Here is a 255,076-nt window from a genome sequence, read left to right as displayed (position 1 = left end):
TATGTAATGCATCTAAATGAAAACTCACCAAGTCCCAAACCTATAATTGTGTGAAAAATGAGGTAAATGCATGCCATCATTTATTAGGGTTACGGTTGTCATCTGAGCTTTTGCCATAAAATACAATACTCTCACAAATGCAACTGCAGGCATACTCCAAGCACTTCATTAACTTTAAAATAAAAATTACAGTATATGGAAAAATTATGAAATGAACAGTATTCATATATCTGATTATCTTGACTCGGCAAAGGAAACAAACTAAATGAAAACAGATGGAAATGGAACCAATAAATTTTATTGTACATTCCATTTGTAAATACCATTGTGATGATTGTATCTGACTGAACAAGATCTCGGTATACTACAGAAAAACTGATTACAGAGAAATCAGAAAAGGATGAAGCAGAATTTCCTTATTTGTGCACTTTGAAAAATGTTGCAGACTTGACCTTTCTGGAAAGCTTTTGACTAGTAAGTACTTAGAATAAGAACTGCACCAATAGAGATAGTTAGCGCCATGTGAATTTTATTCAGTACTATACAACCCATAACCCACTGGGTCACAGTTTCACAGATATTTCTTTACCTAAACAAAGCAACAGAATGATTACATATGGGCACAAAAGCAGTAGGAGGGAGAGCAACTTCCAATTTCCTGCTGGTTTCCCCATTTTCCTGTAAGAAGATCAATGCAGCTGTCTAGCATCTACTTCCATAAAGTGTCAAAAGGTAAACGCATTGCCTGCATGATTCTTATCTTGTACGTATGGACTTGTCATGGCATCTGAATATCTCTTCCAAAGCCATCATTGCCATTCTTCCAAGTATTAGACTGCAGTATATTTTTTGGCTCCTGGTGATTTCTTTATTGTTGGTAGTGCTCTTAAAAGGCAGAATACTATCTGCCACTTCAATATCTTCATTGTAAATTCTGTGGTTGGTTGCTGTTCCACTTGTCATTATTTCAGGCTTTCTTGTGTTTAATCTTAGTTCTTTTTTCTTCCACTGTACCCTTGACTTTCATTATTAGAGCTTCTAGGTCATTTGTATTTTCAGCTATCAGAGGAGTATTATCAGCACAGCACAGATTGCTTCCTTCAATTTTAAAACTACACTCACTTTATATTCCAATCCAGTTTCTCTCAATGTATATTCAGTGTATAGGTTGATTAAATAAAAAAGTATACAGCCTTGTCTCACTTGTTTCTGACCTCTCTATTTCACCATGTTCCTTTTAGACTGTAGTTTCCTATCCTATATATACATTCTTCATCTTCTTTTTCTTCTTACTAGCATATCCGCGCAGGTGCAGGGTCCACTTTTCGGATCACTGAATGCCACTTTGCACAGTCAGCTGCATTTCCAGGGAGCAGGCCCACAACTTGTATATTTTTGTTGATGGTGTACTGCCATCTCTATTTTGAGCTCTCACAAGGTTGCCAGCCATTGACTTCTAGTTGGTAGGCAGTTTTAGCCACAGTGGAAAGTGCTGCTCTCTGGACATGTCTATACCAGCGGAGTTGGCCTTCTCCCTAGTGGCTTTGAACCATTTGTTGCAACAAAATTTCTGACCTGCTTGTTGCCAGGCCTGGCGTTGGGATCCATAATCAGTTTACCACCACCCAAGAATGGATGGACTGTATCCCGCAGCACCATGAGAGGAATGAACCATCACTGACATATATACATTCTCCATGAAGTCAATGAAATGTTTAGGATTCCCATTTTTCTAAGTACATTCCAATGCTTGACAGAATCAGTACAATCAATGACTTTCCTATAATCAATGAAGCATATATGGATTTATTTTCCATATTTTGCTTTCTCAATTATGCACTATGTTTCTTGTCCTTTATCCTTTTCTAAAATTAGTTTGAATTCTTTTCACATAAGGTTATGCAATAGTCTGTGTTAGATGATCCAAGCATTATTTTGGTAACGTGAAATGAAGAATTTCATACAATCATTTGCACAGTGAAATGAAGGATATTGTACAATAGTTTGCACAGTATATTAAATCTCCTTTCTTTGGTATTGTCAAGTAGAATGAACTTCCAATCTATTGGTCACTGTTTCATTCTCTAGATTTTCTGGCATATATTTATTTATTCTTCTTCTGTTGCTTGATATATTATATTTTTATAGATACCAGTCTCTCAATAACTGTAGCCTGCTGACTTGATAATAACCAGGGTGCCATTCTAGATATATCTTCTAAGACCAGTGATTTTTGTAAATATGAAATATCTGGTAAGGTGTCTTGGATGTTGACATTTCTACTATTCAGAATTTCATCTTTGTTTGATCTCTTCTTTATTTTCTTTTGGCAATTTCCATGGCTTGTTTTGACATTTATTTTGTTATCTTCTGTTTCTTTGTTTTTGCCAGTCTCTTTTTACATTCCCTTTAATAACTTTAATTTCAATCCATAGTTTCTCTGGTTTTCTATCAGTGAAATCTAAGACTATAAAGCAATTCCTAGTGTTCTCCTTGAAAATATGGCCTTATCAACCTTTCAAGGTAGGAAATCAGTCAAGAAATGATTTTATCATTCTCCACAAGAATGCTAGAACAGGTAGTCTTACAACTTACAACCAAAATTGAGCCCACAATATATGTTGCTAAGTGAGACAGTTATTAAGTGGCTTTTGCACCATTTTGAGACCTTTCTTGCCACAGTTGTTAATCACTGTAGTTATTATGTTAGTAACATTGTTGTTAAGTGGATCTGGCTTCCCCATTGATTTTGCTTGTTGGAAGATCACAAAAGGTGATCACAGGGCAAACATCATAAACATGAATCAATTGCCAAATACCTGAATTTTAATCATATGACTATAGGGATGCTGCAATGGTCATAAGTGTGAAAAATAGTAATAAGTCACTTTTTCAAGGCCATTTTAACTTTGAATGGTCATTAAATGAATGGTTATGTCAAGGACTGCTTATACTGATATAACCTATAACACCCCAACTGTGTTTTTCCTTTCCTCCCTTTTATGCACCAGAGATCAGGTGAAGTCGGTCTGAGTCTCTTCTTAGTTTCCCAGGCTTTAAATGTGTGATTGCAGCTATTATCACGTAGTTTCTCCAGTTACCTGTAGTTTTCAACATGGGTATATACTCAAGAGCAGATTGTAGAATCTTATTAATTTTGTTCTTTCACTTTATCTTGACTTGGAATTTGTACACATATGTTCCACATAGCTAGTCCCTAGCCATTTATTTGCTGCTATTCTGAATTCTCCCATGACTTTCAAGCAATAATATAATGAACTTGATTTCTGTGTACTCCTATCTGGTGATGTCCATGTATGCAGGTATCTTTTATTTGAAATCTGTGTTAGCAATGGGGAAACGAATTAGCTTTTCTCCTTTTTTCTGTCTGCTTTCTAGATCACATGATCCAACTATATTTTCCTTCTTACTATTTCCAACTTTGACATTCTAATCTGCAAGCAGCATTTCCTTCTGTCTGTTTCAGACTAAAGTTGATCATAAAGTATGTCAACCTCTTCTACATCAGTGGTGAAAGAATAAATGGGATAATTTTCATATTAAAATGCTGTCTGCAAAATTTTATTCAGTCATCCATTGCATTGTACCAAACTACTGTCTTTGTTTTTTCCTTCCCTTTGTTTTCCATGTCCTGAGTAGTAAATAGTAATCTTCTGGCTGAAAGTGTCCAATTCATGTCTAAGATGTCAATGTGTAGCCAGTTTGTTTCATCCTTCATTATATTGAGCAATCACATTTGTATTTTATACATTCCATGTTTTCACGTAGAATATTGCATCACCATAAGATGTTGAGACTCTGGAAAGAACGCAGAAAAGAGCACCAAACATGATTAGGGGCCTGGTGGCTAAAATATATGAAGAATGATTGCAGGAATTGGTTACATCTAATCTAATGAAAAGAAGGACCAGCGTTGACATGATCACAGTGTTTCAATATCCAAAGGGCTGCCACAACGTAGTGGAGAGGGTCAGTTAATTATGTGTACTGTTGTTTATGTTCCCTTTCCCCTTTGAGTTGTTCGCCGCCCTGAGTCCCTCCTGAAGAAGGGCGGCATACAAATAAACCAAAACTAAACTAAACTAAACCTATTTCCCAAGGCACCAGAAGGCAAGGCAAGAAACAATGGATGAAAACTAATCAAGGAGAGAAGCAACCTAGAACTAAGAACAATTAACCAGTAGAATGGCTTTCCTTCAGAAGTTGTGAGTGCTCCATCACTGGAGGCTTTTAAGAAAAGATTGGACAGTCATTTGTCTGGAATGGTATAGGGTATCTTGCTTGAGTAGGGGTTTGGACTAGAAGACCTCCAAGGTTCCTTCCAACTCTGTTATTCTGTTATTAAATTCTGTCTTTGCAGAGATGGATTTTATTTTCCTGCATGGCAGGATTTGCAACTAGGCATTCAGAAGGTTTTAACCTAACCGCATGATAAATACTGTTCATACTCACAAATTCTTCATATCTCTATGTGCATGTGCATTTCATCTAGTATTATATCATTAATCACTTTATATTGGCTGTCCAGGTGGCTTTCTTGGTAAAATACTGTGCCTCCAGATCTTCCAATATTGCTGTTATCTGATATGGGTGCCTGCTTGCTTTAACTGAGCCTCTGAGATGTTCTTTATGCCTTCAGTGACCCTGTGGGGAATATTTACTCTGCACACACTCCTGGCATTCTTCACTTCCTCATGGGAACACCCTCCCCATTCCCCATTATGAGGCAGCACAGCAGAACTTGAGTTGAATTCAGTGTTACTACTGTATCATTATTCTTGTATTGAGTTGCATTTTATATTGTTCACTAGCTTTCGTCTTTGGGTTGAGGATGCCAGGACATAAATCTTAGAAATAAGCAAATAAACAAGTCAATAAATAAGAATGTTCACAGTTCAAATCTAATATTCTTTGCTAAAAATCAGATTTTATTACTGGGATTTTATTATTAAAGTGCCATTAATAAAAATGTTTGAAATTACATTATATACATACTTAAACCAATGTTTATTTACTTGGGGAATTGAAATAGCCCACAAAATTACCATTTCCATTAACTTAACCAACTCAAGCAACAAAGTCACATGTTGCATATGGCACCTTTGCCATTTGCACTAACAAGTGAATATTGGTAAAATATAAAACGTAAGATATAAAAGACATTTTCTTCCAGATGTTTTGGGACTTTAACTCCCAGAATTCCTAACAAATGCTATTCTAATTAGGCATTTTGTTCACATCTGAGTATATGCACACATAAATTCTCTTAATCTGCTTGTATATTTTACACTCTTTTTTACAATTTACAGGTGTGCATTTCTTTCTGAAGGAATGGAAAATTGAAACAAATGAACAAAATTTAATTTTACTTTAATTTGTTCTAAAAAAAATATAATGCAGTGAAGTGATTAGCGTTCTGTTATCTGTCACTTTTTCAAGTTTGAGATACACAAACATTCTCTCAGCAGTACTCTTTAAACCTCCTAGTTTCAATTATTTCTATGTATGTATATCAGAGGTGGTATTCAGCAGGTTCTGACCAGTTCTGGAGAACTGGTAGTGGAAATTTTGTAGTAGTAGTTCGGAGGACCGGTAAATGCCTCCGCTCTCTGCCTCCCGCCCCCATTTATTCTCTGCCTCCAGAGTCCCAGCTAATCTGGAGGGAATGGAGATTTTACGGTATCCTTCCCCTGCCACACTCACCAAGCTACGCCCACAGAAGTGGTAGTAAAAAATTTGAATCCCACCACTGATCTACATGTACTCTAATGGTAGTTTTCTTCTTAAATGATGTAGAATTATATGCTATCTAAGGACGTTTGAGAGATTCATAGAGTAACTATGGCAGTGGCTGCTCTGGAAAGAAGTCTGTTACCATTTTAGTTAATCACAAATTAATCTAAATTGAAGCAGATGGTGATAAATCCAGTGAAAAATGTACAATACTTAAATGGATGAATTAAACTTTTTAAATGAAAATAACCAGACAAGATATTTCATAACAAGAATGCAAAAATTACTTGAAACAGGAAAAGAAAATGTATGTAATCCCTAATAAAATTTTAATTCTCATTCCAGGATTGCTTTTTAAACTTCACATACTTAGATATTATGATGTTCTTCAATACATTGATTACTTTAAAGTTTATTTTGGAATAGCCCTGATTCATATGCTTCAAATATAGTGGCAATAACAGAAAAATAATGGTCTTATAATGTATTTTTAACAGCACAAAATATATATCAGAATCTGTAATGTTTGAAATATCAAGCACTTAAATTTATACCTTCACTTGGCAGTTACTCAGTCAGTGATGAAGGCTACAATTCTTTACCTGAAAATAAGACAGAGATGGATGGATGGATACACGCACGCATGTGTGTGTGTGTGTGTGCGCGCACACACACACACATACACACACACGAGATACAGGAGACTAAACTCTTATATAGTATTTCAGTTGACACACTACTATAACTAATGGTTTGTATATTATTGATTGCATTTCCTTTCAAAAAACAATGCTACAATTTAATTAGAGGATAACTACAATATTGGTGTAAAATACTACCAGTGTCTGAAACTAGTTAAGACATAGGCTGCTGCATTCTGAACTAACTGTAATTTGTGGGAAGTCTTTAAAGACAGTCCTATGTAATAACAATAGCAATAGCACTTAGATTTCTATTCTGCTTCATAGTGTTTTTACAGCCCTCTTTAAGCGGTTTACAGAGTCAACATATTGCCCCCAACAATCTGGGCTCTCATTTGACTGACCTTGGAAGGATGGAAAGCTGAGTCAACCTTGAGCCTGGTGAGATTTGAATTGTCAAATTGCAGGCAACTGGCAGTCAGCAGAAGTAGCCTGCAGTACTACACTCTAACCACTGCACCACCATGGCTCTTAGCTGTATGTAAAGCTCATTACTATAGTAACAAGACCATAGGTTACTGTCTCTAGCTTCTGAAACAGGTAAGGACATAATTGGTACATCAACCATATGGCCTCCTAGGGACAACCCTATGTACTGTTAAAATGTCTGCCATGACTGCAAAAAGATTTCTAAATCATGGACCTGCTCCTGAATGGATAAAGATTGTCTATCCAGGGGATAACACTGCATACTGGAGTTCTCTTTGGATGCCAAGCAACACTGTTGCTTTGCTTGGCTTCAGTATGAAGCTGTTAATCCAGACCTTCACAATCTCCAAGCACCAAGATAGTATACCAACCAGCATGTCCCTCCCAATCTGGAAGAGTCTATAATTGAGTAGCTGTACTTATGATACAATGTCTTGTATACTTGGATGATCTCTCCTAGTGGCTCCAACTAGAGCTAAAAAGTGTCTGTGTGTGGAGTTGTTCAGACTTCAGGGGCTACTGTTCAACCTCTCCTCTCCCATCAAAACAGATTGAGAGACTGAGCAAAAGATTCTCCCAGTTTCCAATCTTTGCAGGTGGTCTAGTACAGAGGTGAGTTTCAAATCCTGGTGCTACTGGTTTGCTCATGCTTGCGCGCGTGCAACACATGGAGCCTTCCACCACCATCACTACTGGTTTGCCCAATCAGGGCCAGTCCGGGAGCAACCCACCTCTTGTCTAGTACAATATCATGGTTGACAGTACCAAAAATTGCTGAGAGTTGTAAAGAGGTGTAAAGGTGAGGTGTTTCCATTCAGACCCTGACATACACAATTCAGAAAAGTGATCAGTGCTCTCTCAGTTCCATACCCATTTCTCCTCCAAACCTCCAAACAGGAAAGTTACCTAGATTTGAGTGTCAGATTTCTAGACTTCTGGATAGGTTAAAACACCCACTTCCTTTTAAACCACCAAAGCCACTTCACAAAAAGGCAGGAAAATGCCGGAATTCTTTCATTCTCTTTTTCATCAATGAACACAGGAGAAACCTGTATTTTCCTGCATCCTGCAAAATAATGTATTACATTTGCACATGTGAATATGTGAATAAAGGTACAATCCCTGAATATTGGACCTTTGTACTTTTAAATACGAGGAGGCGCTGAGGTAAATTACTGAAACTTTATTAACAGAAGTAGTCGAACAGAACAGTTCAGAACACGTGTGCTCGACAGTGCCGCATGACAGCTATTTATACGAATAGCTGTCAGGCAGCTGGCCAATGGGAGAACAGCGATTCTCCCGCCGGCAGCCAGCCGCGCCTGGACTTCTGTTGGATTTCTGCAAGGCGTGGCTTGGCTGCCAGCTGTGTCAGGAGGATGCAACACCCTTTCCCCCCGGATGGCACATGCATAGGCGTCCAGGTACTTTGGCCGACTACGCAGGCGCTGGGACCACTGTTCCCTCTAAGGTGCGCGGCTGCGCGGCCGCACACATGGCAAGAAAACCCCGCGCAGCAGTTTCTAACTGCCGCACAGAGATTTCTTTCAAAGCAAACGTGGGGAAGTCCTTTGCAGGCGGCTAGAACTGGCCGCCCACAAAGGACCTCCCCAGAGGAATCTCATGTCCTGCAGTCCAAACTTTCTCCTCCCAGCAACTTGGCCTGTTGGATACAGTTGTGGCGGGGGAAGAATGGGCTGGGTGGGCTGGCTGGCTGGGGAGGGGAGAGCCCTTTAAAGCCCTGCTGCCGCATCTTCCTAGCAAGACTTCCTTTCGGCTCGCGGTTTCCCTTGCCTGCCTTAACCAAAGCTTGGCGCCCCGCCTCTGCTTTCGCTCTCCCTCCCTCAGTTGTGCAGCAGCAGCAGCAGCAGCTCTCAGCCTACGGCGGCAGCGTCACACAGGCTGTGGAAGGAGGGGGAGGAGGAGGGAACCAAAGAGAGGCTTTTACCGGGCCTGCGCCCCACAGCCAGGACCGTCGTTGCGCCTCAAGCCGCGTTTCTTCCTGCAAAGCCCTTCGGGTGTCAGGCAGAACTCTCGAGTTGCCCGAAGGGCTTTGCAGGAAGAAACGCGGCTTGAGGCGCAAGGACAGTCCTGGCTGTGGGGCGCACGCCCGGTAAAAGCCTCTCTTTGGTTCCCTCCTCCTCCTCCTCCTTTCACAGCCTGCGTGACGCTGCCACCGTAGGCTGAGAGCTGCTGCTGCTGCTGCTGCCGCTGCTGCACAGCTGAGGGAGGGAGAGCGAAAGCAGAGGCAGCCTCAAATTTAATTTAAATTCTTTAAAAGAATTTTTGGATTTCTCCTCACCAAACCTTTAAGACTGAAAGTTTTTCCTAACATGAACTTGAGCTAATATACTTAATATGAGAAAGGTGCAGCAATTAACACTGCTTTTTAAAAAGAACAATATTTCTCAATTGTTTACCTGTATGAAGTCTGCCTATCTTAAGTTCCTACTATACAAAGTAGTAGGCAACCTGTATACAATACATTAGTGGCCAATGTTACATTGCTCCTAATGACAAAATTAGAGCTGTGTTAAGCCTATGAAAAAAGACCCCCAAATCCCAAATGAATAAAATCATTATTAAGACCCAATGAAAAAATTACAAAAATTATGCATAAACTTTCATGTTCCCCAAATTTCCAATCCAAAAGTTAACCCAGATTCTTCAGACATAGATTTGTAATTCAGAGTCAGACTCGATTATTAGAATGAATGCATTAATCAGGGGTGAATAATGTTGGTGAAATCTCATCTAACCTTCCATAATAATAACATACATACACAAATAGCTGACAGCCACATCTCTGAAACACTATTAAATCTGAACTAAATGTTTATCTAGAACTCAAATAAATAGCTGCTTTTTGGTTTTATTTTTTTTAATATTTATCAGTCTCTCTTTTATTCCATACTTCTGGTTGAAAGACTATTCTATGTCATGCTAAACAAATGCATATTCTAGTGGCGGTGGGGGCTCATTGGCATCTTCAGCGGCAGCCCTGCCCCCTGTGAAAAAAACCGAAGATGGAGCAGATCCACACAGATGACGTTGCTGCAACCTGACTGGAGGAGAAATTCTGGGAGTTGAAGTCCACAAGGCTTAAAGCTGTCAGGTTTGAAGACCCCTGGGTTTTTTTTTCCTAAAGGATTAGGGGTGCAAAGGTCTTGTAACTTGACAGCTTTAAGACTTGCGTGCTTCAATGCCAGAGTTTCTGAGCCAACATTTTGGTTGCTAAGCAGGACCGTTGTTAAGTGATACTGATATTATATAACACTTTTAATTAAGCAGGTACCTTGAATAAATATAGCTTTGAGTTTCAAATAACACTGATTTCGTTGTTGTCTTCGGTGACATCTGTGAAAAAAATTCAGGTGCTCAGGCATGAAAATATGCCTCTCAAACACTATACTTTTCTGCTCACACTGAAAAAAAATTAGAAGGAACATTGGCTGGGACCGCCTCAGTTCGGGTGTGGTCGCCGAAGATGACGGACATGCTGGAGAGGTGGAGTGGAACCGGAGGCCCAGTCCCTTGCCTCGCGCTGGAGTTTGAAGGTAAGTTTGCAGCCGCGGTGGTTGTTGGTGGAGGGCCACCTGGAGGATTGCGCATTGGTGCTTGCGGTCAGATGCCAGAGTTGGGCGCAGCAGCCCGCGCGGCAAGGGCCTGTGGTCCGGGCAGCTGGGTGGTTGCACGGCGGTGCAACTGGTCTACATGGCGCCACCAAACATGTCCATTGCCAAATTGGACCCTGTAGGAACTGGGCCCCATTAGTTCTTGTATCACGGCCGGCGCCCACTTCAGTTCGCCCGAGTAATTCTGGGCATATACCTCCTCCCCCACTAGGAAAGCCCTTCGGGCAGCTGATAGGGACACAGACAGGGGAGCAAAGTGGGGATGTAGCCAGTCCAGGGTGGTGCGGAGGTGGCGTCCCATGAGAATTTCTGCAGGGGACTTGCCGGTGGTGGAGCAGGGGGTGGAGTGTTGGGCTTGGAGGTAGGTACAGCAGCAAGCCGGCCAGGCCAAGTGGTTGAGCCGGGCCAGGCTTTCTTTGGCAGAGCGAACAGCGCGCTCAGCCATTCCATTGCTGGCAGGGTGGTAGGGGGCCACCGGGGCATGGTGAAGGCAGGTAGAGGCAGAATTCGGCAGAGGTGAATTGAAGACTGTTGTCGGTCACCAAAGTGTCCGGAAGGCCGTGGATTGAGAAAAGGCACTTGAGGGTACAGATGGTGGTGGCAGATGTGACAGAGTGTTTGAATGTTTATGTTTGAATGTTTATTTTATTTATATGCCGCCCTTTTCCCCTGAAGGGGACTCAGGGCGGCTCACAACTCAACCAAGGGAGGGGGATACAGACAAAAAATTAAAACAACGCGCAACAATACATAATTTAAAACACACAATAGTCATACCATTCGAGAAGGGGGTAGAAGCTTTTTAGCCCCAGGCCTGTCGGAATAGCCAGGTTTTAAGGGCTTTGCTGAAAATCTGAAAGGTGGTGAGGGTTCGAATCTCCACGGGGAGTTCGTTCCAGAGGGTCAGAGCGGCCACAGAGAAGGCTCTCCTCCGGGTAGTCACCAGTCGACACTGGCCGGCGGATGGAATTCGGAGGAGGCCTAATCTGTGGGATCTAATCAGTCTAGAGGAGGTAATTGGCAGCAGGCGGTCTCTCAAGTACCCAGGTCCAATACCATGGGGCATGGGAACAACCTCAACCCACTTAGAGAGGGTGTCCATGACAAGTAGGAAGGAGCGCCCATCCACTGGACCAAAGAAGTCCATGTGGAGGCAGCTCCAGGGGGCAGAGGGGGTTTCCCACTCCTGAGGAGGAGACAAGGGTGGGGCGGGCTGGACAGCCTGGCAGGGCGGGCACTGCTGCACCCAGCCAGCGATGTTGGCGTCCATGGAGGGCCACCAGACATATCCGCGGCCCAGGGCCTTCATGCGGACAATGCCTGGGTGACCCTCATGGAGCCGACACAGGACCAGCTGGCGCAGGGCAGGTGGTACGACCAGCCGGGAGCCCCAAATGAGACATCCCTGGAGGATGGAGAGTTCAGTGCGGGGGCAGAGGAAAGGCAGGAACTCGGGAGCCCGAGAATCCGCTGTCCAGCCCCGGCGAACAGCGTCCAAAATGCGGTGAAGGAGGGGGGCGGTGGAGGTGGCCTGGGCGATATCAGAAGTGGAGAGTGGCAGCTCCAGGTCATCTACGAGGAAGACGCGAGAGGCCACAGAGGGGGCGGGATTGGACACGGCATGGGCAGCGGACACCGGCTCAAGGCGTCCGTGTGGCCCATGTGCTTACCCAGCTGGTAGTGCAGCCGGTAAGAATAGGCAGCGAGGAATTTGGACCAGTGGGACATGTGGGGTGAGAGTATGGGGGGTGGTGGCATGATCCCCTGCCAGGATGCTGAGAAGGGGCTTATGGTCCATGAGGAGGATGAACGGGCGGCCGTAGAGGTAGTGGTGAAACCTCTTCACCCCAGCTACGGCCGCCAGCGCTTCCTTGTCCAGGTGGCTGTAACTCCTTTCAGCCCTGGACAAAGTTTATTTATTTATTATTTATTTATTTATTTATTTATTTATTTATTTATTTATTTATTTATTTATTTATTAAATTTTGTATGCCGCCCACTCTCAAAAGAGACTCAGGACGGCTTACAATAAAAGGGAGGGGGATATATAAAAAATAAACAACAGTTTAAAATTACACAACAGTCACAAACCTGAAGTGGGGCTGGACAACTCAACAGCCCCAGGCCTGCCGGAACAGCTAGGCCTTAGTCGCTTTGCGGAAGGCCGGAAGGGTAGTGAGGGTCCGGATCTCCACAGGGAGATCATTACAGAGGGCCAGAGCTGCAACAGAAAAGGACCTCCCCCGGGGTGTCGCCAGCCGACATTGGCTGGCAGATGGAATCCGGAGAAGGCCTAGTCTGTGAGATGTAATCTAATCGGTCTTTGGGAGGTAATTGGCAGGAGGCGGTCTCTCAGGTAATCAGGTCTGATGCCATGAAGGGTTTTAAAAGTAACGACTAGTACTTTGAAGCGTGTTCAGAGCCCAATGGGAAGCCAGTGCAGGTTGCGGAGGATAGGTGTAACGTGGGTGTACCTAGGTGCACCCACAATCGCTTGCGCGGATGCATTCTGGACTAACTGAACACTCTTCAAGGGCAGCCCCATGTAGAGCGCATTACAGTAATCCAGTCTTGAGGTGACGAGGGCGTGAGTGACTATCCGAAGTGCCTCCCAGTCCAAATAGGGTCTCAATTGGTACACCAGGCGAACCTGGGCAAAAGCCCCCCTGGTCACAGCCAACAAATGATGTTCTAAGGTCAGCTGTGGATCCAGGAAGACTCCCAAATTGCGGGCCCTCTCTGAGGGGTGAATAATTTCACCCCCCAGGCTGAGAGATGGAATAGCTGGACCATCCTTGGGAGGCAGCATCAATAGCCACTCAGTCTTGTCGGGATTGAGTACAAAAGTGCGTGAATAGTAGGCGATGGGTGCCTCTGAGCCGTCAGAAAAGGAGTGGCTCAAGACAGCACCCATGCCGTAAGGCATCACAGGCTAGAAGGAGGGGCAAGTGCTCGTTGTATTGCGCGAGCACGGGGGCAGCTGTCAAGAGGCATTTGACAGCCGTGAGTGCATGCGCCTCGCAGCTGGTCCAGGCCCAGGGAGCGGAGGAATCTAACAAATGGTGGAGGGGCTCCACCACCGAAGCTTTATGAGGGATAAAGGCAGCATAGAAGTTAAGCAGCCCCAAAAAGGCTTGTAGCTCCGCCTTGTTGGAGGGGGTGGGGGCATTGGTGATGGCCTCCACCTTGGCGGGAGAAGGGTGGATTCCGCGGGCATCCATGCAGAAGCCCAGAAAGTCAACGGAGGGAATGCCAAGTTGACATTTGGAGCGCTTCAGGTGGAGACCTGAGGCACGGAAAAGAGAGAGGACAGTGCGGTCCGGGGCGGCAATCAGGACGTCATCAAAGTATGGCGTCACGCCAGGGATGCCATGGAGCAGGCGCTCCATGACTCCCTGAAAAAGGCCGGGGGCAACGCTGATGCCAAATTGTAGGCGCTTGCATCGCAACGCCCCCCAGTGCGTGATGATGGTCTGGGCGGTGGCAGTGGTGTCGTCCACTGGCAGCTGATGATATGCTTGAACCAGGTCCAATTTGGCAAAAATCTTGCCCTGGCCCAAGGAATGCAGCACGTGCTGGACAATGGGCACTGGGTACGGGTGGGCCTGCAGCACCTTGTTGACTGTGGTTTTGTAGTTGGCGCAGACCCTCAGGGAGCCATCCGATTTCAGGGGCAGGATGATAAGAGTCTCCAAGGGGCATGATCCACTGGTTCTAGAATGCCCTGGGAGATGAGCATCAACTTTAGCCTGCAGCGCCAACGGCACTCTGCGAGCTTTAAGCTGAATGGGGGCCACCATGGGATTGAGACTCAGGGAAATGGGAGTGCCTTTATAACAGCCCAGGGCCTCACTGAACATATTAGTGAATTCTGAAACCAACCGGTCAAGATCAGAGGTCAGCCTGAGGGAATTTACGCCAGCAATGGACAGGCCGAAGGCTCAGAACCAGCCCCAGGAGAGAGGTCAAGGAGTTCCTGACCATGATGAGGGGCAAGGGACCCTGGAACCGGCCATACTGGACCGGCAGCGTGAGGCACCCAAGGACAGGAATGGAAGTTCCCTGATAGTCCCAGAGGTGGCAAGGGGCGGAAGAAAGTCATTCCTGCTTGAAGTGGGTGAAGATTTTTTTAAGCATGTCCCATGAGATGATGGATCTCAAGGATCCGGTGTCGAGCTCCATGTTGCAAGGGCGGCCGGCGAGTAAGACGCGGAGGTGCATCTTACCACGGCCCCCTGAAGCAGTCAAAGCGGAGTCTAGCAGCCAGTCGGGCGCGAGCCCTTTGGGCTCCAAAACCGCATAGCACTGGGAAGAAGAAAAAGGCATGGATGCAGGACAGTGGCCTGCAGGAGCTCTGGCAGGCCACGGTGTCAAAGCAGGGGAGTGGCACACGGCGGTGATGTGCCCCTTCTTGCCACACTGGCGGCAGAGTGCAGCCCGGAACCGGCAGGAGGAACGCAGATGGCAGCCGCTGCAACTGAGACAGGCCCCAGCGTCTTTGAATGAGAGGGACCGGAGTCGATCGACAGAGAGGTCGAAGTCGGACCGAGGCTCCCTGGGTCATTTGGCAATGGATGGAAGGAGGAAGAGACGCCGTGACCAAGGGAGGGAACCGGCGAAGATCTGGCGTGGACTGGCCAGCCATCTCGTACGCTCGAGTCTCGTCAACGGCGATCTTCATAGACAGCTCCGAGCGTGACAGGATGCGGCAGTGGAGGTTCAAGTCTTGGAGGCCATAGATGAATTGCTCCAAGAGAGCATCCTCTAAGTCGAGGAATTCGCAGTCCATGGCGGCGGTGCGAAGAGCCGCTACATCCTGAGTGATGGACTGGCCCTCCCGCTGGATACAGCGACGGAAATGTTGCCACCTGGCATATCGGGAGGAAGCCGGTTCATAATAAAACTTCAGGCGGGACAAAAGGACGTCTAAGGGAATGGCGTGTGACGGTGAAGGAGTGGAGAGGGCGCGGGCAGTGGCAAACATCTCCGCCCGCAATAGTGGAGGAAAACGCCTTTCTTCTGTCCCTCAGGAAGGTCACTGAGTCTGTGGGCTTGAAGGAAGACTTCGAATCTCTCCAGGAAGTCATCCCAATTCTCTGCCTCAGGACGGAAAGGCGAGAAAGAAGAAGCGGCAGCGATGGCTGGGACGTACACTGGGTCGACGTCGCTCATCCTCATCACCAGGTTTTAAATACGCGGAGGCACTGAGGTAAATTACTGAACCTTTATTAACAGAAGTAGTCGAACAGAACAGTTCAGGACATGCGCGCTGGACAGCGCTGTCTGACAGCTATTTATACGAATAGCTGTCAGGCGACAGGCCAATGGGAGAACTGCGATTCTGGACCAATTGGATTTCTGCAAGGTGTGGCTTGGCTGCTGGCTGTGTCAGGAGGACGCAACAGTACATTTCTGAGTAGTACATATATGTTTATTCAACTAAGCAAGCTACATAGCGGCCACTGTTGGTCACATGACTTGGAGGGAGGAATCTTAGAATGAAGGAAGGGTGAATGATATGTTGTCTTGTCGGGGCACACCAGGGGTGAGTTCTGGCTACCACTATTGCCAATTTGCTCAAGGACACGCTGCACGTGCTTCGTGCACATACACAGTGCAGTGGTGGGTTCCGGATCCTGTTGCAACCGGTACGATGCAACAGGGCCAGGTATCCACCACATGAATGTGCACAGCATGTGCACAGCATGTACATGCATACTTACCGCCCGTGGCACTCTGCGACGCTCCAGCTGCTCAGCAGAGGGTCATGCAGGTGCCATATGCTCTGTGCACAGAAGCCCTGAACAGCTGAAATACAGGTAAGGAGTGCAGGTGGGTGGGTGGGCCCTCTGGAGCACCCTACTGGAATGGTACCTGGTGCTCCAAGCAGATACCAGTATGCCACCACTGGCACAATGTAACAAAATTGCTCTGCGCATGCGCAGAAGGCAAAAACATGATGGCACCACCTATGGAGTTCTTAATATTTTCACCTTACCCACTGGCCTTGGGTGCTACCACCCGAGGTACAAGAATTTTTATAGGCTGTGCATTCCTGTTATGCGCCCCCTAAATTTCTTGTAAAAGAAAAAAAAATCAAAAATACAGTACTACTTTTTTGATTTTTTGATTTGATTTTGATTTTATTAACATTTGTAGGCCGCCCTTTCCCTGAGGGGACTCAGGGCGGCTCACATAAAATCAGGGAGGGGAAGTACAAACAATGACATAGACACATATAGTAAAAGTAATAAGCAACATACATTCATCATTCGGGAGGGGTAACTATCCTTGTCCCCAGGCCTGACGGGCTAGCCAGTTCTTGAGGGCTGTGCGGAAGGCCAGGACGGTGGTGAGGGTACGAATCTCCACGGGGAGTTCGTTCCAAAGGGTCGGGGCTACTACTGAGAAGGCCCTCCTCCTTGTAGTTGCCAGCCGGCACTGGCTGGCCGATGGAATACACCTATCCTTTTCAATTCATATACATATAACTTCAGAATATGAGCAGCAAAAAGTTTTTGCCTCTTTGGCACCCCCTAGTAGCAATCTGGATATTTTTGATATAGATATGACAATCCTAGTATGCAATACTACATCATAATTTGCTTAACCAGGTGCTTTGTTGAATAAATTGAAATTGGTTAGTCCCCACCCAATACAGTCAACCCAACCTTTTATTGCAATATTTGAACTGTCAGACAAGTTTACATATGTAAATGTCCATTGGTAACTTCCTTGGGAAGAAAATGGAAGGCTAAAGTAATGGTATGGACAAAATAATATTTTAAAAGAGTTTGGGAGGGAGGGAAAAGTATGTGATTACCACACAACTGCTAAATTTATTCAGATGTACAACAAGCTTTGGGAACACAAAAATTGTTTTTGTGAACCTAGGTCTATGCTTTATTGTGTTTGTGAATTCAACCATATTATGTACAGTTAGTCCGCAGCTACTTTCCCTCCCTCTCTTTCCTTCCCATTTTTACTGATATTTTATTTTAAAAAAATTCATTCCGTGCTATCATAATGAAATACTTTTCTTCTGGCATAGCCATATATTCTGATCCATAGTTATGTCCAAGGTCTCTCTCCCCATATTCTATATATATATATATATATATATATATATATATATATATATATATATATATATATATATATATATATATATATATATATATATATATATATATATATATATATATATATATATATATATATATATATATATATATATATATATATATATATATATATATATATATATATATATAACCTTTTCCCTCCCTCTCCCTCTTTTACCAGGAACTCTGGGTCTTTATTCTTCCTTTAGCCCTCCTTTCTGATTGATATGCCCACCCTCTTCCAAATGGGTTCCCATTCTCGTGAAAGGGCAGAATTCTCTTCATTTACCACCCAGAGTGTCAAAGCCAAATTACTAGCTGCTGCTGTTTAATTATGGAGAAAGGAAGAAAAAAAACAAAACAAAAAAGAAGGAGGTCTGGCAGAACAAAAACAATCTTGATGCCTAAAGTACCTACAAGTTTTTTAAGTGCCATCCTCATGTCCCCCTAACTGTAGCACAAACAATTCCTAGATTTTTTTTTAAAGCCATATTCTCATCACTTATTTTTTTGTCTCGCACCAGCCCACAGAAAGACAGCCTAAAGTCATCTCCAAATGCCTCAATTTTAAAGCGGTGCTTTTCTTCTTCTCTTGCCATAGACATGATATAATACAACATTGTTCAACCTTGGCAATTTAAGATATGTGGACTTCAGCACCTCAGTTACATGAAAGCTCATGGTGGTTGGGGAATTCTGGGAGTTGAAGCCCACATATCTTAAAGTTGCTAGGATTGAAATATGATGAGCTAGCATTTTTCACAGTGATGTGATGAGGAGCGAGATATGATCTACTCCTATCAGCCACTTTAGGCTTCCATCAGCTTGCTCCTGGTCCCTTCAAGTCACTGAGATAATCAGACTTAAGGAATAAGGAAAAACCAGACACTACAGTAGTTTCTCCAAGGCTTCTGCCCACTTAATGCCTGCTGGTGCTTTCCAATGCACTTGTCAGAATTTACGTGGGCAACTTATAATCACAGTGTTCAGTGTTTTTTAGAAATAGTACCAGGGCTCTGTTTAAAAAAAGGGCCAGCACTTCCTGACAAAGCATTAATATTATGCTGCAAAGAAGATTGTCTTAAAACATGAAAAAGAGCCAGAGTCTGCCAGCTGAAGGATGCTAGTTCTGTCACCATTTAAGGCACTGCAGCTTTTCCAGTGATTCTGTCAAAGAGTTTTTTTTGACTGGCAGTCCCTGATTACTGCTTTTATTATTCTGAGCAGCATTTGTCAATCTCAGCAACTTTCAGATGCATGGACTTCAATTCTCAGATTTCCCCAGCCAATATGGAGAACTCACACCATATGTATTATATTGTGCAAAGGTAATGACCAAGTATTCATTCAAGATGCATTTTGTGGCAAGGGAATTCTGGTAGATGTGAAGTCTACACATCCGAAAGTTGCTGAAATTGAGAAACACCATTTTGTATGTAGAACCATTGTACTAATTCATTCTGGCTCCATGGCCATCTATGAGCTTCCTCTGGGTGCTGCCAGTCATAAAGACAACATTGTACCTACTACCAGCACTGCCATTTCCTTGCATTACTGGTCAGATTGGGGCTCATTTGTTATTGAGTTTTCCCTTGCCTAGGACCTTCTTTTGCATCTACATCCTGTCATCTAGCCTATTTTTGAGCATGCATTTAGCACTCAAAGATTCTTATTCATAAATCACCCAAATGACAGGTTACAGGTATTCATGTGCCTGTGATCTATTGGCTGGCAAACTTGATAGGGCACTAAATGTGCCATTGAAGTATTGCCTGCATTTGTCCAACATTGTTTCACTCCACATATTAGAAAGAATGATTGATGGTTATTTACCCACTGTCCAATGACGCTTGGCAAGAGGGGAAATGAACCTGGTAGAATCCACTGATTGTTTTCCTTAACTTGTCCCTCATTAAAACAGTAAGGATAGCACCACTGATGGCTCTCATTACTGCATTAGAATGCAGCTCTGCAAAAAGGGCAGGAAACCTTTTACTTATTTACTTTTTCGCTTGCTCAAGAGCTGGTGATTACCATTAGAATGCATAGAAGTCACTCAGGAAAAAAAAAAGCAAAGGACTGAATTAATAACTCCAAGAGAGGATCAGATTTGCATGCATCGTGAATACTCTAGTTTATGTAGAGAATGCAAGTCTAGAAATAATTATATTATTCCATGATAAGCAACATTTTCAGCCATCTGATGCTGTTGCACAATTGCCTGATCTCATGCAGTGACATAGGCAACTATGGTTGTTTGTGAAACTTGTGATAACTCCTGTTCAGATGCCAGTGGTCTGACCTCTACAGCTTATGAGACCTCAAGGAAAATGCTAAAAATTTACGTAGAAATTATGAATTTTTATGATCTTTACATGCAAATATTAAATTTAATCAGATTGTATCCATCAATTGCAGTAATTTTATGATTTTGCTCCCTATGGCCACATTTAATCAATCTTTGATAAGCATAAATAAAAACATCATACTCTCATCAAATGCTAACCATGTACCAAATGCTATTAGGTGATCTCAAAGTCTCTGTTCCCAACACTATAATTATTTATCTTTAAACTAGAATTAAACTTGACAGCATATCATAGAGCAGATAACGTCAGAAACAGCTCTATAACAACTCTTATAATATAGGATTGTAGAACATCTTTCTAATAGGTCACAACCAGGACTGGCAATCCTTTGTATGCCATCAACCACATCAACTACTCAGCTACTTCCACTTTGTAGAGCTCTGATACATCCCAAGATATCTTTATTTTTAAGAAAAACAATTATTTATAAGAGCTTTGCTAAATCACTCATGTGTTTGAGAAAACTCCAGCCATGTAGTATAAAGCAATTAAGAATGAGGGCAATTAAAATTTCTGCCAGTATAAGATTATTTGTGTACTGTCACACATACTCAAATGCAGCCCTGGGATATGATAGGCTGGCCCTTCTGGCTCCTTCAATTGAGGATCACTTTCCATCTCAATCCCAATTGCTTGTCTCATTCCCATATGCCTGAGGAAAGTTGATATGTTGCTACCATCTTTTGACTTCAAAGACGAAATCTGTGCCAGTTTACTTAGGAGAAGAAAAATGATAAATCTAAATTTTTGTTAACAATTTATGTGGTTGGTTGGCTTGTACTAGCAGCTACATTTCCTGTCAAAATGAAAGTATTGATTCAATAAAAAGTCTTTATTATGTATATCAAGGTTAAAGGACTAAACAGGAATTGAAAGCCAGCAGGAATAAAAGAAATAAAAGAAAATAAAAAACTGACATCTTAAATGTTTCTATTAACTTTCTGTTAACTCTTTGTTGCAGATGCATATACCACACAAAATAATTATCCCGTTGCCATATTTACAAGTATATTTAATTTTGATATAGTAATATCTAAGTTTGATTATGTGTAAATGAAATGATGCTGAATTTCATTTTCATATTGTCCTATACAATATTTTTGGAAATATTTTGCCAATCTAAAACCTGATCTCTGCAATAAAGACCACATGGGCCATTGGGACATAAATCTATAGCCCCACATAAGAGGCAGAGTGGAAGAGATGCCAAAAACATCTGCAGTGGCTTATCACATTTTGAAGTGTGACTCCCACAGTGGTGTTAAAAAGGGGGAGGAGAGCTTAGAAAGTATAAGAAAGGGGGAGTTCCTAGAGAAGAAGAAAGACTAATAGAGATCAGAGGTGGGTTGCTCTTGGTTCGGCCTGGTTCAGGCGAACCAATAGTGGCGGTGGCAGGAGGCTCTGCCCACTCAGACACTTCTGCACATATGCAGAAGCATTGTGCGTGCACGAGTAAACTAGTAGTAAAAAAATGGCAACTCACCACTGATAGAGACCATATGAAGAGGAGAAATCAAAGTACAAGAAGATGAACCAGAAGAGATAAGAGCGTCTACAGAATATGGTCAAAAATAGTCAGGATGGTGATGATGAAATTGAAACTCTACCTGGTTTTTAAAAATATCTCCAATACCATTATAATCGCCATCTTTTTTTTTTTTACAAGCCCCACAGAACCTTTGAGAAAAGAAGTAAGAGGTAGTGGGAAGAAAAACAACGATGAAATCACTGAGATGAAAGGCAAATTAGAGCAAGTAAGTAGCTATAAGACAAGCAACAAGGAATAGTGAGCTAAGAAAGAGGCAAGAAAAGCAGATGAAATGAAAAGGAAAAAATGCTGTAGAGAAGTATGTAAGGAAGATGGGCAGATAATAGGATCTGTGAGATCTAGAGGAAAAGGAGACCATGGTTTTGGGAAGAGAGACAAATATATGTGCAAGAGACAGCAAAAAAACCAACAACAAGATAGATAAATGAGAAGCAGCAGAAAGAGAACCAATGAGAAAAACAACGAAGAGTGGGAGGAAATGGAAAGAGATGATCAAGGGTAACATGAGGTGGAGAAGATCAGAAAGGGGAATTGGGGGCAATAGATAGCTGTGTTCTCTACGCATTCTCTAAGCAGATATGGAGTCCTAGGAGAAGATTTGAACTGCAAAAATTGGGATGGGGGTAGGAGTAAGTAATTGCTTAACAATTGCACTCTAAGCAACCTACCAGCTAAAAATGGCCAATCTTCTACTTACTTAGAAATGTAAGTAAACATAGGTACATAGTTCTCTTAATTGTCTTAAGTGTTTTTGATTTCAGACAGTAGATGAAGTTTCACAAATGGATTGATAAATAAATTCCTCCATTAGGACGGAAAAGAAATGAATTTCATGGTCCTCTAATTGTTGAACTAATTGGTGGGGTTCGGGGAACTTAACAAGATTGTTCAGGATTGCTTTTGTTCTAGTTTCTAAAAGAACATGGTAGGAACTGAAGTACAGATTCACAGTTTCAATTCATTCTCTCTATAAATTGGAGTAACTTAACAACAAAACAGCTCTGTTCACAACCAGGAGAGGGCTCTTTCTCAAGGAGGGTTTAGGAAGATTTCACCTCTATTTTTTAACAAAAACTTTTTCTCTGAATGGAGGTGTTCATTGTGTCATTTTGTTTAAAAGAGGTACATAGACCCAGTGGGATTTTCGTAGTAGATCCTGAATTTAGGAAGCACCAACATAAGCAAACGTTAACCACCTGAAGATGTGTGGACTTCAACTCTCAGGTTTCCCCAGCCAATATTGAGAAATATTGTTCTAGAAGGGGTGAGGGGAAAGTATCTAATCCAGAATGCAGAATTACTGAAGTGAATATGATTGAACATAGAGGAAAGTGTATATTACAATACATGAGTGAGATGCTTGAACTAGCCACTTGAGTTCTGGGGAAAATGGAAGCCATGATACTCTGAGTGGCAATCTGCTTCCTAAAGAAAATACTTATAGCAAAATCCTGTTTTGGCTTGGTATTTTTCTCTATTTTAAAGTCGTTGCTAGCCTCTACAAATGTAATAGAGTATTGCTTGTTACAGCTAACTGCCCACATATCATTTTCAATTATCAGTGAACAGTTCCATCAGGTACCAGAGAGAAGGAAATAATCTGTCTCAACTACTGTTGACAGAAAACCCCTGCTTGGCACAGAAGATCCTCTACAGGTTTACAGATAAAGGTAGAAAATGGTCCTATCATGAGGCAGAAAGGTGCTAGGAAACAGAGGTGATAATTTTCTTTCTCAGCTTCACTCCTCTTCTTCTGTCTGGTAAACAGAACTGTCTGCACCATGGTCTGTAACTTACCAATTTCTCTAATGATAAGAAGTTATTGTACTGGTATGAAAATGAATATTCAGAATGACATATACTGTGCAAGGAAGTACTCTTCTTCTCAATCAGGAAATGGAGGCAATTATATGTAGTACAGATGAAGTAATTTGATGTAGGCAGAAGCGTAATAATAAGACCAAAAAGTCTGAAGAGTGGACATTGTGATACCTGGAGGCAGCAAAAGGGAAGAGAAGTACTTGCTAAGTTAATAAAAATCCCATAGCCAGTCTAAGCATTTGGCCAACTGTACAACTAACAGTAATAACTAACCAGGCTAAAACATTGTGGGATTTCTAAATACAAACTGATAAAGTCTTGGCACATAATACATGAGGTTTAACTATGGATGAAAAGGAAATAGTATGGACAATTAATGTGGCATATCTAGTAGTAGTAAAATAGAAGACAAACAATTAAAGAAGATCCCAAAGTATCAAGATCTGAAAATTGAGGTTGAAAGGTTATGGAATAAATAGGCCATGGTGGTTCTAGTAATTATTGGCATACTATGTGCCATAACAAAAAATCTTGGATAGCACTTAAATTATGTACATTGACAACATTTTCACCTGTGAATTACAAAGGCCACAGTGATTTGATCCACAACTATGTTCTGCCTACACTGTGTGGCTTCATCAGTATTCATTCTTTGCTAACACTTTTCTCCAGTCACTGCTGCAAGCTACATCCACTATCTTCAGGTGGCCGGGTCACCTAATGATTACAGGCTTATAGCACACCATTGTAGCAGAGAAGAAAGCTTAGCAGGTCACCAAAAGGATGTCATGTCTGCATTGCCCAGAAGGAATGCAAATTGAACAGGTTTGCTGTAATGCACCAGTGGAAATTGCTTTTCTTTTTCTCATATGCAATCAGATGCTTGGAGACTACATGGTAATCTATAAGAACCAAAGGGAAAACAACTATTTAAGAAAAATAAATAAATCATGTTGATGCAAATCTATAATAAGCACCTCTGCCCGTGGAAATTCATTCCAGAAATAGTTAGACCTGGTAAAGGCTGGGCCCGTTTGTCTGTCCTTTATTTCATTGCCGCCAAAGGATAAAATATCCTATGGCAGGGGTGTCAAATTCGCATCATCACGGTGTCATCATGTGGTGCATCGTGATTCCCCCTCCTCACTAAACCGGACATGACCAGCACATGGCGCATCTGGCTGAGGTCCATGAGTTTGATACCTCTGTCCTTTGGCCTACATGTAACCTTACTGTAGCTCTTTACTACTTTTGTATCTTTTCCCCCTGGAAGATCGAGATGTATGCATTATCCCCACGCTATTAATCTGAATCCCTTCTAGTTGTGAAAAGTTGAAGTACAGAGTACAGTCTCTTGTTTCCAAAAGATTGCTAACCTTTGGGTTAAAATCAGGTGCAAACCAAGTCCATACCCAAAAATATAATAAAGAGGACTCAAGGTTAGCACAGAGGCTGGGATTTAATTTTAGAGGAGTCCAATAGACAAGCCTCAATAGTCGGGTCTAGTCCACCCTGTTAATTCAGGCTGAACTTGGAGAGATCATGGTCTGTAATGTCTCCTCTCACTTTCCAGTCCAAAGCTGCTACTCGCTGCCCCCTCCTGGTATAGAAGATGAGTGGTTTGCTTTATTAGCCTCTGGAGACTTCTTCAACTACTCCCTGTTCAGCATTTATGAGCTGAAGGCTTTTACCACCACTTTAACTTCCTTCACAGAAGCTTCTTTACAGTCAATTAAACCATCTCTAAACAAACACTCCAGCCCACCACAAGGTCCCAGAGGAGGAAAGAAGTCCTTTGAACTCTGAGCTAGTATCATCTGGAATCGGATGGTACAAAACCCTCTTATGTTAAAGGCTGCTGAGCCAAAGAGTCTTCAGGGCAATACAAACCAAGAATTAGAGAGGCAAGATAGACTTTTATTGGAAATGAGAGCAGGGGACTTGGTATTCCAGTAGCAGCCTTCCCTATGCTTGTTAACTTGTCTTACTGAGGACAGGAGAGTCTGTTGCGGTTTCCCTTCTCAAAAAAAAAAACAAAAGATGTGTTATAGTTGGAGGATGGTATTTTGGTCTTGGCTGGCTGGGAGTAGGATCACAACAATGCCCATTTCCTTAGGCAAGCTGGTTCAATGACCCTCTGCGCCCTCCCATCATTCCCTTTCCGTGACTGCAAGCAGTCCAGTGTCAGAGCAATTTTGGAAGTATGGAAGAGAAAGTGAATTGTGAATATAGATACAGATTAACAGAGTTGGAAGGGACCTTGCAGATCATCTAGTCCAACTCTCCCACTCAAGCAGGAGACCCTACACCATTTTTGACAGATGGCAGTCCAGTTTCCTCTTGAAAGCTTTATTTATTTATTTTATTTCTTCCTCTTGAAAGCCTCTAGTGATGAAGCTTCCGAAGGCAATTTCTGTTCCATCATCAGTTGGTTGCTCTCACTATCAGAAAATGTCTCCTTATTTCAAGGTTGAATCTCTCCTTGATCAGTTTCCATTCATTATTCCTTGTCTGGCCTTCAGGTGCCTTGGAGAATAGCCTTGGAGAATAGCTGCCCTTCCTGTGGCAGCTCCTCAAATATTGGAAGACTGCTATCTTAAGTTAGTAAACATGGTTGTTAAATGAATCTGACTTCCCCATTGACACTACTTATCAGAAAATTGCAAAAGGTGATCATATAACCCTGGGAACTGCAATCATCAAGAACTGCCTGTAGAGGTTTATTATGGAAAAGAATACAACACCTACCATATGTCCATTAGGATGCATTTTTGCAGAGCTGCTGGTAATGAGTTGCCAGGAGATGTTTGTATCCCAGAGATTGGGTGGGTGGTTTGTACTGAAGTGAAATTAAGGAACTGGAAGCAGCATTTTGTTTCCCAAAGCTATTTATTGCTCCACACTAAGATTTTTCTCATATAGTTCAGAATTTTTATTTTCAAAACTTCCTTATATGTATAAGCATTCAGTATATAAGAAGAACCATGTGGTAACTGATAAGAAGTAGGCCTGTCTAGGCCATAGATAACCATTCACTTGTGATTAAGTGTGTGTTTTTTTTTCTTGGTCATGCCAGAGGCAACAAAAAAGAGATTCTGGCATTGCAACTTGGCTGTCCCAGTGCCTCATCCCAAATCCTGTTTTCAGCCTCTAGGCCAGGGGTGTCAAACTCAAGGCCCACATGCCAGATTTTGCTTAGATCTGGCCCATGGGACCATCCTGGAAACAGTGAAGGAGCTCCATTTTTGCTGGCAGAGCGTTTGGGCCGCCACAGGTGCCCCCAACACAAGGGACGTTGAGCTGGCCATACCCACCCTGGCCACACCCACAGTCTCCTGAGGTCAAGCACAACCCTGATCCAGCCCTCAATGAAATCGAGTTTGACACCCCTGCTCTAGGCAATCCATCAAGTACATTTGGAGGCATCGCTTCTTCTGAAGTCAGCCTCAGTTACTTATTTATTTGTTTTTTGTTGTGTGTTTGTTTATTACCATCCATTTCCCTCACAGAGAGACTTTTCAACAGCACATGGCCTTGGAACAACTAGGGTCTATTTTAAAGCAGAATATTCGAAGCAAACTTTTTCCCCCACACACATTTGTATTCTAAAACCAACGTCAAACTAGATCTGCTTCAGAATCCCCTACACAGATTATTAAATATCATTACACAATGACACTAAAATTGTGGTATCCGGTCAGGTTCATAAGACAGATTTATGGAAGGTTACGTAGAAAATAAATCTTTACACTTTATTGAATTATGAACCAATCCCCTCAAATTAGATTCATGTAACATAATAGACTAGAATGTGATTGGCCTATTCTGTAAATCATAAGGTTCAATAGTTAGCAGCACTTAGCTGATTCTGCCCGTGTTCAATAGGGCAGCTCTTTCAGTACTTGGGTAAAAGACTACACAGGAGTCTAATAATTTAGAGCAGTGCTTATCAACCCTGGCAACACTAAAATAGGTGGACTTCCAGAATTCCCCAGCCAGCATGCTGGCTGGAGAATTCTGGGAGTTGAAGACACCCATTAGCATTGCCAAAGTTGAGAAATGATTTATGCTATTGTTTCATGAATGTGTCCTCAGTCATTAAGAGACATGCAGTCATTGAAAGAGACATATCTGTGTTATATAAATCCAGTAGTGAAAAAAGATGGTCAGGGTAGGATGCAAACTAGGACAAGTATCTATAATATATCCTGCATCTATAATAGTTGTGCAAAAGAGAAATTTTCAACCATTACAAATTACACAAATAGATATGTCTGCTAAAAACATAAAAGTTTGTACATCTATTAAAGGTACAAGTCTTTTGCATCTGTTTATCATATTTAAATAGTCTCTCCGATTGCATTAAATTCCTAAATATAAGGACTCAAGTGTGACCCCTGGTGATTGTGTCTAGACCTGCCCCTATAGCTTTTGTAGCATTAGTACAGAAGATTGTTCCAGGTTGCTTTTACTTCTCAATCTACAGTTCTGGGATTTTCTGCTGCCTCCCATCCAAGCATTGATCAGCTCTGATCCTATCTGTTGTTTAGAGATCAGCCTCTGACAAGGTGCTGCCATTTGGTAAATCATCAAACATTAGGATTTCTCTTTATAGTACTCAGTTCTTCATTTTCTGCCTGCTTGTTGTTTTATCATATTTTATTTATCATGGTTGTTTCATTTTGTTCTACTGTGCTTGATAGCATTTTAAATTTTGATTATGAACCACCTTGAGAGTTGGTGGAAAAAATGAAGAAAACATAGCAGGAAGGATGAAAGGGAAAAGATATTTCAGTAATTATGAAAAGAGGGAAAATAAACTTGATTGTGTCTTTCTACACACAAGTCCTTCTGGATAGAAACAAAGAATTCCAATGTATAAAATGTTGCATCCTGCCTTAATATTACATTAATTAGTATACTATAGAATATAGTATAGGTTCATTATGCTATTAAAAATTATGTCAATACTTGGTGTTGGAATAAAAAAATATAAAGCTAAAAATTGGTGAGAAAAAGAAGGAAGTAAAAACAAAGATGGACTTATTTGGAATAATCAGTGTTGAAAGTTTCAAGAGCAGGTAAAGAGGAGAAAAAAAGCTCGTTAATTTTTTCAATCATGTTTTTCTTTTCAAAAGGTACAATGCTTTGATTGATGACTGAGACTGTCATTTTGACACCACCCCCTCCCATACTCTGGATTTTAAAGATGATTTCAATTATTTCAAATTTCAAATTCTCCAGTATCCCATTTATGTATATTTACTTTCCTATCCAGGACAATTGTGTTTAGTCTATCTCTGTCTCAGTCAAAAATTATTAGGTTAAAAGCTCCTTAAAGTAATTCTATCCCAAGGTTTGGTTCTAGTCTAGTCTTTGGCAGAGATTGGGCAAAGTAACTGGAACAGAATGTGATTATTTCAGGAAGTTTCATCAAATGTGCAACAGGAAAAGAGTAGGAGCCAAGAAGCTAGAATGCTGTTGTACTTGTTTCATGAACTGGTATTGAGAAGGTATGGCTAGGAGAATCCATTAAACACTGGTATGCATATAATTGATATAATGGCAAAATCAAGGAGGAGAAAAAAAGTACACTCCATTGAGCATTTTGTAAGAAAATAGGACAAGCATAGTAATAACATTTGCTGTTGTAATGAATGGAACAAGAAGTATGTGTGATTGTATATGTTATTAATTATATATTAATTATATATTATATACAGTATATATACTATATATTTTTATGTTACTTGATTGTCTATTTCATGGAAAGTCTGATCTGTTTTCATTTAATGTGGCAACAACTGCTAAACATTCATTCACTATGTTCTGGAAAAATCAGAAATAAGAATGATTCCAATATCCAATGAAATGCAGATCATTTTCTTAAACAGCTTTACTCCAGTTAAACTCTGTTTCCATTCTCCTCTTATCAGTCATCCAACAGGTCTCCTTGCCCGTAACATAATCTCCTCTTGGAATGGTCTGTTCCTCCATCCATCCCTATCTTTTTTATTTGGTTTGTTTGAGCACCTGTTTGTTTCGCTTCTATGTCAATTTCCATACTTGTCCCCAGCTAAACCCTCTTCCCTCTGCCTTACTCTCCTTCTCTACTCTCAAGCTTTTCATACCTCCCAATACAGGTAGTCCTGAACTTTCAACAGTTCACTTAATGACTAAAAGTGACTTATGACTATTTTTCACACTTATGACTGTTGCAGCATGCCCATAGACATGTGATTTAGATTCGGATGCTTGACAACTGACTCACATTTATGACAGTTGAGGAGTCCCAGGGTCCTTTTGTGACTTTCTGATAAGCAAAGTCATCAGATTCACTTAACAACTGTGCTATTAATTTAACAACTGCAGTAACAAAGAAAAGTCCTAAAACTCGGCAAAACAAACTTAACAAATTTCCCACTTAGCAACATAAATTTTGGGCTCAATTTTTTTTATTTAAATTTTTATTGGTGCCTATTCACACATGGCAACTCAAGGCGGCTTACACGAATATAAAAACATATTTAAAAATAATAAAAGAAAATAATTAAATAATAAATTAATAAAACAATAGTCCCCCAACCCAGAGACAACAACTCACACAAACCATTTAATGGGTTCCAACCCGCTCTGGGTTCTCCAGGCCCGTTGGCAGAATCAGGTCTTCAGTACCTTCCTAAAGAGAGTTGGAGCCATTCTAATCTCTGTGGGAATTAAGTTCCAGAGAGGGAGTCACCACAAGAGGCCCTTCCTCTAGGTCCCACCAGATGTATCTCCCTTAAGGATGGGACCCGCAACATTCCTTGTCTCCCCACTCTTGTGGGTTGGGTAGAAGTGACTGGCAAAAGATGGTCCCTCAGATAACCTGGTCCCAAGCCATAAAGGGCTTTAAAGGTGACAACCAGCATCTTGAATTGTACCCAGAAGCAAATTGGTGACCAATGCAGGTCCCGCAGGAGAGCTGATACATGTGCACACTGAGGTCTGCACAAAACCATGTGGGCCACTGTATTTTGCATCAACTGGATCTCTCAAGTGCTCTTCAAGGAACATTGCAGTAGAGCTTGTTGCAATAGTAAAGATGGGAAGTGAGTAGGGCATGAGTGACTGTGAGTAGAGATTGTCAGTCCAGGAAAGGGCATAATTGGTGCACAACCCACAGTTGTGCAAAGGCCCTCTTGCCCACCTTCTCTTTTGGTCGTAAGTTGAGGACTACCTTTATTTCTTTTTCCAAACAATGTTGAGAAGCCTCCTCACTGATATCTTGCAGTATAGGCTTATCTTGGTGGATTGATTCCCATCTTTAACATTTTATTTCAGGGACTGATTCACTGTTTGCGTGAGGGATTTCACTGTATGGTATCAAATTAATAACAGAACCTATTGACAGACCTTTGTTTATATAGACAGTAAATCAAGTTAGATCCAGGGACGTGCACTCAGAGGAGGCAGGGGAGGCAGAGCCTCACCACTGTCATCATGAAAAGAAAAAAAATGTAAAAGGAAAAAGGCAAGAGCTGAGGTCAGGCTGAGCTAGTTACTGCCAGAATCACCATGGATTACTCTGCTTAGTGCTTAACTGTTTAAAAAAGCCTCTTAAAAAGTGCCCTCTACAGGAGGTGGCAGGAGAACGAGGTGCCTCATCTAGTCTGACTTTGTGATCACTCAAGCAGAGTTAAGCAAGGGTTAAAAGCCAAAAAATTTCTGACGTAGATGAGGCACGTCGTTCTCCTGCCTCCTGTAGAGGGCGTTTTTTTTAGAGGCTTTTTAGAGGCTCTGGCAGCAACTAGCTTAGCCTGACCTCAGCTCATGCCTTTTTACTTTTACATTTTTTTTCTTTTCATGATGGCGGGCAAGAGCAGAGTTGAAATTCTCTCTGAAACAGCTGGAAAAAGTACATGTGTGGGTTGGAGGGAGGGGGAGGAATTCAAAAAGTTTGATTTCATGCAGAGCCACGGTGCCTTTTCAAACATACACACACACACACACACACACACACAGAGAGAGAGAGAGAGAGAGAGAGAGAGAGAGAGAGAGAGAGAGAGAGAGAGAGAGAGAGCTGGATAAAAGTATATAAGCCCAGCTTCACTGATTACAAGTTTGAAAAGGCAATGTGGCTCCACCTGCAATCAAAGGCTCGGATCGGAAGGCAGCAGGGGAATGGGGGGGGGGTATGGCAGAAGAGCTGCTTTCAAGCCATTGGAAAATATATCCAATCCAACTTCTGTGTTTGTGTTTGTGTTTGTTTGAGATTGAGTGAGTGAGAGAGGGATCTAACTTCTCTCTCTGTTTGTGTCTGTTTGAGAGAGGGGGGAGGGAGGGAGAGAGGGAGGAGGGGGAAAGGAGAAGAAAAAGAATGAAGTAAAACTTTTTCACACAGGAGAAAAACAAATGCTGTCACTTTAAATTGGAACTGAGCATGCCTGGCTGTGGAATTTTGGGAGTTGAAGTTCACAAGTCTAAAAAAATTTGAAACCCCTGTGTCAGTGCCTCACCAGCCATAAACCTCACTGCACATCACTGGTTAGATCCATACCTATTTGTACATCTATCCTACAGCAAAGATCCAAACCATAGATGATCATCTCGGGACTATGCTAACCTGCGGGAATTTGTGGCAAATGAAATCTACCACTGCCACCTTTTTTGGTAAAATTCTTATGCAAATCTTTGTTGGAGTGATTTGTCTCGTCTTTAAGTGATGTGCTTTAGTTTACTTCTGACACCTCCAATGACAATTTCAATAATTACAAAAGGCTTATGTGGTCCATGCAACCCAACCAAACTTTCATTGTCCTGAGAGATTTTGATGCATCCAGGGTTTATTTTGCAACTTGTAGGTGAGTCTGGAAGCTGCAACAACTGCAAAAGGCTGCAAGATCTTAACGTAACAATCCTGAAAACACTATATTCTATCTGCTACAAGGCCCAATTCAAAGTATTGATATCACTATAGGATTTCTGGGAGATTCAGAAACTAAAAAGATCTTCTCCAATGCAAACTGATCAACACACTGGGATCAACCAGAAACAAGAAAGGTGTTCCCAGGGTTATAGAGGTGGCCTATCCTGTGAGGACAAAAGACATTATATTTGATACCTTATCAATAATCGGTTATATTTTGCACTCACTAATATACCTTTTCAATACCAACAAAAGTCATTTGTTCAGCTAAGCTTTTATACTGTTTCATGTGGCTTTGTTTTTATTACAAGTTTATCTTTTTTCATTTTATTTTTGTTCTTCTATTTTGGGATGATTTTTAATTATGGGAAATGGTTAACGAATTGCATCAATAAATACACCCAAGCACATTTACATGTCTGGGACTTCTAATTTCTCCTCTTGCTTTATCTCTATTCCATGACAGATTATTTCCCCCACACATGCAGCATATATTCTCTTTCTTCAAAGCAACCTCTTCCACTTTGGGTTGGAGGACTCAGAATTTGGACACAGCTTCCGTGTTTCTCTTCTTTCCCCAGATGCTTAGGTCAGCATTTGCCCAAGGCAGAGACCATGAAGATTGTTTTGGGCTGAACGGGTGCCTGAAGCTAGTGGAAAGTGTTGCACATCACCTGTCTCCAGAAACAGCTTGGGTTTTCTGCTGACATCTGCACCTTAAGCTGCGGGAGCAAGAGAAGTTACTGGAGATTCATAGCTGCAAATTAAGGGGGAGAAAGTTATTGGATAGATTCAATTCTATAACAGATCTGGACTCAGTGATTCGGATATGATGAATAATAAATAGGTCCACTTGTGAAATAATAATCCACTTTCTGTGTCATCTTTAAAAATTTATGCAAATAAGTCCTGAAACAGCAAAGATAGGTATTGTGTAGTGGGCTTCAGTAGGCAAGAACCAGACCAGCATAGTTACAGCAACATTTATTGACTCAAAACTGGAACTGAGGAACAGCAGGCGAATGCCTGTAATTTATACTCTGGGCCCACAGGGTCTTAACCAATAATAATACTTGAAAAACCCGCCCAAATATGAATGTTCAATGTTTCCCTCCAGAACAGTTGGAGCTAACAGTGAGGGTCATCTAAAGGTTAGTTTCACTTTAGCAGGGCTTAACACAATTGTATATATTCAATGCATAACACCAGGGTCTGTGAAGAACAGTGAGGAGTGTTTCCAAATTGTTAAACTCTCCAGATTGCTGTCTGCGGGATGTGGGGGGAACAGTAGATCAGAGGTGCACAATTTGTTGTCCCACAAATGTCTCCCAGAGTCTCTCCAAAAAATGGTTAATGTGATGGGAGGGGAACATTGTTAAATACACAGAGAATAATCATATTAACTGCAGTTAATTTAGAGATAAGTGAAATAAATAAAATGTAGTTTTTCTCGTAAGTCTGAAGACACTTTTGCACACATTTTCAGTAAAGCACACAAAGACACAACATACCCTCTAAAGTCCCTTCCAAAGTTGTGATCACATTTGATTATGATAGAAGGGAGAATTAATTATTAATAAATGTAAAGGTAATAATATAAATTGCATTTAAGTCAGGGAATATAATTTAAATTTACATAAATTAAAATATCGCTCTACTGATTTCATAGACCTGGCTCAGGCAAAAATTTTTTATTATGTTCTCTAATATACTACTTCGAGGTCTAGCACAGCCCATGGAATAAAATAAAGTTGTATATTTTAATATCTACATTATTAATTAAATAAAATTGTATTAACTCAGGTGTTGCAGAAAATGGCAGGCTTTAGACTTCTCAGGATACAGGAAAAGTTTATTTGGCAGCCAGGTTCAGAAAGCTAGCCCATGGCTAGCATTGCAAGTTCTGAACAACCTTCATTATCGAAGCACACGTTCTTATACATTCTCAAAAGCATTGCAACTCGGAAATACTTAACACATTTCTTAGTGGTTACCTTGAGGAGAAAACCTTATAAGGAGATGGGATCTTACTTCTCCTTTTGTTCATGGAGTACATGTCATTAACAAACTTTAATTGAACCTTGGACTTTAGACATAGGTTTTGACATAGGCTTTTGACGTAGGCTTTTGACATAGGGACATCTTGTGATTAGGCACTTGCTTCCTGTTCTTTTTCAAGCTGCAACTCTGCCTATGTGGATTTAATATAGAAGTAAAGGGGCTCTAAGAGGCTGTCTAGCCTGACCCAGTAGGTTTCACGCTTAATGTCCAAATCTCACTTTACGTCCTGCTTTACAGGCATGCATGGCTTTTATTCTTTAAATAGCAACCACAGCAACCTAATCTAGCTAAAAGTAGAGTTCCTAAGTTTCTGCTTTACCAACGTAATTATATGTAAGGGCAATAACTAGAAAAGATGCTGTTTCATATATAGCAGAAGGAAAAAGAAATTATTGGGTTCAAATCAGGTTTATAGACAAGGTAGCGTCCAAGCTCTACACAAATAAACTGTAGACAGATACTGTTTTGTAAATCTAACTCACTTGTGAACAAAGCCATTACTCACTAAAGCATGCAGAATCCTACTGGGAACCCATAGCTGAATGTTCACTGTTTACTGGGAAAGGTCTCTGAGGCATGTCTGGGTCAGTAGATTGTCTGACCTTACCACAGTTGAATGACTTTGACCTCAAACTGCCACAGGGCCTCTACTATTCTGCTTGACCTAATGGCAAAAAAAAAAAAAGTTTAGAACAACAGTTCCCAAGCTATTTTTTTTTCCACCTGAAAATTGCAGGGATATCAGAGGACAATTTATAGACATTTTGCCATTCATAACATTATAATAATCATCATTGTCATAATAATCATAATTAGTGCCATATTATGAAAAAAGCAGGGATAGACTAGACTGTTGAAAAAGGCTATTGGATATTTAGAAAAAATATCCAATAGACTACATTACTGTTATTTTACAATTGGTGCAAAGCTATAGAATTTATAAGCTCCAGATGACCTCTTGTTAACCTACTTGGCAATCCAACTCTAATCAAAACAGTATTTATTTCCACCACATTCTCACTTTCTAGTCTTCCTTAAAATTCCAATGCATCTAAGACTGGAGAAAATTTCCAGATTGTTAAGAATTATACATTAAGTGAAGGGTGAAGTACTTTGTATTCAGGATAGATAGAAAATAGAAACAGTCAACAGGACATCCTTCATATTTATTTTTCAAATAATATGAAATAAATAGTATAGGCAATAGCAATAACACTTAGACTTGTATACAGCTTTACAGTGGTTTACAGCCCTCTCTAAGCAGTTTACAGAGTCACATATTGCCCACAACAATCTGGGTCCTCATTTTACCCACCTCGGAACGATGACTCAACCTTGAACCTTGACTCAACATTTGAACGGCCAAATTGCAGTCAGCAAGCAATCAGCAGAAGTAGCCTGCAGTACTGCACTCTAACCACTGTGCCATGCAGCTACATAATAAATAATTTTTTTTTTTTTACATTTTGTAAAGTCTTTTGCCATGTTGGCTGAAGATGCTGAAATTTATTTTTAAAAAATCTGGAAGGCTTGGGTACTTTTCAGTCTGTTAAATTCACCACCAGATTAAAATACGACCATCATCGAATTGGACATCTTTTTTTTTAAAAAAAAGTCATGGCCACTTTTTGAATTTCCATAGACATCTAGTTGATCATTGTGGAAATACAATGTTAGACTAGATAGGATGGTGGTTTATCCAGCATATTTTCCACAATATCCAGCATATTTTCTTAGAAGTCCCTCTTTGCGGGAGATAGATCAGAAATGTGAAATATTAAATAAACAAACATTCTTTAGAATTTTCGGGTGGAATAATTAGTGGTCATCGATTATAATTTGAGCGTTCTGAGCCTGACTATACATAAGCATCATGACAGGATAGGAAAGCATGCTCAGGCACTTTCTTACATATCATTTATTTGTTTGTTTGTTTGCATTATTATTTATTATTTTTACAAATAACTCAGGTAGTAACATTCCTCCTATTTTCCCCACAACAATAACCCTATGAGGTAGGTTTGGCTGAGAGAAAGGGACTGGCTCAAAGTCATCCAAGTGGTTTTCATGGCTAAGGCAGAACTTGGACTCATGGTCTCCTGCAATCTATCCTGGAGCCTTAACCACTAGACCAAACCTCATTTCTTTCCTTGCCGTGAAATCTACTGAAAGTTGGTTTGAGGATTAAACATAGTGGTATCATTTCTGAGTTAAGGTTGCATAATTAGTCATGGTGGCAGTAGATGGTGGCAGTAGACAGTTATATAAAATTTAGATGACAGGAGTTGAGCCAGATTGATTAAGTTTCTAAAATGAGGAACAGCAGGGCAACTTCAAAGTTACAATGGCACTGAAAAAGTGACTTATAACTTTTTTCACACTTATGGATGCTGCAGCATCCTCATGGTCAAATGATCAATATTCAGATTCTTGGTAACTATTTATGATAGTTGCAGTGTTCCTAGGTTATGTGATGACTTTTGATGATCTTCTGACTAGCAAAAGCAATGGGAAGCCAGGTTTATTTAGCAATTGTGTTATTAAGTTAATAACTGCAGTGATTAACAACTGTGACAAGAAATGGGGCAAAACTCACTTAACAACTGTCTCAGCCACAGAAATATGGGGGCCATTTTGAGCCCATTTGTGGTCATAAGTAAAGGACTAATTGTATAAACTTATGACCTTTGACCTGGAAGCTTTCTCTGATAGCTAGTCCTAACCATAAGTAGATAATTCTAGCGGAAAAACATTCTGCATATGTTCTTTGTAACACCCTCCCTTTTTTTTATTGCCACACTCATATACAAGCCTGTGACTAATGTGTTTTTAAGGTCCAGTTTTGACAATCTCAATTTCACTTTAAGCCTCAAGAATCTGAATAGATTCTGAATGCCAGAGGATCCTAAAATTCTCTCTCTCTCTCCTAAGCAGTCACTCTCTTTGCATACTTTTTGCTTCAGTAAACGAATCCTTGCAAGCCCTCCTTTTCCTTTATTCATTCTTCCTTCCAAACCCTGACTGCACTGTTGCCACCATCAGGAGCCTGCGGAGTTGCTATGGCAACTGGGAATCTGCAGCACTGGTGGAGTCACCATGGCAATGAGGGATCCACAGTGTGCTGCATGGTTTCCATAGTGACTGAGATTCAAGGGAACCAACTGGGACTGTAGATGGGGGGAGAATCAGGAAAAGGACGTCTACAATCTCAGGATCACCATTCCACCCCTATATATGATCAAACTAGAAAGAATTGTCAGCAGGCAGTATGGGAATATTCCTGAATCAAAGTCTCTGTAGATGGCAAGACACTTCAAAAAAGCAATGGCATCACGTAGACAGATGTGGAAAATCACCTTATTAAGGGAGGCACACTCCTGGAGATCGCTGCAAATAGAATTATGGAAAAAATTACACTGGAATATGTTAGAATAACCCTGCCTCAAATTAGGAAGATAGTGTCAGGTTTCCAGAGCAGAATAGAATCAGAACACATAATTTTTTTTCTCATCAAGAGTGTGAAGATCTAAGCCAAAGCCTTAAGTGGAGAGATCCCTCTCATTCTCCCAAGGCTGCTATGTTGTGCTTGAATTTCATGTCAAATAGAAATGCTATTTCCTTGGTACAATTGTACAGTTGTTGCTTTGGGGAAAGAGGCTTGTCAGTTTCCCTAGTACAGCTCATTTTCATTAACTGTTACCCCTTTTTTACCCCTCACTGTATGAAACAAGCAAGGTCAGGAAAGAAATATTATGCTGATAGTGCAAGCTTTTTTCAGTGTTTCTCTTTGTTCTTCCATAAAATCATGAAAACATCATTTCAAATTCAGTGGTGCTCATTTCTTTGAACAATAGTCTTTTCATACATGAGTTGGAGGAAATCCTTGTTAAATCTTGGGAACTAGACTGTCCCTGCCTTTTCTCTTTTGTATGCCTCAGAAAAATTGAGGGAGATGTTTCTTGTTGTTTATCTTCATACTATTTAAAATACTATTTTAATGTAATCTATCTGAATGGTATATAGTTCTCTTAAAATCTCAGAGAAGTTTTATATGACTTTCCGTGCCTCTCATACTTTGGATGGGGGGGGGGGAATTCTCTATTTTGTCCCAGTTGAGGATTTGAACTCATTGAATAACATCTGATTACTTAAATCTGATAAGGTCCTAATGGATAAAGTGATTCATGTAGTGCCTTCCCCCTCAGTGATCATGGTAACTAAAAATACTACACAGAATTGTGTGCATGTGTATGTGAGCCTCTGACTCAATTTTAATTCCTCAATTTTAATTCCCTTTTCTTGGCAAGATTTTTCAGAAACAGACTGTTCCTCGAACTGAGGGAGTGACTGGCCCATGATCATCCACCTGGTTTGGGGCTAAGCAGCATAGAACTCACAGTTTCCCATTGTCTAGCCTGATGCCCTAACCACTACACCAAACAGCCTCTCAGGATATACACAGGATATGCACTGTGAAAAATAAAGAAATTCCATCCTCCACAAGGCTATGGGTAAGATCCAGAACAACATGAAAGCATGACGTACAAGGAAGTCCTTGACTTATAGCCACAATTGGGATTAGAATTTTTCTTACTAAGCAAAGTGAGTTATGCCCAATTTTATGACCTGTCTTGCCATGGTTGATAAGCGAGTCTCTACAATTGTTAAGCATGTGGTTGTTAAGCAAATCTAGCTTCCCCCATTGAGTTACTTCTCAGACATCAGCTGGGGAGGTTGCAAATAGTGATCCTGAAATACTGCAGCCATTATAAATACATGCTGGTGATCAAGTGCCAAAATTTTGACCGCAAGACAATGGAGAGGCTATGACAGTAGTAAATGTGAGGGCAGGTTATAAATTACTTTTTTTCAGTGCAGTTGTAATTTCAGACAATAAATAAATCATTGACTTTTAAGTCAATGATTACATGTAATGCAACATCATATCTCTCCTCTGAGAGCTTAAGAGACAGTGGACTGTATATTCATTCTGATTATATTCTATTTATTTCTTCCTAACCCACTAAGCATCAAGAGCCAGACAGCTCCTAAAGCACATACTCCTGCACATATTCATCTATAGGATAAAGACCCATGAGCTCATTTTCTGGAAAAGTTTGAAATCCATAGACTAACATCTGGCTATATATGTCTGGCAAGTCCCAAATAGAAGGAAAGCCTGCCTCTTGGTGGTCAATTTACTTCCATTTAAAAGTGAAACTGATACAGTACTGGTTTCCTCTGGTATTGCCATTTTCCCTGAGGTTGCTAAAGAAAACGGCATGAACTTCTTTACTTCTCTTGGACAATCCAAGAGATTGTCCAAGATAAGTTTTTTTTTTTTTTTTAGAAACTTCTTTTGAGGAATCCTACATCACTGGAAGATCATCAGGGCTTCTCTGGATACTGCTCTGAAATGAACAACCACAAAAGAATATTAAGGTATGCTCTGTAAGACATGCTCTACCCACATCCTAATTTCCCGAACAGACAGAGTGGGGCCTCTGAGAGTTTCCTTAACATCCTGTAATAATAAGCAGCTCTTGAAAAATTGGATTCCAAACCTTAGTCAGTTATTAAAAAATGTATTTGGGTTTATTACTGAGCTTGAAAACAGATCTTCATTTTTAAGTATGCAATAAGCTAGGCAGGAAAGGGGAAACAATGTCAGGCAGTGTTTTTTGTTTTTTTTATAAAATGTCAGGATGGTATTAAAATACGCCAAAAGAACCTTTTCACTATATAAACAGACTCTGTAGCAGAGATATAGGAGTTCTTTGTAAAGCATTTTGTAATGCAAATGTTTCCTGAAACTCAAAAGCTATAAAATCATAGCTTACACTGCACATCTGCTGCCCATACGGTTGTTTGTTATGGTTCTTCACATCAGAATTGATGTGACTACATGAATATGGCCATGAAGCTTCCTTGGCAGCATTTTCAGAAGCAGGTTGCCATTGCCTTGTTTCTAGGGCTGAAAGAAAGTCAGTGGTCCCAAATCACCCAACTGACTTTATGTCCAAGGCAGGACTAGTACTCAAGGTCTTCCATCTTTTAGTGCAGCATCTTTAACAACTACACCAAATTGGCTTTAGACCAGTACATTTAGTATTGACAAATACCAATTACCATTATATGCCACCTAAAAAAACACTGCAAAATACCAAGTCATCAAGTGCTTCAGCATCAAAAGTAAAGCTAGTGTCTGTGAGTAGAATGGCAGTCTTGGTGTTGCTGCTCAATTAGGAGATGCTTTCCTAGGAAGTTTTACAAAGCACTTATTGTGGTGCCTTTTCAGCAACAGATGAAACAATTCATATCTTCTAACAACTTTTGACAGTACAGTAGTGACATTTTATTTTTTTGCCTCTTTTAACTGTCCCTAAGTGTTTACTGCTGCTGTTATTTTGCATTTTTATTCTTTATAGGCCAATGCAATTTTGGAAAGAAATTGTGTAAAGGATTCTGCATTCTTTTGTCTGTCTGTCTCTTCATCAGCAGGATAATTCTGTGAAAATAGAACAGACTATACCTATATTTGCTATGGTGGAAGAGACCAACCAAACTAAAAAAAAAAATGAGCTGAGTCTAGCCAGGGGCTGCAGAGGAAAATATTCAGAAATATCTGTTTCTCTGGAACAATATTCCCTAGGAATATTGCAAGGTATGTTCCATCATTACAGATTTTTTCAAAAGTTCATTAGGACCAAATTATTCTCAAAGGCTTTGGGGTGTTAAGGTAAAGTCGCCAGGTTTCTGTTGTGTGAAGTGATTTTAATTATTTGACTGATTTCTTTATATTTTCCTGAGAATGTTATAACTGTACTTGTTGCAAGTTCAGAGCCATTGCCCAACTGACTCTCCCTCCAAAGATAATTGTTATCAATTAATTAAATCAATAATAATTGTTCTATAATAATTATATACAGAATTATTACAGAATTATAGTTATTCATTACTTGGGGAGAAATATTTGGGCAGTAGCTCAGAACTATATTAACTGATCCATTCTTAAGCTCCACCCCCTACTTCCTGATCACATGACACAGAGAGGAAGTATTCTTAAGAGGTTGGAAAGAATTCTAGACACTATACTTTGCACTATTTTTTTCACGTTCCACCTTACTTAATTCTGTTTTTCTTCATTTTTCCTCATTTGTATTGAAAACAGTATACCCATGTTTGAAGTAAATAAAGAATAGTAATTTCTTTAAAAACCATGCAAATATTTGTTAGATTCATATTCTGCCTTTTCTTCAAAATACCGAAGTGGGGTACAGCAGTATTTTCCTTCTTTGATTTTGATAATAATCCTCTGGAACAGATGGACTGAGATAAACAATGACTAGCCCCATGACCCTTGGGGTCTTTTTTGTCCTAGTGTAACACCTTAAGCATCTCTCCACACTGACTCTGAAAAAATAAAACATCAAGCCATAACCCCCTAGTGGCAAAAAAATGGGGGGAGTATCTTTAAAAGATTGGGAAAACATATATGCAAATTCTCATATTATAGCCATTTGCTTCATTATGCTGAAGAAAGTGACTTATGACTAGTCCTCATACTTTACAACCATCACAGTATTCACATGGTCACTCCTGCTGTCAAGCAAAACCAAGCATTTAATAGTGATTGCCATACACATGCATGAATCATACAAGTGGCAAGAAAATAGGGGCAGTCAGGCATAACACAGGTTATGTAGATAGTAAACACAGGATCAATAAAAATGGGCTCAAATGTCTATACACCAATGCACAGAGTATGAGGAATAAACAGGGTGAATTAGAAATTCAAGTAAAAGAGGGCAGATATGATATTATTGCCATTACAGAAACTTGTGAGATGAAACCAACAAATGGAACATACAGCTAGAAGGATTTAAATTATTTAAAAGAAATAGACCAAATAAAAGAGGAGGTGGAGTTGCACTATATATAAGAAATAACTACATTTCTATAGAAATAGAGCACAACAATGATGAGAACTATCTTGAATGCATTTGGGTCAATATTAAAGGTTGGGGGGGTAAATTACATTGCCATAGGTCTATACTACAGGCCACCAACCAAGCAGATGAACTTTTTGCTAGTCAGCTAACTAAGGTATGTAGGAAGCACACCACAATAGTAATGGGATATTTTAACTACCCTGACATCAACTGGGAAAGAAACTCTGCATCAAGTGGAAGATCCAACAGGTTCCTAACAAGCCTAGCAGACAACTTTGTTTCCCAAAAAGTAGAGAAGGGAACAAGGGGATCAGCCATATTGGACTTAATTCTCACTAACAGAGAGGAAATGATAGAAGGTATTGAAGTCACAGGAACCCTGGGGGCAAGTGACCATGCAATATTGGAATTCAACATCATTCAAACACAAGTAGTAGAACAAAGTTAAACTAGAGTCTTGGACTTTAAGAGAGCTAATTTCATTAAACTTAGAGAGAGCTTGGGAAAAATTCCATGGATGAGAGTCCTCAAGGGGGAAACAACTCAAGAAGCTTGGGAAATTTTGAAAAATGAGATTACAAAAGTCCAGTCTAGCACAATACCAATGAAGAAGAAAAATAACAGCTCCCAAAAGAAACCAGCATGGCTGCATAAAGAACTCTCTGACAAATTGAAAGACAAAAAAGATAAGTATAAAAAGTAGAAAGAGGGGGACATAACTAAGGCAGAATATCAGCAAATAACCCGAGCCTGTAAAGCAGAAGTGAAGAAAGTTAAGGCTCACAATGAAGAAAGACTTGCCACAAAAGTAAAAATTAACAAAAAAAGCTTCTTACAACATGTTAAAAACAAGAAAAAGGTTAAGGAAATAATTTGTCCATTGCTGGGAGAAAGTGGCATTAAGGTGACAAGCAACAGGGAGAAAGCAGAACTATTTAACTCATGTTTTGCATCTGCCTTTACACAAAGGGGTAAAACAGTACAACCTATCAAAAACAGCATCACAAAAATCAGATTAGGAACACAAATTGAAATAGGGAAGAAAACAGTAAGTGAGCACCTGTCTATCCTAGACGAGTTCAAATCACCAGGACCAGATGGATTACACTTCAGGGTTCTGAAGGAACTGGCAGACGAGATCTCAGAACCACTGAATTATATCTTTCAGAGATCCTGGAACATCGGGGAACTACCAGAGGACTGGAAAAGAGCTGATGTGGTTCTCATCTTCAAAAAAGGAAAAAAAATAGATCCAGGAAGCTACAGACCTATCAACCTCAATACCAGGAAAGATTCTGGAAAAAATAACCAAGCAATGAATTAGCGAATACCTAGAAGCAAACAAAGCAATAGCCAAAAGCCAACATGGGTTTATCAAAAACAGATCATGCCAGACTAATCTTATTGCATTCTTTGATAATGTGGCAAAATTAGTGGACCAGAGAAATGTTGTCGATATAGTTTTCTTGGACTTCAGTAAGGCATTTGATAAGGTAGACCATAACCTACTACTAGATAAAGTAGAAGAATGTGGGTTAGACAACATCACCACCAGATGGATTCGTAACTGGCTGACCAACTGCACTCAATGTGTAGTCCTCAATGGAACTGCATCTACATGGAGGGAAATATGCAGTGGAGTACCCCAAGGCTCTGTTTTAGGCCCAGTACTCTTCAACATCTTCATCAATGATTTGGATAAGGGAATAAATGGGGAACTCATCAAATTTGCAGATGATACCAAGCTGGCAGGAATAGCCAACACTCCAGAAGATAGGCTCAAGATAAGAAGGCACTATCTAATAAAATGAAATTCAATGGTGAAAAGAGTAAGGTTCTACATTTAGGCAACAAAAACGAAATGCACAGGTACAGTATAGGTGGTACCTTGCTCAGTAGTAGTAACTGTGAAAGGCATCCTGGAGTCCTAGTGGACAACCATTTAAATATGAGCCAGCAGTGTGCAGCAGCTGCCAAAAAAGCCAACACAGTTCTAGGCTGCATAAATAGAGGGATAGAATCAAGATCACGTGAAGTGTTAATATCACTTTATAATGCCTTGGTAAGGCCACACTTGGAATATTGCATTCAATTCTGGTTGCCACAATGTAGAAAAGATGTGGAGACTCTGGAAAGAGTGCAGAGAAGAGCAACAAAGATGATTAGGGGACTGGAAACTAAAACATATGAAGAACGGTTGCAGGAACTGGGTATGTCTAGTTTAATAGAAAGAAGGACTAGGGGAGACATGATAGTGTTCCAATATCTCAGGGGTTGCCACAAAGAAGAGAGAATCAACCTATTCTCCAAGGCACCTGAGGGTAGAACAAGAAGCAATGGGTGGAAACTAATCAAGAAGAGAGGCAACTTAGAACTGAGGAGAAATTTCCTGACAGTTAGAACAATTAATCAGTGGAACAGCTTGCCTCCAGAAGTTGTGAATGCCCCAACACCAGAAGTCTTTAAGAAGATGTTCGATAGCCATCTGTCTGAAACGGTATAGGGTTTCCTGCCTAGGCAGGGGATTGGAGTAGAAGACCTCCAAGGTCCCTTCCAACTCTGCTATTGTATTGTATTGATTGTGGTTCAGCTACTTGGCAATTGGCATGTATTTATGACAGTTTTCAGTACTGGGGTTCATATGATTGCCATTTACAACCTTCCTAGACAGCTTCTGACAAGCAAAGTCAATGGGGAAAGCTGGACTTGCTTAATGCCCAAATGGTTTAATTAATGATTGCATCACTTAGGGACAAAGGTTTTGGTCCCAATTGTGATTGTAAGTCGAGGACTATCTGTATTGAATGTCCACTAAGTGTAAAATTGAGAGAGGAGGGAGGAGAGTGGGAGAGAGAGGGAGAGAGATGCATACAAATACATATATGGGTATATCTGTGTGTCTGCACACGCACACACATATACTTACTGAAATCGATGGAAATTGTAATCCCAAAGAATTAGAAGCAGTGTATGGATAGACTGTGTTGTGCAAACTTTCAAAGGTTAGCAAAGGTTTAGAGTGTAGATAAACAAATAAGAGTATCTGTAAGGCAGAAATAAAATATAAATTTAACCACCTGCAAGGACATGAATTAATATATAAATATAAGACAAACTTTCTCTTCATGCCTTGCAACCAAGAGAAAAATATACTTTGCAACTTTTGTAAGCCATTGTACCCAGTAGTAAAAAGTGAAAACGATATAGCCACTTGTCAAGCAGAGAGCCTCTACAAAACCATGGTACAAATCTAACACAAAGCCATTTACAAGTAAAAATCCAGCTGAGAGCAATTAAATACAAATTGTTTCCAAATTTGTCTATAAATTTTATGAGCAATGTGCTTATGGATTTTTTCTGACATTTATCTTCTTTTAAAATGTTTGTCTTTCTGCCATGTGTTATAATTCCCTGGCAAAGATGTGTGCATCATGTTTTGATGCTGATATTATTAAGTAATACGAAATATTAGTGAATAAAATTCATATAAGTACATACAAACATACATAAGATAAATTTAATAATTATGTATTTAAGACAAATTAAATAAAAATTTAAAGTTTTGTTTATCTGATACAAAAATGATACTGTAGCACAGAAAACAACAATTTTGACAGTATTTAAAAACATTATTAAAAACTTGAAAACAAAGCAAGAAGATGCCGGCTTAGGATACTTCTTCAGAAAACTGCATACACAGTAAACCGAGGTGGCGCAGTGGTTAGGGTGCAGTACTGCAGGCCACTTCAGCTGACTGTTATCTGCAGTTCAGCTGTTCTAATCTCACCGGCTCAAGGTTGACTCAGCCTTCCATCCTTCCGAGGTGGGTGAAATGAGGACCCAGACTGTGGGAGCGCTATGCTGATTCTGTAAACCGCTTAGAGAGGGCTGAAAGCCCTATGAAGCGGTAAATAAGTCTAACTGCTATTGCTATTGCTAAATTTTGGAAATGCCAAAGGAATTTCAAAGAGAGCACATGTTATAATTTAGATGGGATATGAAAGCCAACTGGGTGGTTTTGAGCCATTAGCTCTCTTTCAGCCCAACTCACCTCACAAGATTGTTGTTGCAGGGAAAATAGGAGGAAGAAAGAATATTAAATTAGTTTACTGTCTTGAGTTATTTACAAAAGAAAAAATAATAGTGGGATATAAACAAACAAACAAAATATTATTCAAATCTAGATCCAGGTTTAAAATCCAGTATAATTGTGGCCTTGGAGATGCAAAGGAGTTATTTCTACTGTACAGTTGGAATTTTAAGATGTTCCTCGAAGGATACAGCTCAGGATGACTATTCATCTGAAATTTGCTGGCCAGCAAGCATGTGAAACTTCAGGAAGAGCTTCTTGCCATGTTTCCTCCCTGAGATCTGCTCAAGAGTGGCTTGGTTTGGATTTTCATGACAGCACTTTTGGAATTAATTGGATATTAAAATATGAATAAAATTATTGTGAGCAGACACTTCACATGTGGTGTACTGTGCTGCTAAAAACAAAACTAAATGCCCTGTGACACAATGCAGATCTTCTACACATGCAGCTGAATTCCATATCCCTATAATTCCAAGGAAAAGCTCCCTTATTGGTGAATCTGGTTATGATAACAACTGGAAAGAAAAAGTGGAAATCTTTTTTTCTCCAATCTTGTTGAAAATCTTGGCTACCTTACGCATTTGATAAATCATGATTAAGAACCTTGATGTGATGGAGAATGACATGCCTGAAACGTCTTTATATAAGTTTATGTATAGAACATTGGAGCTTTGATGAGAAGCCACTTGCTTCCATACAGTTGCATTTTTTTGTTGTCATTCATTCATGAGTGGTGTAGTAGGACTAAATGGGGGAACATTCACATATACTGCTGAATACCGAAAAGCTTTGAGGTGTTCCTGAATGTGTGCTATCATAGGACACAAGTTCACTATGCAAATTCATCCTTGCTGCATTTGCACAATGCTCATAAACATTTGATAATATGTAAGGTGTTATGGAGGCTAAAGATTGTTCACAACTTTCCCCATTGTGATCCCTGCACACAAATGTATCACTTAAAAAAAACCTTTTTCATCCCATACTAGATATCATTGAGAAACTGATTTCTCATAACTGATTGCTTCCACAACGTAGTTATTTGTATTTATCAAGCAGTCCTTTTCCCTGTGGCTTTCACAGACAAGCCCTGTTCAGCAAAACTCCATTGTTAATTAAAAGTTTACATTCTGAAGGTCTGAACAAATTTAATTTTCTTAAAGTTAGGACACAACTTAATTGCTCCTTAAGGAGCTTTTCTTACTCCCAAATAGGTCTGCTCACTTGTCAGCCCCATCAGGTAGACTAGATCCAAAACTCAGCTCCACAGAATGTCCTAGAATTATAGTTTATTCAAACAGGATACAATAACAAAGTTTTACAAATCTGATTGTGCCATACCATTCTGTGTTTTCATAACCCAGACAATTAAGAGAGGAGCTTGCTTTTGATGAGCTGCCAAATATTATTCTTGCTTCTTGGGATTTAAATGTTTCACCCCTTTTGCCTAGATAACGATTCTTGCTTTTTTTCTATCAAGGTCATCTACCTTATTAATGCATCACTAAGTACTATAAGCTGAATGCATAGTATGGACAAGTATAGTAAACAAAATGTAGTAAGATGGATTCCCAGGACAGATTCAGGAATAAGAGGCAGCTTAGTACAGACATTATATATCAAAGAAAGACAGGGAAGACAGCAACCAGTTTGTAAGAGTATATGCTAGTTGCAGATAGCTATTACTGTTGGTCAAGATTCTGTCTATAGGTGTGGAACAATAAGCTTCCTAGAGTCACTGCAACAGTGACATATGGATGGTATATAATTTAATAAATAAATACATATATTAGATTGGAAGAATCACCAGGCACCTTTTTCGACTTTTGGGCTTGTCAACAGGTTGGGAGAGAAAAGTTTAAAATGATGTTCAGGAAGAACCATGGAAATCTCAACAATTTTTTTTTCCTTAAAAAGTTAGGGAGCCATATAATATCTCTGCTTTCATAGTGGTCTTAAATGCTATCAATAATAATCTAATAATTTACATAAAGAAAAAGATTGAGAAATAAAACACTGCATCATATTAGACCCCACTTTCTGAGGTTTTTTCCTTAAGAACATTTCTTTCCAGAGATTATCTCTTCTCAGATTTTCCTAAATTTCATCATGTATTACTGAGCCTAACAAAGTTGCTAGTGCTCTGTACTTAGTCAAACCTTTCTTATGGTAAGTGACCAGAATTTTACTTAAAATAGAAATCAAAACATACAAAACAAAAGATGAACATGAATAACCATAACTAAGTCATCGTTATGCAGTGGGTTTTATAAAAAATGAAATAAAAATTGGTCATATTCAAATTATGTTGCTTAATTAACAATAACACTACATAAAATAAATCCCAATGATCCAGAAATGTAGTTAATACATGGGGTATAAAATGCAGCCATGTATTTTTATAAAATGAGTAGTAAAACAGCATACAGATTGTATTTTTCACTGACCTTTCATCCCAAGGACAGATTTTTAAAGAAGGAATTCCTGAACTTTCCTATAAGAAGGAAAATGTTGGAAGTGTGTTAAAATGTGTTAGGGTTGATGGTCTCCTAAATTCAGGGATAGCTATTTAAATATTTTTCCCAGTCTTAAAAAGGGAGACTGACTACTCAACATAAAATCTCTTAGGACGGCTAATAAATCTAATTACCTTTTATATCCACAACATGTTTGACACTGTCTGCTTATAGTCCATTATTAGTAATATATCCTTTGAAAAGCAATAATTCTTCAATCCATGATTGAAGAATAATTCTTTAACCCAATCTTCAACCAATTTTTCAAATTAATTCACAGTTATCCAGGATCAAGAGACCTAGATCCAGAAGAAAAAGCAAAAATTCCAACCAGAATAAAAATATTCATAGTCGTACTCTGGTTTCCATTCTAATTCCATCAGTTTCATGGTGAAGGGCTACATTAAGCACACTTCACAACATTTGGGAAATCACCCATAAAAATTTAGACTATACTTTCTCCAAGGGACCAAAGAGCTATAACGAACTTGAATGGATGTCAAATAGCAATAGCAGTTAGACTTATATACCGCTTCATAGGGCTTTCAGCCCTCTCTAAGCGGTTTACAGAGTCAGCATATTGCCCCCAACAACAATCTGGGTCCTCATTTTACCCACCTTGGAAGGATGGAAGGCTGAGTCAACCCTGAGCCGGTGAGATTTGAACAGCCGAACTGCAGAACTGCAGTCAGCTGAAGTAGCCTGCAGTACTGAAGTAGCCTGCAGCATTTAACCACTGCGCCACCTCAGCTCTAAATAAGAGCTGTGCGTGAATTTCTTTTGCTGTAAACACCTTTAAGTGTTTACAACAATTTTTTAAACTTTTTTTTATGTATACATGATTCTACATGTACTTTACTGACTACACAAAAGCCTTCAAATGTGTTGACCATGGCAAGCTCTGGAACTGCCTGAAAGAACTGGGAATATTATCACACCACATCCAGCTCATTTAATCACTGAACTTTGATCAAACAGTCACTGTAAGAACATAATAGAATCTGGAGACACAAAATGGTTCAGAATTGGGAAAGGCACTCAGCAAGGTTGCATCCTATCACCTATACTATTCAACATGTACACAGAAATAGTTATGAAAAGTGCACACTTGGAGGAATCTATCATTGGGATTAAAATTGGTGGTAGAAATATTTTTTTTTTAAATTATGTATAAACTTAGTAGGGATGCACCTGTGATTAAACGATATATTGTATGTGAAGATGGGTTTTCCCTCCCCCCCCTTTTTTCTTTCCATCCTCTCCCTTTCCCATTGTTGTCTATGTAACAAAAAATAAAAATAATTAAAAAAAATTGGTGGTAGAAATATTAACAACCTCTGATTCTACAGTAAGGTATAATTAGCTCGCCTAGTTGTTCTTCCTATCTAGTTTGTCTGAAAGGGAGACATCAATCTTGCAAGTCTGAAAGCACAAATTTCCTGCCATCACTTTTAACTATATGAATAATTATGGAGTTGTTTCTTAATTTATTTCTCTTTTATGCCACTAGAGCAGGGGTGTTAAACTCAAGGCCCATGGGACAGATTCGGCCCATGGGGTGCTTAGATCTGGCCCATGCCGCCCCTGGAAACAGTAAAGGACTGGCCTGTGGTACCTCTGCCAGCAAAATCGGAGCTCGGGAGAAATGTGTGTGGCCCTCCCGGGCTCTGTTTTCAGCCATGACTGCCTCCTGCAACCCTCTGTCAGCTAAAACGGAGCTCAAGGAGGCTGTGTGCTCCACTTTCACTGGCAGAGAATTGCAAGAGGCTGTCGCAGCTGAAAATGGAGCCCCTCCCAGGCCCTCTGAGGTCAAACACAACTCTGATGCAGCTCTCAATGAAATCAAGTTACCCTTCTTTTCTGATTGTTTCCTAGACAGCTTCTCTTCCCTTTATTTTCCAACCTCATCCACCCATACCATTACAGATACACCATCTTTCTCTTGGCCTATCAGTTATAAATCCATTTTTGATATCATTTCTATCTTGTCAGATCAAATTTGTTCTACATATTTCATTTCTCAAGAAACTCTTTTGGGTATACGCCATCCCTAGAATCAGATATCATTGCTGACAATATTGATATTGTGGCTACTATTTTCTAATACCATTCTTCAAAAGTCTCCCTCAGTATTTTTATTGTTATAACTTTTTGCAACACTTTATAGGGTTGTAAATCTTTCTTCTACCTAAAATCTTCAATTCCCTTCAGTGTCCAGTTTTTGTAACCATGAAATTTCTTATCTTCGCTATATTTGTAGTAAAAAAACAAAAACAAAATCTATTTCCCAAAAGAAACTATTAAGTTCTTTATAATTAATTCCAAAATCTTATTACAAAAGCTTTAATATTCCAATTTTATCTGAACTTTATAGTTATAACTTTCTAAGATCAAAATTGTAATTTATTTCAGATTCAAATTCTTACACTTAAGATTAAATTTTAGGGTTTTTTTGTTTAATAATTAACCCAGTTTATTATTCCAAAAGGGTCTAATGGCTTAACAGTAGTTAATGAGCAATTTACAAAAGTGATTAAAAGTAAGCTTTGTAAACTATGTGTCCTTTAAAAGTCTCTGCCACTGTTGAGAGCCCATCTCTGGGCACTCAAACCTGCATAAATCCATGGTCCTGTTGTCTCCTCATGAGGAGCAAACACCCAGAGCACATTTGGGCAATCTCCCATCTTCTCCTTATCTGGAGAGATTCCAAGATCCCTGCCATAGTCTTCAGTTCAAACAACCTCCTTTGGAAGCTCCTTGGACAGCAACAATATTTCAGTGAGCCAAGTTTAGAGGAATGGTATTTAAAATTATTTAACCTTGTCACAACAGAATATACAGCTTAAATAGCAACGATGACACAATGCAGTCCTGCCTAATTGCTCTGTGGATAAGATGTTCTATGAGGTAATATCCTTGCAATAGATTTTTAATCTGGAATGTTCAGTAGGCATACACACTAGTAGGTTTGTAAGTGTCCATTTACATGAGCTAGTGCTCTATGTCAAAAAGAGAATAGAAGGATGAAGGATTGGAGAAAGATGCAGGGAAATCATTCTCCATAGCAACCATTCCTCCCTAATAATGGTGCATTGCTTCTGCCTCGTACTCTGTACACATTGAAGTGGAAGAAACTATCATTTAATAGCAGCTGCAACATTTGCATTGTAGAAGGAGTATAAAAAACAGTGTAAGAAATGACCAATGAAGAAACATGCAAAAACAGTATTATATCCTGAAAGCTTAGTTGTCTGTGAAATGAAAACTATACCTGGCACATTCATTTATTTGCTATTTACTAGTAAGAAAACTTCCAATGATCGGTTTCAGTTTACAGATTATGTCCTCTGAGTTTGCACAGGCTTGAAAATGCTTTTTAAAAGTTTATGCTTTTCTTTTTATGACTCTGCAGACATTGGAAACCCAATTGCTGCTTTATAGCAGGGTGGGTCAACTGCAACCTGTGGGCTGAATTTGATCACATAATCCTACTATAGCGTCCTATATTTGTGCTCTTAGGTTTAGCACCAAATCAACATTTTTAGCAGCATTGGTTGCTGTTTTTGTAAGCCATCTTTTCCCCTAAACTCATATGCAGAATGCAGTTAGGGAAGGCTGGTCCATGGAGTTCTGATAGTAATAGGCTTCTTTCAAGCAAAGCACGTCTGTTCAGATGCATCACTCCAGATGACAGCAATGCAAACGGGAGCCTGCCTTCTTTCCCACCTCTCAATTCCACTGCAATAAAAGGCCGCATTCTTCTGCTATCGATGCTGCATTTAAATAAATCCACAAGACAGGAATGATGGAGGGAGGGGAGGCGTCAGACATTTTTGCTGTAACCTGCCCGGAGGGTAGCTGAGCTAACAAAATCATTAATGTCCATGGCACTTTGTCACAGAGACATCTGTTGTCAGCTGTTTAGGGTATGTCCTTCAGTTTATCCTCTTTCCCTGCTGTTATTCCATATCTAAAAGTGTCAGATTGATAGAACCATCCCAAACCTGTGTAATGGCTCTCCTAGGGAACCACCAGATCCAGAAATGGAAAGCGGTTGAGAAAGACTAAAAAGTGAGAAAAGAAGTAAAAAACAAATAACAGTAAGATGGCCTAATCCAGTAGAAAGTATTTTCCTATGCTCAGATGAAACCAAACTTTCCCATCCATCCCAAATCTATGTATGCAGATATGGATGTATGGATTGACTTGATTTCATCTATACCCTAGCTTTCAGCTCTAGCAAGCAGTCAAGGAATCTAACAAAATGTAAAGAGGAGTTAAAGGTCCTCTGAAATCATGGAGGATCAAGCCCATGTGATTCACACATCTATATCAGTATTGCTCCATTCCAAGAATGGGAATCAGAGCTATAATTCTAACCTCACACTACATCAGCAGGGTCCCAAACGTCATCAGTTGTGACAAAATGTTGCCCTTGAGACCCATTCCCCATAAGGCCAACAAGCTCTTTTCCTGTTGATGGATTGTCAGTGATTATCTTTGAGGAACGATTGGGGCAATTTAGTTGGAGGGCAGTGAATGAATAGAGTTATCCTATGGTGTGGAAAAAGTAGATTTGAGGAAAGAATTCATCCAATGAGGGTTGATACTGGGTCGCCGAGTTCAGCAAAAGGAAGAATATAGTGTACAGCTAAATGTTGGAACTCACTGGCACAAAGTGCAGAAATGTCCATCAACTTAAACAGATAAGCAAAGTTTCGGATTGCAACTTTTCTTGATCTCCATGCTGGCTGAAGCTGATGGACACCAATATTGAACATGTCTAAGGTTAGCCCTGATCTTCTTAGAAGCTTTGAAGGGAGATCTGTTGTTGAAACAGTTTCGAGTAACACAAAACTATATTTTTTTCTTTTTAATTGAGACTAGAGAGTTACGTGCTATGTTTTCATTCATTTAAGGAGTCCAATTGCAGCATTAATTGCAGAATTTTATAATAATAACTGTGTTTTCTTGTAGGCCATTCTCCAAGAAATGTTCTTCTCATTATGGTTCCCTCTTCTCTCATTAATACAATACAATACAATAGCAGAGTTGGAAGGGACCTTGGAGGTCTTCTAGTCCATCCCGCTGCCTAGGCAGGAAACCCTATACCGTTTCAGACAGATGGCTATCTTTTCCCTTCCCTTAGGATTGTATATCTACATATCCCTATCATTTTACATTAGCCTGTACACAATGTTATCATCTTCCAGCAGGGGTGATTTCTCCTCTTTTGCAGAGCATCTTTTACTAATATCAATTATGATTAATTATCTCATGAAAAACCACTGCTGTAACTCTGGAGAGTGTTCTGTTTTGTTCCAGTTTAGATTCCAGATACTTTTAGCTTCTGCACCAACCCAATAATATAGATTAAGCTGAGAAAGTAAGAGGCCAAAGTTATTAAATGAGTTTTATAGTTGATATAAAAATCTAAAACTATGTTTTATTGTGTGAATATGTTCCATGTTTTCCACTGATTCTTCCCCCCCCCCCCCCCCGCAACAACAAAATCAGCACAGGAAAGAAAAATGGAAATGTCATTCTATGCTACTCCTTATATTGGGTGAGAGCAGTAGAGCAGACATTTATCTACTCCATCGCAGCCCTCCCCAAATTAGATTCATTACATCACAATAACATTTGTTTTGCTGTTTGTTTTTGAATGATTCCATGATATAATTCTCCTCGCACACTCCCATTGAGCAAGCTTTTGACCCTTTGTAAATTCCCTCCCTCTAAAGAGTGTGAAATTGTGTTCATATTAATTGTAATGCCTGGTTCCCAACGTGATAAAGATTCAGAATATCACTAATTAAACAGCCAGCTACAATCTTCTTTGTTATTGGTGGGAAACCTGTCTTCTCCCTCATTCTCAGGAAAGTCTAATTAAGAGAGAGACAGAGAAATCTCTTTTTTTTACCCCATGTATATGGGGGATATATAATGGTTCCAAATGAGAAATAGTTTAGATGCTGGAATTTTCATAACCTTATATCTTTCTGCTCAATAAATCTTGCTTAAGAGACTCTATGAATCGTGCTTGGAAAGAATCACTTGTAGTTTTAGGCAGCTGCCAAATAGCTTGACATTAACTTTTATTAAGCACAAGGGTGGGGAACATTTTGATAGCTTATACTGTACTTAACATTTTGAGGACTGCTGAAAACTATGCAGGGCAAGGGGGAAGGCATTTCACAGAGCTTGGCAGACTGAGTTTGGAGGGAATGGGATGAACATCTTTTCCATTTTTAACAGTTACTTTCTTCAAAATGGCAATAAACCTTGCTGTCAATTTTCAGCTATCATAGTCAGGAGCTCCAAAGGGTTGTTTGTTTGTTTTTTTGCACTTGAATCAGAAGCACCGAGGTGCTTCCAGGTTGAAAGGATTAGTCAGTGACAGCACTGTTGTCCTAGGGATGCCCAGTTGGAGGCTCCTTTTAAGTCCCGGAGCCGGAGCTGAAGCGAAGGATGAGAGCGCAATCCTGCCCCACTGCTGCAGTTCTTGGGTCTCGAACGTGGGTTTGTTAACTTTCTGCTTAGTGTTCCAACAACTTGAGCCAATGTGCTCCAGGCCAAAGTTCCTTAAAAGGGCTACATACAATTTACTTGTTCCAATGTTATTTCTTTTTCTAATTTTTTTTTTTAAAGCAAACTATTTAAGGCTTTTCTGATTGCATTCCCCAGCATGGTTGATTGGGGAATTCTGGAAGTTGAAGTCAACATATGTTAAAGTGATTAAGTTTGAAAAGCATTGCTCTAATCACTTCAATAAGATTAAGGAAAATAATCAATAAACATAGAATCCCTATGTGTCATAAATTATTTTTGCTTTCAATCATGGTAAAATGGTTTATACAATTAAGTGTTGCTATTAAATAATATACAAGTTTTTAAAAATAAATTAAAAAAAAACAGAATTAAATGAAAACTTTGCTATCGCTCTCTTATTTCCAGAAAAGGTAATGTCAGAGTTCCAAGTAATAGACCCATACAAAGCAAAACTCCGAGGCAGATGGATTCCTCAAATAATAATTTTATTGGGTATAACATATTGGCACAGATCTGGTGAAAACCGACTCTGAACGTTCCCACGTTTTTCACCTAATTAAAAGTAAAAGTTTTCCCTCAACCCCAAACAATCAATCACATGGTCCAATCAAGGCGCTGTCTGGTTCCTCTGACCAACTGTGGGAATGTCCTTGATTCCCAAGAGAAAGTACGGTATTTTATTTTGGCTACAAAACCCCAGATATCTCTAATCCCCCCTCCCTATCCCTCAGCTCCAGTGTGGCAACACTGAAGCTCCAAGATGGCTTTTGTCAGGTCAGCTTCAGTGTTGACAGTAAGTTTTTCTGTGATCTGAAATTTGAAAGAACTTTAGGAAAAGAGGGGAAGGTAGTAAGCCTTGTGCATGTTTTCCTTTGGAAGGAAGGGTGGGAGGGAGGGAGGGGTTAGTAATTCTGAAATAAACAATTGGTGTAGAGCCATCCTTAAATATCACTTGTGTATGTTATATTTAATAGTACCAGTGAGAAAATTTCTGCTTTTCTTTCCTAAACATTCAATTTGATAAGAATTTACTTCTGAGTCTCTCGAAGAATAGCATCATATGTTTCATTTGTAACATTGCTTACAGATCGAAATTGATATATGTCTTGTTCCATATCATGATTTATTTATTATATTGGATCTCTAGTCAATGGCTATAATCAAATTTGGCTTTGATTGGAATTGAACTGGGATTTCAGCAAGGAAGGATATTTTAGGCATATAGATAAATATTAGCAGGAAGTGGGTCAGCACAATAGTATTGAAGCCAAGCTGGATACTGGATTCATACAATATGCTTAACCAGGTTTCTAAATGAACCAAATTTCTTGGAGATTGCTTCTAGCTACATGGGCTTCTGTAAAGTTTGTAATGATGGCAATGATGTCAATGATTGGCAATGATATCAAACTCTCCAGCTCTTATTAGCCAGGGTTGGTGCTGTGGACATGCAGTATCCTTCTCCTCCAGTCATTGGACATTATCACATTTTGACAATAGGCTGCAAATGAGATTGTACACATGGCTTTCACAGAGGCATCTGAGGCATCTGCTTATGTATTGTATTGCATGATCACACTTCACAAAATACCATTTATGGGTGCTTTACATACCAGGATTCTCTGGAAGAGTTGTATACATGTTTCTAAAAGTGTGCTGCTAGTTCTGTCCCAAATGTTTATATTATCCTATAATCTTTCCACTGCTTCCACCAACAAGGGCCTTCATGTTGCACTGCTTTGTACTATTTTCACTGGATTGTGTGTGTATCATTTTGCCTACTCCAAAAGCAAGTATGGATGCTTTGTGGGATGTTTCTGGGTACTGCCATTCTTTTGTAGCTTTTATCAATTTGGAAGCTCAGCAAGAACTCTGTCAATTCCCACTTCTAAGCTTACAAGACATATGTGCAGCCAAAGAAAAGAAAGAGAGAACTTCGGGTGTACTTCTCTGCATCATGCCTTTAATCTGTAATTTAATTTGAATGTGGTTTTTACAATCTTCTAGAAGAGTGATGAACCTGTGTCCAAAAGCCTCATGTGGGTGAAATGAGAACTTTTCTCAATATGATGGGCAAGATGAATTCTGCTTCATCCTACTTATTCTGATGTTCCAGTACATGTCAGTGGGCCATGGGAGGAGCACAAAATAAAATGAATGGGAAATCTCTTGATGTGCCATGTCACCTTACTTCTGCTTCATTCCACACCTCCTATGACATCCTGACTTAATATTATTGTCAGGATATTTTTGGACATGAGAATGCCAGTCTTCCACCAGACCAACAGACCTCTGTCAGAAACCAGTATAGATTATATCCATGTCAAACACTGAAAAGTGGATACAACCACCTTCTCCAAATTTACTTTCAGACACCTCTCCAATATATATTATGGTTGATTTTACCAAGGACAGTGACAAAATAAGAAGGGGAATGCAGGCAATGTATCAATTGCTGTCTTGAACATCAAAATAGTAAGGACAGCCCTGCTCTCACGCTCATTCCTGATGCAGAAGAGAGCTTGGCCACCAGAACAGTGAAGATTAATCTGGTATATTTTTCTGACATCTCAAAGACTGAAGGAACTCTGATTATTTAGTTCTTGGAGGACCCTATCCAAATTCATGTATTTAGTGGCTTTAAGGGCTAAATTCAGGTTACTATTTAAATTCAGGTTACTGATTATTTTTTATCAGCTGCTTGATTTCAACAGATACCTGGAAGGTAAGAGCAATATGGTCCTTTCCAATTGCATTTGGCCTTGTAATATAGACAAAAAAATTCAGTTCATGTTGAGTAAATCTTAATAATTATATTTTATACATATCTTAATAAATTAATTTTCCTTTTGAAAGGAAAAAAAATGTGAATATTGGATAAAAGGAAACAGCGAGTCACCCATCACTAAGTCTGAAACAAATATGTACATCCCTGAAAATATCTAAACAAGTGCTGAGCAAGCTGCTGATCACTCAGCTAGAATCATATCGCTGTTTTCATAGTTACATTGTGAAATCTCTCTATTTTTATGGCACAGAGATGGCTACCTAATCTTCCATGGCATGGAGAATTACCTTGCCTCCCAAGAGAAGTCAAGGAGGCTTTTTAGTCTGCTCAATAAAAATGAGTTGCAGCATTCTGAATTTCCATGCTCAAGGTCAGGCAATAATCCCCTTGCCAATGAAGCAAATAGAAGAATCTGTCTTCACGGTAGCTCCTTTGACCAAAATGAAAAGCAGCTCATTTGTAGATGCATTTTAAACAGAATCACGACTTTCCAAAGTGAAAGTTGTGCCAGGTAAACCTCAGTTCCAAATGGTAGGCAGTGGTGGAATTCAGCCAGTTTGCACCTATTCCGAAGAACCGGTTGTTAACTTTCTAAGCAGTTTGGTTGTTGGAAGAAATCTCTGGTTTTTTCCACTTTACAGGGCAAATCCTGTAAGGAAGGCAGGAAGGAAACATTCTGGTGTTGTTTCTAGCCCAATCTTTATAGCCTTGCTTACAGAAACTGCCTCCCCAGTTAACCCTTGTTACATTGTAACAGCTAAGGCGAAGCGCCCATTGACGTGAGTGATGTTGAGTTGGCCATGCCCACCCAATCACATGACCACCGAGCCCCACCTACCCAACTGGTAATTAGGGCGGAGAATCAGTTGTTAAATTATTTGAATCCACCACCCGTAGAGTGGTAGTTTATCTAATGAAGCATATTTTTTTAACATAACAAGTACCTAATTGTTCCGTATAGGAAAAGCTGGAAACTGTTTTCAAGCTAGTCTTTTCCATGCTGATTACATTAATATTCATGGTGGATATCTGTGTGTCTGTGAGTCTTCACTATTTAATAGTTAAATCCTTTAGTTACCAAGATGCATCTAACTAACTTCATTGAGAATCTTTCCTTGCTAATGATTTGGAACAATTTGGCAACCCCAATTTCATTTCTGGCTTGTATGATACTAGCTCAAGTCACATTTTAAATAATTTTAGCTCATTGATTTGTGCATTTGTGCTTTTGATCCATGTTCCTTAAACCTTAGCCATCCTGCTAAAGTGTCCAGTTGGGAAATATTTGCAATGTTACCTCCTCTTAAGAAGAACAGTTCTTAACAGCAGGCCAGCCTTGATTGCCAGTGATAAATTCATTACTTAGGCATTGCTAACATGAAAAGATGCCAGTATTGTAAGAGGGGAAGTAGGAAACATCCACTATCAGCTCTTAAATTATTTCCCAGCCATTAAACAATGTATTTAATTAGACAACTGGAACACACACAGAACAGCAAAAAGGATTAGCCCTTATTCAGATAGGATACTACATCACCACAACAGGGATTGGATTCCACTAATATGAAAGGTAAGCCAAGATATTGAGTGGGCTGGTACTTTAATCTGCCCATGAAACTCAACTCAATGAACTGACTGATGTCAGCATTGAGGGCCCTTCCAACATTATATTTTGATAACAATTTGCCAGGTATCCAGTTCTGACCATCAAATACCACAACTCTACATTGGAGTTTTCTTGTTGTAAAGCTGCCAACAAGAAAACACTAATGTTTCTCGATATTGTGGGATGGAATGCAGCTAAAGATATATTGGAATGATGTGCTTAGCCATCTTTCAATTAACAAAACTCCATCGTGGAGGTGCTCTGGACCTATGGCCTGTCTGTCTGTCAATCTATTTCTAAACAGGGATTTAGGGCTCTTCTGAGTGAAAGGGGAAACTGTCTAAAAATAGTCTGGCAAACAAGTTGCTGGCATGGAAGGGGAAGCTCCCCAAAAGTCATCGCCATCCCCCCAAGAAATTAAAAAAGTAAAAACTACAGCAAAATGAAACTCCCCAAAAAGCAGAGAATTCGAATGTGCCTAATGGTGCAGGAACCAACAATATATAGATGGTTGAACTCAGCTCTTTCATGTTTAAAATAACCTTCAAGAGAATTGTAATAATCCTTTTTTAAAACAAAGTCTTAGGTCTCTTTCAAGTGACCATTAAAACTTTGCTTATCAGGAGTGAGCTCTACAAGAGCTTAGAAAGTGCCCATCATGGGCAGATACCTCTGTGGAAGTCAAGTGCTGCAACTCTTGTAATTCGTGTAGAGCTGTGTCCAATGACAAAGAGGGCAAGGGGCCCCTGTTTACAGTAGACTAAAGTGTCCAAAGATGCTGGGCAGATCCCATTCCTGATGAATTCACAACCACATTGTCAGTAAAACATCCAGTATTTTATTCATAACAAAAATTGTGTCAGGAGAAGGAGCACATTACTTCAAAAATGGAACAGTTAATGCTGACTTTGAGCTGACGTTAAGCTATGGGCTGGTGATGAAAGAAAACCTAGTAAGGATTTGTATATGCTTGCAATCAGAAGATAAAATCTTACCAGTCTCAAGGATCCAACAGCCAGCTTTTTAAATAAAATAAATCAAGCAGTTTATTGACCACCCATGCTTCATTGAAATGGATTTAGGAAGAAATATCAAGTCTCGGATTCTTATTCAAATAGCATCAATTGATTACTTTGTCAATTCTAATGACATTCTTAAAACCATTTATATTAGTTTTCTAAATAGCCATGTTTTCCATTGATTTGGCAATAATATTATCTGTATGGAGTTTTGTATTCTGTACGATGTTTTATGGCATGGAGTGCTGTGCAGCAATAAAAGGTTTGATGTATTTAACGTACAGTCTTGAAACTGTGGCCTTTGATCCTGATCTTGCTTTATAAATGGATAAAAATGCAAATTAAAGCACAGATTAGATTCTCAGATTAATATTGTCCCTATTGTAAATATAATTCCACTCCTTATGATGATTGATGATTCCAGTACAATTTACAATCATAGGGAAATCAGAAAAAATAAACATTTTTAAAAAAAAATAAATGAAATGTGGAAAAAGAAATGATAGATTCTGTCGACCCCACACCAGTTCGCCCTGAAGCCTGTAACAAATGTATATTTAATAGCTAAACAAATTATAGTGATGCTCTCCAGATATAGCTGAATTTTCAAGTCCTGTCATCACAGTTAGTGTTCAGATTATTTTGATCAATTTGATCAGAACTGGCCAAACGTTTTATAACACATCATTGTCATAGATTCATCAATTAATCTGGCACTTTTATATAGACTTGCCTAAGACCATGGTGCACTTAACAGAGCCAGAATTATTCTGAATTAATCATGCATGGATTTAAACTTCTTTAATAAATAAAAAATACACTATATACTATAGTCCAGTGATGGAGAACCTTTTTGGCACTGAGTGCCCAAACTGGAATACACATGCGTGTGCTGGAGCACCAGAAACCTGAAGATCAGCTGGTCGGTGTGCATGCATGGTGTGCATCCACTTTGGGTTTCTGGTGTGCATATGCACTCTGTCCACTTGGTCTTTGCGTGTACCAGAATGTCGAAAATCCAAAGATCAGCTGGCCAGCACGTTTTATTTGTGTTATCATGCTTTATTAAATATCTCAGATGTAAGATATTTACTTGCATGCACCCTGGCCAGCTGTTCCTTGGGTTTCCGGTGCTCCGACGCATGCAAAGATCAGCTGGCTGGCGCACATGCATGCACCAGAAACCAGAAGAGCAGCTGGCAACGGCACATGTGCCCACAGAGAGGACTCTGCATGCCACCTCTGACACATGTGCCATAGGTTCACCATCACGGTATAGTCCCAATTAGGATTTGGAATCCTAAAATATTTGAGGACATTAGCTTGGCAATAGTTTGCTTTATGTCCTTAAATTCTTGCAAATATTTAAATCAAATTTAACCATCCATCTTTATATTGTCAATATATGTGGGGAACACACTGAGAAATGGTTACCATGCCATGGTACATGAGGACATTTATTGAGGAATGATTCTATGGCAGAGGACTTGTTTCTTTTTCTTTCCTTTTCTTTTTTCTTTTGGAACTTCCACATGAATTATGGTTTCTTCAGCTGGTTCTTTTCTATCTTGGCATGAGCAACCTCTTTTCTTTTCCAGCTTACCTTAAAATGTCAGTGACATACCACAGCATTCTCAATAGACAGAGTCTAAAGTTTCTTACTTCTGAGATATTTAATAAAAGATGAACCCTTTATCTTTTAAGTCTGTTCATTTTAGAGACTACATCCCATTTGAAGACTACATCTTCAAATCCCATCTCAAAACTTACATTTTTTTTAATGCTATCTGGGCTTTGCATGATCTCCCACAATTAAGTGATAGCCAAGTTCTAAATATTATTAGCCAGAATGCTCACATATATTCTCTCTCATTTTCCCATATTGGTTTTTTTTTTTAGTACAATTTTACATTGGAAGGTAGTCACGGCATGTAGTCCCTTGCATTTATAAAAAACAAAGTTCAGTTTTCTGGGATATATTTTACAAAAGGCTGATGAGACTTAAGGAAGCCTTAACCAGAGATTTGTTTGTAGGTATCAAGGCTACAAGGCAGTTATTGTCATTTTGCACAACTATTCATTGTAGTGAGATGCTTCCAGATGGATAGTTTGCAGAACTGACAATCATGGATAACTTTTTCTATCCTTCATAGATTTTTCTCTGGTGACAAGATAAAAGAAATATGAAAATACAGAATAGTTTACAAATGAAACATAAGGTTATGTGGTTATTCCCCCCCCCCTTAAAATTCTATGAATAATGCAGATAGTCACATAATATCGACACATATCCACCAAGAAGCTTCCAGATTGAACTTTGTCCATTTCACTGGTAGAATCCAAGGGCCATCATGACGTTGCTGCTACTGTTAAACAACTGGGAACAAAATATCCATATGGCATATTACAAATTACTCAAAGAGCTATTGGAAGAGTCAACTTTACCATCTACAGTACTCCCCCTCTAAAGTTCTGTACACACTGGTAATGTAAATAATAATAACAGCAGTAGTAGTATCAATAGTATTAGTAGTTAATTTATTAATTATGTCCATCAAGTTGTTTTCAACGTTTAGTGACCACATAGATAAAATTTCTCCATGATAATCTGATCTTTCAGTTCTTCCATCTGTGCAGCCCCTATAATTGAGTCTATCCAACTTGTTGCTAGTCATCCTCTTATTCTCTTTCCTGTCACCTTTACCAGGATCCTCTTTTCCAGAGAGTTGGGTCTTTGCATAATTTGAGCCTGGTCATTTGTTTCTCAAGTACGAACGCTGGGTTAATTTGTCTGATTTTCCATTGGTTGGCTTTCTTGGCTATCCATGGTATTCTCAAGAATCTTCTCCAACACCCAAGATTAAAAGCATCCAAACTCTTCTTCTCCTGCTTCTTTAAATTTCAACTTTTGGTTCCATAGAATATCACAAGGAAGATCATGGCTTTGTAGGTATAGAAACATTAAAGCATTTGGAGATCTGTTCCAAGATTTCTGTTGCTGCCTTTTCCACAGCATAAATATGTTTTTGGATGATTGGTGATGCTACATAGCACATTAAATTAGGAGAGATATTATTGTGTATAATTAGTGTTACTTCCTAAATTCTGGGACCAAAGATCCTCCAATACCCAAACAGATTTTCCTGGCATGTAAGGTCCCATTGCCAATTCAGGTTCATTGAATCACTCAGGAGAACAATATCTGTTGGTACTGAAAAAATGGTCCTTTTCAGTATCCCATTAATGGATTTCATATTTGTGAAATTGGATTTCCTTACAAAAACTAAGGTGCAGATAAAAAATATTCCATTCTAAATGGCTGATTGGTAAGAGCTACTCCACCATAGAACAGCCCTCACATTTAGAATAATTTCCAGTATCTCCAGGAAACCTAATGAAGGTTTTTTTTTTTTAAAAAAAGGTTGTAATTGCTGATAAAAGCAACTGGAATTTTGAAATGGGAGTTGCATCCATAATTAGTGGGAATGTTGACTTCCAATCTTTTTCTCATCTCTAGAAATCAGAAAATGCAGATGAGGAAAAACAATGGTAATGAGAAGGTATTCTCCAGTTTCATCTTTTCTTCAAATATAAAGGGAGCCATTATCTAGATTATGATAGATAGTGTTGGTAGAGATATATTTAATTTTTCTTCTGCCTGTTGGTTTCCGATGGAAAATCTTAAAACCTCACAAACGCAAAGGTGTGATTCCTCCATTTTGTTCAGGGCTTTGATGGACATGCTGGGGAAGTATGCTTCAAAAAAAAAGGTTCTGGACAAAGAAATTATTGGAGCTGGACAGAAATCAAGTTGGATTTAATTTAATTTTCAAGTTAATTAAATTTGAATTAGTTCCTTATAGTTAATGTGATTATATCCCATAATTTTCCACGTGTCATACTAAAAAAAAAGAAGAATTACAGATGGTTGCAATGTTAGGGGCTCAAGAGATCATCTTTAAAGTGGATTGTGGGGGAGGGGGGAGGCTGAAAATAGTCCAGGAGCTTCAGGTTGTATATTTCTGATAGATTGCCTGATGAAAGTGGGAGAAAGGCAACGGTTCCCCAGGAAAAGGCTGTTGTGGTCAAGAAACTAATCAGTTGGAAATGTTTTAAAATAAAGAAACACCTTCCTGGTTGAAACAATTTAAGGATCCCTGTAGAGTAAAACTTTAAACCTTTAATCTCAAGAATGCTAGACATGGATCTTAAGTATCATATCTATGCTTGATCATAACATTTAAGGTTAAGGTTCCATCATTTTTTTCCTCTTTCTTCTTGGACTTGTCCTTCAGTAGAAGAAAGGTGAGATGAAAGGTGGCAGAAGTTTTTTTCCAACCAGAGAAATATGGAAACTGCTTCCAGGCTGATTTTTATTGTTCAACATGCTGCGCCTCGCAGATCCAAATCTCACAGCACAGGTAGTGCTTTGAAAGAACAGCATATACTGGCTTGAAACGACTTTGCATTCCCAGGAGGAAACACAAAAATCAGCATAAATCTTGTTGGGAGAATGTAGTTGCCTGTTGTGCATCTCAAATTAATGCTAAGAAGTCAAGGGAAGATCTTTTTTTACCATACTATTCATACAAATATATTTCCTCTGCTCCCACTGAGCAAAGGTATTGATAATATTCATAGAAACCCAGTAGACAGTAACAGAAGGATTTTGAATCTGAATCTGAATACAATATACCAGCCAACATCCATTTATATTAGTTTGGGATTTCTTGGTTAAAAAGAAGCTAGAATTTTAGGAATAAAGGTACAGAATGCATGGAAGTTATTGCCCAAAATCTTTCAGGTTTTTGGCATTCACAAAGATATAAACCAATACACTTTTGAGAAAATATACTTGCGGTACAAGATACTGCACCTGTTTGCACATATACATACCTCCGCTTTTCTGCAGCATTACCAAAGTCTTCTTTCATCCTGTGGTACCAAATTTGTGGGTGAATGTATGTGAATGACTTCTTCATCCCACACAAAGATCCCTTTTTAAATTGTACAAAAGATGCAGTTCCACATGGCTTTGGAATAAGCTGGAAATCAGGTGGCCATTCCAAATGTGTGTAGAATTGCACTAGACAATGAATAAATGGGCAATAAAAAGCCACGTCCCAGGTATACAAACCTAAGTGATTGTTAGGCTGGAACAAGTTTAGTTTAGTTACATGCAAGTATGATTAGGGAGGCATGCATCCATTTTGATATGTGAGAGGAAAAGGGGTACAGCAGATACAGTATGCTGAAAGGCAGTTGGTTTGAACCACAGGCATCACTATTTTAATTTGTTTTGAAGGAACAGGAACACAATTGCTGTGAATCTGAGAGCCAGTTTGGTCTAGTGCAGTGTTTCTCAACCTTGGCGACTTTAAGTCCTGTGGACTTCAACTCCCAGAATTCCCCAGCCAGCGAGAGCTGGCTGGGGGATTCTGGGAGTTGAAGTCCATAGGACTTAAAGTTGCCAAGGTTGAGAAACACTGGTCTAGTGTTTAAGACATCAGACTAGAAACCAGAAAACCATGAGTTTTAAGTTCTTAGCCTTAGCCAAAGGTGATTTTGGGCCAGTCATTTTATCTCAGCCCAACCCACTTCATAGATTTGTTGTTGTGGGGAAAATACGAGGAGGAGGAGGGTGTGTTGGGTGTGTTCACCACCTTGGGTTGTTTGTAAAAATAATAAAGATAGAATATAAAAAAATAAATAATAAATCTGATCCTACAGCTTCAGTTGCTTGTCTGTACTGCTGTTAAATTTGGTCAAGCAACATGCATGTAAAAATGTTAGTACAGAGGTATCATTGTCTTCCACTGCAGCCTTCCCCCCATGTCTCTGATCTTAGAACCTAAGTAGGCAATCAGTGGTCCCCCAAATGTGACTGAACTTCAGTTTCCAGCAGTCTCATTAAGCACTGCAGCACCAGTGATGAGAGATGCTGGGAGTTGTAATCCAAGAACATCTGAAGGAGCACAATCTCTATCTTCCATTTTTAAAGCAGTCTTCTCCAATTGAATGTCTTCTGGACTTCAATTTCCAGAAGATGCAGTTAATATGCTATCCCTTCTTCAGTAGAGTAAAGGTGGAAACTTTTGGCACTTTCCCACATTCTTCATCATGTTTGCTCCTTCAGCATCTTCCTTGTTTCCTGTTAACCCTATTGTTCTCTTTATTCCCTTCATTGTGGCCTGCTAGACTGTCATCTTATAATTCTTTGTTACTAAAACCAATGCTCCACCTCTCTGTTTTATAGTCATCTATTGTTCTCACTAGGACCTTACTGCATACAGTAAATATCAAGCCCTGCTACCCTCATTTCTCTAAAAAAAAAAAAACACCACTACACATATTTGATGTTCCTCTTCTCCAGAATTCTAACCATTAAGGTTTATTTACAAAAAGCTCTAGATCAAGGCAGGATATTCTTAGCCCATGGTATGCATATTGCTAACCGGCCCTGTTTTTGTTATCTTCAGAAGAGTCCCAGATATCACACCAGTAAAATAAGTGGAATATCTCTGATTTTAACTGTGTTTTTTTTGAAGGGGAACTTTAAAAAGAAAAAAAAAAGCCTCCCTACAAATCTATTGCATCCTTTAAATTCTTCAAGCCATTAAAAAAACATACACAGAGGAAAAAGGACCAAAAAAGGGGCCCAGCCCTCCAATTATGTCCCTGTATCTTTAGCCATTTCTCCTTCATTCTTACATTACAAAATATTCTTTATTGCATTGAAGCATACTAGTTTTTATCTCCAGTTCCTCCTAACTAACCTTAATAAAGAGGGAGAAAGATTATTCGCTTTAACCAAGGGTGCTATTTTTGGAAAAGGCAAGGCTGAGTAATCTCTCTGTCACCATTTCCAAATTCTCTTTTTCCTTTCCAAATTCTCTTTTTTTTTCTTTTTGCTTCTTTCCCCTTCCTACCCAGCAGTTAAAACGATTGGGGTCTTTTTGGCCTTAAAGTAACCTTTAGGATTTATAATTGGGTCAAGTGCTCCATGTAGTCCTGAGGGACTTCAGTTTGATTGTCTAAGAAAGCCATTTTTGGACTACCTCCATGTGGCAAATCCAAATACTTTCTTCTCCTCCCCTCTGACCTCTACAGTCTTTGAAAGAGGTCCTTTCAAGACATCATGGTCACTGTGAATCTCCCCCCAGATGGTTGTTCTTCTTTATAAACACTTTTCCAACCGTTCTACTAAATGTCTCTTTTTGTATGTGTGTGTGTGTGAGAGAGAGAGAGAGGGAGAGAGAGGGAGGGAGAGGGAGGGAGGGAGGGGGAGAGAGAGAGGGAGGGAGGGAGGGGGAGAGAGAGAGGGGGGAGAGAGAGAGAGAGAGAGAGAGAGAGAGAGAGAGAGAGAGAGAGAGAGAGAGAGAGAGAGAGAGACTTTCCTAGGCTTTCCCTTTCTCTTTGCTGGAATCCACCCCTGCCCCACTGTTCTCTCTGAGCAACCTCCGCCAATTCAATAGCTTTTGATACCTCTTGTACCTTGTTGATCAGCTATGCTACCTTTCTGCTAAGAGGTTTCTTCCCTTCAGGCCAGCTGCCTATTCTCAGGAATAGGAACTTTGTTACTGTAGATGTTGACAGCTGCAAAAATCTTATGTGCCCAAAAATGGAAAGAATTAACCCACATAATGAAGGAATGAATTGAGAAGATGATGGAACTAGTGGAGATGGCAGTGGAGTTAACTGCATTAATTAGGGACAAGAATGTAAATAGTTTTGTGGTTACTTGGAAACCACTTTTGGATTACCTGTATGAAAGGGAGGGGGAATGAAATTTTGACTTTGGGTTTTCATAATTAAATGGGCTATAGAAATGGCTTGTAGTTACTATTTGGCAGTATCAAGTTAAAAGTTGATACTTTAACTTTATTTAGGTAACTTACTGCATTGGGGGGGGGGGGGAAACCTACAAGTTAACTGGTTTTTTGTTTCTTTCTTCCTCTTTCCTTATTTTATCTTCTCTATCCACTTTACTTCCTATTCTTTCCATTGTCTTTATTTTCATTTGTATTTTATGTTAAGAAAAATATTGTAATAAAAATATATTTTTGAAAATTATTTTGATATTACTACCCAAAAAAGATGAACACACAGAGAAGCATTTTTTTTCCTTTTCATTAGTGGAAAAATATTCCATATTTTGTTTCCACATTGAATCCACCATCAAAAGATGATGTCACTTCTCTGTGTGCAACCCTGCAAGAAAAAAATATACAGGATAGCTCATTTTTTTCACCCTTTTGCAAATCCTCCTTTTTCATATTTTGGGCAATTTTTTTGGTCTTGATTACAGCAATCTTCTCCTGTCTAGTCATAAATTGTCATCCCTTACCCACTTTCATTTTTTCATAGCACTCACATAACATAACAGACCAAATAATTCCTTATTTTAATCCTTCAACAACTTGATCTAATCCATATTCCTTAAATATCTAGACCATCTTTATTTATTTATTTGAAAGATTTCTTTGACTGACCTTCTTAAGCAATTCTGGGCATCTCACAATAACAATGACAATAACCCTTTCCAACTGGATGTCCTCTAGATGTGTTAAACTCTCCAAATCCTCAGACCATCTTTTGACATAAAATGCCTGCCAATTCAGGAGATCAGGCTGGGGAGACTGTTGGTTCTATTCTATCCCAAACATTCGTGCCTCCTGTAACTTTTGCTTCTCCAATTCCCAGATCTCTTTTGTGATGCAATCTTCTGATGTTTTTGTCCATCTTTTCTTCGATGCATTTTCCCATGAAAGCTTGAAAGTTCTCAGTCTCCCTATCTATCACAGCTTTCTCCAAATGTTCAGCTTTCCAACTGGGAATGTTGGAAACTATAGTCCCAATGCTTGTGAAGGTGCAGCAGATTGCCTTGTTATATCTAATTGAAAAAACATATGTTACTTTCTTCTGGTTGAAGTTTAAATAATGTGAAGTCTTTAGATGTGGGAACTTTTCTTCTCACATGATGGGTGGGAAAAATCCGATCTTTCAAAGATTGTTGGGCTACATCTTTCACTTCCCATGACTATTAGCAATGATGGCTGGGACGCTGTGGTTTCCCATAGTACCATAATATGTAATAATGTTTGTTTTAGTTTCCTAAAATGCTTAGTCCTTGGGTCTCCATATAAGAAAGCAGATTTATCCACAGAGATCACACTATACACATTATGGACAAAAATGGTATAAATGACAACTGTTGAATCCCCCCTGTTGTGTGTTGGGGAGAAATCGTGTATGTTGCAGCATCTCCATCTCTACCTCATTGATATTAGGCCACTTCATGTGTGATGACCAACCTGGTTCAAAGAAAGCATAGAAAATCATGGATCCATATATGATGGCCCCCATTCCCAAAATCTGTAGTATGTGCTATCTTACTTTTTCAGACAATGACCTCTTCATTAACTGGCGGAAATTAAAGAAGGATTTTACGCATGAGTTCTTGAATATAAATGGAACACCCGAAGCAATCAAGTGAATGCAAGAACCCACAATCCACATACACACTCTTATGACTTGGTAGCTTAGCTTAATAAGGTCAGAACAGGAAGAGTGGGATTAAGTAAAAGAGAAGTACTAGCATATACCTTCCCGTGCCCCTACATACATTTGTACTGCTGCCAAAATTCATCCTTAAAATGCATTTTATGCATTTGAATAATAGCTCACATTTATTCCCCCCACTGAAAAAACCATCCTAGGGAGGATTGGAAACATCTTTATGGATTTTATTAAAATAAGAAACTCAGACCAGACCCCAAAATGTCACGGGAATCCACAGGCCCTTTTTTTCTTTTTTTTTCTTTTTCAATTTTTTTAGGCCAGAAGTGCAACCCCCATCAAACCCAACATTCCCACCCCAGATTATTACAAATTAAAAAATACCTCCATACCCCTGTGTCTCTAGGGAGCACATTGGCTGTGCCTGCTTTCCCATAGTAATAATACTAGTCATAAAAAATTTCCAGAAACCCTGTGTGCCCAGCATCCCCACATGCTCCAAATGTGGGGCGGGGTGAGGGTGGGGATCCTGGCACCACTATGACCTCCCATTTCTTTATTTAATTTATTTATTTGTATATCCCAATGGATGAAAATAGAATTTTGATGGAAAGCGGCTCAAAATAAGACTTTTTTAAAATCCCTTTCCCATTCCACTTGGGTTTTATGTTTTATTCTTCTTCCTAAAGATTATTCTCATAACGTTGAAAGGAAAATGTCCTCCCTTCCTTCTTTGTCACTTTCATTGTTCCTTTTCTTTTCTTTCTTTCATTCATTTCAAAGTAAAACAACAGGTAGTTGGATACAGAAACAGCCCCATCTGTATAAAAAAAGTCTCCAATGTAAAGGGAGTATGGTAGAAAAATAAGAAAAGGAAAGGGGAGAGAAAAAAGAAAAGAAAAGAAAGGGAAGATCAGGCAGAAGGTGAGAGCAGTGTCTTGTTTTGCAGAAGGAAAAAAGAAGAGAACATAAAAAGCTAACTTGGTGAGAACCAAAGGTATCTACTGGTGGAGGCTTGGGATCCAAGATCTGCCATGGTGGTGGAAAGACCTGTGTTTGTTTGTGTTTGTTTTTAAAGTGAGGAGGGAGGATCTGTTCCTCAACATGTTCCTCACTGCGTATACTAATCCATTGCCGCCCTCCCACCACAGAATTACTCCCCTTTTCCTCAAGCTGTGGCTGTCATATCTGTGTCTCTTGGACATTTTCTTTAGAGCTGCTCTTGAATAAAAGAGGTTCATGGATGGAATTGAGCATGGGGTTCTTGGAGCACGTGAGGGGTCCACCACCACTATTGTTGTTGTAGTGAGCCTTGAAAGCAGCATAGTGGTTGAGGTGGTCATGCTCAATGGCAGGAAGTGCAAGATGGCTGTCACCGGGAGCTCCAGCTGCTGCAGGCAACTCATCTTCAACATTGATGATCTCAATAGTGCGGGTAGGTCCGTGATGCTTATGAAGCTGGTGCTGCTTACGAAGTTTGTAGAAGACAATGAGCATCACAGCAGCCATGAAGGTAATGGCCACAAAACAGCCAATTATGATCTTAGTAGTTTTCATCACATCATCCAAATCTTTCATGCCATTTTCTGTGACATCAGTGATTGGGATAGTAAATGGCTTCTCAGTGCTGCGTGTGCTGCGAGGAGTCAGTGAAGTAGTGGAATAAGTCATGCCCCAGCCTTGGGAAGGTGTTGGCCCAGGTTCCTTCTTTGTGGGAATTGATTCTTCTTGGCCAGAATCCATAGTCTCCACAGTTACAGTAGTGAAGTAAGTATAACCTGTAGTGGCTGGATCCACAGCTGAGACATTGAGTGTGGCTGAAGCAGTGGTGTTGCCAGCTGAATTAGTCACCATACAGGTGTACTGCCCAGTGTCCTGGACTGTCACGTTGGTGAAGTTGAGTGTGCCATCATGAAGGACAGAAATGCGTACCCGATAGGATCCATGTGTCATCAGTGTGCCATTGGGTGTGAGCCAGTTCACTGATGTCATGGAGGTCCCTGTTCGGCACTTTAATTCAGCAGCCATTCCCTCAGTCACATTAAGATCAGTTGGAGGCTCCACTATAACAGGGGCATAACAAGTAAAATGGCTTTGATCCAACTCTCCAATATATCGCCCTTTTAGGTTTGGTGGGGCATGGCACCGGGCACAGCAGGTAGTGTTGTTGGGCACTGTCTCTTTGAGCCACCAGCTGAGCCACAACACATCACAATTGCAATGCCAAGGATTATGATTGAGGTGGACACGTTCTAGGCGGTGTAAAGGGGTGAACAGATCATGGGGCAAGGACATCAAATTATTGTGGGAGAGATTGAGCTCTTCCAATGACTTAAGGTCATCAAAAGCATTGCGTTCAATGGTGGCTACTTGGGCATGCATCAACCACAACTTGCGAAGGCTAGTCAGACCTTGGAAGGAGCCCGGCCGGATCATGTCCAGGCGATTTCCAGAAAGCTCAAGTTCTTCTAGCCGTACTAAGGCTGTCAAATTTGGAATATCTTTAAGGTTGCACATGCCCAAGTTCAGGTACCTCAAATTGACCAAGCCTTCAAAAGCTGCTTCTGAGATATACTCCAATTTCTTGAGCTCTCCAAGGTCCAGACGACGCAAAGAAGGGACTCTATTGAAGGCATAAGAAGGGATGCTTTCAATGGGATTGTTCCTCAGCCATAGTTCCCGCAACTTGGAGAGGTACTCAAAGGCCTGTGTGGGGACAGTGGTTAGCCGGTTGTCAAAGAGCTCCAGTGTATTGAGGTTGGGCAAGCCGTTGAAGGCACCAACCTCAATCTTACGAATGAGGTTCTTGCTAAGTTGTAAAATCTCAAGATGACGGAGATGCTTGAAAGTATCAGTCTTTATCACCTGGATGTTGTTCTCCTGCAGATTGAGGTACCGTGTGTTGATTGAAATGCTCTCGGGCACTTCCACCAGCTCCCGGCGTGTACAGATGACCCGGCTGGCTTGGTTGCTGCAGGAACAAGCAGCTGGGCAGGAGGTGGGGGAGGCTCCACCCAAAACAAATGATGGCAGCCAGAGGGAGATGAGAACAAGATGTTTCCAAATCATTCTAGAGATGCCGGGGGCCAGCCAAGGCTTCCGAGTGCAGCGGCGGGTGGCCATGTCCAAAGCTCATGCTTCAGTGAACAGCACGTTTGATGCTCAGATCTTCAGAAACTGGGAAGAAGAAAAAAGAGAAATAAGGCTCCCAAACCAGATATACTTATAATTAGAAGCACTGGAGTTCAGGAGTCATTCGGTTAAATGGATTCTGGGCAGTTCAAGACACAGGTAAAGATTTCTTTATATACCACTTGATTAATTTACAGAATTTATGGAATTACTGCAAGATGTAGGGATGAAAGGCCAGTGGCCTAAAAAGGGTGGTTTTAAAAAATATATTAAAATAGCTCTCTCCAAGCTGCCCTCAAATGATTCAGTTTCTGCAAGCACTTCACCTTTTTCTATGGCTTTCTTGAGGGTCTCACCTCTACAATTTGTGTCTAGGATACTGAGACTTCCTGGCCCTGCCTGTTTTCTCTTTTTTACTTTGTCTCAAAATGGGAAAACAACCATTTGCTACCTAAGTTGAAATTTTGGAGGCTATAAAGTAAGTATGTCCATACCCAGGGGCAGGTTGCTGCTGGCATTACTGCCATTTGGTGCCCCAAAAAGTTTGCATACGCATGCACATTTGCAAATAAAAAGGTCTGTGCATGTGCAAAACCTTAAAAATGGAAAAAAATAATTTCTGCACTGAAAATTGTTTTGCTTGTGCGCAGAACTGAAAAACAAGATGGCAGCCCATAGGAGAACCGGTTTAGGGGTGTGACAGGGCTGGGTCACTGCTGATTCCAGTGACCCAGGCCACCAAGTTATTACCGGTTCAGCTGAACCACTCCGAACCGCTAGGAACCCACCTCTCACTATATCACACTTGATATATAGTGACAAAGTTTGAAATTATAGAGATTATAATATATAGAGAGAAATGGGAAAGGTTGAGATAGAGAAGATAGGGATAGAGACGGAGATATACAGATGAGAGATAGATAGATGAGACATGAGATATCAGAAGGAGAGAGGAGATAGTGAAGAAAAGAGGTGATAGAAATTATAAATCTACAGAGATATAGAAAAGATGAGAAAGAATAGATATGAGATTAGATAGATGACATGTAAATTAGATAGATGATAGATAGATAGATAGATAGATAGATAGATAGATAGATAGATAGATAGAAGATAGCTAGCTAAATAGCTAGATAGCTAGATAGCTAGATAGCTAGCTAGATAGCTAGCTAGATAGCTAGCTAGATAGCTAGCTAGCTAGATAGAGATAGATAGATAGATAGATAGATAGATAGATAGATAGATAGATAGATAGATAGATAGATAGATAGAAGATAGATAGTTAGAAGATAGCTAGCTAGCTAGCTAGCTAGCTAGCTAGCTAGCTAGATAGATAGATAGATAGATAGATAGATAGATAGATAGATAGATAGATAGATAGATAGATAGATAGATAGATAGATAGATAGATAGATATAGGGAGGGAGTGGGGTAGAGAGAGAGAGGCAGGCAGGCAGGCAGATGACAGACAGATAGTGATATAAAGATATAGAAGATAGAAAAGATAGAGATAATTCTATTCCTGCCTTAGACATGAAAAATCAACTGGATGACCTTGGGCCAGTCACTCTCTCTCAGCACAACTCTCCTCATAAGATAGTTGTTGTGAGGAAAATAGGAAGAGGAAGGAACACTATGATAAATAGTCATCTTGAGCTATTTATAAAAACAATAAAGATAAGATATAAAATAAATGAATATAGAGACATATGATGTAGATATATAAATAGAGAGATAAAGAGAAACGGCTATGTCTACTTTATAGATTACACTGTTTCCCTTGTGCAGTTTTTAATCAGTCGTGCCAAGACAGGAGACACCATGGGCTGCAATAAGAAAATTTGCTGGTCTTGTGTAACCTAAGAATTCTGTGAGCTACAAAAAGAAAAAGGGGGAGAAGAATGTGTGTCCCATTTCCATCCTTGTGGTAACACAGAATATTATTAGAAAATGCCCCATCTGAGTGAGCGCACAGCATGCAATTCACTTTGTATATCCAGTGGGCCTTCCATATGCAGTTATCCTGGTCACCATATTGCTCAGTAGTGTTGCTAATAGTGCACTGCCACATCTGACCCACAGGGGGCAATAGCTGGACTAGTGAATGAACACTGATGAGGTATTAAAGGACATAGCACAATTGCATACATTACACAGCCTGCTGTATACCACTATATTAGACTTCTGTAAAATGCAATGGGAATTGCTGTCCTATGATCAACAAAAAAACTACTGGTACCATTTTTCCCCTTGTCTCAGCAAAATATATAGGACAATTCCCTGCAATCAAAAATTAGACTCTCGGGTTAATCAGAAGGCTAAATGTTTAGATGCTAGTTTTCTACATGAGAGAATTAATTGCATGTTAACAGCATGCAATTTTAACGTATTACTGTTTTTGGAAGCTCTAATTATACAACTTATTTCTAGTAGCTTGTGCAAAATGCTGTGTTTTGCAGAGAATGTGTGTTTCCACGATTAATCCTGAAAAATGTTTCTCCTATACAAAGGAGAATCTGATTTTTTTTAAAAAAGAGATCACCTTATAAGGTTTAGAAAATAAATGCTTCCTCTTCCTACCACAGGAAAGGATGAATTGTAATTGGATTTCATTACTAGCATTCATCCTGCTAAGGACCAACCATATAAAGAAATTCTAGAAATTGCTTCTATTTTCTTCTGGCAAATAGTCAGTGAAACAGTTTAAGGTAGCATAATAGGACTTGTTCCAGGTCTATCCAGCAAGAATAAAAACTCAAAAGTTAAGATTCAAGCATAGGACCTGTCAGCTCAACCTCCTCATTTTTATTTCACAGTAATGATATGGTGAAATATGCCTTATCATTTCTCAAGTTTTGTTTTTCTACCTTCTCCTCTTTCTATTTTCTTGATTTTGGAGGGAAAACTTCACAGGATCCAGCAAGTTAAAATTATGAAATGGAATTCCTGCCAGTCTTCCTTTTTGCCTCTCGTATTATTATTGTTATTGTCGTTGATATTCCTGCTGCTGTTGCTTTGGCATTATCTGTATTATTAATGCATTGTGCTGCATGTGCAAAAGGAGTGGAGATGTGTTGAATCAGTGACACTGCTTTTTTTCTTTGCGCATAATTCTTGTCCCTCATCATTCTCTCAGAGTGTTTCTGGTGAAGGATACTGATGTATTGTGACTGCTTTAGAAACACCAAAATATGTTTCACAGTATACAGGATCACCGATGTAGCACCTGTTTGCAGCCTGTTAATGCAGCTACATATAATATTATCTTGGAATTGCACAATGGGCCTTCCAAGCTGCAGCACAAGTGCAGAAAAAGACAACATTTGCCTTCCGTCCCAAAGGGCTGCACACCACTAAATCCTATTGCTTTTTGATAATTGGTGGCACAGCAGTTAGAATGCACAGTAGTTACAATCTGGGTACTGAGTTAGTATTGCAGGCTAACTCTTCCCACCATTCAGGAGTTCGATCCTAACCAGCTCATGGCTGATTCAGCCTTCCATCCTTCTGAGGTTGGTAAAATGAGGACCCAGATTTTGGGGGGCAATATGCTGACATTTTTAAACTGCTCAGAGTACTGTAAAGCACTATGGAGCAGTACATAAATCTAAAAATTGGCAACCTCAAATCTCAACCAACAAATGCTCTGTTTTACACATTGGCAGAAAAAAATCAGAACACAAAATACAAGCTGAGCGGATAAGACCTCATAGATGACCCACACATTGTCAAGGACCTTGGAATACTCATTTCAGATGATCTAAGTGCCAGAACTCACTGTAACAGCATTGCCAAAAAGGCATTAAGAGTTGTTAACCTAATCTTGTATAGCTTCTTCTCCGGTAATATTGAACTGCAAACTAGGGCATGCAAAACTTTTGCTAGACCAATTCTTGAATACAGCTCATCTGTCTAGAATCCACACTACATATCAGACATAAATACAATTGAATGAGTCCAGATATTTCATGAGAAGAGTCCTCCACTCCCCTGCTCACAACAGAATACCAGACTTGAAATTTTGGGCTTAGACAATTTAGAACTTCACCATCTTCAATCCGACCTAAGTGCAGTGCATAAAATTAACTGCTACAATGTAATACCTGTCAATGAATACTTCAGCTTCAACCACAACACACAAGCTCACAAAAGACACAAGCCTATGGTAAACTACTTCAAACTTGATTGCAGAAAATACGACTTCAGTAACAGAGTTGTCAATGCCTGGAATGCACTAACTGACATTGTGGTTTCTTTCCCAAACCCCAAAAAATCTAACCTTAGACTGTTTATGTCAACCTCACCCCATTCCTAAGAGATCTTTAAGGGGCGTGCATAAGTGAACCAGCGTGCCTACCATCCCTGTCCTAATATTCCCTTGTATTCGTATTCATTTACTTGAGAGACCGCCTGCTGCCAATTACCTCCAATAGACCGATCAGATTCCACAGATTAGGCCTTCTCCGAATTCCATCTGCCGGCCAATGTCGACTGGTGACTACCCGGAGGAGAGCCTTCTCTGTGGCTGCTCCGACCCTCTGGAATGAACTCCCCGTGGAGAATCGAACCCTCACCACTCTCCAGGCCTTCCGCAAAGCCCTTAAAACCTGGCTATTCCGACAGGGGCTAAAAAGCTTCTGCCCCCCTTCTCGAATGGTATGGTTGTTGTGTGTTTTTAAATTGTGTACTGTTATGTTTGTTTTTTTTATCCCCTGTCTGTACCCCTTCCCGACTAAATTGTGAGCCGCCCTGAGTCCCCTTCCGGGAAAAGTGCGGCATATAAATGAAATCAATCAATCAATCAATCAATTTCATGTATTCATAATCATGTCAATACTTATATCTCCTATCTAATTCATACTTGATGAAATAAATAAATAAAACAAAATAAGTGCTACTGCTGTTTCTAATCTCCATCACTTTGGATTCCCTGACTGCCTAATATACCAATCAGAAAAAACTGAGTGAAAGGTTTAAACATGTTAGAATTTCATTGAAGCACCTGGCGTATGCAAAAGGCCAGCTTGTAATGGAAATTGAAACACCACATGCCAATTATAATAATTTTATGATAATTCTCATCTCTTGTCAAATAATTTCTAAAACAATTTTTCATTTATCCAATTAAATGAGAACTGCAAAAAATAAAGAGCATGGCATTGCTCCAATCCACTATAATGTTGCTCAACTTTACCAGACTGGACATTGTCAGCACCCTGAACTTTTCCTGTGCCTTTTAGGATATTAGAAGAGAACGGTCCATTATGGTTAAACCTTCCTCAGACCATGCAAGCCAACAACCATGTCAAGGTGATATTATCATCATCATCATTATTATTATACAATTGTATCACAGTGGCCAGTTGTTTTGCCGGATTTGGCATTGGTTACTAGTCGGGCCCCACCCAGGGGCCTAGGACGTCGTAACGTATTTTCGTAATATGCGTGCAGATCCAAGCAGTGCGGCTTTTTGCATTTGACTGATGGTGATTTTGTCAATTTTTAACTGTTTTAAACGTAATTCCAGTGCTTTTGGAATAGCACCCAGTGTGCCAATTACCACTGGAATTACCACTGCTGGTTTGTGCCATAGTTGTTGAATTTTGATTTTTAAGTCCTGGTATGTTGTTGTTGTTGTTGTTGTTGTTGTTGTTGTTGTTGTTGTTATTAATCGCACAGTTAATCAGATGGTCAGTCTGGGTTTTGGCATTTTTGTCTACCTATCAAATCTTTACCAAGGACCTGAGATAGGCAAATCTGGATGTTTGATGGTATTACAGATTTTGTCGCAGGATGGAAGCATTTCCAAGTAAAGCTGCCTTCTGCAATTGACTGATGGCAAATTTGTAAATGCCTATGGTGTTCAAGTGTGATCTAGTTGTTTTCAGACTGCATTCAAGGTGCCTATTACTATTGGTGCTACCCTTGCTTGTCTTTGCCATGTTGTTGTTGTTATTTACTTTATTCATTAAACATGAAACTCTGTCAACTGAACATTCAAAAATGCATCACAAATACCATTGACTGGTGGTGATGGTTGATACAGGTTTCCTCCAGCATCATAGATATCAACCAGGTACCAAGATGTATGATGTTCAGAGTAGTACAGTTTTTTGCAGTTCTGTGGTGTTATTGCAGGAAGCTGCAATTTCTTGATGTGGTGCCAAGTGCCCCACAATCGACATCACTGTCACATGTTTCATTTCTTAATCGGGTAGTTTTGATGGCCAGGTTGCAATATTTTGAAATTTTTCCTGTTGTTGTTATTATTGTTATTGTTTATACTTTATTCATTAAACATGAAACTCAACCAACTGAACATTCAAAAATGCATCACAAATACCATTGACTGGTTATTATTATTATATACTTTATTCATTAAACATGAAACTCAGTCAACTGAATATTCAAAAATGCATTACAAATATCAGTGACTGGTGCTAATGGTTGATATGGGTTGCTGCCAGCGTTCTAGGTATCAACCAAGTACCTCCTTAAAATATACGATGTTCCGAGTAGAGCAGTTTTTTCCAGTTCTGCTGGTGTTATTGCAGGAAGCTGCAATTTGTTGGTATATCTTATAAAATTCTTGGACATTGTACCAAGTGCCCTGTTGACAATGGGTATCACTGTTACATGTTTAATCCATAATCAGGTAGTTTTGATGGCCAGGTTACGGTATTTCTTAATTTTTCCCACTTATTTATTATTGTTTTTGTTATTATTGTTATTATTATTGTGGTTTGTCACAGTCATCCAGATGTTCTTTGATTGTATTAAAGATACTGTATGGAATGTAAGTTGTTCCAAGTAAAGCTGTCTTTTGCAATTAACTGATGGTGATTTATCAGTGCCAATAGTCCTCAAGTGATGCATCGCATCCTGCCTGCTTATTCCTATTTATCAGCAACACCCTCCCTCCTAGCAGACTACAAAATGGAAAAAATGAAACTCTGGGATGGATGAAAAGACAGACAGTATCTCCTTCCCTCTAGAATTCCTCTGCCATTTTATTCTGTTTCTTTGCTGTTAGCCTTTCAGCAACTGGCAAAGTCTGAGGGTTGATTCAAACACTAGAAATCCCTGAGTACACAGAGGCTGATTATCTTCCTGGTGCTGTTAGCGTGGCTGCTTATTTAATTGCTGCTTATTTGATTATTTTAATCCATTTCTTTTTTAATTGTTGCAATTCCTTAAAATATCATTAGCCGCCTTGAAAGGCCACTGCAGTAACAAAAGGATATGCCTTACAAAGCATTTCCTAGCAGCACAACCTCTTTGGCATTTTGCTTTCTTTCACTGGCGATTTTTAAGAAGGTTTGGAGGGCCATCTATCTGGGTTTAGAGAGTTCTCTGATGTTGAACCAAGCCATGGTTGGCTTAACTATAGTTATTTGAATAAATTACAATTGGCTTGGTTCCCACAATAAGCCAACTTATAAAAGAGAAATATATAAGCAAAAATTCACCCCCATAACCACAAAACACTATAACGCCTCCAGCGATCACTAGAACCCTAACCAAACACATGAATGGAAAGTCATCATTCTGCCTATATTTAATTTAATTTAATTGTAATTGTAAATGACATCAAATCAATGTTTATTCTTACCAACCTTTTACTTTTTAGATTATGGCCCCAGCAATCAGTCAAGCCAACAAGTGACCTTTAGGCCAGAGTGGACTGTGTAGCACAAATCACTGCCTATTAATCACAATAACTAGGTTTACATAGCACTCTAAGCAGAACCAAATAACAAGAGTTTTGAATGAAAATGTAGATCATATCTTGGAGTTCTGTTTCTTGCCAAACCAATATATCTTTTTTGGGGGTGGGGGCACAAGAAATATTTCAACAAATCATTTGACCATATTCTCTAGGAAACTACTTTCAAAGATGGGAAAATGCTGGTTTACAGAATGAATTAGTTCATTAGATACACATAGAGCTAAACAATAGTACCGAATGAATGTATGTCAATTGCTCTATATCAAGCTGGAAGAAAGTGCCAATGATACGTGGCTGCCTCTATACTGTTTAACATGTTTGCAAATCACTTATATGTGTTTGTGTAAAAAACCCAATTATCAAATGATTATTTGCAGGTAAATAATCTGCAAGAGATTGGACAACCATTTATTTGAAATGGTATGGTATTTCCTGCTTGAGCAGGGAATTGGATTAGAAGACCTCCAAGATTCCTTCCAACTCTGTTATTCCCTTATTCTGTTAGATGAGACAAAGATAACAATACCAAGATTCCAAAGGATTTTGAGCAGCTGGAATAATGGTCAGAAAGGAAGCAGGTAGATTGCAACTGATAAATCCAAAGCCTTCATTTGAATAAAAAATCAAGCATAAGAGTACAAGAGATTATATGGATAGGACGACATGCAAAAGATAGTAGGTATTTTGGTGGGTCACAAGCTGAACATGAGTCAAGGGTGTGATGTAGCTGTAAAACAAAATGCAATCCAACTGTAGCCAAAAAACAAAACAAAATGCATAGCATCAAAATCAAGAAAAGTGACAACAGAAGATATTCTCTATATTCCTCAGAATGAGTTTATAGTACTATATCCAGTTTGGATACTACTGTATTTTAGGAAGATCACTGACAAACTCAAGCATGCTAAAAGAAGAATAACCAGGATTATAAAGAAGGAAAAACTAAAAGGGAACATTTGGAAATTTTACATTTATTTTTAGCATGAAGGTAAGAAGATATGGAAAGATACAGTAGCTGTGTTTAAGTTTCAGACAGATTGCCATATAAAAGTCTGGCAGAAGTGTTCAGAATTGTTTCAGAGCACAGGATAGAAACCAATTAATTCAAATTACAAAGTGTAGATTGAACATCTAGACTTTGAAGAAACAGCATTTGAGGGACAAATGACCAGGCTTCCATTATCCTACTTTGTAAACATTATGTGAAGGCTTAGCTCTAATGGGAAAGGTAGAAGCAAAGAGGACAGTACAACAAGTTGCAAAGTAGATGGACTCAGTTATAGTGGTGATGGGTACATTGTTGGAAGACTTGAAAAGTTAGGTTAGGGGCAGATGGTCCTGGAGAGAAAAAATATATTAATGTGGTCACTAAGAGTTGACAGCAACTTGATCATCGATCAATGAAAATAAACAGGCAGGAGAAAATCCTAATAAAGATTGTTGGCAATGGAAAAGATTGCTTCCCTTTCTTTGCTGAAACTATTTCAAATGGAGATTTAATGACTACTTTGGGGACACAGTAATAGTGGATTCTTGCCTTGAGCTGGAGCTGAAGTAGACAAATCTTAAGGCCCCTTTTTTCTTTATGCTCCTCTACATTCCTAATTAGAAGTAAATTGGAGTTGGAGATCAGAAATGAAAATCATAATGACAGACTGTTCTGCAATGAAGTAGGCTTCCTTAAATCAATTTTCCTTCCCTGAAAGTATTTAAGCAGAGGCATTTAAACATTCTACAGTCCTAAGGTTCTCTTTCAAATCCTTCCATAACATCATTTCGATGTAGTTTCAAACAGGTCTTCAGCCACTTGTGCTGATCAAATCACTGAATTGTCCCAGGATATTGGCCGCTATGCGACATAATACTAAACTTATTAGTTAAATAGTATCTCTTTCAACTTAATCATGATTTTTTAAATTGCACTCTTCACTCGGTCGACCTTTAGAAAGCAAGGTAGTGTCATGTTTTGTTGTAAATTCATTTTCTTAAGCTTTACTGGGTTTAAATACGATTGGCTATTTTAATTAAGGAAGGCTTTGAGTGGTAATATTTCAGTACTGATTTTCTGGTATATTTTATTGGGCTGTATCCAGGCTATATTAATTGAACTTAAACCTCACTTAAATCAAGTCATGCCCTTAGACTATGGAACAGAAAGGAAATAATGACCTCCACTTACAGGCAGGGGACAAAGGAAAATACAAATGTAGCACCTCTTGTTTCCTGGAAGAACATAATTGCCCAGGAAGGGCCAACCTAGGCCTGGACATTAGCCAGGCATAAATGGCTATAGAATGAGGGAGTTCCTTCTCCTTACTCTATGAAAGAAGAACACTTAGCTAATACCCACTATTGTCCAGGGTTTGATGAGCTGAAAGGCAGCACTCTGAAGCATATTGAAGAAGGTTGTTGCTACAAATAACATTAGAAACAGAACTTGTTAGCCCTAGCATATTCATGGAGGATGAACACCAGACAAGGCAACAGTCCTACAAGTATTGTCCCACTCCCTGGCTTGGCCTTGCAACTCACTGATGAAAACCTATGAAAAGATCTTGGGCTCCTCACTGCTTTATTCTTTTCAAGCCACCAATGCCTCTGTGCATTCAGAGCTGCCTGTAGAGGGAGCTGCCACTTTGCAAATATTTATGGAATGCTTGTATGTCCATGTCATTCCATGAAGAGCTATAAAGGGAAGTAGGCTTGACACAGCCCTGTGAATGTGCAAGGCACTCTTGCACAGTAGAACAAAAGTATGTCTGGATTAAGGTGCCAAATCTCATGCAATAAAATATATGAAACTGAGGCCAATTCACATACTGTATCACTACATGTCCGGGGAAGTCAAAAATTGTTTGTAGATATATGGAGCAAGACTCGGCAGCCTTAAGAGTTGTCAGTTCCATTTGCTTTTTTCCTCCTTGATCCTCAAGACCTTGATATAGATGAAGGCCAGTGCAAACAATGAGCACAAAACCTCTCTGTTTTCTTTGATGGAAAAAAAAATCACTCTGAGTATGTTGAGCTTTTTGTTTCTCAGCAGAAAATGCTGCAATTGTTAAACAATTGACAGTAAACATTCCAGTTCATCACTGCAAACACTGAGAGATCTATTGTTAGTTCCTGCCTATGTTTCTATGTGCCATTGTTTCAGGCTTGATATATATTATGATGCATTATTATAAGCTATTACAAGCTAACTTGAAGATCAGCCATTTTAAAAGGTATATACATCTAAAGAAGCATGCAAAAATGACTATATTTGTTTCTTTTTAATAAAAAATGCTCAAAAATGCAAAAACATGTGGTCTTGGGGAAGTGTCAGGTTAATTTCATAAGCCCAATGCAAGATTGTTTGTTTGTTAAGAGCTATTTGCTACCACATTGCAAACTTTCAATCTTAAGAATAGAAGAATAAGATATCAGGATAAAGAAAACAAAAGAACATAAGAAAGAATTGGTTTTCCTATACATTTTTACATGGGCTTCACCTAATGCTTTCTTTAATCCTATTGACCAGCTTCCCAAAGAGAACTTGGCTCCCTTCAGAAGACTAAATGCAAGTAAGCAAGTAAGCAATAATGTATGAATCCTACTCTTGTTTTTGATGCATTGCATCTAAATACAGTTATTTAGGAGCAGATATGATGAATATATTAAATCATTTTCTTGTTTATTGGCATAATCAAATTTAAACTGAACTTTACAAATATGTAAATTATTATTACTATTATTAGCAAAACTTCAGTTAGTATTTTTGCCCCGTGCTGGACAATGGGGTAAAAATTAAGTGGAGCCAGAAAGATTAAATTCATAACATACTTTACTATGCACTTAACCTACTTTGGTGATTGATGCAGTACAATGCAATCCAAGTTCCTGCTGATTCCCCCTTGAAGCCTTATAGGGCTCAAGATATGGGTATCTTTGGGTATCGGTCAATTTCCATAAATATGTTAGAAAAGACATTTCCCATAACCCTTCTGTCAGTGAATGTCACCAAAATGGATAATAGATGTTAGGCTCCTCAGCTGCTACTTCCCTGCTACTTTCCTTCCCTGTAGGAACAGTATTCCTACAGAAATTTAGATGGGTCCTGCACTATTGGCTATTAAAATAAGGTTGTTCCAGCAATTGTTGGCATTTGGGATTTTTTAATATTGTTGAGCATTTGTTTCTTGGTTTATATACAGTATATTTGGAGGTGTTTTGTTTAATTTGTTATTCATTTATGTAGTTTACATGGCCACTCATCTCACACAAAATGTCTTGGTGGTATATAACATAATCAACAGTTAAAACATATTATAAAACTATTTAATACACTTAAAAAATTAAACAAATAACAAGAGTGCAAAAGGGCTAAAATCAAACTGTTACATATGATGCATGTATACAATATTCATATTATATATTTTAAAAGCTTATTTACAGATGCACAACATTTAAATTCATCAGTAGTTGGAATGGCAGAAAAGACCAGTGAGTGAATAAACAGCAATAGTAATAGCATTTAGATATATACCCACTACTTTATAGTGCTTTACAGTTCTGGTTTACAGAGTCAACATATTGCCCCCAAGAATTTGGGTCTTCATTTTGCTGACTTCAGAAGAATGGAAGGCTGAATCAACCTTGATTCATACACAAAATACTGATCAACAGCCTAACCAAAAAAAATACACAAACTACAGTACTGCACGACTAAAAAAAGAAATTCTTTTACCAATGTGTATTAAGCATAATGTTTGAATTGACATGCATGTAAGGAGTTGGAGTAGGAAGTTTGGGAATACACAGGTTAGGCAGTTCGAAACTATCTTAGAAAGAAGCAGATAAAAACGCTGCTGGCTAATACAATTTGTAGAAAAGGGAGTCTATTATAGCAGTACGTTTATTTGATAGAAGATTTATTTATTCTTTATTGCAACTGTCTTCCTGATATGTTGAAATGGAATACCTATAATTTACAGTCAGCATAGCCAGAGGAATATAGCAGCTTAACTCCAAGACACCTAGAATACACCAATTTATAGAAGCTGGTTCTCTTGGATGACATCATGTTTGTGATCTTTATGTTTCATAAATAGTTCCTTTAGGTTCTTCATGACATCCAGTCTGGGTGTATTCCAGGCTATAAATCTCTCCTCATGTTCTTGTCTTGATATGCACCATAAATTCTGTTTTAGAAATGCCTGTTACTCTATGGTTCAATAAGTAGTCTCAACAGTTTACTTTACAGAAGGTGGTGGTAGATCTTGATTCAGTGCCTTTGAAGTTTCTAGTTACCCTTCTTTACTGAGTAACTTCTATTGCCTGCTTGATCAGGGGGTTGAACTAGAAGATCTCCAAGATTCCTTCCAGCTCTATTCTGATTGAGTGAGTGAATAGATCAGACTTAGCACAAGACCCTAATGCCATCTCAGAAGTCTTTTGGAATATTGAAATAGGCATACACATGTGTATGTGTGCATGTGTGTTTACCATTTACTTTTAGAAGTAATCACCTGTTTTTCTAAACACCCAAAGCAATGTACAATAACAACATAATTGAAAATATAACAACTGGAAGCAAAGCAACATAAAATTAGCAGTGACATCAGTTAAAACAGCACTTAGTGTAGCGTTTATAGCAATTAGCATACCATTTCTGAGATTTCTCAGTAAATCCAATCAACTTTTCTGTTTTTTAAAAAGGTAGCGGTCTCTCTTCCATAAACAGACCAGCTACATTCTCCCTAATCACTACCAAGTTCACCTGAGAACCCTGCAGGGCGGACTGTAAATAAGTCTAAGAACAGAAATTTCCTGAGGCAGGAGATGCTTGGGAAAGGGCAGGGGCAAGCTGTTAAGTGTCATGTATGTGTCACTAGACCTGTGCTGGACTCTTCAGTTGTCCTGAAGCCCTCAGATGCAATTCAGCCCAGTCCAATTCTGTAAGAGGGAGAATTGTCCTTCAGCTCTAGCAACATAATGCCTTGGCTGCCTGAAGTAAAGGACATTTATTCATGATTAATTCATACAAAGGTAGACATTATCATGATCACGCGAAAGCGTGTATGTCATTTAATAAACATAAACAAAAAGCCACACTGCTTGGATCTGCACGCATATTACAAAAATACGTTATGACGTCCTAGGCCCCTGGGTGGGGCTCGACTAGTAACCAATGCCAAATCCAGCGAAACAACTGGCCGCTGTGATACAAACTGTTGTTGCGATAATAGTAGTAGTAGAAGTAGTAGTAGTAGTAGTAGTAGTAGTAGTAGTAGTAGTAGTAGCCGAACCAGACAGAATTATGTAGCTTCCTTTCAGTTAAAGAAAGTTATCGTGAGCTTTCCCTCTTCCCCACTACAGTACTACACCAAAACTATACTATTAAACAAGGCTGCATAGATATCCCTTTTCATACAGATACAGATTAAGAGAGTTGGAAGGGACCTTGGAAGTCATCTAATCCAACCCCCTGCCCAAGCAGGAGACTCTACACCATTTCTGACAAATGGCAGCCCAATCTCTTCTTGAAAACTTCCAGTGATGAAGCTCCCATAACTTCTGAAGGCAAGCTGTTCCATTGGTGGATTGTTCTGTAAGAAAGTTTCTATGCTGAATCTCTCTTTGGTCAGTTTCCATCCATTATTCCGTGTCTGGCCTTTGGGTGCTTTGGAAAATAGCTTGACCCCCTCCTCTCTGTGGCAGCTCCTCAAATATTGGAACACTGACATCATGTCTTCCCTGGTCCTTCTCATCACTAAACTAGCCATGCCCACTTCCTGCAATAGCCTCCAGATCTTTTTACCATCTTATTTCACTAGTACAATTACCAAAATTTGGTGAAGCATTTTACTATCATTCAGAGCAGGAACACACAGAAATAGGATTAACCTAGTTAAACAGAGAAAGAAAAACCCCATCTATCAGCAATCCTTAGAAAATTCTGGCTCTAACCATGTGTGTGATTTGATGACAATCTCTGTTCATTATTGCCCCAGATACCTCATTCCTCTCCCATGTTAAATGCTGTCTTTGATCACCAAAAAATTGTTTCTCTTATCTTAGACAATAGAAGACATATAACTCTAACTTTCATCCTCTGTGGATTACAAGATGTCTTACTCAATTAATCAAGCTGGTTTGAGTTGATTAATCCAAAATTGAAAGTTTGCGCTTTCATTAATAATCCTTTAAGTTACAATTACCCGAAGTTATTGTTGAGGCACTGGATGTTGTTTGGAAGAAACATGAAAAGTAGCTGGACTGAAAGAGAATTGGGGGAGGAAATAAGACTGCCAGTTTTAGTAAGAAGGCTTTGCAATCCAGCACAATGATTTGCTCAACTCAAGCAATTACATTCCTGGGCACTGCTGGGTGCTGGGGGGGGGGGAGGAAGGAGAGGGCAAAGTTGAAACATTCAAGAACAGAGAATGTGTCTTTTGTTAATGAGACCTGGAACAGTACAGAAAGCCAGGGATAGGTCAGGATCTGCAGAACAAGTGAATGGGATATTTGGATGAATAGATTGTGTGTGAGGGGGGGTAGTGTGGTGGAATCTGTTGCCTCAGACACTTGACCCTGCTGGGAACAGCACTGGTTGCCACTTTCTATAATGGGCGCTGGAATACAGGAGACATCAGACTACAGCAAATACTAAATAACCCATAGACAGTTCTAGTAACCCAGCAAAGAACAATTGGTCAAAGAGACAGAGGGAGAGAAAAATAATCTGGTTTCCAAAATTCACTCATCTGGCAGTAGATGCAGAACATCAACCAGATAATCTTTGGTGATTTGATTATCTGTATTCCATATCCAATTGATATTTGAGGGCAATATTTAATAGCCGAGATGCTGATGTTTGAAGATGGAAAGTTAGTGGAGAGGTGCCTAGCATATATTTGAGTGTTGACATGTTTCTTATCATTGACATGTAATGGTATTCAGTATCTAACAACTGCAAGTTTGAAAGTGTCCTAAATGGCCCTTATGTAAGTCCTAACAGTATAGATAGGGCAGCTAACACAATGCAGAAATCTTATACTTACTTCAGAATTAACCCATTGAAGTTTACTTTTGAGTAGACCTGTACATTGCTCAGACTTGTGTGGAAGATTTCACATTGAACTTTACTTAAAATGTCTCATGCAAAACTGTTCCATGTGTAGATGATAAATGCCTTTTTTACTTGCAGAATTATTTTTAAAAAGGCTGTGCAAATGCCTGCAACCTTTGCTGGCTAAAATGAAATTAAACCCTCTTGACATTTGTGTCCTCAATTATCATTTGGCTCAATGGGAGTCTATATAATGACTGTTTTGATGAAGCCTCGCTCTGTGCATATCATATGTGATCTTGTTTTATGTTTATGATAGTACTATCCATAAGTTTGCTATTAATAATATAGGGTCATCAATGTGCATAGCACTTTACAAAACAGGAGAGGAACTTACAAGGAACTTACAAGACAGTTCAAGACATGTTTGTTTGGAAATAAAGTTGATTCAGACATTGCTATGTTACAGTTTGGTTTGCATGCTATTTATAGCTCAATGATAATTTAAATTACAGTTCAGAACTGGTACCCTAGCTGCAGTGTGGATCTATCCTTTGTTTTAAGTTAATTTAACTCAACCACAATGTGGTATATTATTTAAAAAGCTGTTATTCTTCCAAAACAGGGTAATAGCAAAACTGTGCAGTAATGTGGCTACAGCTTCCATTTTGAATCCCACCCTTTTGGATATACTGAAAAAACTGGACACCCTTATTAACCAGATACTGGAAAGATTCTTGGAATATTTCACAAGAGCAGCAGAATTCTTGAAAATGAATAGCTCTGATTTACTTGGACATCTGAGATTGGCTTGATAGGTAAAAATCTTAACCACATGCAACCAGGAGGAGAGCAGTGGAATTAAAGTTAAGTACAATATGGTAGGAATTTGCCTGGAGTTAAAACCTGCATGCCAAGAATTTGACACTGTAAAAAGTAAGAATCTGGGAGAAAAAAGAATCTCAAGAGAGAGCAATTAGGTAGAAATTAAGGGAGAGATAAAAGTGACTACTGTTAGACAGCTTGGAGCCAATGAAGAGAAATAAAATCAGGGACCTCCAGACAAGGGGTGGAGTTGTCTAAAGAAGCAGAGAGGCAGATACAAAACTCAGGAGAATTTAGGAAATGTTTTGAAAAGCGTTGTAGCTGGGTGCAAGAGACCCACATCCAGGGAAAGAGAAATGGAGCAGAAGAAGTTTAGCCTGGAGCAATGGCTAGAAAACAGAAAAGGAAAAGGTTAGCCTATAAAGAGGCAGCTTAAAAAGATATGGCTGGGTAACCTTTTTTCTCTCTGAAACAAGAATTAAAGAATGACTTTGTGAGAAAAAGGGGAAAAGGGGATGAAGCAAAAAGCTTTTCAGCCTGTCCAAAGTTCCATTCTAGGGATGAGAGGAACTTGGGTTTGTAAAAGCATGAGAAGTTTTGATTGGCATCACTCAATTAATGGATGAGAGAGAGAGAGAGGCTGGCAAGTTTTAGCAGTGCAGGAAATTGCCCAGTCAATTAATTACCGTAATAAGGGAAGGATTGATACTTGCCTGATGGAGAGAAGAAATCCAACTAATCCAATGTTTAGAAAAGTAGAAAGTTAAAGTTCTTTAAGAAGATGGGCATTTTCTTTGCAGGATGGCAAGGGGATTCATTCTAATAATCAGAAGGTTATTGTTGCTGTTTTAACTGGATTGGTACAAGGAAAGGAGAGGAAAATTGCCCTTTTAGAGCCTCTCTTCCTAGATGATAAACTGGCACCAGGTTTTGTTTCAAGTATCTTGTAAGAGAGCTGGAGAGAAAATAAAGATCTCAGAAATATCTGTATTTGAACCCAGGATAGCTTTTGTCTGAAAGAGTTGCTACACATGGCTGTTTCGGGAACAATGTAGAATTCACTGTGACAAGGACTGGAAACTGCAGTCTAACATTCTGCACTTGAGGAGAAAGGAAGGAGATGAATTGGGCTAAAATCAAATAGAGGAAGAATTCGCTGTACAAAATACAAATACATTCTTAAAACTCATACAGTGATTATAATTATGTTAATGAATGTGCTAGTCTATCCATTTTTAAAGCAGAATAGTGACATTAATAGTGACAGCTCTTCAGAGCTAGTGAATTTTAAATATTTCCAAATAATAGTTTCATTTCTAATAAAGCATTTATAGAGGGAAGAAAGATCATATCCAAGAAAGATCATGTTGATTTGATCACATTGGCAATTCCTGCATTTATTCATTTATTTTGTTTATATCCTGTCTTTCATAACCTGTCTTTCATTCAGGAGCTTCAATGCGATAATTTGACTGGTGAATTTGAAGGAGTCACATGCAGAATATCTTGAATTTTAGGGTGTTTAAACTACAAGTCCTTGTTCAATATTATTATTCAAATAATAATTTGTTCGCATGGAGTTCAAAATTTCAACCAAGTTTAGGGACATGAGGAATTGGATCTTTGCAAATTTCATTATGAATAGAGTTCATGTACTCATGCAAGACCGAAAAACTCTCATTTTCACCCCTTTCCAAACTATTCTCAGCTCAGTGACTCTCAGTGCATTTTTTAAATGTGTAGAGAAAATATATTTAGCAGAAGCGTCTCTTAGGGGGGAAACTGCATTTTAACTGTGTATGCAGGAATGAATTCTTGTACTGCCTTTAAGAGGAAATTATAGCAGATGCTTGCAGGAATTAGGTGAAATGCACCAATGCCTAAATATATGCACAAGTGATGCAGACCGGGAATAGACCTATTTTGTCCATTTCTTCTTCAGATTAAAATTTGGAATAGTCAAAGGGAAAGAGAGCAAGAAGCCTGGTTTATTATACTTAGGTTATAAAGACTCTGGAGAAAGAAAGAAACTAAAAAGCCTATCTAAAAATGGGTCCTCCCCCATGGTTGCCATGTTCTTCTCTTTCAACTGCCCCACTTCCCCTTCACCCAAATCTCTTTAAAAATTGTTTTCCCTGCATGAAAGAGAGTTGAGTTAACAGCGATAGTTCTCGGCAGGAACTACTTGAAATCCCATGTAATTCAGGTCACTCCTGAGCACTGGACTAGAAGCAAAGGTTTAAAAGCTTGTGCCGGGCCTCCTCCAAGTTTTTCTTTTTAAAGGAGAATTTTAGCTTTAGAGGAGTCATGATTTCACTCAAGGCTTAGACATTTACCTCCCTAGGGGTGTCTGAGCAGAGCAGGGTAGGAAAAGCTGCTCCTTCTTATGTGCATGATGCATGTGACACATGTAAACAAGAGTGGAACCTTCCTTGAATAATCAGAACTCCCCACATGGTCTTCTGTGTCTCTTATACAGTTTTTCCTTTCACCCCAATTATCCAGCCTTTTGGCTGGTAGTTTTTCAGTAAATTGGAGGAGGGGATCAGCCAATAACCTTCATTATTGCACCCTTCCATTGGTTTGATTAGTGTAATATAGATAGATAGATAAATAGATAGATAGATAGATAGATAGATAGATAGATAGATAGATAGATAGATAGATAGATAATAGATAGATAGATAGATAATAGATAGATATGTAAGATAGATATGTAAGATAGATCTGTGTGTGTATGTGTGTGTGTTTTCTGAGGTTTTCGCAGGTGTTTGTAGGTCTTTGGTTATTCGGGTTTTCTCCCGCGTAAAATTGGAAGTGTCTGGGCGACGTTTCACAACCCCCCAACCAATCAGAACACTCCCCCACCCTATCAGAACACAGCGAAGCTCCCACCCAATCAGCTCATACCCCCACTGGCAGTTAAAAGGAAGAAACAGCTGTGATCTCACATTGCTCCTGGAAGCAAGAAGCCGAGCAAACCAGCCTGAAGATGATGAATGAGACTTCGTTGAAACGTCACCAAGACACTTCCAATTTTACGCAGGAAAAACCTGAATAACCAAAGACATACACACACACACACACACACACACACGATTGAAATACACTAATCAAACCAATAGACGGGTGCACTAATGAAGGTTATTGGCTGATTCTAATTTATGAAAGCAAACCTGACAGGTCATAAGGAAAAGTTGACAAATATATGTTTCCTAGTTTGAATGAATGAATGAATGAATGAATGAATGAATGAATGTATAGTGTGTGTGTGTGTGAATATATAGATACTCATTCATTCAAACTAGGAAACTGATATATTTCAACTTTCCCTTGTGACCTGTCAGGTTTGCTTTCATAAATTAGAATCCTTCTTTTAAGTTATCTATAGAATGGAGAAAATTGATCTGACTGAAAAACCCAACCCCAAATTGCCCAAAACTTGACAGTCATCAGCATCATAGACTTGTTGTGGAGGGGGACATAAGAGGAAATAGTATTCAATATATTCTCTACTTCAGAAGTGTCAAATTCAAGGGTTGATTAGATCTGGCCCCTGGGCCTGTCCTACAAACAATGAAGGACCATCCCATGGTACCTCTGCCAGTAAAAACTGAGCTCGGGAGGGCCACACATGGCCCTTCCAGTCTATGTTTTCAGGTGCAACAGCCTCCAAACCATTTGGAGAGGCCAAACGGTCCATTTTCCCTGGCAGAGCTGCAGGAGGGCTGCAGGAAGTCAGGCTGTCCAAAAACAGAGCCTGAATGGACTGAAAATTAAGTCTTTGAGTGACATTAAGCTGGCCACAAACACCCTGTGTACCCATGGCCCCACAAGATCAAAACAACCCTGATGTGGCCCTCAATGAAATTGAGTTTAGCAGCCCTGCGCTACCGTAAATTATTTATAAAAGCTACTAAGAGGCAGGAAATGTTTGAATGAATGAATGAGGGGAGAAATTTTAAAAAATGTGAACATTTCTGGTCACTTTTTATTAACTATATTAACAATGTTTTCCTAATTATCTAGCTCTATGCAAATATAATCCTGAATAGGGATAATTAAGTTTAGAAATTGAAATTGTTTGTATTTTAATATAATATAAAGGATAGGGATAGGGTTAATGGTTTTATTATATGATGGATCTTTTAATGTTTAAATTTTATAAGCTCCCCAGAGTCACCTATATATGAGTTGGGCAGTTATATTAATTTGTTTAATAAATAAATTTAATAAATATTGATTTTTATGAAAAACTGCAGATAAGAGCCATATGGTTTACTATGTAATACTTAAGATATTTTTCCTCAAAGTATGACAATCAAGGTCAACATATGTTCTATTATCATTAAATATAGAATGAGGCAGATCACAGAGCCCTCTTTGGACCAAAAAGAAGGTAGAAGAGAGCTAACAAATTATGGAGATTTTCTTTTCCCAACTGGCTACCAAACTTGAAAAACCTAATGTAAATATCAAGCAAATATTTGCCCTTGACTTGGCTACACAATGCTATTCTTTATTTCATCTGTTTCAAGGTTCAGGAGGCAAGCTTATATTAGAAAAGAAAGGAAGAAAAGCAAATGATTCATAAAATTAATGCATTGCATATATTATTGCATATTATATCAGATTAAAAATACCTCATACTCGTTACTAAAAGCCAGTTTTCAAAAGAGATCATATGTTTCTGTAAAATGTTGAAGTTCTGATCTTAGCAAGTTACCATGGCCAACGAGATCTATGGCCAGTTCCAAGAATAATCTATTGCGCATCATTACAGCATTTCTTCATGTGGCCTTGGGAAATTACTGACACTATATAGGTTTAAAGGTTGCAACTTGGGGGCTGTTTAGCAGAAATTTCCTGAGTCTATTTATGGCAGCCCTGATTTACTCTTTTGGTTGAGACTTTTTCCATGTTCAGATTGCCTCCTCAAGTACCTCTCATATCCATAACAATTTTGAGAGAGGCACAAATATCTTCTCTAGGCTACAACTGTTTCCTACAGAGGAAGCATAAAGGGAAGTAAAGCAATGGGGCAGTTGTTTCACTTTTGAGAAGTGAGGGCTGTGTTGCTTCACAAAGAAGATTTGGAGGGGTGCTTTGCTTCAGTGCTGTCAACATATTTTTCAAAGCCCCAAACAGTTATACAATAGAGATTTCAGTTACCTAGACAGAAATCACAATCCACCCTGAGGGTGTGAACCATAGGTTCCAAAAAAGCTGAACAAGAAATTACAACAAAGTGGCTGAAAAATATACATATTTCACACTTTGAAGCCACAAAGGATACAAAGCAGAATAATGAAGATTATTGTGTGGGATGTGTTACAAAAAAATTCAGAATCAAATCTCTAGGCCATATTTGACAGCTGGAAAAGGGAGACCTGGAGTGCCGGGGGGGGCGGAATGGGTCAGTAGTTGCAGATGATTTTCCCCTTCAGCACTGATGGGATTGGAATGGACAAAATAAGATTTTAAAGAATCTAGGCAGAATCCAGGCATTTAAATGGGATAAACCAGGCAATGGGGATTATAGATTAGTGCTAAAACGAGAGGGGCAAGAGAGAGGGGGGAAGGAAGGAGAGAGAGAGAGGGGAGAGAGAGAGGGAGGGAGAAAGAGAGGGGGGGAGAGGGGGAGCAATGGCAGGGGGAGAGAGAGAATGAGAGAGGGAGAGGGAGAGAGAGAGAGAGAGAGAGAGAGAGAACAGTGTTTCCTTGTAGAAATCTAATGCATCTCTAGGTGATTCCAGGCAAACAGGTCCTATCATAACCAATTGGAAATAATATTATAGCTATTCCATCTTTCCCTTCTTAACCTTTTTTTGCTGATAATAAAAAATGATAGAAGAGACACTGAGGGAATTTGTGAGGTTTATAGATAGGAAATGATGTGTTTTGAAGAAACTTCCTGAGCTACTATAAATTTTTATGTTTCAGAATGGCAATTCTAGCATTGAAACATAGGGAATATTCTTACACCAAATTACATCACTGGTCCATCTTACTCCATCGACTATCATTAGGATTTCAAGATAGCATTTTTTTTCAAGTCCCCCTGATGGAAGAATTGAACTGCCATCTTCTACATACACACAAATGAGGTCCTTTACCCCACTCATCCACATCCACGTTACAGCTGTCTAAAGACCTTGCTAGGACGTCCATGTTATATCAATGCAAGAGTTTATTACCTTCTACTCTGCAGCTTAAAACATCTTTCATTGTGAGCTGGACTGGCAGTAGGTTGCAGCAGAGATAGTAGCACCCAAGGAGTCCAGGATCCAAATTGTGGATGAATTGAAGAAGTGGTGGTAAGGGAATGGAAGAAGACTAATGGCACAGAGATTTCAGGGGCACAAGAATGGGTAAGTAGAAGCAAACAACAAAAACAAATGCGGGTTGCTTAGGAAGTGAAAAGAGATTACAGAACGGATGAGGCAATGGCATAAGTCACTCCACATTTTCTACTATGTCTTCTGTGGTGAACACTGACGGACCAGTCACAGAAAGTTGCAGTCACTGAGGGCAGTGGGCAGAAAAGGAAGGGTCACTCTCATTGATCAAACCAAAACATTGTTTTTAAGACTTTAGAGACAAGGTCTTTGTGAGCAGCAAGGGGCAAGTGGTGTCAAGCAAGAAGGCAAGGCTCAGAACAAGCTGTTGCTAGAAAGTGATGCAGCATGGGGAGGTGAAGAGGGCTGGCTTTCAAAGAGTGATGCCATCTATCAACAAGATCTTGGGCTGCAGGTGTCTACTATGTGATTTTATTTATGTGTTCCTTTTTATTTATTGCTCCACATACCACCAAGGGCTCAGGGAAGGTTAATGGTATTGTTCATAAAAAGACAATGCCCCTGTCAAGAATCTAAATTAGACACTGTGACTAGGCACTTAAATTGTGTGGAGATAGAAAGAAAAAAATGTGGGGAAGGGGGACTCCCAGAAAAATTACAAGTTAAACCCCCCCCCCTTAAAATCTTCTCCTTGGAGAAAGCTGTTGTTCCCTGCACATGCAATTCATCTTTGTAAGTAAGCTCCCTTGTTCAATGAGAGAGACCAATAATATTTCAAAATTTGTCATGAAGGTATAATTTAGAATAATAATCATTGCGATAATCAAAGTAAAAAGCCTAAGAATATGCTGTTTGACAGCCATTATGTAGGAAATCTATGCAACAACTATCTGGATTAAGGATACAAATATTTACTGCACTACAGAAAAACATTCTGATAAATAATATCATTATTATTTTAAATTTAATTTAATTTTTTATTACTTCACAGAGAACATGCTGCAACATTGATCCTAAGAATATGATTTTCCCTAACTTTGTGACATATCTACTGGCTCTAAGCCATATGAGTTCTACCTCCTAGTTTCCAAACAATGTTCCCTCTAATTTTTTTTTCAGTGTGTGCGGAAAAGTATAGTGTTTGAATGACACATTTTCATGCCTGAGCACCTGAATTTTTTCACAGATGTTTCATAGAGCAATTGATTTATAGGATCCGAATTGGAATGGAGAAAGATGGTTTTGTGCATGAGTGTGTGTGTGTGTGTGTGTGTGTGTTTGTGTGTGTGTTTGAGTGAGCGAGGGATCCAGTAAGGGAACTGTGCCTATTTAGAAAAGGTAAATTATTGCAAACATGATCAATCGAAGATAAGTATGGGGACAGGTTGGGCGGTAGAGCGGAAATGATAAAAGAGTGGGAGAGAGGAAAGGGGGAAGAAAAAAGAGGGAAGAGAGACAGAAAGAGACAGAGAAGGAGAGAGAAGGGAGAAGGAGAGAGAAAGTGAAGGAAGAATGGAAAAGGAGAAAGAGAAGAGAGACAAAGAGAAAGAGGATGAGAGAGACAGAGAGAGAAGAGAGGAAGAGGAAAGATTAAGAGAGAACATCTCATTTCAACCCTGAGGTGCAAATATTCTCTTTGATTGGTAATTTTATTTGTCCATTTACTATCCAATACTCTCATTTCTCCTTAAGTTCATCAAGAATTCCCTTCTATTAAATTTATCACAATACCTTGAGAACAACTTTTTCAGCATAGCTTTACAGCTATTTAAAATATATAGTAATTTAGGTCAGGTTTTCAGAACATTAGTCTATTTATAAGTCACTAAGTGCAAAGAAACAGAATTTAGAAAGTTGGCTTCCCTTTTTGTAATTGCCTATTGTCTGTTTAATTTTCTACCTATATTTTTGATAACTGATATTCACTGTTGACCCAAGAAGGCCATCATAGAAAGAAACCCTCCCTATGAACTTTGTTGGGTTTCCATGGAATGTAGTTTGATCTTTTTCTCAACCATACAGTAGCATATGCTTTCTAAGGAGGATATAATCAAGATAGTCCATAATTGCCTATCAATCTAACAGTATGGCGATTGATAATCTCTTTATATTTCAACTCTAACTCTTTCAGTCTTTCAGTCTTAAAGAGAGGAGAAATCCAAAAATTCTTTTAAAGAGGAAAAAAATGCTTGCACAATTACATCCATGGAGACATGTGTACACAACACAGAGAGAAACAAACTTAATAAAGTGCTAAGTCTGCCCACCAACTAATTAACTAATTCTGTCTTTGTCTCTCTGTCTCTCTCTCTCTGTCCCTCTCTGTCTCTCTCTCTCTCTGTCTCTCTCTCTCGCATTAAAAGAGAGAGAGAGGGAGGGAGGGAGAGAGAGAGAGAGAGAGAGAGAGAGAGAGAGAGAGAGAGATCCCTCCGTCCTTCAGTCCAACACTCTCGCTGGCATCCCGGCCAGATGAGAGGAACTGTAGAGGGTCTCCCTGAGTCTAGGGCAGCGAGTCATTCGATGGGAAACTTGCCTCTTGGAAGGAATGACCCAGCTTGGCTCCCACTTTCGATTTGCCATCCAATGACCTAATGGAGAAGCGAAGAGGCAGGAGAGACGAGGCAGGAGAGACGAAGCGGGAGCCAAGCTGGGTCATTCCTTCCAAGAGCCAACTTCCCATCGAATGACTCACTGCTCTAGACTCTAGGAGACCCTATGCAGAGAGACAGAGAGACAGAGAGCGACAGAGAGACAGAGAGAGAGTTAGTTAATTAGTTGGTGGGCAGACTTAGCACCATGCCTTCTCCCAACCCCCACACCCCTTCTCTCAACTACTTTCTGCCTTGTGGACCTAGAACTGATTGCTGTCTCCAGGCTCGCTCTCCTCTCCTATTATCGTGGAAGGCGTCTCACAAAAACCACTGTGCGGCAGTTGGAAACTGCTGCACGGTGTTTTGTTGCCACATTTGCGGCAGCGCACCCGCACAGCTTTGAGGGAACATTGGCTCCAAAGCAAGAGGCTGATAAGTTGCACTTGATTTCAAGACATCAAAAAACTTTTACTAAAAAAATAATAAAAGAGAGGAGGCTTCCAAACCAATATTCCAGCAATAGATCAACTGTTCAAAATCCAGAATATATCTGTACAAAGGCAGCAAAAGAGCAATTTGCATAGCTGCCTTGGTACAGATGCATCAAATGTACTGTTCTCTATTTCTAGATTTAACTTTTAGATTACTTGGGGAGGGAGCTAAGTCCTAAAAAATAATAATCAACTAAGCAATTCATTTGAAGCAGGCATATTCCTGATTCTCTTCTGATTCCAAAGAAGAAAAAAGAAAAAGCAAAGCAAACAGCAGGGATAACAATTTGCTAGAGATGCATAACCGAAAATCAGAAAATAAAATAAGTGTATTGGAATAGTTAGAGTGTGCACACATTTCAAGTTAAAAGATCAATCTAAAAACAGCTCTAGCACAACCATCAAGCTGGCAGCACGGAGTGCAAGCTGAATGAGACAAACAACAACTCTCAGAAAAACAAAATGGCTTTCACTGTTTTCAAAAAAATAGAAGCAAATAATGCTGCATTCAAAGTGTTCTGCCTTTAAGGTACCAGCAGGGAATTTCTCAGTCCCCAACTGCCACTAATTTAATATTTGATGATTTGGGTTCATTATTTTTTTATAAAAAATTAAATCAATCCAATCTTCCCTTCCAATGTTAGATTTTGGTCAGGGATGCAGGGGCTAGAAAAAGTCAGGTTGATGACCATAATATCTTGCTATCAAAGCTCCATCCCTTTTTGTGTGTGTTGTGCAATGTGGTTATAAAAAAGAGCAAAGCTTTTTACAGTCATGGCTGCTGTATTGACTTTTTTACTACACCCCATTGCACCATGATGATGATCTTTAGTTTTTTGTTTTCCTGAATTTGGAAATCTAGTTAACTAATACCAGAGTATCAAACTTCCAGCCAATTGGCCAAAAGCGTCACGTGCTGGCCACACCCACACCCGGTTTAGCGAAGGGGAGGAGAAGTCCTGATACGTCACATAACGATGCCATGAAGACGCCATGACGACTCAAGTTTTACACCACTACCTAATACTAATTCTAGAATTTCCACATACCCAATTTAACAGAGGTAGTAGAAAAGTGATAATTGAAGTTCCTTCATTAACCACCATTCTGATCCTTTCCTCCTTTTCCTTTATTCATTCTTTTATTCCTTTATTCATCCCTTTCCTGTTATAGCAAGGTGGGTAGACCTCCCCTTCCACGGTTTTCTGAACTTTGGGGGAAAAATATTTCTGCTGTGTTTTTTAAATCTTGCTTTGATCCTTCTGTTTGTTTTAACTTCTTCACAGTGTCTCTCCCTCTGTTTCTAAGGCTCTTTAATAAAGAATATTTTTGACAGTTTTCACTTCACTCTTTATCAATAATTTTTAGCTTATGACTTTCATTACTTTTTAGTGGCCAAGGCAGACTATCTATTGCAGTGGGTCTCAATCTGTAGGGTCTGCTGACTCCGGGAGTGGGGGGTCATGTCATTACAGAGGGCATGTGAAGGCTTGAAGAAATGTTATCATTTAAATATTTAGTCTTGGGGTTCATAACCATGGTTCAGGGCCACAAAGGGTATTTTTAAAGGGGGTCTATGTTGAAAAAAAGATTGAGAACCACTAGTCTATCAAGTGTTGTATGTATGTGCTTTCAAGTCACTGCTGATTCCTGGCACCTACCTGGAAAATTCTATGCAATTTTCTTACCATGTTTTCCCAAAAATAAGACAGGGTCTTTCTTATTTTCTTTTGACAACCAATTGCAATATTTTGAGGGAGGGCTTATTTTCAGGGAAGGGCTTATTTTAGTGCATGTGCTCAAAAGCCCGATTGGGCTTATTATCCGAGGAGGTCTTATTTTCAGGGAAACAGGGTAGTAATGTATTCAGAAGTAGTTTGCTATTGACAGCTTCTTGGGGCTGAGAATGACTTAGCTGCCTTTCGCCTAAAATGGATCTAGAATTCATGGTCTCTTGCTTCCTAGTTGGATGCCTTGACCACTACACCAAACTGGTTTTATTTCATTGGTATTAATACCATTAAGTCTATCTGCTATTTTTGATATGTTGGACATCCAATATTATTGCCATGATTCAGTTTCTTTGGCATTGCAGATTTGGCATTTTATTAGTTTCAGTCTTGGATGTTCTCAATTGTGTGGAATAGTTCCATTTTTCAGTCTTTCCCATTATCAATAGTTTCTTAAGAGCCTATGTTAGATTTCCTATTATTCTATTTATACACTCTACTCAGTGCTGAGATTTTGTTTTTCAAATTCAGCTAACAAATATGGTCTGTTGATTTTTAGGTTTTTTTTCTCAGACTCCTGCTTTGGATGACACAAAATAGGCAGAATTTCAGATTGGATGTGCTCCCAGTTTCTTCCACTGATCACAGATATATAGAAATTATTGTGTTGTATCTGTTCATCTAATCTCATTTCTCTGCTTTATGTTTCTCACTTTGACTTTCAAGGCTGCCAGTTATGGATCTCCCAAGCTATGAGGAACCTAGTGAGTTCAAATCAATGACAGTCTATCTTTACAGTCCTTTACTGAGAAAAACTGTCAAAATCTGCCATTACCACTTAATGGACTTTTGTAGAATCTACCAGTCCTCTACAATCAAGACAGCTAAGCTTTTTGCTCAGGCTTCAGCTGAATCACTCTTATTAGAGCAATTGGTTTGTTGGGTTACCCAAGATCTCAATCCACCAACTTTATTTGTATCCAGAATGCTGCTATTCTTTTTATATTGGACATTCCTCTCTTTTTTGCCTGACCTTTTATATTGGCAATCATTACACCACTTGAGAATTCAAGAAAAAAATATTGGTTAAATTGATGGTATTAAGACTGGGCATGTTCATGTTTATGCAAATGCCCAGTCATCTGAAAGATCCACTGGTAGCTCATGTACATCTGATTCTATCATGTATTAGAAAACATGTGTTGTGGTTCAATGCTTTGTCTCACCTGGCACCAGCTACTTGGATTACATTCCCAGCTGGACTACCTTTAGAATGGATCTTGCAAGGTTTAAAAAAAACATTAAAGATATTTATTTTTCTAAGGCACCATGCAGTTACTTTGAATGTACAGAGGTTAAAATTGTTATATGTCAAGGACCTTTTAGTTTGGAGGCTTCTTATTTTATATTAAAATGTGGTAATTGATTGCAAGGTGTTGTTGTATAAGCTTTTCTTTTATTCAATGTCTGTTCTGCACTTAGTAAATGGCACATAATAAATAAGATGACTTCTATTGGTTGAAGGCAATAATACTTGTTGCCAACCTTCAAAATATAACTTCAGTAGAAGGCAGGGCTGTTTAACTATTGTCATGTCAATGAAATAGAGGCTATGGTACAGCACATGGGGCTGTGGCAAAGATATTTGTTGACACAAAGATGAAAAACTATGAATTAGGTAAGGACAGTAAATGAATCTTGATTCTGGGTGTTTTTCTGCTGATTTTTTTTCCTTTTTCCTCATCTTCTCTTTTTTCCAATATATTTTAGATTGGATACCTGAGATGAGGTTGCTTTGATACTTAAGAAAACACTAATAACAGCTGATTCACCACCACCACCACAATGGCCCTTGAATATACTACAAATTAACTAATTCCCAAATGATATTCCAGTCTTATCCTTACCTAGAATTTTCCCATTCTCATTCATTGGGAATGGTATACTGAATTTCATTTCATCCCTTGATTAAGTACTAGTGAACTTCAGGTGAGCCCAACAGGTCATCTAACTGAAGAGATCCTGTTCCTTGAACTCCATATGTATGACTATCTCTCTCCATCTATTGTGTCATAACAGAATAACAGAGTTGGAAAGGACCTTAGCAGTCTTCTAGTCCAATCTATTGCTCAGGCAGGAACCTTATACCATTTTAGACAAATGGTTGTCCAATCTCTTTTTAAAAACCTCCAGTATTGAATCATTCATAACTTCTGGAGGCAATTGTTCCACTGATTAATTGTTCTCACTGTCAGGAAATTTATCCTTAGTTCTAGGTTGCTTCTCTCCTTAATTATTTTCTATCCATTGCTTCTTCTCCTGCCTTCAGATGCTTTGGAGAATAGGTTGACTCCCTCTTCTTTGTGGCAAATCCTGAGATATTGGAATACTGCTATCATGTCACTGGTGTCATGTCATATCATGTATAAAGGCTGATGAATTACCTTTAATGAATTGAATGTACATTTCTAATTTCAAAATCCAACACTATGACACTCAGACAATCTATTAAGCCTTATGGTGGTTCAGATAGTTTACCATTGACTGCGTTGACTGAACCTTGTTTAAGCAACCATAGCTTAGCAAAATCTTAAAAAGCAGGCAATGCTTCTTCCCTTTAGAGATATTTTTAGTGATTTGTTTTAGATAGGAATTTAACCGCTACGCTTATAATGGGTTTACAGCATGCAATAGGCTGAATTGTCCCTCAACCCCATCCTCCACAAAGATAATGATAGTGTAATATTTGCCCCATAAAACAACTGCATTTCTTGGAGGGCTTTTTATTCCAGGAGGCCATTTAGTGAAATTTTAGGGGTATTTATGGAATTATATTTCTAAACTCACTAGAGAGAGAACACTTTTCCCTAGATGCAATCTATTAATCTCTCCTGCAAAAGAAAACTCTCTGCTTCTTTCTTTATCTTCTATGATACTACACACAGAGTCTGCAGTTCTTTCTACACCCTTGGCAACTGTTATCACACAATCCTCCCTGAGTGAACCTTTCTTCCAGCAAAACCTCCACAGTTATTTTCAACCTTCATCTCCTTTTCTTTTCTCTTTTTGGTAGAAGACAATTTTGCTCCATAATCTTATTGCTCACCCTAAATTAAGTCTCTTTCTTTGAATTTTTCAACCCTTCAAATACAGCAAACTCTTTCAAGCTTCAACAAGCATCTTAGAATGATGAAGGGGAGTTCTTAGCTTCTTCCTGTGTCAAAAGGAATCTCTACAACTCTGATTGCAACAGGCTTTCAACATTGACACTGTGCCTTCTCCTGAAGGATTCTGGAAAATAAGAGATAGGAAAGGGATGATACAGTGGGGAATCCTGCAACCTTAATTTGATTTCCAAGGACACTGCACAGGATGGTATGGGTGGTTCAGACCCATTCAGTCCTTTACAACCTTTACTTACCAAGCTGTACTACTAAGGTTGACTCAGCCTTCCATCCTTCTGAGGTAGGTAAAATGAGAACTCAAACTATTGTGGGCAATATGCTGACTCTGTAAACTGCTTAGAGAGGGCTGTAAAGCACTATGAAGCAGTATATAAGTCTAAGTGCTATTGTTACTATCCATTGGCAAAACTGTCTGCTCCAACTGTTGTTGGAGTAGACAGTTTTTGGGACTGAACTCCACAATACTCTACCAGGTTGTCCACAGTTGGATGGGAATTCTGGAAGCTGGAATAATGGCCCCTGCAGTGGGGATTAGCTGCTATGGCTAAAAACAGAATAAAAAACAATCATGATACACATATACTTCTTTAGAAAAACATTCACTTCAAGGGGCAGAATCTGTCTTGTGTGGAAGTTCAAACATTTTTCTGAAAGAGAAGTCCTTCCAGATTTCAATGGGTCTATTCTGAACAGAACTAAATTCACTCTATCAAGTGTTTATTTTTCGCATTCAAGTTCCTTTCCTGTTCTTCCGGCTCATCCATTCTGTCTCCTCTTTGTTCATCTCTTAAATATTCTTTGCATAAAACTATTCAAGGCACATTATACAATCATGTTGCCACAGGAACGGTGATGCAGATTTGGCCATGTATATTTTTTCCATAAGAGCCAAGGCCAAGCCTGTTCTCTTTTGACCTACTATCAAAAAACAGCAATTCAGGGAAAACAAGCTCCTGGTGCCCTTCTGAACAAACCTTCTCAGAAAAATCAAATCTGAAACAAAATGTCATGCAGTCTGTTTATGCAACTTTCTCCAGAAAAACGCACCCACCTCAACTAGGATTACAGAATTAGAAAGATGGCAAGGCATTGGCAGGAGAAGTGTCCCTCAAAAAGTTAGCAGGGTATTTGCAGTTGTGCAATTGAAGTCCAACCTGTTTTAATGGATGACCACTACCATGCATAGTTTTTATCACCCTCCTTCTCTTTCTGTAAATGCCCGTAGTTTGTGAAAAGTACTCAAAGAGATGGAAAATCAAACCTATGAAGACAACTTTAATGCAGAAAAATAAAGAAGACAAATACTTGTGCTTTGCAAACTTAGAGAGTAGAAGTCTGGCACTTTTCCTCCCTCAAGATCTCAATCAGTGTTGCTCTGGAGCCAGCAAAAGAAAGGGGATTGGCAGGCAGCTGGTAGGAAACAATACCTGGGCAGATCCCTTATTCCAACTATGAGAAAGAAGAACAGAGTAGCTTCTCTACCAAACAATTTGTAACTTTCCAGGTTTTATTTCTTGCTTCTGTACTACCTCTTCTTGGGGGCTACCAAGAAACCCACCAATTTTAAATACAAAGTTTCTAATCATATCATTTAGACTTCTTTATGAAGTGGGTAAAGCATATAGAAGGATAGGAACTTTTCTTCCAATTCTTGAATCAGCAGGAAAGTTTGCTGGTATTAGTTGTGCCACATTGCTGGTTAAGCGTAGGAACAGTAGACTAAACAACCACTAATTACTATCTTCAAATGAGAAAGAGGAAGATTGGGCAATTTAAGTAGATGACTGGGACAAAGGGCTTAGCTGTATTTCATGTTGCCCAAATCATTGGTTGCAAGCATAGAGACACTCCACACCTGTTACTTATTACTCAGAATATTTCTGAACATTATTTTGCACTCTTCTGAAAGAGTGCTAAACACATGCCCCCAAATAGTCCAGCTGAGAGGTCACTATTATGGAGAAATATCATGGGGTAAAGCATAAAGAAAGTGTGCTGGCATATTAGCAATTCCACTTCCTGCTTCATCCTACACCCCTCTATCACACCTAGCAGACCAGTGGTAAAACTTGAGAGAGCACTCTCATGTGCTAAAAGCATCCTGTTCCTTTGTTTGGTTATTTTTCAGCCTGTGCAATTTCTGGGCAGTTTCCATTTCAACAAGATCTCCTCTCTGTGGTGTCTGGCATGATGTCACACAGGTATTCTTGAAGGTCAATACAGGAAGATCCCTTCCCAGACACACAATGTCCTTGTGAATTCTGGACAGTTAGAAAGTACAGAACATGTACTTCTCCAATGCTTACAGAGACATTCGTTCTAGTTTCATCTCACCACCTACATAACCAGAACACTTGACACAGGACAATTCTACCACTTCTTGCTGCATTCAGATACCAGCTCTGCCACAACATATAATGTTACCAGGTTCTACACAACAGCACTAAAATGTGTCAGTTTTAATGAGCCCCTAATTTGGCCTCTCTGTTATGATAGATGTTGTTTGCCATGCCATGTTACTTATGGCCACCAAATGTGCCTTCCTTTACTTTTAAACTTTTTTTTAACTTTTAAAAGATTTTTTTTTAATTTTATATATTTAAATTTTTTATATATAATTTTGTTTTGGTGCATTTTTCATGCTCCCCTCGCCCCCGTGATGGGATGGAAGGAGGAGTGGAAAAGACAGTGAAAGGAGCCTCACTGACAAGAGAAGTAGGAAGGCCTGAAAGAGGCCCCTGTACTTTCTTCTTTGGGTAGAGCTGGAGAAAAGGAATTGTTTCCCTTCCTTGATTCTAGTCAATTGCAAGGAGGAGGAGGAGGAGGAGGAGGAGGAGGAGGAGGAGGAGGAGGAGGAGGAGGAGGAGGAGGAGGAGGAGGAGGAGGAGGAGGAGGAGGAGGAGGAGGAGGAGGAGGAGGGGCATTATGTTCTTATGCTAAGCAAGTGGGTCAGCTTGTATGCAGTCCAGCAATTCTGCCTCCTTCAGAGTTGCTATTAAGATTGGGAATTGCTGCTCCCTTGCCAGTCAGACCCAGAGGAGAGCTCCCACTGAGAGCAGGTGGAAGAATAAAAACAATAAAGGTGTTTAATAAATAAAAGGTGCTCATAATCCCAAGCAGCCAGAACTATAAAATTTGATTGATTTAAACTGGCCTATAGTTTGGGGAATCATAAATCTTATTTTGTCTCTGAAGACTGCACTTCTTTTGCTCCAATATATTCTATCTTCTCACATAGGCACAGCCAGATGCCCATTTTGGGCAGATGATTAAATCAAACTTGCTTCTTCTTCTTCTTTATTATTATTAGTAGTAGAATCATCATCACCAATGGCTAACCTAGGTGCTGCTTTGCTTGTCCAAGCCTGCAGATCACCTCTTCCAAACTGGCTGATAAGTTTTCAAAATCTCCTGAATCGATTAAATATTAAAGGAGGATAATGATAGCAAAGAATATGTGGGCTAGAAGGGAAAGGGAGCATCCAAAGCACCAGCCTAAAATAGTCAGAAATGGACAAATCTTGGGCCTAATCATTTCATCAATTCCCTTTTAATTAAAGTATCCTTCATTATCACTGAAGGCAAAAACCGTCTTGAAGAGAGGAAAACATTATTTAAAACTGGAATAGCTAAGTATGACTTTAAGCTGCTTTCATTAAGAACTGGTAATGACAAGAAGGCAAAGTCATTGGATAATTTATTTTTTGTTTGTGGGGCATGTTTACAATTACAGGACATGAGGATGAGTCCTAAAGCTTTGGTATCACATCCCAATGCACATATTTTCAATACCTTTCTTTACTCTTAATATCATAAAAGTTCATTTCTTTGAGTAAGGAATGTTGATATTTTACCTAATTATGTCCCAACTCAGAGATGATCTTTGTCCTCTAAGCAGACTATATTAATAAACAGTTATCCTAGTATGCCTGTGCAAACTTTCATTTTATCAAATAAGAAGGAATGGCAGAAAGGGATTCCTAGAAGACTGTCATCAGAAGCCCACAATATCCAAGTATGGGATCTGAACACTGCTGATGTTACAAGAAAAGTTATATTTAGTTGTAGTATAGAAAGATACAAGCAGAGACAGTACAATGTCTGATTATTGATGTAACTTGGATGGTAAGGAAAATGAGGCATTCTGGTAGCATAGTAAAATATTCATGTCAGAAAGATATTAGATTTCTCTTGAACATTAGAAAAAACTATGAACAATATTATACAAGTCACTGATTTCCAGAAGGCTTAAAAAGTGATCCCTCTTGGGGAAGAAGGCGGGGCTTAGCAGTGAGAAGACGGAGTTTCAGGCTATTCCTGAAATTCCCCTATTCCGAAGGAAATTGGACGGTCCATTTTGGACCCAAGCTGTCCCGGAGAGACAGTGAATGGTTGGAGGAGATCCAGTGACCCCAGAGACGTTCGCAAAGTCTCTGGGGGGCTTGGAATTTAACCTCCTTTGCCAGTTCCTTCTGGATTAGCTGTAAGCTAACCAAAACTGCAGGTTGCCCCTAAGAATGGTGTGAGTGTTTTCAACTGGTAAGCTGATTTTATTATTCAAAGAGATACGGTTCGCATAAAAATTTAAGCAAATTGAAACCAAAGAACAGAAGAATCTAGCGGCGATTTGGTTTTTTTTTTATGGGTTTATGGCCAGTGGTTACCCTATTTCTTAAATGTTTTAAATGCTACTTACATGGATAAAGGAAAGATTACTTCAACATCTCCTCTGACTCTCTTTAAGTGGGCTGTAAACCAATTTACTATAATTTGGCTCCTTACAATTTGACACTTTTATTGCTTGGCTGTGCTGGTCTAAGATCAGATAAGATTGCACAGCTCCCAGCTTGTTTTTACTTGCAAATACCTTAAAGCCTCTAAAGGGAGAAATATTAGCTGCGTCATAAACTTGGCGTCTATGCAAGTTTCAAATGATTCATTTCAAATGATTTTCTCCGTGTTTCAAAAGTTGTCTGACACGTATGATAGATTTGAAAAAAAGCTGGACTATTTGTTGTGTTTAACATCAAAATATGAAGAAAAAAGTGAGAACGTTGAATGTTTGAATGTTCCTGAAATACAAATGAAGAATGTCAGAAATGAAGTTTCTCAATTTGCTGACACTCCGGGCATCTGGTTTAAAGATTCTCAACTTGCTGACATGCCGGGCATCTGGTTTATTTCGGAGGGAGAAAGAGATGCAACGTTTGAATGGGGGGCAGCCATACAGAAGATTTATTTCAGAAGACAGAGCACAGGAGGAATGAGAAGCATTAAAGAATTTATACTTTATGAAACATAATTTGCAGAATTTCCGATACCACCACTGAGAATTAAAGACAAGCTGAAAAGTGCAACAAGCGTAGGACAACGATATATCAGAGGCATCTTAAGCAAAAAGGTGCGAAGATATTCCTGTTTGGACTTGCTTATAAAGACGTTTGGTGAACTTGTTCCACGAATGGCCATAGGATTAAGAAGGTTTTGTTATTGGAGAGACACAGGCTGATAGATGGAAGAATACAATTCAAAATTAGCTAAACCTAATTACTCTTATTTGTAATAGACATAGCTGAATAATAATTGATATTAATAGTAATGTATATAATGTGGAGTTGATATGATAAATAATAATTGGATATGAGAAGGGAAGGTTGGAAATATTTTTGGACCATATACAAAGGTTATTAATCACAATAATTATCACTATTAAAAAATAAAATAAAACTATACAGTTAAATGTTAACTAATATGGGGAAAATGTTACGATATACGATATAATTACATAAAGAAGGGAAAATGATAATAAACTATATGCATGGAAGATGGAATTTTTGGTATTAAATATTATGGATGTTCAGCTAAAACAGGATATGAGGACTTGATGTTAATAGAGGATTTTATAAACAAGTAAATGAAATGCTAGCATGTGGTTATGGATTAAATCTTTGGCATAGTTAAGGATGAAGGATGTTTAAATAACTGTTGTCAACTAAAAGTGGAGATATAATGATGTCAATATGGTAAACATTTGAGTTAAGATATTTGAATTAATATGAATTAATGGAAGAGATGCACCAAAACATGTTGTACCCAGCTGATATACTTTTTTATAACATATACCTGTGTTTTTTTTCTCTTTTTTCTTCTTTTGTTTTTCCTTTTTTTTCCCTGCCTTGTTTTTTGTTCTTTTTGTCTTCTCTGTGTTTTGATTTTTTCTTTTCCCACTGGTGTGGGCATGTGTTGTTTAAGTAACAAAATAAAATAAAAAAATTTAATAAAAAAAAAGAAAAGTTTGTTATTAAATATTATGGATGTTTAACTAGACTAGGACATAAGGATTCAGTGTTATTGGAGGATCTTAGAAATATTAAATGAAATGTCAGTACGTGGTTATGTATTAAATTTCGGTATATTTTATGATGAAGGATGTTTAAATAATTATAGTCAAATGAAAATGGAGATATGATGATGGTGACATGTATAAATATTTGAGTTAAAATACTTGAGTTAATATGAATTATGCTTGATGACTGTGGAAGAGATGCACAAAAACCTTTTGTAACCAACTGATACATTTTCTACAGTATGTAAAGAAGGAAGATTTTATTTGTTGTGTTTGTTTTGAAAATAAAAAAAATCTATTGAAAAAAAAAGTGATCCCTCTTGGTCATCTTCTTGTGAATTCTGTGCACCAAGTAGGGATTAGAATAGACACTTAGAAAACTCAGTAGCAACAGCTGGACCAGATTATTTGTGTCAGTCTTGAGACTAGTGTTTCTCAATCTTGGCAATTTTCAGATGTGAGAATTTCCAAAATTCTCCAGCCAGTATAGGAATTCTTGGAATTCTTAGAAATACTCTACAGTTTTCTAATTATTGCATAGAACTTTGCCCCAAACTACACAATTATAAAACTCAGGACAAAACTGTGTCTGACTCTAAACATGCCTCATTTTAGGCTACAAGTGAAGTCCAAAAGAAAAATGGGGAAACAGAAGGCTTACAGTGGCAGTGAAACAGCAAGTCAGGTGGTGGAACAGATTGTTAATGGCGTCAGAGAAACAATCATTTTGATCAGGAAGTCAGCCTTTAATCTTACTCCCCTCCCTGTGATCCTGGTAAATGAGAGAGTAGAGAGATCTGCTTAAATGATTGTGAATAAATGTATGTGTGTACATGTGCATGTATATGTATATGCATAAGCGGGCTTTGTTCCCTGTGGCAGCAGCTCAGTCTATTCATTCAATTCCCAAAAGACAGCAATAGCACTTAGACTTATATACTGCTTCATAATGTTTTTACAGCTCTCTGTAAGTGGTTTACAAAGACAGCATGTTGCTCCCAAACAATCTGGGTCCTCATTTTACTGACCTGGGAAGGACGGAAGGCTGAATCAACCTTGAGCCGGTGAGATTTGAACTGCTGAACTGCAGCTATCAATCAGCTGAAGTAGCTTGCAGAACTGCACTCTAACCACTGTGCCACCTCGGCTCTTCAGCTGAAATGCTCATTCTTCTCTGCACAAAACCACATGGCAAAGTTGGGGTTTCAAAATAGGGGGTGCAATGATTTTCAAGTGATGCTCTACCTATCCCAAGGTCTGAGTCCTATATTGGTGGCTGGACCAGGACCAGGAAGTCAATGAACCAGAATAATAATAAAATTTCTCACTCTAAATAAAATGAAAAACTATGGATGTTATTACATCCACTGTTTAATGGTGACATTTAAAATGTTCAATGCATAGTAAGACTTCATCATAACCCTAACTACAAGATTTGGAGGAAGTTCTACACAGCTCTGAGTCTTTAGGTTATATGCACTTGTTTTAAACTAAGGCGGGCAATCTGCTGTCCAATGTGCCTCAAGAATACAATCTATGAACAGGCTCTCATGTCTGAACTGTAAAACATCTAATACAGTGGTGGGTCGATAACCAGTTTACTACCGGTTTGCTCAGGCATGCATGGGTGCAATACTTCTGTGCATGCGCATAAGTGTCCAGGTGGGTGGGGCAGAACCTCCTGCCGCTGCCGCTATCGGTTCGGCTGAACCGGCAGCAACCCACCTCTGATCTAATGGCTGCTAAATGGCATTAAAAATCTCTTGGATTTTTTAATTGTCAAATAAGGTAGCTCTGTATAATACAAAGCTTTGGTAGAAGAATAACCCTTACAAAGAAAATCAGAAGTCTTAGCAGCTACATTCAAGCCACAATTCTCTGATTTCAGGAGGCCATTTTTGCTGGTAGAAGCACCATAGGCTAGTACTTTACTGTTTCCAGGTTTAAGCACCCAATGGGTTGAATCTGGCCCGCGGGCCTTGAGTTTGACATCCCTATTCTAGGGCAATGAATTTACAGAATCAGTTCAAGACAAGTACAAAGAAATTAGAAGGAAGGTAAACAATTTGCAAGGGATATCCACAATGTCTTTGGGGCATCCAGCAAACACCTTCCTCTTTCTTTCTTTTTTTTGTACAGATTTTTGATGTGAAAAGTGTGCTTCACCATAGAACAATAGATTTTGTATTTTATTTATTTCTTTTTCTTTTTTCTATTTATCTATCATCTATCCACCTATCATCTATCTATCTAACTCTATCTCTGTTTATTTATCTATTATCTATCTATCTAAATGACAACAAATTGCTATCTAAATGATAGCAAATGATGTTTGTGTGTGTTGCTTTTTTCTCCTCTTTTAATGTTTTACATCTTTTAATGTTTAGCTAATTTTCTTCTCTGCCCAGAGAATTTCCATTACTGGGTAGATAAGGAATAAAATACATAAATAAGTGAACAAATGAACAAACACATTATCTTCCACAAGTAACTCCAATGCAGGGGAATATCACATTGAGATTGCAATAAAGAGACACATTGATTCTCAATACTACCACTTACAGTTTTATGTCATCAGAAGGGGGTGCCTTAACATCAATGGGGAAAAAACATTATCGCTAACAATGCTGTGAGTGTACATGTACATGTACACATATAGCCATTCATTACCAATACCAGTAGCAAATTAAAAAGAAATTGTCATATGCAGTCCCAACATAACAATGTTTGGTATATCAGCACATTCAAGTTTATAGAACTGATATTCCATTTACAAACTTTAGCACATTCTTTCTAATGGATAAATTAAGAGTCAGAGCATTAGATTACTGTACCAAAGGCTTTATAATCTCCAGAGAAAAAACTTGGGAAGGGAATTTTAAAATAACCAAATAAGTTTGTGAACTGTGAAAGGCATAAACTTTGAAAAAGCATAAAAATAAACAAGAAATTTAAGTATGAAGAAAAAAATAAACATCATTAATCTAATAACTAGTTTATATCAGTTGATACACAGTTACCTCTATAATTTTAATCCTCACAACCATCCTTGTTTCCAGTAGATTCATGCACTTTATATATTGCCTCTAGTTCTTTAAATATTTTGAGGATCTTAGCAACCCCATCAGTCTTGCTCTTCTACTTGGCTCATTCATCCTTCATGGACTTGCTTTTCTATTTGATTCTCATCTATCCTCATTGTATGGTGAAACTACCTCAATGTTTTCTCCATTCACTTTTTATTCAGTCTGTATTCATTCAGTCCCATTCATTCTTGACCCTCTCTCTTCTTGTTTAAGAGCTCAATACCAATACATCCCACTTACTTTGTGTTTCTCTTGACATGCCCAACTCCTCACTTCCAATGTAACAATGTAGGTAGAAATATATACAGCCATTTTTTTTGCATCCTTTGACAAAATGCATTCCTTACAACAAAGTCATATATACCCAGGACTTTTCTACTACCATATGCGTCTAAGTAGAAGATGCACCAGAGTATAAGACGCACCAAGATTTTGAAGAGGTAAATTTAAAAAAAAAGGTTTTGCACTCTGCAGACCTCCCAAATCCTCTGCACACCTCATTTTTTGTGAAAAATGGGGCATGCAGAGAGTTTGAGTGGCCTGCAAAGTGCTCCTGGGGGTTGGGGAGGGGCAAAAAAGAACAAAAAATTGTCTCTTTTTTTTTGCAAAAATGGGTCCATTTTTGGCCAAAAAGGGGGCATTCATAGCTTTTAGGAGGCTTGTAGAGTGCTTGTGGAAGCTGGGGAACAAAAACAAGAAAAAACAGCCCATTTTCACTTGTTTTTACCCTCCCCAGCCCCCAGGAGCACTTTGCAGGCCTCCCAAACCCTCTGCATGTCTATTTTTGTGAAGGGGTTGGGTTTCTGGAGGCCAAAAATGCTTTATTCAATGTATAAGGCACACCCAGATTTTCACCATTTCTGAAAAATACGGTAATTCATTTCCTGAAGATTCTGCCAAGTTACAGAAGTTCATCTAATTGCTCCAGCATTTCATCATTTATATATAACTTGCAACAGTTTTTGTGGAGGGGGGAACAGGGGATGTGCTAAATTGAACAAGATAGTGGGTAAAACATTGTGATGTGAACCCTGCAATTCCTTTCTCATGATTCTGCAGTCACTGGACAAGAGAAAGGAGGCTTGCAAAGGATCTGGGAATCAACTCTTCAGGTTAGTGCAGATCAGAAAACAGTCCCACATTTTACTGAAATTATGTTTCATTGATGTAGGCTGTAGTAACGATACCTTGAAAACCTGTCTGTGTTTCACTTTCCTCCCTCTCATTTCTCAGGGAGTTATGACGGGGTGAAATGCTACGGGTTCAGACTAGTTTGCCCAAACCAGTAGTAAAAAAAATGCTACCGGGCGCGCTCACATTTGCAAACCGGTAGCTAGGTAAGTAGATTTCACCCGAGTTAGGGTAGAGACTGAGTCTCTGTGCTCAGAACTGAGCTCTGAGGTAGAGACACGGAGATGAAGGTTGCTTCAACGATTTAATTAGAACCAGAACCAGAACAGTAACAACTGTTTTATATAGCCTGCTCTCAGACGGTTAACCAATGAGAACATGGAATTCTCCCACCAGCCAGATTGCGTGCCGGAGCCAATGGGGGTGCTTGGTGAATGATTGACAGTGCATGGTCATAAGTATGAGGACTTAGAGCCACTTCCCCTGGATTGCGCAGATGTAGTCCCGTAAATGGGCAGGTCTCTGGCAACTCCGCCCAGAACATCTCAGTTCTTGCTCAGCTGCCAGAGGGGATGACCTCCTGACCCTGCCTCTTCAGTTGATGGTGCCACATCAGACTGGACCGGACCTGCCTCCTTCACTGGGCTATTGGGAGCAACAGGTGCGTCTTCTGCCAAGAACGCCTTGGGATGCATCGGAGTTTGAAGAGTTGGACTTGGGCCTTCAGGCCGGCTGGTAGCAGGAAGTGATCATTTGGATGTCCTCGACTGGTCCTGTGGCTGGAGCCTGTATTCTTCACCCACTGGCAACTCACAGTGCCACATCTGATCCACGGAGCACCAATGCTGACCATCCTCTAACAGGACTCTATAAGAACAGGGCTCAGTTATCTGGATAATATGTCTGGGAATCCATTTCGGGTCCCCTCCAAAATTTCTCACAAAAACCCAGTCCCCAGGGTTGAAACTCCTAGAAAGGTCCATACTAGGTCCTAGTATGGTCAGATTCATAGGAAGGGTGCAATCGATCTAGTAAGGTCTGGAACCGCTGGCTCATAAGAAATTCTGCTGGACTTTTGCCTGACTCTGGGTAGGGTGTTGCATGTTGCATTAGCAAATAAGTGGACACTTTAGCTAGCCAGTCCCCTGGGCCCATTCTTTCCAGTGCTTCTTTAGCTAAGCGCACCACATGTTCAGCCCGGCTATTAGTAGCAGGATGATAGGGCACCACCAATGCATATCGGATTCCTAATTTAGCTAGGAAGGTCTGGAATGTAGTTGACGTTAATTGTGAGGCATTATCCGACATGGAGTGGCTGGTGATGTCTGTTGCCGATAAGGGTAAATCCAAATCAGCAATAAGGAGCACTCCTGACTCTGGAGTCTGGTCCCTCTCCCCCTGGGACATCAGCTTAAGACATCGGCATGCCCCATCTGTTTTCCCAGCTGGTATTCCAAACGGTATGAGTAAACCGCAAGGAATACTGTCCAGTGAGACATCTTGGAGGAGAGAACAGCCAGAGTGGGCCAATCGCCCACTAGAATACCTAAAAAGGGCTTGTGATCTGTAAGCAGTAAGAAGTGTCTTCCATGAAGGTAGTAGTGGAATCACTTTATTCCCGCCACTGCCGCTAGCACTTCTTTGTCCAATTGGCTGTAAATCCTTTCAGCCTTGGACAAGGAGTGCAAAAAATAAGCAAAGGGACCCTCCCGACCATTAGGGCAACAATGGCTCAGAACTGCTCCCAGTCTGAATGGGGAAGCATCGCAAGCCAGGATTAGCGGCAGAGCCTCATCATACTGCATTAAGACAGCTGATGACATCAGTAGAGATTTGACAGCCGCGAACACATGTGCTTTGTGGCTGCCCCATCTCCATGCCATCGAGTTGGCAATCTGTGTAAGGGTTCTGCTACGGAAGCCTTATGGGGCATAAACATAGAATATAAATTTAAGAGGCCTAAAAAAGCCTGCAACTCGACTTTGTTCATTGGAGTTGGAGCCGATTTAATCATCTCGACCTTTAACGGGGTCAGGTGAATGCCTTGGGCATCAACGCGATACCCCAGGAATTGAACTTCAGAAATCCCAAACTTGCACTTAGACTGTGTCCCTAAAGCGGGCCAGGACCCTCCTCAACTTGGTCACTAGCTCTCTCCAAGAGTCAGCCGCTATGAGCATGTCATCAAAATAGGGCAAGACCCCAGGCAATCCATGGAACAGCTTCTCCTTAATACTTTGAAAAATACCAGTGGCCACACATACCCCAAATTGAAGGTGGTGACATCTAAAAGCCCCTCGGTGAGTAACTATATTTGGGTGTCTGCCATCGCCTCATCAACTCTTAACTGTTGATACGCATGCGCTAAGTCAAGTTTAGCAAAAATCTGTCCCCAGCCCTGGCTTAGCAAATGCTGCACTACTGGAACTGGGTATGGGATTGGATTACAGCGCTTTATTTATTCTCGACTTGTAATTGGTACAGATCCCAATGAATCTGTCTGATTTTATTGGAATTACAATAGGGGTCTCCCATCTGGTGTAATCTACTGGCTCTAACAGACCCTGTTCCAGCAATCTATCAATTTCCATGTCCACCTTTGCCCTAAGGGCAAAAATAACTCTGCAAGCCTTTAAGTGCACAGGCGCCACCTGGAGGTCAAGATTGAATGACATCCGAGAGCCTTATATTTACCGAGTGTCAGTGAAAATGTCGGCAAATTCAGTGACCAAGTCCTCAAAAGTGACAGTAGGATGAACTTCTTTGACCTCTGCAATTGACAACTCCAAAGAGGCAAACCAATCTAATCCAAATAAAGTGGCCAATGGGTCAACAACCACTATAAGTGGCAAGGTTCCTCTAAATGTGCCATGTTCCACCCGGAATTCCCCATTGCCAACAGTTTTAATTGAATTTCCCTGATAATCCCTCAGCCTGCATTTACTAGGGCTGAGTTGGTGCTGGGAAACGGATGGCACCAGCTGCTTTAGGGTACTCCAGGCAATAATGGATTTGGCCGAGCCCATATCTATTTCCATTTTACATGGAGTACCCTCCAGCAGTACAGTTAGAAACATCTTCTGGTTGTTTCGCTTCTCCGCAGAAGTGGTGTTTACCACCCAATTTGCCTCTTCTGGGGAGCCCTCAATAACATGGCAGTCAGTTCCCGATCTGTTCCTGCAGTGGACAGCTGGCTGGATCACAGGGTGGCTGCCCAGCGGTTCTGAGGAGGGTAGTAACATGTGGCAAACGTAGGCCAGGTGACCAGTCCTCTCACAATGCCAGCAAGTTTCTGTCTTGAATTTGCCACAGCTGAAACAGCCCTTTGAGAGGCATTGGTGGCCATCTTCAGTTTGGCCACAGCCATCAGCTTGAGGCGGCATATGTCAGTCTCTTCCTCCACCGCTTCATTGTCATCAAGGAATTTTTGGTTGATCAGGGCTAATGCTGGCAACATGGTCTGGGTGGAATGGTATCTCTAAATTTCAGCCGCGGGATGGGCTGACTGTTCTGTTGCCCTTGCTTTGTCGACAGCGATTTGTAACATTAATTCGGACCGGGTGAACAGCCTGAGTTGCAGCCTCACATCTCTGGTGCCTCAGATCAGTTGTTCTAGGAGTGCCTCATCAAGATTTCCGAATTTACAATGTATGGCAGCATTCCTAAGAGAGGCCAAGTAATGGCTGACAGATTCTCCCTCTTTTTGACAACACTGCCGAAAGGCATAGCGCTGGCAATGGCTCCTGGTCTGGAGGCATAATGACCCCTCAATTTATTCAGTAAAATGTCCCACGGCAGGGAGTGGACAATAGCTGGGGCGGCAAGCGTGGGGGCTGTAGAAAACATATCTGGCCCACATGACCTGAGGAAATAACCAGTCTTTCGCTCATTAGAAATATCGCCAAAATCGTTGGTGATTGTGAAACAGTCAAAACGCTCAATAAAAGCATCCCACGATTCTCTCTCCGGTACAAATGGGGTGAAAGTGGGAACAGTCGCCATCTTCATCACCAGTGCTCAGAACTGCTCTGACACGGAGACAAAGGTTGCTTCAATGATTTAATTAGAACCAGAACCAGAACAGTAACAACAATGCTGCCCGTCTGACAGCTCTTTTATACAGCCTGCTGTCAGACAATTAACCAATGAGAACATGCAATTCTCCCGCCAGCCAGATTGCGTTCCGTAGCCAATGGGGGTGCTTGGTGAATGATTGACAATGCACGGTCGCAAGTCTGAGGATTTAGCAATCTGTATCATACTTTCCTTACTTCTTGGGTTTAACATATTATTGTACCTGCACTATATAATTTTTCTAAAATATCTCTGTGGCTCTCTGTACCTGCAGGAACATAAATTACAACCCATAAAGTACAACCCCTACAGCATCCATTTGCTTTCCAATAGTACATTTAAAAAAGAGCTTTGTTTTATACCTATTCTTACATGTGCACTTCTGGGAGGGAAATGTGCTACTTTCTGTTTATTCCAGTTATTTATTCCTTTATCCATTCTTTCAATTACTTTGTATGGCTTCCCATTTCAATAAGTGACTCATTATTTATCTTTTGGAAGACCATCTTCTATATCCCCTGTGTCAAGCAAAAGGAGAAAATAGTTGCACTGACACGAAATTTATTTAGAAAGAAATTGAAAATGGCTATCCAAGACAAATTCAACTTCTCCAATTACCACACTACAAATAATCATGGAGTCCATCGCCCATATTAGACAGGATGGTCCTGAAGCAGGCTAGTCAGAGCCTGGCATATCTTTAAAAGCACATCCTCCATGTAATTTTGAATATTGCCATGGGGATTCTCTAATATGATACTTGAGAAAATACCACTTCACTGTCAGAATTCCTTAAACTCTAGGAGCAGGCTGAGCAATTAAGCATAAATTAATAAAATATTTGTGATCTGCATCTGGAGCTCTATTGGCATAGTGGTTGAAATGCAGTGTTTCAGGCAAATTCTGCCCACAGCTTGGAGTTCAATCCTGATGGGGCTCAAGATTGACTCATCCTTCCATCCAAGGTAAAATGAGGACCCAGATTGTTGAGGGCAATATGCAAATAATGCTTCTACACTGTAAACTGCCCAGAGAGTGCTGTAAAATTATATGGGTTGGTATATAAGCCTAAGTGCTATTGCTATAAACAACCTATTGTTGTCTCCCTTCTTCCAAATGCAAAGCTCAGATCACTCTGCAGGCATCTACACATACTCTTCAGCCATCTGATAAAGTGAATGCAGCCCACAAAAAATGATGTCTTGTAATAAAAAATGTCTGTTAAGTCTGAAAAGATGTTACCAGACTCCTCCTGAGTTTTGGCTACCATAGTCTAATATAGCTCTCCTCCTACATGGAAATTTTTAAGTGATTCTCCCCTTCTGTGTCTGAGAGCTGCACAAAGTGATTGTTCAACAGTACAATCCTATGTGTGTTTACCCCAAACTACTCCCATTGTGTCTAACTGAGCTTATTTTCAGGTGAGTGCGTATAAGATTTCTCACTACCATAGCTTAAAGTGAACGAATCTTTCCATGTCAGTTTTTCCCAATCTTAATTTTTCCCACATCACAATTTTTTCCATTATTGCAAGAAAAAAAACATTTTAATTAAAATGTGTACCCATTCCTAAGTACATATCATACATTGTGATTCTTGATCATGCTTTTCAATAGTATGCTTTTTCTTCTTTTATCCCAATTATAATTTTGGGGAAGTTCAAGTTTAGGTGAAAACTAAGAAAGCCAAGGAGTGTTGGAAAAGGGAAACTGCTAGACATTTCTTTAATTTTAATGTGGGCCAGTATTTACAGAAATATATTACCGGGAAGGTGGGGGGGGGGAAGCTTGCTAAAATCCATTCATTGCTGTTGCATATCCCAACAACAAAATGTTTTCTCTCTTTGGTAATCTTTTACTAACATATTATTGCTGCTTCTTTATGTAATCAATAATAAATTACATCAATTGCACCTTGCTTGATCAACATCATAAAGATGCTTATGGCTGCTATGGTAGATGCTGAACTTCATCCATGCTCCAGGGGTTTTTCAGTGTCCCTGTCTAAATATCCTCCAATAACCAATAAAAAAGTTTTTTCCCCAGCTTGGCCTGGCATTTGTTAACAGATGGCAGTACCAATTCATTTAAATGAATGCACTTTATATCTTCATAGTTTAAGTACATAAGCCATCAGGAAGGGCTCCTTCCTGTGTTCTTTTCCAGTTCTCATTCATTTCAAAGGGCCTCTCACATACAGAAGGACCTTCCCACCGGATTGTACTCAGTATCTTTCATTTTAAATGATTTGAGCCTTGGAACAAGTTGTCTTCAAAATCCCAAATAACTGTTCAACCCCTGTCGTGCAATTAAGTGGTTCTAGGAAAATGTATTCAGAAAAACATTCCTGGCATTATGCACAGTGCCAGATTCCCAGAGAACCCTCCCCACATGTTTACTTTATGCCCCAGTGAAGAATTAATATTTTTAAATGGCATGAAAAATTAATGTCCTTTTTTATTATTGGCAGGGGCAGCAGAAAACCTGCAGCACCAAGCTCATTTGATATCACGTAAAGCCTGTGGAACTAGTTTTCCTTGGAAGAATGCATGTTTCCTAAATATTTCCTAAATCTTGAGAAGTGAAATGTTCAGCAGTGGTTAGGGGAAAAAAATTCTGCACATTTTTGCAAGGTCTAAACTAGCAGTATCAATTTCACAGATACAAGCAAAATTCTTTGAATATGGTGTTGACTAAAAACAGGAAATCCCCACCTGTGAGGACACGCAGTACATTTCCAGTTTTCAGAACAGATTGTGGGAATGCTCACAAGATGGCTACCATGAGCAACTTGTCCATTTATAAAATGGCTACCATAAACTAAGCTCAAAGCACCAATTTACCAGTAGTCAGACTGCTAAAATTATTCACTCTTCACTACTCTTGTGTCACCTCCTCAAAATACATCTGACCAACCATAATTTACTTCTTTTATTTTTTTTCTACCCCCAAATGGCTGTCCTTATCAATTCTTGCACATTTTTTCAAAGTCTGAACTAACATTTCAGAAATTCTGCAGAGAGGAGGATGTTGACAAGCTGAGAAGCATTCAGCCACAAACCATAAGAGCCTCAAAGACAAATCCGGCAAGAAAAGACTAAAATCACTAGATATGTAGAGAAAATAAGACTAAGTAGGGATGTTCTGACAGGTTTCAAATATTTGAAATAATCTCAAACAGAAGAGAAGGATAGAACTATTTTTCACTTTATCTACCAAGAAGAAAAGGAAACTGTGTTAAAACAACAAAAGGGCAGCCCTAAACATTAGGAAGTTGTCCAAAACACTAAATGAACTCAGAGGTTTATGAAATCATTTTTCTTGAAAGCCTTCAAGAGGATGGTCACTCTTTAAAATCTGATGGGATACAATCAAGATCAAGTGAGATACTAATACCATTCTATAAAGCCCTAGTAAGACCACACCTAGAGTACTGCATCCAGTTTTGGTCACTACACTATAAAAAATATGTTGAGACTCTATAAAAAGTGCAGAGAAGAGCAACCAGGATGATTAGGGGACTGGAGACTAAAGCATATGTAGAATGGTTACAGGAACTGGGCATGGCTAGTCTAGTGAGGAGAAGGACCAGGGGAAACATGATAGCAGTGTTCCAATATTTGAGGGGCTGCCACAGAGAGGAAGGGGTCAAATTATTTTCCAAAGCATCTGGAGGTCAGACAAGGAATAATGGATGGAAACTGACCAAGATTCAATCTAGAAATAAGAAGAAACTTTCTGACAGTGAGAACAATCACCCAATGGAACAGCCTTCGGAAGTTGTGGGAGCTTCATCACTTGAGACTTTCAAGAAAGTTGAGTTGAGTTTATTTGATTTCTATGCGGCCCAATCCCGAAGGACTCCAGGCGGCTTACAGAATAAAAAGAAATAAAAAGAAAAGATTAGACTGCCATTTGTCAGAAATGGTGTAGGGTCTCCTGCTTGAGCAGGGGGTTGGACTAGATGGCCTATAAGGTCCCATCCAACTCTATTAAGCTGTTAATATGTTAAAAGGTGCCTACTAATCTAGGTGGGGACAATGTAATGAAATGGATTCATTTCATCATATATGTGGAAGGACCAGGTCTGGCTTCTCTCGTTTATAACTAATGTTTGGATTTTTTTTAAAAACCCTGTTCAATCTGTATTTTATAACTTATATTGTGGTTATGATTATGGTATACACCACTCATTAACTATGTGTGATATCATCTGTAGCTATCATGATCCCACAGTAGTCATGGATTCCATCCCAAAGAAAACCCTCTGTTAAAGTCAATTTCCTAAATCCTTTGTTGAACCACTTCACTTTGGAAATTGGGCTACAGTAAACAAAGCCAAGATATTTTTTTCTAATCTTTCTTCCTGCAAACTACAAAGCCACCAAGGCCAAATCAAGGGTACATTTGTTGTAGAATTTAGAAGAGAAATTGTTCCCACCACTCTATAGCAATAATAATTGTCCGTAATGATCCCACAAAAGGAAGAACTGCTGGACTGTGGAGAGAAACTAACTTACCCTTCACACTATAATCTGATGTCACGGCATAAAGAAATTCACATTGGATGGGTGCTCTATGACTGAAACTATAGCAGTTCTAATTTAGTACTAAAGAGGGCAGAAGGCAGCAATGCTGGTGCCAGAGAAAAATTATACATTTCCAAAAAAGTTTACACATCCCGATGTTTAAAAATGCTGATTTTATGATTTGGCATTTGCAAACATTAACAGGCATGCAAGCTGCAAATGAGGCAGAAAATAAGTACAGTTATCTTCTTTCCTTTAACTTTTGTTCCTTTTTTGCCAGGCTAAATACCTTCCAATTTTTTTGTGCCCTGAATAATTGTTTGTCAGATGCCCAGAGCTAAATGGGCGAGCATATAAATCTCCTAAATAAATACATTTCTAATAAAAAAATATTATAATAAAATATATAATGAATAATAATATAAATAATTTTATTTATATTTATTTATATAATAATTATTTTATAAATAATAAAAATAAAAATAAATAAATACAGCACCAACTAACAATTTGACCTTTAAAAGCAATACAAATATGGAAGGAAAACTGGAAGGAAGACTCTCTACTCCTAAAAAGCAGCATTGTTATAGAAAGATACACAGGATTCATCTCAGTTCACTCTGATGCTGGCAAATGTCACAGTTGGGTGAAGAAGCCTGTGAGTTGAGTGACATGGAATGAATAAGAGGGCAAGCTGGCCCCTTACTAAACGAACAGCATCGAATACATACAGAATATGAGAGAGAGATGAATAAGGACAAAGAGATATCTGTAGACCATTTCTGCAAGCTCTCTCATTTGTAACCGAGGTCAACATAGAAAGCTTGGATACAACCAATGCAGACTTTCAGACTCTTTTTGATGACCCTGTGTATACGAAAAAGAGGCATTTACTTCTAGACAATAAACAGAGTGCTGCCTCTTCAGATTTGCAACAACAACAAAAAAAAGCTCAGGTAGTCTTCTCTGATGTGGGGTCCTCTAGATATTTTGGATTCAAATGCCCAGGTCCCCCCATCTGTTGCCATAGTTGCCCGGATATAGTGTAGTCTAACATATACAAGATTTAGAACTGATTTTAGATCATTTTAAGGACCACATTGTGTCCAAAATAATCTTGGGAACTGTAAGGGGGTATATTAGCACACACCACAGAGCCTTGAATTCCTCGCATCTGTACATTTTATTCCTTTCTGCAGAACAACCAGTTTCCAAGACTGGATCTTCTGGAAATACCATGCAACTGGTTTAAACGCTATGCCGTAAAAGTGAAGATTTAACACTTTTGCATTATTTATTTGCATACCTTGCCTCAAAACATCGCATTATAGTCTTGAAAGGATATGCTGTTGTTCCACCCTCATCCTTACCTATTCCAGGATACTTTCCTCGGGACCTAGGGAAACATTTTGGTCTGGAAAACCAATCTAGAAATTTGACAGCATGTTGTAATCCAATTCTTGGGGAAGACCTATATTAAAACAAGAAGACCTATTCTTGGGGGCGGGGAGCTTGTCTTATGGATATACTACACCTGTAAGAGTCTGTACTAACTTTGAACCACTAATTGTGTGCTGACCTTCACCTGCTTATCCAAATATGTAGTGAGAAATTTGATCAGGAATTAAACTGAAAAACCTTATATCTGTAATTCGGCATTGATATTTTTTCATAGCATTATGGCATTGGATAACATCTTATCAATGGAAAGATCAAGCCAATTTTCCTTGAGTGAAACTGAATTCATTAGCAAAAGGCTTTGCAACAATTTAGATTTGAAAGGAAAAAGTGGTTCAGAATGCACAAAAATGCACATATTGCCTCTGTTGCATCTCTTGGCCACCCCCTTAAAGAAGTTGCATCTTTTCCTACATCTGCACAACTCTGGACATATCTACAATAGTGCCAGCAGTTTCCCATATATGCTTTGACTGTATGATCACTATAAAGCCCTATGGTTACCCTATATTATCAAGACGTAGCTAGTCTTGATTGATCTTGGACGTCAAGTAAAGACGTGTCAAGCCTGTAGTGTAGAGTCACAAAAATATTTCAGAAAAATCACTTTCTTAACATTGTCATAAAAAACCTAGATGAATTCAGACATCAAGAGCAGTGCTTGATTTCAGGACAACTTTGATATCAAGAGGTCCAAGGATTTACATAACTTCTTTAGTCTTTTGTCAAGTGGAATTTCCTGATTTATTGGAAACATGATCTTTTCTACTGTACTGACTCTAGGCTGTCACTTTAGTAATAGAAGATGATGAATTATTTGGAAACAAGGCAAGTTTCTTATCAAGTGAGACAAAAAAATGCAGTCAAACTTACTACTGCTTGCTACAACCTTCCCTAAGTTGGCACTTTGCAGAAGTGTCCACAATTTAATTGCCAAAATTCACAGGCATTGGTCATGTTGGCTGGGAATTCTGGAAGCTGTCCCAATACATCCAGAGAACTTTAGGTTGGGGGAAAGTTCTACTAGACCATTTGATGCAAAGAACCTGAAATTCTCTATGCCCCAGATATGCTAATTAAGTCTTTCTGGGCTGATATATGTTAGCTTTCAATCACATGTTTTGTGGGAGAGCAATTTGTGTACAGAGACAACATAAGGCATTTGGATTTACCAGCATCATGAGCTCATACTTGACAACTGTAAGATAAGAAGAACCCCACTTTTACAGTCTTCTGCAAAGTCCTGTTGTTGGATGAGTGGGTTTGTTGCTTTTTATGGTTTGAGGTTTTTTTAATATTGGGTTTTATCTTTGTAAGCTCTCCCAAAGTCACTGAGACTGAGTTGGGTGATCATATCCATTTTCTTAAAGAAATAAATAAGCAAACAAACTCAGAATTAAGATGCATATCAAGCAGTTTACATGTGCATAAAATAAATGATTATCTAAGGGTAACTAAGAAACTAGATGCATACTGGGATAAAGTATGAGAAATTCCAGTATAGGTACTGAGATCTCCCCATCAACTAATTAGTTAGCAGCTTCCAGCAGCTTCCATCTCAGCTCAACCTATTTCACCAGGTCGTGTTATTCCATTTCTTGATTAGAAAAACAGAAAAAGAGAACAATTAAAAAAACCTACAAAAGATCATATTACCTACATAATTATGAAAACCTTCACTGAACCCGGACATGAACAACCTACTTTCCTCTACATATAATCTCAGCCCTAACCTTGATGTGTTTGATTCTAATCATTATTGTTTAAAATCAGTAGAAGAGTTTTTTATTATTTTAAAGCAGAAAATATATTGAAACTTTAGCATAAGCTATAACATTGTTTTAACAAGCTCAAGAAACAAAAAAACTCCAAAGTCACCTGTATCATGATTGTACCTGATGTGACCCTTAAGCTTTTCTCAAATGGTAAGCAGTCTTTGACCATCAAATGTTCTTAAGATCTACATCCTTACACACACACACACACACACACACACACACACAGGGGGGGGAGGGAGGGAGGGAGAGGGAGAGGGAGAGAGAGAGAGAGAGAAGCCAAGGTGCCCATTATGAAAAAAACCATGGACATACACAAAATTAAAATTGAAGGCCACAGCTGGAATTTTTAATAATTGCAATTCCCCTTCAACCTCAGTCCACTCGTGATACTGTTCATCAGAGCTGTTCTCCAATTGCAAATTATTACAAAGGCACCAATTCCAAACAGGTATTGGAAAGCCATTGTGAAAATGTGGTCAAAAATGCTAGTGTTTATTTCCATTACTTCAATTTGACTAAGGAGAATTTGCTTTTATTTATTTCAAAGTGGAAAAGGATTTCAGCATTTCTTTCTTTTGAAGATTTAACATAGCACAATGGTGAAGTACTGCATTCTTGTATTTATGGGGTTACAAGTGTCTACAAATATTTCTCCAAGAGTCTGCAGCCTCTTTTGCTTTCTATGCTTCAGTTAAATCCCAAGTGAAGACACCTGGACAAACTTAGAAACTTTTTTATCCACAAATTTGATGGAAATTTCAAAGCACTATTTATGTCTAGTTCTAATGATAGTATCTGTAACCTTCACTTGATTTTTTGATGACGAAGATGATGACGAACAGCCAATATGTTTTGACCAGGACCTGATTATTATAGAGGTTAATGGGTTTAGATCATTAAACAGACCATGATTTTCACACTAAGTAATGGTGTTGATAATTATGACAGTGCTAGGGGAAAAGACCTAATATGATTAAAATAAAATTATGCAAAGACTTTGATTTCAGCAGAAGAAGGAGAAGAAGGGGATAAAAGGATAAAAGGAAATATGGAGGAGTTATTAAGTAGTCATCTGATCATCTCACAATTTTTAAGAAAAAATGCTGTGGCTGTTGTATGCCACTTCAAACTGAAAAAAGAATATTGTAATAACTTTTAGATTACTTACAACACATGTCTTTTCAAAAGTTAGTTCCAATGTTTCTTTCATGTATGAACCTACAGCTCCCATTAAATGAAAAATGTGAAAAGATATGTATTTCCATTTTATTATTTAAACATGAAAGACAATTATTTCTTAAATTATTTATTGTATTTTTAAAAATCCCATCTTTATTACTTTGTATGGAAGGCATACAAGTGAACCTACCTAATATTCCTTCCTCTTCCTATTTTCCCCACAACAACAATCTGTGGAGATGGATTGGGTGGAGTGTGACTGGCCCAAAGTCATCCAGGTGGCTTTCATACCTATCATGGGACTTTTATTGATAAAATTGTCCTTCCATTGCATTTCTGTTTTTGTCTCGGATTTCAGAGTGTTATCATTGAAATTAGGACCAATCTCCCCTTATATCAATGTGAGTAACACATTTTGAATGTTGTTGGTATCATGAATAATGCAGAGTTTTTAATCTCTATCATGTTGGCTACAAGCTAGGTTGAGAAGAAAGCTATGGAAATAATTTGGATTGAAATTAGATATGGCTAATTTGAGTCCATAAATTTTAACGGGAATGCTGAACATGATCACATGCAAAACATCTGAACTCTCTTTTGAACTGGTATTTTTGTACTGTGGACATTTTGGTTTTTTTCCCTAGAACCATAATATTAAGAGAAGGAAGCGGAGCAGAATGTGAATCAATAGTTCAAACACAACTTGCAGCATTCAGATGTGGGGGGGACCCTCTTCTCAACCCTTCCAAGATAGTTTAAATATATAATTGGTTTGTTGGAAATCCAGTTCTTAGATTTTTCAGATACCCAACTATAGAAAAAAGAAATAACAAATAAACAACAAAGAAAAATATTTGTAGTTCAGGGTTGGAATGAAGGGTCCTTGATGCTCTCTGAGCTTTGATGGCTAGCACTGATGATGTTACCTAGTTTGGGTAATGAAACATCTGCAAGAAAACAATCATGCTCAGAGAGCACCAAGGTTTATGTTTTGAGTCCTTAGGGCTGTGATGGTGAAACTATAGCACGTGTGCCCAAAGTGGCACGCGAAGCCATGTTGCCCGGCACACACAGCCTTGCCTATTTGTCTTCCAGGTTTCTGGTGCACATTTGCACGTGATGATCATCTGTCCATTGTGCACACGACAGTGCCACAAACCGGCCTGTGCATGTGTGCTGGCCAGCTGATTTTCAGGCACCCATGCGCACTAGAAGCTGGAGGTTTGGCTTTTCCAGAGTGCAACCTCGACAAGCATACATGTGCCTGCACATTTGTGCATGTAATGTTTACACACGACCTTTTTGGCACTCCATGCAGAAAAGATTCACCATCACTGCCTTAGGGAAAAATCTTTCAAACCAGGTTCAATACTGGAGGCTTTTGCACTGCATAATTTTCTTGTCAATGATAGATAATAGAGAAGTGGCTTCCTGTCTTTCTTTTGGGGACGATATTTTCAACTTCCCAGTACTGTATAAACTACAGTTCTAATATTTACTGGTGGTTTCCTATCCAACCTTAACCAAGTTTGCTACTGTTTGACAACCAGTTAGATTAAATGGCTAGCTGCTCCCTGCTGTGTCTTTGAGTTCTAAGCTGCTGTATTGGAATGGTAAAGTCCAAGGGCCAGCAACCTTAAACACTCAAAGAGCCACAAAGGTCCTAATCGGAAGCCCCCTGTTCAATTCTGAAGCCAACCAGAAGTCCAGTTCCCCCACCTTAGAGTCTCCTGCTAGCACAGCATCCTTTTTCCTCTACCTGTCCTAATTGAAAGCCCTATCAATTGTGGAGCCAACTGGCAACAGGGAGCCGCAACAGAGGGATGAAAGAGCCACATGTGGGTCTAGAACTGCAGGTTGCTGACTCCTGGTATAGTCTTTCAAGCAGCTGTAATTTGAACTTTAGAAAATAATAAATAATTATTCTGAGAAGCCCCAGAAGCATATTCACTGTGCTTGTACATCTAATGGTTCTGCAGTTGCAAAAAGAATGCAATTACCATTTATCCTGGACTGATGATGTCATGGAGAAGCCTCCAGACTCAGCACCCATCTTCTACTCCTGCCTGCTGTTGAGCAACATCTGGACAACATAATAATTAGAACCCAAACAGACAAACTGGGTTCCACCTTTAAAAAAAATAATGATGTTACAATTCTTCACAGAAAATTCTGCATACAGTTAAACCAAAATGGTTGCCAGCAACAATGAAAATCCTTACCCAGTTCTTGGAAATCTATCATCTAAGCATATTAAACAAATTTCTATCCCAGATCCTGGATATGTTAATGGGATGGGGAGATAAAGAGGCAAGAAGCTATGCAAGGTATGCCAAACAAGGGAAATGCAATTCAGAAAACCCTAAGACATTATGCCAGATTTCAGAGTCTTCTCAATGCTGTAGCATATGATTGCACTAAATAGAGACGATTTGGTTCCTTCGCTGAACTTTTCCCTCCTTCTGTATTATCTCTATGACACATCTGTATTAGATTACACCTGTTCAGTAGTGCAACACATTTTCCATGAAGACAATCCCAGGTGTAATCTTTGGTATATCCATGTGAACAGTGTGGGTCCCTGTCAAAAACTATGGAGACTTGTTGTTAGTGGAGATCAGAGATCAGCAAGCTGGCTGGGGAATTCTGGAAATTGAAGCCTTTAAGGGTCTTAAACTTACTGAGGTTGAAAAATACTGGTATAACTGGTACTTAGATTTGTTTATGTTACATATTTCCCCAATACAAGGCTGCTAGATGTGGAAAAGGTTATAGCCCATTCACAGAGCATGCAAAAGGCACTGAACTAGGAAATTTTCAGCCAATTCTATGAAACTGGCCACCATTTAAGAAACTGACTAGTTTAGATTCACATAGGAGTTGCATTGTGAAATTGATGAGGAAATCAAGAGAAGGTGATAACCGCAATCTTTGCTTTCTCCAGGGGCTCGTTGGCAGAAAAATTAGTTTTTACTTAAAATCATGAACTGCCCAACACTTTTTAAAAGATGTTTCAAACATCTGCATATTTCCAAACAAAAAAAACTGGACTGGAAGACCAATCAACAAAACAGCAACTGGAGTTTGCAACTATAGTTCTACTGCCACCAAAAAACAATGCCTTTTATTTCACACTGACTTTATAGATGTGCCTATCATTATCATCTTTTAAGCACAGAGAATATTAGAGCTATGCAAAGCTACAAGAGATAACTTCCATTCATCAGTTTATCAAAGTATCCATTTTAACTGGCAACCTTCTTCTAGCCACTGGAATAGTTTAAATACAAATAATAATATAGGATCCTCCACAGAAATTGGCTAAGGTGAAGACTTAGAGCTTCCAACTGAAACACCAATGAAGCAACTTAACAATCTCGTGCTGCACTTTTTGTCATATGCCTACAAAACAGCAATTGCATTTTAAAAACTACCATCTCATGGTGGCTTTTTCATGAAGGAAGCTTCAGTAGATATCCTGCCCAAGACTAGATGAACTGATATCTTCTCAAGGGATTGGATTTGGGCAATCAATGGCTCAAGCTTGCATGACTATTGGCAAAGGCTCTGGAGTCACAGTCCAAATGTATGGAAGGCATCAGGCAGCTGGTTCTGATGTAAACAAACTCCCTCAATTAGGGAGGTCTGCTATTTAAAAATAGGAAAAGTAGCCCTAGTATTTTGACTTTAATGCAAAAGAAAATGTTTCGGTAAGGGAGATTATGCTGTGCATCTACAACTGCAAAAAAAAAGAAGTTTGCTAAGTAATAATTCACAATGCAGGAAGCTTGCCTTCTTGAACATCTGGCAGCCTAAAAAAAAGCATTTTTTTAAAAAAATATACCAACTAAATATATATAAAATCCACAATATATGGCAGGTTTCATTGACCTTGGTTGATTTCAAGAAATCTCAGCAGGACTTGTTACGTCTTTGCCTCAGGCTGTGGAGGTACTATAATAATAATGATAATTATTCTTGCAATCCCAAAACAGCTGGAGCACTACTTGGCATTGACAAAATCATCATCAGTCAATTGCAAAAGGCAGCTTTGTTTCCAACAGCTTACATCCTGCGATTATACCTTTAAGACCATGAAACAGCCATATCTTCCTATTCCAACCAGATAAGAAGGATTTGATAGGTGGACAAAAATGCCAAATCCAATCTGAACATCTGGCTGACTGTGCAATGAACCATAATGCTAATACTGGATAAACTAAATTAGATTACAAGAAAGACTAGATAAAGAGCTGAAAAGAGACATGGGAATTTAAAAAAAAATAGGGAAACAGATAATACCAAGACTTGGAAATGGCTAAGAGCAAGAAAGCTGAGGGAGCCAAGATGCGGCCAATTCTGGCTGCATAAGACCAAGTCTTAAGAACAAATGCATACAGGCCAGAATTGTGAAGACGGTAACAGACAAGTGGTACCTCTGCAAAGAAGCTGAAGAAACTGTGGACTGGTGAGAAGATCATACAGACTGATTGCAAACAACAGTATGACAAAGGAGCAGGAATGGTGCATTGGAAGATCTGAAAGAAATACCATTTGCCTACAAGCAAGAACTGGTAGGATCATAAAATAGAGAAAGTCATAGAAAATGAAAAAACTAAATTGCTATGGGACTTAAAAATTCAAACAGACAGGCTACATAACACACCAGACTTAACTACAGTTGATAAGAAAGGCAAAAAAGTATGGATAGTAGACATGCCAGTAGCTGAAGATAGCAGAGAAAGAATTGGAGTAAATAACAAAATGCAAAGATCTGCAAATAGAAATAGAACAACTGAGGAAAAAGTAGCACTGATAGTAATTGGTGCCTTAGGTACAATCTTAAAATAACTGGAGTACCACTTGAACACCATTAGCATTGACAAATTCACCATTAGTCAATTGAAAAAGGCAGCTTTACTCAGAACAGCTTATATCCCAAGACGATACCTCTAACCATCAAACATCAACATCTGCCTATCCCAGGTTCCTGCAAAGGACTCAATGGGTGGATAAAAATACCAAATCCAATCTGAACATCTGCCTGACTGTGCAATGAACCATAATGGTGGATTGGAAGATATGTAATAAACACCATTTGTCTGCAAAGTAAAAACTAAAATAAAGAAAGTAATAGAAAATGAAGAAACTAAAGTGCCCTGGGACTTCAGGTTTCAAACCAATAGGCATCTGCCACATAACAACCCAGACTTAACAACTATCGATAAAGAAAGACAAAAAAAGTCTGGAAAGTACGCTTGGCAGTGCCCTGGAGAAAGCAGAATAAAGGACAAAGAGCTAGAGAATTGTAGCAAAACATAAAGACCTACAAATAAAAAGAGAAAGTTTGGCGAACAAAAGCAAAGGTAGGACCAATAGTAATAGACACCATGGGTGCAATCCCAAAACAACTGGAGCACTATTTGAACACTATCAGCACTGACAAATTCATCATTAATCAATTGAAAAAGGCAGCTTTACTCAGAACAGGACCAGGATAGGCAGATATTGAAGTTTGATGGTGTTAGAGATATCATCGCTTGCGATGATATCTCTAACACCATCAAACTTCAATATCTGCCTATCCTGGTCCTTGGAAAGGACTTGCTATGTAGATAAAAATGCCAAACCAGTCTGAATATCTGGCTGACTGTGTAACAAACCATAATGGTAAAGCAATCCCCATCCAATGGGGTGGAATAAAAGTATATAAGCATGTTTATGTAGTCATCAGAACTCAATTTCAAGTAAAAAATAATACTAGGTATAAGTACTACCTTTACAGTGGTAGAGACTAACTTGTTTCTGCACCTAATAACAGCAGCAAGACTGTTGGTGGCGCAATACTGGAAGAAGGAAGACTTGCCTACAACTCAAGAATGGACATTGAAAGTTACAAATTTAGCCGAGATGGCTAAAATATCAGCATATCTTAAAGATCATTCAAATGAGAGATATAAACGAGACTGGAAAAAAATGGATTGACTATATACAAAACAAATACGGGACTAAGAAATTCCAGATAGCCTATGCATAAGATCAGGAATGATTTAAACTGTTCAAAGTTAGCGTAGCAAGAAGAAGCTAAGATCAATGTAGAGATGTTATTAACCCTTTTTTTTCTTATTTCTTTTTTCTCAATATATTTTAGACTGTGTTTGTTAAAAATCTATACCATGTACGGGCTCTGGGAAGTCGGGGGGGAGGGAGGGGGTGTTGGGGGGGAGGGGGGAGGGAGGGATATATACTAGGTTAGATACGATGTGTTAGATTTCAATGTAATGCGACTTCACATGTATACTGTTTTTCTTTAATTTCTCTGTAAAAATAGGATAAGTTAAGTACATTGACATATAGTGGAAATACACCAAGGGGAGGAGGAGTGGGATAAAAGAAAGATGGGTAGAGAGGGCGGGAGAGAGGATGGGAGGGAGGGTGAGAAGGAAGGGAGGGAGTGGATCGGGAGAGAGGAGTGGTAGAGGGGGAGGGGAAGTAGGGTAGAGGGGGATGATGGAGGGAAGATAGAAAGTTGGAGGGGGGTGGAAGAAAGAGTTGTACGGAGAGTGGAAGAGGTATATTGGGTTTCTATTTTGGGGGTTATTGTTGACAAGAGAAATTTCTGTGATTATTGTTTAATGTTGTATGGCTCCGGCTATGCACAGTATATATGTGAGTGTATGAAAATGAAAAAATGGAAAATAAAAACCTTTCAAGGGGGAAAAAAAGAACTCAATTTCAAATTCAGACTCTTACCACTTTTTTCCTTTTTTGCCATGAAGGAGAAAGAATAGCAACTCTTATTGGAAAACCCCTTCAAGTAAAGAATGTACATGCATGCAATACTCAGCTCTCCATCCAATGTAGTTAGTAGGCCTTTGATCTGGGACATGCTTTTAGGCATTTTCTATACATTTGATGCTAAACCTCAATCCATAAAAGAGTGCTTCATTGTTTTGGAAGGCTCTGTTCCAGTTGAACAATTGTAAATAACAAAACCATGGAAAAAAGTACTTCATACATGTGGAGAAGCCCATTGACCATACCCCCTAAAACATTCAGAACTGTGGCTATGTGAAAATCTTTACTGCAGATAATGAACTCTGGTCTGCATTTTCCAGCTACGGATAAGCAAAACTGTGGATAACAAGATTGTGGATAACAAGGGCCACCTGTATGTACACTTAATTTACATATTCTGCAGACTGCTGAATTGACTTTTTGCAAACAGAAGGGGGCCAAGTGGATAAGCCACTTAGAAAAAGAAATCTTGCAGCTCGCTCAAGGTCTACAACAATATCCAGTCCAAGCATAACATAATCAGATTTATCACCCGTTGCTGTATCAGTTTTTAATCTCAACCAGAGCTAGGGAGAGCAATCTGACATCCTTCTTCAGCACTAAAAGGATTCCATTGCTACACAGATTTCTGATAGTTTAACTAAAATCAGATTAAATGTGAGCCAAAGTAGTTATGAATACCTAAACAATGCTTCCTATGCCATCCCCTTGAAACTATGACCACTATTCTCATTGCTCCTCTGTATTTATGTGTTGCAAGTCTAGCAAAAAGTTAGGTGTGAAGAAGCAGGTAACTGCAACAGGGCATCATGATGACAAATAATTGAGGGGAGAAGATGGGATGGAGACCACAGGGGAGCCATTCATAAGACCAATGTCCACGTGCTGAATTCCAGTATCAGAGAATCAATATAGGAATATATATAGCAATCAAAAAAGAATGATTGGCAGTCTAGTTTAACATGCCCAGGATTGTCTCAAAATGAGATTTCAGAGTTCCTCTGACAGTTGAATCAGATCAGTGATGATGAATCTGTGGTTCTCCAGATGTTTCCAAACTACCTGTTTAGCAACATTGAGTGGTTGCTAAACAAGACAGTCGTTATATAAACTCTTGTCTGTTCTGTGAATTGTTTTAGATTTCATTACTTTTTGTGATTCCTTACACAGCAGTCCCTTTCTCCTTTTTGCTCTTCAACTCAGATAATTTGGAATGAGAGATATGTAGGATGGTCACAAACCCATATATCGTTAATTGTAATCCAGCACACCTCAACAATATCACCGTAAAACAATATTCCTCACAGTAAAATGATATTTATCACAGTAAAACATATTCATCATATCCAAACTCTAAAGAGTTTGAACCGTAATGACAGTTAATTTGAAATGCTCCAATGTGATAAAATATGGTATCATGTATGGTGGGAACTCAATGGTCAGAATATGTCACCATTATATAATAACAACTGTGCCCTTATGGCTGTGAACATCTGTTCCATTTGAAATATATACCATAAGTATTCAGCCAAACAGTAAGCATGCATCTATTTGAAACAGCCACAGTAGGCTTGGCCTGCTATAAATATGGTGTCACCTCAGCCTATAAATACTTGAGTTTATTGTTCTTACTATGCTGGATGCTTCCTGTGATTAGCTTTATGCTTTATGTTTTTAAAACTTGTTTAGATTTATACTGTAGGTAAACATAATAGAAACTACCTTAAGAGGATCTGATTATAAAAGGCTAATCTATGAACCTTTTTAAACAATAGATGTAAATCCATGTGATAGTGTGAACAAATATATTAGAAACTGATCCAAGGATTTTCCATTTAATTTTTAATCCTCGTTCAGTAAACTACTGTTCCACATTTTAATTTATCACATGTGAAAATAAAACAGAGAAAATGTCCTTGGAAAGGGAAAGAGTAGAAAAAATGTAATAAAAATGCTTTATGATAAAGCTTCCCATGTGAAGAATATTTAATTATAAAAGCTTAGGAAGAATTACAACATCATCCCAAGTTAATGGTAATTAGTACATAAGTCTGGCTGACTATTGATAGCAAATAATACTTTATGTCTATTATCAAAGAATTAGTAAGGTATGTGAGGGAGTGAGGGTGCAGGATCATGTGTGATGTAAAATATACATGGAGAAGTGCACTGTTGTTGTTGGTAGTAGTAGGTGGTGGTGGTGGTGGTGGTGGTGGTGGTGGTGGTGGTGGTGGTGGTGGTGGTGGTGGTGGTAGTGATAGTAGTAATTCTAGCAGTGGCAGTAAAAGAACTGTATTTTTAGTTTTTGGGAATTGCAGGTGAAGGGGATGGATAAAGAGTTCAGGAAAAAAAGCAAAGCTAAACTTTTTAATGTGTTTGTTTTTTCTTTTGGAATTTGAGAAGGCATTACACAAAATCAGTCTATTAAGCTTCCTAAAAGCTAATTTTAAGACATAGTTCTGATTTGTTTGTTTGTTTGTTTATGCACAACCACTGAAAAGCCCAAAATTGCCACTGGATTTCAGTTGTTGATCCCAGAGGTGAGGGAGCTGTAGATACCACAGAAAATCAGGCTGAAATTACATGCCTACAGTGAGAAGCCCTATGGTATTGACATTAAATTCAGCTTTGCATTATAAAGAAATCAAAAGAAGCAGAGAACAGAATGGCCTACAATTCATACAATGATGGGAACTTGTAAATGTGTGGATTTTTCCCCCCAGAATGATATAATTCCTATGGTGATGGTAATGGGAAGGAGAGAAAAATAGTGACATAATCTATAGAAATTTACTCAAGAGAAGTGGTTAAATTGGGTGAATTATGTCGAAATTAATTGAGAGAAGTTTTCATAGAAAGCAAAGGATATCGTCTCCCCTTAAATATCCTATTGACAAAATAACAATAATAGTAATTTTAAAAAATCAATGCTTCTGCCCAGGATTTGTTGGTGTAAACAGCAGATCATTTATCCTACTAAAATGAGGTTTGAATTGCATTAGAACAGGACCTAAAAATGCCCCCTTTTAATGCAAACATTTCAAGATTATAACATGCTTCCTTTATTTTAAATCTAAGCCTTCTTTCACTCACTCCCAAGTAGTTATGCAGATGCATTAAACAGATTTAATTATGTCTTCATTCAGAACTGACATCCAGGCAAGCCATACCTTAAATAAAGTTTTTCAGGCTTAATACAGACAGAATGTTTTTTTAAAAAAAAAACTACACATTTCTACCATTTGACTATTTGTTTACTGGCAATTCAAATAAGACATTTACTATAGTAATAACTGGCTTTGTGAACATTTCGCTACTATTTTCTTGATCTTGTGTAGCAGATTGTAGATGGGTAGATTGCCAGCTCATCTATGTAATGATTATTAACTATTTCATAAGAGATAACAGCCATCTACTAGGGATGCTTTAATTTGATTTCACAAGCCAAGCAGAAGGCTGGATTTCATGACCTAAATGGATTCTTTCACCCTTGATTCTAATTCTGTTTTTGATGTCTTATTTGCTGGTAATGGATCTGATCAAAACTAACTTAAGTTCCACTGATTTCAGTTATCTTTTTGAAATGAGATTGTATCCAAGGTTTTCCAGAGACATTTTGTTAAAACTGTAAAGATCAAGAGGAAATCCATATTCATTCCATATACAGATGCTGACTAGAATAGTTATTCAATCTATTCAGTACCGGCATTGATATACTATCCATTGCAGAAGATGCAAATGTAGGGTTCGCATCAGATTTTCCAAATTAAGGGAATGGTTTATTGGCTCAGGAAAAATGTGCAAAGAGCTTCCATTTTGTTCTGCTGCTTTAAGTACTATGATTGTTATTAATGTATGTCCATGTGTGTTTGGGGTAATATGGAATTTGAATGCATATAATTTCCTAATCTGGTAATGTTACCAATGCAACAAAATCCAGTTCAGTTATCTCAATGTCCCACTAGTAATAGATATGATTTGCTTTTGCACAGTACAGGAAACCCTAGGAAAAGTGCCAAGAAGTTACAAGAAGTCTCCCATGCTTTGCCCCACAATAACTGAAGTAGCCATGATGCCCAGGCTAAAATCAGATGGACTCACTCTGACAGAAGACTGTCAATCAAACAGCATTATTGAATTCTTCCACATCTTCCCTTAGTGGAGTTTTGAGATAAAAAACAATAGAAAAATATAAGAAGGTTACAGGCAGAAAACATGTTGAGTGGTCTTCAACTAACAGCTCACTAAGGTTGTAATTGTCAACCCAGAGGTGGTATTCAGAGGTTCTGACCAGTTCTGGAGAACTGGTAATGGAAATTTTGAGTAGTTCGGAGAACCAGTAAATACCACTTTGACTGGCCCCACCCCCATCTATTCTTGGCCTCCCAGTCCTAGCTGATTGGGAGGAAATGGGGATTTTGCAGCAACCTTCCCCTGTAGTGGAGAGGGAATGGAGGTTTTACAGTATCCTTCCCCTGCCATGCCCACCAAGCCACGCCCACCAAGCCATGCCTACAGAACTGGTAGTAAAAAAAATTGAATCACACCACTGATCACACCCTGACACAGTTGCCCTCCTTGATATAGGAGCTCAACAGTGGACTCATCCATAAAGCCTCTGTGCTTTTTTCCCCCTAGTTTAGAGAAAGAAAGCATGGCATTTTACAAACCTCCCTCATCTTGCTTTTGACCATTCCTTAGCAATAAGGCCAAATATCTTCCCTCATAAGAAAAAAAAAACAACCATGGATTACTTTCCATAAGCCAAGGTGGCACAGTGGTTAAATGCAGCACTGCAGGCTACTTCAGCTGACTGCAGTTCAGCAGTTCGGCTGTTCAAATCTCACTGGTTCAGTGTTGACTCAGCCTTCCATCCTTCCGAGGTGGGTAAAATGAGGACCTGGATTGTTGGGGGCAATATGCTGACTCTGTAACCGCTTAGAGAGGGCTGAAAGCCCTATGAAGCAGTATATAAGTCTAACTGCTATTGCTATTGCTATTTAGTGTTTGATGTTAAGTGGGGAGAGAGAAGGAGACAGACAGATAGAAAAGGCAAGTGATTTGAGATTAGCGTAGTGGGAAGCAACATAGATGTGTGTTATCTCATGGAGTGAACTCTGCTAAAGTTGGGTGCCGTGCAGGTATGATAATTGATCATATCTGATCAAAGTAGCACATCTATGGTATCAGGGACTTAACAATAGGAATCTCAACTTTGTAGAAGACCAAATGTGCTTGATATATTTGAACAAACTACTTTAAAAAAAGATGGCTCTGCAACAGAGGGGTCTGATCTCTCTGCCATTCACAGTTGAAAGACCCATGGAGGTCAACATCCATGGATAAAAGGGTCAATCCTCTAAATGTCAACAGGAGCCAAGAAGGTCCGCAGCCTCTAAATAATGTCTATGGGAGAAGTCTTTTGTTGCAATTGCTCAGAAAAACATCATTTGTCTCCCAGAGTCTCTTGGACAACAGGATGTTAAGTAATGAGGCCCAATTTGTGATGACTTGCCTTCAAAGAATTATAAGTAGGGTGGCTTTCAACCAAGATAAGAAAGTCAGGTGGATGAGGCCTGTGACAGGCATATTTCAATCACTGGGTCTCCCCATAATGCATGTTTCATTATTAGGGTTGGGTCACACTTGATGCAGAATACAAATTTTTTGTCATCCCTCTGGTCAGAGGTTCAGGTGAACTGTAGGATGTGAGTACTATATCAAGCATTCTTGGCAACATTTGACTTTCTTGACCATTGTCATAGATTTTTTGATACCTTTAGAACATGAAGTTGACCTTGATGGCCTAAGGCTCTCTACCAACTCCGTGGTCAGGTCACACAATTTTCTTGTCCAAACATAGCAAAATAATATAATGACATAATTTGTTGGGTCCAAAAAAATAAATACAATGCTTTAACATAACGACCATAGACATGTTAAAAGAATATACCACATATATTTCCCCGCAAAGCTGAACATGAATATGTGTAAACAACCATTTTAAACTTAATCTAAACTGCTTTAAACTTGATTGTAAAAAATGATTTTTGTTACTGAATAATCAAAGTCTGGAATATCTTACTCAGTTTACAATTCAGTTGTCTCAGCTACTAATTTTCACAGTTTTAATTCTAACTTAGCTTCTGTGAACCTCATCCCATATTTAAGAGGTTTCTAAGGGGGTATGTATAAGTGAACTAACATGGCTATTATCACTGTCACATTTTAGTTTTTTCATTGTTCATTAGAATTTTTTATTTTTGTTCGATGAATAAACAAAATAAGCTACCCAACTTAAAAGTATCCTAGTCTAGAGTATTGTGCGAACTCAGACTTTAATTCTATAATTCTATAGGAGTTTCTTGCAATTTAATTTTATTGGACAACACTGAATTCTAAAATTATGTTAAACTTATCTCTTCCACTCTATCTTGATTGCACAAATTTCACCCCTTGAACCAGAAAAGGGTGGGGGTGGGAGGATAGACAGTAGTAAGAAACCACTAAGATGTTACCAGCAAGATTAAAACTCTGTCCTTTTGTACATGCACCTGATGGTGGTGTTCATTCAAAAATGGGCTTCACTTCTGCTGCCCTGACTGCCTTCTTGACTTTTTTAAGCTCTTCCTGCAGATAACACCAACATCTAACTAGCTTCTTCCAATTCAACATATATATTTGTTTAACCCAACACTGCTTTCTTCTTAGAGTGTCCCATTCCGATGCCCTCCAGAGGAGCTTAGTGTCAAGAAAATTAGAAAAGATGGGAGTTTTAATTCAATACATCTGGATTCTATGATGGGAAACTATTTTATTTCAAGTGGTGGGTGCATTCCCTCTAGGCAGAAATAAGTATTTTTTTATTTATTCCACTGATTCTTTTGACTTGCATTTAGGATATTCTTTGCACAAACCACTGAATCTTTTGAGGATAAGTATGGAACATAAGTTGTTAGAAGGTGAGGACCAAAGTACTTAAAATAAATCAAAAGATTGGAAGCAGGGCAAAGTGCCCAAAAAATAAAAGTGAAAGAAAAGGGTGTCCTGGAATAATGGTCCAGGAAGATTAAAGGTGAAAGTAAAGGTTTCCCTCACACATATGTGCTAATCATTCCCGACTCCAAAGGGCGGTGCTCATCTCCATTTCAAAGCTGAAGAGCCAGTGCTGTCCGAAGCTGTCTCCAGGGTCATGTGACCGACATGATTAAATTCCTAAAGCGCATGGAATGCTGTTACCTTCCCACCAAAGGTGGTTTCTATTTTTCTACTTGCATTTTACATGCTTTTGAACTGCTAGGTTGGCAGAAACTGGGACAAGTAATGGAAGCTCACTCCATTACGCGGCGCTAGGGATTCAAACCACTGAGCTGCCAACCTTTCTGATCAACAAGCTCAGAGTCTTAGCCACTGAGCCACCGCATCCCTTAGGAAGATTGGAAGGTATCAAAAGATGGCAATTTTGTCTTTTGACCCCTTTACAGTTCTAATCTCAATCAAAGCTACAAAAGATAGCTCAGCAATTGAATCACTTAACATGGGATGAGAACAATGTGATCTTCCAGATGTTGTGAAACTGAAGTTTCAGAACTTCGTATTATTGACCATGCTGATAGGAGATGCTGGTAGGTATAATTCAATAACATTGTGAAGACTATAATCTTCATTTCTGCATTAGTATAAGAGCAAGAACTACAGGATTCCACAGAAAAGTAAGATAATGCAGGAAACATACAAAACAATTATCTGTTTAATGAAACAAGTGGTGGCCTGTGAATACTCATGATATAATAAACATTTAATGTGCTTAATATGCAATATAATCTGCTGGTTTTAATTCAGTCTTCATCATGAAATTTGGCTCAAGTAAGTAAGTCAAGTAATATTCCTCAACAAAATATAGCCTCCTTTGTGCTATTTATGTAGTTTACTCTGAGTAAATGAAGGAGAGATAAAATTCCTTTCCAAGAGAGGGTCTTGACTCAAACAAAATTCATTCACTATTTCCTAAATCGTCTCCAAAGTGTTGGATAGCTGAGAGAATGTGCAAAACAAGATTTATGGATGGGTGTGATCCTAAGAGCTGCAACTGATTCAGGATTTGGAGAAATGGGCATGAAGCCTACTTGGAGGGAGAAAGACTAGTTCAAGAGTCAAACAGGCCTTAAATTATGGGAAGGGAGGGATGATAGGATAGCATAAAACCTAAAAGGCTGAGCTGCTGTGGAGGAGGAGGAGGGAGAGGAGGAGGAGAGAGTGAAACAGAGAGAAAAGACAGAATGTAGAAGGTTCAGGAGAGCTGCAGAGCTTTAGCAGACTATAACTGGGTGTTCAAGGCATTCTACAAGAGAACGGGAGAAGGAAGCATCAAAAGACAGACGCAATAAAGCTACCCATAGCAGCGTGTTGATTTTGGGAAGCTTGGACGATACAAAGGTGGTGTAGAGAAGCAAGGCAATTTCTCCCATGCTGATCCTGGACAGCTTCTCCTCCATCCCCAATTCAACCATTCCTGCATCCCTGGTACCCAACTCTCTCCCCCACCTCCATCCGCGCCGCATCCCCATGGCAACCGCTCACCATCTCCTCCCTTCGCCTTTCCTTCGCCAGCGCTGCCTTACTCCCCCCTTGTCTCTTACCGCGGCAGTGCAAAGGGGAAAGGGGGGAGATGAATCAGCCTTCGCCCCTCGACGAACGGAATGGAGAGGGGAAGGGGTTCGGCATGCAGGAGCTGCCGCGGACGGATAGATGGAGGGGGGGACGGAAGCATAGCGCATCCTCCCAGCGGCAGCGCGATTGGGGGAGGGAATATGAGGACGGGGGAGGGTGGTCTACTCTTTCCTTTTCCTTCTTTCCCACAAGCCTCCCCACTCCTCTTTTCTCTCCTCTAATTCTCCTTCCGTCTTCCCCCCTTTCATATTCTCCTCCGCGCCTCCATTCCTCACCCCATCCCTTTTTTCTCTCCCGTCTCCCCCCTCCTTTTTTTAAAGAATCTGCAAGCTAGGCAACCTACCCGCCCGCCAACCATTCCGCTCTGCCGTAGATCAGAGATGGGGGGGGGGCACCCAGCAGAAACCCAGTGCCGAGGACTTAGCGTTGCTCGGGGGCTGATTGTTGAATATTTTAAAAATCTGGGGAATGCAGCTTTTTAAAATATTCAACAATCATCCGCGACGCTAGGCTGGGACCACAAGGCGCCACGGGCCTCCCCTCTTCTCTGTCCCCAACCCCCACCTCAAGTATTTCACGTCCCGCCACTCCTATCGTTCAAATCTGCCCCGCCGTTCCACAATAACGCACCTGTCCAGGCACTTCCCGTTTTGATTCCCCACCCGTCTTAGTCCCCTCCCCTCCAAAATCTCTGACTGTCCCGTTGCCTCCCCACCCTCCGCAAGCTAGTCAGCCCACCCTTCCGCCGTCTCCAGCGGGGAGGAGAAAAAAGAAGACACAGGGGTCCGTTCTTTCCCTAAGCCTCTGTTTTTAAGAATCACACACACGCACACACAAGCATCCTATTCCTTCATTCTCTGGTTACCCGCCAGAAGCGGTAGAAAAATAACAGCGTTCTGACTGTGGTGGCTGAAAATATGATAACATATATAGTAGCATGTGCTCTAGAAGGTAGGATTGAGCTGAATATTTATTCGGCCACCTGCTGCTCTGATCGCTGCCTTCCAACAAGTCAGAAGCTGAGCACAGGCACCAGATCAAATTTGTAGCCTCAGTTCATTCATTAATCTACAATAATGACCCCCTCCCCCACCCCGTGGTAGCTCTCTCTGCAAAATGTTATTCTCTGTTTATGAGTTAACATGCAAGCGGTGCGGGTGAGGGAATTGCAGCTCTAGACCATTAAGTTTAATAAAGGAATGGTTGAATCCATATTTGGAGAGGTAACTATCATAAAAATAAATGCCATGAGAATAAAAGAAAACACTGATTTTTTTTTAAAAAAAAGAACCACTGCAGGGCTTGAATATTAAAGGTGTAAGCAAATAACGCATCTTCAAATATAAATAAATAAAAATAAACATTTAAAATGTAGATTTCTAAGAACTATTATCTTCTCCAAAATATGTAAAGAAATGCATTCTGATCTTACCACTATATAGCCCCACTTTCAGATTCAAAATTATTACAATTATTATATTTAACTTTACAACTTCTTGGCCATATAGCAGCTCCTTGCCATATCTTTGGATCACTCTATTCCTTTGTTTTCCCTGCATAGCAGACAACATATAAAAATAAGAAAAAATGCTAGATGTATACCACCAGTTTAGGACATAAGAAATAGAATACCTAATTTAGGATGCATATAATCTATCTGACATAATAGTTTGAAGTTTGTGTGAAGGAACTTCAACTTTTCAAAGCTGAGCTGTTTTTAGCACAATTTTTTTTAAAATAACCAAGTAAGACAATTATTTTTATTTAAATCAAATCTTTTTGTGTCCCTTTGGAGCCCCACTGATCAAAATCAGCAATGTGATAAAGAGATGCAATCTAGTTTTGAGATGGGAAAAACGCCAAAACTAAAGTGTAGCAGAAAACAGATCACTATATTTAAAAAGAAAACCCTTCAACATGGGCAACAATGCCTCTAAAATCAGAAATCATGCACCTACTACATATGTCAAGCGGACATCCATTGATATTGCCCATCCAATGCACCAATCCATCTCTGTGTTTTATGACAAATAGATCACACACAGGATCTGGCTCATCTCTTCAGGTTCTTTTGCCTAAGGCAGTTACCTCACTAGGCTTAAGGCTAGCCAGGCCTTACAATTGCTACACTGATCTTGACCTGAGTATGGAATAAGATCTAGATTCTACACGGAACATCCATGTCATCCTTTGTAACAAATAAATTGGACCCAAATTTCTCAGTAAAATTTGATGTGCAGAGTTGGAGGGAAAGAGGTTTTATATAATTTATATATACAATTTCCTAATTCCAAATCACATATTTTTTAGTCAGTTATTATCAAGTGTAAGTGGGGGACAATAGAGAAATTGATACTTGTATAGAATAAAGAATAATATATTTAACATCTACCTTAATTTGGTTGCTGTATCATGTGTAACATTTAAAAAATGCCAAGCAGAATTCCCCATCTCCTTCAATATAAGTTCATTCAATTGAAGAAATTTAAATCGTTTCTTTTTGATAATGAATAAATGTGCTACTCCAGAGGAAAACCAATTCATTATTCTCATGCAAGATACAGTGGCATTCAAATTTCTCCTTGGTTCGTGTATTGATCTAGAACAGGGGTGTCAAACTCAATTTCATTGAGAGCCGCATCAGGATTGTATTTGATTTTGGGGGGCTAGGGTGGGCATGACCAGCTCAACATTACTTGTGTCGGGAGCGCCTGTGGTGCCAATGAAAACAGGCTCCCAAGCTTTGATTTTTCGGCTGCAACAGCTTCATGCAACCCTCTGCCAGTGAAAACGGAGCTCCATTTTCACTGGCAGATGCACCATGGGCTGGTCCTTTGTTGTTTCAGGGTGTCCCCACAGGCCAGATTTAAGCACCATGTGGGCCGGATACAGCCTTTAGGCTTTGAGTTTGACAGCCCTGATCTAGAACAAGTCTCTGTTTGCCTAAACCTTGCTGATTTGGTTGGATGGTAAGTAAAGACTTGGAAAATATAGATATATTAAAATAAAATCCTGCAGATTCCTTATTTTATTTTTTATTTATTTATATCCGACCTTTATTATTTTTACCAATAACTCAAGACAATGAATATATGAGTTACCTTGAAGTAAGATGGGTGGCCTATAAATTTTATAAATAAACCCCATACCTTCTTCCTTCTATTTTCTCCACAACAACCCCGTAAGGTGAGTTGGGCTAAGAGAAAACAACTGGCCCAAGGTCACCCAGCTGGTTTTTCATGGCTAAGGAAGGACTTGAATTCACAATATCCTGCTTTCTAGCCTCGTGTCCTAACCACTAGACCAAATTGGTTGTGACTGAATATAGTTGGACTAGGATTGAGGAAATTTGGGGTTGAGTCCATAAATAGTCATGAAACCTATTATCCACTTCACTGGGAAATCACAAAGATAAAATGAGAGAAGAATCATATGTACAACCTTGAGCTTCTCAAAAATATAGGCCGAGGACATAGCTTATCATGTTACTTTCCTAACACATACACTTGTTCTTCCAAGTTGGAAAATCTATAAAGGGTTGTAAACCTAATGAGGAGCAAAGATGCAGTCCAATTCATCAATGTACCATTCCAGACTTAATTCTTGCTTGAAATACAGGTCATTTCCACATTAGCAATTTATAGCATCCCCCAGAGCCATCAAACTATTGTTGTGCCAATATAATAGTAGTAATGCAGATAAGGTTTATATTGCTTCAACAATGGTGAGTTGATTCTATGAACACATTGTAAGCCACTGGTGTTGAAATATTCTTAGCCTTCAGGATGCTCTTCTGAATCAGAATCTCTTTTGATTAAGAGCTATGAAGAGAAATGAGAAGACAATGCCAATCAAAAATAAATAAATACCACCAAATAAGATCAACAAATTTGATAAGTCAGCAAATATGGGAATGAAAAATAATAACAACCCGCTATTTGGAAACATCAGATATTGACAAGGTCTTTACTACATAGAGAGAGAGCCACTAGAGTTAAAAACTTTCTAATTTATTTTTTTCCCTCTCCAAGCCACATTATTCTTGCCTTACATTATTTATGAAACATGTCATTTTATGTTTCCACTACATGATTTAAGTCATAGGATTTTATGAAGAAATTTTGGAAATTATAATTCTAGTTATTGAGTAACATCTTTATGATTAACACACAGCTAGCATCCTCCTCACAAAACTGCAGTTCGCAAATGTTTGTTTAAAACAGATAAGAGAACATGGGCTTTTGGCAATGAATGAAAAAACACAATTTACAGAGTGCTGGATTGGGCCAACGATAATTGATCCTAATGATTTCTGATCACCTATTATAAGGTATGCATTTGCTGAATTCATGTAGATGGAAAAGATATAATTAATTAGTTCCTGTCTATTAAAAGAAATGTATCATAAGCACACTGTAATACAAAAATCAAATCTTGATAGGCCTCTCAGCAAGGGGTCCCCAATTCTTAAATTTCAATCCATTTATATGTACACACTGACATACACAATCTCAAAGAAAATTATGTTACATATCCTATGGTTATCACTAAGTATTGTATTTTGTAATTTATGATGAATGTATTTTTATGATGACTATGATAATGATTTATCATTTATTGCTTGTATGTGCACTGAGAGCTTATGCACCAGAGATAAATTTCTTGTGCGTCCAATCATACTTGGCCAATAAAGAATTCTATAATACAAGAACTGTAGATAGTCCCTAGTTACAACCACAATTGGGCTAGAATTTAACTAAGGCTGTTGTTAAGTAAGTCATGCCTGATTTTACAATCTTTTTTGCCATAGTTGTTAAACAAATCACTGCATTTGCTAAGTGAATGATGTGGTCATTAAATGCATCTAGCTTTCCCCATTGACTTTGCTTGTCAGAAACCAACTGGGAAGGTCTCAAATACAATCACATAACCCGAGGGTGCTGCAATCATCATAAATACATGCTGTTGCCAAGCACCCAATTCTGATCATGTGGCCTTCAGTATGCTAAGAAGAATAGTTGTAAGTGTGGAGAACAATTGTGTAAAGAACAGTTACAAGTCACCATTATAACATCAGTCACTAAACAAGTGATTGTAAATTGAAGATTATTTGTATTACATAATTTTATTTGAATTTCATTTTCTGATCTTTTTCAGAAGCAAAAGCTACTACTTTATTCATGTGTTCATCAAATGCAAGCTGCTTTCCAGGTTAACTTGCTTAATCCCCCACACCGCTTTCCTGCCTCAGCTTCCATCATCTATAGAAGAGAATATATGTCCTCTGACATATCCCGCAGAGAGCACCAAGGATTCCTCAGACTCTGATGTGCAGCCATTCACCACAGTGCAACATCTGTAAGGGAAACTTGTATCTTGGAAGCTGACACCACTTCCTCTTCTTCAGGGGTGAAATTCAGCAGGTTCTGACAGGTTCCAGAGAACCGGTAGCAGAAATTTTAAGTAGTTCAGAGAATTGGCAAATACCATATCTGACTGACCCCAGAGGGGGGGGGGAATCGGAATTTTGTAGTATCCTTCCACGCCCATTAAGCCATGCCTACAGAACTGGTAGAGGAAAAAATTGAATTTCACCCTGCTCTTCTTCCTCCCTCTTCTGAAAAATGCCTGCCACTTTGTTATAGATTTCAGGATGTTCAGTCACAATTTTCCTCCTGGGTCGGATAATTTAATTTGGATCAATTGGTGCTGCTTTTTCATCACATATGAGGATGGACATGCTAATGTGAAGTTAGGTAACTGTGTCCCTAAAGTTATAGACGAACTGCAGCTCCTTGGTGTCTCAGTTAGGTGGCCAGTAGTAATGACAGTGGGAGATGTGGTTCAGCTATACCTAAGGTCCAAAGAATGCTATATTGTTGCAGCAGATTGAAGGTTTGGTTTTGCAATCTACTTACGAAAGACCATGACTCGATACCACAAAGGTTCCAAGAGAAGACAGGTTTATTGGACGCGCCCAGATTTCAGTGTGATTGACACCAAGACTGAACTGCCGGGGTTATCCCCTGGCAGTGATTTTATACTTTTTAATCAAACATTACAAATCAGGAGGCGTTACAATAGGCGGATACATTTTGGGGTCAAGACCCCTGCTGAGGTCAGTAAAATGCATTTCTGGGAAAATTACAAATGTGAGGTTCCCAGAAAGTTCCGGGTTACAATAGGGAAGTGAATCTGGTTACTCATGAAGCAGACAGGATATATTGCTAAAATATTGCTAAAATATTGCTAAAATATTGCTGATAGAAGGCTAAAATATTGCTGATAAAAGGCACACAATATGCTGTCATGGTTATTTTTGGTTTTTGCTTACACCCATAATACTTCCTGTTCCACTCTTGTGCAAAGCTTGCTCTATGTTCCATAATATTTGCAATAGGAAAAAAGAGGAAGTTTTAGGCAAGTAACCCAAAAGTGAGCTTTGATTTAGTATTAAGCATATTAGAGGTTATAATATTTAGCATGTTAGAATCACCTAACCTGGTCAACCACTGGTGGGTTTACCTGTGCACCCCCTCCTGCATCAATATCATAATACTGCAACCCTGAAAACTAGTAAATATAGTAGTTAAAATCTCAAACAAGAAGATTTTATTTCCTCACTTGACACCTGTACAAACTCATTTGATGATCAATAGCTTCTGTCTTTTCAGCCTGATCTGTCTTAGTTTTTGTTGATTTTGACTTACCTCAGTGTAAACAAATGCAATTTATGGCTGATAAATAATAGTTTGTGACTTAGCATATTTTATCAACCCAGTTAATTAGTTTATTCAATAAATCATGGTTAAACAATCTGTCTCAGTAGATGACAGAACCCAGCCAACTTGGTTTTTTAGTTTTGGTTTTATTTGTATTTGTAGGCCGCCCTTTTCCCTGAGGGGACTCAGGGCGGCTCACAGAAAACCAAGGGAGGGGGGAATACAACATTGAGATTACAACACATAGTAAAATAGCAAACAACATGCATACTACATTCGGGCGGGGTAACAGTCCTTATCCCCAGGCCTGACGGGCGAGCCAGTTCTTCAAGGCTATGCGGAAGGCCTGGGCGGTGGAGAGAGTACGAATCTCTACGGGGAGCTCGTTCCAAAGGGTCGGGGCCACTGCTGAGAAGGCCCTCCTCCTTGTGGTTGCCAGCCGACACTGGCTGGCCGATGGAATACGGAGGAGGCCTAATCTATGAGATCTTATAGGTCGTAGGGAGGTAATTGGCAGAAGGCGGTCTCTCAAGTATCCAGATCCACTGCCATGTAGGGCTTTATGGGTGATCAATAGCACCTTGAAGCGCATCCGGAGATCGACAGGTAGCCAGCGCAGCTCGCGGAGGATAGGTGTAATGCGGGTGAATCGAGGTACACCTGCAATCACTCGCGCGACTGCGTTCTGCACTAACTGAAGTCGCCGGATGCTCCTCAAGGGCAGCCCCATGTAGAGCACGTTGCAGTATTCCAGCCTAGAGGTCACAAGGGCCCGAGTGACTGTTGTGAGGGCCTCCCGATTCAGGTAGGGTCGCAACTGGCGCACCAGGCGTACCTGGGCGAATGCCCCCCTGGTCACAGCCGCTATATGGTGGTCGAATGACAGCTGTGGATCCAGGAGGACTCCCAAGTTGCGAACCCTCTCTGAGGGGTGTAAAATTTGACCCCCCAGCCTGAGTGTTGGATTATTGGTCAGATCTTTGGGAGGAAAACACAACAGCCACTCGGTCTTTTCCGGGTTGAGCACAAGCTTGTTAATCCTCATCCAGTCCATAACGGCTTCAAGCCCCCGGTCCATCACGTCCACCGCTTCATTGATTTGGCACGGGGCGGACAGATACAATTGAGTATCGTCCGCATATTGATGGTATCTGATCCCGTGCCTGCGGATGATCTCCCCCAGCGGTTTCATGTAGATGTTGAATAGTAGGGGGGATAAGACCGAACCCTGCGGCACCCCATATTTTAGGGGCCTTGGGGACGATCTCTGCCCTCCCACTAACACCGACTGCGACCTGTCCGAGAGGTAGGAGGAGAACCACCGTAATACGGTGCCTCCCACTCCCACCTCCCGCAGTCGTCGCAGAAGGATACCATGGTCGATGGTATCGAAAGCCGCTGAGAGGTCAAGGAGGACCAGGATGGAGGGATGTCCTTCATCTCTGGCCCTCCAAAGATCATCCATCAATGCGACCAAAGCGGTTTCTGTGCTGTAACCGGGTCTGAAGCCTGACTGGAAGGGGTCTAGATAGTCTAGAACTTGTTTTGGCTTAGAGCTAACCAGGTTCTTGGATAGAAACAGCAGGAATATCAGTGTGTAACAACCAACTACAGTAGTAAACAACTCTGAAAAAAGCCAAGCCAAGCCACTTTTTATTGTCACCAATAAACAGTGTCAGGAAATCACCAGCAATAGAACTTGATTTGAAGGAGACTTCATTCCCTTTTGAACAATCCATATCTTAGTGTCTTTGCAAACCAGATTTTATTCATCCATTAATTTAACATCCCAGACTAAAGTGTTTCTACCCCCTCCCTCTAGAATGTGCTTAGAAATATAATTAATCCAACTCTGAGAGCTATTAAATATATACAAATAAATTATTTCTTCCTAGCTGAGATTATTTTTGTCAAAGCCCTCTTTCCTTTTATAACTGTCTCTTTCATGATATGTTGTAAGCTGCCCAGAGCATGTGGGATAGGCTGCCACATAAATTTGATAAATTAATTAATCAATAAAGCAATATGAACATTTCTCTTTTTAAAAATATTTGTGGAACATATTCAGAGAAAAACAGGATGGGAAAGCCTAGCAAATACATGTTAAAAATAAGCAGTGCATTAAATGAAATCATTGGAGAACTCTCCCAAAATTATACTATTAAGATCTGACAGGCACAAACAGGATCTTAGATGCAAACAATTCAATGATATCAATCTGGGCTTAACCTGTATCTCAAGAAACCAGAAAGAGTGGGGCTCCACGCTGTTTGAAGTACTTGTAAGAAATATTCTTTTTGTTAATCTGATTTATCTCTAAACAATAATAAATGATTTAACTAGTACTTGGAACACTTCAGAGTGTTCCAAGCACTTCATGGATTTTAGCTGAATTACTATTTTTGAAAAGGTAAAGTAGACCATGAAGATTTTCTCCTAGCTGTAAGTAAATTGAGGTGTAGCAATATGGACCCATACAGGGAAGATAGTAACAAGGATTAAAGCCATGACTGAGTGACTCACAATTGGTATATTTGATATCCACAAAACCTGTGACTGATTACTACAGTAGACACTGCCCATTTCAGAGCAGAACTAATGGGTATGAAATTCTCTCTCTCTCTCTCTCTCTCTCTCTCTCTCTCTCTCTCTCTCTCTCTCTCTCTCTCTCTCTCTCTCTCTCTCTCTCTCTCTCTCTCTCTCTCTCTCTCTCTCACACACACACACACACACACACACACACACACACACACACACATCATGTGCTGGCCACACCCGTGTCCGGTTTAGCAAAGGGGAAAAAAATCACAATATGTCATGTGATGATGCCATGACAACGCAAGTTTGACACCCCTGTCCTAACTGGATTCCTTTTCAAATGGTTTAACTTTATTTTCTATTAACTAATATCCAGTAAGAAAAATAGCTTAAGTTGGGTAAAAAATAAAGCTAGGAATGTTAAAAAGGGGAAGAAATTAGCATCCTTTCTTGTTTACTACCTTTATCTACAAAATGCTCTGCTGCAATTTCACTATATAGCAGGTCTAACATTTCTGAAAAAAATAGATTGTATATTGTTAGTTACCCTACTTATCTCTAAATAGCACCAACTAAACTCCTTACAAAGGGATGGCTAATATATAATTCTCCAGATGTTACTTAATTACAGCTTTCAGGATTGTTCACTACTGACTTTGCTTAATATGGTCGCTGGCGTTGAAATTCAACAAAACTGGGAGAGGTTATCTAATCTTGCCTTAGCAAATAAGATCTGAAAACTCCTGTGTGACAGCTAAATAGTCAACACATTCCAGCTGCTGGACCGCACAAGGGTCTCCAAGTAAGCAGCATGAGTATTGACAATAAAAACAACGGTTAATGCTGTATTCTGTTATGGCATACAAAATAAGCGAATAAATAATTCCTGCACAGATAGTGTTGTCACCTTTAAGCATGACTATGAAAGTGAGATTCTTTGGTAATAATTTCAGTTGTTTATAAATTAGGATTCATGTAACTTCCATGCAGAGTTCTTAATATAGATCTTTTGCGTTTTTTTAAGGCCAAAAAAGAAAGGCAGGACCCGGAATCTTCAGGATTCAGTATATAATTAACTTAATCAAGTTCTAACTACTAACTTAGTCCACCTAAAAATACTGTTCCATTTTTCCACAGATTGCAACCCAGAAATTAATGGTTTATTCCATCAGTCCTATTTTGAGATGTAAAAGCATCTATCCTAAAATGCTGATGCCTTCTCATGTTCTGAAATGAGAGTCCAAATGACCACCAATAGGATCAAAGAAGTGAGCAGAATCACTGTTCTGCAGTGGTATCCATCCCCCTCCCTTAAGGGGCAAGACAAGTTAGGTTTCTTCCATTTTTTATAACAGCAATAAAACATTTTTATAAATCCCAGAGGGACATTTGGAGATGGTTGAAAACATATTGGATTTCCTCTGATTGCTGGTTGCTAGTTAATATTATTATTAGGATAATGCTGACTTTATCTGTTTTCTCTTATAATTTCTATGATTGGATCCATTGCTTTATTTTCAGATGCTTTTAATTCTACATATTTTTAAGATTTGAATTGTGAGCTGCCTTGAACAACCCCAGTAAAGAAAAAAAGATGATCCAAAAATGGAATTAATAGACTTATAAAACAATGCATCTTTAACAGGGTATATGGCTAAAATATATATTCTGGGCAACATGTGGCTTTAGCACAAACCAATCCAACAGATAACAACAGCTTTGGGGAAATGAAGATTACAATTATTAAGGATGAATGCAAGATTGGTTGGGATTTATTATTTGAATGAATAGAAAATTTACTAATATTCTGTGTTGCACATCTTCCTTTTTTATTTCACAATGGTGGTATTTCATTAACAAGGCAAAGCATATGAAGGCCAGACATGGAATATTGGATGGAAACCGATCAAGGAGAGATTCAACCTAGAAATGAGAAGAAATTTTCTGACAGTGGGAACAATCAACCAATGGAACAGCTTGCCTTCAGACGTTGCGGGAGCTTCATCACTGGAAACTTTCAAGAAGAGCACTTCCGGTTGACGTTGTAGCGCTAACAGCTGGAAAATATGGAGCTTCGCTTGGCTCCATGAAATGCAACCAGCAACTGCTTGCCGGGAGACCCTATGGGGTCAAGCAGCCCTGGAGGGGTGTGAAGAAAGGAGAGATTCTTTGTTGATTACGAGGAAACCACAATTTTCTCATTGATTGGAAGAAAGCTCTCCGAAACAGCAACAGGGATGATGGCCATTTTGATCTGTCACAAGCTGAAACAACCAGGACACTAAGATTTTGTGCTAGAGTAGTTGGTGGACAGAGCAGTGAAACTGAGAGAGATAACTTTTACCTTAGAGATTGAACCCAAGTAAAAAATTCCAAAAATAATCTCCAAACATTAAGAAAGCAGCAATTGGATTTATGAAGAAGGACTAAATATCAAAGATAAATACTGAAGATTAAAGACTCAGACATAAAGAAAATTTTAAACAATGTTTTAAACCATAGAAAGCCTGGAAAAAGTCAAATAACATTGTGAAAAGTTATTATTGGGAGAAATTGCCTTTCTAAACTCCATTTTAACCCACCCACCCCTGAATGGCTGACAATTAGCTATTTTTGACTATTACACTCTGTTGAATACTGGAATTGGGAGCAGGGGATCCATCTACTGGAGGAGGAAGATCACTGCAATGTGTGAAATCTGAGTGAAAGTGATGAAAGGAGAGAAAGCAAACAACACCTGGATGGCTATTTGAACTTGAATTGATCTTAGAAGGTAGTTTGAAGACTTGGAAGTATCTACTGAGCTGATATTTAAAGTAAACTGAACTATAAATATCAAAACCTTATTGAACTGTTCATTCAAAGGTGGATTTGACAGATTTGAGGAAACCTGGTGGGCCAAGCTGGATTTGATTCACTAACATTATTTGCTAAATCATTCTATAAGGAAAAAAAGAAAAGAGAAAGGGGGGGGGGAGAAAAAAGAAAGAGAAAAAGAAGACATATAAGACTTTAAAATGTGGACAATTGAGAAGGTATGAACTGGAAAAACTATAAAGTATAAATTTATAGCTTTTAGGGACTAAAAAGCTAGGGGACTTGGAGAATAATTCTAGGATTGATAAATTGTATTAATAATTGAATTTTTTGGAGTTTTTAGATATTGGGATACTGGAATATTAGAGGCACATTGAATAATTTTAATATATTAATTTGGTACAAAATGACCCAGAAGTTTTATGAAGAAATGTTAATGGTGGCTAAACATTTTTATGAAAGTGTGACTAAGAATTATAAGGAGATGATGGAGTTATCCAAAGGAAAAGAAGTGAGTGTAGAAGGCTCTAAACAAATGGTGGGAAAAGATGAACAAAATATTCAGAAGACAAATGAGAAACCAGAAGGAGTGGTGTAGGAGACAAACCAAAATAAGCTACAAGAAAACAAAACAATGAAAAGGCAATAATAATAAATACTAAGAATTGAATAGATAATTCCTTAAGAGCTGACAATAGTACAGAAAAAAAGGAAGACTTCCAAAAAACAATGAAAGGGTTATGGATGGGCATTCAAATGATGCAGTAGAAGGAGATAAGGGGTAAGGCAGAGGGAGCATTCACTCTATGTAAAAATGTTAGAAAGAAATACAGGATCCCAAGAGAGAATAAATGATGAAATTCTAAAAAGACTGAGAGATGACAGAGAGAGTCATAATGTTTTGTAATACTATGATTGTATTAAAAACTAATAGACACAAATAAAAAGTATAAATGGGGAAAATAGTGATAGGTAGATATAATTACAAATATACTAAGGTTAGGAGGTGGAAGACTGTGATTAGGCATATCTAAATGTATTATTATGATTAACAGTGTGCAATAAATATTGGAATCTATAGCTTTAAGGTTTACAAATTCAGGGGATTTAGATCTCTAATCCCAGGACCGATTAAATTTTATTAACTATTGGTTTTATTGGTGTTTATAGAAAATGGAGATATTGGAAATATGGTAGAACTTGAGTAATATTTAAAATATTAAAATATTGGTGATTTAACACGGGTCAACAAACCATTGTATGAAGAAATCTAATTGATGATATTTTGGGAGAAAGTGATAAAGTATGATAAAGAGGGAATAGTACTGTTTAAAGAGAAAGAGATGAATATGGAAGAACTCCAACAAGTTGTGGGGAGGGGATAAGTACAAATTGGGAAAATAATATCATATATATATATTGATACATAAAAGAATATATTATAATTGTAATGAGCATATTAATTGTAATGAGCATATCAGAAGTTGGAAGATAAAAACTATGTATATGTAATTGCATTATTATTGTTGTTAGCTTTGTGTAAAAAATGTATTGACCCAGTCATTACATTGTCCACAAAATATGCTGGTTATTAAAGGAAAACTGCAAATAAAACATATACAAAAAGAAGGAGGAGGAGGAGGAGGAGGAGGAGGAGGAGGAGGAGGAGGAGGAGGAGGAGGAGGAGGAGGAGGAGGAGGAGGAGGAGGAGGAGGAGGAGGAGGAGGAGACTGGACAATCATGTGTCTTGCTTAGTTAGAGGGTTGAACTAGAAGACCTACAAGGTCCCTTCCAACTCTGTTAATCTGTTAAGGGCAGTTAGGAAGTTGGCTTGCTACCCAGTCCTGCAGCAATTGGTAGAGGATAAAAATAATTTGACAAAGTTTATCTCATTGTCTACTTGTTAGAATTGCAAATATCTCCAAGCAAAACCACAATGAAGCAGCAAGAAATATTTATTCCATAAAACTCTCCCAAGATTGTTTTCCTCGCTTTAGTTCCTTCTGCAAAGTTACATGTCTGCACTAAGAAAAGAAAAATCTAATTCCAAAAAATAGTCTTGAATAGTTTTGAAAAGTTGATTTTTATGATTTATCAATAATCATTTGTTTGTTTGCCCTATTTGCACATGTATCAGACTGGAGATATGTATTTTTATAATTATCCTATGATTAACATATAATTTACAAAAATGCTTTGCCATTACTGAGGCAGTGTTTCTCAACCTTAGAAGCTTTAACATGTGTGGACTTCAATTCCCAGAATGCTACAGCCAGCTAGTACTTTGGGTGGGGGTGGGGGTCAGTAGTGAAATTCAAAAAAAAAATTACTACCGGTTCTGTGGGTATGGCTTGGTGGGCATGGTAGGGGAAGAATACTGCAAAATCTCCACTCCACTCCACTCTGGGGCCAGTCAGGAGGTATTTGCTGGTTCTCTGAACTACTCAAAATTTCCACTACCGGTTCTCCAGAACCTGTCAGAACCTGCTGAATTTCATCCCTGGTGGGGGTGTAAGGGCTATTGGCCTTTCAATGGTATGACAGAATATCACCCAATAAATTATCCAATTCAGTCCCACCCACCCCCAAAAAATGAATGGGACTGGGATAAAAACAAAAAATGAATTCAGTTAATTCCACATTCAATTCAGCAGAGTTAATATAATATCTTCTCGTGTATTTAACAGGTTTTTTTTGTCACATGAAAAATTAGCATTTAATAGTACCTCTTGGAATGGCTCTGGGGAGCCAAGTGAACAGCCATAGTTCTTTAGGCTGTGGTTCCTAACCAAGGGACCATTTATTCTATCCGAATGCAAATTATTACACATCTAACTGCACTCTGCCCCTGGCGAAGGAAGTAAAAACTATGACTGGAGATGAAAGGACTGCAGTGACAAATACAGTACTTAATCTGGTAAATCAGTCCTGCATTTAAAACAAATGCACACACACCCACACACGTTTCTTGTAAGATTGAGCATCACTGCCAGGCTTACAACATAACTAGGCAAACTCAAATCAAATAAAAAATCCAATGTCTTGTTCACCAACCCATCAAGGCAGCAGCAACAGTTAAATAGCAGGTATAATTCTGGTGGTCAGACAAGTGCAGAAAGCCAGAGGTCTAGCATTTATATCAGACTTGCCAATTCAGTAATTCCATATGGCCAGCCAAACACAAGGATTGATGCTGCTTATTCTCAAAAGATTGACTATCAGGTAGTATATGATAGAGCATGGTATTATGCAAAATGTGCCTTCTAAACCCATTCCCGCTATTCATGGTGGCATGACTGCTGCCTCATGCAGTATTAACATGAGGCAGTAGACATGTAGTTAATGTATTTCATTAGGCGTTCATTTATTGATCTACTTCTCTTCAGTGGGAATTTTCACAATGGTTACTACTCAGGGGTGGGTTCTGGCTGCTGCTACTGCTGATTTGCTCAGGGACGTGCTGTGCATGTGTGTGTGTGCTTTGCACATGTGCACGCTTGATTCTCGCTACGCGTGCATGTGCAGTACTAAAAAAATTGATTAAAAACAAGATGGCGGGGCTGATGGCGGCACCAAGAGAATCAGTTCGTGGGCGTGGCAGGCCGAGTTATTACCTACTCGGCTGAGCCTGTCTGAACCGATAGGAACCCATCTCTGTTGCTACTGAACAATACAAAAGAATAAGCAAAAGCACCACATAAAACACTGAATCAGGATCACAACTTGCACAGCAAACCTCTACGTCCACCCAATTGATGGCAGATATCAGCTGGTAGGAGACACAGACAGTAGATACATGCATATCATGGAACATAATTAGCAGGTGCAGTTCCCCACGACACATTCACTGGATGAGGGATTTGCCTGGCTGTTCCTTAGCTAGCTAACAGGGGATTAGAGCTTGCACTGAGAGGATCAAAGGGAGGAGAATCTATCTCTCTTATATATGCATCCTCATTTGAGAGCGCTTAGAGTTAAAAAGCATTTGGGGGCAAGATCTCTTCACTCAGTGAACCTGAAAATATGCTTCCAGGGTGAAACTCAGATATGTAATCCTCTTACCATCCTGACAACTGCCCTGAGTTCTCCTGAATCCTTCACAATACATAATGAGTGTTGTGATGAAATGGTAATTTGATGACACAGACAAAATACAAGAATAGGTTTATGCTATGCTTGCCAATTGTTTTGATTTTCTGATCCTCCCCTCACCCCAAAGGGGAAAGAGAGAGGGAAGGAAGCTGACAGCTATAGTAAAAACCCTGACTTTTAATGATTCATTAGAAAGTCTTTGCCCAATCTCAACAAAAAGTCAAGAAAGTGTCTGGAATTATCTTGCAAAAACTACACAAAAGAAAGAGAGACGGGGTGGGGGGAGGTGGTAGAATGCAACGCTATGGGGTTTATTGAGAAGAATGGCAGGTTGCCAATTGTGGCAAAAACCCCAGTTACATGCAATGTTAAACTTCCCTTTAATGCCTCAAGGAAATGTTACTCCATGTAAATATAAAATGATGGGCAGCTTGGATCAGCAATGAAATTAAGCCCAGGACTAGTGGGCATCAGCAGCAGCCAAAATAGAGAGCAGTTGATACTTTCTTCTCTGATTAGCACCAAGAGTAGATATTATATTTTATGGCACTGAATACACCTACAATTTAGCTTATCCCAGCCTGGATGCTCTCCTGAAGTTTAGACTTCAACTCTCAGAATTCACCAATCAATGTGGTCATTGCAGAGATTTCTCAGAACTGAAGTTGACCATCAGAAAGATGCCTAAAGTGGAAAGGTTGTTTTCAGTAATCACAAAATCCCTGATATGAGACCCTCAGTGGCTTATTCTACACCAGGTTATGACTTAACAAATCTAGTAATGACTAAAGCAAGGATTTTTTTTTAATCTCTATTCTCAATTGTGATTACCTGCAGTCTGAAATATAAAAACAAAGTGGGGTCTGTGCTCAAAAGTGAAGAACCAAAATAGTAAAAGTGCACATAGTGTGGAATGGATGAAAAAGCTGGATATTTTTAACCTGAGGAGATGACTTCAGGGAAGAGAGAAGATCTGTTTGGTGTTTTCACGATCTAAATGGTTGTTGCGACCTAGAATATGAAACATGGCTGGGTCTCAGGCTGGGTGGTTAGCATGTTAGGTAGAAAATAGAATGACATGGATGTTTGGCTACATGTTTGAAGAGCTGTTCTAAATCTATGAGTTCTTTGACAGTGGAAGTGGCCATCTTGAGAGCCAATAGCTTTCCCTTCCTTAAAAAGGTTTAATCAGAAACAGAATGATTGCCTATCAACATACCTGACACTGATTCCTCCATTCAGCAAAGGATTGGACTAAAAACCTGTCTAGTACCCTCCAACTCTATAATTCTACCTACATTTATATCCCTTATTCTAGCTGTCTCTTAAAAGTATTTATTACTTACTCTACATCAATAGATTTCAGGATGAGATTCAATCAATAAAAAGAATAACATGATAAAATGAAAAGATAAATGCAATCACATCAACCTTGATACTAAGAACAATAAACAGAGCTACTATTGCTACAGTCAAAATGTTTAGCAAATTCCTAGATCTTTACTTGGTGTTGGAATGAAATTGGCACTGGGGTTAGTCTAATGTAATGTACAGGGAAAGAAATTTTACTATCAAAAAGGCCTTATTTTGCACCACCAAATAATTTATTGCTTACAATGAAAGGATGCCAAAGAGTCTCCCCTTCACAAATCAAAATCCTTGGGCAGACGTATAGTCCTAAGTTGCTGTGGCCATTCCAGTGGAAAAAAGCGAATGTAGAAACAGCAACAGGGACATCAATCTGAGACTTGGCATCCCTACTAAATTTCTTTTAGTCCTTTCTGATATAACATGCCTCTCTCAACTGCATTTGTTTCTCCCATTTGGGGAACAGATGTAGCTGGATAATCCGATATAACAGAAGGTAAAACTCCTCTGCCTTTAACTAGCAGTATTGCCTGCTGCCCATATTATCCTCCAAAGAGGATTGTTCCTCACTTTCTCAAAAAATATCCAGCCATCTACAATGGCAATTGCAAAAGAGTAGAAAGTCTTGGAAAGTCCCATAATCAATCTAGTTTCTTCTCCAAATACCCATTTACTTACATACACATTCACTTTATTTTTCCCACAACTGTCTGTAAGCAGCAGACAGAAACTGACCAGGTTACACAACTAAAACTTTACCTAGATATTCAGAACTAGGGCTGTCTAAAACCCATGCCTGGTGTTGTGTGTCTGTCTGTGTGTGTGTGTGTGTGTGTGTGTGTGTGTATTACACTACATACTACATACTACATACTACATACTAGATTTTACATTTACATTTACATCTATTTAGATTTTTCTAATATGTAATATAGCCCAGGTTCAAATCCCAGTAAGTGTATGGCTAGCTGATGAGAGCTAAATAGCTTGAAATAGATCTATACTAGTCTTCCTTTATTTATTTATCAGCACAAATACAACAAATGTAACAAAAAGGCAACAGTAAAAATATTGGGTTTCTGCCTGGATGGTCTCTTGTGACGAGCCGAAGGACAGAGAATGGAAGTAGTGATCTTCCTCCCATATTTTGGCATACGGGGGTTGTAAAATCTAATAGATATATACTATATACTATATACTATATACTATATACTATATACTATATACTATATACTATATACTATATACTATATACTATATACTATATACTATATACTATATACTATATACTATATACTATATACTATATACTATATACATATACATATACATATACATATACATATACATATACATATACATATACATATACATATACATATACATATACATATACATATACATATACATATACATATACATATATATATATATATATATATATATATATATATATATATAATAGTATACTATATCTTACTTTCTCATAATCAGAAGCATTTGGAGAGTAGGTGTGGGGAATGACTGGAATCCTAAAATAAATAAATAAATTTAAAAGATTATTATAAAAGGAAGACATGGGAAAAGTTTCCCATGAAAATAATCACATTGATCTATGAGGAATAAATATACAAAAGCCACAGGAAAGCAATACCTTTGTTAGGACTAACTGGAATGCTACACAGCATTCCATGCACATTTTCCATTTTTCTAGAATGCTTCATTAGATAAGAGAAAAAGACAAAGGATGTGGAATGGGGAGCTCCTCAACATTGAGTATACTTCAATATGATGTTGGGAGTTGTAGTTATGCAATCTTTGGAGGACCATAGTTTCCTTATCCATGCCTTTCTCTATGGTAGATGTTGTTGCTATCAAGCTAGAGATGCTTATCCTAGGAATTCCAACAGATATAGAGCCGAGGTGGCACAGTGGTTAGAGTGCAGTACTGCAGGCTACTTCAGCTGGCTGCTAGCTGCAGTTCGGCAGTTCAAATGTCACCAGGCTCAAGGTTGACTCAGCCCTCCATCCTTCCGAGGTGGGTAAAATGAGGACCCTGATTGTTGGGGGCAATATGCTGACTCTGTAAAACCACTTAGAGAGGGCCATAAAGCAGTATATAAGTCTAAGTACTATTGCTAGTGCTATTGCTATCCCCAACAGGTCTGCATAACCTTACCTCATCTCACTGGCAGGATGGCCATTTGTTGGCATATGCAGAAGCAGTGCTCTATGTTAAGGACCGAGAACTTTTGTTTTCACTGAAACATAAACCAGAGAAGGAGAGCTGGACAGACACAAACAGCATTTGGAGAATTGACCAAGCAAGGACTCTGTACCTGGCTAAGCTTCCTGCCTTGGTGAGATATCTCATGCTAAATCTAATCTATTAGTCATTTTTTTCTAAATGCACATCTCTGAATATTAGTTGGCACATATTTATGCAAATCTGCACTATTAGGATTTAGGCTAATTAGCATCTTTCATCTTTTTCTAGACGATGTCTCCAAGTGTCCAGAGGGATTTATTTGATGCAGGCCTGGAGAAGGAAACCCCTCTTTTAAATTAACCTTTCTTAAGATCCAATCTATAAATTTAGGAATATGCCTTATGCTACTCCAGACTGGCATATATGTTTCATAAAGGTTCAACCTTTCCCCCATCTGGTACATTCAAAAAGTCTTGGGACTACAATTCCCATTACTTACAGGGAAGGCTAAATTAGTACCTATTTTACTGTTCAGATTGGCACTGATCTGTGAGCTGCCGAGTTCTGTTCACCGATGCTGGGAACCTGGGATTATCTGCATGCAAAGCATGTAATTTACAATACACATTTGGAATATAAGACTCCATTTTTTGCTTTCCGCCTTGGTGTTTTCAGATTATGATCAGATCCAGGGTTTTTTTGTGTGTTTTTTTTTGCCCTGCAGGCATGCTGATTTGATAGTTTCTTTCTTTTGAGGTAAGAAAATAAGTGTAACTCAAAAGACAGAATTTGGTTTAAAAAAGAAACTTGAAAATGGGATAAAAACAGTGAGTGGTGCAATGATGAGTATGATGCTTCTTAGGTACTCAGTTTATAGCAGCAAAGTTCCTCCCACAACTCTCTTCTGTACCTAAAACATTTTGCTGGAACAATCAGTGTACGCAATTATCTCCATATGAGAAACATCTAAAGGAAAATGGGAGCTGGTTTCGATATAAGCAGCAGATTTTGTGATGCTATTCCTCTTCTTCTGTTTTGTAGTCAGTTTGCAAGCACAGGTGCATAAAAGCCACTTCATGCACAAGTGTTTAAATCTTCACTGAGGAAAATGCACCAAGGCAAGAGACCCAGAGGGTACATTTTTAGTGATTATTATTAATTTCAGTACTTAAACAGGAACATTTTTGGAGGATATCTGAATACCAGATGAGCCAATGAAGCATAGTACTTAAGGTGTTGGACTAGGAAAACTCTTGTTCTAGTTCACCCTTATCTATATAGCTTCACTGGGTGTTTGGGCCAGGCATTCTTTCTCAGTCCAATCTATTCCACAAGGTTGCTTTTGGGGGGCGGGCAATGTAGGCAGAGACAGAATCATACACACCATCCAGAGGTGGTATTCAGCCAGTTCTGACAGGTTCTGGAGAACCGGTAGCGAAAATTTTGAGTAGTTCGGAGAATGGGCAAATAGGCTGGCTCCCCCTCCCCCTCACTGCCTCCCAGCTGATCTCCTTTTGTTGCCCTGAACAGGAGAATGGAGCTGAAAAACAGGTTAGTGGGGTGGGGAGGAAATGGGGATGTTGCAGTATCCTTTCCTGCCACACCCACAAAGCCATGCCCACAAAGCTATGCCTACAGAATTGATAGTAAAAAAAATTGAATCCCACCACTGATGCCACCTTGAGTTAAAGGAAAGACAGGAAAGAAATCCAGTAAAGAATTAATGAAGAGGAAAGGGAAGAAAGTTGATAGTCCCTTTTGTACCCTGCCTGAAAACTTCTCAAGAAATGGTTCTCAACTTCAGTCATGTCACTTAAGAAGAGATATTGTTGAACTCTATGTTGCGTCATCTCCAATCAGCACTAACAACAATTAGCAATGATTAAATTTATTGTTCAATAGCATATGCAGGCCCTGAGTTAGAAAACACTGGAGTAAAGCAGTCTATGTTGACTTAAGTCAACCCAGTCTCCAACTTACCACAAACTTTGGCCCTCCCAGTAAGGCTAACATTCCTTAATTTCAACAGGCTAGCTGGATATTAAGGAAACTGAATCCAACACATCTGGTAGGGGAAATCCTATTCACCTATCTTCATTCACCAGAATGTTTGTGCTAATAGAAAAGGACAAGAATTATCAAAAATGTCTTGAAGAAACAAGGGAAACTTCTCAAAGAAACAAGCTCCAGAACTGCTTTCCTCATGAATCTGGCCAGCCTCTATTTATTCAGGGCAGAAATTAGGGTTGATGTTATAATGAATGTTTCCATTATATTTTACTAGTCTCAATGTGGCCTTTGCAAACATTGCTTAAAACTAGTCAGATACTTCTCTCCTGAAAGAAAAATAATTAGGGGAGAATCTGTGTTCCTTACAGTGCTGCTTCATTCAAATTTTTATTAGTCCAGAACAGAACTGCCATTATTCAGTCCAGTATTGCCGAACCTTTTTGGCACTGAGTGCCAAAACGTGAGCCTACACAAGCGCATAGGGGAGCACCAGAAACCAGAAGAGCAGCTCCCTGGTGGCATGCACACACACAGAGAGAAGTGCCAGAAACTGGTAGAGCAGTTTCCCAGTGTACATGCGCACACCAGGAAGCTGAGCTTCCAGTTTCCGGTGTGAGCATGCACACTGGTCATCTGGCCTTCTGGTTTTTGGTGCCCATGCATGCGTGAAGACCAGCTTCCTGGCATGCACATTCATACCAGGGTTTGCTCTTCTGGTTTCCCATGCTCCTGTGCACGCGAAGCCTAGGTGGCCATTGCACACCTGCATGCTGGAACCTGGAAGATCAATGAGCGATGGCTGGCATGCTCAGAGAGATGGCTTTGCATGCTACGTCTGGCACACATGCCATAGGTTCGCCATCACGGGAATAGTCTCTTACAATGCAATACAAGTGTTGCTATAGAACCATCTGATCCTTAGGCTGCAGAAAAATGCATGACAATTTAGATCAATTCTAGAACAGACTGTCTAGGACACTGTAAATGCATCAAGAGATCACCAAATGCTAAACAATGTTTCAGACAGGGATGGATCTAATATTCAAATGATGACTTGGAGCAGAGCCTGTTAATTCTTATGTCCCATAAACTGGAGTAGTTTCCATATACAAGTGCAAAATGTTGAATTATTTGGGATCAGGAATTCTACCAAAAAGTCATTCATAAATAATGAGGCATAAAAGCAAATGAAATATACACTTTTAAAGATGAGTACTGCAACAATAAAGCAGCAAAAGTAATAATTGCCCAAAAAAAATAGCCATACTAATAATTCAATTTTCAGACTTCAAGATTAAGTGAGACCCACTGTAATGTAATTATTAAACTGTTGATGTAAGATCTGGGAAAGCCAATCTCTTATTCAACCTCAGTCATGGCAACTGCCCAGATGACTTGGGGCCAGTCTCTCCCTTACTATCCAGTCTACTTCATCTCAGGGGGTTCCTGCTGGTAGGTGTGGGATAGAGGAGGAGCTATTATATTCATCACCTGGAGGTCTTGAGAGAAAGGTAAATTATACTGTAATCCAAGAAACACATCTTTCTTAATCAGAAACCTTTATGGAATCACATATTAATGTAATATTTTCTGTATGCCTTCTACCCACCTTAGACTGACTCACTAAGACAACTCTTATGTGTTTAAATTATAGTGTAAATTGCCATGTCTCAGTATTTTGCTAAGAAACGGACTATTTTAAATCTGTGTGCCACCCCAAAATGATTCAATGTATTAAGCCCTCAAGTAGCCATCCTTGAGTACCAACCATAAGGTGAGAAATGCCCCTGATTTCCTAGAAGACTTGCCAGCAAAGGCATTGGGCAATTTATCTAACAGAATGTATGAAAGGCTGCTCCAGATTTGATTTAAGAGTTTCAAAGCAGCTCAGTAACCCAGTAGTCCCTGGCTTAGCTGGAGGGGGTGAGAGAGGCTATACACAAACAATAGATCCTTTTTTATATATAGTTCCTGAACTATCTCCAGCTGCAACTGCTGAAATTCAGCAGCATAGTTTTCCAGAGGAAAAAATAAAAAATCCTCATTCTGATATACAAGACAGCTCTACCAACTTTATGTCATCATCATCCTGGTCTCTGTGTCCTTCCAGTATTTAAAAGTAAACCATTTTTGCTCTCTATGCAAGCAAAACTATTGCATATTCCCTCATATTCATTCTACATTTCTTGTGTTTTTCTTCAGGGATGATTTTTACATTGTATGCTGCTCTGGGCCGAGATCCATTCATTTGCACTTGGCCAAACTCTACTCATATCAATGGGTTGCATAAATAAATACCACTGCACACAATTGGTTAATTATGCTGACAAAAAACTTTCAAAGGCACAAGTCCTTTCTGGAACCATACTGTATTTTCAAAATCCTGATAAGGAAGGACATTTTCTAGCAGGATGTGAATGAGTAGATGGGTTAAAGAAAAAGACTACTGATTAGGAAAACAGAGACAAAAGGAGACAAAAGACAGACAGCATATCACCCTCCAAAAAATATGACCTGAAGAAGAATTGGAAAAGAAATTGGTTTAATTTACATTTGAATGCAAAGTGATCTAATTTTATATTTCAAACCAGCATATAGACCAAAAGGTTATGATCTGAAATGAAAATTTTTACAATGCAGTGTGCCAATTAAAAAATGTATATTAGGGGAAAATAATACAAAACGCATATGTTTATAATGACAATGTAAACAAATATGCGGTACTGCAGGAAATGTAAGTTCATTAGATGAAATTGGATGCAAAAATGCTTATGTTGGAATTAAAATACATACTCAGTTTTGTCCAAATATTTTTGAAAAATCTGAGGTATGATAAACTCAATTTGACAGGTTCATACGAATGAAACACCAAGAGAAACCAACAATGATAGATTGGCACATCAATAACCTGAACCATCTTCTGAACTGGCAGTGGACCAATGTACAACTGAGGCAAGGCATATAAACAGGAAAGAAGCAGAGGGCAATGGGAATATCAATATCTGCACAAATTGTCTAGAGTGTGGAATTCAGCATCACTATCTTCCACACTTTGCCATTTTGCAGCTGCTTCCTATGATGTCAGAGCAATGAACATAGAAATAGGTTTGTTCAAATTCTCCCTACCCAAATATAGCTTGTGAAACAGTAACTTAGTTGGACAGTGGAAGCAGATAGAGAACAATTACATAGAACCAGCAAACTTAAAGCTCTAAATATTAAATGTTGCAGCAAAAGGGCTGAAATATCCTTCCCAGGCTATTGTGAGCAGACCTACATGCAACCACAGATGACTGGGGGGTGGGTAGAGACTTTCATTGTAAAGTGAGTTAATTAAGCAGCAAATTAATTATCCAGCCAATCAGTTCTGTTGAGAGCTAAATAGGTGGAAGGGGGGAATCAGCTGGTTGATATGATCAATAATGAGGAAAGAGCTGGATGGAAAGCAGTCAAGAGGCACACAAAGAGAAAAGGGCATGTGCTTCTGGGTGGGGATGTGCCACCCTACCTGTGGACAACATGGCATTCAGTGGCTGTATTCATGCAACACAATTAATCTACTCATTTATAAACTCAGTAGATAGATTCACGCAAGATGCTGCACTTGGTTAGTTTTAATCTTTCCTAATCTGTTTTAATCTTTAGCAGACTGGTTTCGCCTGCTGTGCAAATCTAGCCTATTTGGTTAGTTAATGATTCAATGCAGTTTGTGAACCCCACAAAATGGATTAATTGGTTAACTACAGTATGTTGCATGAATAGAGGAGATCTAAGCACCTGGTTAAACTTATAGATAAGTATTCTGTGCTTAATTGATGGATAGACTCATCCATCCATTGGCCTATCCCACCACTATTGCTATCCTTCCCTATGACTTCCCCACAGTATTTCTCAGTCTTGGCAATGTGTGGGCTTCAATGTCCAGAATTACCAAACCATCATGCATGAAAGTCCATACATCTTAAAGTTGTCAAAGTTAAGAAATACTGCTCAATAACAATTCAATAACAATTCATACATTTGAGAGAAGGATATAATTTCCCACTTGAACTAGCCACTACAGGATGTCTGGCAACTTCAATAGATTCATTAACGGAGGAATGTAATCATTCCCACAGAAGACCAAACCAGCATGGTTTGTGGAACAGGAGTTCCACAGCCATGCACATAATGCATTGGTTCCATTTATTTATTTATTTTATTTGTCAATAAGTACAATGAAACAAATATGAAAACACATGAAAAAATGGCACAAATAAATGGATATAAATAAGCAAAACAGCCATAAACACATAAAATGAGTACATATAAATGGGGACAGTAGGACAGGAAGGCATGCTGGTGCACTTATGCATGCCCCCTTAGGGACCTCTTAATAAATGCATAAGGTCCATGGTAGACAGTTTAAGGTAAAAGATATGGGAATTAGAGGAACTAACAACAGGATCAGGTACTACTCTATTGCAGAAATCATTTTTCCTGCAATCAAGATTAGAATGGATTACATTTAGGTTGTATCTATTGGTAGCCATTGTGTTATTGCAGTTGAAGTAAAAGTATTCATTAACAGGTAGGACGTTATAGCAGATTATCTTGTGCACTAAACTCAGGTTAGAATGTAGACAGCATAGTTCAAGGTTATCTAGGCCTAAACTTTCAAGCCTGGTGGTAGATTTTGATTAGGAGATATTTTATTAATTTATTCAATATATAATTTTATCAGAGTTCTTCAACATATGCTATTTAGAACTACAAAAAACATACAGTAATCTTAACCAGAAACAACAACTAAACCACCTCAAAATAAAGCACATTAATGAAACTCCAAAAATGTTTAGAAGGGAAACCTCGTAGCTTGATATTGAAAACATCAATATGAGCATAAGATATGTTTTTCCCAGCATTGCTTTTCACGAGAAATCCTACCATCAAGAAGACAATTAAGTCACATGTTGGTAGTAATGAGACACCAATATTTCATTTCTAAAGATTTTCTGTGCTGTTCCTGCCCTGTTGTGGTGTTATTATGGACCCTTCAAAAATGGGGTGGTGGAAAATGGAGGGGAGAAATTTAAAAATAGGATAATTCCAGTAAAACAAATTCACACACAGATTTTTTAAAGACTGTTTTCCAGATAAATCTTCCATGTACAATAATATGTAGTGGGAACATATCCTAACCTTTAGATCAGGGGTGACAAATTCACAATATCACATTGTCTTCATATGATATATTGCGACTTTCTTTCACTTCACTAAACTGGGGGTGGGAATGGCCAGCTCATGACACATCCAGCCCGCAGGTCACGAGTTTGACACCCCTGCTTTAGATGTAGTATCCTAACAGCTATGCAATCAAAAATAGGCAAATCCTAAGAAATAAACAATGTGGCCAAGAAAACATTGGTTAATTTAATGGAAAGTTAGATTTAATTAAAATAGCATTTTAAATAGTGGTATCATTTTTATCGTTCCTAGGACATTAAACATTGCAATATGGTTCGTAAGGTGGGGAGAAGCTCTGTGCAAGGATATTGACACTTCAGTTGTATGCTGTGGTCAATCAATTCAGGTTAGAATGCCCTTGCATAGAAGCATTTGAACATCCAATAGTGAAATAAGAAATGAAGCAAAAAAGACCTTCATTTTCACAGCCTAAAGCATTCAAATATTATTTTGTCCAGCTCTTCATGTCTATTCATTTTCCCCCCAGATTGGATTGAAATTATTAACTCTAATTTTAATATGTTAAATTATACTTATTGTAAGTTTCAAATAATTTTAATACGTTCATCCCGGAATTGTTGATCCCAAAATATTTCAAAAACTAACAAACAAAAAAATTAATTCAGGTTTCCTTGGCTTACAACCATTCATTTAGTAATTCTTCAAAGTTACAATGGCAGTGAAAATAGTGATTTGTGTGCAGTACTTGTACTTACGACAGCAGCCTCATACTCATGCAATTAAAATTCAGGTGCTTGGCAATCAGTAGGTATTTTTGACAGCTGTAGTATCCCAGGATGATGTGATTGCCATTTGCAGCCTTCCCAGATGGCTTCCAACAAATAAAGTCAATGGGGAAAGCTGGATTCACTTAATGGCCATGTGATTCACTTAACAACTGCAGTGATTCACTTAACAACAATGGCGAAAAAGGCCATAAAATTTGTTGTGATTCATTTAATGACTGCCTCACTTAGCAATGGAAACTCTGGTCCCAATTGTGGTCATAAGTGAAGGACTATTGTGTTGCAGATAAAATAGTCCCTCATCTTGTTCCTCAATTATACAATTTGTTATTGTAAGGGAAGGGCTGCATTAAGGACTAATCCGAAGAAGATGCCATTGCTTGGGTGCTTGCAACAGCACAAGAAAAAACATGGTTGCATCTTTTTTTTTTTTTTGCTGGGTTCCTCTTCATATTATTCCCAACCAATGCGTGAAACAGACTTCTTGTTAGATTTTCTCCCAATCCCCATTTCCAATTCTGATATTTTTCAAAGACAATCTCACTTTTAGTCATCATTACCTTAGATGGCATTCAAAAGCCAACAGTGTCTTGAGACCAAAGGAATAAAATAGAATAGAATAGAATAGAATAGAATAGAATAGAATAGAATAGAATAGAATAGAATAGAATAGAATAGAATAGAATAGAATAGAATTCTTTATTGGCCAAGTGTGATTGGAAACACAAGGAATTTGTCTTGGTGTGTATGTTCTCAGTGTACATAAAAAGAAAAGATACATAATAGATAATAGAAAATTTGGCCATGTGTGTCTCAAAATCCATGCTGGAATGTTTTTGGGTGACTTGAAGATGGGTGAATACCACTTCCAGCTCAGCAACAGGAAAGGTCCATAAAAGATTAGTATGCTGGGAAGAAAGCTAGCCTTGAATCTTTTTCTGTCACAACTAATATTATTTGGTGCTATTAGAGGTTTCCTTTTAATTTCACAGAGAAGTCTTCAATCTCTTTTCCTCCCACTCCCCATCTGCTCTACAAACAGTTGCCATATGAGAAGCCATTTGTTTAGGCTACCTTGCTGTTGGAATTTTGCAATTACCATAGGATTCCCTTAACTATTGATACATCTGCTCAGTCCCACATGATTCTGCCCTCTAGAGCCTGCCCAGGTCTACCTATCTGAACCATCTCTCAGGTCAAATGTGGCTTCCCTGTCAATGACAATTGACAAATCCCACAATAATATATGATCTGCTCCAAGCCAACAGAGGAGGGAGGGTGGGAAGGTCTATATGGGTGAGTGGGTGGGCACATGTGCACCTGTATAAAAGAAAGAATGAAGAAAAAGAAAAGGGAGAAGAAAGGGATAGAGGGAGACAGGATGCTGAAGCACTAGCCAAAATAAAATGGGGCTTCAAGGACAGACAATACCGGTAAGGATCAGACTGGGTTCTATAAACAGAAAAATAATAAAAAGCCACAATACAGTTTAGAGAACAACATCTAAAAGGTTGAAGGAATACAGCAGATGAAAAATATTTTTTTTAAAAAGCTTTTGATATTTTCATTACAAACTGTCTTTCCAATTGTGGGTGGTACCTGCTGTTTGTGATTTGTTACAATTAGTATTATCTGAGTTTTAAATTTTGGGTGATATTAAAAGACAAAGTGGTAGCATCTTTGCCCTGAGTGGGTTACAAAAAGCCCTCTGGCTTTTGCAGACTTGAGGCAACTCTCTATAAATACCTGCAGAAATCCAGGCTTTTACTGTAAATACATTTTTAGTCCTTTGTTGCATAAATAAGCTTGAAGTGTGGTTGAACCTGCTTTTGTCTTATATCTAAGAGAGTGATGAGAAGAAACATATAGTTTTATATGTCTTCATGATCTTAGAGACAGACCAATTTCCCTTCTTTTTCTATTTTGGGAGATTAAACAAAAACAAACCAAATCAACTGCAGCTTAACATATGCTTAAATATCATGCCCACTCATGAAACTGAGCAAATATGTCTTATAGCCACTTGTCTTGCACTGCTATATTTGTAGCAGCATAGACTTGCTTTCAACAGTGAGATGGGTGGCATATAAATTCAGTAATAACAGCACTATTTGGACACTGCTATATGTCAAGAGGAGAAAAAGCTCTTGGCTTAATGGCTCCTTGACCATGCTTGGAATCAAAGAATCTGCAAAATAATCTGGTAATATAATTTACAAATATTATCAAAATGCAACAACAAGTGCTTAACCTTTAAATAGGTTAAGATAGGTAATTTTTTTCTGAATGGAGAGCATGTTTTGAGTGTTCTCTCCAAATGTCTGGCACAGACTTGTCTGCTCATAAAGTGAATGTCATGATGGACATAGCGAGACCTACAGTACCTCAAAGCTCTCCACTAACCACTTAGCCCCACAAGATACTCATTGCCATCTCACTTTGTCTTTTGAAGGACTGCTAAGCTCACTCCAAAGTAAGGGGCTAAAATGCATTCCGCAATTATGTTTATTTTCCAATCATGAAGCTAGAGGTTGGAGCTTTGTTTTGCAACATGTTAGATTTCAGGTTATTTCTTTAAAAAAAAAAAGAATCCAAATGAAGAAAAAGAGCCTGCCAGGCAGATTGATGTCCATTAGTGTCATGCTGACCTAAGGAAGGAAGAAATCACTCTTTAACTAGAATTAAGATTCTCCCTCCAGAGTCTTCAAACATTCAAGACTATCATTGTTATCAAATTGCCCCCCCCCCCCCAAAAAAAGGAGCTCAAGTATAATTTGCTCAATTTGCCTTCCCACTCTTTTGGCTTGGTCAAAGTTCTGGAGAAACTCCATGATAGCAAGCTGGTTGCTCAAGCATGATTTATAATGCCATAATCCAAATCCCAAATCATGCCAGCTGCATCATTTTCTCCAACTGAATACCATCTGTACAGCAATTTCATTAGGCAGCATCAAAGGGAAGCCATCTTCAGTAGCAACTGCATTAAATGGGCAGTCCCAGAGTTTTTATAGCAAGTCATGGGGACCAAGAGAACATTGTGTTGGTTTTGATAACATTAGAGCTAGCTATGGTCTCATCCTTATTTTTCTTGCTCTACAGATATGGGGAAGCAGTATTTAAGGGAACAACATTTTGTGCACTATAGCCAAGCAGGACAGGCTACGATTGTGCAAGATATAATTTATGGATTACTGGAACCCCAAGATTTACTAACCTGATGTATTGCCAACAGACATTCCCAGAATGAAAGAATTTTGAAGCCATTCATTGGATCTAAATATCAGAATGGAATGGTACTCACATGACTTCTTTGTGAAAAAATTCATTCCCTGGTATCCGTGTACAGGTCATCCTTGACTTTTGACCACAATTGAAACCAACATTTCTGTTGTTAAGTGAGACATTTGTTAAGTGAGTTTTGCCCCATTTTTATGACATTTTTGCCACATTTAAGTGAAGTTATTTCAATGACTCACTGCAGTTGTTAAGCTAGTAACCCAATTGTTAAGTGAATCTGGCTCCCCCATTGACTTTGATTGCCACAAGATACATGATCCTGGGACACAGCAACCATCATTAATGTGAACTAATTGGCAAGCATCCAAATATTTGATCATGTGAACCATGAGGATGCTGCAAAGGTCATAACTGTGAAAAATGGCCATAAGTCACTTTCTCACCGCCATTGTAACATTGAACAGTTACTAAATGAACTGTTGGAAGTCAAAGATTACATGCATTAAATTTCAGCAATATCTCTTAGGTTAGGGGTAAACAATTTTTTTTCTTGATTACTCTCATTAGGTTGCACACTAACGGTTGGGGGCAGCTGAAGCAAAACATTGAGTGAGACTTTTGCTTTTTCCCCTCTCTGATCCTTTCATCTGTTCCTTTCTTCCTTTCTCTAACTTATCCCTTTCCTTTTTTAATTCTTTTTCTTTCTGACAGCCTCTTTCTTCTTCCAAGTAGCAGGCTTTTAGGGGGGGGAAACAGATCACAACTACCAGAAATCAGAACCAGTTGCTTTCTGGAGACATTTGAAATTAAATTAAGGGCAGAGGTGGAACATGGGTAGTAAGCTGCCGACAAGAGCTTTAGGCAGCATAGCCTTGGTACTATTGTTTAAATCCCTGGAAATCAAGAGCAGCAATCACTGACTCTGACTTTAGCCCACTTCTGACAATAGTAAACTGAGCTGATTGCAAACATTTATCTGGGTTAATGGGTGGTGGCATTTTGAAGAAGCCGGGAGGAAGTAAATCGGAGAGATTGTGGAGTGAGAGAGACAGGCAAAGGAAGAATTACATATAGGCATGTGCATTTGCTGATTTATGCCCCACTGTCAGATCAGCATTTTATCTTCATTCCATTTGACTATCAATAAATGATAAGCTAAGTGTCCCCAAGTATGAAGGCCAGGCACAAATGGCAAAAAGGGATCAAGCCCTGGTGCAACATCACAAGGTAGGGTGTTGCGTCAACCCCACAATTCGTGACATTGCCATTGCATTGAGTCCACCAATTTATGAGAACTGGAAAATGATATTTGGAGTTTGAGTTTTGCCCTTGCTACTTGGACCTTGGGGAGGGGAAAGGGAAATCAAGATAAATTATGTACACTGACATTCTTTTTTTAAAAAAAAAATGTTGGTTTTTACGTAGCTAAATAATAACAGAACAGAATATACTTCCCTTCCTCAAGAAGCTTTGCAGGGAAATATAAAATGTTAAGTGGCTACAGAAGAGAGCATTGAGACCACGCTGACCTGCTGGCTTCCTGTATTGAGTCATATTGCCCCACCAGCCTTATAATGACAAGTTGCACTTCTCAGAATGTATAAAAACATGTCAGGAATCCAGAACTGCTGGTGCACTATAATATGCCATACTTGTCAACTGGATGAATTAAATTCAGAAAATAGAGAGGGGGGAAGGAGGGAGGGGAGAGAGAGGGAGAGAGGGGGAAGGGAGGGAGAGGGAGAGATTGATTGGCACTGCAGCTTCATAGCACTAACCTAATGCTGGGAAAGACTGAGGTCAAAAGAAAAAAGGGACCACAGAGAATGAGATGGCTGGATGGAGTCACCAAAGCAGTAGGTGTGAGCTTAAATGGACTCCAGAGGGTGGTAGATGAGAGGAAGGCCTGGAGGAATATTGTCCATGGAGTTGCGATGGGTCAGACACGACTTCGCAACAACAACAGAAGTCCCAGTGGAAAGTAAACTGGACTATTGAATGTTCAGATTCCATAAAACAGCTGGAAAACTGAATAGGATCCACATCTGGGGCCAAGTACCTTCCCCTGAATGTGATAGAGGTGCTCCTCGTTAGACAGTGGATCACATAATGACTAGTAGCCATATGAGTGTTATACAGGAGAAAAAGCAGACTTTCTCCAACTAGGAGAAAGCACTGTGCTTAATTAGATAAATGGCCTAGATATTCGTATATAGAACACTTATTCTATTCTTATGAACCAACATATTTCAAAATGCAATCTGTAACTAATATATAATTTTTTGAATTTGTCAAACCTTACAAAATTTACTGCAAATTTCTGTTAATTGTGTACCATAGTATTATGTGGTCTTTCTATATAATTTTATTGCTTTTGTTCATGTGCTCTAACCATACCATAAATAAATAGAAGGGGGCATATGAAGGAAAGATATGGAGGAAGGGGCTTTAAACACCCATCTGCGACCTTTTTTTACATGAACAGTCTTCAATCCTACAGTTCAGCCACTATACTGACACCTGCCTCCCTAGTGAATACATGGTATGGAGTATCCTGGAAAAGGGCATTCCTAGATCTAGAATTTTTTGCAGCACAAAACAGCACACCACACAATTTATCCAGCATGCTGAACTGGGTTTTAAATATTTGCATTCATTCCTAAAATTATTTTCTAAACTAATCCATTAAGATTGGCATACAGTAGATCTCTGGATGTAAGCAAATGGCAACAGAAGACTGGACTACAATCCCCTTCTTGAAGATTTGAGGAGGTTGAGTGTTGCTTCTTGTCTCACTGTGGCTTAGAGCACCCAGCAAATTAGATTTAGCAAAATGTGATTAACTGGTGTGCAAAGAGATAGTTTGGCTTTATATTTTAAACAACTTGAAGAAGAACTGATCCCAACACTTCTGGTCGGATCTAAAATGTCATCAACAGAGCACTGGCCTTAAAATAATCCAGAACAGCAGTTGTCTAAAATATCCTACTGAGATGTGTCTCACTGCCTCCCCCACTCTATTCTTACATTGTCCAAATTTGCACAGTATACTTAACTTCGCTACCAAGATGTTCATGGAAGGAGTTGAATCATAAGTGAAGCAAATAGGCTGGGTTCTTCCAATGTGCTAAGTCATGTAAAATTAAACAAAGATTAATGCTAATGAAGCTTACCATGTTTTGCAAATTCAGTTGCACCATTTTTATTGACTTAGTTTCAGTATGTTGTTTGAACCCAACCTCAATGATGTACTTGCTTGAAGTCAGATATTATGCTTCAAATGGCCATGGAGACTGAAATTTATTCCTTTGATCCCTGAGAATCAAGGGATCTGGGGCTGAAGATACTCTGAAGAATATATTGGTAGCATAACTGAAAATATTACGCAAGACATACACTCCATAAAAACAAATAAATGCCTCCACACCTTCCAGGGATTCGTGTAAATCATGTAATATTCCATGCATGGGAACATGAAATAAAAATAATATTTATATATCTCTTCTCTGCAAGCTGAAAGGGAAGAACATTAATTGCACTGCTGTTGTTGGCACTTTCCCTATCCTTCCCTGCCCTTACTTAATATTGCAAGCCAAGTTTAGAAAATAGGGAGTCCAGTGTTTTCTCTTCCATCCATTAGGAAAACAATCACTTGTGACTCTAATGTGGGATAGGGTAGGTTGAAGTAGGTAGAAATCGATGCTTAGAGTGAAGGAGGAGTATAGGTTGCCTATTGAGGGCAAGAACTAAGAGACAGTGCAGGGCGAAGACAAAGGGGGCTCTTTGTCATCAACAGAACACTGGCCTTAAAATAATCCAGAACAGCAGTTGTCTAAAATATCCTACTGAGATGACAAAGGGGACCCACACTCTTGCTCAAAGCAACATTTCTGCACCTCTACATTTGTCAATAAGTAGAGTGCTCTTCTAAAAGAGTGCTAAACCCAAATTCAAAAATAGCATAGCTGACGGCTTAAGGGCACAGAAGAGAGTGCAGGTTAAAGTGGGAGGAATGATTGATAATAAACAAAATCCATTTCAAGCTATGTTTCAAAGAGGTGGTGGTTCTGGCAGTAAGTTTACCAAGAATCCAGTTCTGATTTTAGGTCTGGAAATATCCATATATGTAGCCAGCACCCATCAAATTAGTTTATACTGTAATTTATTTTGTACTTCTACCATAGATACTTTATGATATGGTTACTGTATTTGTTGTGAACGGCAGTTGATCTCCGTGGGCACAATTTGAATAAAAATGTATGCCAGTGCTGATTTCCAGAGTTGCACAATTGTGATTGGCTCCTGCATAATAAGAGTCATCACCATGACATGTAGCATTTCTAAAGCCCCCACAGATTAGGCAAAATGACACCTGTCCCTGCACTAGAAGCAGCAATATGAGTAATCATGGGGTACTGAATAAGGAGCCACGGGAACTGCAGCTGTGTGAGACTGGCCCTGTTGGTCTGTCAATGTTGGTCTGTCAGGGTGATGAGGATAGTATAATCCTAAACTATAATAAAAATAGTTTTAAAAAATACAATTAAAAATTGGGGGGGGGGGTTTGACAAAAATCCTATTGCCAATAGAAACAGCAGAAAACCTGCATGATACACAACGATGACATAAACTTGGAACTAATCGGATCTCTATCTTTTATAACTAGCCTGGATAAGACCTGTCAAGTGCTACAGAAAGCCCTAATCACTTGGGCAAATGCCTTTGTAAAAAACAGGTGTATCTCTTTCCAACATACCAAGCCTAAATGTCCCTAGAGAACAATGCCCAGAAGCAGAATAAATGGACAGGTTTGCAGTAGCTAAAGTATCTAGTAATCTAATCCAGTGGTTCCCAAACTTGGCAACTTTAAGACTTGTGGACTTCAACTCCCAGAATTCTCCAGCCAGCTCTGCAGAATTCTGGGAGTTGAAGTCCACAAGTCTTAAAGTTGCCAAGTTTGGGAACCACTGATCTAATCCTTAACCTCACTAGCATCAAGATGGTCAGGGAGGCATGCCAAATTGTAATCATGGTGTGATATTGTGGTTAAAACCCAGGTTATGGTCCTTCCTCAGTCATGGAAGCCTATTATAAAAGTAAGCAGATAACTAGCCATGAGATTTTGCTCTGGAGATAATTTGACAAGATTCACCAACTATTCAGATGCATCATAGTTAGGGTAAGGCCAGCCTGGCATTTATTGGCTACTTTAAGCTGAATTAGGCACCTCCTCCTTCTAGTCCCAAGACACATTTTTCTTGGGCAATTATGCTTTGACAATGGAGTCTCTGAGCTGATCTCCGGCTTTGACAATTAGACAATTAGCCTCTGGTGAAGTGGGAGATGAATTTATCTCTGTTATTTCAGAGCATACCATGTTTGGGTTCCTTTAAAGATGGGTTAGCAATAAGCCCTGTGCCCAAAAGGAAGCTGACTATCAGGTGGTAATGAGCCAGGGTGGTGCAGTGGTTAGAGTGCAGTACTGCAGGCTACTTCTACTGACTGTCAGATGCCTGCAATTTGGCAGCTCAAATCTCACCAGGGTCAAGGTTGACTCAGCCTCCCATCCTTCCAAGGTGGGTAAAATGAGGACCCAAATTGTTGGGGAAAATATGCTGACTCTGTAAACCGCTTAGAGAAGGCTGGAAAGCACTGTAAAGCAGTATATAAGTCTAAGTGCTATTGCTATTACTAATCAAATTATCTTTAAATGCATGCACACAAAATATTCTGAAAAAATCAAAACAAGATTTCTGAGATGGCTAAATCCAATGGTCTAGAGATCGGTGAAAACTGGTCTTCCTAGCTTTTGCCCCACCTCACATTAAAATATCTCTGTAGGTGATTAGGAGCATTTGGTAGGATATAAGGGAAACAAAACTAAAACAAATTCCACAAATCACTATTTTTAACATGCCCTGTATACCATGTGCCAGCACCGTAACTCTGGAAAGACAGGATCAAAAGTTTTTGAGATCATAGAATTTTTGTCTATATGTTTTTCTGATGGAAAGAGGACTGGTGTGAGCATGGCTATAGTGTATTTTTTAATGTAACATTTACTGAACTTGGGAAACAACTATGTAGCTTTCTAGATCAACCAACTGTCCCAAGGCCTTGCTCTGAGAATTATTGAAAATTAGTTCCTGGAAAGCATTATGAAAATGTGTGGTCCTAAGTACAGTGATATTTGTGAGACATCAATTCCACCCACCAGCAGAACAAGTCCTATGCACTGATGAAGAGAGAAGGGCATCATCCTATCCCCAAGTTAAGACTTCACCTTGGCCAAAGAGATCTTGTGGAGACTTTAGAGAAAGCAAGATGGATCATGAATGTAAAATTAACTGCACAATATTTCATTAGATCCTGTCCCAGGATGTCACACAGTGGCAAAACATTGATTTGACATGGAAATGGATGATCAACAGGTAGAAACATGGCAAGTTAAAGATAACTCTCCACTAGCATTTGCTTTATTCAAAGCAACATTGCAACTTTTGCAACTAACTGTAATATTTCAATTCTATTTTATTCTTTTAAAGTTTCTCAGGAAGCCATGGACAAAAAAAATTGCCTTCCCCAACTACAGGTTTATGAGACTCTTGGTATTTCTTTTCTTTGCTGCTGGCTCCTACTCTTCCTCAGTGTTACAACTATTCAACTCTTTGTGGAAAATAACCTGGCTTTAGAAAATATTGGGTCAAAGGCAAAATAGAATTTAGAAGTCATTATTCAAAATGACTTTGAGCAAGAAATAGCTATTTGTAACTCAAAACAGCCATGGGGTTTTTCTGGACCCTCCATCAGCCAATAATGATATGCAAACAAGCAACAGATTCAACCATGCAACAGTTGCCCAGTCAGTCCTTCAAGGAAATGAGATATGAGACAGCAGTGCAGAGCAGGAAGAGTTCAAAGCATTCTCTACAGACCTTTCTGCCAAAGTCTAGCGGCACAGAACTTGTCTTCCAATGATGACTGACTATAAAGACTAAGCCATGCCCATTCCAGAGACCATGGCAAATGTGAACAATGGGACCATTGACCTAATGAAGACTTGCCAATACTCCCATTGCATAAAAACACAAAGACATGGAAGACTTTGTACTCCCCAAAATAGCAGACCTTGGAGCCATCTTTGAATTAATGATGACTGGGTTATGTTGTATGAATTGGAACAAAGAATTGGCTAGTAACCTCAAGCTTGTACCTGCTGTTGTTTCAAAGGATCAGGCAAGAGAGCAGCCTAATAAGAGGCAGCAAAATGAGAAGGCAAAGCTCCTTCCTTAGGGCTTTGGGTTGGTTTCTGAAAATACAGACTATTATGGTGGTCCTTTTCCTCTTCATTTCTTCTCCGGTCTCAACTTTTTGGCTTTATTTTCTGCATGCTATATCCAGGATCATGCTAATTAGAACAGGCAGAGGGATGAGGAGAGAGTTGAATTTTCTAGAGAAGCTCTGATCCCTTCATTCTATTATGTGGGGGGGGGGGTGTCATATAACAGAGATCTCTGGATTGTTCTTTTTTTTAATGTCTTGGCACGGCATGCTGGTAAGAATCTGAACTACAAACTCTCCGGATTTGAATTTTGCTTCTGTCATGATCTTCCCAGATGGTTTTATTTGGCTATTTCTGAGCCTCAGACTCCCACTTACAGTATGCGGGCTAATAATGATGATTGACCTTTCAAAGGTTGTTGTAAGAAATACAGTGAGAACCTGAGAAAGTAGGATTATGCAAAACTATATATATATAGTTTTAACATTGTATGAAGACAATCCTAATTGAATCACCTTTTCAGATAGTATTGTCTATCTGTATTGAATTGATTGTTTTTGAATTAATCTAACAATCCTGTAACTTTTGTGGATCTGTAGAAAGCTTTTTGAGCCAATCAGCTTGCCAATTTGAATCAATTAGATTTAAATGATTAATATGTGCAACCTGAACCAATTTGGAATTTCAATTCAGTCATTCAGGTTGGATCTAACCTTATCCACATATCCATACTAAAAGGCCGTAAACTTTCCTAATACAAAATCGTAGACTAAACTTACATGTGAGAGTACATAGTGGGTATATCAGAATTGTTGCCAAGGGAAATTAGTTTGCTCACCAAATGAAATCAATGCCCATCAAAAACAATCCTGTTATGAAGCTAAAAGGCACTGATGCAAATAAGTTGAATGCAATACTACAGGCTGCAGCTATGTATTGATTTTTCCTTTAATGAAGATTATTTAAATAAAGTGATGGCAGTGATGCCTAGTGAAAACATAAAATGATAGCAAAACATTCATTGGTTCCCATGAACACCACTACCTACCTCTGTCTGGAACAGGTGTCCGCTATTGTTAACAAAACTGGCATTGTTAGTCATTAGAGCAAATTAAGTTGGATTCTCTATTAAGAATAGGAACATTATTTTGCACATTGTCAGTCTGTCTTCAAAGAATATACACCAACACAAAGTTCATTTCTTACATTACAAAGGTTTTTTTTGATAGCTTAAACTAGATTTAAGCTAAGCATTAAGTGCAAAAACCAGTATGAGACACTGGAAGTAGATCAATCTTTGCAGAAGTATTAGCTCAGGCATCCACTAGCATAAGAGCAAATGGAAAGAGGAGACAAGGTATGGCCCTTAGCATTTATAAGAGTTGTGGTGGTTTGGCAGATACTTTTCAGGTTGAAACTGTTCAAAGTAATACAGGTGCCTTCCTCCCCCTTGCCTGCTGACTTCCTATTTTCTAGGCCATTTGGACAAAATCAGGTTAAATTGTACCTGATTTCATAAATATGTGTGCTGTGAAAAATGTTAATTACAGAAACCCACAAACTACAGTCACACTCTCAAAAATAAGCCTTTGGCACCTCAATCTCAGTGGCAACCGGCCAGAATTTGCCTGCAAGTGTTCTGCCCACCTCAAATGGTTAAAAATATAAGTGGCCATGGAAGATGAAGTCCTTTCTCCCCTCTGTCATCCTGCAAAGTATATATGCATTAAGTGGGGGACATGCTTTGTGCTTGCTTGAATTCACCGCGAAATTGAAGAACCTGCCATCTGCTTTGGACTCTGGCATGCTAATAACCACAGCTGTATTTTTTTTAAGGAAAGGGGGTTAGAATTTACAGTTGCTGGAAAGATGGCCATTATCTGCAATGCTTAAATTCATTTGCAGAGCTTTACTGCAATTCATCTTTCCGTGACTAAATTATTTGGGAGAATAAGTACCAAAGAATATATTTGCCTTCTCACTGGATTAAACTAAAGTTTATCTTGTCTAACCCTCACAACAAAGAATTCTGTCCCCAGTTTCTGTGAATAAATCCACCACTATAAACTTAAGCCTCAGATATAACATTCCAAATCATAATTCATTTTAAAATAAGGTAAATTCGGTGATCCCAATATGTTCCATATGATTCCTGAAATCTCCGTTTTCTGAGTTTGCACAATACTCACCAACTTCCAAAGTGTGGGGGGGGCAATGATAAAAGCAGATTTGTGTTTCTATCAGACACACAAGACTGATTCTTTTCCCACCTGTTTCATGGCACCACAAACTTATTCCAAAGAAATGCTGCCTGTGGCACAATGCTGTTTCTGTCACAATAATGGAAATAGTGAGGTCCCTGGATGCTGCTGACAAGATCTTGAAGGGTACACTAATGAAAAAAATAGGTTGGGTTCACATAGCACATTATGCCACAAAAATCTGATAAAGGTTAATCCTGCACTTAACATTGTGTTAAGTGGATAGAGGTAGAAAGCAAGCAAGTGTCAGAAGGCAAATGCTGGACACACCCACAGTGCAGGAGATTGATTTAGTCATACATACTCCTTTCAGCTCTCAGGGAGAGGGCTTTAAAACAAATGCGCCACACTTAATATATTATATGAATGCAGACTCTGGGCATAGCTCAGAGTATGCTGGGAGCACAACATCAGTGTTATCCCCTTTTCTTTTTAAATAAGACTGCTAAGCATCTGATTACTGTCAATCAAGCAGGAAATCAATAGATGAAGTCCTTCCCCATGTACACACACACTGTATCTATAAAATTCTCAAGACCTGCTATTTTGCGTCAACTCTCAAAGCTACATCTATCTATCAAATGATTGAGGTGACCAAAACTCCACCCCTTTTTATGTACACCAATGCATACAGCTCACATTAAAAGAAAAAGAGCAGAACTTCTCTTGTCTTGTTGCAGCAGATTTGAGGTTTGCAATCTACTTACGAAAGACCAGGACTCGAGACCACGAAGGTGCGAGAGAAACAGGTTTATTTGATGCATCGAGTTCAGCGTGTTCACACACCAAAATCTGAACTGTCTGGGCTCTGCCCAGGATGCTACTTTTATGCCGCGTTCCACACTGTGCATTCTCAAGGCATTTCCATACACGAGACAAACATGACATTTCAAAAAGGAGAAGTTCACTTTGGAATGTTACAGAGAAGTACATAGGAAAAATACAAAAAGAGAAGTTCCTATAATGTCTTAAGCTGTCAGCTGTTTTACCTCTGTTCTATCTGACACCCACGCCCGGCTTCCTGTGCCCCTCCTTTACAGGGTCTTGCCACACTGTTCAGCCCTATTTTTAATACTTATGAGGAAGTTGGAGAGAAAGTTCACTCAAGCTACAAGTCAAAGTTGGAACTCCAGGGCACTAGAATGAAAAGCCAAGCTAATATGAATTTATAAGGTCCATTCTATTAAGACCACCTAACCTGGCCAGCCACTGGTGGGTTTACCTGTGCACCCCCTCCTGCATCAGTCTGATTAGGCCCTTTTGTATTGATGTTGTTGCCCACCCTACTCCCGATGCTACTGTCCCACTGGCAAACAAGTGTGTCTAGCAGTTAATTAGAGGTGTGAGGTGGGGGAGATGACCTTGGCATGGACATAGTATCCAACGATGCTGAGATGTAAGTCTAGTGAAATTGCAAATTTATGGGGAGAACTTTATCAAATCTGCTTTTGAAAGTTCCAGTATTGGTTATATGGCAGATGTGCCAGAAGATATTTGATAAGTAGAAGCTCATCCCCACCCCACCCCACCCCCACTCTTAGATTTCTGCCCACACATTTGCAAGGTTCATTTGCAAATTTCAACTGCTACTGTCAGTGCAAGACATGTTGGGTTGTGACAATGAGGGAGGGAGGGCTTTGAGATTATTGAAAAAAAATCCTTTGGAATCTGTTGTTCAGAAGCAAAATTTTGTGAGGGTATATATTACTGAAAAGCCCAGATTCTCTCTGGGAATTTCTACAGAAAAAAGTAATTATCTAATGCCAATCTAACACGTGGCATTTCCAGACAATCACTTGAACCCAAGTCTTTGCCTGGAGCTCAGAAGGTTCCTGCTTAGTTCATTTTGATTTTTCACAAATTAACTGTAAAAGCCACTCAGCTGTCCAGTAATCGTCATTTTTGGGTAGCATCTGTTAGATTCATATTCTGCTTTCCAAAGTGTTAGCAATTTCCCTCAGCTTGGTTTCATCCACAAATTTGATGATCCCTTCAAACCCCTCAACTAAATCATTTATGATGATGTTGAAGAGCACTGTACCCAAAACTGAACTTTGAGACAGCCCACTGCATGCTTCCCTCCATGTAAATGTACTTCCACTGAAGAGCACATGCTGACTGAGGTTGGTCAGCCAACTGCAAATCCATCTGGCGGTGGTGCTAGCACTGCTATGTGCTGCAAGTCTTAATTCATTCTGAGCCTTAACCTTCTTGACTCCATCCTTGCAGATTAGGCTATTTGCTGGTACTCTGATCTAGTTATATGCAGTGGTGGGATTCAGACAGTTTGCACAGGTTCTGTAGAACTGTAGCTAACTTTTTGTGCAATTCAGCGAAATAGCTGAATAGCTTGCGTTCCCACGCCTGTTCCCATTCCGCCCTTCCCTTACCAGCCACTCTTCACCTCACTGCCCAGCCACTCACCTGGCCACCTGGCCACTCGCCCAGCTGGGTGGCATGGCCAGTAGCTGGGCGTGACAAGGAGTGGCTGGGAGAGATGAGGCATGGCCGGGCATGGTGAGGAGAGGCTGGGCGAGGTGAAATGCCCCTCGACGTGAATGATGTTGAGTTCGCCACACCCACATAGTCAAATGACCACCTAGACATGCCTAACTAGCCAGTCATTAGGGAAGAGAACCAGTGGTTAAATTATTTGAATCCCACCACTGGTTATATGTCTTGCTTCTCATTTTTTTATACCTGGCCCCTTTGTTCCTCAGTTTGTCAGAGAGCTCTTTGTGCAACCATGCTGGTCATGTCTGGGGTCTTTTTTCTTTTGCTGTGGTATTGCTTTTGTTTAGGATTTCATTATCTCATTTTTCAGAGCTTCCCAAGCATACTGAACTCTTTTTCTCCTCCAGGATTTTCATCCATGGAATCCTTCCTACTCTCCTTCTAAGTTTGTTGAAGTCAGATTTCTTAAAACACTAAAGTGATTTTCTTCAGTTACTTGTGCCAGCAACATAGTGAATTCTAATGTGATGAGTTGTGGTGGGGCAGTGGTTACAATGCAGTTCTGCAGGCTACTCCTGCTGATTGCCAGCTGATTACAGTTTGGCAGTTTGATTCTCACTGGCTCAAGGTTGACACAGCTTTCCATCCTGCTGAGGTCAGTAAAATGAGGATCCAGATTGTTGGGGTTAAACTGCTTAGAGAGGGCTTTAAAGCACTGTGAAACAGTATATAAATCTAATTGCTATTGATACATGGTCATTCTCTCCCAAAGTTCCTACAAGTTTCTCTCTCTCAACTATTTCACCCCTATTACTAAGAATTAAATTAGTATTTCTGACCTTCTAGGTCCCTCTTCCACTTTTTGGATGACAAAGTTAGCAAGTCAGAAAGTTGTTTAATCTCCCACTGGCTGCAGTGGGAGTTGATGTCTGGGTAGATAAAGCCCCCCATTACTACAGTAGTGTGTTTCCTGCATACCTCATAACTTCCAAGAAGGCTTTCATCTATGGAATTGTGTTTTTCTGTAGAGGTGTAGTAATTTTTTTTACATACAATGCAACTTCTCCTCTTTCATTGGGTCTGCTTCATTTGAACAAATTATAACCTTATAATTTGGCTATAGAGCCAAGGTGGCGCAGTGGTTAAATGCAGCACTGCAGGCTACTGCTAGATCAGCAGTTCAGCGGTTCAAATCCCACCGGCTCAGGGTTGACTCAGCCTTCCATCCTTCCGAGGTGGGTAAAATGAGGACCCAGATTGTTGGGGGCAATATGCTGACTCTCTGTAAACCGCTTAGAGAGGGCTGAAAGCCCTATGAAGCGGTATATAAGTCTACTGCTATTGCTATTGCTATAACCTTCTATTCATGTGTTCTAATCATGGTACCATCCCACCAAGATTCAATAATAGCAACATTATCATACTTCTCAATACTTCTCCCTGTTTATTCCCCATATTTTAAGCATTAGCATACACAGGCATCTGAGCACTGTATGGCTGACCCTGTATTTGCTTCCCATGGCTCCTGTTTTATATTATCTTTCCTTCTTATCTCTTCCTTTCTTATTATTTGATTGGGGCTTATGCTTTGGACTGAATCCTAAAAATGCTTTGGCCTCTTTTTCCAGATTTAATTTAAAGTCCTTTGGATGAACCAAGTCAGATGTCTTCCAGACACATTCTTTCTGGTCCTCGTGAAGTGTGGACCATCTTTTGTCAGAAGCCCATCATTTAGATAATGTAGACCATTGTCTAGAAACCCAAAATTGTCTCAATAACATCCCTTGATTCAATGGTTTATCTCTAGAATCCTCTGCTCCCTTGTTGGGTGTTGACCTTTTGTAGGAAGTACAGATGAAAATATCACCTGTGCTCCTAATTCTTTTCCTTCCTGCCTAGGTTCTCATAGTCCCTTGATATTTTCAGGCTCTTTTTTGTTGTATTGTTCATCCCAACATGAAAGAGAAGAAAAGGATAATAATCAGTTGCTGGATTATTTGGATAAGCCTCTCTGTAATATCTCTGATCTTTGCACCAGGGAGACAACATATCTCCCTCAGTATGTTATCCGGACTACAAATTGTTGATTCTGTTCCTCTGAGAAGTGAGTCACCAATCACCACCACAGGCCTATTCCTCTTTGGGGAACCCAGCAGATTTTTCTTTTCTGTGATAGTCTGAACTACTTTTTTCCCTGTCACTGGAACACCTGATGAAGACCCTTCTTCAGAATTCTCCATGACTGGCTGGGGAATTCTGAACATTGAACTCCACACATCTTAAAGTTGCCAAGGTTGAGAAATACTAGACTATAAAATTGCTCTGCCTTTTATAGACCAGTGCCATATACGATCACTGAAAATTAATATCCTTTGGGGTGTTTGAGTGTTAGTTTTCATACAGTCAGAGGAAAACAATATATCAGACCTATTATCAAAACAAGAGTTAGATGGAAATCAGGCTTGTCTCCCAAAAGAGGGAGTGCCCAGCCTATCACAGATAGTTCAAGTGGGAGAAACAGGTGCAAGAACTGGAATTATAATTTCAACAGAAATGCGACTCATATCTGAATCACCGCAGTTACTATTTTTTCATGGCTTCTTAGCTTCTGTACAATAAAGATTCTTAAAAGGTCTTGGGGTCTTTTGTGCCTAATATAATGGGTTCCAATGTAGCTTCAAAGCCAATAGTAAGCCAAATGCGGCTTACTGCCCAGGTTGAGGTTGGTAGTATTTTAGACTAACATATCAGAAGTAAGCCAGATCAAGAAAAGCTGATGGTTTATATGCTAGTATCCTAACCACTCAAATACTTCTTCAAACTTACCTACAAGGTCTTTCTTGCAAGGTCTGCAGATTTTCCTGAACTTAATCATTTCCTCTTGGTTATTACCTGATTGATCCCACCTGCAGACATTGCTGTTTCAAAGGACATCCTGTCTTTCTCAGTTGGGGAAGCAGATTGTCCTTCTCAGTTATTCTGATCTGACAGCTAATCACCCTTTGTTATTCACCAAATTTATGCATTATAGAAATTGCAGTTTGGCCAGCATTCACATCCAGCTGTCAATTCTTGTTTCTAGAAGGTGCAAGACTTAGAAGAGGAGCATAAGAATATAAGAAGATCCAGTTCAAAGAACACACTAAATAACGATGTGATTTATTCAGTTTTGACATAAAGTGCATTGTATGAACCCAGGCATTATGATTCATGGCTTAAGATGTTCTATGAACCTAGCTGAAGTTGCTTAACAATTGTGCCATGATTACATAAACCATATCTTAGTGCAGGAGGTCAAACTCGAATTCATTGAGGGCCGCATCAGGGTTGTTTGCTGTGGGGGGTCAGGATAGGTACGGCCAGCTCAACATCACTCATGTCAGGACTGCCTGTGGTGGCCTGAGCACTCTGCCAATGAAAACAGGCTCCTGAGCTCTGATTCCAGCTGCAATGGCCTCCTGAAACTCTCTGCCAGCAAAAACCGAGCTTGGGAAGGCCTCCCGAGTTTCGTTTTCACTGGCAGAGGCACCATGGGTCAACCCTTTGCTGTTTCCAGGGTGGCCCCATGGGCCAGATCTAAGCGGATCTCATCCATGGGCCTTGAGTTTGACACACACCTGTTAGGGTGTTGTGTGGACCCAATCAAATCTACTGTTTGGTCACTTTAAAATCATTCTAGTCCAATATCCTGTTTCTAGTTGCAGCCATCCAAATACCTCCAGAAAATCCATTAAAAGGCAATAATTCTGTCCGACTCTTGCAACTGATAAACTGCCTCCAAACATGCATTTTTTTTTAGCCATTATAACTAACAACTACAATATTGGTTTATCTTCCAATAATTTGTCGCACCGCCACCAGATCCCATGGAAGCAAATCTCTTACATTTTTATATGAAGAGTATTTCCATTCGCCACCCTTGACTGTTTGGAAATCAATTTCTTCTACAGATAGAAATGGAGCCTGTTTTTTACATATTAAAGCATTCTTGGTTTTGCCTAAAGCTTCTGCTTTTCCTTCATCTTGCACATTCTATGCAAGGATGTTAAATCTGTGAAAAGGATGTAATTAAATGACGAGGTCTGGACTGTACAAAAAAAAGGTATGAGTTGCTGAAAAAGTGATATTAGGAGAATTTTGTTCAGGCCATGTTATTTGAGTTGACCTGTTTAACATACTGTTAACTGAGTTAATAACTGGTAGGAATGTCTAACAAATCCTGAATTTTATTGTATTCAAACTTGTATGCGTGTGGGTATCGGTGTGTTTTGGATTTATTAAATCAGCTTTAGGATTTGGAATAGGGCAAATAAAATAAATGTCTTCCATTTGCCTGCTCACTTTTAAGGACCATTTTAGGGCCACTAGATACTTAAACAAGTTGTCATATGAGCCTTCTAGGAAGAGCTGCAGTTTTAAAGGTGTTTTTTTTAAGGGAAGGCAAATATAAGTTGTACATCCTTCCTAGAATCACTCACCTCACCATGGAGCTGCCAAAAGCACAACATCCAAAGTACATTTTATTAAAGAAAAGACACCAGATCAAAATATCCCTTCAAAAAAGGGAGATTTCTTTTCCAGCTCCTAGTTGAGATAACTAAGTGAAAAGTTCTTGGAAATGAAGAGATCACCGTTGCCTGTAGCAATTATCCCCAAGCCATCAAGCAACAATTCTGAATTTACAAATCCCTATACAGTATCTTATTACAAGTTATAGAACAATCTCAAGTAATTCAGCAATAGCGTTTGCAAAAGAAAGCAGCTTAAGGGGCTAAAAACGCACCCCATTTCAGGAGGGCTTGGAAGTTACAAATTTCAGACAGGCATGTTCAAGGTTTAATTTTCTTAAAGACCCGGATTGATTTGTAGGTTAGTAATTGGGGGGGGGGGGTGACTTGCATGGTTGAGCAAAAGGTCAACCAGATGGTTCATCAGCACTGGTTCATTAGTCCTATAAATATAAACTAAAGGTAATGCATTTCAGTCTTTGATTGCTCTGTTCTTGTTTTCAAAAGAAACTCAAAATGGAGCTAACATAAGGGATTCTATTGGTACCCCAGAGGTCTATTGAGTGGTTTTGTCCTTTACAAATGTAAGGTAGAGAAGAGAGGAATAAGAGGATTGCATCTAGACAGGCTGGGAAGCCTAGTGATTTGCATGCAGTACAAATAGACTTCATTTACAGACCACAATGATGAGCAGTAACTCTGTCATTAAGCGAAATGAATCACTAAATAAAAGATGCAACTTGCTTATGATCTTATTTCAGCTTTCTTTTGCTTTAAAGGTAAAGGTTCCCCTTGCACATATGTGCTAGTTGTTCCTGACTCTAGGGGGCAGTGCTCATCTCCGTTTCAAAGCCGAAGAGCCAGCGCTGTCCAAAGACGTCTCCATGGCCATGTGGCCAGCATGACTAAATGCCAAAGGCGCACGGAACACTTCCCACCAAAGGTAGTTCCTATTTTTCTACTTGCATTTTTTATGTGCTTTCAAACTGCTAAGTTCGAAGCTGGGACAAGTAACAGGAGTTCACTCCATTACGTGGCACCAGGCATTCGAGCCACCAAACTGCCGACCTTTCTGATCGACAAGCTCAGCGTCTGCCACTGAGCCACCACATCCCTGCCTTATAGACCTACAAAGGTAGTCATAAATGCAAAGATTTGTCCTAAAGTTACTTTTTCCATCGCTGTCATTACTGCAGAGGGTTGCTAAACAAAGTCATTAAACAGGAACTGGCTGTAGTTGCACCAGATTGAACCATAAGGTTCAACCTAGAGGCACCATTAGTCGAAGGTAATCTGCATGGCACACAGCTTGTTCTTTAAAACTTTAATGCTTTGAATAGAGATCCTTTCTGCACTGCCTGAACTTGAAAATTATTTCAAAAGTTAAGGGAAAGAGATAAAGCAGACATGTCAATGTCATTGCTTCCATGGAGGGAGAAGATGTTTGAAAAGAGTTCAAGAGAAAAATCAGGAAAACACCCTGATATGAGGAGGAGGAGGAGAAGCGCTGCCATCAATACTGGTCATAGCAAGGGGGTATATACCTGGGGCACATCCTGAATGTCTTAGCCTCAGTTTTTGCTGATGCTCCCGCCCCTCCTTTTCTCTCTAGAGAAACCCAGATACTGCAGAGGGTTGGATCAGTGGGGCAAAGTGGGGGGAACCCACCCCCCCCTCTCTCTCATATCTCTCTCATCTCTCCCAGGTAATAGATTTCAATGGGAGACAAGGAGGGCACAGGGGTGGCAGGCCATCGATAGGGGTCAGAGAGAGAAGATGAATCCAGCCCCAGGAATCAATTTCCTATTTGGCTTTCTCGTCAGCACTAATTTTGCCTGATGTGCAGCAGCATCTTTGAGGAGGGAAAGGTGGGGAGGGGAGGCTACCTTTTATTATGGATAAAGTACAAAGGTGGCATCAGCATTTGGCAATGTCATTCCTTCCTTTCCTATTAAGGTTTCTGGTCATGCCATTTTCAAAGAAGCCAGCCTTCTTGGCTCTCAAGGGCTTACCCCAAGATGGGAGCAAGCAGTTAAAAACAGGTACAGGAAATCCATGTGTAAAATATCAAGCCATCTCGGCTACTAGCAATTCATTAGACATCACTGTCCTATTATATTAATTTAAAGAACGCAAAAATCATGGCTCTGTCCAGCATGTCTGAGGTCCCCTCCTTTCTCATAAAAACCAAGCCTTACTCTCTTCCAAGACTTGGGGCAAATGTCCAGGATCCCAAACAATGTGCACCCATTCACCTGACCTTATTATCTAAGAGGACCCTCCTTCCCCAATTCCTGTCTATGCCATTATTCTTTTTGACCTCCACCACATCACTCTATGCCCATGATGGCGAACCTATGGCATGCGTGCCACAGGTGGCACATGGAGGCCTCTCTGCCAACATGCGAGTCATCGCCCCAGCTGAGCTCCAAGCATGTGCCTCCCAATGGCCAGCTGATTTTCAGGTCTCTGCAAAATAATATATAAGCCATCCATATACATCCAACAGGAATAGAAAGTGACTCATAGGAGCAGATAGAGGTAAATCCTAGAGAGGCAGGAAATGCATCACTGAACAATGGAGATGAATGCTAGCGAAGATTAAAGCTGCATACAAGGCAGACATAATACCTGTAATAGCATAGGCATGCATGGGGGGGAGCATGGGCAGGGATGTGACACCCCCACCCATCCACCCCGCCCCATTTTTGGTCCCAGAAGGCTTCAGGGAGGCCTGCTAGGTCCAAAACAGGGCACACAGGTGGATCGTGGGTTTATGTGCTGGGGGCGGGTTAAACGTGTTTTGTATTATGGCTGTAGACACACACACACACACACACACACACATACTATCATGTGCATGAGTACGCTTTTGGCACGCGAGGATAAAAAGGTTAGCCGTTGCTGCTCTATGCCATCCATGGGAAGCCTCTTGTCACTCTAAGAATCCTGTCATAGTCTTATTGTGCAATCACTCTGCACCACTGCAAGGATTTAGATGATTTTTCACTTGGAATCATTCCATGTTTTCTCCCTGTTGTATCTTCTTCTCCTTCACAAATAATCCATAAGGAAAGAAAGATAAATTGTTCTATAATGCATTCTCATTGTTAATTTTTGGAGCTCTCCATCTACAAGCACATAGGAGCTTTTTCTTTCAGAAAGACCCATCTTGCTGTCCCCTGAATTTAGGCTGACCATGAGGCAGTGCCTAACCAGTCATTCTATTAAATTAGAGATAAGAAAAGTTGCATCTGCCAGATTTGGCCTCTGTCAAGAAACATAAGGATCATATAGTGGTCAGAATTCTGACTTTTACCCCAGAAAGGCAAGAACTCCATCTCCTAAATCAATTTGATCTCCTTTTACAATACTTTACAAGTATTTTCATTTTGTCATATCAAGATCCCTGGATTCTAATTTCCTTTCTTCAGATGTCCTTTTTTACATATGTCTGCTTTTGAATCTCAACCATGTCCACATAAAATGATAAACATGTGAAGCCAAAGTTAACAAAGCACATTTAAACAAAGCAAGTTTAACTAGATGACCTGCTTCATCTCATACATTAGAATAGTGTATGTTATATTTGTGTTTGGAGTGTTTGTTTTAGCATAGTGTTGGAAACAGATCATCATCTAAACCAGTGGTTCCCAAAGTGGGTGCTACTGCCCCCTGGCAGGTGGTGGGATGACTTAGGGGGGCACTAAGAGGCAAGGGGGGCAGCAGGGGGGCGCCAAGAGGCAAGGGAGGTTGCAGAGGTGTGCTGGAGGTGGTCCCCTCGCAGGGCGCAATTATGCCTGGGGCTCTGTTGGCCGCCAGTCAGCTGAGCACTTCCGGCAGGGGTGAAATTCAGCCGGTTCTGACCGGTTCTCCTGAACAGTAGGACAAATTATGGGCAGTTCAGAGAACCGGTATAATGCACCACTAACTGGCTCCACCCTCACCTCCCGCCCTCCCCACTCACTCCTTTTCGTACCTCACCTGCCTAGAGGCACAGGTGCTGCTGCTCCCTGGTTCCCTCGCTTATCTCAACCACACAGCCTAGCAGATCTCTGCCTGATGAGTCTTCCTTTGCTTCTATTCTAGCAATCTCTGCCATGCCCCAGCCAAGGTATCTATTCTTTTCCCAAGCTATTTCCCTCTGTCTGGGCTCTCCCTTGCAGAACTGAGCCTAGCATTCAGTTTAAAATCTAGGGAGGGGGAGGGAGGCAACAGAGCAGCCAAGAGGAAGGATGACCCCCCCCCCAGCCACATGCACCAAGCCACGCCCACAGAACCGGTAGTAAAAAAATTGAACTCCACCACTGGGTGGGGGGCACTGAGGATCAGTTTGTAGCACCAAGGGAGCGGTGGACTGAAAAAAATTGGGAGCCACTGATCTAAACCATATGTGTTTCAATTGTCCTGTGTTAACATGCAAAGGAAACACGGCAATAGTGCTTTTTATATTTGGTTTATGTATTGTGTGAATATAGGCAGCCTGGCTGCTTGATTTTGGCTTAGTGTACTCTATCATTATTTGACCTTCAAAGTCTCTCTTTTAATTCTAGATGTTTAAGGGAATGAAGCAAACATATTCATGCTCACGGTGGGGGACTCTTCCCCTTTACATACAGGCACACACACACACACAAACCAGATGTCCCGGGATTGGTTATTTCATAACAGGCGTGCTGGAAAACTCTCAAAGTCCTTGTCCAGATTTTATCTTCCTTCTCCCATCCACTTTGATTAGTCCATGCTCTTTTCAAAGGAGTCTTGATCATCCCATTTATCCTCTTCAGATACACACAAACACACACAAACACACACACACGCACTTTCATCCTCATCTGCAATCCTGCCTCCCTCTCTCAATGTCAGTGGCTGGAGGTAACCAACGGCTGCTGGCTGGGCTGGGCTGGGCCAGGCAAGCACAGATGTGAGGTGCATGGAAATGAACTGATGCAAAGGAGGAGCCCACCGCAGAGGTCTGCCCAGTTCCCTCCAGCTGAACAGAGTGAAAGAGAGAGACTAGAAGGAAGCAGGAGGGGGAAGGAAAGGGGCTGTAGCTGCCAGCTAGGAAATAGTCTTCCCTAGTGATATTCTCCCCACGTTCCTTGAACCCACACTAAGGGAAAGAGAAGCAAAAATCGAGAAACATTGACGAGGGACTGCACCTCTCCCCTACCATATGGGAACACCAGAACAAGGACACCCGTAGCATCTGACATGGTGGAAGCAGTAACAGAATCTCAGGAGTGTGTTTGTGTGTGTGTGTGTGTGTGTGCGTGTGTGTGTGCATGCGTGTGTGTAGAGAGGGGGGAGGGGGAACAGGCTTTGAGGGAAAGAGAATTTTGCAAAGAGTGTGATCAGCTTTTTTCTTTCATTGTTCAGATATTTTAATACTCATCTGCTCCAAACCTCTGGTCAGAGAACCAATTCCTCCTCTTCCTGATGGGAATTTTTGTCTTTTCCTAAATTTTCCACAATTACTCTTAATATCACAGTAAAGGATGCATCCTTTTGCAAGCTCCCTTCAAAAGCACCTTTTTCTGACACATGCACCGCCTGGAGAATTGCCTTTTTCCTGAAGGGTTTTCCCCACCCTTCAAAAGCACCACATCACTTCCCCCAACCTTGAAGTTTTTTTCCCCCCACTTACACAATCCCTAGACAGATGTCCCAAATTTGTGCCACCAAAATCCAATATCAATTGCAATATTTTTAAAACAAATAAACAATAACATAGATGTCCTAAGTCTGCAGTATATTTTAATTTACCAATGAAAAAAAATTAAAATGCAGAACAAATTCTCTCCTTCTCTCCTTTCATATATATATATCTATAGACTCTGAAGCACCAGAGGTCTAAATAGTATTACAACACACACACACCTTAGCTGCCAAGTGTTTGCCTACTTCTACTTAAGAGTGTTGTATGAATCCAGCTATTATGGCTTATTCAAGAAGCTATCATTACAGCAACATTCACACAACATGTTTATTCCCGCCAGTAAAGGCCAAAATACTATATCTGCATAAACTCCTTACCCTGTTTCCCTGAAAATAAGACCTATACTGAAAATAAGCCCAGCATATTTATGTGTGTGTGCCTAATATAAGCCCTACCCCCCAAAATAAGCCCTACTTAAGCACCTGCACAGTCAACCAGCCACTCGTTCCATCTGGTTGTCTGCGGGGCCACTGCTGCAAAGCAGGGGTCGTGGACCTTCCCCTGCCACGCCCACCAAGCCACGCCCACAGAACCGTTAGTATAAAAATTGAATTTCACCACTGCCCACATGCCCTGCATTGGCTTACCTCAGGGCCCCCACAGCCAGGCCATCCACACCCCGACACTTGCCTTGTGGTGGCAGCATCAGCAACCATGTGAAGCAGGAGCCCACATTGCCCGCAACCGCAACGGAAAAGGAGACTGAGTGGTGTGAAGCTACCGTGGCTACAAGGCATGTGTTGGGGTGTGGAGGCCCTGAGGTAAACCAGTGCAGGGCATGTGGGGCAGCTCTACCATCCCCTGACTCAAGGCAATGGCACTGGTGTGCCACACAATCTCCTTCCCCACCATGAACAAGTAGAAATGGGCCTCCCATACATGGAAAAAATAAGAAACCTCCTAGTGTTTATTTTGGGGCCCAAAAGAATATTAAGACCCGATCTTATTTTTGGGGAAACATGGGTAGTTATCCTTGCCATTGAGTGGGGTGTGTGTAATTTTTTTGTGTTGTGTTAACTCAGCCAAGTCCTTGTTCTGACTGAACCAAGAAAATCAGTTAATTCAATAATATGATTAAATTATTGTATAAGCCTAGATAGTATTTGTCCGAACCAGCTCATGATCTGATTCTGGATAAGGCATCTTTCTAGTCTCTTCATGCAACATATTCAACCCTGCTATCTCTTTTCCACCAGGCAATTCATCATTGTACTCCAAAATCTTATGATCAAGGATAGCAGGATTGATATTTCAACAGCTATATTTGTAGCATTCCAGATGTTTCAAAGAGGTCACATCCCCCACTTTCCTCTTTTTACTTTGCTCCCTATGCATGTTCTCCCAAATCCACAGGGCAGAATTGAGGTTAATGCCATTGTGGACAAGTTTAGGAGGAGAGATGTTACTACTTCCCATTTGTTTTCTGCCCATTTTTCACCTCCCCATGTGGTTGTAGGGGATTAAAATTAACACAGCCATAGACACCTCAATGGCCCTCATTTTTCACACCACTAATCTAAGACTTCTTAGATAACCCTCATTTTTCACACAACTAATCTAAGACTTCTTGATCTCAGAAGAGACACAATTTAATTAACCGCACAATCTGTGGTGTTGCAGAACATGGCTGATTTGGGGAGTTAGTTTAACCCTATGCAAGAAGGGGTCAGTTAAAAGCCAACTTTCCAGAGTTAACTGAGGCATTTTGGAGTTCCCCCAATAAATCCTACCTCTAAACTGAGCAAGTTAAGCATTTTGGGGAACAGAGCCCTTGAATGTCCAATTGGTGGGTTACACCTATGACTGAGTAGAAATGCCTTTATTGTTTAGTCATTAAGTTGCTGTTCTCCGTTTTCGTAATTAAGGAGTCAGAATGCAAACCATGGTACCAACTTACTAATAATAGAATCAGATTACACCTAGATGGTGGCCCTCCAACACTCTCTCTCTCTTTCACACACACACACACACACACACACAGAGAGAGAGAGAGAGAGATAGAGAGAGATAGAGATAGATAGAGAGAGAGAGAGAGAGAGAGAGAGAGAGAGAGAGAGAGAGAGAGAGAGAGAGAGATTCCACAGTGATGCCAATGAAAATCTGTCCCCATTATGTTGCTTTAAGTCAATACAAACTACAAAAGACTACCTACCTTTGTGACTTTTGGAGAACATGAGAGAACTGGAGCAAAACAGATGCCATAAATGTTGTAAGCACTTTAGATACCCACACCTTAAAACTCTCCCCTCCACCCTCCATACATAAGCTGTAATGTTACCCAATCATGGAATGCTCTTCTTGTGATACACAACTCTTGTTTCAGTTTTTAAGTCAACAGAAGTTGTTTTTAATTATTGTGTTGAAGATCTAATGAAAAAAAATGCATCTTTATTTTCACCTCTGTGAATGTTCCTGTCAAAATTTCAGATCTGTTCTGTGCAAGTATTAGGAAGATAAGAGCCTGCATTCATTTGCACTTGGTCATCCTGAAAAAGAAAAACAAGGACTAATGCTGTGTTTTGTTTTAATGGAAAGGGGTTTCATTGTTACATTCCATTACAGGGATTAAAAGTGGGTCTGCAAGATGAAGATTTCTAAACTGCTCACCTTTCTTTCTAAAGCTGAGCTGCCCAGCTGTTAATCATCCTGCAAATTTATAAGCTACATTTATCATTGTCTAGTTAGGGTAAGATTTGACCTCTATCAGTCATTTGCTCCCTGCACCTATGCTTGATTTGTCTAAATCTGTTGTGAAGTCAAGTAGGCCAGTGAGGAGGAACACAACTATAGCTCTCAACTCAACCATATGCCTGTTGTTGTCTCATTTTCTTACCTTTTCTAGCCAGCATTCTGCTGCCAAAATCATATATTTATGCTAGTGTCCCATTCACATCTGGATTCCTGGTTTACTGCTTTCAAATTTCTACAGCTGTTTTCCCAGCTCATCAAGGCGTCACCACATAGGTTGTGGAAACTGCATAGGTTTATCTTCCATATATCCTGTATTCCAATGTATCCAAATCTATGGGTTTTGTTCCTTCACTTCCACCTGCCACATGTAGTCAGAACATTGACTTCTTTTGCTATAAATGCAGAATGTCTTGTATGCACATCATCTGCTGTTTTATGCATTTCCTTTCTAGACCTGCACCAGTTGAATAGGGTTATCTTTTATTTCTTGTCCAGTATTATAGTTTTCCATGCAGTAATAATAAGAATAGTTCTGATCCTGGACTTGTAATCTATGGTTAATGTTCTAATTCAAACTTTACTCAAAGCCATATTTGCACCACAGTCATTTCTTCTGTCAAACTGTGGTATCACTTGGATTTAGATTTACATGTTGGGTGCTAGTCTTTCAAACTTTCTCATGTGTAGTTTTAGTTTATAAATATGTATAACCTGCCCTTCCTTGAGAAATCAGGTCAGCTTCCAACAATTAAAATGTTTTGAAGATTTTTGAAAGAATAGCAATGAAGAAGCACTAATGGGAAACAATAAATAATATGTAGGGGGAAAAGAAACAATATGAATTTATTTATCATGAATAACTCCAGGGATAAATTAAAAACTCATTTAAATAGACATGAATGAAAGAGCTGCCTAGCTGCAAGCAAAGAGAAATAGTGAAAAACTTCATCAGGAAGTGTAATAAAACTGGAGCCACCATTGAAAAGATCCTTTTGTGTGTGTGTGTGTGTGTGTGTGTGTGTGTGCATGCGCGTGCGTGCCCACACACATATACTGTTGCAATTTTGATTCCTGCTTTCTGTAAAATTTTAATTCATAGTTATTTAATTTAGTTTTGCCTTGGCACATTTTATGATTTATGGTTATTCAGTAAAATAATTAACCGATGGCTTAGCACAATGGGCAAACCCAATCTGAACATACTGAAAACCCAGGAAAGGTACTGTCTCAGTGACTAACTACATTTTTAATGTATTTTGTTCTAAGACAGAAATCCTGACATTAAACAATAAACTGTGTTTCCTTTAATTATGAAAGCACAATTTATTTGTTATCCACCCACAAATGCAGCCTGCCTCTTAGCCATATAATGAAGTAAACAAACAAGCTCGGTTAGTTAATCTGGAAACAGCTTATAATTCTCAAAGAAAGCCTTGATCTTCTTAGGGTGCAATATGTTTTAACCCTGGGTTTAAATAGTAGGATAAACCATTAGTACTTGATTTGTTTCCCTGGTCAGGCAATGATTTATACAGATGGTGGCATATCAAACCAGGTGCTCTGGTTTAGAGTGACATGTAATTGCAATCACTTTTAAATGGAGGTTTCAGGAGACTGGAAAGGGGGGGAAATGCAGCTTCTCCCCCCCCCCCTCTCCCATCTTCTTAAAATTATCTCTCGATTGTAAAATATAGCCTAAATAAGCTCAGGTGCAGGTCTATCTACCAGTCTGAAAATAGCTCCATGCAGAAAAATTCTTCTGCCTTTTTTCCAATCACTTCTCAAATAATTTGATGAGAGGACATTTCTTTCTGAAGCTTATTTTGAAAAAAGAATATTGGAGTGAAATTGCTATGGGTAGTTTATTATGGTGTTATTTTAAAGGAATCCAGGTGTGGATATGCAAATATCTTTATTCCTTATATAACCATCATCCCAGTATCTGCAACTTCCTTGGCTTCTGATATAGTATTTCAATTAAATTTCAAGATGAAAAAAATCTCATACTAGATTTCCTTCCGCAGCCTTTTTCAGACTGGAAATATAAAAGCTAAGGAGTATTCAGAGTGGTAGAAAGATGTGTATAGAAAATAACAGCAACCACAGTGACAGCCTTCCGCCAGTTGTTTTTTTTTAAAGCACTACAAAGAGAATATCTCATCCTACAAATAAGAAAGTGAGAGAAAAGCTTGTTTCACACTGGAACAAAATGTCTGTAATATTACAAAGCAAATTTCAGCACAGCACTATCTCAAATTGAATACTTTGTGTCTACATATAGAATGTGAATTGGGTTGTGCAAAATGGGAAAATCTACTGTTTATTCTACCTTTCCTTCTAAAAGTACTTCTATGTAGGGTGGGGAACTGTTTGATAGCTAGAAGGGTACCCAAAACTGCAATGGATGGAGACCTGATCAAAAGTGCGACATAAATATAATCCCCAATAATGATCATTTGCAGTTACAGCAATGATGAAAAAGTAACGTTATGATCAATCTTCATATTTATGACCATCATAGATTGATAAAGCAAAGGAAAGCGGAAGGAAGATTATAAGAACAGTTGCAGTTTACAACCACACAGCTTAACACCTGAATTGCTGTGCCAATTGCAGCCACTAAATGAGCACTCCCTGTAGAAAAAAAAGTCATTACCTTGGAACCTAGAGTCTTCTTTAGGATGTGCTGGAACACAGATGGAAAAATTGTGGAGGGAAAAAGTAGAGCTGTCATTCTTTTCCTAGCATATGAAACTCTCCATTTAACATAAAGGGATGTGCATTCCAACTTCACGGTATTTACCGATACATATCCTACTGAAACCTACTCTCGCAATGTTATTATAAAATAAAAGGGAGCAATCAGTCCCAGTTTTCACCTCTCCATTCAGAATGGGACAATTCACCACCGACAATTCCATGCAGGATAACCCAACACAATAAATGTTATGCACCACTGTTTCTTTGAGATCATTTCCATTTTTGTCAATGGAAAAGATGTAAAAGAAACAGGGGTAGATAACATTTATCACATTGAGTTATCCCTTGTGGGGATTCGCGGCAAATTGGCATTGCAGGACAGCCAGGGTGGATTGACAGTGTTGAGATGACCATGGTGAATGGCCACAATGATTTGGCTATGGCAAGTTGTCCCAGTCCTATATTCTATATTTCAACTAAAGCACCTTTCTCTGATATTTTTTCATAAACAACAATGAGAAAGAACTGCTCACATGACAGTTATTTGTATTTTAGTTCCTAATCTCTGTGAAATAAAAGCTTCTTTCCAGGAAAAACCAATATGGATCCAATAATGCAATAAGAAGTCATAATGTTATATATTATATAATTTCATTAGATACCATAAAATAAAATAATCCCCATTCAGAATCTAGCACAACGGTTTTGTCAACAAGGACAAATTAAGCACTGTCAAAATAAATAAAGACATTTTTTTACAAACTGATTGGTGTAATGCATTCCCTGTTCATTGTACATAAATGCCTTTTAATTTTTCAATTAGTCATCAGTTTTCATGAATATTTTTGATTCCTTAAAATTGCTCCCCTGTCCATTGATTTCTATTACTTGCCTTCTTTCTCATTTGCCTTTATTGGTGCTCTTCTTTGCCTAAACATATAAAGTGATCTGTTTGCCTAATTTTACAAATGGATTTTGACTGGATATGGTTTTTTTAAATGATTAATAGCTACTATGAAACTGTCCCATCAGATGTAGCAAGATATCCATCCTATTCACTCCACGATCTCTGATGGGATAGGATGCCCAATATCTAAGTAAGCAACTCAGAGAAAAAAAGAATGAAACAATCGGGGAGGAGGAAGAAGATGGATAAATGTTCTCATATTATCCACATTTGCTTTCCAAAATAGATGTTGACTCTGTCAAAACATCAGTTTTGATCATAACAATCAAGGATGGGAATGAGAGCAGAAAGCCACTGGGAGGTGCCTGCTCTAATTTCTACTTTTAGAACTCCCTTCAAACTCTGAAAGTGGACCAAAAATGATTCATGAAAAATTTAGCCATCAATCAAATATGTAAAACAACCCAAAATTCAAATTAAAAATGCTCAGTCCTATCACTTTTACAGATGTTACCATAAACAAAAGTTACTTCTACCATGGGAAGGGTCACAAGTCAGGAGATATAATTGTAATATGATTGAATAGAAAGTCCACTTTTGCCATAAAATGACTAATAACTAATTGGGAGCCTAATTGGGAGCCTACACAGAGAGGAGGGGAGGGAGAGATTGATTATATTATCTCTTTTACTGCCTATCAACCTCTTCATTTTATAACAATTTGCTAACACAAAATAGACAGACATAGGATTTTTTAAAAATGTAATCAATATCATGGCAAGCTTTGATTTGTATTTTCACAAGTTTCTGTTTACATCTTGTCTTTTAATTATTTGTCTAATAATCTGAACTTCAGTTCTCATTTAGCTGATTGCTTTACGTGGTTGGAAATTTCTTTACCCTTTGTAGAGTTATAGATTGCATATAGGCACATTTTCAACAATTCTACTAGCGAAACTGATTGATATAAATGTGGTAGACGCTGTTGTTTTTACAAAAAGAAAATAGAACTGCAAAATATTAGCCCAACCTCCCATGTCAAGGCAAAAACTTCATGTATCCATTTAACCCCAGAATAAATCCCACAATTCACATCATGGAATGACGCAGGGGAAACATGAGTCAAATGTTGCAACATCTGAAATCTCAAGGTAGACAACTAAAGGATGAAAGGAAAAGAATTTTAAGAGCCAAACCAGTAGCAAAATTCTTAAGGAATTTTAAGAGACAGAAGTGACATATTGGAAAATTTTCTCTTAATCTCCTAATTCTATCTTTGGGTTTGAGCAAGGAAGCAAATAAAATATTTGCATAAACTTTGAGCCTAGAAAAACCTATAAAATTCTATAGCAGTGAGAGTTACTGAGAATTTGTGTGTTTTGAACAAATAGCAAGTTTCTCAAAATTGGCTGTTTTCCCTTGACCAGCTTTGGAACTTCGACGCTCTCTTCCATGTTACTTTGTCTAAAAATGAAGCTAACTTGCTACCCATTGAAGTTACTACTTACTATTGCATTGCTACTACTTGCTAGAGAGGAAGAGAAACAAATGTGGGTCAAATCTGCAGAAGGTTAGACTTCCAGTAGCTTTAGGGCACAACCTTCTGGATAAATTTTACATATCACCCCCATTTTTCTGAACTTCTCCCCACCCTCCCATTCTTTATATTCCTTGCCAAAATCCATTTATCAGAATAAACTATTCAGCCCACATCATATCAATGCGCTCCACTGAAGCCGTATGCAGAGGAGTACTGTAAAGAATTTTGGGTGGAGAGTCTGATGTTGTTTTCAAATCCCAGCCAAGATTTTGCTAACATGATTTTCCACTGCTTTTTTCCCAGGACAAAACACCTAATTTTTTATAACCTTCTCTTATAGAACATATCAGAGAACCTTCTGTATGTGTATGTAGGTGCATACATGGACTCATATAAGGTTGTTTTTTTTTTGCAGTATATATGTTCTCCTGGCAGTCACAAGGGGATTATAATTCAGATTTCTCAGAATATTTCCATCTCCTTCATGGCAATACACACTAACTCTTTTTTTAAAAAATTTCCACTTCCTGCAAAGAGCATTAGCAAAGGGAAAGGAACTTTTTATCATTGCATCTATCGATCCAATTTGTCTCCTCCCTTCTGCCAAGCCATCCGTTCTGCCCACTACTTAAGAGTTGTGGGCAGAACTGTATCAATGCCCACCTCCCTCCCTCCCTCTCTCTCTTGCCAAATTGCTGCCTGTAATTAATACTCTCAAATCCTTAACCTGGCAGTGCAACACATCAGCGGGTGTGGAAATTACTCACTGATAGAACTGACTTCTTTAATCAAAGAAAGGTCTCTAAGTTTATTGCTGATTGGAAAGCCTTTACAGACTTTTTGCATAAAAGAGAAAAAATGAACTTATGATTTATGGTTTTAGATGAATAGACAGGATAGATTATAGAAAGAAGAGTTATGTTGTAGACTAAGAAATAAGTCTATAATTATAACTGCTGTTAAGAAGATTGGAAGGTACTTTTTTGTATCATTTTTTCTATTTACTTTTTATGGTTTTCCTTTTCCCTCTTTTTCTTTCTTACACTTTTTCTATTTGATTGTTTTTGCTTTTTCTCACTTTATATTAGTTTCTATAGGAAAGTAAAGGAAACTTTTATCTTCCTTTGTAAATAAATATTTTTTTTGTAAAAAAAGAACTTGAGCTCAGCTAAGAATCACACATATACCGTATATTCAGGGTTTTCTTTTTCTTATTTATTCATAATCAATAATGTGTATTTAAAGAGACACACAAGGATTTGCCTAAGTACTGGAGCTCATCATCTAGAATCATGATAGCCATTTGCAAACTGGGCTGCCAAAAAGCTCCTGGCCTATGTGGGAGCAAAATAATTGCATCTCATTATTTGAAGTTGGAATCCTTTCTTTCTCTAGGCAAATTCATACCCAGATTCTGCGAGTAACAGACCTGGATTTGCTTACCAGCAACACAGGCATAAGAAAACAGTTGATAAAAAAATCATGCACTGTTTGCAGGCTTTTCAGAAACGCCTGCCTGTACATAGTAGGAAACAAATCAGACAATAATGGATAGAGATGTCCTACTAACCTACTGATGGACACCTACTTTTCCTGGCCAGCTGCAGGATCTATGTTCCAATGGAAGAATAGAAAGGAAAAAAATCTGGTTTTTTTTTCTAACTATTCTCAGGAATAAGAGGTAGCTTTTAAGTGTGAGAATGAAAGCAGCAAATCTTTGGGAAACAAACTAGCCACATTTCCATGCTTTAAAAAGAAAACCAGGTCCTTAGATAACAATATGGTGTTATAGCATAATGGTACAAATTGGGGACCACTTTATGGATCTGGGATGGGGAGCTGAAGTTAGGAAAATCTAAAACTCCTTTACACTCCTTTACACCGAAATAAACGTTTGTCTGAGGATGCTAAGGAATATAAATGAAATGTTTCATGTCTACATGTATTCCATTGGTCATGTATGACCAGCCCTGTAATAGCCCAATTCAAGGTCATCTCTAATGGGGTCACAGTTCTCTGGAACATGACAACCAAAGGTTATTAGATATTTTAACAAAATAGATCCCCAGGTTTCAGGTGCATCATGGCTTTGAAAAAACAAAGATTATGGAGAAACATTTGGTAAGAAATCATGCCTTGTTTTTGGGCTTCTCAGCAGCATCTGCCAAACAGGGTGGTAAAAACAAAAGAACAGGATATGCTGGATTTACCCTAGTCAATGACATTTTTTACACACTTCTACAGGGGCACATAGAAGCAGAAATAACATTCAAGTTGAAGGTTGTGCATAGAGTGGACAATTCTGATTTTTACCAAACGTATGAAAAAGAGCCAATTGCTTTGCTTGTAAAAAAAATAAAATATTCCAGAATTAATCCCAGATCTTAATTTAAAGACCTTGTCCATCAGAAAATTCGGCAGTTCAGCAGTTCAAATCCCTAGCACCGTGTAATGGAGTGAGCTTCCGTTACTTGTCCCAGCTTCTGCCAACCTACCAATTTGAAAGCATGCAAAAATGCAAGTAGAAAAATAGGGATCACCTTTGATGGGAAGGTAACAACGTTCCATGCGCCTTTGGCATTTAGTCATGCCAGACACATGACCACGGAGATGTCTTTGGACAGCGCTAGCTCTTTGGCTTTGAAATGGAGATGAGCAATGCCCTCTAGTGTCAGGAACAACTAGCACATATGTGCAAGGGGACCCTTTACCTTTATAGTAAGAAAGGGGAAAGCATCTGTGTTCCTGCAGAACAACTGTACTTAATAGACCTAGATTCATGGTTACATTCACACAACACATTTAACCTGTTACTGAGTTAGCCTATTTTCTGGCTTCAGACACTACACTGAATCATAAATTAATCACAGAGATCGGGTTTGCACAACACCCTAAGCACATCTCTCATAATTAAACAAGATTAACAATAATTTAGTATATTTTGCAAATGCATTTCTTAGATTCTCATCTGATCTGGCTAAAAATGCTTGGTGAGCACAACCATTGTAGAATATTATGGTTGTTTTGTGGTCTGCATATCAACAGTACTAGTCTATCATGCAGACTATTGTACCACTCCTGAGACTGCTGACTGATGAATTTTAATTGTCTTACACTATAGAGCCTTTTCCATAAAGTAACAAATGCAAAGAGAACTTTTTGCCTTAGGCCAGTTAACTGGCACTATCAAATTTATATGAACAAATTTGAAATAATGCTATGCTAGTCTGAGCTGAAAACGTCTCCATTCATTTTTTAGTTCCTGCTAATTCAGCATCTCTCTACTCCTATAATCTCCCCACAATATCTATAGAGAATAAATAAGACCTCACTATTAAATGTTATAGGATGGGAAATTTTTATTTAGAATTCCACTTCCATTTTTCTTTCTTTCTCTCTCGCTCATACACCCACAGATACTATAGACCAACTAATCAATACAGATGGTCCTGATTTTACAACTGGTCACTTAGCAATTGTCAAAAATGCAACAGATATCCCTAGGTACTTACAACCCAGTTGCAAAGTGTTTATGACTTCCCCCTTGGTCACATGACTGCATTTCAGGCACTCAGTAACCGGCTTACATTTACAGCCGTTTGCAGTTTTTTTTTTTATTATGTATTAGCAATAGCACTTACCGTGTTTTCCTGAAAATACGACCTATCCTGAAAATAAGCCCCAGTCTGTTTTTATGCATGTGCCTAATACAAGCCCTCCCCAAAAAATAAACTCTAGTGGACAGGGTGGGCATTGCCAAAATAAGAGCAGCGAGCACCTGCAGACCAACAGTTTCTAGCAGCAGCCGGCACAGCACAGGTGAGTTGAATACTTGTGCAAGCAGCAGACAGAGGCAGAGGCGCTGAGGGGAGGCAGGCAATCTAAATGCAGCGCATGGGCAGTGGGAAAGCCACCACAAGCGGTGATGGGCTGGAGCAGCAGGTGGTTGCGGGAGGCTGGTCTTTGCGCAACAACACTAGCAGCAGACGGAGGCAGAGGTGCTGGGGGAGGCAGGTGATCCGGACACATATTGCTCCCAACAATCTGGTTCCTCATTTTACCCCCCTCGGAAGGATGAAAGGCTGAATAAACCTCGAGCTGGTGAGAATTAAACTGCCAAACTGCTGGCAGCTGGCAATCAGCAGTGGTAGCCTGCAGTACTGCATTCTAACCACTGCGCCACCACGGCTCTTAATAACAACGTTTTACAATGTTTTTACCAAAAACTGATATTTACTTCTGGTTTTCAGCAAATCCAGCCCATAAAGTATAATTAATTCACTTTTAATCACTATTGTGTTCACTTAACGATCATCACAAAAAAGTCATAAAATCAGTTATGTGGTTGATCCATTTTATGGCTATCATGACTTACCATCATAATCGGCAGGATCCATTATGGTCGGAAGTTGAGGACTACCTGCATTCTGTAGTCCATGGGTGTGACCCATTCTTAGTGCTTTGTTTGGAGTTTGCTTGATTTTTGTTACCTCAATTTTCCCTACCTCCTCCCCCCCAATATTTACTCAAGTTTTTTCCACACCTTGTCCATAAGAAACAGAACTCAACTCTAAACTGGGAAAATGAGAACATTATTGTCCTAACTGAAAGGTTCTGAATATTACAGAGTAACAAGAGAAAGCACTTAGGACAAGCACTATGCAATTGCCTTGTTAATAAAAGTATTCATTCCTTGTTAATAAAAAATGGGGGAGCAAAAACTATTTCCAAGGCTTTTCATGATCTCCCTCTGCCAAAAATTGCAGCAACAATTACTCAGGTGTAAATTCAGTTGAAAATATTTAAAGGACACTGGGGCTGCAGAAATCCAGATAGCCGCAAGGAGCTAAAATTTTCTGAATCACATTATTGCCATCTGCTGGTCTTCTGGATTACTGTGGCCCACAACTGGTAATTTATTTTGTATTGAGTATCCATGAACATGGTCAACCATATGCAAAAATGTGTGTAGCTGCACCTTAAAAGTAGCTATTCAAGAATCACTACTACTTTAGGGCCTGTGCAGGTGATCAGAAAAGACAATTTCTTTCTAGGAACATAGTGGAAAATGTAAGGATAATGAAATAGTGACGATGGTAATGATTTGATTCTTTCTCCCAAAGTCAAATTTTGCTGAAATGTAATGGATACTAATATGATTCTGCAGCCATTCTGGAGGACAACACATTTCTGGCCACTTGGGAGATCCCTCGCCAAAATTACTTGGTAGTCCACCAATCATCTTCAGTTTAATGCATTCTGAGGAATCCTGGAAATTCAATATATTTCTGTAAGGAATAAATGTATTCCAATGACCCTGATGCTATCTTCTTTTCTTTCTTTTTTCTTTTTAGATTGCCTCTTTCAAGTACATATAGGCACATACATAAATCAATGCCTCCCAAATGGTACAAAATTAGCCCCTTAGGAAAGTCAAGAGAACTAACTGATTCCCAAATAACATACCCAATTTATATTGTGCATGAACTGTGATCAAAAGAGAAAATTGGTCTACAGCTTTGCTTTTTCATAGGAAAGAAGAAGTCACCTCAGTTTTCTTATAAATTGCCACTTATAATTCCTTACCTGACAGTCTTGGCATTTTGTGTAATGTCAGCTATAAGTCAGTAATACTGAGAAAAAATGTTTCAAATATTTAGATGAAGCCAAGGAAAATAAGAGTAAATAAAATTGAGATCCAAGAAAAAAATTGTATTATTTTAATTGATTTCAAAGTGATTTCAGTGGATATAATACTTTCATTTCATTTTAATTTATTTGTATGCCCCCCTTTTCCCTGCAAGGGACTCAGGGCGGCTCACAACTCACTACTTGCAATGACCTATCCAGGAAACAACAGTCCACCAATGAAATGTTATCTTTTTTGGTGTCTGACTTATTTAAGGAAGACAGCTAAACAAACAAATGAGAGTTTTCAGACCTGACTATCTACTACTAGCTCGTGTCAGGCAAAAATAAAATTTGCATTTTTCTTGATCAAGTTCTCTTTCTATTTAATAAAAGAGAACTTCTACAGGTAGTCCTCAATGTAAAACCATAATTTGGATCAGAATTTCCATTGTTAAGGAAGGCAGTTGTTCAATGAATCGCACCCAATTTTATGAGCTTTTTTGATAAGTAAATTTACTACAGTTGGTAAGTGGAATCCAGCTTCCCCTATTGATTTTGCATGTCAGAAGCCGCCAAGGAAGGTGACAAAATGATGATCACACCACCTGTGGGTGCTCTCCTAAATATAAGCCAGTTGCTGAGCACTCAAATTTTGTTCTCATGACCATGGGGATGCTAAAGCGTTGTAAGTGTGAAAACAGGTCATAAGTCACTTTTTGCAGAGTCATTATAACTTTGAATGACTGCTAAACAAATAGTTGCAAATTGAGGATTACCTACATCAATACTTACAAAAAATTAAAATTAGAAAAAATTATCATTGATAAATTTTGGTGATTACTGGATAGCCGATAAATGTCTGAATATCCTTTGTTAGTATGTAATCCTACACCCAGAAGTCTGCATACTCCTTGGCTTTCAGTACTTGCTGCCAGTTGCTCCAGTTGCTGCCAAGGAAGACTTGAGGCCATAAGGATCCTTCTTAATCAACTCACCTGATAAAGGCCTTCTTAATACATATCTCCTAACACGTTAGGTGTAAAAGCTTAGCTGAACATTTAAAATGATTGCTGCTAGATGACTGCATTGTCCTATACTGGCAATATTCTAATTGGGCATAGAATTATAAATGTGTGCTGTGTTCAAAATGTAGTTATTGTACTCGCATAACTTGAATGCCCAACCAAGACTCATATTGTGGCTAAACATGAGAATATGGTTTCCAGAACAAACTGAGCCACAAACTATTTAAACCCCATGTGAGTTTACTTTATAGTGTGAACCTGTCCCCGTAGGTGGTGATTTAATCCACTGAGCGCAATCCACTATTCCATGTAGAAAGGCAGATAACCGCTTTCATCCCCTACAAGATGATTCAAATGCCATAACCGTCCTTTATAACATATTTATTGTAGTTTCCTTCCCTGCACTTAATACTGTATGAGACAGTTTCTTCCATAGCCTTCCAGATCAGAGACATACAATGAAAAAGATAGAGATTATTTATGGAGGAGGTGGAGAATCAAAATTATCTCCTCCCTTTTTCCTAAAGTCCAGCCACCTCCCACTGGTGCCTTGCAGATGCATTGAGTTACATTTCCCATCATATGCAGGGGATAATGGGATTGAACCTCAACACTGTGGGTGACTTATGTTATAAAAGTCATTTTTTAACCCTGCTGTAGTGACTACGCTATACTGTCTTGAATCTTATGGACAAAATGTTGGGGAGAGAAAGGGAGAAGCAGCAACCAAGGAAACATCTACTTTGGGTTCTCACTCTTTTCTTTTCATCCCTTTTCTTCTACCTCCCATTGCCATGGCAACTGTTTCTAGCACATGCTCTTGGCCACTTTTTCTAGTAGCTGTAGCTATGTAGTTTTATATTTTATACATATCATATGCAGAGGTCAAGCAAACATGCTTTTAAAAATGCCCCAAATTTATGTATACAGGCCAAAGCCTTCACAGTTAACAATTTGACTGTTTGCAATGCTAATTAATCCCGAAAGCATCACCAGGCCTCCATCTGGGCCTGCCCTGACATTAAGCAGCAAAACAGGCTTCCACCTCAGCCCCCTCCATTCCCCCTTGAGCCACAGCAGCACTCACGGTTGTAAATGTGTGCCACAGAGAGACATGCACACACCCACAGCATGCTCCACACCAAATGGCTGCACAATATTCTATTTTCATAAATTATCATAATCTATATATGCTGGAATACATCCCTCTTTCCTTCACAGGATTGTTGAGCCCCTGGGATGGAAAAAAAAGCTTGGCTTTGGATAATCCTGCAGAACTCCCCCTCCCCCCCAAAAGAAACAATAAACCTGCAAGAAAGACAAAAGTGACTATCAGTTGAACAAGAATAACCCAGTCCAGACCTCTTTCCAAAAGGCACTGGACTACAACCCCCTTTATCTTTGGCCAGTTTGTCTATGGATGCTGGGAGTGTTCAATTCACTGGCTAGTTTCTAATAACATGCTAAATCTGAGCTAATAAGACAAAATGGCTGGGTACATATTACGTGCTGCACCCAAACAAACACATCACACCATGGCTTATTGGAAGGGGTTCATGCATATATCATGCCCAGACAATCATTAGGTTTCCACAATACAATACAGTGAAGCCAGCTAGCCAACTCAATTGTAGCTTACCCTACAATTGTGGGGAATGCAGAAGATGCCTATATTGGAGAATAGTCTAAATTTATCAGTAGTCTGTTCCTAAATAATCACTTTCTTCTTTTACTAGCAGTCCAATTTTATTATCTCCTTTTCCATCACTCTATGTAAAAAGCTTCACCCTGTCCTACTGCAAAACAATTGCCTTTGAGTAGTGTGTAGCCCTTAATTCTTGAATATCATCCCCATCTTTTACTTTCACATAACTTTATAGGATTCTGATTCAAAGATGTCCTATCTTGCCTTTCCATTCATATTAGTTTCTTGTAGGGGATTCTTGCTCTTCCTCTGAAGTGGTATCCCACAGAAGTGTCCCAAGCATTCCGATTTCCTAGCTAATCAGTGACCAAGCCCAGACCTGCTTAGTTTCAGCCAGGGATCAGCACTGCAAGCTTTTGGTCTGTGTTTAAGGAACACCTCCACCTGGTTGTTCTCAAGAGGCTCTTCTTTTGTGTTTGGGGCTCTGCTGCTTATCATGGCAGCCACGCAAGACAGATGCAAGAGGAGCAATCACTCATCATTCATATGGACAAGTTTATATTATTAACATGGACAAATAAACTAAAAGGAAAAGAACCCTGCAGATCAGCCTTCCTTGTTTTTAAGAAGAGATTGGACAACCATTACCTGAAAGGTATAGGCTTTCCTACTGGGCAGGAGGTTGGACTAGGTCCTGTCCAACTCTGTTATCCTGGCTATTCTTCCAGAGTGTGACTCCTAGAATTCTCAACAACCATCATATTAGATTGAGATTGTGGGAGGTTCTCATATCTAGAGGGCAGTTGGCTTGGGAAAACCTACTTCAGATGAATATTTTGCTATAGGGCCCCTCCCAGAGAGTTCAGAAAGATCCTTCTGTGAATCCCATAAATCCTTGGACCCATATTTATTTCAAGTCCCACCATTAATGTAAGCTCTTCCCAACCCAAACATACCTTTCAATTTTTGCAAACTAAGGAAGACACATATGCACAAAAGCTGCATTCACACATTACATAGTTGAATAATATCAGATTCATTTAGTGTTGTGATTTTGTGGCTTAGATTGTTGTTTGAATCTAACACATTTGATTATTGTACTTTACAGTTCAATATGTTGTGCAAATTTGGAAAATGGCTTAATTTAGTGGATAAATATTAAAAGTTTCTGACACAAATTTGCCAGTGCAATGTAGCCATTCCCTTCCAATCAATTATAGCAACATCCCACCAAAAAATTTTCCACAAAGTATGCCAATGTTTCTCAACCTTGTCAACTTGAAGATGCTGGCTGGGGAATTCTGGGATTTGAAATCTATACATCTTCAAGTTATCAAACTTGAGAAACACTACAGTAGACTAAAGTTAACTTTTAAATTATCCCAACTCCCTTTCGGATTTTTTTTTTATTGTAAAACATTAGCATGGCTACCACTGCACTTCACCTAACCTCTCAAATGGTATCAAATGATATTCTGAAAAGGTGCCAGGATTGCAAATCACAGTTTTCACAGCCATGCTAGTACGTTTTTGTGTAGTCAGATTAGCCTTTAGCTTTGCTGACTTTCATTTCTGGGAGTTGCAACCCCAACTTATCCAGAGAATACCAGACCGGAGAAGGCTGCTGATACACAAAGAAAACTTCATTGTATGTAAATGTGCAATCATTTCAAATTGCAGGTGTAGGCTTGCATAATTAAATGCATCTCCATTTAAGACCCTGCATCCAGAAAAGAACATATTAGGGTGAAAAGTTGTGGTTAACTTTCTCTGTTACACAGAAGTTGAATTTACACAATACATTTGATCCAATCAAGTAAAAACCTAGATGTTATCTTTGATTCATGTTAACCTCAGTCAGTTACCTAATTAGTTTGTGGATTAGCAAGGGAAAACCCAGCTTCACTGATGGAATGTATGTTACACTATATTGTGGGAAGCCAGAAATGGGTTAATTCAGCAATCAGGTTAAGCATGTGCAGGTTAATGCAGCCTGCTTGCTTGCATGGAAGAACATTCAGTCATGTGTTTTCCCATCTGCAGTATTAAGTGATAGGATCCAGGCACAGCTTTAGCCCTTCATCAGCTGTGAATTAGGCCCTATGAAATTTCATGTTAATTACCCATAATACACAATGACTAGAAAAATTAAAATAATTACAAGGGAAGGGTGAAATGAAGAAAGCATGGGAGAAAAACCCACAGACAAGGAGTTAGACAGACAAACAGCCAGTATGTAACAGTGAAAGGAGTTTGGGCATTGCTTTTTTATAATTCTGGCAAATTAATTCTAGGCAGCTAGAAAAATTTGAAAATTTGGAATTTTTAATGGATAGCGCAGGAAAAATGGAGGGGTGGCTAGTTTAAAAATAGCTGCTCTTATGACCTCTATTTTTCAAAATATTGGGATATGGTAAAATGCCAATCAAGTGCAAACAGGGGGAGTCCGGAAGCCTTGAATTAGCCAAATCCAAAGAGTGGAAGTGAGCTATTAAAGGCATTGAATTAAGTTAGATCTGGAGAAGGGTAAAAATTGGCAATATCAATCCTTACATGAGGGGGGGGGGAAATGGAGGTTCTGGGTAAATGGAAAAAGGAAACTCCAAAATTCATCGAGGATTAGGAGACTTTAGCTCATGGAAGATGAATCGGATGGACATTTCTAATAGCTTCCTATCTACTTTCCCAACTTAGCACCCTCATCATCTTATAACCGTACTAATTGGGAGGGATCAGAATTATGTACCTGGGGGATATCAATCAAGTTCCACAATAGGGATAGGGAGGGTGAGATAGATAGTTCCCTGAACTTACTTTTTGATATATTTCTTCATGGGACCTAACAACCTCAGGATGATTTCATTGAAAACATCCATGGCTTCCAGAATGTTATTGGGATCCAACCAGAAGAGGGTTCTGGCTCCTGGAGTGAGATTTAGACCCATTGGCAGACAGGCAATAAGGGAAGGCTTGTAGTAAGACAGGAAGCAGCCAGCCCAGAGATGCTTGTTGGAACCAGGCCTAGATAGGGATATATGGGGCTCCTCAAGAGGAATTCTCCTCCCATTGAGGGGGTGTGGTATCAGACCTGAGTATTAAGCACAGCTTGATGGGAAAGCAACGTGTGTTGCTATGGGAGCAAGCAATGAAGGGGAGGGGGCTGAGCCAGTGGAGAGCTCTGTAGAGGACATAGTGGCCGAATGCTTGCTAGGAAGATTTTTGGGGTGGGGGAAATTAAGTGGAAAATAGTGGATTGGGGATATTTGCCTGCAGCATCAGGAAGGACAGAAGGGGGTTGGGTTGCCAAGTATGGGGGGAGGAGGAGAAGGAGGAGGTAGAAGAGCAGCATCTTTCAGCCACTGAGCAGGGTATAGATGGTGCAGTTTCCATAGCAACTTCCATCCATCATCCTACTTCTCCATTCCTATTAATTCCAGCCTGCCCTATTCCCCCCTCCAAAAAAAAATCACTGTCCCAATCTAACCTTTTCAACTCCCTGCTTCACCCATATTCTTTCATCCTGGCATTCATCCTGCTGTATGTACCTCTCTCGTCCCTTGGCTGGGCTGGATCATGACCCTTTCCACCCTCCCCCCAAAAAATAAATAAATAATCCACCCCAACCATCTAACCTCACCCCTTCGTCCCCACACTCACCAAAGTGGGGGGCGTCGCGGAGACAGCATCCCCTGCTCCCCCTCTTTTCCTGATAAGGTTGGCGAAGACGGCTGTACCCTCCTCCGCGTGCCCAGTTGGGGGGCAGAGAGGGGCGAGGCTGCGGGCTCTCCCGGTCCCCTTAATGCTTGGGCTCCATAGAGATCCCGGAGCAGACCCAACTGGAGCCTCGCCAAAGCCTTCGGGAGTGGGCGATGGAGAAGGGGGGAAAGCAAGCGAAGTGGAGACCTGGAAGAACCCACTGGTCCTGGCGGCTCCGACCCGACCCGGCTGCCAAGGAAGAAGCCGACACAAGCAGGCAACCAACCAACGACGTCGGGAGCGCTGCAGCAAAAGCGCTCCTGCGAGCAGCAGAGACGGGAGTGGAATACTAATAGTGGAGGGGGGCGGGGGGAGGAAGCGGGGAGGGGGAGGAGAGGGGAGGAGGGCAAAGCGGGCGGGGCGAGAGCGGCTGAGCCAAGAAGGAGAGCGAGGCATCCAGAGCGAGATAGCGCTCCCCGAAGGGGAAATGGACGCAAAGGCGCAGCCGGGGAGAGGAGATGGCATTTGGGGAGGATTTCTGGGTGGGCCGGAAGGGGGGAAAGTCTGGTAAGTGCTCGTGAGAAGCTAGAAGCCGGTTTCCTCCTTCCTGATTGGCTTTACTCCCCCCCCCCCAAAAAGAGCTTGTTGGCCTCTTCATTGGAGAAAATGGTGCAAATCTAAGGGCTCCCTCCAGCCGAGATTATGACGGCCAGGTCTGTTCATGTCAGCACCCTCTGCAAATGCAGATTGAAAAAGTGAACTGAATGGATGGCACCTTTTGGGCTAGGTTGGCCTCCCCCCCCCCCAAAAAAAAAGGCTGCCTTGTCAAGAGCCCTTTGCTCTCATCTCAGTGGCTAAGACACTGAGCTTGTCGATCAAAAAGTTCGGCAGTTCACATCCTTAGTGAGCAGGGGGGGTTGGACTAGATGACCTCCAAGGTCCCTTCCAACTCTGTTACTGTTTACTGATCTCTTTCACTTTTCCAGGGATTAACTGGATAATAACCTGTAACTAAATAAGGAAAATGTAAGTAAAGTCAGAACCCAGGGAAAAGACTCTCAGGCTTTGCAGGATCTAGCCATTGCTTGACTTAGAAGCTTCAGTGAAAATGAGAACTGAAGTGAGAACTGAAGAAGCGTCTTAGATGAGAAGCAAAACATTTTCAAGTGGGGGGGGGAATTAAAAAGAGAGAAAAAGCCAAGAAAGTCCAGTTGCCTTTTGAAAAGCACCTTTGAGACAACTTTGACAATTGAGAATCTCCATCTTCAATGAAAATATATGATAGCTAGAAAGAAATATGCAATAGTGGCAAATATCTATACCTCGGGTGTAGGATGAGGGTAGGGATTCCTTCTCCAAGCTTGTGTGTTGGTTTCCAAATATCTTACCCAGCCTGGTAACAAAATGTTTGGAAACCAATTAACAAGCTTGGAGAATGAACTCCACCTTCATCTGGAAAGAAATGCTACTTTATATAGCTTTCATCGTAGAGTAGATTTGCCATCACTATCCTCACAACCAACTCCGCCAACCACTGTTATTCCCTATGCCGAATAAAAGTTTTTCTCATGAGTTGGAGATACTGTCAGAAACTTGAAGATCCAAGCAATAATGGCTTTACATTTTATATTACATGCTTTACAAATCAACTAAATCAAATCAGAGAATACCACCATCACAAAAAGAACTTCCTGGAGAATTCCACCACCCCTTGCAATTAGCTTATATTGTTATGAAGCTCCTTTCTTCTATAATCAGAATGATTAAGGTTTCCCATTAAATCTATTCCAAAGAGTTTTCCTTGGAAACAAGTGCTGAAAGAGAGGGGAGCTGCAGTGGGAAGAGCACGGCTTGTTTGTAAGAAAAACAGGAAGATGACAGAGAAAAGAGTATGAAGATATCATAAAGCGGCTGAAGCTACTACCTCCAATGTAGCAGCAGCCAATGCCAGTGCTTCCTTTGTTGCTGAAAGGTTTTGGAAAAACAATGAGAGAAAAAAACTGAAATAAATTGTTCTGACAAAGTTGGCTCAAGGCTGAATCACAATATATCTGTCAAGACAGCAGTCTTGTACTGTACCAACTTATTTGTGAGTGAATCAGTGGGAATTCAATGGCCATGTTCACGCTACACACTTGACCATTCACTTGCTCCCTGGCTAAATTTGTACCATTGTGTGTAGCAGGATAAGATCACTGTTGTGAAGACACCATGCCCTGACAGCTCTCAACCCCAAAAAGCTAACATTAGCATCACTGTAGAGGGAATTGGAGGTGGGGGTGGGATTGCTTCCTGCTGCTTTTTGTCCCTCGTCCAACCTTCATTGTGGCCAGGAGATGGGGGAGGAAATGGAAGTAAAAATGAAACATATACTGATGCCTAGAGATTCTGTTTGGGAATCCTGGGAGAGGAAGCCCATATATCTTAAAAGTTGCCATGTTTGAAAAACACTGTTATAAAATATATCTTTGGGGCTCTTGTCATTTGTTTTATTCAGTGATTTCATTAAAGCGCATATGCTGAAGAGACCACCAGGTCATGACCCCTTGTCAAAATGATGTGGTCAATCCTAACCTTTTCAGAATGTTTGTATGTTTAATGATTAACAGTCCCTATCCCACAAAAGGGTGGTCTTTGGTAATCATAACCCCAATCTGAATAATATCAAACATCGGACTGCCTTTTTTAATTTTGAAAACCTATTTGATTTCCCCTCTCCCAGGGGTTTTTATATCTACTCCTTAAATTAGTATAGTAAGCAGCTCCTATTTTTGTATGTTTTTGAAATAGAGTGATCCCTTGTGTGTGGGGGGGGGGAGAGATTCGCTTTCCAGTATAGAAGAATTTAAATCAATTTAATATTAATAAGAGTTTTAAACAAAGAGATGCTGAGTACATATCTAGAGATATTCATCCCTATTACTCTGAGCACGTGCAGAGTGTATTCTGCAAGATAAATGCTTGTCACAGTCCCCAGTTGCTTGTCCAAGTACATCTGTTGCAGAAGCAGGAGTCCTTTTTTTCCCCCAGAAAGCACAGAGGGCAATGTATTTGAGGCTAAATGGTGCCTGAAACCATCTTAAGAAATGAAAAGGGGGAAAGCAGCCTGCCATTGCCAAACTGCAACTGTTGATTCAATAACCCTGAAAGTAGTAACAATTAAGACAAAATAATAATATGTGTTCGATTGTAAAGACAATATCCCAATTTTATTCTACTCCTCCACTTTTTTTTTTGAAACTCTGAAGTCTCAACATGTTTACATGATGCTGTTTTTGAAAGCAAGCAAAGGGACTTGAAGCCCCTTAGTTCATCACCGTATTTTTCTCCGATGTTGATTAAATTATACCCCCCAGGGAGTTGAAATATATGTTGAAATGATCATTTTCATACATGACACAGAGAAGGCTGCTGATTCATTTTCATTTTCAATAATGTCAGAAATTGGGGACAAAGTGCTCGTCATTTGAAAAGGCTAGCATGCCAGACTATTACAGATAGACTTCACTTAACGATTTCCCTTTCAAAGTTACGACAGTGCTTAAAAGGTAATTTTAGAGTAGTCCTCACATTTACAACTACCGCAGCGCCCCTGGGGTCATATGATTGGCATTTCTGCACTTTGCAACCAGCAGGCATTAATGACCATCCCAGGGTCATGTGGTCACATGATTGCAATTGGGTTTCGCCAAGGCGCTAAAAATTTAGGATCAGAGTAATTAGTGCAGAGCAGCACAACATTATACAAGGCATTAGATAGGTATCATCAAGAGGTGTCACGGTAGAGATTTCTACTTTTATTTAGTCATTGAACTATCTCGCAGCCAATATGAACTTTTTGAACATTAGCTACTATTAATATAACCAACTTTTATCATTACAATTTAAGAAGCAGATTTGTTAGGGGTAAAATAGTATTTGAACCTTTTTCCCTTTAACTGAATGAAATGTTGGATTCACAATATTTGAGAGTCTATGAATTATTTTAATGGAAATAATTATTTTAATGGAAATAAAGTCAGCTAAAGTTCAAAATCCTTTCAAGCATTCTTGCATAAGCATGTCCTCTGATGTCATCTCTCTCTTCCATTTCCTTAAAATGGAAGTAAGAACCAGTTTTGTTTAGTAATTAAAGCTACAGGCTAGAAATCAGGTGACTGTGAATTTTAGTCCCACTTTAGCCACAAAAGCTAGGTGGGTGACTTTGGACCGGTTACTCCCATCAGTCCACAACATCAGGCTTAGACCATGAGGTGGTGGGTGAGTTCCTGTTGTATTTAACAAATCAACATTTGATTGTTCTTTAAAAGTGGATCCTGCACCTGTAGAAAAACACTAGGGAGGAAGTCTGATGAAAAGTTTCCTGCCTACTTATGCTTAATGGATTTAGATTGTTACATGAGACCCCCAGCCTTTCACCTCCTACTCTTCACATGCAAAATTATCTATTGGGTAAAATGTCTATTGGATCCTCCCCACAGAGGTATCTTAGGCTGCAGCAAGTACTTTCTGGAACCAAAGATACAGTTATGTATATTGTGAATTTTGCTGAGGTTCCCCCAATTTCTATCCATTTTCCAAGTTCTATCCAAAGGGGCTTTTAGATATTCCATGTAAAAAGAACCTGAAAAGGTAATGTAAGAAATTTCCTGAGGTTTCCCCGCTTTAAGGAGACTATCATAGTAAGCAGATATCACATACAATCCAGAGGTAAGTTCCTACTGCTTCAGACTGGTTTGGTCAAACCAGTAGTAGCATGCCAGCCTGGGCCACAGAACTGGCGACCCAGGCTGGCCCCACTCCCGAACCAGTTCCTTGGTTGCCGTTGTCACTGCTGCCATCTTCTTCTTTTTTTTTAGTTCTGTACATGCACAGAACAATTTTCACGGAACTGCACATGCACACATCCAGTGTGCACAAAACGCACACATGAGCAAATCGGCAGTAACGCCGACTGAAGCTCATCCCTGGTACAATCCTATTGTACAAGCTGAGGCAGGGAATCCCATCTTGATAAATGTGTAACAAATGATGGAGGAAGGCCTGAAAACAGTACAATAGAATGATTAAGCTGGAAGGGGCCTTAGAGGTCTTCTAGTCCATCCCTCTGCTCAAGTGGGAGAATCTATACTATTTCAGATGTGACTGTCTAGTCCAGTGGTTCTCAACCTTCCCAATGCCGTGACCCTTTAATACAGTTCCTCATGTTGTTGTGACCCCCCCCCCAACCACAAAATTAGTTTCATTGCTACTCCATAACTGTAATTTTGCTACGGTTATGAATCGTAATGTAAATATCTGATATGCAGGATGTATTTTCATTATTACAAATTGAACATAATTAAAGCATAGTAATTAATCACAAAAACAATACGTAATTATATATTGTGAAATACCGTATATACTCAAGTATAAGCCGAGTTTTTCAGCCCACTTTTTGGGCTGAAAAAAGCCGCCTCGGCTTATACTCGAGTCAGTGAAAAATTTGCCCGAAATGGAGGAGAAAAAGGGGTGGGGCCATGCCGCTGGGTGACGCTTGTGAATGGCCCGGCGCCCCTGTGAGTTTCCCCTCCCTCTGTGTCAGTTTGCCGCGCAGCGCGCACCGCACCATCCCCCCTCCTCACGTTCTAATGTAATGCAGGGCTGTCTTATGATTCCCCTTCCTCCCCCTCCTGCCGCTCTGCAACGATGTCCCACCTCCTCCTTGTTATGGCAAGCAGCCACATAGCAATGTCCCACCTCCTCTGGTACAGTGATCCAATGATAGGAATCACTGTGCCGTGTGTCATAGGAGGCGGAACATCGCTCCCACGGCTGCACGGGACATCATTACCGGTAGCTGCTGCATTTCCCACCCTAGGCTTATACTCGAGTCAATAACTTTTCCAGTTTTTTGTGGTAAAATTAGGTGCCTCAGCTTATATTCGGGTCGGCCTATACTCAAGTATATACGGTATTTATTATTTACATTTTTATTCCTGTGGATAGTTGTCGTAAGGGTCCCAGAACACTGCTTTGCCCAGGGGGGGCATAATACTGTTAAGTTGGCCCTGTGCATGTCAGCTATGGACTTGTGCCATAGAGGATGCCAAAAATGTGTGGTGGAGGCTGAGGGCACCAGTTTCTATTCCTGGCCCTGCCATCTCTCTGACTCACTAGCACACCCATCATATCCATAAGGGAGAGAAATTGAAACTCCCCTTAGCCCTGCCAGGAACAGGCCTGAGCCCCACAGGAAGAAGAAGCACCCACAGTGCCAGGTGTCCAATCTCTTTCCAGACAAGGGCTGGCACAACAGTGGGACATGCCAAGGCGAGGAACCACCCTTTCCACTGGACTCCCCACACTAGAGGAAGTGCCCCCTTGCTCTCTGGCCCCACGATTTGGTTGGGTGGGACTGGACTATAAGGTCTTTCCTGGAGAGAAGGAGCCAGACGCAGCACACAGCAAGGGGTCTTGGGGCTTTGGCTGTGTGTGTGTGTGTGTGTGTGTGTGTGTGTGTGTGTGTGTATGCAAAGCTTGGACTCTTGAGCCTCTTGGCTGGAGAACTGGTTGGAGGAGGCACCTGGTGTCCAGCTGTAGCCTTTCCTGGCCTTTCACCTTAGCCCAAAAGAGAAACTATGGGAGGGAGCCATTCGGCCAGAAGGGGAGCCAGGCCAGGAAGTCACATCCCCCATCAGAGACCCCTGAATGCACCTTGCGAGGTCGTCTTTTGGACCCATCTGTTGCAGTTTGGACCCACAGCAGGGTCCTCTGGTACTTGCTTGTCCTCCTGAGCTGCTGCCAACATGACCAGCCTGGCAGGAGGCTAGAGAGCCATGGTGGCCGAGGTCTAACTAGAAACCAGTGGTTGTGGCTTGAAGCCTTCTTAGGAGCCTGGTGGGCTTTGAGCCAGACCCACCTCATGGGATCATTCGGGTGTGGGGAAATGAAGAGGTGGGAGTGTTAGGCATCTACATCCCCTTAAGTTGATCAGCAGGAAAGGCAAGGTAAAAATCAAATCCATTTGCTACCATTTACTTTGAAATAAATGCACAAAATTTCCTTCTTCTTGGCTCCGGTCTTCTGCCCTTTCTAGTTGAGGGGGAAGGGCTCCCCAAGCAGGCTCCCAAGAGGCACTTCTGCCCCCCCCCCACAAGTTCTGGCCCCCAAAAACATGACGAACCATGTTCCCCGCTTCCCTTCCCACTCCAAATAGTATTTCCTGGGACAATGATGCCTCCATAGTGCAGGAATTTCCCCTTCTAGCTTCCCTTCAGGAGCACTGATGCCGAATTTCTTGAGAAGAGTCCAGCAGTTTTCCAGATTATTGGCACATTCATAAGTTTTTAGGATTTAAATCTTCAGCTAGCTAAGTCAATTGTACAGGCAGCAGCGCCACAAGGAAGCCCCCAGCACTTTCTCTATAGGGCCACCAGCTGCTGATCTTCCACCCCATTTCCTTGGCAGGACCCCTGCGTGGCGGATGGCAATGGCGCGGAGCTCAGAGCATTCGTGCTGCACTGAGTCTAGAACGTGGGATCCGTCTCCCACCTCCAGCTCCTTCCTCTGGGCTGCACCTTCTCCTTCCCATCAATGCTGAAAACTGCACCTGCAGCTCCAGCGGCTTTCCCACAAGCAAGAGGCCGAGAACCAGAGCAGGGAGGCCAGTGTCTGGCAGCAATCTTTTGGCCGCGCCCAAGGAGGCAGTAATAGCAGAGGAGATACACCGAGCTGGCACGGACCTAGAAATCTTGCACGTGGGCTGGAAGGGCAGAGACAAGGCAGGGCTGGGGGGTTGTGAGACAAGCCGCGCTAAGAGCCGGGCCTGATTTCTTGATTCAGAGGAGTCCAGAAAACTGAGGCTCTCCGTAAGCCAGGGGTTGTTCTTGGCAGGCAGCCGAGGGATGTGGAGGAAGGCCTGCGATAGCGCCAACGCCTCAATTACCGCCTGGGGATGAGACGAGGGTTCACTTAGTGGTGTCTTGGTTCCTAAGACCATCGAAAATATGTCTTTTCCGGTGGTCTTAGGCGACCTCTGTGAAAGGATTGTTCGACCCCCAAAGGGGTTGCGACCCACAGTTGAGAACTGCTGGTCTAGTCTCTTCTTTAAAACCTTCAGTGATGGAGCACCCATGATTTCTGGAGGCCAGCTATTCCACTGGTTAATTGTCCTCACTGTTAGGAAGTTTATCCTTAATTACAGATTGCGTCTCTCTTTGATTATTTTCCAACCATTGTTTCTTTTCCTGTCCTCCAATGCTTTGTAGAATAATTTAACCCCTTCTTTTTGTGGCACTCCCTCAAGTACTGGAAAACTGTTATCATGTCCCCCCCACAATTCTTCTTTTCCTTAGACTAACCAAACCCAAATAGCAATAGCAATAGCAATAGCAGTAGACTTATATACCGCTTCATAGGCCTTTCAGGCCTCTCTAAGCGGTTTACAGAGAGTCAGCATATTGCCCCCAACAATCTGGGTCCTCATTTTACCCACCTCGGAAGGATGGAAGGCTGAGTCAACCCTGAGCCGGTGAGATTTGAACCGCTGACCTGCTGATCTAGCAGTAGCCTGCAGTGCTGCATTTAACCACTGCGCCACCTTGGCTCATATCCTGCAGCCGTTCTTCATGTTTTGGTATCCAGGCCTTTAATCGTCTTAGTTGTTGTTCTCTGAACTTTTGCCAAAGTCTCAACATCTCTTTTGTAGTATGGCGACCAAAATTGGTTGCAGTATTCCAGATGTGATCTTATTAGGGTTTTATAAAGTGGTACTAATAAGGGATACAAATATAGGATCAATAAATTCATCATTACTGTGATGCTATAGAATGTTATTTGCTATGGGACACTATTTGAGCTGTACATTTTATGTCATATCCACGTATATTGTGATGCATAATATGATACATAATCCTTGGGATTATGTTTCTGAGTTTCACTGGAGGAAATGATTTTATACTACTCAGGTAAGATATGGATGGATTGTACCACCCACCTCCTCTTACTTAGGAGACACCTGACTACTGCAAACACTGATGCATTCCTTAATCATAGTGAAAATGTATTTCAGAACAATGTGGAGGTGTTATGGAATGATAATTTACAGTTACTGGTCATCACTGTTAAGAATATAGAAGAGGATGGCCATAGGAAGTTAAACATAATGCTGCTCAAATGAAGGGGGGAAAAGATAGCATTTGATAGATTTCAACAATCTGGATGAATTTCAGTATTTTGCAGGTGTCCATTATATTTGCTGGATTGCTGAGTATTTATGAAACAAGATGTTATTGCTAGACCCACACACTTCTACTCCAGAGGGAGTACTTCCATAGACATAATAATTAGTCCTTTACAAATAAATGTTTTAAATGTACATGTGTAGGAGAAGACCAGACAAAGTCTGAAGATGGAGTCAAGAGAGGAATTAACCTGAACTCATTACGTTCCCACGGGGGATCCAAGTCCAGCCACCTCCCCTTGAATTCTGTACTACTTATTCCTATCTAGCACAATGTAGTGCTGGCAGTTAGTTTACTAGATTCTTATGTACAGGCATGAGCAATAAATCATCTTAGCTGAAACTTAACATGTAGTTCTGATTCTTTGTGCCTGACACGCATAGTGTGACAATTTGAAAATTTGTATTATGAATTTTATTATTATAGAGAGGCCCTAACAAGAAAAAAAAAGGGTACTTGAATTGCTACACCATTTCTATGGAGTCAAAAACATAAAGGGGTTCCCAGGTGAGTGCTAGTTTTGTGAACTCTGTCATATGCCCCATCTTCATCAATTTTGCCATAGTGCCCAATAATAATGCTTCACATATCCAAAGAAAGACTGTCCTAAAGTTACTATGGGGAGAATGAAATATATTAAGTACAAATTGCTTTCACATTCTACGTCTGCCTCCAAAGACACATATGATTGGAATGAATCATATTAAAATTTATTCTAAAATTAACATACGATATGACACATGTAAAACATGCAAGCAACATTACAAAAATATTGAAATCATGGAAGGCTATTTATGTTTTTAGAAACTACAAAAGTATGTGAGAAAGAAAAAGTACGTGTAAGAAACATTGCTAATAACTTCGAATGTTCTCAAAAAATAATCAGGAAATACCACTTTATAATGCCTTGGTAAGGCTACACTTGGAACACTGAATCCAATTTTGGTCACGATGATGTAAAAAAGATATTGAGACTCTAGAAAGAGCGCAGAGAAGAGCAACAAAGATGATTAGTGTTACGTACGGATGTACATTGTTAACTTTACATGTTTTCACATGCTCACCGGAGATTGATTGCCCAAACCCCAGGAAGTTTAAACTACTGTCATTGGCCAGCTGGTCTGCCGGAACTCCTTAAAAGATGAGCTCCAGCAGTCCAGCCGCCAGAGTACAGTCACTTAATCTTGCAATAAAAAGTGCTGAAACTCACTTGCACCTCTCGCCTGCTGCTTCTCGCTGATCTAACACTGGCAACAAAAGACAAAGGGACCTGAGAACCCTCATTGGACAAGCAACCATTTTGCACAAGGACCAAGACCCTGCACCACAGCACGAGATGGCATCACAAGCATCCCCTGCACCAGTGATCTTTGACCCGCAGACGGAGGACTGGCACACATACATGGGGCGATTCCAGATGTTCCTGGAAGCCAACGGCTACCAGGACCAGCCAGACAATAGGAAGCAGGCATTATTCCTAACTTACTGCAGAATGAAAATCTATAAGATGGCATAGACGATGATTGCCTCAGCAGGCATAGCAACCCTACAATTCGCCCTGGAAGACCACTATGTGCCATCAGCCATCCCCATGGTGAGCCGAAACAAGTTTTACCATTGGCGCCAACAGGAAGGAAAGACGGTGAATGATTTCGTGGCCAGCCTCCAAGAAATCGCAACCCGGTGCGAATTCATCAACCCAGAAGAAATTATGAAGGACCAGATCATCCTAGAAATGAGAGACCTCTCCTTGCAAAAGAAACTGCTAATCAGAAGGGGAGTCTCATTCAAGGACATGGTCGAGGAAGCCAGGGCAGCTGTGTCATCGGATAACTCGGCAGCACACATAAAGAAAACCAGTGGGGTATATCAAACATTCATGGAACCCGACTGGGCACCTGAAGTTCTGGAGTACGACGATGAAGAGGACGATGCCAATGCCATCAACTGTGTGTACCCAGAGAGGAGACAGCCCACCTCACCCCATCCAAGACCCACGGCTCCACAGGGGAGACAAAACAACCCACGGCCCGGCCAACAGTGGAATAGTCGAAGAAAGGAACAGTACCAAGCCCAGAGGGAGATCCATTACAACACTGTGGGCCACTCAGATGCCTACAAAAGGAAAATGTTCCATGCCACGGAAGGGGGACCATACCATTGAAGGGGGACCATGCAAGATGGAGCTGGACACAGGACCATATTTTACAGCCATGTCCTGGCAGACCATTAAGAAATTGAACCCGACAGCTAGCAAGAACCTCCTCAAATCACCAAACATCCTGCTCAACAATTACCAGGGGAACCAGATCCAAGTCCTAGAAAAAATGGAAGTTGAGGTAGTGTTCCATGAATTCCAGGGCCGTCTACCTCTCATGGTTGTAGTCAGCCACCGACCATCCCTACTGGGGAAGGAATGGTTCAAGCCCCTGAGGCTAGACATCACCGGCCTGCATCGACCCCCAACCCCCAACCTGGATTGGCTACTGGCAGAGTTCATGGACATCGTCGACAGGGGCCTAGGTAAATAAATGGAGAAGCCCATTATAACCCCCATCAGGCTCAAACCCCAAAGGGTCCCCTTTGCTCTACGGCCCAAGGTGGATGAGCAATTGGATAAAATAATTGCCCAAGGAATCCTTGTGCCGACCGACCACGGGGTATGGGAAACCCCAATAGTCACCCCCAGGAAGCCAGATGGTTCTGTCCACCTCTGCGCAGATTACAAGTGTACACTGAATAAGACCTTACAGCAAAGTGTGTACTCGGTGCCAGTTGTGCAACATCTGTTGCATTCCCTAAGAAGCAGGAAAATATTCGCCAAACTGGACCTGGCTCAGGCATACCAACAATTGCCTGTGGAAAAAGCCACCACAGAAGCACAGATGATTGTGACCCACAGGGGGGCTTTCAGATGTACCAGACTGCAGTTTGGAGTCAACGTAGCCCCAGGACAGTTTCAATGTTTAATGGAGCAGCTCCTGCAAGGAATCCCGGGGATGGTGCCATACTTTGACGATGAATTCATCTTGGAGGACTCCATAGAGCAGCTAATGGAATCCATTCACAAGACTTTGGGGAGGTTCAAGGAGAAGGGACTTAAAGTGAACCCAAAGAAATGTAAAATTGGCATGAGGAAGGTAGAGTTCCTGGGATACCTCATAGATGGATCTGGCATCCACCTCACCGACAGCAAAGTAAAGACCATTGGAAATGCCCCCACCCCAAAAAACAAGACAGAGCTCTAAGCCTTATTAGGACTATTGAATTTTTATAGTATGTTTTTATAACAGAAGGCCACCATTGCTGAGCCACTGCACAAGCTCCTGGGAAAGACAGCACTGTGGACCTGGGAACAGAAGGAAGTAGGAAAGGGACCATGGTCATGCATCCACATCAACTTTACCAGTGGAAGGGCAGACATTCCTGATTGTGGTGGATGCTTACTCCAAATGGCGGGAGGTTGTCATCATGCAATCAACCACAAAAGAAGCCACCATCAGAGCTCTCCAGAAACTTTTCATGACCCACAGCCTACCCAACACCCTGGTCTCCAACAACGGCCCACAACTGACCATCAAGATGATGGAGGCATTTCTCACAGAGCAAGGGATCCGGCGAACACTGGACAAGCCGAGTGAATAGTGAGGCTTACAAAAGAAACCCTCCCCCAAATGGGACCTAAAGCTGGCAGGAAAAGTTTGACCAATTCCTTTTCACCCAACACATCACACACACACACATGCAACGACCAACAAAAGCCCAGCAGAGCTGTTGATCAGGAGAAGACTGAGGTCCAGACTTGACCAGTACCACCCGGATTACCTTCCAGAGAACCCCCTGGATTCTCCTCAACTAACCCGGAAGTTCAGCATAAATGACCAAGCATTTGCCCACAACTACATTGGGTGCCCGACTTGGCTGGCGGGCTGAATCGTGGCCGTCACCGGGCTGAAGTCGTATTGGGTGGAGCTAGAGGATATATGAATCTGGAGGAGGCACATTGACCAGCTCTGACACCACCTGGGGGATGCTGAACTGAGGAACCAGGGCAATTGGACCATACCCGCCAGCTCAGAACAACTCCCGGAGAACCCCAGGTCTCCCCACCAAGCATGCTCAACCGGCAGCCAGGAAGCAGATGGGCAGGAACCAGCCCCACCAAGCCAAGAAATCAAGGGACGACCACGTAGCTGCGTCCAAAGCCATCCCAAGAAGAAATGGCATCTCAGGAGCCAAAGAAACCAGGCTGGAGCTTGACTTGCAGGCTGAGGAGCTCCAAAAGGGTTCTTCCCAGGCAGCCAGAGGAACAGCAGGCTTGACCGCACCGGCCGAGCTCCCAAGGACAAGTGATCTGCGCAGGTCAAGTAGGAGACCAGCACATTCCGCCTACCTGAAAGACTACATCACCTATGTAGGTCGGGGATTGGACATTGTTCATTCTAGGAGGGGAGGGGTGTTACGTACTGACGTACATTGTTAAATTTACATGTTTTCACATGCTCACCGGGGATTGGTTGCCCAAACCCCAGGAAGTTTAAACAACTGTCATTGGCCAGCTGATTTGCCAAAGCTCCTTAAAAAGGTGACCTTCAGCAGCCCAGCTGGGAGGGCACAGTCACTTACTATTGCAATAAAAAGTGCGGAAGCTCACTTGTGTCTCTCGCCTGCTGCTTCTCACCGATCTAACTATTAGGGGACTGGAAGCTAAAACATATGAAGAATTGTTACAGGAACTGGGTATGTCTAGTTTAATGAAAAGAAGGACTAGGGGAGACAGATAGCAGTGTTCCAATATCTCAGGGGCTGCCACAAAGAAGAGGGAGCGAAGCTATTCTCCAAAGCACCCGAGAGCAGGACAAGAAGCAATGGATGGAAAATAATCAAGGAAAGAAGCAATTTAGAACTAAGGAGAAATTTCCTGACAGAACAATTAATCAGGGGAACAACTTTTCTCCAGAAGTTGTGAATGCTCTGACACTGGAAGTTTTTTAAGAAGATGTTGGATAACCATTCGGCTGAAGTCATGAAGGGTTTCCTGCCTAAGCAGGGGGTTGGACTAGAAGACCTTCAAGTTCCCTTCCAACTCTGTTATTCTATTCTAAGTGTCAACATACTTAATTATGACTATGTCAGGGACTTTCTGAAGATAAAGGATGACAGTGTCCCCATAATGGGATGGGAATAACAGCGTGGTGTGAAAATATTTACAAATCCAAAGTTTACAGGATATGCTTTCATTCAGCGTGACCCGACAAAAGCGCGATGTCAAAAGCGCGCCGACAACAGCGCGCCGACAACAGCGCGCCGACAACAGCGCGCCGACAACAGTGTGCAAACAGAAGCGCGATTTAATTTAAGGTAAGATTTACGGTTAGGTTTAGGGTTAGGTTTAGGGTTAGGTTTAGGGTTAGGTTTAGGGTTAGGTTTAGGGTTAGGGTTAGGGTTAGGGTTAGGGTTAGGGTTAGGGTTAGGGTTAGGGTTAGGGTTAGGGTTAGGGTTAGGGTTAGGGTTAGGGTCACGTTACAGCGTGCTTCTGTTGGCGCGCTTTTGTCAGCGCGCTTTAGGGCTAATTCATCGCTCATTCATCATGCGGTTTTGTCACCGCGCTTTAGACACCGCGGTTTAGTCAGGCGCGTTTTTGTTGTGCGTGCATTTGTGGTGGAACCTTCATTCAGCACAGTTACAGGAGATAATGCTGGATATCTGGTGCTGAGATATGTGACCATGAAAGGTCCAACTTTCATGCAAGTGGAGCTTTAGGATTTGATTTATTGACAACTTCTGTTTTTTATGCTATAATTTAAACAGATTATCCAACAGCTATGAGTTTTCAGGAAAGTGAGGGGTGTTTCCCCCTTTTTCAACACAGAGGCCGATCAAAATTATGAGGGACGAGTTTTTGACACCATGATGCCTGAGTTTTTTGAAGTGGCAATCTGCTAAATTGGGCATATCATTTAAACTGAAAGGAGCCTTCGCTCATGGTTGCAAACAACACATAGGTATTGAGGGAGACTTGTACATGTTTTAGGAAACAGGTGATGTCAATGACAAAGCGTGAGTTTCTCATGGGGATGTTGTTGTGGAGTATGAAATTCATTGTACTGAGCCCTTTCAGTGTATTACACTAGTATCTATCTGCATGGCCTAGTTCCATTTCATGTATCTGAGAAAAAATACAATTGCATTAGCACCTTTAGATGGCTACCACTGAACCGAGAAAAGGTATTCTGCAGCGTCTATACTATAGTTGATGTATACAGTGCACAGTGAGAATGTGAATATTCAGCATGGCCTGCGGGGCAGTACAAAGCGAAGAGGAGCTCTCTCTCCCTCCCTCTCCCCACAGCCTTTGAATATAATGTTTTTTTCTATTATGGATGCCCTATCTGCTCCTATGTAAAGGGCTTCCACAAAACAGGAAATCCTCGTTTAATGTTTGCCTCATTTAGTGATCATTTGATGTTACAACAGTGTAAAAAATACAGCTTTGCAACCAATCCTCACATTTGAGAACATCACAACCTCCCAAGGTCATGTCATTACTATTTGGGCACTTTGCAACCAGCACACGTTTACAATTGTCACATCATCTCACATGTTTGCCATTTGTTTGTGTGTCACAACTGGCTTCCAACAAACAGAATTAATGGAGAACGTGAAAGTGAAATTGCAAATCACGGTCACATGATGTTCCACTTAATGACAGAAGTATTTCAGAATGCAAATAAGGTTAAGTCTCATATTGAAATGAACTCAGCTAGCCTGCTAAATTCTTTTTTTAAACTTTCTATGGGAAAGGTTTGGGCTTACCTCACTACCAACCTGACAATATTGATAGTTACAAAATCTGAAGAATAGTTGAAATATCCATTTAAACTTACAGAAGTTACTTCATAAAAGTTCTTTGACATGTTAATAGTATTTTATTGTGGTTTGAAAACTGTCAGGGAACATATTTTGTTATATAACAGCAAACTTTCCCATTTAGGCTTGCTGTGTTTAGTTGTTTTTGTTCACATTTATACTAAAGCATTTTCATCAAAAGTAAACATGGTGAAAATAAAAAGTAAAAAAAGAATCTTCCCTTATCTGTTTTAAAACTTTCTTAAATCTTCTTTGTTAAGCCTTCTGCAAAAAAATTCTTTAATCTTTAAATCAATGGTCCCTTTCGTTGCTTTTTTTGTAATCCCCAAATAAAGTTTAATTTACCATAAGGAAACTTGTAGTTGTTGTTAAAATATATTTATATATCTGTAGATTAATTACCTCCCAAAGTGATTAAGAAATGGGAAGCCACTGACAATTGAACTGGCTTTTTTTATTCAAGGTTTTGGAAGATATGAATTTTGGAGTGAATTTTATAAACTGGGCAACAGTGACATGTTGCTGTTGCGGTGGTGAGGCACTGACACAGGGGTTTCAAATTTTTTTAAACTTGTGGACTTCAACTCCCAGAATTCCACAGCCAGGCATGCTCAGTTCCAATTTAAAGCGACAGCATTTGTTTTTCTCCTTTGTGAAAAAGTTTTCCTTCATTCTTTTTCTTCTCCCTACCCCTCCTTTCCCCCTCCCTCCCTCTCTCCCCCCCTCTCTCAAACAGACACAGAGAGAGAGAGAGAAGTTGCATCCCTCTCTCACTCACTCACTCTCAAACAAACACAAACACAGAAGTTGGATTGGATATATTTTCCAATGGCTTGAAAGCAGCTCCTCTGCCATAACCCCCCCCCCCATTCCCCTGCTGCCTTCCGATCCGAGCCTTTGATTGCAGGTGGAGTCACGTTGTCTTTTAAAACTTGTAATCAGTGAAGCTGGGCTTATATACTTTTATCCAGGGGTGTGTGTGTGTGTGTGTGTGTGTGTGTGTGTGTGTGTGTGTGTGTGTTTTGAAAAGGCACCGTGGCTCTGCATTCAATCAAACTTTTTGAATTCCTCCCCCTTCCTCAGACCCACACACGTACCTTTTCCAGCTGTTTCAGAGAGGATTTCAACTCTGCTCTTGCCTGCCATCATGAAAAGAAAAAAAAATGTAAAAGGAAAAAGGCATGAGTTCTGAGGTCAGGCTGAGCTAGTTGCTGCCAGAGTCACCATGTGGATGATTCTGCTTAACTGTTTAAAAAACGCCCTCTACAGGAGGCAGGAGAACGACGTGCCACATCTACGTCAGGAATTTTTCGGCTTTTAACCCTTGCTTAGCTCTGCTCATAACGTGATCATAAAGTCAGACAAGATGATGCACCTCATTTTCCTGCCGCCTCCCGTAGAGGGCACTTTTTTAGAGGCTTTTTTAAACAGTTAAGCACTAAGCAGAGTCATCCATGGTGATTCTGGCAGCAACTAGCTCAGCCTGACCTCAGCTCTTGCCCTTTTCCTTTTACATATTTTTTTCTTTTCATGATGACAGTGGTGAGGCTCTGCCTCCCCTGACTGCATGTCCCTGCTGGGCAAATTGATTTTACACTTTATAAAAGAACAAATAATTGTTAAAGATGATCTAACAAAACTCTGTGATATTTTTTTTAAAAAGGAATAAAATAGGGACTTCTACTGCTTCCTCTGTAATTGTTTTGGTTCTTGAAATACTGAATATAGATATAAGATGAGATGAGAGATGTAAGACAAGAAGAGTGGGACTAAAGATTAAAATAGAAACTTGTAAATTAATGACTTTTGCAGATGATTTGGTGTTGGTTCTGAAAGATCCCTCAAGGGAATTGAAATAGTAAAATTGAAATAATATTATAAAATAATATTAATAGGCAAATTAAAAGTTAGCAGGTTTCAATTTAATAAATAGAAGATGAAGATATTAACAAAAATATGAAAATAGAAGCTCAACAGAATTGATGAATAAAGCAAGTTTTAAGATTGAGAAGAAGGCAAAATATTTGGATATTACTATAACAAATATGAATTTTATGTTATTTCAAAAATGTGCAGTTTGTACTTTCATTCTTTTGTATGCTGAATGGATCATTCGCTTTTAACAAACAAATTGTGATGTCTTACTAACAAATAGCGAACATGATGGTACTATGCCGTCTTAAAATATTTACAATTGTTGGCAACTTTTGTATATAAACCTGCCTAATAAATTTCCATATATTAAGTTCATGGAAGCTCTCCCATTGCTTTTAAAAATCATGTGTTCTTTTCACCAAATAAAATTAATTTAGCAATAATAAATGATCTGACTAAATGTAGAAATAATACATGATATCCGCAGTCTGTAAATGTAATTGGATATAAAAAATAAGATAAACAATCCATGCATTACAGAAATATCAGCATTACAGTATTCTCTTTTTCCAAAATCTTTCAGTCACTCTCTATCCCACGTATCTAGTTTATTTCTCTGCCACTGTGACCAGATACAGATTTTCACATTAACTTAGCAGATCAAGTCTTCTAACACACATTATTTCAAGTTTCTCAAGGTGTTGCCCACAAATCTATGCTTATCTTTTGGGAGACTTGGTAGTTGCAACCCCCAAAGCCTATAGACAGAGAGTAAATCTGTTCCCCTGATTGGTTGAATATTTGCACTAGGGAAAAAAAGACAAGTAGAAAAGCAAAAATTTAGCCACCTAACACTTCTTTTGCCAAGATATTAAGAATGGTATGCAGCAACTGGGGGCTGTTAAGGGTGCTATAAAGACCAGACCAAAATAGGGAAATTTATCTTATGCAGTGCTAATAATGACCTGGTGGGAGCAACAGCAGAAATAGCCCAGAATATTTTAAAAATAAGTCTTCTTCTGAACAATTCTAGACATTAAAGCAAAGCATTGCTAAAACGTTGAGAAATGGAAGATTATCTAACTTTTTTTTTAAAAAAAAGAAAACAATTAAGTGGTCAAAAGACTTTATCAGACCTTAACTATGTGATAATATTCCAATGCTGACAAGTCTATTTGAGACACAGATTTGTGCATTTTGTCGAGAGTATTCATCTGGTACTATGTTGTCAGAGATTTTAAAAAATGCATTGTGGAACATCTACGATTGGGAGTATGGCTGTTAATAGGTCAGATGTTCTTCAAAGAGCAGGTTTCTTTGGGGATGAAAAGGTAAAACTTTACAATTCTGCCTTGTAGAAGTTTCTAAGAGTAACTAGACAAAAAACGAGAAAGAAAACTAAATATCTTTTATCACTTAAAGGAGCCTTGGTATCCTCAACCAGCATCATCACTGCTGGAACATCATGACAAAACACCAATCCAAGAGGCCCTAATTGTCATAAGCACACATTATGGGAGAAATGTCAGATATTTGTGGGACAAAATTAAGCAACAACATAGCATTTTAGTTTGAGACTATCACAATGCTAATATTTGAACTTGGTGAATATTTAAATTTGACGCAGTATGATTCCTTTGCTGAGAAGAGAGAACCTAAAGGTTTTAATGAATTTATGAATGCCCATAAATGAAAAAGAAAGCTCCAAAGAGAACTGGAAACAAAAAAACACAAATTGTGTCTGTAACTCTTAAAGCTGATGCTGTGTTTGGACCATTTAGTTACAGCTCTTTCTAATCTAAGTCCATAAGCTTGTCAAGTTTGGTGATTGGCTCAAAAACCCAAATATTTTCATTTGGCAATAAGACATAGAGTACATTGATAGGCTATCTGAGGACACAATTGTTCCTGTATAGTACTTTTTACATACTTTCTTGTTATTTAGTCATCTTTCTAATAAAGGAGTATATCTATATAATCCTTTGAAATGAAATGAGGGGTCATTGGTGTTTTCTGAATTTGGTTGTTTTCTTGCAGACATTTCATTGCTCAAACTAGGCAACAGTATGAGTGCTAGTCAAGAACTAAACATCTGCAAGAAAATAATCAAGCTCAGAGAGCACTAACGGCCCCTCTTAGGCATGTTTATTTTCAGAGTACAACTTCAAGTATCTCTTGATGGGGCATATTGATTAGATGCATTCTGCAGAAAAACATACCACTTCTGGCCATAAGTCTTCTTATGGTTGCCATTGGTGAAATGTCTGCTTCACAATCTGTTGTTCTAAAATAGTGTTTCCTGACCTTGGCAACGAAGATGTTGGGACCTCAAATCCCAGAATTCCCCAGAAAGCATAATGGTTAGGGAATTCTGAGAATTGAAGCCCAGACATCTTAAAAATGACAAGGTTGGGAAACACTGCTATAAATCCTTTACTATGATTCCAGGAAACACAGTGCTTTCCAAAATGGGAGACACACGCTTGACCTGATTTTTGTCTCTGGGCAGTGGATGAATGATCTAGATTTGGGGATATTTCTATCCAACCCTTGTCATGGTCAGATCATTTCCTCATCAGGCTTGACTTCCATACTGCTACCCCTCACTGCAGGGAGGTGGAACTGACTAGATGGTTCTGCCTCAGGCGCCTGATGGACCCTGAAAAGTTCCTGATGGAGTTTGGGACTTTTCCCGAATCCCTTGCTCACAACTCGACTGAAGCCCTAGTGGAAGCCTGGGATAGGGCTGCCACTGGGGCTTTGGATCGTGTTTGCGGCCTCTGACCCAGTAGCTGGGTAGTTTCCTGGTTTATCAAGGAGCTCTGGGAGATGAAATAGCAATAGCAATAGCAATAGCAGTAGACTTATATACCGCTTCATAGGCCTTTCAGGCCTCTCTAAGCGGTTTACAGAGAGTCAGCATATTGCCCCCAACAATCTGGGTCCTCATTTTACCCACCTCGGAAGGATGGAAGGCTGAGTCAACCCTGAGCCGGTGAGATTTGAACCGCTGACCTGCTGATCTAGCAGTAGCCTGCAGTGCTGCATTTAACCACTGCGCCACCTTGGCTCGAAAATGCTGGAAAAGATGCCTAGAGAGTGGTTGGAGGGCCAGCCGGTCCGAATCAGATCAAACACTAGTAAGAATTCATATTAAATCCTACTTAGTGGAAATAAAAGTGGCAAAACGACAACATTTTTCTGCTCTTAGACTCAGATAACTGCCCAGCCGCCCTGTTTAGGGTGACCCGCTCCTTACTTAACCACGGAACTGGGGAAGATCCCTTGCAGGGTAGGTCTGAGGAATTTGTTCAGTATCTGCAGGATAAAATCGCTCAGATCTGGACAGGCTTGGACTCTGACTGGGTAGATTCAGGCGAGTCGATGAGGATGAATCTTGTGGAGACCATCTGGGATGAGTTTGACCCTGTGACCCCCGAGGGCATGGACAGGATTATGTGGAGACTCAGTGCTGCCACTTGTGTGCTGGACCCGTGTCCCTCTTAGTTAGTCTCGGCTTCCCGGGAGGTGTCACGAGGCTGGCTCCAGGCGATTACCAAAGCTTCATTGAGAGAGGGGTTCTTTCCCACCGCCTTGAAGGAGGCGGTGGTGAGGCCCCTCCTTAAGAAGCCTTCCCTGGACCCAGCTTCTTTAGCCAACTATCGTCCAGTCTCCAACCTTCACTTTGCAGCAAAGGTTGTCAAGAGTGCGGTAGCATGTCAGCTTCCCCAGTACCTGGATGAAGCTGTCTACCTGGATCCATTTCAGTCGGGTTTCAGGCCCGGAGACAGCACGGAGACAGCATTGGTCGCGTTGGTCGATGATCTCTGGTGGGCCCAGGACAGGGGCTGCTCCTCTGTCCTGCTCCTATTAGACCTCTCAGTGGCTTTCGATACCACCAACCATAGTATCCTACTGCGACGACTCGGGGGTTGGGAGTGGGGGGCACTGTTTTATGATGGTTCTCCTCCTACCTGTCAGATCAGTCACAGTTTGTGTTGACTTGAGGGCAGGGATCAACCCCGAGGCGCGTCACTTGTGGGGTGCCCAGGGGTTGGTTCTCTCACCCCTCCTGTTCAACATATATATGAAACCACTGGGTGAGATCATCCATGGTTTTGGGGTACGGTATCATCAATATGCTGATGATACCCAACTTTTCATCTCTATTCCAAACCACCCAAACGATGCCCTCGATGTGATGTCCTGATGCCTGGAGGCTGTGCGGATCTGGATGGGGAGGAACAGGCTCAAGCTCAATCCCTCCAAGACTGAATGACTGTGGTTTCCGTCATCCCGATTTGTACATTTTGTTCAATCTTTAATGATAGGGGGAAAAATTTTAGCCCCCTCAGAGAGGGCCCACAATCTGGGCATCCTCCTGGATACTCAGCTTAGTTTAGAAGAAAACCTGATGGCCGTGACCAGGGGGATCTTTTACCAGGTTCACCTGGTATGTCAGTTGTGCCCCTTCCTAGATCGGGATGCTCTGTGCACAGTCACTCATGCCCTTGTCCTTTCTCGCCTGAACTACTGTAATGCTCTCTACATGGAGCTGCCTTTGAAGAGCACCCGGAGGCTTCAACTGGTCCAGAATGTGGCTGCGCAAGTTATCATGAGGGCACCTAGGTGCTCCCATGTTGCACCACTTTTAGGCAGCCTGCACTGGTTGCCGGTTGTCTTCCAGGTGCGATTCAAGGTACTAATGAAAGCGCTCCATGGCTTAGGCCCAGGATACCTGCGAGACCATCTACTGCCACCTGTAATCTCCCACCATCCAGTGTGATCCCACAGAGTTGGCCTCCTCAGGGTGCTGTCGGCCAGACAGTGTCGACTAGTGACTCCCAGGGGGAGAGCCTTCTCTGTGGGAGCGCCTTCCCTCTGGAATGAGCTGTCCCCGGAGCCTCGTATAATCCCCGACCTCCGGTCCTTCCGACACGCCCTAAAAAGTTGGCTTTTCCAGCAAGCCAGCCTGGCCTGAACAAAACAAAATAAATTATTGATTATTGTTAATTTTAATTGAATATTTTTCTTAATTGGGTTTGTTTTGGATATTCTATTTATTTATTTTTTAACTTTTGTAATATGTGTTTTTTTAATGTTGTACGCCACCCCGAGTCCTTGGGAGAAGGGCAGCATACAAATCCAATAAACCAAACCAAACCACAAAGCCTTTCATAAGAATTTTTAAAATGTCCATATCTTGGAGGAAGGGAACCAACTATTGGTCACATTTGAGGATGTATTTTTGCAGCTAAATCAACATTTTTTAAAAGAGATTAACTTCTTGGAACATATGAAACAAATTGGAATTCTAAAGAACAAGCAGCTGCAGCATATCCATGTCCTCTGTTAATCAAAAATATATATTCCTTGTTTGACTGATTTCAATTTGATTTTTAAAGATTATATTTTTAAAAAGACTGCATTTGGGAAGAGATTGTGCAAATCTAATCTTAGATCAGAGATTGCCATTTCTAAGCAGGAAATAATGCTCAGGGACCCTTGATAAAAGCTCAAAAAGCAATACAGAGTGCATCCATGATGAATCTCCTCTTGATTCATTAATAGCAATCTGACTTATATATCTTCACCCAACAGTTGTACTCCCCATATGCATTTCCTTACAAAAGGCCCTGCTCATAATTAAGCTGAATAGGCTTTGCTGGGATATGTTTGCTACCATAGTTCAGGGCTCAAAAATTAACACTGAAGTGCTTGAAATTGGAAAGGTTTCTCCCATAATTGCCACTAACGGCTGCGTTGTCCACAAATTTAGGCAACTGATCCAGAAATAGGTTTCCTTAATTGCACTCAAAACTGACTGCAGAAATACTATAGACCAGTGTTTTTCAACTTCCACAAGTTTAAAGGTAAAGGTTCCCCTTGCTAGTCATTCCCAACTGTAGGGGGTAGTACTCATCTCTGTTTCAAAGCCGAAGAGCCAGCACTGTCCGAAAATGTCTCTATAGTCAGGTGGCTGGCATGACTAAACACCAAAGGCACACAGAACACTGTTATCTTCCCACCAAAGGTGATCGTATTTTTCTATTTGCCTTTTAAAAATGCTTTCAAACTGCTAGGTTGGCAGAAGCTGAGACAAGTAACGGGAGCTCACTCCATTACACGACGCTAGGGATTCAAACTGCCAACCTTTCTTTTTTTATATATAAATGTGTTTTTTATTTTCCATTTTCATTTTCGTACAGTCACATATATACTGTGCATAACCGGGGCCATATAACATTAAACAATAAACACAGCCATTCCTCTTATCAGCAGTACCCCCCAAGATAAAAACCCAATGTACCTCTTCGACCCTCCATACACCCTTTCTTTCGCCCCCCTCCAACTTTCCATCTTCCCTCCATCATTCCCCTCTACCCTACTTCCCCTCCCCCTCTACCACTCCTCTCTCCCGATACACTCCCTCCCTTCCTTCTCCCCCTCCCTCCAGTCCTCTCTCCCACCCTCTCTACCCCTCTTTCTTCTATCCCTCTACTCCTCCCTTCGGTGTATTTCTACAATCTATTAATATATTCAGCTTGTCCTATTTTTACAGTGGAATTAAAGAGCAACAGTATACAAGTGCAGTCACGTTACCTTAAAATCTAACACATACTATGTATCCCCCCTCCCCCCTAACACCCCACCTCCCTTCCCCCTTTTCCTCCCTTCCCCCCTGCCAACCTTTCTGATTAACAAGTTCAGTGTCTTAGCCACGGAGCCACCGCGTCCCTTTCCACAAGTTTAAGCTGGGCAAATTTCAACTCCCAGAATTCCCCCAACCAGGATGCTGACTTGGGGAATTCTGGGAATTGATGTCTGCCCAGCTTCTCAACCACAGAAGTTGAGAAACATAACTGTAGATCTTCTTTGTAACACTGGAAAGGAGAGGCTTTGAATGTCAATAAAGATTTTATGCGGCCCAAGTGCACCAATAGTAGTCATTTCATATATTTTACAAAGTGACAACTTACTAATAGTTGAAGTTCTCACTGCTTTCCTTTACCAGACAAAATTCATTTCTGCTTCTATGATTTTAATTTTCACATCAAGCTTTTTAATCAGCAGCTTGTCTTGAAAGCACGGATTGCCACGCAAATGGCTCTAACAGATCGTATTCACATCTACCAGCTTTAGCCAGTCTTGCTGTAGCCTTAAAAGTGGAGTTGCTAGCCACCATCAGCAAAATACATTCCCTGTGAGGAGACTCATCTTTAAAAAAAACTGTAAACAGTGCATCACCCATAAATATTGTGAAATGGTTCAGTCATAGCTCTATAGGAATGTTTGGAGGGGTTTTATGATGAGGCAATCCACCACCACAATGTCCAACAGATTAAATTCTATTGAATAGTTGATCAAAACTGCCCTTGAATCTTGTCAATATTTGTACTGTCAGACTTTACAATTTTGCAATCAAACTACAACAGAGGATTGTTTAAATCCATGTAATTTTTGCTTTGGCTTGTGATGCAAATTTCAGAGGGCTTTGGACAATAATCCAAAGGTAGGAATTTCAAGATACACCATTTCAATATTTATTCATTTGACTGCCAACTGAAAAAGATCCCTTTCGGATGCTTTAAAAGCCTCCTGGATACATACCATTAAATTAAATTATGTCCTGCTTGCCAGAGATTCCTCTTCCAATGTCACCTTCTTGTATTAGGTTACTTTCACAACCTACCTCTCTTAAACTGGGCCTGAAAAACCACATACCTAACACTTCCTGACTATGGTCATTCCCATGTTTCTCTCCCCATCTTCAACCACCCAGGACATGAAGCACCAGGGTACATGCAGACTTCTCAAGCAGTTAATGGTTTCAAGGCCTTTCCTCAGAAAAGCCATTGCTTTTCTAAAAATAAAAAAAAAACTCCACCGAACAATCCTTTTAAGTCTGCCCTGTACAGGTTGGAGGTTCCTCCAAAGCTCTTGAGACTATTACCATTCGTGCCCTTGCAGCCATTATCAGCTATTACCAGCTTGTACTCGCGTGAAATGTTGAAGGCTCCCATGCTCTTGGATTATAACCATCATTCACTTTTCCGTGGCCTGAAATACTTAACAACCACCTTTCTGTGATTAAAAAAAACAGATGTTTCTTTTGATTGGTTTGGAATTCAGCACTAACGGAATCAACGTAATGTTTGCTCCCTGAATTATAATTAATCTTAGCATACATTATGTAATAAAATCGCTGTTCTGTCCTCACACAGATACTCAAAACAGTAACCGCACAATAAAACTCCCACATGATGCTCTGCCATATTGTTTTGTGCATATAACATGCCCGGGAGTGTCAACTGCAAATAACAATATTTTTCTATGGTATCTGAGGAAGAGTCTTAGAGTGGCCTAGAGGTGGACCTCTCGCTCAGAATCAGGAGGCTGTGAGTTTGATCCTAGGTAGAGGCAGGTATTTCTCTTTCTGGGCACAAGGAGTATATATACCTGCTGAACAAAACTGCATTGGCAACAGGAAGGGCATCGGCCAGTAAACACTCTGCTAGCTCTATTTTGTTGCCCAGGGATTATGTGGTCGTTAAAAGAAGAAGATGATGATGATGAACTAAGGAGTCCTAACATATAACAAATTCTTCACTCCCCGCACCCCATGCTCTTAAATTAGTGTTGACACCTAGCACCTGCCTGTCTCCTTTACTTATTAGACTGGAATATAGTTCATTTGATTCAAGATTCCAATTCTGAATCAAAGGACAGAATTACATAAGGGGTATTGTTGCTATTGTAGGGCTGTTGGTGTTTTCCAATAGCTGAGTGGCATAGTGATGGCATAGTAACCAATCCCAAAGAAAAGTTCCAATACTTCATTTTTTTTAACTCACTAACAATTCCAAATCATACATCTGAAATTAGAATTCTAAATGTATGAATATTATATCTCAATGATCCTTACTTCCCATGACACTGGAACATCCAGCAGTCTTGCTAAATAGTGAAAGTAGAACTTGCATTTTCTGGAGAAAGCATCTATGGATGCATTCATGGTAGGGTGATGTAAAATCCTGGCATATTAAGAGTTTGTATCCCTGTCACCTAAAATCGAATTACTAAGCTTCTCTGGCCTGCCAACCAACTGACTAAAATTTGTTGGTATTCCCCTACTCTCTTTTTTTGAGCATTTTTTAAAATTGTATGCATGCACTATTGGTCAGAGGACACCTTTTGCACTGTAGTTCTCTGAAGTAAAATGGGCCTTTTAGTGGTTCATCACATACACCTTTAATACAATTCTTCCACTCTTTATGCCCAATTTTTAAATTATTTCATGTAGGCATTTTTGTATCTTCTCTTCACTCTAGACATCCTGATAGAATCTTCCAACCAAAAGATTTTCTCCTTCCTTTACCCTTAAAATGTCCCCACATACCATGTTCTTTGTCAAACTGGGCTATCCAGATATTTCATGGGTAAGTGTGGCTGTAACAACATTCAGATTGTTTATGTACTAGTTACTAAGAATTTCCAAGCTTGCTTTCCAGAATATGGCTCAGCCTCTCAGTGATATCTACCTTTATTTTATTGTGAGTGACAAAAATTCTGAACACTGTAAATCTTCACTGATTTGTTTTTTACCTGTAATTGTAATTTACACGTTGTAAATCCCATGTGAAAGCTCTTCAGAAAAGCCACAACTACTTGTCTCCCTGACTGAAAAAAGGTAGCCAGAAATATTTGGATAAAATATCTATAAATCTATATATCTGTATTTATCCATCAGAGGGGGGGGAGGGAGAGGGAGAGGAAGGGAGGGAAGGAAGGAGAGGGAGGGAGGGAGGGAGGGAGGGAGGGAGGGAGAGAGGGAAGGAGAGGGAGAGAGATATCATGATAAAATGAACTTTTTTCCATGAGTGTTTTTAAGAAAATATATAAATAACCATGAAATCAGTCTACTATTACTGGTTTATGCTGGGCATTGCTACTTTTATTTGCATGGAAATTGACCCCTGCAGGCTTATGAAAAGTGTAGGGTCCTAAAAGCCAGGTGTTGACCTGTTTCCTGAACAGTTTGTAATTATGGTTCATGCTGTCTTGAAATAGGGAATGCACAGCCCAAAGCTCCTTACATTATAAGTCATCATTTATTTATTTGTATTTCTTTTCCTAACCCTCTGAAACCATTGAGACTCCAGGCAGCTTATAGAAATTTTTTTAAAGATAAAAATAAATGATTACATTACTGTCAAAATATAGAACTAAAAATATAAAATTAAGAAGTGGCATTACTTTAGATACAGAATTGCTTTGGTAAGAGATGCATTCCATATAAATTGAAATAATCAGACATCTATCAATCCCCAAAGGCCTTCTAGAAAAGCTACATTTTCACCAGCTTCTGGAAAGCTATGGTGAGGGTTGTATATTTGTATTTTTGTATTTGTATAAGTTTATTTATAGGCCGCCCTTTTCCCTGAGGGGACTCAGGGCGGCTTACAACTTATGTAGGAGGGGGATACATACAATGACATTTAGGACAATACATAATTAAAAGAATAAAGCAACATTCATCATTCGGGCGGGGATGGATTATTATCTTTAACCCCAGGCCTGACGGGATAGCCAGGTCTTGAGGGCTGTGCGGAAGGTCTGGAGGGTGGTGAGGGTACGAATCTCCATGGGGAGATCGTTCCAAAGGGTAGGAGCTGCTACTGAAAAGGCTCTCCTCCGCGTAGTTGCCAGTCGACACTGACTGGCAGATGGAACTCGGAGGAGGCCCAATCTATGCGATCTAATGGGTCGCGAGGAGGTAATTAGCAGGAGGCGGTCTCTCAAGTATATGCTTCAAGGAAGAAGCTGTTCCAGAGGTGGGGGCCTTCAACAGAGAATGTTCCTTATCAAGTCCCTTTGGCCTGTACCTCCTGCAAGGTGGTGTGCTTAACAGGCACTTCATAGTTGTCCAGGTAGGGTAGCCAGAAACTATTGGAAAAAGATTTTTAAGTCACCCAGCCCCTGAGCCATATAAGGACTTCACATGTAGCGACCTTATTTTGAATTGCATTCCAAAACCTATTGATACAAACTGGTAAACAAAGCAACAATGGTTGTACCAACCACTAAGCACATATGCTGCTATATTCTGGACTAACTGAAGTTTATGGATATCTTCAATACAAAATGAGTTTCAGAAATTTAATCAAGAAAACACAAGGTTGTGTGTGACTGTCTTTAGTGTATACTATTCCATATAGGATAACAATGGGTACACTAGCTAAAGCTGCACAAAAGCCCTCTTAGCCACAATTTCTACTTGACCTTTGAACAGGAATCAAGAATTCAGGAGGACTCCCAGATTACAAGCCTGTTCTTTTCAGGGCAGCACAACCGTATCAAGAGTCAAAGTTGATACAGCCGTAGGATCAATTGACTTTTGAGTCAACAGCAACTCCATCTTGTTTGATTTGAGTTTGAACCTGATTTTCCCCATTCAAAATCTGACAGATTCCAAATACTAGGACATGACTTCCATAGTCAATGGATCTTGAGTATAGCTGTATAATTGGGTATCATCAGCATATTGAAGAGTCTTCACCCTGAATTGGCAAATAATCTCTCCCAGTGATTTGACATACACATTGAACTGACCTGGGACATGACTGAACCCTGAGACACAACCATAATGGTTATGGGTAAATCCTGACTTCTTCTCATTCCCAATCACACCCCCAGGCCCACCCAGTCAGAAAAGACTGGAACTACAATGCCTGCCTTCAACTTCCAACCCTCATAGTTGGAATCACAGAATCAAAAGTTGCTGAGAGATGTTCCACCTTCATTCAAGCCCCAACAAAGGCCATTAAAGTGATCAGTTCAGTTTCTATTCCGTGCCTAGATCTTTACCCAAACTGCCTGAGTTCTAAACATCTTATATCCTCTTAAGTTCTCTGCAACTGCAGTTCCACTTTTTCAGTAACTGCCCCCCCCCCCAAAAGGGGACATTAGAGGAATACGTATGGATGAATGCTCTTTAGCATTTATCATGTTCCAACATCTTGAAAGACCTCATAGAAATGATCATAAATCAAATAATTTTATTGATACAGAGTCCAGTGAAATGATTTTGTGCCATTTGTCATAAGCCCCTCATCACCTTCAGATGCAGAAATGTCATGACATTTATGATATGTACTCCTTTCTGTCTGGCTGTACCTCATGACTCAGAACCCAGTCACAAGCAGACCAAGTCTTTCAATACTTAATAGTTGGATTTTCTTGACTTCATTTTTTTTCCGCAGACATTTCACATTGCAACCAGCCAAGAAAATTAGAAATAAGGATTGCCTTGCATGTTTGTTGTCTGTATATAACATGGTTATTTAAGAAACAGCTTCTAAAATCCCTGCAAGAAATATAGGTTTTCAAAGGCAGAAAAGTTTGATATGGTTGAAAATTAGGATTACTAAAAATGAGAATGGGTAATAGGCACTGTTAATAATTAACTTTAGTTTTAGCAAATCTCCTGACAAGATGTGGTTGATTGACATGCCATTTCCATTGCAACAATAAATTTCTGTGTCTATCAGGGACAGATAACTCTTTTCTGTTTGTGGGCCACACTTTTTAAGTAGCTACCCTTTCAGCAGCCAGGAACAACAAAATAACTGTGGGAAATAAGCCAACATTTTCAATTTTTTAATAATACAAGAGCGTTATTAGATTTAAGAGGCTTAACAAATCAATTTCCTTTCTTTTCTGGATGAAAAATGGCATTTCCATAACTGAGAATTTTGTCATCAAATTACAATAGAGCAGTCTGAGGGATTTCTGCATTTAGAATTAGGTGTCTTTTCATATCAAATTCTTAGTGTTCCCCTTATACCTAACATTGGGTTCCCTATAATCTTGATCGAGTAATATTTTTAGAAACAAAAGCCACCAAATTGAAATCAGAATTTTTTTCCTGGAGCTAAAGGAAAAATAGAAAAGACTTGTGGAAGATTATTTTTGTACATGGTAACTATATTAAAATTATTATATGCACAAACAAGGGAAAACTCCAAAATACTCACTGTGGAGGAATGGTTGGTGAAGATGACATAATTTGCAGAGAAGGCAAAATGACTTGTTTGATTAAGAAAAAGGCATAACTACCGGTACATCTAAAAGCCCAGCCCTTCATGGATTTTTTTTTGTTGAAAATGGAAAAAAAGAACTTGTGATTTATGGATTAGAAAGTGTAGAATATGAAAGGTATGGTGCCACAATGCAACCTTTAAAAGGGAAGATAAAATATAAATGCAAATTTAATGAAGATTGGAAGCTGTTTCGTTATATCTTTTTTTCTTTCTTGTTTTCTGTCTCCTTTATTTCTTTCTTATCACTTTACTTTTTTAATTGTATTTTTTTATTCTGAAAAAAAATCATTTAATAAAAATTCATTTAAAAAGAAAGCTACCTTATTCTGAGTCAGATCATTGGTGCATCTAAGCTTATATCTATTTAACTTTCTCCTTGGTTTTATATATTTCAAGAACAGTGTTCTTCTCTGCTCTGTTGCTTGTAGGGAGAGAAAATGAGAAGCTATCATAGAATATGCAATTAAATTAAATAGTGATGTGATGAAGGAGAAAGAGAAAGAATCGAGAGTGATGTTTTTCAATTTGGCAAGTTTAATATGGATGAACTTCAACTCCCAGAATTCCCAGCTACCATGAAATTCACCCATCTTAAAGTTGCCAAGGTTGAGACACACTCGTTTAGAGAGACTGGAGGTGGGAGAGCAAGAAAGGAAACACAAGACAGAGATGAAGCAGGTAGGGGTATGTGTTTATACAGAAGGCAGCTTGCCCAGAGTATTTATGGCCATCCACAGCTGTTTGTCACTTTTGAAAAATAACAATGACAAGCAAGAATGAAATCACAGGACTGCAGTTCAGTCCCTCTTTCTTACTGATTCAGTTACCTTTTCTTCAAAGAGAAGTTTTTCATTGGAAGAGGAAGATGTTTTTGGCATCCAAATCAGCATTACACTTGCAATTCTTCCACTATGAAAACATATATTTTCTTATGACACATATACTGCATAAAATACATTTAACTTGGTTAGAGGATAACGTAATATCTGTCTAAGCAAAATGCATTGAATCATAAACTAATGTGTTGAGCTCACTGAGCATGCTAATGCACGTATAAACATAGTAGTCAAGGTTAAAACTTTGTTAGCATGTTCCATGCATATGGCTAATATAGCCTTCTACTCATCTGGTTAAACATGTTGTGCAAAAACAGCTATGGGCTGGACTTATGGAACATCCTTAACTAGTCACTCCCAATCCTGTACAGCAATATGAAATTATGGATATTAATTGATTCTGGACTATCATTGTAGAGAGTATAGAGACTTGCTGACTTCTTCCAGACCTATCCAATTTTTTATGATCCCTAATGTCATATTATGGCATGGCTTCATTATACCAAAGTCCTCCATTCCATTGGTCTTATGGACAGCAGTAGGCTTGGAAGGGAAATTCTATGTTGCTGGTCTTAGCTGTGAATTTTGCATTGTTCCAATTTGCATTGTCTACTTTCCTATTTTTTGGAGGATAACTAGTGGGTGTTTCAGCACTGCCCCAAAGGCAAATTTTTGGGGATCACTTCAAACAAAATCTAGGGATGGTGTTTGATTCTCAACTGCCTTGTTCCATTATAATTATAACTCTCCTTTTTTACTCCAGTTCTGATTAATAATTCCTAAATGTACTGTTTCCTTAACTTACTTGGTTAAATTGCTGGATTGAACCCAACTGTAACCTCATAATGGTTTGATCCAGACTCACTCAAACTTCTCAGCTTATATCCTGTCAAAATGTATGTTTTTTCCAGTGAACGGTGGAGTTTAAATTCCACCTTTTCATTCTCTACTTATAGCTGTTGGTACTATAAGTAGACACGAATCAAAAGAAGGTGTGGGGGATCATCAATTTAGAGCTCTTGAGTTCTCCTAGGTACATGAAGTAGGAGCCAACCTTTTCAAAATTTTATGACAAAGCAGAGGCTGTGGGAGACCATGACCAAAGGAAATTTTTTATTATATTTTAGAGTCTTAAGATCTTTTAAGACATTTGCAAGGAAAAGCAGATTGCCTCCAGATTCTCAATTTGTTTATACTTACAGATGGCCAATGCAGAGGCTTCATATTGCCTGCCAATGAATCACAGTGTCTTCCTCCAGGGGTCAGAATAAAACTACCATAGGAATTGATCAAGATCCATCACAGCTTCAGGTGATATTAAAAAACAGCTATTTTGAATTAAATTCTGTTCCATACTCTAAGACCCCATGGAATGTAATATTCAAGACACGCTGAAGAAACACTGGAGAACTTGATTCTATACCCCTTACCAATCATGGAGCTCACAGAATAACCCTTGGCAATCAATGTTTCTTCGTTCATGATTATATTGTTTTGAATAAAAATGAAAGGGGTGTATTTTGTCATATGCATTATCTTGAGTACTTAGGAAGAAAAGGAACTATGCGACAATAATAATAATAATTAATTAATAAAAATTAGAATGCCTCATGACATCTCAGTTAAGGCACTGCCTAATTAAATCCTATTCTATGCCCCAAGGCTGTCTTTGACCTTTGAATGCTAAGCACTAAATTTTGGGATCACCCTCCTCTGGAAATTCTCAAGATAAGCACCTTTATAGTCCAGCTGTAAAGCTGGAATTCACACAAAACAAGGTGTGAGAATAACTCCCGTCACTTATGTATAGCATAAATTAACACTGGAGCTAAGGGCAAATATAAATGGGTCAAAAATTCTAGAAGTCTAAGGTTTCCAATCCACATCCAACACAGAAAGCTACAAATGCAGGGACATATACATAGAATATACACTTTTCCATGCCTCCCCATTATTAATGATCTTCCTCTCATTAATTGAGGGTCTCTGAAACATTGTGGAGGAGGAGATGAAGTCAAGGTGGCCTTCACATCAGGGAAAATGCTGAGTTTCCCACAACAAAATGTTAACAAAATGCTGTGAATGATGAGTCAGTGTTGTACTATGCTTCCTGGCTGTGAAATTAACAGGAGGTTTAGAAAATGATGTGGTACCAGATAAATCCAGTATTGTAGACACCACTGGATGGTAACACTTGGTGTTCAAAAAGCAGATGCAGAACACCATGATGGCTTAGAGATATGCATTTCAAAGAATATGTTACATGATTCTTTCAGAAGCTGGTAATTTGGAAAGGACCTATAACTCAGTGATAATAAAAAGCCGCTGCATGCAGAAGAATATAAATTCCTTGCACATTTTCAAATAGTGATAGGAAAAAATGCTGTCTTCTCCAAACCCTGGAGGGCTATTGTCAGTCGATATAGTCCACGACCTGCAACAAGGTGTGACCCACCAGATACTATTGAACTACAGCTCTTCTCATCCTACACTAATGGTCAACTTGTCAAGGGCTGCTGGAAGCTATATAATCAGCAAGTGAAGGACACATCTTTCCTCTGAAGATAGAACTAGGAGAATCAATGTCCTGAACATAAGCTGTCTTACTTGGCTCTTTGGAGAAAAGCCAAGTTCCACTAGCTTACTAGTGAAGAACATTCCTTACAAAAACTTCAGGTTCCCTCTTCAGGCAGGAATTAAAAAGATTCCTTGCTAAAATACTAAAAAAATGACTGCTATGAATAGTGCCATGAAACCTGTCAAGATAATCCAAATATCTTCCAACAAGATCACAAGAAAATCAGTTTATAGCAATAGCAGTTAGACTTTTATACCGCTTCATAGGGCTTTCAGCCCTCACTAAGCGGTTTACAGAGTCAGCATATTGCCCCCACAGTCTGGGTCCTCATTTCACCCACCTCCGAAGGATGGAAGGCTGAGTCAACCTTGAGCCGGTGAGATTTGAACCGTTGAACTGCAGATAACAGTCAGCTGAAGTGGCCTGCAGTACTGCACCCTAACCACTGCGCCACCTCGGCTCTTAAGGGTATCCATGGCCCTTTACTGTGGGAATATGAAGGTTCCTATTTAATTACATTATATGTTGTGCCTGACATTCTAGTTCCATTCTTTCAAGATCTGGCATTGCAAATCCCCATAATGAAAGGCAGAATTTAAATTAGGTGAATAACTGGATGCATGGATGGATAGAGGGATAGGGGTAAGTATGGTCCTAATCTAAAAATCTATTCTATTTATTATCTAGCCTTAGTCCTTGCCTTTTTGTACTCTTGATATGTTTGCCTCATTGGTACATTTAATCCAAAGAAGCACAAGTTCCCTTACTGTCATTTTCAATTCCTATTATGTCTTTTTATATTTCCAGTGCTTATCCTTGCCATTGATACTTTTTGATCCCTGGTCTTCACTGTCTCATTAAAGGTCAGGATAAGACCTAGACATAAGCAAGTATGCAAATCACATTCCCCAACCTGCAGCCCTCCAAAACAGTTGTACTAAAGGATCCCCAATCACCATGGCCTCAACAACAACAACAACAACAACTGTCTGTGAAAGACAAGTTATGTGAGCTCTGAATCTATAACTCTGTTCTGAAAACCTTACAAAAGGCAAGGTGTTATCTCCTATACCCAATTACACATGTGTTGTCATTGTGTATGCATACGGATTCCACTTAGACTTTTGTTGTGTATGCAGTTCTTTGAATACGGATTCCACCTAGACTTTTGGTGAAAATACAAAGAAGGGAAGCAATCAAGGGAAGCAAGAGCAAATCCATATGGTGTGCGATTATTGTTCATATATTCATGGGACATGAATTCTTAAGGAATGAAGAATAGTTCAGAGGAGAGATTCCAAGCAGAAAGTCTGCTCATGCCTAATGGAATCATTTGGATGGGGAGGACCCAAGACCCAACTGGGCTACAATCATGAAACTAAGCATAGTATATTACAGGAATTGGTATATTCCTGTAAAAAGCTATGGAGTTTGAATCTAGGTTTGTATAGTGGTGGAGAGAGGCAAAGTGGAAAGGATAGAATACAATAGATATCTCATGTGCATTTAGTTTGTATGAGGAAACTGCCTTTTAATACAACTCAGATTTCAGCCTTCCATGGTAAGCTGAAGTGAACCAAGGAAGCAGGTACGTAAGAGTCTAGAAATTTCTGATCAGGAGATTGATTTTAGGAAAAACTGAGAATCTGTTTTAGAATAAATCCAGTGACTACCGTGTATCAAATGCAAACCCTCTTTATGAGTCCTATATACTGCATAATAAAACCAAAGTTCACCTCTTGCCCAAGCTTAGTAATACATAGTTAGACAGAATACCTGGTTGCCATCTACCTTTTGCTTTGGTAATAGACAGGTGTGATACCAGGTTGTTGTCCTCTCACCATATAAGATTCGTTACAACAGAAACCCATATGCATTACCATTTTTTCTGGGCTCTATTGTCATTCAGAAGAAAAAGACAACATGCATTGACTTCATCTGGTCCAGCATAACCTGCACAAATTTGACTCATAGACTTCATTCAATCCTTGAACCAGGGGTGAAATTCAGCAGGTTCTCACAGGTTCGGGAGAACCGGTAGCGGAAATTCTGAGTAGTTCAGAGAACCGGAAAATACCAGCTCTGGCTGGCCCCAGAGTGGGGTGGGAATGGAGATTTTGCAATATCCTTCCCCCAGGAGTGGGGAGGGAATAGGGATTTTGCAGAATCCTTCCCCTGCCACACCTACCAAGCCATGGCCACAGAACTGGTAGTTTAAAAAAATTGAATTTCACCCCTGCCTTGAAATAAAGAACACCACTTCTTTCGTGATTTAGAATTGTCTTTTTTGGTTTAAGAATCCTTTCCTTCCAGTTGAACTCTCGTGCATTTTTGCTAATTATACCTACCTGGATCTGAGCAGCAACCTTCTGCCTCCTTATTGGAGTCACTACACAATGCAGCTGAGTCCAATGATTTTAAAATCCACTGAACAATTCAGCCGTTTTGCCAACTGCAGGAACCAACTGACTTGACTCTGTTCTCTTATTCTTTTACATTTAACTGCCCACTTTGAAACTTGGATAGTGAGGTGCGATATCCAATTACGGAAAATGTTTTATGTTAACATAGCTTCCTTCTAAATAAAGTACTCTTATCATCAAAATCTCTTAATGTAGCACTAGAATTTGGCCATTGTAGCCAAGGATAAGAGAGGGAAGAAGGGGAAAGTTCAGAGACAGTGCTGAGAGATACAATGCATCACCTACCTGTTGGCCTGCTCAACCTGGACAAATTGATTAAAAGGGATAGTCTAAGAATTGTTCACTCATCAACAGAACTAACTTTGCTGAAGAAGGGCCTGCATGGTTCTTTGGCCTGTCTTTGCAAAATAGGAAAAATGCCTGAGTAAATGTTCCCTTTATTTTACATTTGCTTGGAATGTTTCCACTTTGAACCTTAAAGAAGGATTGTTTTTGTTGGCCCGTTGTTTCTACTAAAGCAGGGGGGGAATCCAGCAGGTTTAGAGTGTTGTATGAATCCAGCTATTATGGCTTATTCAAGAAGCTATCGTTAAAGCAATGTTCACACAACATATTTATTCCTGCCAGTAAAGGTCTAAGTTCTATATCTGCATAAACTCCTTACCCTGTTTCCCTGAAAATAAGGCCTATACCGAAAATAAGCCCAGCATATTTATGTGTGTGCCTAATATAAGCCCTACCCCCAAAATAAGCCCTACTTAAGCACCTGCACAGCCAACCAGCCACTTGTTCCTTCTGGTTGTCTGCGGTGCCACTGCTGCAAAGCAGGGGTCGTGGAGTGCCCCATCTGCAGGGGTGAAATTCAGCAGGTTCTGGAGAACCGGTAGTGGAAATTTTGAGTAGTTCAGAGAACCAGCAAATGCCACCTCTGACTGGCCCCAGAGTGGGGTGGGAATGAAGATTTTGCAGTATCCTTCTCCTGCCATGCCCCCAGCCACACCCATCAAGCCAGACCACACCCACCAAGCCACACCCACAGAACCCGGTAGTAAGAAAAAATGAATTTCACCACTGTACTAAAGCATCTACTAGCACATACTAAGTATTCACCTATAATGTGGAAATAATGGCAAATGAATATCTTCTGAGATATGCTTTGTGGTGAGGAATGAAAAGGTCTTAATGGACACCCAACTATAGTTTAATAACATTGGAGGGTATAACATACTTGGGAAGATGGTGTAGAAAATATTAAGCTAGATGGTGGGGAGGGTACCCAGAAGATCTAGAATCACACCTCCCATATATTTTGCAGACCCCAAAATCATTTCTGAATGCAATTGCTAAAATTAGTGTTGCAGTTTCCCAGTATATTGAGATTTTAAAAAACATTCAAATGATGTTATATTCCGATCCAATGATGTCCTTAGGTTTCTAGAAATGTTAAATATAGTCCCATATTTAATTGCCTACCTTCTGATTTAGATGTTTTGATTCTACATGAGACAGTAACTTCTTATGTTTGTAAAATCAAGTTAGAAGCTGCTGCAATTTTGGGATAATGACTCTCTTACCTCAAAGGCTCTGGAATTTGGCATCGTGGTTTAAGTGCCTTAAGACTAGAAATCAGGATACTATGAGTTCTAATCCCACTTTAGGCATGAAAG

At 39.7% G+C, this 255,076-nt stretch overlaps 1 protein-coding gene and 1 long non-coding RNA gene across 2 annotated transcripts; both read right to left on the bottom strand.

Annotated features, from left to right (window-relative positions):
- Positions 1 to 60,679: 60,679 nt before the first annotated feature.
- Positions 60,680 to 66,242, bottom strand: LOC148046025 (uncharacterized). Its single transcript, XR_015696457.1, has 2 exons — positions 63,152 to 66,242; positions 60,680 to 61,189 (listed from the first exon to the last, which is right to left on the bottom strand). It is a non-coding gene; the product is annotated as an uncharacterized LOC148046025 (long non-coding RNA).
- Positions 66,243 to 69,312: 3,070 nt separating this feature from the next.
- Positions 69,313 to 216,811, bottom strand: LRRC4B (leucine rich repeat containing 4B). The gene is made up of 2 exons (XM_014058310.2): positions 216,462 to 216,811; positions 69,313 to 73,573 (listed from the first exon to the last, which is right to left on the bottom strand). Exon 2 carries the CDS (start codon positions 73,517 to 73,519, stop codon positions 71,579 to 71,581), a length of 1,941 nt encoding a protein of 646 aa, XP_013913785.1. The 5' UTR covers positions 73,520 to 73,573; positions 216,462 to 216,811; the 3' UTR covers positions 69,313 to 71,578.
- Positions 216,812 to 255,076: the final 38,265 nt, after the last annotated feature.

The sequence above is a fragment of the Thamnophis sirtalis genome, unplaced genomic scaffold, assembly GCF_051295495.1.
Source record: "Thamnophis sirtalis isolate CommonGarterSnake01/CBP01778 unplaced genomic scaffold, rThaSir2_p1.2 scaffold_4, whole genome shotgun sequence".
NCBI lineage: Eukaryota > Metazoa > Chordata > Lepidosauria > Squamata > Natricidae > Thamnophis > Thamnophis sirtalis.
This window is presented reverse-complemented; position numbering and strand designations above follow the sequence as displayed.

Coding starts and splice junctions, on each gene's coding strand:
- LRRC4B (XM_014058310.2), bottom strand. CDS start 73,519: ATGGCCACCCGCCGCTGCACTCGGAAGCCTTGGCTGGCCCCCGGCATC.